The sequence below is a fragment of the Melanotaenia boesemani genome, chromosome 1 (assembly GCF_017639745.1).
Source record: "Melanotaenia boesemani isolate fMelBoe1 chromosome 1, fMelBoe1.pri, whole genome shotgun sequence".
Taxonomy (NCBI): domain Eukaryota; kingdom Metazoa; phylum Chordata; class Actinopteri; order Atheriniformes; family Melanotaeniidae; genus Melanotaenia; species Melanotaenia boesemani.
The window spans coordinates 40,111,921-40,400,278 of NC_055682.1; the positions used below are offsets into that span (position 1 = coordinate 40,111,921).

Sequence of the window (288,358 nt, forward strand, 5' to 3'; positions counted from 1 at the left end):
GGGAATAAAAGTCAGCTCAGAGTCAAAAATCACGCCCAAGTTTTTTACTTGTGAAGATGGATTAAAAGACAATGATTGTAGTTTAGGTAAAAGTTTCTCTCTCTGGGCCTCAGGACCGATGACTAAAAACTCAGTTTTGGCCTGGTTAAGCTGGAGAAAGTTTTCTGCCATCCAGGATTTGATGTCCAAAATACAGTTAAAAAGAGCATCCATTGGCCTTGAGTCATCAGGAGACACGGAGATGTACAGCTGGGTGTCATCAGCATAGCTATGAAAGTTGACCCCATGTCTCCTGATGACCCCGCCAAGAGGGAGCATGTATAGATTAAAAAGCACTGGGCCCAAAACCGAACCCTGGGGCACACCACATGTGATCTCCCGGACCCTAGAGGAGTAGGTGTCCATGCTTACCATAAATGTCCTGTCTGTGAGGTATGAGGTGAACCACTTGTGAACTGTACCAGAGAGGCCGAGCTGCTTTAATCCAGATAAAAGAATAGTGTGGTCAACGGTATCAAAAGCAGCACTTAGATCCAGGAGAACCAACACTGTTGTCTTCCCTAAGTCATAATTTAATCTAAGATCATTTAAAATCTTAGAAAGGGCCGTCTCTGTGCTGTGGTTCACCCTAAACCCAGACTGAAATTTCTCAAGGACATTCTGTGTGTTTAAAAAATCAGCGAGCTGAATAAAAACTAGTTTCTCTAAAATTTTACTTAAAAATGGTAAGTTGGACACTGGTCTAAAGTTATTAAGGTCATTAAAATCCAAACCGCCCTTCTTCAGCAGGGGCCTCACCACAGCTCCTTTAAAGGCAGCAGGGAAGACCCCCGTCTGAAGAGAGCAGTTCATAATGTTTAAAAGCTCGTCTCTAAAAGATGCATAAAATGACTTAAAAAACGAAGTTGGGATTGGGTCCAAAAGACATGTGGTAGGCCTCACTGAGGAGAAAACCTTATCAAGTGTCACAGCGTTAACCAGGGCAAAACTGTCCAGTGTTTCCTCCGGTAAAGGCAGACACTCAGATGTATTTAAAATAATGTTATTTTGAAAGGATAAAATATCACGTCTTATAGTGTCTACCTTACCCACGAAGTGGTCTGCAAACTCCTCGCATAGAGCATGTGTTGGGTTAAAATTGGATATAATGGAATCTGGATTTAAGATATTATCTATTGTTGAAAAGAGGATTTTGGGGTTGTTTTTATGGTTACTGATTATTTTTGAAAAGTAATTATCTCGTGCATTCCTAAGGGCGTTATTGTATATTTTTTGTTGATCTTTGTAAATTTGATAATTTATTGTTATTTTGTTTTTTCTCCATCTCCTCTCAGCCATCCTGCATTTCCTCTTAATTTTCTTCAGTTCCTCATTCCTCCATGGGGCTATAGGTTTAGTATAAATGGATGTAGTTTTTTGTGGGGCAAGAATGTTGAGGGCTGACTGAAGTCTACTGTTAAAATTTTCAACAATAAAATCACAGGAGGCAGTTAAAACAGCAGGAGGACATTTCTCTAACACCTGGAGAAAGTTTGCAGCCACTTCAGGGGTCAGATGACGTTTCCTCACCGTCCTCACCGAGGCACCCCGCTGGATAAAACTGGTGACGTTAAAAAACACACAGTAGTGGTCAGAAACAGCCAAGTCGACAACGGAGGACACACCAGCAGACAGGCCATACGTGATGACGAGGTCTAGGGCGTGCCCCCCGTTGTGACTCGGCTGCCCCACGTGTTGAATAAAACCCATGTAACTAAGAACACTTAAAAACTCAGCTGCCACAGGATCTGAGGGGTTGTCTATGTGTAAGTTAAAATCACCAGTTAAAACAATCATACTATAAGAATTATAGATAATAGATAAAAAATCAGAAAATTCTCTAATAAAAGCTGAGCATTTCTTGGGTGGTCTATAAATGGTTATAATCAGGATGGGAGGACTGCTAAGAATGATTGCATGGTATTCAAAAGTGTCATAGTGATTAAATAAAACAGGTTTGGTGGCAAGAGCTTTTGATGTTATTGATGCAGTGCCACCTCCCCTTTTACCATGTCTTGTTGAAAAAGCAAAGTTAAAATTAGGCGGTGAGGCCTCAGCAAGGACAGCAGTCGCATCTGCACCCAGCCAAGTTTCAGTTAAAAACATACAGTCAAGCTTGAAGTCTAAAACTAAATCATTGATAATAAAAGACTTATTTACTAAAGATCTTACGTTTAAAAGAGCCATGCTCAGAGATGTAGGGCAAGCTTTATTTCTGAGTTTGTTTACAGTGATGTTGACTGGTTTAAGAGTGCGGTTTGTTCTTTTCGTCTGTCTGTATGTGTTTCTATTCGTGGATATGACTGGGATAGATGAAAGAATGTAACAATTGTCTGTTTTGTCCGGATCTAATGATGGCGGTTGTTGATTGGATGGTGGATCAAGCTGTAGGGATCGGATGGGGGGGCTAGTGAGCACGGGGTAATCGGATACTGGTTGTGGTTGTACAGAGGAAGAAATGAACGTGGGGACGTCAGATGTAAACAGTCAGTGTGCATCTGATTGCAATGTGTACTGTAAATTGAATGCTAGAATACGGGAACCTAATCTATTCGGATGCAGACCGTCCGATGTGTAATAAGTGGAACGGTTCCAGAACACGTTAAAATTGTCGATAAAATCAATGTTCAAAGCTTTGCAAGTATGCTGGAGCCAAGTGTTCAGTCCGAGTAGTCTGCTAAAACGCTCTGCGCCGCGATTCAGAGTGGGAAGCGGGCCGCTAATAAAAACAGACTTGCCGCTGCTTTTTAAAATGTTAAAAAGATCCCTAAAATTGTTCTTAGTTGACTCCGATTGACGGTGGGTGGTGTCGTTGGTCCCGACGTGCACAACCACCCGCTTCACTGAGTCTGGAAGAGACTGCAGCAGACCGGGGAGCTCACTCATGATTACCGGTACGGTGGCACCCGGCATGCATTTTGTGGTCGCATTAAAGAAACGGACATGTCTTACCACAGAGTCCCCGATTATGAGGGTCGTAGGGGGAAAGAGAGGAGGTGTGCATGAACGCCGGGCCGTCCGGTGGTGAAGGGGATCCAAGGAGGAGGACGCCACCCCTTCGCCCGCGGCAGAGGAGAAGGATTGCGGGGTATTTGGTGGCTGAACACCCAGTGGTGGAAACTCTCGCTCATTCAGGATGAAGCCAGCAGCAACGGCACCAGACCGGGACGACCCGGAGTCCTGCGCCGACCCTGAACGTCGGCGAACTGCCTCTTTGAGGAGTCTCCGCCGCGACGCTGAGGTCGAAGGCACCTGCCCCGACCCTCGACCGCCAAAGCCTCCGGTCAGCCTGCCCTGTACCTCTCCAGACGACAGCCCAGTCGAGTGGCGGCTCACCGCCTCCACGTCAGGTGCCGCGGCCAGCCCGGTCACCGATCCATCCGCGGGGGAAGCCAGCTCATCTCCCCTCGCAGCTAGCTCGAAGAGACCTGGGCCGGCTGTAGGATGATCAGATGGATGCGCCAGGGCTTCAAAGCGGTTATGGAGGCTTAATGGAGGCTGAAGATCTTTGGAGTCATTGCGGGTCTTTTTCCCACCACGACGGACTACGACCTCGGACCACTGGTGCTTCGGTGTGGAAGAGGATGTTTGTACCGTGTCGGGATCCCAAACTGCTGTATCCTGGAGGGCCAAGGTAAGTGACATGATCTGTTGTGACTGTTCGTGGGCAACATTTTTGAAGCGGGTGAGAAGGTCATCTTTGTTTTTTAGTTCAGTTGATAGCCGGCGGATATCTGCGGTGAGGTGGTGGATTTTCTTGTTGGCTCTCTGTAGTTCAATGGAGATATTGAGGGGCAGGTTTGAATCCATCTTGTTTGGCACATGTAGCTTAGCATGTAGCTCACTCACGCCTCACGCCGACTTGACTTCAATAATAATAATAAAATAAAATAATAAACTAGACCCGTCAGACCCGTCAATGAAGCTGCACAACAGCACAGGATTATGCCAATCCCTTTAGGATAACTTTTCCAAGCACAAGCAGCGTAAATGACAAATAAACTGCTGTGCCATAAGTTAACCGGAGACTGTCATACTTAGATCCCATCCATACTGCCTTTTTAAAAACTGTCTATTGTTCTTGTTAGGAGGATTTACTGAGCATTGTGAATTGCTCTCTCCAGACGGGCGTCTTCCCTTCCTCCCTAAAGACAGCCGTGGTGACCCCTGTTCTGAAGAAGAGCAATTTAGATGCCTCAGTCCTCAACAACTACAGACCAGTATCCAACCTGTCGTTTTTAAGCAAAATTTTAGAGAAATCTGTTTTTTATAAGTTAAATTATTTTTTAATCTCACACAATAAATTTGAGAAGTTTCAGTCAGGTTTTAGGACCAATCATAGTACTGAGACGGCACTGGTCAAGGTTGTGAGTGACCTCAGGCTCAATACTGACATGAAAAACTCTCTGTCTTAGTGTTGCTTGACCTCAGCGCAGCCTTTGACACAGTTGACCACACTGGTTTAAATCCTATCTAACAGAGTTCTTTGTTAGCATGAAGAAATCCTCGTCCAAGAGCTATAGACTGACCTGTGGTGTACCCCAAGGCTCGGTTTTAGGCCCCACCCTTTTTAATCTTTACATGCTTCCTCTTGGTGATGTCATCAGGAGACACGGCATAAATTTCCACAGCTATGCTGATGACACACAGTTATGTTGCCGTGACTCCTGATGAGCACGGGCCCATTGATGCCTTGTTAGATTGTATTTTAGATATCAGAGGGTGGATGGCAGAAAACTTCCTGCAGCTCAACCAGGACAAAACAGAAGTTTTAATGATTGGACCTGAAGCTGAGAGAGAGAAACTGGAGGCCAAACTGAAAACAGTAGCACTCAACCATTTTAATCAAGTAAAAAACCTGGGAGTGATTTTAGATGCAGAGCTCAGTTTTGAGCCGCATATTAAAAACATAACTAAGAGTGCTTTTTATCATCTAAAGAACATCTCCCGCATCAGGCCGTTTCTCTCTCTAGCCAGTGCAGAGACACTGATTCATGCTTTTATTACATCAAGATTAGATTACTGCAATACAGAACGCAGCTGCACGTCTGATGGCAAAGACCAGAATGAGGGCCCACATTACACCAATTTTAAAGTCTCTGCACTGGCTCCCCGTCAGCTTCAGAATTGATTTTAAGATTCTTTTATTGGTTTTTAAGTCTGTTAATGGTCTTAGCCCACCTTATTTATCTGATTTGCTTTTATCTTATGAGCCCACTAGACCCCTCAGGTCCTCTGGTACTGGCCTTTTAACTGTTCCCAGAGTAAAAACAAAAACCCACGGCGAGTCCTCCTTTTATTTCTATGGCCCTCGTATGTGGAACAGCCTGCCTGAGGACGTGAGAGGAGCACCTAGTGTGGATATTTTTAAAAACAGACTCAAGACCCACCTTTTTAGTTTAGCATTTTAATCATTACTTTTATTACTACTATTGTATTTATTCATTTATTTATTCTTAACACACAGGCTGTATTCAGCTTCTATTTATTTATCATTTATGTATTTGTTTTATCATTTTGTATTCTCTTATTTCACGGGTTCTCTTATTTTATGGGTCTTTATGGGCAATATTACTTTTTTACCCAGGGTTGGTTTTTAGATTGTTTTAGATTTGGTTTTACAGTGTTTTATTTCAGTTTTCCCCACACCACTAGACCCCAGAATTTATGACAGCGTTTCCTTGGTCCTTTTAACTTGCTTTTACACTCTGTGTTGTATGTGTGTTTGATGGGAAGGGTGGGGGGTGGGCTTGCTGCTCTTGGGTTGGGGTTCTGGGGGATTTTACTCTCTGTAAAGCACCTTGAGTTGCTAGTTTTCTGTATGAAAGGTGCTATATAAATAAAGTTTAATTTGATTTGATTTGATAAGTGTTTTAAAAGCATTAATATCAGGTCCTCTTTAGTGGCTTGGTGGGATTTTCTAAAAATAACCAAATCCTCACTTTTTCCACGTCAGTTTACACCCCTCTGGAACAACCCTGACATCCTGCAAAACAAAAAGCTTATCAATTTTACCCAATGGAAAAATAAAGGAATAAAACAGTTAGAACATATAATAGAAAATGGAAACTTCTTGTCATTTAATATTCTCACTTCACAATATGGAATCAGTAGCAAAATTTTTTTAGAATATCACCAGCTTAAATCTATTATATGTAAAAAATATACCATTAATCAATTAAACTTACAGCTATCTATTTGGGTGGCAGAATTCAAGAATCTCAATGCCCCAAAGCTATTATCAAAAACATATAGACTATTATCCAAACTAGAAGACTTAATCTGTCTTCCAACTTCAAAATGGGAGGGTGACTTATCCAGTAACTTTAATAAAGATAAATGGTCACAAATATGTTTAAACACCATTAAAATGACTAAAAATTCAATATGCAACTAATACAATTCAAAATTCTGCATAGAACTTATTATACAGGACAAAGGATGTTCAGGATGGGTCTGTCACAATCAAACATCTGCACACACTGCAATGAAAACACACCTGACAACTATCTCCATGCCTTGTGGTCCTGCACACCTGTCCGCAGGTTCTGGCTTCAGGTATGTGAAGACATGTCAACATGGTTTAAATGTAATATTCCTGCAAACCCCGCACTATGTCTACTAGGTGACTTGGGTGACGTTAATATGGCAATTAACTCTGCACACGTGATACGCACAGCATTATGCATCGCAAAGAAAACTATCCTTGTGAACTGGAAAAATAAAAATAATCTGTGTATTCAGCAGTTTAGGAATCTCTTAGTTGACCACATCAGTAGTGAGACAATGTCTGCCTCCTCAAAGAACTATTTAGCTGAATCTCATTCCCTCTGGTCCCCTGTGCTTAGTTCCATCACTTAGTGTAGGTGGAGGACTGTGACCTCGTTGCTGTGGGGGTTGGGAAATGGTCGGGAGCGACTGGTGGTTGTGGGTTCTTTGTGGTTTCTCGTGGTGCGGGGCAGGGCTGCTCTGCGGTGGCTCAGGGTCTGGCCCTGTTGAGGGCTGTGGGGGCCAGTGGTTGAAGTCGCTTCGTGGCGGGAGGTGAGGCCACTGGTGACGCCTGGGTTGGTGGGCATCGGTCCTGGGCCGGGCGGCCGGGCTATTCCAGGGCAGGCTGGGCAGGTGTTCTGGGCTCTGGTGCCCGGGGGTGGTCCTCCTCCCTCCGGGGTGGTGGGGTCCGTATGTGCCGGGGGTCTGGGCCTGCCCGGATGTGCTGCCGTGGTGTGGGTTGGTGCATGCCCTGGTGTCTGGTTGATGCCCTGGGACCCAGGGTATGGCCCGGGGGCAGGAGGGGTGTATAGGGGGAGGTGCTGGGGTGTGAGACAGGGATGCTTGTATGTTGTGTGTGTGTGTCTATACTTGGGATGTTTGTGTGGGTGTAGGGGTATGTTTGTGTGTGTGTGTTACGTCCTCACTAGTCTAGGGGAGGGGGACGGAACACAGAGCGAGTCGACCACTAGATAAAATGAAAATAATACAATTTATTTGTCATACACATAAAACAAATTCGGGTTCCAGAAACAAATAAGGATTACCCAGGTGTCGACTAAAGCAAAGGAAACAAATAGTCAAATAAAACACAAACAAAAGGATTATGATCGGTGAATACCTGAATAGGCACAGGGGAAGATCCCACGTATGCCTCGAAGTGCTGCAGAGCCAAAACCAGGGACAGGGCCTCCTTCTCGATGGTGGAATAGCGGAGTTGGTGCCTGTTGAACTTCTTCGAATAATAGCAGACGGGGTGATCAATCCCGTCCTGCCCAGCCTGTAGGAGCACGGCACCTGCTCCTACAGCGCTGGCATCGATCTCCAGTTTGAACGGTTTATATAAATCTGGAGTGCTCAACACGGGGGCATGTACCAACAGCGCTTTTACACTTTCAAAGGCGTGCTGGCATTCAGGAGTCCACTGATACTTGGTCTTGGGACTTATCAGCGATGTTAACGGATGCACTATGGTTGCATAGTTTTTACAAAATGACCGATAGTATCCCGTAAGCCCCAGAAACCGATGCATAGCTTTGCGGGTCTGAGGGACAGGAAACTCATTCATCGCCGTTACTTTGGCAACGATCGGGCGCACGACCCCATTCCCCACCACTCTTCCTAAATAGACAACAGTAGCTTTACCAAACTCACATTTAGCCAGATTCAATGTCAGGTTGGCTTCGGCTAACACTGCAAAAACCCGCTTCAACACATCTAAGTGCTTATGCCAAGAGTCGGTGTGGATTACAACGTCATCCAAATAAGCGCTACAGTTCGGGATGTCTCGGAACAACATGTCCACCAAGCGTTGAAAGGTGGCCGGGGCATTACACATCCCAAAAGCCATGACAGTGTACTGAAGGAAGTGATCAGGGGTCACAAAAGCAGAACTTTCTGCTGCCCTATCTGTAAGGGGTATCTGCCAATACCCTTTCAATAAATCTAGTTTACTCACGTACTTTGCAGTACCAACCGCGTCTACACAATCATCCACACGCGGCAGGGGGTACGCATCGGGGACAGTTCTAGCATTTACCTTTCTATAATCGGTGATTAATCTGGGAGTTCCATCCGGTTTTATTTCCACCAGGCAGGGTGAACTCCACGCACTACGGCTGCTTGTCGCTAATCCGTTTTCAAGTAAATACTGAGCCTCACTTTTCATCAAGGCTCTCTTGGTGGGATTCGTTCTATACGGGTGTTGCTTGATAGGACGCGCATCCTCAACATTAATGTCGTGCTTGAGAACATGGGTTTGGGTCGGAACGTCATTGAATAAACAGAGGTTCTGGGATACCAAGGATAGAATGTCCTCCCGCTGAGTGGTCTCTAAATGCTGTAGGTTATTTGGTAACGCTTTCAACATTTGTGAGTTCGGCAGTCGTGGTTTCATGAGAGTTTCTATGTGGGTGGACAGACCCGGTTCCGACACCACAGCGTCTGCTACTACTAGAGCCATTTCATACTGTCATGGAGGCGGAGCGGCATCACGGGTCACATACGCTTTCAGCATATTGATATGGCATACCCGGGTTTTCCGCTTTCTTTCCGGCGTAGCTATCACATAGTCAGTATCACTAAGGCGGGCCTGAACCGTATATGGACCCGCAAAACGTGCGGACAAGGCTGTACTGTTTAAGGGTAACAGCGCTAAAACCTGGTCTCCCACCTGAAACTCTCTCTCCACCGCCTTTTTATCAAAGTTGCGCTTTATCTTAGCTTGTGAAACTTTTAGATTATCTGCGGCAATCTTTCATGCACGTAGCAATCTTTCTCGAAATCAGGAAACGAAGTCCAGTACGTTTCTCGTCGGAGACCTCGGTTCAGTCAGCAACCCTTCCTTCAGTATTTTTAAAGGTCCCCGAAGTTTATGACCGAATATGAGTTCCGCAGGGCTAAATCCTAAGGATTCCTGCGTGGCTTGACGTGCAGCAAACAGAGCATACGGGAGCCCCTCATCCTCATCATCAACTGGGGGTGGTGGGCCGTGGGTCTGCCGCCGTCCCCATCCTCTCATTCCCCGTTAGGGGTGTGGGAGGGTGGGTACTTTCTAGGGTTGGTGACGGCTCAGAAATATTGTGTTAGATGGGTAAATGTTATGTACTGTCTTTAAGTGTAATTCTCTGATTTTGTTTGAGATACAGAATTTAAAAGGAACAAGCCACTTTTAATGCCAATTTATATTTCCAAAACCAGCATCCCAAAAGAATTTCCCTCTTGGTGTTATTTTCCTAGCATTGGGGTTTTCTCTCCAACACAATGACAGCTAAGCTTGTGATGTGTTTTGAAAGCACCAGTAAAGAGAACTGTGATTGGTTGTGTCATTGGCGCACAACTGTTGCACACATCCATTGGCTGCCAAGTAACATGACCGGACTGTTTAAAAATAATGGCAGCAACAACCAGCCACAGAAGAAATCAAAAACGACAAATCTTTAAAAACGAAAACATTGAAAACACAACAGTGGATACATGGGACTACGGTTGTGGTATGCAAACACCCTCCAGCAAGAAGCAAGGACGCCACAGACTGCGCGAAGACCAGACTTCTCTGTCCAGTTCCAGCAATTTTCTGAACACTTGGAGTTAGGAACGGTGACTCGAGCGGATATTTTGAGGTAAAACTATTGCTATATCACGCAGAGATGATAATTTGGGGATTTTTTTCCGGGTAACTTAATTAAATGCAGTATCATTCACCACTCGTTGTTGTGGTTACCATTACCACAGGCTACTCATGTTACGTTATACCTATATATTCTTCTTTATTTGGCACAGTGTATATATAACAGGTTACAAAACACCAGACTCAAAGAACACCCTATAATTTGTTCTTCACTGTTTATGTTTGTAAAATTAATAATGTATAAGAATCTTCACTAATGAAAGCCTTGTATTCCAGTTCATTAATTACTTTTTGTTATATGATTTTGTACATGATATATAGCATTAATTTATTCAGTAAGTTGTGGTGTGTGTATGGTTAATGGATATTATCCATATTTCAAATATACCATCTTGTCATAGATCAAGCTATATTACTTACACCAACTTTCTACACCAACAAGGAAACCATTTCCTTTTTTTTCCCCATCTGTCAGTCACATATTCTTGAAGAATACCTGATCTCTACATACCATCTGACCTCTTATCTACAATATCTATTCAGATAACTGGAAGTTATACACTTTACCTTCAAGTTTAGTTTTTCAAATGAAATAAAAACAAGTCTTTTTTATATTAGATATTTTAGCTATAGCTACAGTTAACATGTCTTTTCTTGCTGTCCCACAGCTATTAAAAAAACGGATGAGAATTGGAGAGGAGGTCCTTGACCAAGAAACCTTGCATATTTAAAAGGAGTGAATGCAAACTTTGGCAGTGACAAGGAAAGCAATGATGAAAAAACAAGCTATAATTTCACCCCATCAAAGTGGCCCTGCTCACCAGGGTCATAAGCACATGCCAAAAGGCCTTGAATGAGAGCGGGAAGAAGGGAACCAAACCAAGGTCAACATGTGCAAGACACTGTGCTGGCTTCACAAAAGGCGAACCACCTCCTGGGAAAAGTTGCTATATGGCAGAAGAAGACTGAAGTAGACTCTTAGAGGAGACTTACTCTGTTGCATTTTGTGTTCTATTTGGGTGAATAAATTATTTTGAATTAAATTATTTGCTGTGAATAGGTACAATGTTTATTTATTCATTTTTCCTGTGAATGCATGTTTTGTATTAAAATGTTTATGGAGTGAATTAGTAGGTCATTTTTTGCTTCATTTTTAAAATACTTTTACAGTCAAAACTGGTGATGGCCTGATATTTTTTTATTATAACAGATTATTCAGTATCCTGCATGAATAAATACCAGTGTACTCATGAACAATATCTTGAAATTTTCAGACAACAGATATCACTTGTGTTCGGACTTCAGATATAGTTAAAGGCCACATATACTGAATCCTGACTGCAGATATGACTAATATACTGACATTAGAAATCACCAGATTTGACTTTAGTAGAATCTTGAAATATCCTGTCAGGATATCTCTAGTGTATTGATACTCTCCGGATATGGGCCTTGGCTAGTATCCAATATCTGGGGCAAATCTGAACTACAGATTCTGTCAGTATCAAAGTGGTCCCTCGTCCGTAGTTGATATGCTCCGGACATGAAATCTGAAATTGTCATGGCCGGAGAGTATACACAACAGATATCACCATGCATGAGGCATGTCTGAGGGTATCTGGGCAAAGATATTTCTGGATTCAGGAGGTTTTTGCGCAGTGTCAACCCAGACTTTCAGAACACTTTACGCATCAAAATGGTCCGAATTTGTCTCCTGTAGGCTCCATCTACACTGCCAGCTGACGCTGTTCCCGCCTTCCTCTTCTACAGCCAATCTGAACAGTCACCAGGGACTTCAAAAGGAAGGAAGCACCTGCAATCGGGGCAGCTGTGTTCCATCAGGCCCACAGTTTGCCAAGCTGGGTTTTGAGAGTAGATGCTGGACTTTGTGTGTTAGAATACCTATGTGGTTTGTGAGCTGAATTCCTGTCCTTTTCATTGTGTGCACGATTGTGCCTTTTGAGTTGGTATTGAGTAGAGATGCTCTCACCTCTTTTGTGAGTAGCTTTTGAGGTGTATCTTTAAACTTTAAGTTTGTTTGGAAAATTTTGGTTAAGCTTCCTTTCTGTAATTGTTAAAGGTAATTGTTAACTGTTAAAACCGTAAGTTAAGGACACCTTTTGTTTATTAGATTTCTTTTATTTGTTACCGGTCAATATATAACCTAGATTAGGACAACATTTGTTGATTGTTATTTGTTGTATTGATTAGAACCTGGACTTGTTTATAAAATTATCGTTTTATATTTACGTTCTGACCGGCCTTGTTTTTGTTAGTGACCTGAACGCCCTAGATTTAGAAAGAGGGTCGTAACACTCCAATGCAGCTTTAACCACCTTGAGTGACAAGCACTTCAATAAGCCATCCACACTCCCTATCACTGAGGATGTGCAGCATCTTCACCAGCATCTTGAGAAGACAGCAAATTCTGTATCGCAGAAATTAAAAGAAAACAAGCCTATTGGGATCTGAGCAGAACAACTCTGGCTAAGATCATTTTGTTCAATCGACGAGGAGGAGGAGAGGTTTCAAAAATGACATTGGAAGGCTTTCTTCAGAGGGACACAGCTGCCTTACATTAAGATGGTGCTGTTGAACTAACAAAGTTTGAACAAAAACTGTGCTCACATTTCAGTCGTGTGGAAATTAAAGGTAAAAGGGGCCGGAAAGTTGCTGTCTTGTTATCACCAGACATGGTTGAATCCTTGACACATCTCATAAGCAGAAGACTAGAGTGTGGAGTCCTAGAAGAAAACCCTTTCCTCTTCACAAGACCGAACTGTTTGACTCCTTATAGAGGTCAGGACTGTCTGAGGACTTATGCAAATGAGTGTGGCGCACAAAGACCTGACCTCCTTAGGTCCACGCAGCTACACAAAAATGTTGCAACCTTGTCCCAGGTTTTGAACCTGAAAAATCATGAACTGGACCAGGTTGCTGACTTTCTGGGGCACGATATCCGTGTCCACAGAGAGTATTACAGACTTTCAGAGGCTACAACCCAGCTTGCAAAAATGTCAAATCTGCTTCATGCCATGGAAAAGGGGACATTTGCAGATCTTAAAGGGAAAACGCTTGAAGAGATTGAAACTGAAGGTATTTTGTTGTTTATATTGTATTGTAAAAGTAATTAATCTTTTAAGTATTCCTGACTTCAAATACATAGCATACATTCTATCATGCATCATAATACATTTTTAACATAGCAACTACAGAAAATTAGCTGTTTAGCATTCTAAATATTAAAAATACTTAATGCTTAAATTTTTTTTGCCAGATATATCTTAGACTTGACTGACTCTGTCCAAAGTGAAGACAGTGAGATGGATGAGGGACACCCTCCAACGCACACAAGAAATAATAATAATACATTTTATTTAAAAGCGCCTTTCAAAACACCCAAGGACACTGTACAAAGGAACATTAAAATAGTTTAAAAACCACTATGTACAAAGCAAACATTCAAACAGTTAAAAACAATAATTGCAAAACTAAACAGAACGGAGGACAACAGAAAGATGGAGAATGACTAGATGGCATAGGACTGTCTGAACAAAGGTGTTTTGAGTTGTGATTTGAAGAGAGGAAGAGAGTGTATGGTACGGATGTCAGGGGGAAGAGAGTTCCAGAGATGGGGAGCAGAGCAGCTGAATGCTCGGCTCCCCATGGTGGCGAGACGGGCAGGGGGGACAAGAAGCTGGAGAGAAGTGGATGAGCGAAGTGAACGGATCGGAGTGGCAATGTGCAGGAGATCAGATATATATGGAGGGGCCAGATTGTGGAGTGCTTTGAATGTAATGAGGAGAATTTTAAAGTTAATTCTTTGTTTTACTTGGGAGCCAGTGAAGTTGTTGTAAGATGGGGGTGATGTGGTGAGTAGATGGGGTCCGTGTAATGATGTGTGCTGCAGAGTTTTGGAGGAGCTGCAGTTTCTGGAGGGATTTATTGGGGAGACCAAAAAGAAGAGAGTTGCAGTAGTCAATCCGGGAAGTAACAAGACTGTGGACGAGGATGGCAGTGGTGTGGGGGGTGAGAGAGGGACGGAGACGAGAAATGTTTCTTAAGTGAAAATATGCAGACCGGGTGACACTGTTAATGTGGGAGTGAAAAGAGAGTGTGCTGTCGAGGACGACACCCAGACTCTTTACCTGAGGGGAGGGAAGGACAGTTGAATTGTTTATGGAAATTGGATAACTATTAGATTTGGAGAGAGTGTGGGGCATGCCTACCAAGAGCACTTCTGTTTTAGAACTGTTGAGTTTGAGGAAGTTGGATGAAAACCAAGAATGAATTTCTTGTAAACAGGTGGTAAGGGAGGTTGGTGGAAGTGAAGAGGATGGTTTGGTAGAGAGGTAGAGCTGGGTGTCGTCCACGGAACAATGAAAATTGATATTGTGTCTGCGAAGGATGTAACCAAGTGGAAGAATATAGATAATGAAAAGGAGGGGCCCCAGGACTTAGCCCTGGGGCACACCAGCAGAGACAGGAAAAGAGTTTGATTCATGGGATTTTAGTCGAATGAATTGTGTGCGGCCAGAAAGGTAAGAAGTGAACCAGGCGAGGGGGGTGTGAGTGATGCCGATGGATGATAGTCTGTCAAGGAGAATGCTGTGAGAGATGGTGTCGAATGCTGCGGTGAGGTCAAGAAGGATGAGAATGGATAGTAAACCTGAATCTGAAGCTATGAGAAGGTCGTTGGTGATTTTGAGGAGTGCTGTTTCGGTACTGTGAAGGAGAAGGAAACCGGATTGAAACTGCTCATAAATATTGTTGGTGATAAGATGGTTATGAAGTTGAGAAGCAACAGACTTTTCGAGGATTTTGGAAATGAAGGGTAAATTGGAAATCGGACGAAGGTTATTGAAATTAGTGGGGTCCAAGCCAGGTTTTTTCAAGATAGGTGTGACTGTAGCGGTTTTAAGTGCAAGAGGGACGGTTCCAGAGATTAGGGAGGAGTGAATGATGTTGGTGATGAGGGGAGCAAGTGGGGAGAGGCAGGTTTTGACAAGAGCTGTAGGGATTGGATCGAGCTGACAGGTAGAGGGTTTGGATTTGAGCATAGATTCAGAGATGGCTTGGACGGAGGGGAGAATAAAACTGGAGAGTGTGGTTATGGGGGATGAGTAGGGGGCGGTGAAGTCCACTCCAGAGACTGCAGCTCCCCACAAGGCCAGATGTTGGTGAATGTCGGAGATTTTGGAGACAAAGAAAGACATGAGTGAGTTACAGAAGTCAGTGGATTGCATGTGGTGGGGAAGAAAGTCAGGCGGCTTTGTAATATTGGTGAGGAGAGAGTTCTGGAGTTGTGTTGATTGGACTGAATGACACCAGAGTAATAAGCAGATTTTGCTAAGGAGAGACTGTCCTTGTATAGCATTACATGATTATTGTACATTTCTTTGTGAATAGTGAGTCCAGTTTTGTTATAGAGTCGTTCCAGTTGTCGTCCTTGGGATTTGAGCTGACGGAGGGCAGGAGTGAACCAGGGAGCTGAGCGGGTGAAAGAGACGGATCTGGTTTTCAGTGGAGCATGAGTATTCAGAAGAGTATGGAGATTGTTGTTGTAGTGGGAAACCAGGTCATCCGGTGAGCTGTTGGCATGTGGACTGGGAAAATTGATAATTTCAGAAGAAAAAGTCTCAGTGTTAATGTCCTTAACACTACGGAATGAGATGGTCCGGGGGAGAATGGTAAAAGTGTAAATTTCAGGTACTTGGAATAACTTATTTTTCTCCAGAACTGAAGTTGATATACTGCTTAAGCTTTTCTTGAGGGATCTCTAAAATTTGAAGTCCTCTAACAACATTATGCACAAGTCCAACCGAGTCAGTACAAAATATGGTATGAGACCAGCTGGTATTTTTCACTTTGGGCTGGGCTGAGTGTGGGTTACTTCAGCAGCTGAGTTATTCTAGCTTGCTTTATGGTGGAGGAAAGACACCAGATTTTAGTGAGCAATTAATATGGGTTACTGCAGATTGGATTGTGGGTAGAGTGCTTCGCAGGATGTTGGTAGGGACCAGATCAAGGGACAGGTTGTAGTATCTGTTAACACAGTGTGGAGCCAAAGCAGTAACACAGTAATAACAGTCTGAAGCTAATTGAACTGACTTTAAATAAATAATTTTATTAAATGACATTTTAGTACAAATGAAGATAGTGTAGACGAGAAAAAAAAAGAAGTTTTGTTAGAAAAACAGGTTTTGCCCAATGACGATAAAATGTTGGCCATCCACTCAGTTGGTCAGAGAATAAATAAAGTTGCCAACCCCCGCTTTACAGTAATAAATAACACTACACTATGGGGTATTGAAACTGAGCTACTCTATTTATACCACAGTAAGAGTACTTGGCAGTCTGTCAAAGAACCTTTTGACACCCGTGATGATGTTAACAAAGAATTCATACCAGCATGCTCATTAATCACAGCTCGTACATTTTATGTTTACTTGCCTATTTACAAGGCCATTTTTGTATTTTGTTTGATTTACTGATCACTCAGAATGTCCAACCAACCTGCTCCTCGGTTAGGAAGAGGTACATTAATGAAAGAACAAGTGCTAAGTTTGTGGAGGCCATAACTATTTTACCAACAACCAGTGCAGTCAGCTGATGGACTCCTGGATCATTTCAATCTGAAAGTCTTGAATGTAATGGATGCCGTTGCACCGATGAGAATCAAGAGCATTTTGAGCAAACAGAAATCAAAAAATTGAAACAATTAGGCAAAATACTAATTCCACACAGTCACACAAGAAAACTAGTCTGTGTCTAAAACCCGGAAATAATTTCGATGTTATGTCACAATTTAAAATGGTTGATTTAAAAATCCTACAAGAAACAGTTTGGCATTTGAAATCAACAACATGCACTCTGGACATGATACCATCCGACTTTCTAAAAACAGTTTTTACCTCAGTAGAAAGTGATCTTCTACTGATATGGCGCATTCCGACAGAGAAGTTCTAAGAACGCAGTTCTAATAACTGTCCTAGTTCTAAGAACTACCTTCTCCAGGGGAACTGTTTCATGTTGCATTCGCACATGAGTTGGGGGCGGTAGCGGGACCAATGTGACGCATACGTCTGTGACAGTGACGTGTGACTTTAGCACCACATAACAAAACAAAGCCCACTAAAAACAAAACAACACAAAGTAACACCGGCAAGCTAATATGGAGAACGAAGAGATCGTAGTGTTCATGCTCTGCTTGATGGAGATGTTACTGATGGACGATACAACCAGGCGTCTCACGTCGAGGCTGGAAGGCTCCTGAAAGTCAGAAGATGAAGAATCCAGCGGCAGGAGATACGCCGCAGACAAAGGAGACGACGTGTAAGTTTAACTTATTAAACATGCGCAGATTGTATACGTGTCTTATGAGTAAACATTTCAGACGGTTTTCTACTGTCTGTGTTGAGCAGATTACAATAAGTAAATATTTCAGACGGCGGGTTTATTGTAACTCGTGTTCTGTGTTTCAGACGTTGCTGCAGCTCATTAAACTCCTCACCGTCCGCCTGGTCCGGAGCAAAGCTGATAACTAGTGGGAAAAGGTTGTTCTCAATTTTACCGATGAGCAGTGGACAGAGAATTTCTGTATGTCCAGGGAGACATTTCAATACATCTGTGGCCGCCTGAAGCTGCACTGGAGAGGATGGACACAACCACCTGCTGCAGATACTGAAGGAGATGGAGAACAGCCAGGATGCTTTACCTCCTGCCTTCCAGCTAATCACAACACACCTCTTCATAATAAGCATCATGTTCTGGAAGTTCGACAGACAGAATATACATGTATACATGATGTACACATTTAAAGAGAAAACGTTCCATAGAAAATGCATCATTTCATTTTTTATTTATTTATTTATTTATTTATTTTGTGTGTTATGTGTAAAATAAAGATCTCATCATCTGCTATTAAGCTTTGTGTGTTTTATGGACTCATCAGTAGAAAGGTGAAGGAGTAATCCGTCACTGAAGGGTTGGTTGTGACTGAGTTATGGTTTAGAATTATGAGGACATAGTCACACAGATGTAGCGTATATGAAGGTAAAAATATAAAAAGGGTGGTGAAATGTTTACAGGTGTGTATTTGATGCCAGATCTTGGTTAAACATGATAAACTTCATTCTGTGATATGGAGCATATTATAAAGTTGATAAACTAATGTAATTTACACCCTGGGATAAGACTTAAAATGTAGCGACCAAAGATGGATTATTTAATATTTCATAGCTGTGATAATAACTACTCAATATTTTTATTAGCTAATATTTTATAGATGTGGCCAAAGCACATCTAACAAACACAAACTGAATACTTCAGACTCTTTACAAAGTCATTTATTTTTTTATAGTGAATACAGCAGAGCAAAAATAACTATTTACATGTGTGTATATGCTCTGCATATCACACTGGCTTTTCCTGCCATCCTGTCCAGTACTCCCAGAGACCCTCCATCACAGATCTCCGCTGGCTTCACCCCTGCCTGTCAAGCTGCTCGCTCTTCTGCCTCCTTTGTGCCTGTTCCTGAAAAGACTTCAGGATGTTGAAGTGTGGATGGCTATGCCTCTGCTGTTAAGCATCTAACAGCTTGTCCTGCACAGCAGCCAGAAGAGTGTCGGCCCTTTTCCTATTTCAAGAAAAAAACAGGGTGGAGACAGATACTTCACACACAGCAACTATGATCAAATTTGTTGAATTGTAATAGTGACACTCAACAAGATGCATGTACAATGCAATAGGATGTTTTTACCTGGCAGCAGGCTGATGGTTGACGCTGGCTCTGGTAGTTGCTGAATGGATAAACATTTTAAAATTAAAATACAAGTTATAAACATGAAGGATGGCTAATAAAGCCAACTTTTCATTATAATATATAGTGTAAAATTCTCAATTGTCCAGGAGTGCACACGTTGTAATAGCAGTAATTTAAACTGGAATTAAACATAAAAAAAAACAAAAAGTTTAATTCCAGTTGAAATGACTGAGTCTACTTTTACAATCAGTTCTGTGTGGCTCCATCAGTCTTACATGCTTACATTTAACTTTATCTCCAATAAATCAAGAGCAGATATTTTTATGTGCATTAAATCTACTTTCTTTACCTGATCGATGCGGCAAGGGCTGCTGGTGGCAGCAGTAGCAGGATGCTGTTCGGTTCCTCTGATTGAAGTAAACATGGATCAGAAACATATTATGTACAAAAAAGATGGAAAACAGGTGAATAGATCAGCTCAGTTAGCTGGGTCATATCTGATAATGCTTCTTGTCCTGTTTACTAGCCTCCAAACTCCTCTGAAGATGTTTTCACTGCGGATGATCGCCTCCGCATGCAGGAGTCATTTGCTGCGGCGTTGTCCGAGTAGGCATGTCGGTGGTACAAGCTGTCAAATTTACTGTTTTTTCGGTTCGTCCCACTCCGGTTGTCGTGGTCCTTAATTTATTTGTAGTCTTGTGTGAGTTTTCTACGTGCGCTGCTTCGCGTTATCCAGCGTTCTCTGACTGAGAGCTGATCGTCAGGAATATTTTTATATTTCGCTGCGAACCTTCAAAACCTCTGAAAATCCTCTGTAGCGTAGACGGTCAGAAGAGCTTCGACCTCCTCGTCGGTCCATTTATCGCTTGCTCTGTTGTTGTTTTTGTCCGTATGTGCAACCGTGTTTTTTAAATGTGACGGGGACACAAAATGCTGAAATCTGGCAAGGGGCGTAGCTACCAGTCACCAAACACCTACGTCATGAGGGTTCCTATAGAACCCCGTTTAGACCCTGCCTCGGCGCAGGAGCTAAAATGGTTATAGGAACTGAAGGAGAATTTTCTACAATTAAATGAAGACAAAACTGAGATTATTATGTTTGGTAGCAAAGAGAAGAGGGTCAGCATTGGTAAACACCTGGAGACTCGAGCTCTTAAAATCACCGACCGACCAACTTTTTTTTTACTTATCTTGCTTTTAATCATTTTAATGTAATTATTTTATTGTGATTATGTGTTGATGCCTTTTACTATTTCTAAATATCTGTAATGCCTTTGTTTTATGTAAAGCACTTTGAATTATCCTGTACATGAAATGTGCTGTACAAATAAACTGCCTTGCCTTGCCTTACAGATGAAGACTCAGCAGGAGAAGGCACATCACAAGGTACAGGAATAATAAAATGTTTGATTTTAGTAGACTACTGAGTGATAATCTTTGGACGATATTTCATAAGACCTGTTGTGGTTTTCATCAGTTTCAATTACCTTTACAAGTCTTTGGTTCCAGTAATATCGTTAAAATTGTTGGATATTGCATACAATGTGAGTGCTTACATTGAACTAAAATGTTCATACTTAGCTCCAGACAGGGATAAATATAGAGGGCTACTCGAGGAAACTCCCTGCACTTTAAATGGTATGACTAACCAACAACATGTCTAGTGGTATCTATTACATGTTTAACCTATCACTGCTTGTGCATTTTATGTTCACTTATCTCTTTACACAGATGGAGATTCGGCAAGAGAATGCACATCGCAAGGTACAAGAATAATAAAATGCTTGTATTTATTAGACTACGCAATCACTTCTTGAACAGTATTTCATGTAACCCCCTTTTTTTTTCTTTTTTTGTTTTGGATCAGTGCTCTACATTTCTTCAGTTGCAGTAATATGAGTGAATCTTCAAATTGATCTAAAATATTTACACTTTGTTCCAGGGAGGGAGAAAACCAGGGATCCTCTTCAGGAACATCTTGGATCCTCAAATGGTGTGACCAGCATGCCTAGTGATGATTATTACAGGAACACAGAACTAAATGTAGTGTAATATTTTGAGATAGCTCACATACACATAGTTAAGTATAAAAAACTTAATTGTTTATTTTTTATTAGCTTTGTTTTTCCTCTTAAAAGTGCCGCTGTACCTTTTCCTGCCTTCTGTCCTTGACATACATGTGCAGGAGTGGTAATCAGGGTCAACTGTGACATCACAGAATAAGTTTTGCCCAAACAACAGTATCATGCCAAGCCAGCAGTGAAGCTTGTGAGTTTCGGAGAAACCAATGCAGCCTAGAAAGTGGGTTTCCCCTGGACGGATAGGGCTGAAACTGACAGGACTTTGGCTCTTTAGATATACATGAATCAGGCCACAGAGTTTCATCTCTCTGGGACAACGTCCGGCCGAACCACGAGCTTTAAAATGTGAGGTGTACGGCGGCAATACCGCAATATGGGGCGTCCGTTCAGAGCCGCGGACAATGAGCCATAACTCGGTCATTTCGGAACGGATCGGGCTCAAACTCGCACGACACATGCAGGGGACTTTGGCAGACATGTCCTGTGAGCTTCCCTCTCTGGGAAGAGGCGTTGTGGAGTTATGAGCTAAAAACCTCACGGCGGCCATCTTTAAAAATCCGGAGCTCTGCGACATGTCACCGATTTTGAGCCTTCTACCTTCAAGAATGGGGGAGTTCTGCGAGTTGTGGGAGTTTGGACCACGTCTGACACTTGGATTTTGGGCTTTACGCCATGTTTAGGAAACAGAAGCTATAACTCGGTCATTTCTGGACAGATCGGCCTGAAATTGATGCAACAGTGTCAGTGGACCTTCAGGAGTCTGAATCTGGCGTTTCAGCTTTCTATGTGCAGGTATGACCGAGTTATGACCGAGTACTCGAACTCGACCTGAGGCGCAATGATAAAGTCTTACGCGTGTACACTTTTTTCTTCCGAATGCCATAACTGGACTGTACTTTGTCTGATTTTCTTCAAACTTGAAAGACTTATGGAGGGGTTCACAATGGACAAGTGGTAGGAATTTGGGGACCCTAGCTTAAAGTATGACCGAGTTATGACTGTTGAATTCACCTGTACACCACTAAGAATTTATTAATGGGATTCAGGTGAGGTTCGTGTACAGCAGTTATAACTTTGTCATGTCTGGACGGGTCGAGCTGAAATTGATGTCACACAAGCATGGGGGGGTTTAGGAACAAATCTGGAGATTCAGCCGTTTCGGTTCAGGAATAAGGGAGTTATTAGCTCAAACGAGAGGGCCGCCATATTAATATGCAGACATGTCCAATGTACAGTTTAACGATCTTTTTTTGCTTGTCTGATCCACCCCAAACTTCTCACACTTGTTGAGCATGGTACAAGGACCCCCAGTATTAGATGTGGAGAGCTTTTTAAACATGTTATTTATCCATAAACTGGTATTTTGCCTGTTTGAAATGCCTGCAAAGTTTAATCATTCTAATTTTGTATCATTTAATTAAATAAAATTATTTAGCTCTTACTATTTAAAGTTTTTACCTCATTTTTTCTTGTGTTTAGTTGTTACTGGACCCGTTTCACCCCTTGTCCACAGTGAGACAGAAATCAAGAAACATTTAACAAATTTATTCAAAACTAACAACAAACAGAACATTTTCAGGAAACACACACCTAATAACTAATCTAACTGAACTAATCTATAAAATCTAATAACTACTAACACAAATGAACAAATGCAAAAATAAACAAATCAATGAACTATTTATTTACAGCAAGTTAAAAGATGTGGTTGAAAAATAACCTCTCATTACAAATTAACTATTTACAAAATTATTTACAAATATTGCGCTACATTGACATATGCAGCCTTCTCTTTGCAATTGTGTCTTTAACTCTGGATGACACCTCCTTCATTTGCTTAATTTTAAATGGGCTGAGCATCACTGAGCACTTAGCCCGGGCAGTTGCCCAGGTCAGCCTTGCATAAGGGGAACCCACACCTTTTTTTTCTTTTCTTTCTGTCCCTTCCCCTGCTCCTTATCTTCTCCCTCTTTCTCCTCTTCCTCCTCCTCCTCTTCCTTTTCCTCCTCCTCCTCCTCTGCCCGGCTCTTCCTCTTCCGAGACGTCCCAGCTGTGCCCGAGGTGCTGGGCATCTCTTCCAGGCTGCTGGTGAAGATGTCCCGTATGGCAGAGGCCTCTGTGACGTCAGGGTTCCTGGCATAAAATCTGTCTGCCATGCGGATGTCATGGCACATATACTTTGCCACCTTCTTCCTGTTGGCCGGGTTGCTGGACTGCTTGGCCTGGAAGACGAGATGAACAACAATTGAAGACAAATAATGACAATAAAAGCAGAGTTTTCATGTCTGTCTGTGAGCGATTATTGAGCTTGAGTGGGAACTTACATAGGTGGGGATTGCCGTCCTTATCAGGGTGAAATTAATTTCACCCTGGAGCCCCATCTCCCGCCAGGCCAGACGCAGATATGTGTTGAGGTTTTTGGATGGCCCCTTGCCCTTTGTAAAGAGGAGAAAAGAATTTTTCTCCTCTTTCAGGGCAGCTTTTACGGCCAACCACTGCTGAAGCCACTCAAACTCCTCGACAATTAAAAACATTTGTGCTTCCCCAAATGTTTTCAAGGTTTTGTGCTCTTTCACCTGTTTTTCCACACAGAGACAGAGAGGGGGAAATGTGTGAGCCTTCAATCCACTAACATGTCCACCTCACACCACTGGGCAGGAGTGTCAGAGTGCTTACATAAACGAGGAAGCCATCCTCTCCTCCAGACTTCTGCCTCCAGGACCTCGGCGTCAGTCAGGTTGGCGTAGACGCCCGGCCAGTGGCCGTAGAGGAAACTGTACAGGAGGAACTGGTTGCTGCTGAAGTATTCTTTCTCCAGATCGTCTGATGAGGATATTAAATTAATAATAATAATTAATATTAAATTAAAAGGAAGACAGACTAAGAAGAGGAACTTACCCAGCAGCTCCGGGATCCTCTGCCTTGCCAGGGTGAGGCAGGTTTTGAGATCCTCACGAGGCGGCAGCTTCTCCGCTTTCTCCCTCTTGACTGCCATCTGATGGACCACAAGTTCCAGCTGGAGATTCCTGATGCACATTTTTATCTCACACTGGATTGCAAAAATTTGAACCTATGTGAGACGGCTGGTTCGGGGAGGGGTCTCAGTCATATACTTCATAAAGTTTGAAGCATTTTTTAAAATAAAATTCAGCTGTGGAGATTTTCATTTTTGCTCCCCTCACCAGGGACTGCACCCAGCTGTTGGATGAAAGAAGAAGAGAGAAGAAATAGTGGGGAAAGGAAGAGAGAGAGAGCACACTTATATATATAATATGTTTCCAGGGTGAATTTTCCCTAAAAATACAGCTGCATCTTCTTCTCTTTTTCCTGTGTACGGCTAAAGGGGTCAGAGATGAAAAAGTGCCCTTACCCACCCTCGAATCCTAGGCATGTCGTCCAGGAAGACCCAGTTGCACAACCTGGAGTGCCCGTATTCCATGTAAAATAGGAAGGTCTTCACCCGACTCACTTTGGACCTGGCATTCTCCAAAACTTTTCTTGTAGGATTTAGTCCAGCGTAGAAGGACCTGTATGTATCCAGGTACTCTTCTGAAAAGGAGAAATAATTGATCTGGTTAAAGTTTGCACACAAGTGGAAGGAGACCAAAGTTGGTGGTGCAAATGGAGAACACTTACCCATGCTGGGGGGGAGCGTGATGAATCGTATTCAGTTTCCCCGTCCCTGGCCCTCGCTCCAGGGTGAGTACCCTTTGATGGGAGTGCTCACCGGATGCTTCACCTTTTTGGTCTTTTTCCTGTGAACTGGAGCCTCCTGCTGCTGCGGTGGCATCAGCAGCTGCACCTCCACCTGCTGGTGTGGCCGGTCCTCCTGCAGGACTGGCTGGTCCTCCTGCTGGACTGGCTTACGTAGGGGCACCCGGTGGGACGGCCCGGCCTCCTCTTCTTCATACTAAGCGAGTAAAGTGGAAAAACATTCAGAAATTTGGGGGTGGGGGGAATAAAAATAATAAATCAAACTGCCTGTCTAGGACCTTTTTTTTTTTTGCCTATGCACAGAAAACGGGAACTCAGCTCTGGCTCCAGCTGTGTTCTCCCTCTGGACATGCTGCAGGCCTTGTACTGCCTTAAGAGGCGCTCCAGAACCTGCACTTTGGCTCGAAGATCGTTAATTTCTTCTACCTCCTGCCTTTTCTCAAAGCGCAGTGTCTCAATCTCCCTCTTGTATATGATCATCCTCTCCATGCACTCCGGGTCTCCACAGCTGGGCTCTGGTGACTGTGGTGGTGGGGAGACATCAACAATGTTCTCCTGCAGCTCTTCTTCCAGGTATAAGCAGCAGACCATCATTGGGGAGGAGTTGGTGGCCCTGAGGGCTCGAAGGAGCTGGATGGTCTGACTTGTTTTGACCTGGTCGATTTTTGCCTGCAGCTCATAGCTCAATGTGGGTCTCTTTCAGGTGCTGATCGAGCCTTGTTTGCTGGTACGTACAGCCGGTGACAGGGCAGTGTGCCGTACGGTAGGCCACCCTGCCACCATAGTAGTTGACCAGTATCTTCCTCTCCTCCTCGTTTTGGACGAGGTGTCCAGTCTTCAAATGCTGACGTGCATATGACGTCGCTGGCATAATGTACAGGTAAACATCTGTAAGACACAGTTTAAAAATAATTAATTTATGTCAAACAAATACACTAAAACATGTTAATTATTATAATATAGTAATAATTATTTATTCTGTGTTTTTACTACTATATTATGAAAAACATCTCCACCCCACCTCTCCCTGCTGTTTTTTTTTTTTTTTCCCCCTTCTCCGTTTTCCCTGCAGAAACACGGTGCAAACACGGTGAAAACCCAACGGACTTACATCCTCATAAAGCTACTGTTATAAGTTCTTTATTAATGCAAAATTGTACACTTTGCACGCTGCAAAGCTGCACAACTCAACTCCGCGTGTCATTCCCTTAAAAGGGGATTTAAAAAGCTTTTTTTTCTCCTCCTCACCATTTTGCTCTGCTTTTCTCGAATAATAACGTACAAGTCGCCATAAACTTACCTTTTTCTCTCTTTCTCGGCTTCCAAGGTGTGATGAAAAGTCCAGCTCCTACACTCTCCGCGATCAGCACCTCACTGACCAAAGCACACACACGCAGGAGCAACGAGTCTCTGCTCAACCAATCAGAAGTGCAGCAGAGCCCTAGCAACCAATCAAGTTATAACTTGGTCATTTCTGGACAGATCAAGCTGAAACTCACAGGACACACTCTGTGGATGTTGAGAAAGACATGTAAAAAGTTTCAGAGTTTTCTGACCAAGGATTAGCAAGTTATGAGCGAGAGAAATCTGACCGACTCGCGCAGCGCGCTCTACACAAGTTAGGAGCGCTCTGCTGCGGGTAGACGGCGGAGGAACGCCCTGGTGAACTTGACCGCGTTTAGAGGTCATAACTCGCTCATTTCTCCACGGACCAAGCTGAAACTCACAGAATCTACTCCTGGGATGTTGGGGAACCCGTGTAAAAAGTTTCAGCGCTTTTCTCCAAGGCAGTGCGGAGAAACTTTAATATGACCTTGTCTGATTCACTCCAAAACTTCACAAGCTGGTAGTACATGCCACCAGGACCATGTGGTTTAAATTTCACCGCTCTAGACCCCAGGATGGGGTAGTTATGGACCTGGAAAGTAGGCCCATGGCTGCCCTTTTGTTTTCAAGTCTGTAGAAGGCTGGCGTTTTGCACACAGACTAGTTAGCTTCACCCTCCCACTAGGGCATGACTTCAGTGATTGGTGACCCGATTTTGGGGTCTCTAGCCCCTTCCCAGGCCGAGATATTGAGATGTGTGTTTCTTCCTATACTTTGGATAATGAAACACTAAAGGTGCATGGATGGAAGTTATTGTGCATATTGTGAAGATTTCTCTCTCCTCACCATCTAGAAGCTGTGAGATTCTCATCCTGCTTTCTGTCTGTTCACCTGATGCTGATATTCATCACATATTGTTCCTTCTGTGTTTAGAAGGAAGCAGCTTCACAGCTTTAAATTGATCCTGCTGACTTTTTACCTTTTAGTTAGTAAATCCTGAACATTTCATCCTTCTTTCTCATAAATATTTGATTTTATAAATATATATGAAGAAATATTTTAACTGTTGCTGGTTAAAGAGAAAACTGCTGCCAAACCTGTTTATGTGTTTAGTGCAGGGGTCTGCAGCCTTTCCAATCCAAAAAGCCACTTTTCCCTCAGCCAGCTAAATAAAACTCCTTTAGAGCTGCAAATTTATCAGACTTTTCAAAAAGGCAACTTAATATATATTTTTAATGAAGAGCCACCATAGGATATTTGTTATTTTTGAAGAACCACATTTTTATATCCATTTTTAGGTTTTAAAGTCTGTTATATCTATTAAGACAGGGTATCTGCAGCATTAAGGGAGCCAAATTTAAGAGTTTTTAAGACCTTTTTAATGCTGCTTTGATAAAATTTAAGACCTTACATTCACAAAATGTACAGCATGGAAACACCTTACAAATAGTCCAAACACTGAGGTATAGTGAGTAACGAACATGTAAGTCCAGTTGCTTTGTTTTAGTCATTTTGTTGAGGGTTTCATCAAACATCAAAACTGCCTCTGTTGACATCGGCCACGAGGAGATTAATTATATACGGAGCCAAACCAAATTTCGTTATGTAGGCTTTTTTGTCTTTGCCACAGGTAAAGTTTTTAGCGATTCCTGAGTCAGGAAACATAGCCTGGAAAATCTCTCCAACTCCCTCATTAGTGCTGTAGGACTGGTGTTTTGTCACGCTATGCAGACACCACAGTACCTCTGCCTGAAGGGTAGCGATGGACCCAAAGATTGCTCTGAAGTCTGTCTCTGACGCTGCAGTCGTCGCTGGGATCGGAAATGTAGCTGAAGTCTGAGGAACTGGTGGAATAGCGCAGAACTGAGAAATGGCGGGCATCTGCTGGCGGTTTTTGGCAGCAGCTTCGTGCTTCTCGCTGCGCATATGCGACTCCACAGCTTTAACTCCCATCGAGCCAAGTTTAAAAATCTTCTTGCACAGCGTACAGCGGGCCTCGTAGCTGTTGCCTGGAATCTTTGCTAACCATGTCCTAAATGTTGGATCATCCGGCCAGCGAACATTAAATCTGCACTTCCCCATGACTGACGCACCTGTTAGCTAATGAAGTACAAACTCCTAATGTGCCTGAAAATAGCTGCCCCCCCCCCCCAACTCCCACACAGACAACCAAGGGGTTCCGCAGATTCCAACCTCTTATACAAAAATACAAAACAGTAATTAGAAAGTTCTTTAGAGATTCCCAAATAAAATATATATGAGTTCTGTTTATTTGATGTGTGCCATTTTTTAAGACCTTGGGACTCTGGATTTAAGGATTACTTGTCATTTTTAATGATATTTAAGGCCTTAATTTTGAAAAATCTCATTTAAGACTTTTTAAGGCTTTTTAAGGATCCGCGGATACCCTGTAAGAATGAATGTCTACATTATATAATTTTATGTAAAATGATATATGAATAATTTTCACTTTTTTAATGGAAGTAGTGACATGAATGAACATTTTCAAAAAATTATAAGGAATATGACTAATTTATTCTTTATGACGAGCACCTGTGGCCGGTAGCCGGCACGATGCCAAGGTGGATGGAGGAGGTCCTGCCAGATGCAGCGGGTTACAGGTTAAAGACTGGCATGAAACAAATCTTAAAGACTGGCATGAAACAAATCTGTTCAAAACTTCCCAAATGGCCAAAATGACACTATTTAGAAAGAAAGTGCGCAAATGGAATGCCAGTTCAATTTCCAACATGATAGCGTGAAGTATAGTGCAGTTATGGCGCCGTCCATTTGCCCTCCCCAAGGTTGTCCAGTGGCAATCCCTTCGCATCGGCAGACAGGGAGGGCAAGTGGACGAAGTGTGCTTATCATGCAGCATTCCTGCCGCAGATACCCAAATCTCACCCATCTGCGCTGGGCTGAGGGTGAAGTCTGGCTATTGTGCAGCAGCTGAGCTGTGCCTGGAGTACCAGGAGCACAAAGCGGTACTTAGCGCAATTCCCCCCTCCCTTTAAATCTTTCAAAGTTTCTTTCCGGAGTACCAGGGGCACGAAGGCCTGGGCCATTGCGGAGTTGTGGGAGAGAGTGAAGAGGGCTTAAGGGTGGGTGAGCGGGTTCAGCTGGAGAGCCAGGGGCTGCTGGGGGGTTAGGATGGCCGGTAGCTGGCAGGAGGCCAGGGTGGATGGAGGTCCTGCCAGATGCAGCGGGTTACAGGTTAAAGACTGGCATGAAACAAATCTCTAACTTCCCAGATGGCCAAAATCACCCTATTTAGAGAGAAAGTAGGGCTTCTGGACAAAGTTAACATTGCTGGCAGTGTAAATGGAAAAAATGACACTTTGCGGACAGGTAAGGGCCAGGAGCCCTCTCTCCAATGGGGTCAATGCAACAAAATGGCACTTTGTAGATAGGGAGGGCTAATGGACAAAGGAAGGGGATTGCTGAAAAAGTTTGTGTCCACCTGGTGTATTTGCGGACTACTGCAATTTTGGCAAAAATATAAAAAGACTTTTTAACTCAGTGAGTCAGTCTAACAGCTCCCGCAGACACGGAAGCCCATAAGCATGAGCATTTTGCTGCCATTTGGGGTCAGTATCAGAATTACGAGAAACAATCTGAGCTGTGGGCTGCTGTTGGTTATATGAGTGTTGCTGTCAATGCCTTAAGAGTGATCTGCCTAGAAAACCAAGCAACCCTGGGAGAAATGCACCCTTTTCGTCAGAATGGCCGAGCAGTCAAAGGCGCTGCATTCAAGGTGCAGTCTCTCCTGGAGGAGTGGGTTCGAATCCCACTTCTGACAACTGCAGCAAGCTTTGTCTTTAATTACTGGGTCATATTTAGGAATGCCTCACTTTTAGCTGTGAAACTCTGTCCTTTGTTTTCTTGGCTATCACAGAAACTTGCCTTTGCTGCTGTACGGTGTTGGTCAGGAGCCGCCTGGGATGAAAACCCAGCTGCTGTTTGATGACAAAATAGATATATTGCTGGTCACTTTGTAAGAATAACACTCAATCTATTAAATAATGTTAATTTGGTTGACTGTTTCATTTCCACTGTAAGTAGGAGATGGTGCTGGTTTGACTTTTTCAGGCATCTCTCGAGCGACTTTCAAGAAATACCCCCATGAACAAACGAAACAGAAACCTGACAGACATACTGCAACTTATTTATTTGTAGAACTTGGAGAAACATGTTAATGTTTTCATGCTGACAAAAACACTGTGGTCACCATGACAACCAGAGGTGGTAGAAACTTACTCTGTGATGACTAACAAAGTACACAGATATACAGTACTATTTAATTCAAACTCGTAGGATAAATCATGTTGTGACCGTCACTTCACATATGATACAGAGCAGCTGCAGATCAGTTTCTCTTTAGGGGGAAGTCGTCTGTCCATTACTAAAATTCATAACTTTACTAAACATTTACAAGCGCGGCTGCAAATCCCCCTCCCGTTTGCCAAAAGTTTGCAGATATGCAAAATATTGTTTTATTTCATCTCATAGGTATTCTTAAGCCTGGTACACACATAAAGATTATAGGGCTGTTTTTGTCCCGATTTTGCCTCTTGCCCACCAAGGCTGGCAAATGCCCGATTATCATGAGTCTTATAAGATTTTTCTGGACAATTATCATTTGGTCTGAGGTGTGTTACGAGCAGATTTGTCCCGATAATTGTCTCCGAAACGGGTCGTAGCCTAGAATTAGAAATATTGAACATGGTCTATATTTACGACCCGATATCTTTATATGTGTGAGGAAAGTCGACGACTTGTAAATTGTGACTGTGTGGATGGTGATGTGGGCCGGACTGTAGCCAGTCAGAGAGCGAGCTGGTTGGGGAACAAGGACGGATATAAAGTCTGTGTTCACGCCGTCTCCAGTCTGTTATTTTTCTTCAGTTCTGGCTTTTTCTGTTAACAATAGTCCCAAGACCACCATCATTCCCGCGTCCTATATATCCTCTTCCATGCTGTGTGTTGTGTTTTCCAGTTGCTATGTTTCTTCTTCTTCTTAATGGTTTTGCCGGTTGTTGTTATGGTTCTTTTTCTACAGTTTTGTTAGAACATGTTTGGTCACGCGAGATGTCCGGCTCAGAGGACTAGATTGTAGATCAGTTGCGGGACAGCATCATTATGTGTGTGTTGCTCTGTGATTAGATTATTGGCGCCGCCACACACAGTATGATCAAAATGGTTAAATGCCTGATTTTTTTATTTTCACATGTGAGGTCTCGACAAGATAAAAAAATCTCATAAGATTAAAAAAAATCCTTATGTGTGTACCAGGTTTTAGTGATACCTTTGTTGATGTACTTGAAAAATTTTCCACAAAATTTTTCCCACAAAATTTAGTATAATTATGTTTGTTTTTCTAATTGCCTGAATGACTGAAAGTTGCCCCACCCTCCTGGCACATTTAAGGTTTCTCTCCAGTGTGAATACGTTGGTGTTTTTTTAAAGCACCAGATTCATTAAAAGCTGCCCCACACAGATAACACCTGTACGGTTTCTCTCCAGTGTGAATACGCTGGTGTCTTTGTAAATGACCTGAATGACTGAAAGCTGCCCCACACTGATCACACTTGTACGGTTTCTCTCCAGTGTGACTACGTTGGTGTTTTTTTAAAGCACCAGACTCAGTAAAAGCTGCTCCACACTGCTCACACCTGTACGGTTTCTCTCCAGTGTGAATACGTTGGTGTTTTTTTAATGTGCCAGACTCAGTAAAAGCTGCTCCACACTGATCACACAAGTATAGTTTCTCTCCAGTGTGAATACGTTGGTGACTTTGTAAATGACTTGAGTGACCGAAAGCTGCCCCACACTGATCACACTTGTATGGTTTCTCTCCAGTGTGAATGCGTTGGTGACTTTTTAAACTATCCGACTGCCTAAAAGCGGCGCCACACTGATCACATCTATATGGTTTCTCTCCAGTGTGAATACGTTGGTGACTTTTTAAATGACTTGGATAACAGAAAGCTGCTCCACACTGATCGCAGGTGTATGGTTTCTCTCCAGTGTGAATACGTTGGTGTCTTTTTAAAGTATCAGACTGAATAAAAGCTGCTCCACACTGATCACAGGTGTATGGTTTCTCTCCAGTGTGACTTCTCCGACATCGCTTTGGTTGTGATGCACCGATGAAGACTTTCTTACTGTCTCGACCACCGTTATGTTTAGGTCTCCTTTGGTCTCCATGTGTCTGTAATGACCAGAATGAAAACATTTACAGTTTAGCCAAACTTTAAGTGTTATGGACATAAGTGTAAAAAACCAAATGTTTATAATCTGTGAGAAGTCATGCCGACTACATCCTACTTATCTGGACATGGCCAGACTGAACCCTCCTGATAAGAAGTCTCAGTATCTCCAAAATGAAATGTCAAATCTGAGGCCTGCTAAGACAGAAACCCTGACAACACATTCATGAGCTGTGTGTTTATAAAGGCTTCCTAAAATTAAGTTTTTCTTTTACAATTCAGTTTACATGAATTTTCCATTTATCATTTTTTAAACAGTTAGTGGAAGCACTCATTTTTAAGCTGTTTTTATGTGTATTCAGACAGGAGACACCTCTTCAATTGAGGTGATACATCAGTCGTCACTTAGATTTATGTTCTTGATGTCCATCATTATGGCCCAATCCCATTTCTCAATGTTACCCTTTCCCCTACCCCTTGCCCCTTAAAAATGGAGCTATAAGGGGGTAGGGCTGAAAGTCAACCCCTGCAAATGGGAACACCCCTTCAACAATCACATATGTCATCAAGTCACGGCTGGCTTTTACGTAAGCAGAGGGGACAAGCTGTTCCCAAAAATATTGATAAATCATGCTGTGGTGATTTCTTGTGGGCTACTGGCATCTTTTTTAAGGTTGGCTGCAGCTAAACGGAGGAATGTGAGAAAACGGAGACGTCTTCTACCCCTGGGAATGTTGGTGGATCATTTTATATATAGGAGTAGGCCTGTCATGATAAATTATTGCGATAAGCAATAAAAAATTGTGCAAAGCGATAATGTTGTCATTTTGAGACCATTTTCTACTAATATAATGACAATGCCATAATAATGCAAGTACTTCTTTTCAAAGATCAATAAGCTTTAATTTCTAAAGATCTTCGCCTATCACTGCGTGTCAGACTGATCTATGAGCAGTGAGTGAACCACTGAAAAGTAATGTGGCCCACTGGGAATCCTCCCAAACCTCTCGAATAGCCGCCATTGCTCTTGATGTGTATTTCAGCGTGAGAAATCAGAGGTTTAGCGTGAGAAGTCACTCAAATGCATAAGTCTCACAACCAGTGCATAAGAGTCGGTAGCCCTGTAAAACAAATGCTGCATACCGGTCCACACAGGTCAAGTGGTTCACCACAGTCTCGTGCTGCAACATGCTGCTGTCAAGTTGACACAAGAGAGATACGAGACCATTCAGTCAAGATACTTCATACAGAGACCTGTTGTCATACACAGTCTATGACAAAGTGAGATTGTGGCCGGCAAACTTGTCGCGCTCATATTTTTTTACCCTTATAGACTTATTGCTTATCACGACAGGCCTACGTAGGACGTAATTGTGTGTGCAGGCATACTGTTTGTCTTTGCCCTTTTTTTTTTTTGCCCTGCACCTCAAGAAAGCGTGACGTGTGTAGAAACATTTGTTTTCTCATATAGGAAGGGAAATTTTTCATACCCCTCCACTTGAAGTATACCCCCGAAAAATCTTCATTTGAAGGGGTATATAGCCCTACCACCTACCACTACCCCCCCCCCCCCCCCCCCCCCCCCCCGCCTTAAAAGAAATTGGGACACCCCTACCCTTACATGTGAACACGCAAAACGGAGGGGTAGGGCTAAGTGGTAGGGCCAAGGGGTGAAATGGGATTCAGCGTATATCAGCTGTGTTTTCAACCTCAAACATCTGGTAGGTACCACAAACTGATTCTTATTTACAGCTGGCTCACTGCAGACACAGCAGCAGGAGGTCATGTAATTCCTTGTTCCCTGGGCTGTTATTGTAGTCTGTGCTCAAAACCCAGAAGCTGCTTTAGTCTCAGTGAAGTGCCTAAAAGTGAGGATGCTGTCTGGACCAGTCCAGGTCACTGTATTGTAAAAAAGCTTTGACTCAATGAAGTCACAAGAACCTTAACAACATTGGTAAGTAGAGAAATATGGTGGTATTTATTTTTTTAGATTTCAGAGCAAATTTCTTTGTTTTCAAACTCAAGTATTGTACTGTTCTCTCTCCAAACTCTGTCCTCAGACTCAGAAAGTCCCGTTTCAGCAGACCCAACAACTGGCTGCAACAGTTCCACATCAACATGACAACCTAGGTTTCCCCATCATTACCATTACAACAAACAGAGCTCCCCGTCAGTTTTATCATCCCAAGAATACTTACAGAAACAATCGTATGCATATAAACTGTACCACTACCATACCTAGCCCCTTTAAATTCTAAATTAAGTAATCTACCATTTATTACCATGTCACAGTTTAAAAATATTATGTGGTTTTCTGCTTCTGGGTATCTATTAGGGGACAGAAGACAAGTATCAGACTGTGTTCAACAGGATTTTAAGCAAAGCTTATACCATAAATTGAAACAAAATGTCTCAGAAACCATATGTGACAAATATGTCATGTCAGGCTGTTATGGGTTAATAATTATTCTTCATTTGAACACCATGCTTTTTGTTTTTGCTTTATGCTGTTACAGTTTACAAACCACCGAAGATCCTTTCTGTTTTGTAGAAAACATCTCTGACTTTTTAGCTGATGTACACACAGACTGCAACAAAATTTTATTGGGTGATTTTAACATTCACACAGACAACAGTTCCGAACCTTTTCCGTAGGAGTTTTAAAATCTTTTAAAATGTCTACATTTTAAACAACACGTCAGACAGCCTACTCACAACAGAGGACACCCCCTGGATCTGGTCATAACCTATGGCCTGTCCACTTGTGTGTCCTCTGTTGTTGACCTGACCGTGTCAGTGAGAACTGTGAGGAAGCAATCTATAACTTCTGAAGTGGCTGCAAATTTTATTGACATTTTAGGTTAAACTCCTGCTCAGATTTTACTTGCATCATATGATTTTATTGTTGATCATTTTAACAGGAAACTGAAGTCAGCCATTGACGCTGCAGCTCCATTTAAGACAAAAACAATAAAATTGAAACCTACTGCTGTCAAGAAACAAAGATAACACAGACCTCAAAAGAAATTGCACGAGAGCTGAAAGACAATGGAGGCAAACTAAATTAGCCATTCACTTAGAATTTTTTAAGGAAAAGGTCAAACTCTACAAAACAATTTATCAGAGGAAACACTGGAGAGTTTTGTTCTGGTTGATGCAAAGGTACTTGCTTTAGTTTGCTCCCAACTAAACCCAACAACCTGCCTTTTAGATCCCATTACCACAATATTTTTAAAACATTTTATGGTTTCTTTGAGCGTGAGCTTTTAGACATAGTAAATTACTCTCTTCTGATGGGTGTCTTCCCATCTGCCTGTAAAACAGCAGTGGTAAGGCCCCTTCTGAAGAAGTCATTTAGACCCAACCATTCAAGATAACTACCGACTTGTTTCCAACTTATGGAGATCATAGAAAAGTTCTTTTTATTTAATTACGTGAGTGTTTGAATAAACAATATTTTAGAAAAATATCTATCTGGTTTCAGGACAAACCACAGCACCAAGAGGGCCCTTTTAAAGATTGCTAACAACCTCAGATTTAACTTAAGACTCGCAAAAACTTTCTGTGCTGATTCTACTGAATCTTAGTGCTGCCTTTGATTTGAGTAGATTGCCAGATTTTATTAGACAGACTGAGATATCTGGTGGGCCTCTCGTACTGTTCTTAACTGGTTGCATTCATGCTTTAAATATGTGCTTCAAGGACCCATAAAATCTAGTGTGGGGTTCCCCAAGGATTAATGTTTCCTCTTGGAAATCTTATCAGGAAACATGGCATTGATTTTTACAGCTATGCTGATGATATGCAGCTTTACATCGCAGTGTCTTCTGATGATCTGGAGACAGTTAATGTCTTTTTAAACTGTATTTCAGATATAAAGTTATGGATGGCAGAAAATTTCCTACAGCTTAACTAGGACAAAACTGAAGTTTTAATCATTGGTCCTGAAGACAAATTAAATTATTTCATTTTAAACCTTCTCTGTATCCCAGCAATGCATTTTTGTGCACTGTAGTACACATTTTTTTTCTGCTCATCTCTCATCTATACATGCCACTCTGCTAAGTCCTAGTGTCTCTGAGAGAGGGCAACCGTAGCTTTAAGATAACATCTCATGTGTGGGGGTGTGGCCTTGCCTACTTTCCTTTTTCTGTCTTTCCAAAATGGCTAGCATCTCAACAAGCACATTTTATGGAAGAAAGAAAGTTAAGCATGATATTTATATTTGAAATGTTTTTTAGTGTTTTATTTAGATTAATTTTCAAAAATGAACATCTAAAAGGTCATTTGAGTAAGTTTTCAGTAACAAACTTATTTAGTTTAATAGAAAAAATGACTAATTTATCAATGTATACTGTAGTACACGTCAGGACTTTATTCTTGTGTGTATTTCACATTTTTCTAGTGGACAGCTCTCTAACAAAGGCAGAAAGAATTCTTAACAGAAACATAAAGGAGATTCAGACTCAGATTTTTCAGACAATGAAAGCCTAGTGAGCAAGACAGGAGAGGGGGAGAACTCTGATGAGGATCTACACGAGGAGGACCAAGATGCTGAGCCAGATGTAGTGGACAAAGACACCAGGCCAGCTGAAGTGTGTCATTGTCCTATCTGGGCCAAAACAGACATGTAGGGATCTGAGACTTTTTATTTTGAGCAAAAAAGGGTAACACATAGAAATGTACACCAGTTAATTGATTTAACTTAAAATTCAGAAAATTTAATAAAAAATAAAACTAAAAATGTAAACGATCAAATATCCATCCATTTTTCTGCCGCTTATCTGGAGTTGGGTCACGGGGGCAGCTGCCTAAGCAGGGAAACCCAGACTTCCCTCTCCGCGGCCACATTCACCAGCTCATCTGGGGGGATCCCGAGACGTTCCCAGGCCAGCCGAGAGATGTAGTCCGTCCAGCGTGTCCTGGGTCTTCCCCGAGGCCTCTTTCCGGTGGGACGTGCCCGGAACACCTCACCAGGGAGGCGTCCAGGAGGCATCCTAACCAGATGCCCGAGCCACCTCATCTGGCTCCTTTAGATGTGGAGGAGCAGTGGCTCTACTCTGAGCCCCTCCCGGATTACCGAGCTTCTCACCCTATCTCTAAGGGAGAGCCCGTCCACCCTGCAGAGAAAACTCATTTCGGCCGCTTTTATTCGCGATCTTGTTCTTTCGGTCACTACCCACAGCTCATGACCATAGGTGAGGGTAGGAACGTAGATCGACCGGTAAATAGAGAGCTTTGCCTTTTGGCTCAGCTCCTTCTTCACCACGACAGACCGATTCAGAGTCCACATCACTGCAGATGCCGCACCGATCCGCCTGTCGATCTCCCACTCCATCCTTCCCTCACTCGTGAACAAGACCCCGAGATACGTGAACTCCTCCACTTGGGGCAGGACCTTATTGCAGACCCGGAGAGAGCACTCCACTCTTTTCCGGCTGAGGACCATGGTCTCGGACTTGGAGGTTCTGATTCTCATCCCAGCCGCTTCACACTCGGCTGCGAATCGCTCCAGTGAGAGCTGAAGATCACAGCCCGATGAAGCCAACAGAACCACATCATCCGCAAAGAGCAGAGACCCAATCCTGAGGCCACCGAACCGGATCCCCTCAACACCTCGGCTGCACCTAGAAATTCTGTCCATAAAGATTATGAACAGAATCGGTGACAAAGGGCAGCATTGGTGGATCAAAATAAATTATTTGATAAATGATCAAATAATTATCAGAAAATATGGTACAGTCCACATGCCTGAAATGGTTACAGGTCAAAAGCTTTTCAGGTAATGAATGTTTGGATGCAACAGCAAAACGTAGGTGAGGTGTGTGAATTGCCAAATGTTCCTCTGTGTCTCCAAAAAATCCCAGTGCTTTCTCCTCTATCGTAAATAGATGGTCTTTTGTGAAACAGAAAAGCCTGGTAAAATTAGTTGTTCCAAGACCAGTGGCCCATGGCTATTGAAAAGTCAGTGAGTTCTAAATTAATGCATCACCCATTTTTCTATGAAGCTTTTGTATAAATATGTTAAATGTTAATTGATATCGTCTTTACAAATATTTTAGTGAACATTTTAAATTCACAATCAGCTTTTGAACGTTGTTAATGTTTCTTACTCACAATCAGTTAAGTCCTGTTGTGCACTACAGTGCACGTGTTGTAAAATTTAAACAAAATGAGGTAAAAACAAAATAATTTTTGGAATGTGTTTTTTAGCGCCCCAATACTTGATTTATATAAAAGAAATTCAAATGAAAATACTTTTTTTCTCCCGGGTCTCAGGAGGGTATGTAAGAAATTTGGATGTTTATGCAGATTAGTATGGAGGTGTAATATAGCAGTTCAAAAAGTGTGTGTTTAATCGCCACGTGCTCCGCACACTTTGCAAACACCCTGATGACCGACTACCACCACACCACACACTCCATGCGCCAGGAGAGCACCACAATCTGCTACCTGGTCTTTGGGAACACTGCTCAGATAACGTGTTGATGTTAAAACCAACAAAAAAATATTGGATCCATTTTAAGCCGTAACATGACTCAGGAATTCCTACAGTGACATAGATTCAGCTTGTTCAGCTGTTCGTGTTCCCGTGACAGCCATGACGTTATCGGCATAATACCAGAGTAGTAAAAATACTCCATCTGCTCCTCACTGGAGCAAGATGCCTCCATCTACACCTGCCCAAGACAATTTTGAAACATGTCATATTTTTCAAATATCAGGCCCGCGGTATTAACGTTAGCTGCTAATGTGAGAGCCTGCGGCTTTAGTGTTAGCTGCTAATGTGAGCAACAGTACCCTGCAAAATAGTTTACAGGAGAACATAATCAACACTGGTGAACAAAAACATCTGAGTCTGACATTATCTCGCCATGAGAATTTGTACAGAGGCAACACAGGAAACCAGTTGTGTGTATATACTAAGATCATGCAGAGTCAAGCGAGAGTAAGACCACGTCACTGCAAAAAGAAGACATATAAAAAGAAGTTTTATGAATTGATATTGGATTTAATAAATTTGAACCAATTCAAATTAATAAATTGATTTTTTTAAACTCAGGCCTATTACTGAATGTGTATCCCAGTCCATAATTGCCATCTGGGATCTGGCTACTGGTGGTGAAAACAGCCACTGTTAAAGGGACTAATGTCGGTTCAGCTTTAATGAAACATTTTAACAATGAAGTACAGAAGTGTGATTGACACAGAAGTGTGGGAACCAGAAGTGTGACTGACTTTGAGTTTGATGCTAGACGCAACGAACTGCGGCAATAACAAATGCTGGCAAATGCTTTTAAAAAACATTAGGAATGTGCAGAGGAAAGCCAAAAAGCCAACGTAAGAACGTTTTAGAATTTATTGTCCTGGATTAGCAGCCCCTGTCTTTTGTGGAAAACATTCACTATTTCCAGAGATAGTTTTTTACAGAAATTCTCGACCTTAGTTTATTTACTCAATAATTTAAGAAGTTCTGTGGCAGTCATAGTTTTTATGTGTTAATAAAACATGAATTCTTATGAATAAATAAATATTAAGGCTGTCAAAACTAACATGTTAATGACGGTAACTAATTTATGCAATTAATGCATTAACATATAAATATACATACATATATATTTATATATATATATATATATATATATATATATATATATATATATATATATTTTAAATGGAAGCGAAAGCGAGGAAAGGAGGAGAGTGAGGCGTGTGTTTTTAAGAAGTGTACCTTCTATAGACACGTTCTTTGTCAAATCGAGGGAGGAAAATAAGGATGAAGTAAAAGAGGAAGATGTGGAAGTTAAGCCAGCGGGTCGGGATCTGGAGGAGGCTACATTTAGCCCTACAACCGAACTTGAGGCTAGCTGTAGCAACAGTGACGCCGACTCACAGTGGATTTATCGGGTCTGTGACCCGGCTTTGTGGGGGACAGTCAATAAAAATGCTCGTGCTGTCCTTATTGATTGCGGAGCTGCTACCTTTCACAGAGCAAACAAATATCCCGCTTCAACCTGTGATGGGGCTTGGGCGATAAAGTGCACTCCTTCATAAATTGTCTAATGCGTTGACATCTTCCAAATGGGGTAAAAGTCTCTCGAGACTGGATCACCTATTCACCATCTACAGGTAGACCTGTCGCGATATGCAATAAGTCAGTTAATTGCACGGTAAGAAAAAATGAGCACGATGAGTTTGCCAGCTCCGATAATTTTTGCTTTTATTTATTTCTTTTCCTTCATTCTTACTTTACCATAGACTGTGTACGACAAGAAGTGTCAATATGGAGTATCCCAACTGAACGCTCTTGTTTCTTGCGGAGTGATCGCTCTCGTGTCATACTTGACAGCAGCATGTTGCAGCACTTGACCGTGGTGAAACACTTAACCTGTGCGGGAAGGTACGCCGCGTTTGTTTTACAGGGCTGCCAAAGCTCACGCATCGGCCGTGAGATTCACGCATTTGAGTGACTTCTCACGCTAAACCTCCAATTTCTCACGCCGAAATACACAACAAGAGCAATGCCGGCTAATCGGGAGGTACGGTGGACTGCATTACTCTTGAGCCGGAGTCCCAGTGAAACAAATAAATAAATCAGTGGTAACGGGCCTGTGATATGATCTATCTGAAAAGAATAAACAGTAGTTATGTGTGGATCAATAGTGAAATATCTATTCATCCTATACCAGCATTTATATAACTAAACTTTCAGGATATGTAGGAACTACTTCTTCTTCTGCTTGCCATAGGCATGTTTGAAAAAGACGCAGCGTCGCAGCAGCGGTTCATCCACTGCTCAGTGATCAGTCCGACACGCAGTGATGAGTGGAGATATTTCAGCTCCACAAACAGCAACGATGCACAGTTTGATGTGTGTGTGAAGCCAACAAACTTCATTAAACATCAGAGAATCCACTATAACACACAAGCAGAGGTGATGAGGCAAAAGAGGAGAGGAGAAGGACAGGTGCTGCTAGGGAGGAGACAGATGTTACTCCGAGTCCTTTGATGCTGCAGGCAGGTACTACCAGGTACTATCAGGGAGAAAACGTAGAGCTGGTGGATCCTGTATGTGGAACAATGTTACTGCTTGTGGGGAAGTGATTTACGTCTGCTTGCTGCTAGATTTAAGTTTTTGTGTTGATGTTTAAACAACAGGAGTTCCCTACAATATTAAAACTAAGGCTTCCTGTTTTGTTCAGATGTGCAGTAATAAGAAGAGCTGTCAGCCACATTGCTGACAGCTGAGTTTATTCTGGATCTATCTGTTGAACCTGAAAAAAGACTTTCATGATCATTAGGTTATGCCTACAGAGACTGAGGGCAGGGGCGTTGCTAGACATAGGGCTCTACAGGGGCCCAGGCCCCACATTACTCAGATTTTGTTATCATTATTATCCATCCATCCATCCATTTTCTTCCGCTTATCCGGAGTCGGGTCGCAGGGGCAGCTGCCTAAGCAGGGAAGCCCAGACTTCCCTCTCCCCGGCCACATTCACTAGCTCATCCGAAGGGATCCCGAGGCGTTCCCAGGCCAGCCGAGAGATGTAGTCTGTCCAGCGTGTCCTGGGTCTGCCCCGGGGCCTCTTTCCGGTGGGACATGCCCGGAACACCTCACCAGGGAGGCGTCCAGGAGGCATCCTAACCAGATGCCCGAGCCACCTCATCTGGCTCCTCTCGATGTGGAGGAGCAGCGGCTCTACTCTGAGCCCCTCCTGGATCAAGGAGCTTCTCACCCTATCTCTAAGGGAGAGCCCGGCCACCCTGCAGAGAAAACTCATTTCAGCCGCTTGTATTCGAGATCTCGTTCTTTCGGTCATTACCCACAGCTCATGACCATAGGTGAGGGTAGGAACGTAGATCGACCGGTAAATCGAGAGCTTTGCCTTTTGGCTCAGCTCTCTCTATTATATCTATATCTATAATATTATTATTATTATTATTATTATAAAGACCTGCTACGTTTATGAAATGAGCAGCATTATGTTCCATCTGCTTCCCTTTGCTAACCCGACTGTTACTGCTGCTTATTATTATTATAATATTATTATTATTATTATTATTATTAATAACAACAACAATAATAATATTTTAATAGATTTTATAAAAGAATCCTCTTTTTTTGTAAGTTGTCAAACAAAAGTGAAACATACAAATAGAGAATTTATAATTAATCAAATGTTTAAATTCATATGGATTTAAGTTAGAAAAAAACTTTCAAGTGAATAACAGATTATATCTCTTACATGAATTTGGAGGTTTGCTTTAAAAATCCAGCATAATAAGTCATAATCAGACTTTACTAATATTTATTTATTTCTGCAGTAAGACATTATTATACATGATAGTTGGGGATTTGCTCCTACAAATATGTTTTAAAAAATTTTGCTTCAAACAAAAGAAAGTGAAAATATCAGAGGACTTAACCCAGCAGGTGAAGGAGGCGAGAGCAAAGCTGTGGCCGCTGGTCGAGGAGGCGAGAAAGCAGAACAAAAGAGCAGGTTTAAGTGGTCCCTTCGCCATCATTGCTGGTAAGAGGATCTCTGCCGAGAACATGAAGTATCTGCCTGGTTATATAAGTTTACCTAGAAAGTTTTATTTTATTAAGGCAGTTATATAATTTGTATAATATAATTTGTTTATTTCCCTTTGCCCATTTTTGTTCTAAACTGGCAAGAAGGTATTTTTATTTAATTATTATCAGTAGTTTAAAAAAATGATTTCATATATCTTTTTTTTTTGTTTGTTTTTTGTTTTTTTTCCAGAGGACAGCCTCCCACTTGTTCAGACACCTTTAAGAGGGTTAGGGTTAGGGGTTAGGGTTATTTATCTATTAATGTCCTAACCAAAAAGTAAATATATTACTGGATTCTGTTTTATAGTTTACATGGGTCAGTTTCTAAAATGTTCACTTAAGACAAACTATTTTTGGTTTGTAAATTCAAGTTTTGCACTTTTTTTCTGCACAGTTAGGCTTTTGGTTTAACTTCTATTTCTACTTTTACAGTAGTACTGTTCATCTGTGTTTCGTTTACGTATGCCTGATATTCGTTTGTCATGTTTTTCTCTAAATGTACGGGGAGTATGAGATTTAATTAAAAAAAAAAAGCTTTATTTTTATTTATTTTATTTTATGGTGAGCTCATATATTCAGAGGTTTCTGATATTGGTAGATGGATTCTGTCCATTATTAAACATGGAGAGAACATATTTATTTTGGTGAATGTTTATGGCTTTAATGCTAGGAATTCTAACATTACACTCTTTGTCTAACAAAATTCTCCAAGAAAAGAACAAATTTTCCTCAGCATTTGTGATTGTGGGTGGTGACTTTAATGAGGCTCCAAATTTATGTACAGACAGATTCCCTGCAAGAGGTAATCAGGATAATTTTAACCCTGTTATATATGATTTCTGTGGTAAGTTTTCAATATTAGGCGCTTTGAGAGGTTTACACCCTTTGGAAACAAACCTCTTTACCTGGTTTAAAGCAGACCTGTCACAAAAGTCTCGTATAGGTTTCGGGCTTATCTCTGATAATTTGGCTCCCTGAGTCCAAACATGTAATATTACTGCTGCTGCCTTAACTTATCATGCTGGAATAGATATATCTTTATCAAATTTAAGCTCTATTCACCGCAACAAACCTGGATACTGGTAATTAAACTCTTCCTTTCTACAGCAATCAGCTTATCATTTGGCTATTAAACAAATTATTACTAAATTTAATTCAGTTTCTGACATTACGCCTGTACAAAAATGGGAGTTTTTTAAATATGAATGTCAACGTTTCTCAATGCGTTACGGAAAGCAACAATTAAGTGATCAGAATAAGGCTTACGCTGATAAATTAAAAGAGCTAAATGATTTTTTAAAAAATACCTGCTCCAAGTAATGAAGATAAGCTGAAATTGCACTTATTAAAGGAACCTGGAACTTTTTTTCCAGAAAAAAGCAAGGGGAGCTTTCATAAGGTCTCAGGCCAGACGGCTGGAACAAGGAGAAAAAAAATCATCCTACTTTTTTAATCTGGAAAAAAAACGTGGAGAGGCAAGAAAAATATCAGCTTTATGTATTGATAACTGTCTGTCTGAAAACATAAAGGGCATTTCTTCATTTGTATCTAAATTTTATCAGAAGCTATACACGTCCTCATTTGACCCTCAGGCTTGTCTTGTTTTTTTTTTTTTAAAGACTTTCCCCACTCATTCCTAAAATTTCTAGGGAGAGTTATGAGCTTTGTGAAGGTCCAATCCCTCTAGAAGAATTGCAAAAACTGTAACGAAAATGCCAGCTAATAAAAGTCCCGGTCCAAATGGACTGTCTTATGAATTTTATATAACGTTTTGGGAAGATTTAAAACAAATGTTATTAGAAGCTTTTGTTGATTGTGCCCAAAACAAGGAACTGACTGTCTCTATGAAGCAATGTTTAATATGTTTAATTCCTAAACCTGGTAAGGATCTTCTCTATCTGGATAACTGGTGTCCTATAACATTGCTAAATTCAGACTACAAAATACTTGCAGCACTGTACGCTAACAAATTAACATTCTGCTTAGAGGAAAGTTATCTCTCTAACGCAGTCGGGTTTGATAAAAGGTCGGCACATCTCCAATAATATTCAGGTTGTCCTAGATATTTCAGATTATGGAGATCTAGTTGATAAAAAGTCACTGATCTTGTTTTTGGACTTTTACAAAGCTTTTGACACTGTGGAATTTATTTATTTTTGAAGCCTTGCAATATTTTGGGTTCAAAGAAAATTTCAGGAACTTCGTAAGTACACTCTATAAAAATATTAATAGCTGTGTATCCCTGGCTTATGGTACCTCTCCTCGTTTTGATATAAATTGTGGGATAAGACAAGGGTGCCCAACTTCACCCTTTTTATTTCTAATAGCTGCTGAACTTCTCAATCTGTTTATTATTAATTGTGTGAATGTAGATGGTATCAATATAGGTGAGAATGCTCTAACCATCAGTCACCTGTTTGTTTCTTAAAAATTAACTTCAAGTCCCTGTTGTTATAAAGGCTTTAGATGTGTTCGCCAGAGCTTCTGGTCTCACAATTAATAAGAAAAAATGTGAAATAATGACCACACATGATTCTAACCTTGTCTTGATAGATGATATAAAGGTTAAAAAAAGAGGTTAAATACTCAAGTATCACATTGAGCAAAACTGCTAGTGAGATGATATCTCAAAACTTTATGCCAAAAATTGAAAAGTCAAAATCTATCTTTAACTGTTGGTTACAGAGAGAAGGTTTATCTAGATTAGTGTACCCAACTTTATCTTTACGGTGGTGTGGTGGTTAGAACCGCAGCCTCACCGCAAGAAGGTCGCCTTGGCTGGGGGGAGGTTCAAACCTGGGGGGCGGTGGCCTTTCTGTGTGGACTTTGCGTGTTCTCCCCGTGTATGCGTGGGTTCTCCGGCATCCTCCCACCGTCCAAAGACATGCATGATAGGTTTATTCTAAATTCTCCCTAGGAGAGTGTGCGTGTGAATGGTTGTTTCTCTCTCTGTGTTGGCCCTGCGACAGACTGGTGACTTGTCCAGGTGTACCTGCCTCTCACCTGTTAAAATGCAGGGATAGGCTCCAGCTCACCCGCGACCCGTAATGGAATAAGCGGTCAAGATAATGAATGAACTTTACCTTTATGTGGATCGCAAAACCCGTGCAGCTATTGATCCACTCTTATATAAATTCATTTATATATATTTATATATATGGAAACACACAACTGAGTATATAAAAAGGAAAACACTTATCCGGCGGTATGCAGAGGGTGGTCTTAATGTATTAGATTTTCAAAACTATGGTATACTCAAAATGAATTGGTTAAAACATTGTCTAGCACATAATAATACACCATGGTTTTTCATTCCCAATTTTTTGTTTAACAAATGTGGTGGTTTAAAGTTCTTGCTGTCATGTAACTTTGTCTCAAGCAAACTACCTGTCAAGCTTTCCAGTTTTCATAAACAAGCCTTGGACACATGGAAACCTGCTTTCAAACACAACTTCTCTCCTCACACATGTATCTTATGGAACAACCAACATGTCTTATTTTTTAAAGACCGGTATGACCAAAGTGTCATGTTTGTTTTTGATCTTTTGAATGATAACGGGGACCTAGCTACCTATGAAGAATTAACCCAACGAAAAGGATTAGACATTTCTCGCTCTGTGCACTCCAGATTACTCAAAAGCATACCTACTAGTCTATTGTCTCTCATTACAGCACGTGCTCTGTACACACCTTTCTCAGGAATAACTCCTGCTCTAAGGCTTGGAGGAAAGATTCTTGAGGAACGCTCTTGTAACAGCGCTTATATTATATCAGTCTTTACTTCTCTTAATAGTCAGTATCCAAACTCATTTCTTCATTGGAGAGCAATATTCCCTGACATCAGTAAATATGCCGGGACTGAATTTAATACATGTTAAATCCCCAATAAAATTAAAGAAATACACATTAAAATATAGATATTATCCTTGTAATTAATTCATTAACAAATTTAGGCCTGATGTGTCCCCTTTGTGTTCCTTTTGCAAAACAGAGACTGAGTCTTTCTCTCACTTGTTTTATAGATTCTACTAAGCTTTGGATTCAGATATCTTTACTGATTTGGGAATCTCATGGGGCTCTGACAACTATAACTGAAAATATGGTCTTATTCTTAAATGTTGAATGTAACAATAAGGAAGTTAATGATTTAATAAAGTTACTGTGTCTGTTGGGTAAATTTCACATCCATAAAGTTAGATTTTTTCAGACTACACCAAATACATCTTTGTTTTATGTGGAACTTAAATCTTTGTATAACTCTGTAAAATTTATAAAAACAAGAAAGAGCTCAAGACATCAGGTCTTATGAAGAATGTTGTGGTTAATATTACTAGATAAGTACTGACACATTGTATTGTTCAGTTAATATTTAGTTATTTTGTTCAAGATTTACTTTATATGATCATTTTTACTTACTCCCTGTACTCCTATGTTGTCTCATGTCTGCAAGATGTCATATTGCTTGTATTGTATAATGTCATGTTTATTTGTAAAATGTCTCCAACGTGATAATAAAGATTGTTATAAAAAAAAACTCTTGAATGCTCGGAACACGAGACAACTCGAACACACCATATGCCACGTTTTTGTGTAAAAGTAACGTGATATATTATCTCCGTTCCTCTGTACTGCAGACGTAGTTCCTACGTTGGGTTCTGACTGGGAGGAAACGCGGATACTTTGCAGTTTTAACGAGGAAAAACACGAAAACACAAACTTGTACTACTTTCTTTTTCACCTCTGATAGAAACCCAGAACAAAAGGATTGAGACTCGCAGCCTCGAGACTCGTCCTCGTGTCTTTAGTGTCTTCAACACTGACCTGCCGCCCTGTGGTATCAGAGGATGATCCAGCTTTGTTCCTGTTGGTGGGGTTCTGGTCCTGGTTCTGCTCCTCCATTCTGGTTCTTGTCTGAAGGTCCAGCAGCTCTCCGCTCCGTCTGTAGCCGTTAAACTAAAACAAAGGCTGTGTCCGAATGTGCACCCTACTCCCTGACCCCTCGTTCACGGCATAGGGCTGCACTACATAGTACACTACGTAGTGCACTCATTCTCTTAGCGATTCGGACACGAAGCTCCCTATTTTTCCTTCACCGGAAACCACGTGACTACCGCCGTCACCACGGCAACAATAACCCGCCTGACGCAGTATTCTTCATCGGAGAAATGGCGCAAGTTTTAAATATCTTATTGATGCTAATTCAGCTTTTAATCGTCAAACAACGGCATAGAACACAGAGACATGTGATGAGGAGAAAACAGATGAGGAAAATGGCACTTGTTGCGTTAGGAAGACACCACGTAAGTAAAAAGTTTTTTTTTGTATCCTGTTTATCACAATCAGACAACGCCATCTTCTGGGCAAAGTTAATGTACTTTTGGTCCTCATCTCAAATTAAAAGCTGCTGTTACAGCTAGTTTTATGGGAGATCAGTCTCCTTTCTCTACCAAGAACAGGCCTCAACTCCAGCTTATATCACATCTTAGTTATACATGTTATAAATTGTATGTAACTGGAGTTAAACTAAGAATAAATTGAGACACTAAATAAAATGACTTTTTACATAGAATGAACTTTATTGGTTAAAAGAACACCACATTGGAAATGAACCAACAGAAAAACATGCTTAACAACAAACAACACTGAGCTCCTTCAAACATTGAATTTTAAGTAGCTACATTACTTGGAGAGTTGTTTTCTTTTTTTTTCCTTTTTCGTTTTAGTCTTTTGTTTTATTTTTTTCCTTAAGTGTTTCACACAAACTCACAAAGTTTTATTTCTTTTAGGGACCACCACTTTACTGCCAGGTGAATAAAAACGTCCCCCTCCAGACCATGTATTTTGATGGTCACTCTGACCTCCGCCCTGACTTCCGCCTGAACCGAGACACCATCTCTGGTCTGATTGGGCAGCTTTGGGCCACAGATCACCATGGCTGGGGGAAACACCTGGACACGCTGGTGTTTCTCTTCTGGCTGGCAAGCGGCACATCATACCGTGTTGTGGCCCGGGCCTTTGACATGCCCAAGGCCACGGTCTGCGACGTTGTCCACAGGGTTGCGGAGACCATACTGGCTCTGCGCAGAAGGGTCATCAACTTTTCCTCTTTGGATGGACTGGCAGAGGTTTCAGCTGGTTTCCAGAAGCTTGGTGGATCTGCAGCATTTAGGAAGGTGGTGGGAAGCATTGATGGCTGCCACGTCAGGATCAAGCCCCCTGGTGAGAATGTGGAATGTTATTTTAACAGGAAGCTTTTTCATTACATTCAGTTCCAGGCAGTGTGCGACCATAGAGGCAGATTTCTGGACATTTTTGTTGGATATCCAGGATCAGTACATGATTCCCGTGTACTAAAAAACAGCCCCTTGTACACCCAACATCTTTACCCACCGAACGGCTTCATCATCATCGGCGATGGTTGATATCCGTGCCTGTCACAACCCATCACCCTCCTTACTCCTTACAGGGAGCCTGTAAGGAGTCCCGTTGAAGCCCGGTATAATCGACACCACTCCAGGGCACGAGCTGTAATAGAGAGAGCATTTGGTGTTTTGGAAAGCAGGTGGAGGGCCATATTTTTTAAGGCTTTAGAGGTCAAACCAACCTTTGCTGTTAAAGTGATAGCCTGCTGCACCATACTGCACAACATCTGCCTGAACCATGGAGACATCCTCGAACCAGCTGAAGTCCAAGAGCCAGAAGAAGATGCTGTCCACCACCAGGAGGACCAGGGTCAACAGGGCGGCGAGCCACTGCAGGCAGCAATGGCAGCTGTGTTGTCTGCCCCGATGTTTAGAGATCAGGCTCTTTTGGATCATGATTATTAAACATTTTTCTTTGTTTTATTCCGTTTTCTTGTTTTGTTCTGAAGTCAAACAGCAAATTAAATATGTAAAAAACATTTCAAAAGACACAAGTGTAAATAGTTTTAGTAGAATAAGTGTGTCCCTATAAATATGCCTTTAAAAATGTAACTATAATTGAAATATCCCCTGTTATAAGTTATGTATAAGTTTATTGTTTGAGTTTCTATTTTTATTTTAAATAAAAAGAACTCATCATTAAATGTTCCAACATTTTATTTAATTTTCTCAATTATTTTTTCTAATAGAGACAACAATCTCTCCTGCCTTTCCTCCTCCTTTTTCTCCCTTTCCTCTTCTCTCTTTTCTCTCTCTTCCTCTCTCTTCTCTGCCTTCTCCAGAAAATGGAGAAGACTCTCGAGCCTCGGCCGCTTGGCAGGGGTGCTGCTCTCGCCCTCATCTTCCTCATCATGTGGTACTGAGACAGAGGAGGGTGCCACAGACGTGGAAGGGCTCTCCTCCCAGGATGAAGCAATAAGGCAGGGAGGCCGTACAGACGGTTTGCTGCCTATCGCCTCATCCATCAGGGAGAACCACTTCCATGATGCAGCAGTGGGCTCCTCCGTCTCAGTGCCAGTTCCTGTGGGTGGTTTCCTGAGCTCCTTCAAACATGGAATTTTAAGTAACTGTAACATGGTATTTACATTGTACTGTATATACCGATCACATTTGAAACTACAAAAGTCACAAACCTTGTAGGTTTTTTTTAGGTTTTCCCACTTTTTGGCTGCCCGGGCAGGGCTGACCTCCCGGCTCAGCCCCATTTTCTGCAGCACAGCCCTTAAACCACACACCACACACAGTATTAAATAATAGCAGCAGCAATAGTACTTACATTAAATTAAAATAATAAGCTTACTCCCAGCCGGCAGCCGAAGCAAACCTCCTCCCATTAAAGAGGTGGTCCTCCGCCACACGGAGGGGGACTAGCCTCTCCACGTCTTCATCCGTCCCTAAAAAGACAAAAAACGGCATATATCATATACTACAACATAACCTAAACATGTACCCAACTTATTTTCTGATAGCAGTTAATTAATAATTAGTGTTAGAAGATGTCATGAACATCGCTGAGCAAATGCACGAAAAGCTAACAGAAGATGAATGCGATCGTTGACTATCCTTATCCTTTATTTACATATATATATGTACGTGGTCACAATGACCAAAAACCTTCACATCACAAGTTGTTTTTTATTTCAATGCATTAACAACACTCCGTTATTGAATATGATTTATAGGTCATTTCGCGCCGCTCGTTTTTTTCGCCTCCTTGCGCCATGTTGAGCTTCTGCCCGCAATGCATTGTGGACTATATTAGCCCGTCTAGTGACCATCGATGCTCACTACTTTTCAAGATGCATTGTGGGTAATTTTGAGTGCCCTACTTTTTTCGTTCTGGACATTCGGACACCCCTACAAAATGGCGTGTTCCCTATATAGGGCACTATGCAGGGAGTAGGGTGCACATTCGGACACAGCCAAAGCCTCGATCTGGACCGTGTAGCGCATGCGCGACCTGTTTTGACACTATGCTGTATTCGGGTACGCAAGAAAAATGATTTTTTAAATAAAAACCCTTTAAGTTCAGTAGAATCCAGAAGTTCTAAATCTAAAACACGGCGGCATTAATGAACAAAGACAAGAGACACAGAACATGCGTAATACATAATTTATGTATAATATCAACATGACTGAACAGAGGATGCGTTTGTCATGTGTATTTCGTACCAGTCGTTCTAAAATCCCGTGGTTCCGTTGCTCCATGAATGCAGCAGCTTGGAGCTGATCCCGTTCTCCACTTCGTTCTCCAGTTGGCGCTGACCGTGGAGCTGCAGATGTTGGGAGGAGTTGGCTTCAGCAGGGGCGTCTCCAGCTTTTGAGGACACCCTGGGCTTAGCCTGGACCAGATGTAACTAAATTAGGGGCACATGATATATATATATATATATATATATATATATATATATATATATATATATATATATATATATATATATATATATATATATATATCAAGTTGCAGCATTCAAGCCCGCCCCACCAGGTTCAGGGACAGCTTCATACCGCAGGCCATAAAACGTCTAAATGCTGTCAGCAGCAACGCCACCTTTAAATAATAGCATCTTCTTAATAATTATTATATATTTTACTGTATAACTTATTTGCAGTATTCTTGCTTTTTGTGTTCGACTATTTTTATTGTGGTTTATATTCTTTTTAGCTTTGTTAGGAGAGCCTGGGAACTAAGAATTTCACTGCCAATGATTGCTGGTGTAATTGTTGTGCAATGACAATTCATTCATTCATTCATTCATTCATTCATTCATTCATTTATTCATTCATTTATTCATTCATTCATTCATTCATTCATTCATTCATTCATTCATTCATTCATTCATTTTACCACAAGTCATCCCAAAAGACATACACCCAAAATAGCTTATAAGCAATAGACCTGAACACTATGGGAAAGAAATCCCACAAAGCTAGTTATTATTTCACTTATTATGGCTTCAATTGTGCACATTGTCATTGAAATGTTTTTTTATTTCTAATTTACTTCTAATTTAATTTTGATATGTATGAGCATTGTAATGAAATATCCTTCACTGATTCATTATGTATAACACAGTGTTATACTAAATAATTGTTGACAGTTTCCATACCTAATGTTGCTACTACTACTGCTGCTGCTGATGATGATGATGATGATGCCTCTGGTGCTGCTGCTGCTTGTGCTGGCTCACAGTCTCTATTTGATCTGTCCTACCCTCTATAAAATCGTGACATCAACTTAAGGCTGTAGATTAACACTTGTGAAAGAATAACAAAAGAAAAAATAAATATCTTAATGTAAACAAGTGGGCTGCAGCAAATACAAAATGTATCCAGGAGTAATAAAAAAGTGCTTCAATAGCAGCAGTACTGTGCCCCCCCCCCCCCCAAAAAAAACCTGATTGCAAATTTAAAAGCACCTTTGAATTTAATTTTTTTTAAGTTGATCACACACAAGAGATTCAATCATTTTTGACAAAATGCACAAATTTTATATATATATATATATATATATAAAAACTGCTGGATCACTTCCTTTTAAAAGAGGAACAACAAAAGCTGACTTCTATAGAAAGAATCCTCTTTCCTGAAGACCTTGGGTGGACACACAACTCCAAGAGCTGGTGTCACAACAACCTCACATAGTTGTAACTCCACCAGAACCAGTCTGACTAAGGGTCTGGGGGAGGACCAGATAAAGGTCATCTTACCCTCGTAGTGAACGTGTAACAGAGCATGTATATGAAGAGAATAAACCTTAAAGTGAATAAAGGCATGAAGAGTAAAAATGTACAATGTAAAAAAGTGTAATATAGTAACAATCAGTGAAAATACAATTTACAAATGAATATAGTAAAGTAATTATAGGTGTGATTATAATATTACATATAGAGCATAATAAATAAAATTTCTTCCACAAGAGGCTGTGCAACAAAATTAGCAGCCATTTTCAAAAAATAAGGCTTCATCAAGTCTGGTCCAGGAGGTTTTCTGTGATTGAAACATTTGAGGGCCACATGCACTTGCTGCACAGTAAAAGGTACAACATGAAAACATTTGAGGGTTTATACAGGGAGTCGTTGAAGCAGCTCCTGTAGAGCCAAACAAAGAAACACAAAATGCTTGTACAGTTATCTTTCTTTGGCTGTGCTAAATAACTATTACCAATGTCCATGTCTGATTCGGACACGTCTCCTACTGGCTCCTCCTTTGTCTGTAACTAATCTTTGCTACCCTCTACAAAATAATGAAATCAAAAAACAGAAAACAAATTAAGCTTATAATAATACAATGTTGTAATATAATACAATTTTTTTTTTAAATCAACATCTTCCGACATAATGAAAACATTACCTTTCCTGGCTATCTAGAGCTGTCATTCAGAAATGGGAAGAGTAGTACACAGGAGGTACATGAGATAAATACAACAACAGGCAATGAAAACTTTGAGTAATTAAAAATGAGTAAAAAATAACTAAAAATAAAATCGACATGAAAGAACAAAATAATATTTCCTAGAAAGCATTACTATTGAAGTATTTCCCATGTCATTTTTGCACAATGGTGGATCACGTAATCCAACTTACTTTTACCCCGGTCGTAAAAGAAAAACAGGATTAAATCACGCTGTGACATAATACGTGCATGTCTTGTCCTGCATAAGATTGCGACCAGGCAGACTGTCCCTCTCTGTGACAATGTTAATGATGCACCTGAACCCCATGATGAGGTACTGGCCCAACCTCTGTCATTCTGTCACAATGAGGGATGGCGGAGCGTGTAGTCTGCTTTGTATTCCTGCCCTCTATTGGGATCAGGATAATCCTGTTTTCTTGGATCAAAGTTATCCAGATTCTATTAAAAATTTTGAACAACCCAAACTGAGGGGTTTTACCCAGATCACAACTATGATTGGATTACGACATCCAAGTGGATTTTAGAATCCGGATTTCAGTTATGAACAACTCATTTTCAAGATTTGATCCTGTCTGATAACTAAAATCCGATATGATTACGTTTGAACAACCGGCCCATTGAGATTAAAATATCTTTTAACAGCAGAACAGTAAAAAATTAACTGCTTTGCTGTACTGGGACAAAACAGGGAGCTGAAGGCCACACAAACTTAAAAACAAACTACAGACCAGATAAAAGCCAGTTTTAGTAACGTTATTATGCCAGCTGATGATTGATAGCTGGCCTATTTGACAGAGCTGATTATCATAAAACAACATTTCACTGATTATCCCAGATACGATGAACCAGCCTAGAACTGATCAGATTAAGTGGCTGTACATATTGTATTGGATTATTTTAGATATTCATTATAAAAATTTAGGTCGATTCATTGAGCAAAATACCTAATTATTGTTGTCGTGTTTTTCTATTTTTAGTATAAGCTTGCCTTACGTTTGTTGAATCGAACTTAGACTTGGCTGCAAGGGATGAAAAATCCCTGATAACGATACTCATCTGTCAGAGCGAGAACATTGTCCAACATGGCAGGTACCGTATCAGAAGATATGCTGCAAGCCAAGAACAACTGCTTCATCGTACCCTGTCTGACTTTCTGCTCTCCATTCTTCATGCAGTCACATGAACAGTGCAGACATCAATGTGAAAGTACTGGCCATTTTAGGACAATAGAGACTCACATCAGATACTGACGAAAATGGGTGCCTTTCTCCCAGGGTTGCTTGGTTTTCTAGGCAACTCACTCTTAAGGCATCAACAGCAACACTCATATAAACAACAGTTCAGATTGTTCCTCGTAATTCTGATACTGGCCCCAAATGGCAGCAAATTGCTCATGCTTATGGGCTTCCGTGTCTGCGGGAGCTGTGAGACTGACTCTGAGCATCACCGAGTTAAAAAGTCTTTCATATTTTTGCCAAAATTGCAGTAGTGCGCAAATACACCAGGTGGGTGCCCACTTTTTCAGAAATCCCCTTCCTTTGTTCTACCTACAAAGTGCCGTTTTGTGGCATTCACCCCATTGGAGAGGGGGCGCCTGGCCCTTTCCTGTCCGCAAAGTGTCATTTTGTCCATTTACACTGCCTGTAAAGTTATCTTAGTCCAGAAGACTTACTTTCTCTCTAAAAAGTGTCATTTTGACCATCTGGGAAGTTACAGATTTGTTTCATGCCAGTCTTTCACCTCCAACCCGCTGCATCTTACAGGACCTCCTCCATCCATCCTGGTCTCCTGCTGGCTACCGGCCATCCTATCACTACAGTGGCCCCGGGCTCTCCGGCCAAAACCGCTCACCCACCCTTAAGCACCCTTCACTCTCTCCCGCAACTCCGCATGGCCCAGGCCTTCGTGCCACTGGTACTCCGGAAAGAAACTTTGAAAAATTTAAAGAGAGGGGAGAATTGCATAAGTACCGCTCTGTGCCCCTGGTACTCCGGGCACAGCTCAGCTGCTGGACAGACTTCACCCTCACCCTCAGCCCAGGGCAGACGGGTGAGATTTGGGTATCTGCGGCAGGAATTTTGAGTTTTGAGGCACTAAATAAGCTAAATTTCACATTGAACTTCATTATAACATCTTAGTCAAATCAAAGTTTCTCCCCAAATGCATTCAGACGTTTTTCTGTTAATGGTGAAAAACTTTAGAAGAAATGTGACAAATTTAACAAAATGGTTGAAACCATGCAGATGAAATGTTATTTGAAAAATATTTTTCTTTCTTTCTTTCTTTCTTTCTTTCTTTCTTTCTTTCTTTCTTTCTTTCTTTCTTTCTTATATTTTCCATTATCTAGTATTCCATATAATTTTATGAGCTGAACACCAGAAAACACAAACACTGATTTTCTTCCAACATGTCAGAACTCAGATGTTTATTAGAGTCCTCCTGAGTGGAAACAAGAACATTGATGAATGACTAAAACTTCACAGAAAGTTGGTGAATAGGACTTTGTTTGCGAAACAAGGTCCAGACCCACTTCTTTCATCTGACTTTACTTTGAAGGAACACTGTTGAACTTCCTGTTAACTGGGGCTGCTTTGACTGACGCCGCTTCCTGCAGGACATCACCTGACAGGTGATGTGTTGGTGCTGGAGCTATCAAAAAACCTCTGTAAGCACAGCTTTAAGTCTGATTATTAATCCCTATTAAAATGATGAATATTAGGTTTAGATACAACCTTTTTATTGTAAAGCTATGAAAAGTTATATAAGCCTTTTAAATCCTTTTTTCTTGAATATGAATATGTATTACACCTGACCATTTATATCCACAATGTGGGTGTGGGAAGGCGTTCCCTCACATGCACCTGCTTTAGAGTTGATTTTGATTTATAAACAGAAGCAGGTGTAGGACATGCGTACGCACACTTTGATAAATCTGAATGTACGCACAGTTTGATAAATGAGGCCCCTGGTCCCCTGTCTCTGGATACTACTAGTCTGACTTTGTCAAAGTATTCTGTCATTTTTTTAGGATTATTTATTTATTTATTTATTTATTATTATTATCATCATTATTATTATTATTATTACTACTTCTATTTGTTATATTTGCTTTTAAATTACATGTCATTTGAATAACTGTCAATCGATATTATTGGTTTTATTCAGGTCTAAATAAATAAAAATGAATAAATACCTCCTGCTGTCCCCGCTGGTCATGTCTCAGTCATCCTGCACTAACCATTCCCGACCGAACGGTGGCGCTTAAACACCATCAGCTTACATGAGTGTTAACCGGAAAGAGAAGAAGAAAGCGGAAGTGCAGCAGAAAACATGGCTGCGTCCTCTATTGGCAGCACAGACAGGACAAAACAGACCAAAGTCTGCCAAACTTTCCTGGATGACACTTTCCACGCGTTTTGTTTTGACCTGAGACAGAAACTGATCCGACCATGTGGACGACCGGAAGAAGAAGTGGAGCTTTTCTGAAAAGCCTCCATCATTTCCATCACTGCTGCTTGAAGACAGAGATGAGAAGGTGCGCTAATGGCTGCAAACAGTGGTGCTATAAACTTATGTCATCATCATCATCGGGACGACCGTGGAGGCTCCTATTCTTTGGTACCGATCAGTTCGCCGTGGAATCCCTGAAACTCCTCACGTCCAGCAGGTAGCGTTGAGGCCAAAGCAATGGTGTTGTTTAGCTTTCTTGTTTCATGGTTGTGGAAGATGTGCACATGGCGGGGCTCCTCTAGGTTTCAGGTAACTGGACTAATGATAACAATCAATTTTTAAAAATGAAATCCTTTACTTCTGAACCTGTGTGCAGAGCGGTGACGTGCGGTGAGGCACTGACTCCATTGAGTCTGATTTACAATTGTAAGAAGTCAATATCTAGTAAACTGGCAGCATTTTGACCACCGGAAGTGTTTCATGTCTCATCAGCATTCCTCACCCACACACCAACACGCACAAGAACATATTTGGCCTAGAAAGAACCTTTCTCTTACAGCAATTGGAGACCTGAATAGAGCAAATTTGCTCCTTTATGTGTTAGAAACATTTCATATTCAACAAAGTAAAGAGATGTGAACACAAATTCAGTTTTGACCCTCAGTTAAATTCTTTGTTGTTTTTAAAACTTGAAATTCTGGCGATTCAATCAATTTTATACAGGTTGCTCACAGGATAAGAAAAATGAGAAAATTTCACTTAAGGTCAAATTTATGTATTCAAATATTTGTTTTATTTATTTATTTATAGTCAAATATATTTTTTAAAAAGAAAACATTCTTTTGTGGACTTACCTTTTTGACTAGATAGAGGTGTTTCTGTGTTTTTGTTGAGTTTTATCCTTTTGGTATGCCCATCAAACATTCCAGGTCAAATGGGACAACGTTGTGTCTTCTCCATTCTGTGTTAGTAAGGGAGTTCGTCCAGGAGGAACCTTATCCCCTATTTTATTTAATGTTTATCTGGATGAATTATTTTATCAGTTAAATAGGACAAACACTGGATGTCTTGTAGGGAACACTGTTGTTAGTCATCCGTATGTAGATGACCAGGTCCATACAGTGCTGGTTTACAGCAAATGTGGAAGGTGTGTTCTTAGTATGGCATAGATTATGATATAGAATATAATGCTAAGAAAATACAAATAATGATAAGTTAGAAGTGAAATTCAACTTTTCCTATCTTCTATCTGTCGGACTGTCCTTTGCTTGTGTGTGAGGGAAATTAAGTACTGAGGGCATGTCTGCGACTGGAGGGACGACAGACTTCCATCAACAGGGCTGTAAAATTTATGCTCAGGCTAACATGGTTAGGACATTTTCTATGTGCTCTGATTCTGTGAAGTGCTCCCTGTTCAGAACCAGTCACACCGTTTTATTCTGGACAACCATGGTCAAACTACAGGAAAATGAGTATGCAGAGGCTCAAGATAACCTACAATGATGAAGTGAGGTTGCTCTTTGGTGTCCCTAGGTGGCATAGTGCCAGTCAGTTGTTTGTGGCCACAAGAGTGTCAACTATTGAGGCACTCCTAAGGCAGCTAATGTTTAGTTTTATGTGTTGATTGGATAAGTCAGAAAACCACATTATAAAAGCCCTAGCTAGCCTCTGAAAGCTGTTGTCGCTGTTCACTTCTAAACTGAGACGGCATTGGTGTAACAGTTTGTTTGCTTTTTAATGTATTTCACTTTTTCACTTTTTATTCTGTATGTTGTTTGTATGTTTTAGGTTTGGGTTTTATAGACCTGTGTTTACAGACACAGGCCTATGTGTGTGTGTGTGTGTATATATATATATATATATATATATATATATATATATATATATATATATATATATATATATATATATATATATATATATATATATATATATATAATGTACATATGTATATACATACATACAGACATGGACAAAATTGTTGGTACCCTTCGGTTAATGAAAGAAAAACTCACAATGGTCTCAGTAATAACTTAAATCTGACAAAAGTAATAATAAATAAAAATTCTATGAAATTTAACTAATGAAAGTCAGACATTGCTTTTCAACCATGTTTCAACAGAATTATTTAAAAAAATAAACTCATGAAACAGGCCTGGACAAAAATGATGGTACCTCTAGAAAAGTCTGAAAATAATGTGACCAAAGGGACGTGTTAATCCAAGGTGTGTCCACTAATTAGCATTACAGGTGTCTACAATCCTGTAATCAGTCAGTGGGTCTAAAGGAAAGAGTATACATATATATATATTTCCTGCTGTCAAAGGACTATTTCAGACATGAGAAGGACATGGCTAACAGGAGACGTTCATGTCTTCAGATACCTGAATAATGTTGACTGGTTCAGATCGTAAAGTTCGGTGAAGAAGGACTAACCCCCGTGTTTTTCTCCAGGAATTCCGGTGAAGGGATCGTGGAGACCCTTGAGGTTGTTACACTACCTCATGACGTCCCAGTGAAGAGATTTGCTGAGCAGAACAAGCTGACCCTCCACAGCTGGCCTCTGAACAGCATCTACGGACAGTTTGATGTCGGCGTGGTGGTGTCGTTTGGATGTTTACTCCACCAGAGACTCATCAGCAAGTTTCCATAGTCAGCATTCACTTTTTTTTTTCTGCTGAGGCTGCTTCTCTAGTTTAGTAACCTAAACTTCACGCCTCATGTCCTAAACATGTGTGGTATCCAGACTACGCCCTTTAGTGTTCAACATAAAGAAATGTGTTTTTTTACTAGATGGATAAGCTTCATGTGAGCAGATTTATGGAAGGACACTCAGTTATATTAACGACAGTGTTGGCTGAATACCACGTGTTTAATCACACGACTTTTACAGACTCATATTTCCTGTGAACGAAGTAGAGGTCAGAAAAAGCAGAATAAGTGATGATGTTCAGAAAGACGTCTGAGTATTTCCAGAGTTTAGATGTTCAGCTATAGAAACTTTAAAAAGTTCATCTATCTGATGTCATACACTTCCCTCCAGAAGTATAGGAACAGTGAGGACAGTTTCTGTGTTTTTGCTGCAGACTGCAAACATTCAGATGAATACGAGCCAAGAGACCAACGCTTCGGCTTTTATTTCAGGTGTGTCTGATACACTCCTCAGGAGGGAGAATTGTACTAACAAACAGACGTAGCACAGAAATAGATATAGAGCGGGGCGATACGACTTCAAATCAATATCAGTTAGCAATAATTTTAGTATCGTTTTATTTTTAGAAATCAAAGTTAATAGAACACAGTTTTACTATGTATGGTCATTTAATGAATAATTAAAAATAGATTTAAGAGAGAATTTAAATAACTGACATGAGGAAGTTTACGTCAGTTATTGGTTCTGAATGTCGGTTTCGATTAATTTTCGATTAATTCCCCAACCCCAACTTGATATTAAATATTATTAACTACGTGTTAATAATATTTCACCCAAACATTTGCAGAAATAAATAAACTGTCCTCACTATTCATAAGGAGCTTAGATCCTTCTACGTTATCCAGTAGGGCTGGGTTTAAAAAAATCTATTCATCTGAAATAAATCCAATTTCGATTTAGAAAACTTGCAGAGCACAGTGAGATCTTAGCATATCTACAAACACCTGGTTTCCTGTGTCGCCTCCTTCCAAAATCAGCTTCTCTTGCTGAGATGATGTCAGTTCAGATGTTTTCATTCAGCAGTGTGGATTACATTCACCTGTAAAGTCTTTTGTAGCGTATTACCACTCACATTAGCGAGTAATGTTAAGACCATGGCACTCATATTAGCTGCTAATGCTAACGGGCGCTGTAACGAAACAACAGGAAGTGATGTCACCACACACAAATGTACTTGGAAATAAATCCGACATGGTCATTTAAAGTCACTTCCTCTAGTACAGGTTTACACTTCGTCCTTTTATCAAACAGTAAACAGTCTTATGTCGTTTATCTTGTTTCCATGACGGCATGTCATAGCTGCTCTGTGTCCATGGCAGTGAGCACACACACAAACACGTGCGCGCACACACAGGTTTCCGTCAGATGACAGAGTGCACGCATCGGTAAACACGTCAGCCAGCTGAAAATCAGACAGAAATATGAGAGTTTTCTAGATTCTTTCAGGCAGGTGGAGATGGAAGCATGTTGCTCCAGTGAGGAGCAGATGGAGGATTTTTCCTGCTCCAGTGTTAGCCTCACGGTTGTCATGGCAACGCGCACAGCTGATCCAGCTGAATCTCACGTCACTGAAAGAAATTCGTATTATGGGCTTAAATGGATCCAGTATTCTTTGTAGGTTTTATTAACATGGACACGTTATCTGAGAGCTGAACTTTAAGAATGTTTAGAGCAACTCCGCTGAATGAAACGCTTCATCAGGACTTTTAAATGTTTCACTTGTTTCTGTCCTGAGGGTTTTTTTTCTTTTCCAACACGGTATTTCTGGCTCTGAATCTGGGGAAACACTGTGTTGTTCTGGTACTTCAGAAATGAATGTAGATGTGTCAGATCACATTATTACAGATTTTGATTGTCAAGAAGATGCACTCAGTGTTTTATTTGAAATGAAAACAGTTATCTGAAAATGTCTTTAATAGTCAAGAAAAATATGTAGTGTTACATTATTAGCTTTAGCTGAATCAATATCAAATGGGATCGGATTGAATTGAAATCAAATCGAAATAGGCTGTTGTGAATTTAATCGATTCAGGGAATTAGTGAGGATTCCCAGCCCTGTTATCCAGGAAAGTTCCTGATATCTGGGATATCCATCTGCTGCTCCAGACCAGAGTCCGGGCCAGTTCCTGATATCTTGAACCATCTTTTGTTCCAGACCAGCTTCTACACCAGGGAAGCTCAAGTCCGGTCCTCAAGATCTCCTGTCCTGCAGGACAGTAGAGAATGAGACGTGCTTCTATAAAGACCTGCAGCAGAGAAAACTCGTTCTAGTGTCACATCTTCAGAGGATTCTCAACCAGTTTATTTCTGTTTGTTTGTCTCTGGAAAAACAAAGTCTTCTGCATATTTAACATCCCTGGATCAAACCCATACTCCAGCCTGGATGTGAATTTGTGGAAAACTGCCGCCTGAATAAGTTTGGGTGAACAGTTAATTATTTCAGGACCTGACTGTTTACAGATGTGTTGAGGCAGAAAACAAGCAGAAAATAAAGCGTGTGTTTTTGTTTCAGTGGGATTTTGAATGTTCACCCCAGCCTGCTGCCACGGTGGCGAGGTCCAGCTCCCGTCTTCCACACCATCATCCACGGTGACACTATGACCGGAGTCAGCATCATGCAGATCCTCCCTCACAAGTAAGCACATGGAAACTCTCAGTGCTTCTTGGATAATCTGATAAAGTAAAACATGGGGACAGAACATAGACGTTTTATCATCTGAGCCAAAGCTGACGTGAGAATTCCTCCATGTTTCATCACGTTGAGATTTATTATCTTCATGGATGCAGTACGTTTGACGTGCCTGTAGAGGGCGGTCCCCCTCTACAGGCAAAAAAGAGGAAACGCACCATTAACCACTAGATCGCATTCCAGCTTGTTCTGAATCTGTTGTTTTTCTTCTTTTCCCCTGAATAATCAGTGTGGAGTGAAAAAGATCATAAAAGATGATATCAGGTTCTATAATAATCTGGATTTTATTGAACAAAACTACCAACAATGAAAACATGGCTATTAATCCAGAGTTCCAGATTATTCTGAAGAACAGTTTCCAAGCATCAAACATGTTGTAAAGAACTGAAAATGTTCCTGTTTCCAGATCCAGTTTTGTGTTACCACAGAGACCTTCTTTGATATCACTTTAACAACTCTTTCATCAATAAACCTGGAAGTTCATGGATAGTTTCTGCCTGGATCTTACTGAGGAGACCAGAATTTCCTCATAAAGTTTCTGTTTGGAGGTCTACTACAGAAAGTCCAACAAGCTCCTCGTACTCTTTCACGTGATGACAACCCAGATGCTTTATAAAGTCACTGGTGTTAAATTAGGCAGCGTTCATGTCGCCTCTGGGGACTTCAGCCCTGCATATGAGGCATGTCGCTGTTTTGCTAGTGGGATTTTCTAACGAGTAATGACGCCAAATTACTAACTAATGCTAAAAGTTAGCACAACAGTGACTCACATGCAGCTGCTTGTCCACCTACCAACTCAAAACATCAGTATCAGCCCAACTCCATAGAGAGAGAAAAAAACTTACTTTCAGCTTGGAAATGAGGTTTTCAGTCTCTTAAATAGCAGATTCTGATCAGTGGTGATACCTACAACATATATGTGGATTTAGTTGCCTTTAATGTGAATAACATTATGCTGTATTGAGTTTACATGTAAAGATTCAAATGGAGAACTTGATGAAATAAAGTATTCATTAAAACAGGTTACAGGAATCTTTCATGATGCAGGCTGGCAGATCATTTGTAGTTTCAGTCCCATATGAAGATTTTATTACTTTAGAATATAAGAAGAATAAAAAAGCTTTATTAGTTCCTCAGTGAGAAAGTTGCTTTGTTGCAACAGTAGAAGAAGAAGTAGAACACACACAGCTAATAAGTAATAATAGTAACATGTACAGTATTTGGTCTGTCAGGGTGAGCATGTACGGTATATGAACATGTAAAGACAGCTTACATGTGTTCATTGTACAGTCTGACAGCAGCAGGAGGAAAGACTTGCAGTATCTCTCCTTCGCACAGCGAGGATGGATCAGTCTGTCCCTGAAGCTAGACAGGGTGTCCTGCAGGGGGGGGTCATGGTCCAGCATGGAGGCCAGTTCTACCAGGACCCTTTTGTTATCTACCTCCTGCACTGAGTCCAGAGAACAGCCCAGGACAGAGCTGGACTTCCTCTTGACCTCTAGCTTCTTCCTCTCCCTCTCTGTGATGCTACTTCTCCAGCAGGACAGCTGATGTCACCATAGTCATAAGAGGTCCTCAGGAGTCCCCCTTCACTCCAAAAGACTGCAGTCTCCTCAGAAGATAGACCTGCTCTGACCCTTCCTGTACAGGGCGTCTGTGTTGTGAGTCCAGTCCAGTTTATTGTTTAGGTGAACACCCAGGTACTTATAAGAGTCCTCTCTCAATGCCTGTGACCCCTACGTCACGTTCGGGGACAAATAAATGCAAAATAAGTGTTTCCATTACACGTGTGCGATAAATTTCTATATCAACACGCCTGACAAACCACCTCATAAGAGCGTGTGTCCATGACATGTTTTTTAATATTAATCATGTGGAACAACCTCCTTCAGTAGTTTACCTTTAATGAAGCTCAGCTGGAAACTGAAGATCAAACCTGTCTGAGATCGTTATCAGTGATCTAAACTGACAGAGATAAACAGAAAAACTAAAACCCAAATGGCTTAAATCCTGCATGCAGGATCATCTGGAACACAGAGTAAATTAGCTGAAACTGTTTCCTGTGAGGTTTGGAAAAGTATGAACCAGACGGGATCTCCTGCATCGGTCAGAGCAGACAGCAGAGTCTCTGCATCCCATTTCAACCGGACAGAAAATCAACCTTTATAGATTAGAGCATGTGATGTAGCAACAGACATATAAACTTGTTAAACATTTTTGTTTTGTGTATTTGTATGTAGAAACATGTGAGATTGTTGTCATATTAATACAAAGACAAGAAAACAGCAGTTTAAACTGTGGAATCTGACAGAAACCCCACTAATTAAGCTCTTTCTGTCGCCCAGGTTTGACATCGGTCCAATTCTCAACGAGGAGCTCCATCCGGTACCAGAAGGCTGCACGGCTGATGAGCTTGGAGCAGCTCTGGCAGCTAAAGGAGCTCGTCTGGTGAGTCGGTGTGACACACAGAAGTCGGTTATCCTCCCAACAACAGAGCAGTAACAGCTCCCGTGTCTGATTTCAGCTGATCGATACGTTGAGGAAACTTCCTGAGAAAATGGCAAATAAAAGAGAGCAGGCGGTGACGGGGGAAACGTTTGGTATGTACGTCCTGAACACACACATAAAAGATAAATACATTTCCGACATGGATTTTAATTTTCTCCAACAGCTCCAAAAATCGGTCCAGGTATGAGCTGGATCGTGTGGGAGGAGCAGACCTGTGAGCAGATCGCTCGCCTATATCGTGCCATCGGATCCCGAGTAAGTAAAACAAAACAGATATCTGGCCTGGACTTCCGGCTTCAGTCCTGGTCTCACATTCATCCCCATCTGTTCACAGATACCTCTGAGGACTGTATGGAGGACCAAGACAATAAAACTTCTGGATTTTGTAGGAAAATGTCACATATCAGGTGAGTTAGTGAGAATAATAAAGTCTTTAATTCTTCTCATCAGGTCTTTATATAAAAGATCTGATCAGTTTCTGATCATTGATTACCACGTGTAGAAACGGTGTAATAATTACTGATCAAGTTAACGACGAGTTGGTCTGCATCCTGCGCCTGTAGACTATCAGTGGATTAAATCAGGAGGAAAACAAGCGTCAGCATCACTGTGAACGCCAGTGATTTTTATCTATCCCCAAATCAGTTGTTGAGGTGAAATGAAGCTGCAGGATCTTGGACTGTTCCCCTTTTAACAGCAGCTACATTTGTCCGAAGATCTTCTCCTCCGTCCTCTAGCCCTGAAACTGGTCTCCAGTCCAGCAGCCTGTTTCACAACAGTAGAATGAAGTCATCCAGTATCAGAGAAGATAGCAGGGGTTGACCAGCCTGGTCAGAGCATCCTGGTTTAACTGGTTTCAGAAACACCAGACCAGGCTGAGGAGGAGCGACTAAAGGCTCATTTATGCTTGACGCAGAAGATGGATATGCAGACGACACTTTTGTCTCCTACAATAAAATATGATTTAATTCTTTGTAAGCCGCCATTACGAGTAATTGCTCACTCGGGGCTAAGTAAAATTAAAAAATAAAACTAATCCACTGAGGTAAAATTATAATGACCATGCACTCAGTAGGGTTACTGACTCCTGGGCTCAATCCCAAACTTCCCCCTACACCATACCCCTCTGTCTGTGTGTTCTCATGGAGGCTCGGCCATATGAAGGGCTGTCCCAAACCACATAGGGTGGAGGGCGAGTGGCCTTCAAATATCGAGCCGGCAACGCTCCACACTCTCAACGACTTTTGCAGCTGGCGGAAGTGAAGGAAACAGCCTTCAAACATGAGTTCTGTTTGTATCCTGCATGTTTGTCACACTGAAAATCACAAAAGGTTTAGGAGGATCAAATGAAACTAACAATCTTAAAAGCTGACGTTTGATTTGATGTAAGCACAAGTTTGACTGGAAATGTCAAATGGCGACGGGGTTGAAAGACTTGTTCTTGTGGATTTGAATTTAAATCCTCTAATGTTTTTAAAAAGTGCAGAAAAGCCCTAAGGTTGACTCTGGTTCAAAGTTTCTTCTTTTGTTCTCCTTTTTTTTATCCTCTCACATAAAAGTTAAACAGTGTAAAAGTGCAAAGATATAACATTAGGGGATTCATGAATCAAAAACTAAACAAAAACAGAAAGCAGAACAGCATGTTGGTGCTTAAGATACAGTTTAGCAGGCATTTAAATCTAACATAAAAAACAACAAAATAAAATAAGTTATAATTTTGAAAAAGGGAAGACGGGAAGGTTGAAAGACTTGTGGAAACACTTAAAAGTATTTGAGGTATAATGTAGCTCCTGTCATTGTAATGGTTACTGAATTTATGATGTTTCAGGGACTGAGAAAAACGAGGCAGCTGGCGCAGCTCTGAAATTGATGGTCGTTTTACTTAAAAAAAAAAAAAAAAAGACATTAGGGCATCTTTTTGTTGCCATGGCGATGAGTGCTTTTCTTTTCCATTGGCGGGTATAGGGTTTCCCATTCCTGCCAATCTTATTTATACTCTCCCCCTCCAATTAAAGCGCCCTCCACAGCTGCGAGTGTGACGTCACTGGGAGGTTGTAGTGAGGTTGTAGTGTGTAGGGGGCAGATTGAGAATGAGCCGTGGATTCATTTTGTCTTTTTTCTTTAGCCTGGTTTGGCGTTTATGAAAACAAGCGAGCCGGGGTGCTTTGATGAGGCTTGGTCAAGCTCACCGGCTGTGTCCACCCTACTCCCTAACCCCTTGTTCACTACATAGTGCTGCACTTTATAGCACACTACATAGTCAGCCGTCACCATGGCAACCACAATGCACATCAAGTTGTCATTCCAAATCCAAACCAAAGTTGCGTGTAAATATTTTTATTTTTATTCCTTATGTTGTATTTTATTCTTTGTCGCATATCTTTTCAATAGAAAATATTTTTTCGCCTCCTTGCGCCACGTTGAGCTTGTGCCTGCAATGCATTGTGGTCTATATTGACCCGTCTAGTGACCATCGATGCGCACTACTTATCAAGATGCATTGTGGGTAATTTTGAGTGCACTACGTTTTTTTGACATTCGGACACAGCTACTTTCTTCTCTGACCCTGGATAATTATACTTTAGTAAAACAGGTGAGTCAGTCACAGATGAACCGACTCTGTCAGCCTGAGATGCTAATGTTAGCAGCAGATGCTACCGTCTGCATCAGATGTTAACGTCTGCATCAGCCTCTGTGCTAAGACAGACCTCCATTAAGAAGCTCCTTCTTGCAGAACCCTCAGAGAACATTGTTTCTGTGCATCTGTGTGGTGTTTTTATGTCAATGTCTCTCTTATGGGAGTTCTGGAAAACTGCAGGAATATGTAGCGGCTGGAAAGCTCAGTTGGAGCAGCATTTGTCCTCCATGTGGGAGACAAGAGTTCGATTCCCTCAGGGGACAAATATTAACACCTACCAGTTGGATCCTTAGGCAAGACCCTTAACGCTACTGCATAACTACTGTAAGTTGCTTTGGATAAAAGTGTCTGCTTAATGACTGGAATGTAATCATGTTAACCTGCAGCAAACTCCAGACGGCAGCAGTAGCAGATGAGGAGAATTACAGGAATATGAGAAGCTCAGATACTTGAGGCTAAAAGGTGAAGATAAGTCCTTATCTTTGACCCTGAGCTGTCATCTGTCATTAGATCAGAGGAAGAAGCCCCTCCCTGGCTCTGTGTCCTACCTGAAGGAGGCTGATGTCCTGGCTGTCTGCTGTAAGGTTTGTCCACCTCTTTTTAAAACAGAATTATTTTCCGTTTGAACTTTTACTTTAAATATATATATAATTAGAGTTGTTTTTTTAAAGGCCTGAAGGTGAGACTTCTATTTGTTGTTTTAGTTACTGTTTTGGCAGCTGAAATGTTCTTGTGTTTCAGGATGGCTGGGTGGGATTTAGAGCCATTCTCCTGAAAAAACGGCTTTCAGCAGCTGATTTCTATAATGGATACCTGCATCAGACATCCAAGAGGAACACACCTGATACGACCGATGAAGGACACTTTGTCAGTAGAAAACCGGGAACTACAGAGACTCCAAAGAGAAAGAGTTCAACATCTTGAGGACACGAGACAGATTAATGTTGAACTAAGACAAACAAGCCAGGGTTGGAAAAAAAATATCTGAAACTTCCCACAGAAATCCATTAAATCCATCATTACCAGATAAATGAATGACTCAATCCCTTTATTTGTCTCCAATACGGAAATTGTTGTGCAACAGTGAGAGCAACAGCAAATGACATATTCATTGTAAAATGAAGTAAGTATACTCAATCAGAAAAGGGTAAAAATGTAGGTAAATAGCCTCAGGATTTCAAAACAATTTTAAAATAAAGGATTTAAAATCAGGAAAAAACAGGTAACGGCTATCTTCTCCTGGAGTTTAGTAGGCCAATCGCAGAAGGTACAAACGAATGTTTAAAGAGGATGTGAGCAGGCTAGCAGGATGGATTTTGCTTTTTATCGTTTGATGTGAAGCTCCTGTAGGGTTTTCTGAGCAGTGCCAGTTATTTTAGAGCTGACATTAACCACTTTATTTAGTAGATTTTTGTTCTACCTTCAGTAATTGGAGCCAACAAATGGAGACTTGATAAAAGAACAATAAAACATGGTCATCTGGGTTGCGTCAACCTGGAATTTGAAGCGTTTCCTAAGACAAAAAGACGCTGCTGGCTTTTCTTGTATTACTCTGAAACATCAGCTTATTGTCTGTAGTGGTTCCTAAATGCTTACAGGACTCTACAATCTCTACATCCTGTCCGTCGATCACTGTTCTGTCAGGAGATTTCCTCAAGCGTCTAAACCAGGGGTGCCCAAAGTAGGGCCCGCAGGCCAAAGTAGGCCCGCCAGCCTGTTATGTCTGGCCCACCAATTAGATACCAAAACTATTTTGAGTATGTCACACTTAAAAGATTGCCTCACACCTCAATGACATACTCACCCTTTCTGTGAGCCAGGTGCAACCTAACACTGACAGGCTAGTAATGTCTAACGATCAGCTTCATTTGTCCCACTAGTGGTAGCAATTTGCTTGTTGAACATGAATTGTTTGTTGTTGATAAAATTTACACTATATTTGGTTACAATTTAGTGCCTGCAATTGTTGCTTGTTCTCCGTCTAACTGTCTTTATTTTGCCACATTGATGTTCATAGCATGTTATTTGCACTGATAGACAAGAGTGCATTTGGATGCATGAACAATAATTAAATGAACTATGATTTACATTTATTTGTCTTTCGCCCTTAAAGTCTGTGTGTTTGTCCCACGGCTCACTGGTACATTTTCACTTTGGCCCTTAGAGGCAAAAAGTTTGGGCACCCTTGGTATAAACTTTATACACGTCTTTTGCCTTCGCACATTTGAAAGCCATCATATACTGAAGTTCACGGATGACAGTGATTGTGAGCCTGCTAAACATAGTTCAAAACTTTGATGGTGCTGGCACCATGAAAGAAAACGGCTACCAATCTCAGATGTATCTGTACATATTTATAAATTAAAACAAATGACCTGCATCAGCACTGTGACTTAGCAGACACTTTTCTCCAAAGCGATTCACCCCTGTGGTCATGGCAGGCGGATGCTCTACCGACTGAGATATCCAGCCACACGTTATGATGCCTCTGGAATGTCTTCTGACACTGTGTTGACAACATCTGCCGCCTGCTGCCACTATTCTGCCTTTCTGACCCTGGTAATGCCCACGCCGTGCCCACCAATTAAACCTTTACATTTTTCAACGTGGTCCATCAGGATCTCCGTCTCACATTCCAAAAAGTCCATTTCTTCCCTCTTTCCCCCTTCCGAGCCATCATGGAAATTATATGATGAATATTTATTATAGGCGTTCACCTGACCTTTTATGGCCACCATAAGGGCGTGGCAAGGCGCTCCCTCCCGTGCGCCCACTTTAGAGTTGATTCTGATTTATGAACGGAAACAGGCGTAAGACGGGCGTGCGCATGCTTCGGAAAGTCGGAAAGTTTTTGTGTGAGTTTCCCATTTTTCCTTACGTACGCCACCTGTAGTCTGCTTTGCTACACACAGTTTGATAAATGAGGCCCCTGGTCTGATGTGAACCCATTTGGTGAGACCTTTTTCTTCTTCACATTATTGGTCAGTCCAACCAAAGCCCTAAAACAGTCCCATGCTGAACCAAAGTTATTGTTGCTAAGCTTGACTTCAGCTTTTTGTTCTTGTTTTTCCTGTGGCTGTTGACAAGTTCCACCAGATGAGGGAAAACCAGGTCCACAGGGTTGAGTCTGAGCAGGTAGCCTCTGGAGTGTCTGATCGTAATAGGTTCAGATGTCGTCAGCAGCCCCAGGTGACATGCGGACACCAACACTACCGGTCAAAGGATCGTACACAGATCCATGTCACTATACCCTAAACCTCAGTATACATAAAAGAAATTTATTGGAAAACTACTGCTTAGTTTAGACAAGAATATCGTTCCAGGTTTTGAAGATTTTACTTCAGGTAATTCAGTAAATTACTGTGATGAGTTTAACAAACTTCTGCCTGCATGCTGGTTAGAATATGTCGTTTCATATCACATTTATCTCTATAATGAACCTCTAGTCCAACATGTAGGTGTGGGTGCTTCCTGCATGTGAGTGCAATGATATTTGATATTTCCTAACTTGTGTTTTTACACTCACAGATGTCACTTAAAACAGCGCAGCATGTCAGACACCAGGGCAAACACAACCCCCCTCAGGCCGGAACCTGATTGTTCGTCCCTGGTGGGGCAAGTCCAGGGATTAGCTCCTGGCTCAGGGGCAGTGTTGCTCCCCCTTTCATTCCCTGTGCCCAGTGGGCCTTATCACCATCAATCTGACACCCTGTTTATCTGACTCTGCAGCCAGATCTGCTGGCCTCGGAGAAACATAGACAAAGAGCATGGATCATCAGCACTTTGATTGTGGTGGTCCAAATGGCCATGACTCTCTGTGGCCCCAGTTTTCCCAGCATCCCTCTGTCTCCATGCTCTCCATGCAGAGTTTAGTCCCAGTCCCAGAGCCTGGAAAGCCAACGTGAGGCCCACCACTCTGTGTCCGTTTCCTCACGTCTTATATCAAGCTGTTTCCTTAACTTCAGTCATTTGTGTTTCAGTGGAGGACTTTTCCATGTAGATTAGTTTGTTGGGACAAATTTTTAATTTTTTTATTTTACTGTCACGATTCCCCAAACCACCCCACCCCCCATCACTCACCCCTCCCGAGTTGCCTTATTATACCAGTCACCAGGGGCTTACCAGCAAGCGTAAATCTGGAGTTTACTACCACCACCTGATTGATCGTTGTGCCAGTTTATCCCCAAAGAGGAAGAAGGAAGGATATTTCCATTATGGCCTCTTTTAAGCTGGATTTTCTTCCTGAGATGATGGTGGACCATTGCTCTCTGAATTCCAGTCCTGTGTAAGTAACTCCAACCAGCTTTGTACCGTCATGTTGACTTGTTGATGATTTGCTGTTGAAAAGGTGGAATTTTAGTTTACATTTGACCATACAATCCTGCAACTGTTTGTCTAGATGATAAATGGTCTAAGTTGAACTTTTAGTTGAGTCATTCTTTCTTTGGCTGGCTGGTTTCAGTCCTAACTTGTATCTTTAGAGTTAAAAAAGGTTCTTTGGAAACAGCTCTGTTCTTGCTGAAGTCTTTCAGTGTGTTTATTAATTATAAATTCTCTTTTCCATGTAAATGAAGACACATTTTTTTTAAATGCTGATGTGATATTAAAGAGATTTGGTATCATCATTTAGAATGATATTAGATTTCTGGAGCAAACTCATCACCATCAACCTAATCCTCACAGTGCAGAAAAAAAACCTCAGCCCTGAAAACAGCTACATCTAGAAAATTCACGGGAAATTAAATGAATCCCAAAGAAAAAATGAAGATGTGATGGTGAATGTGGTTTAAGCTGCAGATGTTCATACGGTGCCTCATGTTGCTCTGCTAATCTCCTTCATGACAGCTTCCTGTAAACACACAGACTTCTCTGACACCACATTTTACAAAAATTTATGAAACTTTGTCATAATTCAACAATAGTATTTATGGCATATGGGAAATGGCTCTTTATCAGCTGCATAACTTTTCCAGTTAATTCAGTTTCTGCAGAACAGAATTCAGACATATCTTTAAAAACAATCGTCTCAGGGAGAGTGTACTGTGCAATACATATGGGTGTGTATACCTGTGTGAATGTAGATGTATGTGAAATCTAATTCATTACAGTGCTTTTCATTGTTTTTTAATCGAGCACCATAAATGATTACATCCTTCAATTTCGTTGTACTTGTACAACAATAAAGTCGTTCTGATTCTGATCCGTCAGGATAATTATGGTTGGTCGCTTGAATTAAATTCCATGCAGTTGAATTAGATTGTCAGTTCCAACACACACTTCTGGTCCATTTATACAGGAGCTGATTAAATATATGTTAAAATGTCTTGATGTGATCATGTAGATGGCTTCAGTACACCAGATCCTTCAAGAGGTTTGTCATTCTAAAGGCTCAAACTTTGGAAAACTGAGCTGACTAGTTGGAGTTGATAATCAGGTTTTTCTGTTTGATAATGACATTACTGATCCCTCTCTGTAACTTCAACTGCTTTAAAGTTTCCCTGTTAATTTTCTGCTGTAGAAAGAACGTTGTGGCACCAGATCTGGTTAACAGAGAGGGAGTTGTAAGCTGCTCCAGATCCAACGTGCACAGTTTCCATCTTCCATCTTCCTACATTGTGTCTGAATGATCATTATTACTGACTAAATAATACGGCTGGATCTTTCCCTCTTCATTATTTGACATTACTCTTAGTTTTTTGACTTAATTAAAACCAAATGAATGTTCGTGACGTAATGTGCTGGTAAAATAGTGACAGAAATAAAATTAAGTTTAATATGAAACTCAAAAACATGATTAAAGCTCCAGTTTACTCGGAGGGAACAGCTTGTCCTCCTGTCATCAGATTTTATTTGAAAGTTCACTTTCTGCTGACACAGCACACTATTGTGTGTGTGGGTGTGGGTGGGTGTATGTGTGCATGAAAGTAATTTTAACAGAACTCTCTTATTTATTTTTATTTAATTGGGAAAGATCAAGTGAATGAACATCAGTATCAAAAAGCATGATATAAACATGCATACATAGCAAAGAATGTTAATTTTCGTCTGTGGTGCCAAAGCAGGTAAGAAGATGGAATAACAACATCGTACAAAAAGAGATAAAACAATAAAATACAGCACAGGCAAAACAAGAATTAAAGATAATCACATTTTAGTATTCCCAGAATTTACCTCCTTCTACTGACAGGACAGCTGGTCCAGATTTGGTCTAAACGTCTCCTGTTCTGGTGGCCCTGATACCACCATCAGACTTCTGTTTAAAATAATAATTAAGAGGAGGAACAAGGATTTCCTGTTCTGTTGTTTGTTGCAGCAGAGCTGAAGAAGCCTCTGTCAGAACACACTACTTTTTGGTGTGTGAAGGGGTGCAGTGTTGTGTAATGCTTACCATCTTGTCATCTTGTTTGTTTAAGACATGTTCCTTAGTCAGACCAATAGTGGACTTTTAAAATCCATCTAAACATGTTAGACTGAAATCATATAAACTCAAAGCCAGACCAACACACAGATTTTTTTAACCAACCAGAAAAATGTGTGTAATAATTGAGCTGAAATCATTCCCACATTCTTCTGTTTCTTTTGTCAGAAATTAGGACTCATTTAGACTTAATTTCAACTCTCCCTTAATAAAATAATTTCCAGACCGTCTCTCTGCTCTAATAAATCCTGATTTTAGAACTGCAGCATCACCTAACAAAAATCACTGTTCAGGTAATTTAAAGACGACATCTGTGCAGATACTTCAGCTGGACCTTCATGAACCATGATCTCCTGCGGAGGAAACTAGAAATCTTACATTTTTCCCACAGTCCTTCCTGTGAAGGTATACTGGGACGAGGATTGTGGAGTAATTCAAAAGGCAGATTGAACCATAGCATGACTCATCTAAGCCTTGTAATGGAAAATTTTATATACATGCACTTTGTATTGTTACAAAACCTTGTCTTGTGTTTTACTGAGGAAGGAGGATGACTTGTACCCAGATAAGAATTGAGTGAGCTTCATTTACTAACATTTCTTTGAAACAGAGGACTAATGATTTGTCTTGATGTGATCAGCTCATGCTAGTTTATATAAACCAATGCCAAATGTATCTGTTCAGACTTGCACAGCCAAAATGTCTTTGACTGCTGATTTCTCATTGCGGATCAGCTCTTATTAAAAATACTTTGTTTGATTCTCACTTAGTGTGTGATCTTTGATAAATAAGATTCCACAACAGCCTGTAACCATAGTGACTGGAACTGATGGTGCTGACAGATGCTGCAAAGCAGATTAAACTCTCCACCACTGACTGATAGAATATAACACCTCTTGGATATTGAAGGATCTGAGCTACCTCCAGAAGTCTTCTCTGTTCTTTTCTTCTAGATGCTTCTATGTGTTGCATTTCCAGTCCAGTCTGTTTTCCAGCTGAACTCTGAGGCACTGGTATTCCTCTACCACCTCCACCTCTTCAACAATGTTTTGTTTACTTTTTCTTTCTATCTTTTTAATTTGTCCTGTCCAGATTGTAGCAGCAGAATGATGGTCTGTCTGCTGTGTTGCTTTGCCTAGGGAAGCTTTATGGGTATAGGGCTCCTCTTGGTAATCTCATTTTAAATTTAAATTATTGTTTATTTATTTTTTTATTTTGAATTGCAGAATTTAAATAAAACTGCTGGACCTGACCGGAGGGGACCAATAAAAAAAGGAGAAGCGTGAACAGAAATTAAGGAGAGTAGAAAAAAGAAAGACTCTTCAGTCCAAACAAACACCAGACAACCAACTGCTACACCTGCACAGAAACAGAATAGATAATTTGTCTCAGAGAGATATGTCAGTGAGTTCTGGAGGAAAAGTAATCCATCATCAGCATAAAGACTTATCTTATGTTCTATATTTTTGGCATGGATTCCTTTAATCTCTTTATTTTGTCTTATGGCAGCAGCTAGGGGTTCAATAAAAATAGCAAAGAGTGATGGAGAAAGCGGGCAGCCCTGTCTGGTTCCTCTCTGCAAACAGAAGCTTGGAGAGGTTTGATCATTGGTCTTCACACATTCATTTGGGTTGTTATATAATATTTTTAACCAGTCTATGAAAGATGACCCAAACCCAAATTTGTTTAATCTTGTAAATAAAAATTTCCAGTTTACTCGGTCAAATGCTTTTTCTGCGTCTAAAGAAATGACTGTGGATTCCAGATTATGTAGAGTAGAATAATCTATGATGTTAATTAATCTATGTGTGTTAGTAGAGGAATGTCTACCTTTAATAAAGCCTGTTTGGTCAGGATGTATTATTAGAGGGGATATTTTTTTCTATTCTTCTGGCCAAAGCTTTGCTGATTATTTTGAGATCTACATTTATTAATGAAATTGGACGGTAACTGAATGAAGTGTCGGGTCTTTACCTGGTTTTAATAGTAGAGTAATATTAGCTAGGTTCATATTTGAAGGTATTTTTTGTTTTTCCTTTATTTGTAATATCATATTGTAGAAAGTGGATGCCAGCATTGTCCAGAACTCTTTGTAGAATTCTGCTGGATAACCTGCTGGGAACATCTGGAACAGGTGTTTTATTGTTGGGCGTATGCTGGAGAGCTTCATGGAGTTCAATGACTTAAAGAGGTAAATCAAAGGACATTTTATTTTCTTGTTTTAATTTTGGAAGATTGATTTTACTAAAAAATTGATCAATGTTCTCATCAGCAGCATTTAGTTGTGATTTATATAAAGTTTTATAGAATTCTCTAGAAGTCTTATTTATCTTGTCAGGGTCGTGGCTGATGTTTCCTTCTGGATCTCTGACTGGATGTTGCTGTTTTCTCCTTGTTTGTTTTTAACTGATTAACCAGGAACCTTCCAGATTTGTTTCCATGTTCAAAGTTCTCCAAACGAAGTCTTTGCACCAAGAATTGTGTTTTTTTTTTTATCTATTATTTTGTTAAGTTCAAGTTTAGCTTTCCTTATATCGTTCAGTGTGTGTTCTTCTGGGGAGACATGGTAAGCGTCCTCTAAGGATTTAATTCTGAGTTCTAACTCTGAAATTCTCAAAGTTTCCTTCTTTTTCTTATGAGAAGAAAAGGAAATTATTTTCCCTCTCATTACTGTTTTTCCTGCTTCCCAAAGAACACACGCTGAAGTTTCTGGCAAGTCGTTGTTTTCTAGATATAAGGACCATTCTCTTTTGAAGTAGCTGATAAACTCAGGATCTTTAAGTAATGATGTTTTTTTTTTTTTTTGTTTTGTTTTTTGTTGGTTTTTTTTTTGTTCTTTTTTTTACAATGCACAGTTTTTTTTTTATTGAATTTTAGTTTAGGCAAAACAAAATGATAAAATTTACAATACTGTGAGGTATGTTACACACAACAATCCCCACACCAACCACTCTCCAGTTTCACACATATACATACCTTATGTGACAGAAAGCCAACTGGTAAAGGAAGACCAAACACAATCATATTGATGAAGTTTATCTAATTGTACATAAGTCACTTTTTCATAAGAGGTCAATTTAACCATCGTCGTCAACCCCTCCTCGTATGGAGGTGGATGTTTTTGCCGCCAGTGTCTTAACAGAATCCATTTAGCAGTGGTAAGAGTCGAAATTATCCGTCTCTTTTCATGGGGCGAAAAGTGAGAATCCAGATGTTCTGTGGTTGAGCCGAGCACAGACAGTTTGGGGGAAATATCTTCTGTCCAGTGTACTAAAAATGACCTCCATAATGTTTTTCCACCAGTCCTGAAGTGCTGGACAGCTCCAGAGTATGTAGAATTGAAGCACCCTGACCATTACATCTCCAGCAAGTGTCCATGGGTATCAAATTCCACTCGTGTAGTTGTTGTGGTGTTTGCTGCCATCTGTGAACTATCTTTAATTGAATAAACCTGCTGCCTATTTCTTTGTACATGGTATTAATATTATAAAGACACGATTTCCATTCATCTGAAGATATGTCCTCCGCCAGGTCTTCAGCCCAATATCCTTTAGCTTTAGAAAGAGGATCAGCTAATTGCTTTTGCAGTAAGTGGTAAATCTTAGATGTAATACCTTTACTAGATGATGATCTAGAAAGCAGTACTTCCACAGGACTACTCGTAGGGCAACAGAGGGGGCTTCCTAGCCATTTAGATAAAGAACTGCGCATTTGGACATATCTCCAGAACTGGTTACGTGGTAGATTATATTTACTAACAATCTGATCAAAGCTTAGAAATTGTTTGGTCTCACGATCAAATAAGTGACATATATAAAGGATGCCGGTTTTACGCCACTGTGCCCAATCAACTGGTGTCCCATCAATTAGGATTTTCTTATTATTCCATAAAGGAGCTGAAGGTGATTTTATAAAATCCCAGCGGCCTTCTCTGTGTAATTTACACCACATTGATTTTGCAGTTGCAATTATAGGATGATTAAGTTTGTGGGACCGAATAACTTCAGCCAAGGAGAAAGTCTGTTATTTACCACTGTCTCTATTTGAAACCAAAAGGGTTTGTCTGGGGCACTAGGCAGCCATGATCTTAGCTGCTTCACAGTCATTGCCCAGTAATGCCATTTGAAGTTAGGCAGGGAAAACCCCCCTCTCTTTACACACATTTGAAGCTTTCTAAGACTAAGGCGGTGTGGTGAATTTCCCCAAAGAAAATGTCGAATTAAAGCATCCAGTTCCTTAAAGTATGAATCTTGAATGTGTAATGGTATATTAGGTATCAGATAATAAATCACTGGTGCAGTTATCATCTTAATACAGTTAATATTCCCCATAATGAGAGATGTATTCTGGACCATCTACCAAAGTCTATTTTTAGTTTTTCAAGTATTGGTATTATGTTCACTTTAACCATTTTAGTATAGTCAGAGGTAATTTGTACACCCAAGTATCTAAAACCATTTGAGGACCACCAAAATTTCCACTGTTTAAACAAAGTAGAGGGGAAGTGACCTGGCATTGCATCTGATTTGTCCCAATTACCCACAATATCCTGATAATAATGTAAAATCATCTATGCATTTTAACAGGGCTGGAATAGACTTTTCAGGTTGTGTTAAGAATACCAGCATGTCGTCTGCATATAATAAAAGTTTATGATGATTTTTTTCCCACAGTAATGCCATTAACTTCTGTGTTGTTTCTCAGTTTTTGTGCTAAAGGTTCTATGGCAATCACAAACAGTCCAGGGGTAAGTGGGTAACCTTGTCTAGCACGAGGTCTGCCTCTTCTCCCTGGCCGCATGAAGTATTTCTTCCTTATCCCGGTAGTGGAGCAGGTTAACCATAACGGGCCGCGGTCGCTCCTTCTCTCCTCGGCCACATCCTGGCGGGCCAGTAGGGACACGGTGCGCTCACTGCATCTCCAGCATTTGAAACTTCGGGTCCAAGTCCAACATCACGGGGATCTCTCCTTGTAGAAAAGCGATCACATCGTTTCCTTCTGTAGATTCAAGTAGGCCAAGTATCTTTATGTTACAATGCCGTCCTCTATTGTTTAGATCTTAGGACGGGCCCTGACTGTGGTTTGTACTTATGCACCAAGCAGCAGTTCATAGTACCCACCCTTTTTGGAGTCCTTGGAAGGGGTGCTGCAGAGCACTCTTCTGGGGACTCCCTCATTTTGCTGTGAGACTTTAATGCTCACGTGGGCAATGACAGTGAGACCTGTAGGGGCGTGATTAGAAGGAATGCCCCCCCCCCCCAATCTAAATCCGAGTGGTGTTTTGTTGTTGGACATCTGTGCTCGTCATGGATTGTCCATAACAAACACCTTGTTCAGGCATAAGAGTGTCCACATGTGCACTTGGCACCAGGACACTCTAGGCCACAGTTCGATGATCAACTTTGTTGTATCGTCGGACTTGGAACCTCATGCCTTAGACACTCAGGTGAATAGAGGGGCAGAGCTGTCAACTGATCACCACCTGGTGGTGAGTTGGCTCAGATGGTACAGGTGGATGCTGGCATGCCCAAACAATTTGTGAGGGTCTGCTGGGAACATCTGACGGAGTCTCCTGTCAGAAAGACTTTCAACTCCCATCTCTGGCAGAGCTTCAACCATGTCCCAGGTGAGGGATGGTTAACATGAGGGGTGAGGGTGAGGGATGGTTAACATGAGGGGACATTGAGTCCGAGTGGGCTGTGTTCCATGCGTCTATTGTTGAGGCGGCCAGCCGCAGCTGTGGCTGTAAGGTCGTTGGTATCTGTCATGGCAGTAACCCCCAACTAATTGGTGAACACCAGCAGGTGCTGGAGATGATGCTGGGTATGATGCTTTGACACTGGGGGGATGATGCATAGAATGATGCTTGTGGAAGATGCTGGAAGATAAAGCTGGGAGTGATGCTTTAATTGATGCTGGGGAGCTGATGCTTGGGATGATGCTGGGTATGATGCTACTAAAATTAAAACTGCTATGAAACAATAATTTCATATATCCTTACTTTAAAAATAAATAAAAACTTAGGCTACACCTTGTGCTTTCATCTGTTTTGGTCCATGTACTGAAAAATCCAACAGTGGAGATGATTCATACCTATTAAAATAAATAAATAAATAAATGAACGCACACACACACACACACAAAGAGTGTTGATCATTACTTTAACTTTGGTTTTATGAAAGGACAGGATTCAGCCAGAATGCATAATTATCATGCTTTCACCTGATGAAAGCATGACTTCAAACATGTTTTCCGCTGGGGCAGAGGGGGGGTCTATGGCGTTTTTGGTCGCTGCATGAAGGAGTCCTCAAGGAAAATAGGTTGGGAACCACTGGTTTAGAAGATTACTAATGATATTTCTCTCCTGCTTTGTTTCTATCTGTGTAAAACTCCGGATTAAATAAATGGTAGATGAATCTGAACTAAACAGAGATGTTTGATTGGCTATAAACTCTGCAGGATTCTTTCTTTTTTTCCTCTCCATCACTGCAGTAAAAGACAATCAGTTTCCAGGTGATGTCTAAAAATGTGTCTTGTTATCACTTGGTCAGTGAGCGTGTTTCATTCACCAGATCATTTTAACTGTGTGAATGAGGTTCTGGTGTGTAATTGTGATACCAAAATGTAGAATGGTTTCTGAAGTGAAAACAAGTAATCTAACGTAGGTACCGTCAACACATTCAGGATAAATAACGTTTAGGTTGTGATGAAGGAGTGCTCGGCCCATCCTGTGCATGCCCATCTGAACATGCATGTTTGCTCTTTAACTTTTGAGACTCTGGAGGCAAAAACTGTTTCTAATGTCTCTTCTGTTTTTTTTTTGTTTGTTTGTTTGTTTGTTTGTTTTTTTTTTTGTTTGTTTTTTTCATTCTGACTTATTCTGTTAGGAAAAAGAACAACCTCAGCTGAATGGTTTCATTGTCTAATGGAGGGAGTTTGGATCATTTGTGTGAAAATAATTGATTATTCCATCTTATTGACATGTTTATTTTTGCAGTACCATAAGCAGGAAAGTCATTCCAGAGCCTCAGTCAGAACCTCGTGACCTTCCTCTACACATTTTATTTATAAATGTCGGTATTTATAAATGGGGTAGCATGGCTCAGTGGGAAGAGTGGTCATCCTGTAGCCCAAGGGTTGCCAGTTTGATACCGGTCTGGAGAGCTTATGTTGAGGTGTCCCTGAGCAAGACACCCAACCCTTAATTGCTCTTGATGGGTCGTGGTTGAGCCCCTTGCATGGCAGCTTCTGCCATCTGTGTGTGTGAATGTGATATATATGTAAAGCTCTTTGGGTAAAAGCGCTATATAAGTACAGACTATTTTACCATTTATACAGAAGACAGTGAGGGAACACAATAATAATAATAATAGATTAGATTTATATAGCGCTTTTCTAGGCACCCAAAGCACTTTACATTGTGTATCCATTATTCATTCAGTCCTCATTCATACCTGGTGATGGAAGCTACATGTGTAGCCACAGCTGCCCCGGGGCAGACTGACGGAAACGTGGCCAGTCTGACCACCACTGAACATTCATAACCACATTCATACACCAGCAATGCCAACATTGGAGGCAAGGAGGGTAAAGTGTCTCACCCAAGGACACAACAACACTTGACTGGGGGACTGGGAATTGGACTGCCAATCTTCCAATTATTGGACAACCTGCTCTACCACCTGAGCCACTGCTGCTGTAATAGAACAAGATGCAAGCATACCAGAAGTAACTGGAGTAAAGGACAAAAAGAAAGGCTGGTATCTGTGCCAAGCCACATACAGAGTGTAAGGAAAATGAGCAAAACATTAATCAGCATACACACTAAAAATAGAGCTGCTGCAGAGGTGACAAGCTGTTCCAGATTAATCAGAAACTGATGGGATTTTTCTTCTTTGCAACAACAATACCAAATTTGAGGGCCTGTTGTAATCACGGAGGGAGAGAGAACGAGTGGTCAGAGCAACCAAAGATTGCAAGAAGCGTGTTGAGGGGTAGTTTAGTCTTATAAGTATTTTAAGACAAAACTACATATATTCGTATATTATATTAGTCAGTTATGTAAAAGTTTAGAGTTTAGGACAGGGCCAAAATAGGTACCCCAATGTCAGTGACATGCAGTGAATTTCATGGCTGGTGAGGCATTGATTTACAATTACAAGAACTGAAAAGAGGATCTTATTTCAATATTCATTCAACAACATGCAACTACTGGTAATGCTTCATATCCCATCAGCATTCCTCTTTCAGTTACTCACACACTCACTGTTATCAACTCTGAAGTGAGAAAAGTAGCTATTGGCTGTCCTAAAAGTCGCTAGAAGTCGCTACATGACGTCTACATCATCTAATGTGCATAATAGCCTGGTACATATAGCTGTAATGGAGGCTGCCGTGGAGAGGAATGTCGTGGAAAAGGCAAAAATTGATGAAAAGACAAGATAAAAATGTTTAAAAAGACAAAATTAATAAAAATAAAACAAATTCTTTGGTTAATATTTTCTTTTTTTGTAGTTTAATTTTATTATGTGTAGGTTACTAATTAGGAGTCTGCAACATTTCACAACACTTTAACTTTCTAAATGTTTTCCTCCATACTCTTCATTAACAGACATTAATATCTGACGATAAGCCAGCGCGGGATCTTTCAGCAGCAGCTTTGTACGTTTCATTTTCAGCCTGGTCATGAAACAGAGGTGATCATCTCCTGCTCTGAATGCAGCTGCTGCTGCTGCGTGAAGCCTCTTCTGATTGCTTCTGGACAGGGGAGGGGCCTGCCCAGCACCCATTCCTCATTGAGAAGAATAAACTACGTTCATATACATCAGTCTCCAGAAACAACCAGAAAAAGTCACCAGATTTATCGCTAGTCGCTCTTTTGAAAAAAAAAGTGCTAGCTAAATATAGGTCGCTACAAGGTGGCTAAGTTGGCAACACACACACACACACCGTGTTGGTGTGTAAGTGCGCCCCCTTGAGGTGAGGCAGAGTACTGTTTGCCTCACCTGCTGACTTTTTTCTGCACTTTATTGTACGATAAACAGGAATATTTCTCTCACAAATACATTAAAGACATTACACAGACTGTAGACAGTCATGGTGTATAACAAATATTTCTGTAAAGTTCATATTGGTGAGATGCTGAGGAACAGAAACGGGCATGTGTCATTCAACCCAGTTTGTATTGGATCGCAGTCAGAGTTGAGGCACAGCTCGCCCGTGCCTTCACCGGTGTTTCTGCCCTGGATTTGATCGGGAAATACTCAAATTCAGCTGTTTTTACTTAATAGCCTGTCAAAAACATGTTAGAGTCATACTGAAAATGCATTTAACAAAGATCAGTGAAAAATATTAATATTTATTTTGTGTATTTTTTTTTTACTTTATCATGACAGGTGAGGCATTGCCTGCCTCTCCTGACCGCACATCACTGCCCAATGACCTGACACCTGTGCTGCACCTGTTACTCAGAGGCTGAGGAAAAGATTTTGTTCAGCTTAGACTTAGAGACGAGTAAGTGATGGACAACTTTAAACTGGATAAGCTGGACAGAAGTGACCACAACAGAGAATGAAGGTTTCCTGTAATTGAGTGAAATAACTAAACTGACCCCAACATACAGGTCTTTAATAAGTGCCAAGCCATTGTTTGTCCAGTTCGAAAACAATGCATCCATCAGGCCTGGTTTGAAGGAGAGGTTGGTAATATAGGGGCATAGGTGGATCTTTCAGAGAGACCTAACACAGATTTAATTTGCCTCACAAATTTTAAGGACTTATGAAGAATCAGTCAGTTTAAAAGAATGTAGTGGGTGGGTTGAAGTTGGAGAATAGCATAGCAGAGAGGGAAGCCCCAGAGTGCAACAGAGCAATGGATGACTCAGTGTAAGGCTAGCTCGAGGAAGGTCACTATTGCCTCCAGTAGTGAAGATATGGTTTAAAAAACCCAGGCCCTTACATTGCAGGCCCAGTAATAATGATGTAAGACAGTGAGGCTGAGGCCCCCATCTGCAGTGGGCTTCTGCAAGTGTAATTTGGCAATACGAGACCTGTAAGCCCAGATAAAAGGCATAATGATAGAGGATATCTTTTTTAAAGTAGGAAATCAGGTATATGGCCACATTTTGGAAAGTATGAAAGAATTTAGGGAGTATCTCCATCCTAATAATATTAATATGTCCAATTAGGGACAGAGGAAGGAGTTTCCATTTCTCTATAATGACTTTTAGCATGTTTCTCAGATTTGGAAAGTTGAACTTGAACAGGAACTTTGGATTCCTTGGGATTGTGATGCCAAAAAAGATAAAGTGATCTTTGATCATTTTGAATGGTAGGTTGGCAAGAAAAGCTGGGTCGTGGTTGTTGGACAGGGGCATGTATTCACATTTTTCCCGATTGATTGTGCAACTCAAGAGATGGCCAAATTTGCTGATGTTCTTATATCTGATAGGTCAGATATAGGAACAGTTCCAGTTTTTATCCCGCCTATTTGTCGACTAGTTCTGATAGCAATGACTATGGGCTTGAGTGCGAGAGCAAAAAGCAAGGGGAACAGGCAACAACTTTGCCTCATATCTCGATACAAGAATGGAGGGGATCTGTCAAGATTGGTCAGAACATAGGATCTTGGAGAGACATACAGCATCTCAATCAAAGCCATAATCCTCTCGCCAAACTTTCTGAGAGCTGCAAACATGTATCTCCATTCAGTTTGGTCAAATGCCTGATGGGCATACAGAGAAATAACTGCTGAATTTGGTGCACCGTTAATAGACATGACATTTAACAGCCAGCGCGTGTTCAAAAATAGGAATCTTTTTGGACAAAACCAGACTGTTAAGGGTGGTTGAATGTGCCAGTGTGTTTAATGAGTCACATCTTTTGCAATGATCTTTTGGTTGCTGTTTAATAGGATTAAAGGGTGATAACAAGCAACATAAGTTACAGCCCTGTCTTTTTTTTATAAGAAGACAGATATTTGCATTGTGCATGGTTTTGGGAAAAGACCCTGTCCTGACAGAGCAATTTACCACCCGGTGTAGTAGTCGGGTGACTACATGAGCTCTGTAGAATTCTATTCTAAACCCATCAGGGCCACATTCCTTACTGCTTGGGAAAGAGTGGATGGCAGACTTGACTTGAGTGTGAAGTCAGAGTCAGAGCCCAATGATCAAACTTCTCCAGGCTTCTGTTTGCAGAGAGGCACCAGACCCACTTTCTCCCTCACTTTTTGCTGTTTTTATTGAACCCTTACCAGCTGCCATAAAACAAAATAAAGAAATGAAATAAATATATACAAAAAATAATGAACCAAAGTAATAAATCCTTCCGTCAATAATTCTTAGCTAACAAGTTACAATATATCTCCAAATGGCTTAAACCTATGGATCTGGATGAACCATGATTAGATGTGGAGCAAGAATTGTGTGAGGATCTAGTTACCTCTGACCTGCCATTCATCATCTCAGCCAGTTTACACCCATCTGGAACAGCCCTGACATCCTACAAAACAAAAAGATGATCGCCCTGTGAAGGACTGGGAACCTGTCCAGGGTGTACTCTGCCTTTTGCCTGCTAATTGCTGGGACAGGCTCCAGCTTCCCCGTGACTCGAATTGGACCAAGTGGTATGAAAAATGGATGGATGGATGATTAAATTCACTCATCAACTTAAATCTACTATACCTCAACCATTTAACTTGTGACTACCCATCAGGGTAGCAGAATTCTTGAATCTCAATGCCCCAAAGCTATTATCAAAAATATGTAGACTATTCTCTAAGCTAGAAGATTCAATCTCTCTTTCAATTTTGAAATGGGAGCCTGACTTATTCATTGTTCTGGGGTGGGCTGGGCAGGTATTCTGGGCTCTTGTGCCCAGGGGTGAGCCCCTCTCTTGGGCGTGGAGGGGTCTGTTGGTCTAGGGTCTGGGCCTTCCTGGGTGTACTACCAAGGACTGGACTGGTGCATGCCCTGATGTCTGGTTGATGCTTGACACACTGCAATTCATTGATTGATTAAAAAAAAGTCATGTCCCATGAACTGACATAAAAACAAAGCACAATGGCTCTTTATTTATTTATTTATGTTGGCTTTTGAAGTCTCTGTTAAAAATGGCATCACGAAGCACCGTTCTGTGGACTTCCATTTCAGAATCAGAATACTTTATTAATCCCTTTGGAATTCCTCAGGGAAATTGTGTTTCCAGTACAACCCATCCAAGACTAGACAATAACAACATATAACACAAACAGGGTCTCCAGTCGCAGCAAGTGCAGACGCAGCTGAGCGCGTCCAATCAACCCACCGCCCGGGAGTGGAGGGAGGGGGGAAAAGGTAAAGCCCAGGCAGTGAATCACGGGGAGGTGTATCTGTAGTGGTGTACTTGAGTGTGGTGCGTGTGTGTGCGTAGAAGTGAGCATGTGAACTTTGCCCCAGTTCTCCATCACAGTCTCTGCCGCCTGATGATAGTGGGCATCCTTGGGAGCTGATCCAGGCTAAAATCCATCGCCCGTGAGGAGGGTGGGGGACTGAGCATCCGTCAACAAAACATTCCAGGAAGCTTTTAACCAGCCATCCAAGACCAGTACAGGGAGCCGAATTTGATAACAGCATTTGTTTTGGTTCAGGCCAGAGCTGTTTCGTCTGCCTTGAGTCTCTCAGTGGTCCCACTGGCGACTCCAATCATCCGAATTGTGGGTCAATTTCCATCCAGCCGAGCCGACAACTTCTCCAAGTTGGTGTCCACCTTACGTACAAGCTCAGAGATTGCAACCAGTTTGCCATCCAGAGCTTGAATACCCTCCAGTTTACGATTTAGCTCCTGCAACGCCAAAGTCTGATTCTTCATAGCTCGGCACACACCAGCACAGAAATCCAGCAGCTTGCCAGTGACCTCCGACAGTGTCCGAATTTTGTGATATGCCAGGAAACCGCCCGCTCCAAACAGCAGAAACCCAGTTATCATGAATCCGAATGTATAGATGTCTTCAGCGTCCTCGACAGACAAGATCGACAGACACATGACTTTCCACACTCCCCAGGAATCCATCACATATCCAGCCGAAAACGTTCCACCAGGACAAGCAGGCTCCCCTACACCTGTTTTCCGGTTCAAATAAATTTGGTCGATTGCATTTAGGGACCAACTGATCAAATCCATATTCAAGATTTGAGTTTCGGAAAGAAATGCAGAGAGAGGCTCAGAGAGATGACAGGACAGTAGCAGGGCAGAGTGGGAGAGGGAGGGAGAAGAAAAGCGCTTGCCTCGGTTGAGAGCCGGAAGAAGATTTCCATAGTGCAAATCGTTGAAATGGTTTGAACAAATGGACGGCATTTACAGGCACAGAGCATTAAGCCAGGAAAGAGAGGGAGGGATTGATACAGCAACCTCTCTGCCGGAAGCGATGATGGAGACTGTTGGTAAGTTGTTGATATTCTTTACTTGAAAACGTTTTTCTTTTTGCTTGTGGCTCGGTAGTTTGTCTCTCAAGGTTCTAGAAAAGCCTGCGATCAGTACTTAGGCCAGGCCTATTGTTTGTTTGGTTGGTAGCTGGTTAGCCTTGTTAGCAAGCTAACAGTAGAGCACTTTAGTAATCATCCAGTGTATTCATGTTTATTTTGTGATTTACTGTTGTAGTCTACTGTAGATCCCTGCATTCAAAATGAGTTTGCCAGTGAGCAATCCACCATTGACTCGATTTCCCGCTCTTCCCCGTACCCCCATCGTCTTCTTCAGCAGAACCTCCGCCACCGCCATCAGGTTCTACAATGCCCCAGCGTCTACCAGTGGGTGAAACATTCATTCTAAAATGTGTTTCCCTGTAAGATTATTAATTTGTTTTAGGAAACTATTATAATTCATACACAATGTATGTTTGAGAAGGGCAGCAACATTTGATTGCATTGCCACACTCATGGTTTTATAAGAATAAAGTATTTTCTATTGAGACTAGTGGGGACATAGGTAAATGTAAAAACAAAAATTATCTTAAAAATAGGGATACTGGACTGATTTACTCTAGTAACACAATCCTGTCTGTTGTTGCATTCCAGGCAAGAGGAAAAGGGGGCAGCAGGATCTACCAGCAGTCCTGAAGGAGATGGGGATGAGAGGCTGGTTATGAGCTGTTCCTGGAACATTCCAGAGAAGCAAGGCATCAAGAACTGTAGCTGACTAGACAGTACCAATAACACTGTAGCCTTTAACCAGGACTTGCTGGGAACTTTTGCCCAGCTGGCGCAGATCTGGGGTGGGCACCGTAACCCCGAGTCATCGACATTTATAAGTCAACACTGGACTGATTTAGTTTTTAATTTTGTTTTGTTTTTCAGAATTGTCCAACTTGCACTGTTTTTATTTTGTTTGATCTTAACCTAATTTTTATTTTTACTAAATAAAAGTTTTCTAATGCTTCTTCTATTTCAGTGATTCCTACACTTGGTTTCAGCTGTGTAAAAGTTATATGGCTGAGATGGTTCATGCTAATGTGTTCAGAATTAGCTGAAATCTCAGGTGAATTGTGCTGTGGATTCATTTTTAGAAGTTTAAGAGTAGTGCCCTATAACCATCTCTTTTTAAGTGAACAAATATTGCTGGTAATACATTGACTAAACCCCAAAATAAATAAAAATATGCTAATTAATGAGGTAATCTGACCCTGTAAATATTACACTGAGTAATTAGCTTTTTATTTCACAAGATATGACGAGGGGCAGATTTTAAGACTTTATTTTTTAAAACAAAACAAAACTGGAACTTAACAATGTCATCTGGAAGTCAACACACTGAGATTTTACAAATCAGCAGACTTTATAAAAGTAAAAACATTAATAAAGCACCAAAAGAATGTTAACAGTTTAAAAACAGATTGGTATTATTTCCATGACCACATTTCCACAGCCACTCGTGCCCTTGAAACCATCTTGTTCTAAGTGTCTGCTGATCAGATGAAAGCCGACCAATGTCAGGGAATGGTTTCATGAGCCAGATCTGTGGAGGATAGGCAGAATCTCCCAGTATATAAAAGCCAACATTTGACCCACCAATGTTTTGGCTTAACACTCACGTGTCATGCAAACTCCTGCATATACATTCCGAAGGAGGCCTTTTCCACTCCTTGAAGAATTATGGAACGCCAGCAGTTCTGCATGCTGCCTTGCAGAACTCCTGCACACACTGACACTGAAAAATGTCCAATACTTCTGTAATCATTGTTCGAAGATATTGATATTGATCAATCTCGAAGAAAAACACCCAAAGCACCCATTAAGAACTCTAAAGGAAAACAACCTGTAGGCACTCTGACAGGTGGGATGAAAAATGGGTCTAATAGGACAGACCACACGGTAAAGACAGCAATGGAAATGGACAATGAGAACACCACAACTCCAGTGAACAAGGAGAAAATCTTTTGAAAGTGTGCATGTGGATGGGAAAAAGTGACCACATTCAAGGTGATAGTGTGATTACGTTCGTTTTGTCTATTCCACTTGTAGTTGTAAGAATTCTATTGATAAAAAAAAAGATTTTTTTAGGAGTTGTAATTTCACCTTGACATGTTTTGACTGGAACTGAGTGAAATGTTCAAAACAATACACCATGTAGATTTATCATGTCCAATGAGCCATGGTGTGTTTTTGACTGTTGTCTGCAGCTACAGGAAAGATGTGGTGGAGCCTGCTGCAGGTTGTAATGTAGGCTTATACGATGGACATAACCACTAAGACAAAATACTAAAGAAAAATGTTTCATTGCATTCTTTTCATTCTCTTTGGACAAAACAATAAGAATGAATATACACTTTTTTGTGGTATTACAAACGCAAATCAAGTGTAGACCCACTTTATTTCCACAAACTCTCAATAAGATTCATTGTAGTCACTAAAGAAATTGCTCCACCAAATATGTAGAGGAGGCAGGTAAAGTGTTAAGAGTCATGAATTCATGAGATCTGATGAAGGATGAAGTTAAAACCCTCGTACATGGACTCATCTAAAAATGAAATGGTCTCTGTGTCCATTTGACATATTTTGATCGCATGTTACATGACTGATAAACAGATGTGTTGGACTTACTTTGGTTTTGGCTGCTCTGCTTGTTGACTCCATCTGATCAGGAATTTTTTTAAAGATTTTTTTCGTGTTTATATTTGCAGTGGGAAGAAGATGAACGGGTCTCTAGACCATCCCGACCAACCAGATGTTGACGCTATAAAGATGTTTGTGGGACAGATTCCACGGTCCTGGTCTGAGGAGCAACTTCGAGAACTGTTTGAACCTTATGGAGCAGTTTATGAGATTAATATCCTCCGAGACCGAAGCCAAAGTCCACCACAGAGCAAAGGTCTGCATGCAGCGCGCGCGCACACACACACACACACACACTGATTCCTGTTTATAAAGCAGGGTGAGTAAATTGACCTGTGGAGTGAGAGCCACTATTTCTGCCACACTATGAAGAAACACTAAGTATCATTTCAACTCTACGTGGTATCCTAACTGAAGTTGTCACCTCAGACTTAAAACAAAAAGAAAAAGAAAAAAAGGATAAAAACAGTGTTTGACCAGAAAGAGTTAATTTTATTTTGCCAAGCAATTCTAGAGATGGACAGTTTGAGGTTTTAAGTTCAGAAAGTTCTCATAGTGGTTTTATTAATGTTTCTGAGGTTATGTTCACACTGCAGGCTGAAGTGAACCAAGTCTGATTTTTTGCTCCTATGTGACCTGTATCTGATCTTTTCAGGACAGTCTGAACGAAACAGATCTGATTTTTTCAAATGTGACCCAGACCACATGGATATGTGGTCCTAAATCCGATACGTATCTGATCCTCGGCCATGCAACTTCAGTCTGAATGTCCAGGTTGCATTAATCTGCCATTGTTTATAAACTCTTATCTGTAAAGGCCTCACACCACTCTCCACCACTCCTGGCTGTGACTCCGTACCCACGTTTCTCTGTACAGACGTTGCTGCCACTGCTCCACAAAATGCAATGGCCAAAAATCTGGCTCTCCTCTTTTGTAATCTGCTCCTTAAAAAGACGGCATTGAAAATGTGCTGGCAACGGTTGGACAATAACTTTAAAATTGCGACATATGCTCCGCTGTTATCATCTATGTTTACCTGCGCAAACATGAAGACGTCACACACACACACACAGACACACACACACACACACACTGTCATGTCTTCTACGCATGCGGGACACTTTTGGTGGGCATACGGTTCATACAAGAGATCACATACAAGTCTCATTTAATTGGAAATGGGAACGGACTCAAAAAAATCGGATGTAAAAAAAAAAAATCTGAATTGAGCATTATGCCCTGCAGTGTGAACCTAGCCTAACACACTGTTTTTGTCTCTCATTTTTTCATGGTTAATAATTGTGCAGCACTTTGAGCTACCAAGCTTGTTGTAAATGTGGTTCATAAATAAACTTGAACTTGAACTTAGGATCATTTATCAAATCATTGTGAGAAAGTGTGGGAAGTAAAAAAATTGTAAAAATTATTTTAAGGGGGGAGCAAAAATAGTTGACAGGAACGAATAAATAAAACAACTTCAAAGGAGAACAAAATCTCAATCCAGCAATTTTTAGAAAAAGTATTAAGCTAGCACTGCTAGTTATATTTAAAGTTGAAATACTGTCTAAACTAAACCTATATTACATTAATTAAGACAGACAGAATTAAACTTAAATCAATAAAAACAATAAATCTTTCTTTAAGATTCTAAATCAGGTGCTTTTCATCGCCATATCTCTCCCATTCATTCCAAGGATTTTTGATGGTTACTTTCAGTGTTCCTACAAATGAAGTAGAGGATGACATTGATAATATATCCATTTGTCTCTCTCTCTACCCGACTGTCTCTCTCTTTCTCTCTCTCTGACTCTATGTCTCTCTCTTTGCCCAGTTTCCATCTTCTTACTTTTTTCCGTTTTCTTAGCACAGTGTCACTCTCATCTGTTACAGAAAAACATCCATTAATCGGACAGTATTAATACAATTAATACATTAATACAAAATGGCCTGAAATTAAAGGCAGAATTTCTATACATTTTTGGTTTGCTTTTTTAGAAATGTGAAAAAATACACATCAAATGCAAAATATCTTCAAGAATAGATTTCTGACTAAGTGGACAAAACTGGTGTTAGAAACTGTCGTAGATAAATTCTTTATCAAAAGGGCTTGCTGATATTAAGAGTCTGCAGACAGAGGTCTTAATGATCTTCCTTTATTCGGCCGAACAGGGGGACACCCCTTCAGGATCAAAAGACCACGATCGTCCTTCTGTTACATCTTATATAGCCTGCCTGTTACTATTTCTGTATACACACACAGCCTTTTAGGGCTGACTGGTTGACATCATTTTGATATCATGTTATAATGTCATACTATTAATATTCTGCTTACCAAGGACAGTACACCTGTTGTTTTTCATTACAACTCTGATGTATTAATACTTCCACATTTCCCCCTTTCAAATATTTCAGAGTAATCGGCCCTAAGACGATACTCTGAAACTTACAATAGGGAAACCTTTTTATGCACACTTGTCCACACACGCAGGTCTCAAGCATAACATAGGAGCCGATCTGAACCTCCCGTACGAGGGCGAAAAAAACCCCGAAGGGAGAAAAAATTCCCCCGTGCCCCCCCTCTGGGCGAGCACCGGTAACTTTTGATCTTACTTGACACTCAGGCACGGGTAGGCCAGTGAACCCCTGCAGGAGACCTTCTAAGTACTATGACAGAAATTAATCATACACACACAACAAAGAAATTCCATTACAATCCGTTTTCACAAGGATAACCTATTACAGAAGATTACTGACTACAAAAACCACACGTGAATAACACAAGATAGAGTCTTTTTCCAGTCCGGAGGCAAACAGGAGCATTGGGTCACCAGCCTTCCCTTGTCTGGCTACCGCCCCTTCGTCCAACCGACTGCAGTTTTATTGAGACGTCACAGGTCCAATTCAGTACGGACCAATTGGGCAGCCATGATGACAGAGGTCTGTTACTTGAGACTCGTACTCCATGCTTTCCTCAGGGCGGGAACGATGCACATGCCAAACAAGAAAAGAAGGATCAGAACCAAAGCTGACCCAACTCCCACCTTTATCAACACATTTTTCCAGTCAGCCATTAACTGGTCCAACCAATTAAGAGACCAGTCGCTCTTCCCAGCATGCTCTCGCACCTCCCTCCCCACCCGTATTATCTTGTCCATGGCAGATGTAAAGGAACCATCTGGCGCTGTGTTAGCTGGAATAAAAGTGCAACAGTCCTCCCCTTTTGACATTTGACATATCCCTCCCTTATCTGCCAGAAGCCAATCTAATGCTTGTCTATTTTGTAACGCGAGTCTGCTAGTCTCATGTAACTGTTCTCCTAGTGCACTCAGACCCTCGATGGTATGGTTAAACAACCGCTGCTGATTATAATATATATAATTTATCCAGTTAACATTCTTATTCACAGTGATCCATGGTAATATAGATTCTATGCCGGCCACTACCTCATCCCTGGCCGAAAACTCTACAGGGATGCCTTTAGCGATCCCAATGGCGTCCCGATATACCCCATGGGTGCCTGAGACCTGACGCCTATCCCTATGCAGCGTGCCCTTGTCTTGTTTTAAATTAAGCATGTTTTTGACGCCGTCATATATTACCATGGCTGGCACCTTTAATCGAACAGTAGTACACAATCCTACCCAAAAGGGGGGTAGGGTACTACGTAGCAGGTCGTTTCCGCACAACCAAAAACTATCAGCGACCGCATGTGATTGGTCTCCGAACCAAAACAGGGTTGGAACCGTGATTGACATATTCTGACAGTCCTGATGTGGGGGCTCCGGGTTTTCAAACCATACTGCTTTAGTTATGAAGGGAGAAGGCATACCAGACTCTGGAAACCATGATAGTACCCATGTGACATTACATCTTACCGTCGTGTTTCCCACCATTGTCCCATTTAGCCGGAGGAATCCTCCGCTGGCAAAACACTCGTATGTGGCGTTATAGTCCACCTTGTAGACCGTGGGAGGGGCCATGGCGGTACTTGCCATCTGGTAAGGTTCACACAATTCCTGGATCTTGTAACCCCTATATTTATTCAGGTAACCATGCATCCTCTGGGCCCCATAAAGTAATCTACACTTTATACCACACATTGGGAGCCCGAAGAAAGCATTCGTCGTTGTAGACTTGAACGCTTCTTCTTTACACACTCGGCGTTGTTCCTGGGCACACTCCCAAGAGCTGTACTTGTCTGGGACAACAACCGGAGGGGCTCCAGGCGCCTTTGAGCACCATATGCATTCCTCCGATGTCATTTCCTTTACTGACAGCCAAGCCCAGCGATACCAAGTGTTGGCCATCGCTTCCTTCCATAAGTAATCTTCACTAGGTCTAAACCCTCGTACTTCCGGTTGCCCCTTTACATCCTTGACCTCCCTTCCCTTTAATGTTTTATCATGATAACTATTTACCAAAGTATCTAACCCTTGAGGGGGAAGAGTGAAAGACGCAACCACCTCATTGTCAGGATGGCCATTGATAACCGCGGTGGGCTGCGGTTCAGGTATAGAATCAACTTTATTCACAACAGGGGTGTTATCTGTGGTCTGGTACGAACTTACAATCTTTCCAATCTCCAACAGACCTTCCAGTGTGTTCCATGCAGCAGCCCATACCTGGTCAACCATTAATGATGTTATATGTGCTAAGTGTTCATACCCCAGTCCTCCTGGTACTGGCTGACGGTTACCTATCTCTGCCTGTGGGCTTGCAGCAGCGTTTGCTACAGGATCAACCTTGTCCGGCTCCTGGGCAGGAACCACAGCTAGAGGGGGAGTGGGCCCCTCCTTTACAAAAAGAAATCTCCACTCTTTGGCAGTTGCAGCTGTAGTAACATAAACACTTAACTCTGTATCCAGAGGGTCTAGCCTGGACCCCAAAACCTCTCCTCCCTGAGCACCGCTTTTATCATCCACCCCAGGATTCACTGGAATGTTATGCCCCTCTACATTTTTTCCATTAGTTGATCTTACCCTTCGCCGACGTTGTACCATAAGGGCAACATCTGTCTGAAATACCGAGTCACGGGTAGTGTGTAGACGTGTGCGGGTGCATGCCGGCAAGAGACCTGACTGATAATGGCATTTGGCATGTGGATCGTACTTCCCCTGATCACTGAGGTCGGCGTTCCGTCTTTGAGCTGGCGCCCCTCTGTTCCCTTGAGAAGGCCCTGGTGATGGGACGACGTAGTGGCTGCTGCTTCGGGTCCGGGTTGGCTGACTTGCCCATGTCCACATTACTGTCCCGAACAACAGAAGAAACCACAGGAACTTCAGACACAACATCATCGGGCGACAACTCTGAATCTGCCCTGATAGGACTATCTTTGTCAGATGCATGCCAGGCGATACTTCCCCTTCTGGGGGGCTGGTCATTTGAGAACGCTGCACAATCCGACCAGTCCCCAGGGCCCGTTTTGCAGTTGTTGGTCGTAGTTGCCAACGAACAATGGTTCAGGTGGTGCCAAGCGAAGCTTCCTTCTACCTGGACCGCAGTCGGGGTGGCTCGGACTACCGTGTAGGGACCTCGGCGTCTAGGAGTGTTCCACTTCCTCCGAAATTCCTTGATGTACACCTTATCCCTGGGCACCACTGGACCCGATTCCACCGAGACCTGCTTGGGCTCGTTTGCTTTTTCCTGAAAATAAATTGCTTTATGGATAGCAGACAACTGTTTCATGTAACTGTGCAGCTCCTTCTCCAACTGCTCCAGCGGGGGTCCTTTGAAAGGACCCCGAAACTGGGGGCCCGGCATGGGACGACCTGTTAACATTTCATGAGGAGACAAATGTGTGACCCGATGAGCTTGCATGCGGTAACTCATTAGGGCCAGCGGTAATGCGTCATGCCACCGTAAACCAGTACATGCACAAATCTTATTAATTTTTGCCTTAAGCGTGCCATTCACTCGTTCCACCCCTCCCTGACTGGAGGGAGTGTAAATACTCCCATGGCGGACTTTGATTCCCAGCTGACGCAGGACGCCCTCGTAGACTTTATTGATGAATGCTGGTCCCGAGTCTGATGAAAGGATGGATGGTAAGCCAAACCTAGGGATCACCTCACGGACCAGGAACTTTATGACTGTTCCCGCCCCCATGTCCTTTGACGGAGTGGCCTCCACCCAACGACTGAAATGATCAAAAACCACCAAAAGGTAGCGCTTACCGTGTACCGGGACCAACATGTCCACAAAATCTAAAATCAGATGACGAAACGGGCCTTCCGGGACAGGCATTCGCGCTGTGGGGGTGACAATACCTTTTCGAATGTTATTTTGCGAGCATATCTCGCACCGATTTAGCGCATCCGTCACCAATGCCTGCAGGTACGGCGCCCAATAACCCTGTTGTTGTACCCGATGCACCACCTCATCTCGCCCACAGTGGTCTGGTTTATGACACTCTGGAATCAACAGAGACAAAAGTGAGATTGGAGCGACAATCAGGCCGGTATGTGACCGCCATAACCCTCGCCCATCTTTTGTAGCACCCCTTTTTTCCCACATGTTTTGTTCACTTGCGCTGGCACGCGCTTGCATTAGTGTGATATCGTCGGGTGTGACAGATGGTTCCAACTCCACAGCTGGGGCCAAGACGGCGACTTTGCAACCTGAAGCGTGCTTTGCAGATTCGTCTGCCGCATTGTTTCCCATCGTGGTGATGGAGTTGTCTTTTCGATGAGCAGGACACTTGATAATGGCCAATCGATGTGGAAGCATCATGGCCGAGATTAACTTCATTATCTGTTTCCCATGCCGAACAGGTTTACCATCTGATTTTTGAAAACCGCGCAGTTTCCAAACTGCTCCAAACAGGTGACAGACTCCGTGAGCGTATGCTGAATCTGTGTAGATTCTTTAGCAGTTCACATGCCGCAGTAAGTCCGTGTAGTTCAGCTAATTGTGCAGAGCAAGGTTGTAAACACTGTTCAGCTTTTATAGTTACAAACGTCCCTTCCTGCCGTTCCACCACGGCGTAGCCTGCATGAGTTCCCATGTGGTCTCGAAAGCATGACCCATCCACAAAATACATGACCTGTGCATCGTTCAACGGCTCAGATTCCAAGTCCGGTCTCAGTTTTGTGTACCTTGTGGTCTCAGCGACGCACTCGTGTGTATCACCTTCGAAATCAAAAGGTAACATATTAGCAGGATTTGTGGTCTCACACCTCTTAATCGTTACATCTGGATAGGTGAGCAGTGGTAGGTACTGAAGGCAACGTGCTGGTGTTAAAACAAGTTTACTGTGATTGATCAACTCTGTGATTTTATGATGGGTAAAAATACCCACAGGATATGACTTAGTTATTGCAGACGCCTTTTCATACGCCATGTGTACTGCTGCGAGACCCTGGTAGCACGGGGGCCACCCTCTTGCTACGTCGTCCAGTTTTGTACTGTAATAAGCGATGGGTTGTTTCTTTCCACCAGAACATGAATCCTGTGTCAATACAGCCGTTGCATACATGTTGCATCTGTTTGAAACGTAAAGATAGAAAGGTTTATCATATTCCGGCATTTTTAAGGCTGGGGCACTTTGCAGTTCCTGCTTAAGCACATCAAAAGCCAACAGTGCTTCCGTGGTCCACTCCAAAGATCCCCTCAAAGTCCTAGCTTCAGAAGACTTCAGAAGATCCCTGAGCGGTGCCGTTTTTACTGCATAATCCTCCAACCACTCCGCACTGAATCCTGTGATACCTAAAAAGGTCATTAGTTGCGCGCAAGACTGTGGACGCGGTGCTTGACTTATGCCTTTGAGGTGGTCAGGAGACAGGGCTATAGTTCCATGGGAAATTACTCTACCGAGGAACTCCACTTGAGACTGACAGAACTGCAGCTTTGTTCGAGAAGCTTTGTGTCCACATTCTGCCAGTCTCTGCAGCACCTTGATCGAGTCGCGCTGACAATCTTCAATGGTGTCTGAGCAAATCAAAATGTCATCTACATACCGGATTAGGACCCCGCTCAAACCCAGCTCCTGTAGATCCTGACTCACCACACGATCAAACCATGCGGGGCTGCTTGTCAGTCCCTGGGGCATTCTGGCGTAGCTGTATTGTCGACCTCTAAAGGTAAACGAAAACAGATATTGTGACTCTTCTGCCAGAGGGATACTGAAAAATGCTGAACAAAGATCCACTACTGTGAAAAACTCAGCTTTAGCAGGGATGGCATTTAACAGTGTGTGTGGATTGGAGAAGTCTGCAGCGACATCTTCCAGGATGGCATTGATTGCCCTTAGATCATGGACCAGTCGGTACTTTGATTTATCTGCTTTTAGGACAGCAAGAATCGGGGTGTTACAAGGACTAGAAATCTCAATCAACACTCCTGCTTTCAACAACCCATCAATTAGGATTCCAATCCCTTCTTCATCTGCGGGATTAAGTTTGTATTGTGGCCGCCAGGGTAACACTGTACCTGGTTTTAATTTGACAGTAACTGGGCTGACTGAAACTGCCAGTCCCACATCCGTCTCATGTCTGGACCACAGTTGGTCTGGAACCTGTGTCAACACATCAGTTACCATACCATTGTTAAATCCAAGGGGGTTGGTCTTACACGCCATCATTATATTTTTTCCTGGGAGTACCACCATCTGAGGTGTTGCTTGTATAGATAGATCACACCTAATCCTTAGCATTGATCCATCATCTGAAAGAGAAATTAACGGGTTCTCTGTACTGTTCCATGTCAAGTGTTCTGCGGTTCTTACCATCGGACCGAGGTCCCTGGAATGGTATCCTGGGTTTACCAACTGTGTAATGTGTGGTAAGGATTGAGTAACACAGTACCATTTATCAATAAAAGTATTGTGGTTTACCTTTAATGCTGCGCCTTGGCCTCCAATCAGGATATATGGAACCTCCAATTCAACCTTTACACCCTCCGTCTCCTTTTCCCACCTATCCTGAAAGGTTGGGCTGGCCGATGGATCAAAAAACATTGTACAGTGAGGAGGTAAGATTGGAGGAAAACCTCTCGGTGCCTGGGCCCTTACGCATGTTCCCCATTTTTCCAACACTGAACCCACGGGTCCCTCCATGTTTCCCAACCAATAAACAATTGCTGGTTCTGCTTGAGCAGTCATTTGTAAATCCAATCCAATATTTTCCACGTATATTCCCGAAGGGGAGCATAAAATTTTGAGCCCAAGTTTACAAAGTGCATCTCGTCCTAATAAATTGACGGGTGTTTGGTCTGAAACCAAAATGGGTATTTTAATTTCATCATTTCCTACTTTCATTTTAACGGGAGCAGTAATGGGAACCAATTGACTTTTTCCCGAGAATCCTACTGTCTTGACAAAGTTATCTGACAGGGGAAGGTTCTTGGCGAGGTGTTCCTGTATGCATGAGTGAGTAGCTCCCGTGTCGATCATCATAGAAACCTGTTGATCGACACGGGAGCTACTCACTCCTGGCTGGCTCGCCAAATGTCGTAGATAAATTCTTTATCAAAAGGGCTTGCTGATATTAAGAGTCTGCAGACAGAGGTCTTAATGATCTTCCTTTATTCGGCCGAACAGGGGGACACCCCTTCAGGATCAAAAGACCACGATCATCCTTCTGTTACATCTTATATAGTCTCCCTGACTCTATTTCTGTATACACACACAGCCTTTTAGGGCTGACTGGTTGACATCATTTTGATATCATGTTATAATGTCATACTATTAATATTCTGCTTACCAAGGACAGTACACCTGTTGTTTTTCATTACAACTCTGATGTATTAATACTTCCACATTTCCCCCTTTCAAATATTTCAGAGTAATCGGCCCTAAGACGATACTCTGAAACTTACAATAGGGAAACCTTTTTATGCACACTTGTCCACACACGCAGGTCTCAAGCATAACATAGGAGCCGATCTGAACCTCCCGTACGAGGGCGAAAAAAACCCCGAAGGGAGAAAAAATTCCCCCGTGCCCCCCCTCTGGGCGAGCACCGGTAACTTTTGATCTTACTTGACACTCAGGCACGGGTAGGCCAGTGAACCCCTGCAGGAGACCTTCTAAGTACTATGACAGAAATTAATCATACACACACAACAAAGAAATTCCATTACAATCCGTTTTCACAAGGATAACCTATTACAGAAGATTACTGACTACAAAAACCACACGTGAATAACACAAGATAGAGTCTTTTTCCAGTCCGGAGGCAAACAGGAGCATTGGGTCACCAGCCTTCCCTTGTCTGGCTACCGCCCCTTCGTCCAACCGACTGCAGTTTTATTGAGACGTCACAGGTCCAATTCAGTACGGACCAATTGGGCAGCCATGATGACAGAGGTCTGTTTCTTGAGACTCGTACTCCATGCTTTCCTCAGGGCGGGAACGATGCACATGCCAAACAAGAAAAGAAGGATCAGAACCAAAGCTGACCCAACTCCCACCTTTATCAACACATTTTTCCAGTCAGCCATTAACTGGTCCAACCAATTAAGAGACCAGTCGCTCTTCCCAGCATGCTCTCGCACCTCCCTCCCCACCCGTATTATCTTGTCCATGGCAGATGTAAAGGAACCATCTGGCGCTGTGTTAGCTGGAATAAAAGTGCAACAGTCCTCCCCTTTTGACATTTGACATATCCCTCCCTTATCTGCCAGAAGCCAATCTAATGCTTGTCTATTTTGTAACGCGAGTCTGCTAGTCTCATGTAACTGTTCTCCTAGTGCACTCAGACCCTCGATGGTATGGTTAAACAACCGCTGCTGATTATAATATATATAATTTATCCAGTTAACATTCTTATTCACAGTGATCCATGGTAATATAGATTCTATGCCGGCCACTACCTCATCCCTGGCCGAAAACTCTACAGGGATGCCTTTAGCGATCCCAATGGCGTCCCGATATACCCCATGGGTGCCTGAGACCTGACGCCTATCCCTATGCAGCGTGCCCTTGTCTTGTTTTAAATTAAGCATGTTTTTGACGCCGTCATATATTACCATGGCTGGCACCTTTAATCGAACAGTAGTACACAATCCTACCCAAAAGGGGGGTAGGGTACTACGTAGCAGGTCGTTTCCGCACAACCAAAAACTATCAGCGACCGCATGTGATTGGTCTCCGAACCAAAACAGGGTTGGAACCGTGATTGACATATTCTGACAGTCCTGATGTGGGGGCTCCGGGTTTTCAAACCATACTGCTTTAGTTATGAAGGGAGAAGGCATACCAGACTCTGGAAACCATGATAGTACCCATGTGACATTACATCTTACCGTCGTGTTTCCCACCATTGTCCCATTTAGCCGGAGGAATCCTCCGCTGGCAAAACACTCGTATGTGGCGTTATAGTCCACCTTGTAGACCGTGGGAGGGGCCATGGCGGTACTTGCCATCTGGTAAGGTTCACACAATTCCTGGATCTTGTAACCCCTATATTTATTCAGGTAACCATGCATCCTCTGGGCCCCATAAAGTAATCTACACTTTATACCACACATTGGGAGCCCGAAGAAAGCATTCGTCGTTGTAGACTTGAACGCTTCTTCTTTACACACTCGGCGTTGTTCCTGGGCACACTCCCAAGAGCTGTACTTGTCTGGGACAACAACCGGAGGGGCTCCAGGCGCCTTTGAGCACCATATGCATTCCTCCGATGTCATTTCCTTTACTGACAGCCAAGCCCAGCGATACCAAGTGTTGGCCATCGCTTCCTTCCATAAGTAATCTTCACTAGGTCTAAACCCTCGTACTTCCGGTTGCCCCTTTACATCCTTGACCTCCCTTCCCTTTAATGTTTTATCATGATAACTATTTACCAAAGTATCTAACCCTTGAGGGGGAAGAGTGAAAGACGCAACCACCTCATTGTCAGGATGGCCATTGATAACCGCGGTGGGCTGCGGTTCAGGTATAGAATCAACTTTATTCACAACAGGGGTGTTATCTGTGGTCTGGTACGAACTTACAATCTTTCCAATCTCCAACAGACCTTCCAGTGTGTTCCATGCAGCAGCCCATACCTGGTCAACCATTAATGATGTTATATGTGCTAAGTGTTCATACCCCAGTCCTCCTGGTACTGGCTGACGGTTACCTATCTCTGCCTGTGGGCTTGCAGCAGCGTTTGCTACAGGATCAACCTTGTCCGGCTCCTGGGCAGGAACCACAGCTAGAGGGGGAGTGGGCCCCTCCTTTACAAAAAGAAATCTCCACTCTTTGGCAGTTGCAGCTGTAGTAACATAAACACTTAACTCTGTATCCAGAGGGTCTAGCCTGGACCCCAAAACCTCTCCTCCCTGAGCACCGCTTTTATCATCCACCCCAGGATTCACTGGAATGTTATGCCCCTCTACATTTTTTCCATTAGTTGATCTTACCCTTCGCCGACGTTGTACCATAAGGGCAACATCTGTCTGAAATACCGAGTCACGGGTAGTGTGTAGACGTGTGCGGGTGCATGCCGGCAAGAGACCTGACTGATAATGGCATTTGGCATGTGGATCGTACTTCCCCTGATCACTGAGGTCGGCGTTCCGTCTTTGAGCTGGCGCCCCTCTGTTCCCTTGAGAAGGCCCTGGTGATGGGACGACGTAGTGGCTGCTGCTTCGGGTCCGGGTTGGCTGACTTGCCCATGTCCACATTACTGTCCCGAACAACAGAAGAAACCACAGGAACTTCAGACACAACATCATCGGGCGACAACTCTGAATCTGCCCTGATAGGACTATCTTTGTCAGATGCATGCCAGGCGATACTTCCCCTTCTGGGGGGCTGGTCATTTGAGAACGCTGCACAATCCGACCAGTCCCTATTTCATCATTTCCTACTTTCATTTTAACGGGAGCAGTAATGGGAACCAATTGACTTTTTCCCGAGAATCCTACTGTCTTGACAAAGTTATCTGACAGGGGAAGGTTCTTGGCGAGGTGTTCCTGTATGCATGAGTGAGTAGCTCCCGTGTCGATCATCATAGAAACCTGTTGATCGACACGGGAGCTACTCACTCCTGGCTGGCTCACCAAATGTCGTAGATAAATTCTTTATCAAAAGGGCTTGCTGATATTAAGAGTCTGCAGACAGAGGTCTTAATGATCTTCCTTTATTCGGCCGAACAGGGGGACACCCCTTCAGGATCAAAAGACCACGATCATCCTTCTGTTACATCTTATATAGTCTCCCTGACTCTATTTCTGTATACACACACAGCCTTTTAGGGCTGACTGGTTGACATCATTTTGATATCATGTTATAATGTCATACTATTAATATTCTGCTTACCAAGGACAGTACACCTGTTGTTTTTCATTACAACTCTGATGTATTAATACTTCCACAAAACCAAAGCTGTATTTAGCTTTTCTACAGGAACTTGGCATATGTTGATGATTTTATATAAATATAAGACTGTAAATGATTTAATATGCTCTGTTTAATATGCTCTGTTTAAAAATACATTAGAAAATGCTAAACATTAGGATTTACTGTTATGTGACACAACTAAATAATTAAATATGATGGGAAATAATTTAATTGACCATCTCCATCAGAGCTGTCATCATGGCAGGGCTGCCACCTCATTCTGGAGGAGACCGGGTCAGAACCTCCATCTGAAAAACAAGTACTGTTACTGCAGTGAAACATTTCAGGAGAATACATTGAACGAAGTGTCAAACCAAAGCACATTTTTCTAGATGGAACCAGAAACCACCAAATGCTCAAAATTACAAACTGATTTTTAAGGTTGAAACTGTAAAAACAGTTACAATAATCAAGCCGACTAAAGACAAAAGCATGAACTAGTTTTTCCAGGTCCTGCTGAGATATCAGATCCTTTACCCTTGATATATTCTTAATGTGTTTTTCAAAGTTTAGGTCAGAGTCCATCAGTACACCCAGATTTCTGGCCTGGGGCCGTATTTATCAACCAATCATAGTCAACTTTTGGGATTTATAAAAACAAAACTTGAGGGGAAAATGTTCCTACCTCCACGCAAACTCTGACCCTGCTGTACGCACAGATTCTAGAAAAACAGAAAAAAGGTGACACCAACGGTACAGAATAAAATCAAAGAAATGATGTAAAATGAGAGACATTTGTGCACAGTCCACTATTACCTTTCACACCACATGTTGTATTACAGATGTTTGTAGAAATGAATAAAGAGGCACATTCAATATTAATACTTCTAAGAGTGCACGCTTGGAAAAAAAAATAGGATTTTCAGGAAAAAGGGAGATGACATCAGTGATGTGCAATTCATGAACAAATTGTTCAATACTCGAGAATTACTTTACTGACTCATTAATTACGATTCCACGTCCCCACTGACTCATTCACTGAATTGTCCCTGCTACTGCTAGCAAGCTAACTACAAAGCTAACTGAAGAGACCAAACAGTATACAGTATCACTATTGTGCAACTGCTATTCTAACTGCACTTGTAGAAATATATTATGCTAATCATTGTGATAGAGGGAAAAGCAAGGCTCATGTTTCCTAACTAACCTCTCCATTTTCCTGGCGGACCATCACTATTTCCTTTCCTGCTATGAGCTGTGAACACGCTAGCTCACAGTTAGCATCACTCGACTGGCAGCATATGCAACTCACTCACTCCCTCCCTTCCTGTGAGCTACATAGGAATCATGTATAATAATGTACGAAAATATAATCAGCCAGTTCCTCCAATCTTTACTGTTTACTATGACTTTAGTGTGCGATTCGCTACTTTTTACTGCTGCTATTATTAAAGCAATAAAAGGGCAGAACTTAACAGCAAGTGTCTGCTGAGTTCCAGCCTTTCATTACATTGTTAACTGAGAGTGGAAAATAGATTTTTGCCATATTTAAAAAAATCAGAATTGTTAAAAGTGAAAATCACTGTCTGTATTTATTTATTTATTCAGCCCATACTTCACAGTAAAAGGAGAAAAAATGGATACTTGCAGAAGAAGTGATTTTTGGATGACTGAAGCTCTGTGGAGACCTTTAATCCTTTCTTTTTGGCTCCAAAGACAATCACCTCAGTTTTGTTTTTAACAGAAGAAAGTTCAGACACATCCAGCCATTAATCTCCTTGATGCATTTACCAAGAGTCTGTACAAACAATCATAAATTAGTACTAAGGAAAGAAAAAAATACAAATGCACAAATACTGTTATTGAATATCTGTAAAAAAAAAATTTGTAACAGTGGGGAGTCTTAGCCAAGTCCAAACTGTATTAAAGCTCTTTATACACAGTTGAAGGTCTCATCTGTGTATAAAGGTATCGTCTTCTATTACACTCTGCATTTGAACAACAACGTTTTAATGACTGCAGTTCTCAGTGGTCACAAGAAATAATGACCCCTGTGATTCCTTGCTCTAGAAGAAACTACATTGCCCAAATCACCTGGACAATAATCCAAATGTAAGCTGACACAGCTAATATTCAGCTTCTAACATGAAGGGAACATGTTGGAAAGAAAATGAGCTGCACCTGTTTCTTTCTTGTGTAAAGTCAACTCAGTAGCATTAAAAGAGATTCTACCACATTGAGAGCCCATGTTCAGGAATATTAGCCATTTGACATATTATTGAATGTCTATCTTTATATGTAAATGAGTAATCACTGGTGGGGGGCCAGGCAGGAGCACTGACCAGGAAAATGTGGGCGCAAATGAGACCTTTGTTTAGGTCTAGATTTTATTAAATATTGAACTGATTATTACAACTAAAGTGATCATCTAATGTAAAAAAAAAAAAAAAAAGCGTACAACACAAGCAGCCAATGATGTGTTTTATCAGCAGGTGTTTACTTTGGGTGATGCTGCTGTAGGACTTTTATCACTGCTGCACAAACATTCACACTTCAATGATAAAAAGAAAAAGCTGTTTTTCTCCAGATCATCAGTTTTATCAGAGTTTCTTCAACAACGTCGGCTGTTTAACTTCAGTCGTCACATCTGCTGCTTTTAGGACAGAAATTATCACCATGGAGACGGTTGGTGAGATGATGATATATGAATTCTGAATCATGATCTAGAACATGGTAGAAATGATTAAGAACAGCATATAAAAGTATATTACATGCTGCATTTACTGACCATTGGACATCTAACATTTACCCATAAGCATCGGCTTTTTCGGTTGATACAATACAGTAAAAAATGCAAAAAACGCAAATCTCAGGCATTATCGGAAATGCTGGTTAATTTGGAAGCTGTGACTAATTGGATTAAAATTTTTAATCATTTGACAGCCCTAATATGAATATATATATATATATATATATATATATATATATTCATAATGTTCTTTCTCCATTTTGTTCGGATTCAGAGTCAAAACCCTTTGAATGGGTTCTATATAGACTTTTTTAATATAGTTTTTGTTCTGCACAGTTTTTCATTCTTATCTCTGTACTGCTTTTTTTGCACTATTACCTTTGCTGCGGTAGCACCTAAATTTACCCACTGTGGGACAAATAAAGGATTATCTTATCTTGTCTTATTTTGATATTATGCACTATTACAGAAAAATGATATCCACATATGTAGACTAATGTTTCAAATTTCCATAAAACACAATTAAGTCAACTTTGGATAATAGAGTGAAAAACTCTCTATTTCCACTTTGAACACAGCAATTTTTCCCTGACTGCTTTTCCATGTAATAATGTTTTGATTATCAGAGAGTAAAAACAACATAAAAAAACATTGTATTTTTGTGGTTCAAGTTAGACAATTCAAGACAGCTCAAGTCATAAAAAAACTATTTTATTTATGAAATTATAAATATTAATATGAAATTTTAAGATTTACCCTCAAAAATAGCAATTAGGCCAACCTTGTTTGGATTTTCCCTTTTCCTTTTCCTTGGTTTGGCTTGTCCCGGGTGTTGGCTCTTCTAAGTCATCTTCTGAAGTATCATCCTCAATCTCTTGAGTTTGACGGCGACATCTGGGAGTGTGGAATGAACCTCTACCTGTCTCTGTCCCTGTTAATGAGCCTGTTGACAAGTTTTGTAAAGAAGTATTTTACTCCTAATCATTCACATAACCCTGAGGACCTTACTACATAAAAAAACAGAAATATCTATTGGGTCTTGGCTAACTATTATCTGCACCGCAGAGATGCTTACGTCTTCTGCTGTGCTTACTGGACTCAGAAATGGGGTCCTCCTCATCGTTTATACTGTCGCCCTCATCCTCACTGCTGCTTTTTCTTCCTGTGGTGATGGTTGATAATTTTCACCCAGGATGAGATCACTGTTGTCAGACAAGTCCAAATCTGAGTTTTCTCCATCCATTGACCAAAATAGCTCCAATGCTCTTTGCACAGAAAAACGCTCTGGAAATAAAAACATTAAAATTAAAAAATAAGTAAGTAAAAATGTAATTTTTCTTTGTAGTTAGTATGCATCTATGCATTATCTATTCATAATTTAATTCAATGGGACAATGTACAGCTTTCTAGCTGCACCAGAGATAGCGTTTTTCTTATTCTACATGTGTGCGGGTTTACTAGCATATTAGCTGTTTGGAGGAACTTCAGTCCATATGTACACTTACATCCACTTGAATCTTGCTGCACGTTGGCCGTCCTTTCCGAATTTGTTGAAAGTGTGTAATACTGTTCTGCCACCACCAAAAGGCAGTGAAATTGCCCACACCCCCACTTCAGCTGTAAGCATGAGTGTGGACATAAGAGCTAAAAACTGCTGTCCATGTATGTGACCGCTTAGCCCTAACTTGTGATCAATAATTGCAATGATTTTAGATAATCTATCTACTGTATCTGTCTGTCTGTTTAGATAGATGGTAGCTCCTGGTGTTACCGCCATCATTATCACCAAAACTGGATGGTCTTCTCATGGGACACATTTTTACAATGGGTTTGTTTTTTCTAGTTTTTATATGGCTTTTGTAGATGCTCACAAATTGGAGGCGTCCATTTTTTCAGACTTGGTGCAACTGGAATGCTAACTACCCTATCAAGGCAGTAATATGCTAAACCTGTTGGCGGACCCTTTGGTGGCGAGTGATGCTGTTCTGGGCCAAATTTGTCCTACTTGTGCCACAGCTTCCCGCCTGCATTGCATAATTAACCAGGACACCAACACTGCAGTTCAGCTTAACAGATGGTGTATTTATTCTGGCACAGAATGACAAAAAGAAGATCAGCACCATGAACAAAAAACCTCTCCACAGCCGACCTCAGCACTCCTCCTCCACAACAGCCAAAAGCAGACTGAGGGAGGAAGGCAGCGCTCACAGATGACATCACAAGCAACTAAGATTCAACATTCAAGTAACTAAAAGCATAAACCTGAAAATGAAGGATATTTGGTGGAACGCATTACATAGATTTTTTTTTCTACATGTTACTCTGTCAAGCTGAAGAAGGAGTCATATGGGCTTTTTGGCCTTTAGGACTCCTGAGTCAGCTGATAGATATCGGCAGATTAAGCAGAACGTAGCTTCGGTGGTTGCTAAGGCAAAAACTCAGGCATGGGAGGAGTTTAGTGAGGTCATGGAGAACTGCTTACTGAGGGCTTTGAGGAGATTCTGGCAGGGCCCTGGGACTGGACCTGAGAAGGTCCTCAAAGCTCTGCATGTTTTGGGCTGTCTTGGTTGACACACCTCTGCAACACTGTGTGAGGACAGTGTTTCTGGACTTGTATACTGGGATGGTGATTGGAGGATTCACGTCACTTCATTTTATGGATTTGTCCCTCAAAAGGGCAGTTTGGTGGGCAGCACAAAGAATCAGCACCTCCAAAACAGAGACCATGGTTCTCAGCTGGAAAAGTGTCCCTTCCAGGTCTGAAATGAAATCCTGTCTGAAGTGGAGGAGTTCAGTTATCTCGGGTCAGGAGATTGACAGGTGGATCGGTGCGGCATTTGCAGTGATCCAGCATGCATCGGTCTTTCGTGGTGAAAAAGGAGCTGAGCTGAAAGGAGACACTCTGGATTTACTTGATCTAAGTTTTTACACTCACCTATGATCACCAGCTGTGGGTAGGGACTGAAAGAAAGAGATAATGAATACAAGCGGCTGAAATGAGTTTTCTCTGCAGGGTGGTTGGGTTCTCCGTTAGAAATAGTGTGAGAAGCTTGTGCTCTCCCAAATCCAAGGATCCAGATGAGGTGGCTCGGTCATCTGGTTAGGTGCTCTGGCCGTGTCCCACTGGGAGGAGACCCTGTGGAAGACCCAGGACATGCATTATTTGCTGTTAGCCTTTAGATGTTAAACTTGAGCTGTTAGCCTTTATCTTTTCTTCCTGAGGAATTCATGGATGAAACAAAAATAAAGGTTTCTTTAAAAAATGTAAAATGTTGTGCAGATGTTTTTTTATGTTGTCATTAACATAATTTTAAAACATGGCGAGGATCAGATTTTTATTTATTTATTTTTAAATTAAGTTGTGACACATAAAACCTTGAAACTGGCTTATTTTTCTTTTCATCTGTTTGTTGCAAAGAAAAATACGTAAATTCATCAGTCACTAAAAAAAGAAAAAAGGTAAAATCTAATTTTCTTTCTTTTGCTGAAATAAAAAGATCTCTGGCATTCCTTAATGTACAGACTGATCTCAGGTTCTACTGGTGACTCAAATCATAGAAAATAAATCATTTTTATTCTAAAAAGAATAACAACAGGTTAAACACTGCTGAGCTGCTCGCTGCCTTTCAGGAATTATTGCTCTGTGTTCATTGTTTAATTATTTATTTTCATGTTAATGTTGTTTTTTTATAATGAAAAAAATTCCTGTTCACCTCAGATCAAATGGAGTCTGCTGTTTTAACACTTGTTTTTCATTCCTGGCAGGATGCTGTTTTGTAACATATTATAATCGCAAATCAGCCTTAGAAGCACAGAATGCTCTTCACAACATGAAGATCCTTCCTGGGGTAGGTACCAGCCTCGCTCATCTTCTTTTCTGGTCTGATTTGGTTTGTCTGGAAGACTTGAAAGTTCAACTTTAAAAGCTGTGGAGGGATCCAGCTTCAGCACAGAGCTGTGTTCATGTCATCGTAAAAAATAAAACAAAATCTTTCAGAAACAGGAGAAGCTCATTCAGCATCCAGGTCTGCTTCAGTGGCAGAGAACCAGTGTCAACTGTTTTCTAACTGGTCCACATGTGTCTGTTTGAGCATGTGCAGCTCCACATCACATATCCACACTGCAGACTTCCACACTGACTCACCTAAATGTGCTTTTTTACAGAGGACCAAAACTAGTTAAAAAGTTATATTAATATTAGAATATTCATAATATCTTTATGTGAATAAAATATATAATAATGCTAAAAAAAAAAAATGCAAATGATCAACTTCCACATGAAGCTCCTCAAACTGTCTGACTCTGTATTTAAGTTGATTATTTTTCCCATAACTGTGAGCACATCTGCATGTTTCCTGATGTGGTGTTTATTCTGTGTTCAGATGCATCATCCGATCCAGATGAAGCCGGCTGACAGTGAGAAAAACAATGGTAGGAATTCCTGAGATATTACTTTACTATAACAAGACAGGAACGTTCCAAAGTTGATAAGAAAATACACCATGCCAGGCCAAGAAGAACAAAAGAGGTTTAAATACTTCCTATCAAATCCTGAAGCCCATACATGGGCAGAATCTGGATTATAGAATTCCCAGTGGATTCCCAGATCCTCTGTGAGCTTCCACTCGCAGATAAAGGACCCTGTTCTTCATTAATGAAAAAAGAAATAAAAAAACGACTTACAGGAACATACGAATTCTTTTTTTGTTTAATATTAAATAATACATACTTCACGTCAGTTTCCAAAAGTCTCCAGTAACACCAGAAAAAGCTGCTAGTTTTGTTGCTAGTTATTTATTTGAAACAGAATCGCTAGATGGGTCTGAAAACTCAATAAATATAGCGCCAAAGTTGCTAAGTTGGTAGCTGAGCTCTGATGTATGCACCAGTGAATTTGTTGTACCAGAAACTCAGGCACTGACAAATGTTTCACCTTTTTTGGATTTCAAACTGCAATTAAATGCGTAAATTTTTTTTAAATTTAATAAAAAAAATTTTAATTAATATCTTTGTTAATTATATATGTATATGTATATATATATATATATATATACATATACATATACATATACATATATATATGTATATGTATATGTATATATATATATATATATATATATATATATATAGTGTGTTAATTGTGCGATAACGCAATGATTAATTAATGCCATAAATTTTTTAATCGCACGTTAATTTATTTATTTTTTTTTTTTTTTTTTGCTGGCCGCTGGCTTTGATGACAGGAACATGGCGTCCATGTCTCTCTTCCCTGCTGCAGCGGTGCGTCTGATGTAATCAGGAGAGAGCGGGTTTATTAAAATGAAGAGACGTTTTCTGTCTGTAACATAAGAAAGAAGAAGAACCGACGTTTCTTTTTATCTAAACCCATACAGATAGCAGAACATCATGATTTTTGGATGGGAAACTGCTCCCAAAAGACAACGAGAAACTTTTTATTTATTTAATGTTATTTTTTAAATAAATGCAGTTTTAATTTAGGCAAGACAGCAAAGGTAAGACATGTTTTCTGACTTTTACAAATGTGAAGCATAAATGGGGCCTTCTTCTGGTTCGGTGAATCATCTTATTGAGATGAAACTTCCAGCTGTGGAATTTGTGAGATGTGAGCTTTCAGTAGAGGAGCCGTTTGTTCGTGTTCATGGGCGTTTACATATTTTTCGGACTCTGTGTACCTGGTGTTTTAATTATTGTTGTCTTAACTGTGTTTGGTGGTGATAGAAATGGTTTTACTGAGCTGGTAGCTGAGATTCTGGACTTTCTGTGGATACCACACATGTTTATAGTTACATCTACAGACCTGACGTTACACCCGGAAACGAGATGTTAACCCCTTAACTCCTGGTAGCGGAGGCTGCAGGTGCAGTCAAACAATAAATGAAAGTTTAGAGAATTTATATGCCAGAAATCTGAATAATGAAGCACTGAAGGTGCATGGATGGAAGTTATTGTGCATATTGTGAATATTTCTCTCTCCTCACCATCTAGAAGCTGTGAGATTCTCATCCTGCTTTCTGTCTGTTCACCTGATGCTGATATTCATCACATATTGTTCCTTCTGTGTTTAGAAGGAAGCAGCTTCACAGCTTTAAATTCATCCTGCTGACTTTTTACCTTTTAGTTAGTAAATCCTGAACATTTCATCCTTCTTTGTCATAAACAGAAAATTTCACCATAAAACTACACTGAAAGTGACATATGGGTGGTACCACGTTTTATGAGGAATCCTGCAGTAGATGTAGCAGTTAAAGCACATGGTTTGTGCTTATCTTAATTAGCTGCTTGGTTTCAGTATATGCAACACTCAACAGTAAGTGCTCTCTCTAACAAGGGAGAGGTTGCTATACCACAGGTAACTTACTTTTTTCCCCTCACAGCTTCATCAGGTACACTCCTCATTTTCTCCCTTATGAGATGATCAGGTAAGTACATTTTTACTTCATTCTCACGGCTTCATAAGATAAACATTCTGTTTTTTTAGTCTTTACAAGTAATAAAGTCGGCATGGTTTTTCATAGATTCTTAGTTTCGGCTGAAGAGGAAGGGCTCCTTTTGACACTGACACAAGGAGCCCTCACTATTCAGACTTGTATATGTCAGCACCAAACCTCTACCTCTAGCTATGCCATTTACATCTCACTGGTGCTATAAGGAGTAACAAGAGCATCCTTAACACAAAGTTTTGAACAGGAGGATGTGACTTTTACTTGGCAAGTGTCACACAGGTTACAGAACAAGGGCAGTGATTACAGTCAAAGAAGACAACAATGATGAATTTAACATAAAAAAAAATTAATTTGAAAGTGCCACCAAATACCCAACGTGTCTCACCTTTGCTCTATAATTGCCAAGCTTGTACTTCAGGCTGTTGTGCCAACTTTATAAACCATTGAAGGACACTGGGTCCCTCAAACACGGGTGCTTCGTAACCAAGGCCTCAGCAACCTGCTCCCTTTGTGCTTGAGAGGGATAGGCAGTATAGACGAAGATGCTTTCTGCTAGTTTGTTCAGAATGTCAAGACTTTACTGCAGGGTTTTTGAGTAGGGTGCCATCCTTTCTGTAAGCTTCATTTGCAGGTTGTAGAATAGGCTCAGTGTCAAGGGAAAAGGTAGGTATCTCAAACTGAGCTGGCCATGACACTGAAGGGCGGAAGTGCTCTCAGGAGAAGACAGAATTATGCTATCATTGGATGAAATAGTGTTGGAACCAACATCTTCCTCGGTGCAACTGCTATAAAAGCTCTCTTCAGCTCCTTTTATATTCAAAGAATTATCCAATGTTAATGTGATCACTGGCTCAGTAAAGACCACGTTGACAGTGTCTCTGTCCTTGATTTCATTAGTGTCAAGGAGAGTGAAAAACTGATCATCAAAATCTTGGTCCTGGAACTGTATCTGAAATTCTTGTTCAAATGCAAATGTCCCTTGTATGATATACTTTAGTTCATCCACAGTCTGAGGGATTCCTAAGGGCAAGAAAAGCTTGCGGATTTCTTCTTGCAGTATGACTTGAAGTCTGGCAAACATGATGATTCTATAGAAGGAAAAATGTGTTAGTTATTTTGAATTTTGGCATGCAAATAATTACATCCTATTACAAGGAGATGCATAAAAATTCTATTTTTAACATAATAGTGTTGGAGTGCAATAACCGGTATACAGAGCAGGAGGCATTCTCCAGTACTATACGTGAAAAATGGACTTTACAGAGTTTCATATTCAGCAGAAATTATATTTCAGTGTAATTTCAGTGTAATTCAATGGTAAACTTGCATAAGTCGTTGCCTTAGTGGTGTTTTTGTCTCTTCTTCCTTCTTTCTGCTTTCCCTTGTTGCTTCTTTTTGTTGTCTTCCTTCATTTTCCCCTCCGGTCAGGTCCAGCAAGATGATATAGATTCCATGATTTAAAGTAAATAAATAAAGCAATGAATCGGATTATCAATAGGAGCCTTATACCTATGAGCCTCCCCTTGGCAAAGCAAACTTGTTCGGCACAATACAACAACCAGAAAACCATTCTACTTGCTATAATGCTGGACAGGACAGGTAAAAAATAATAAAACAAATACATAAATAATTAAATAAGGCTACTTGAATACATGTCCAAGAAACCTTCTTTGTACTGCTTCCTGTATCTCTTCCTTGAGGACATCCACAGGCCGCGTGGACAGATTTGAGACACTCAGGGCAGGTTTCAGTATGTCTGTGCCATGTAGATGGTAAGCCAACATAAAGTGATGCTTCACAGCAAGACAGTAAAATGTTGCGAAAACAGCTGGTATGTCGAACAATGCACTTAAAAAAGCTATGCTTTGCTTCAAAGCGCATTGTCCACATAGCTACAAGCAGCCCAAAAGCCTTGATTAGTTGTGGATAATGCTGAAGAAAATTATGCTTTGGCAGAAGTTTTGCCTCTGAGACAACCTGCCTGTATTTATGCCTGTGTTCAGATATCTTGGTATCCAGTTGTGTCATCTGTGTGGAGAAGCCACTAGTTCAACAATGTTTTTAAGGTCCATTAAAGGATGCCATGCTGGTTCACTCTCTGGAACTTTGAAACCAATGATAAGACAGATCAGACGCAATAAAGTCCAATTTTCATGAGCGTTTCCACCTATGCTCATCCAGGTGGCAAAGTTCAGCGGTATAGGCTCTCCTAAATAAAACCTGCAGACATGAGATCTGGAGAAGTTTTCCAAAAAGCCACCAACTGAATGGGCACCAAAATTGTCAGCTTCAACACAAACTACTGTGCCCGTGATTTTCTTTCCAAACACAGGAATAAAGAGCCCCTCCTCTTCCAACTGGACAAGGTCTTTTAATAGTGGCTCTAGCACTGCCTCATAACCATACTTCTTTATGTCCACAGCCTTGCAAAGCACAGCTACATAGATTGACTTAAGTGTAGCATGAAACTGTGGTGGAACGTTTTCCAATACCCAATATAAGGCAGTAATCTTGTGTTTTTTACTGGATATTCCCGGGGGATTGCAAACTGCAATCATCAATGTAAAGAAGAAAAGAAAGAGTTATTTCTTCAGTAGATAAAAGTGCATTTTCCTTAAAATGTGTTCCATCATGAAATGATTCATATCGACCCTCGTGAGCGTTGTGTGAAGAGTTGAAAGCTTTTCCTGAATGTTTTTTAGACTTAATATCTGTGACAATGACTGCAGAGTGGAAACATACTGGAAGGTGCAACCTTGCTTCTTGTCCAGAATGCATCAACAGCTACAAAGACAAAATTTCCTCTTAAAAAACTTTCATCGTTTGTAAGATGTTGCAAGAGGACCATCAGATCTTAAAGCTGTGCTGATGGGGCTGGACTCAGTCAACTGTTTCACTAAATCAGAGACAACTAGGCCATCAAGCACACCGTCTTTCAACATGTGTTTACAGTCTTTCTTATGCCAGGACCTGACACTGGAGAGGATATAAAGTGGAGCTCTGCTACTACGTCAGTAATGCATTTGCTTGGCACATTATATATGCTTTCCAATTTTAAGAAAAGGTGGCCTAACTTCAGTTCAATTTCTTCTTTCGATTCTTCAGCTTCATACTCTTCTGAACAGTCATATGCCCCTGAGCATGTGTCAGAGCCACTTGCTTCAGCAATATTTTCAGTAATATTTGAGTGATCTCAAAAGGTGTGTACAATTTCTGCCCAAAGGTCATTTGAAGAATGCACTGTGTGTTGTCGGGATCTGTGTGATGCAAATGTTCCATACACATTCGTGTAAAAATCACAGTAAAGACACATTTCACGTTTCGTTTTCCTCAAGATGAACTCCAGGATGTTGGAAGAAATCCTTCTCAGTGGAGGAACATTGACTGCTAAGTTCACAATTGAAATAAATTTTTTCTGGTGTTGATTTGTTAACGTAATGTTTCCTTGACAAGTGATTTCAGTGCATTCCAGGTTTTGAAGGCGCTGGGGCAATCAGCATGTAAACAAGGAAGAAATTCACAGTGGTTATGCCTCAACCTGTAGTGCCTCAAAAGTTCATTTGTTCCAGGGGCAACAAAGCTGCAGATCTTGCAAATCCATCCCATAAAGCCAGATGCAAGACTCAAGTGTGTCTGGACCCTGAAGGACGAGAAAATTCTCTGGTCTCTCTGGAGGAGGTCAGGATGGTACTCAGCTGGGAGATTTATCACCTAATTCCAGATTATTGTCATTAGCTTGGCTTCTCTTAAGCAGTGTTCACCTCCCGGCCTGCTTGTCCATGAAGTCCTCAAGGAAAAAAAAAAGTCATCACACTAGTGTATAACACAAGCCCAGTGAATTTTGGCCCTGTTCAGATGCTATTAACCATACTATTTCAAAACCTGATTGCCCACAAATCAAGGAAATGTTCATCTAATAAGTCAACACCATGCGTTATTGGTTTTGATTGTGAACTCTGCAGTTTTTCTCCACCGAGAATGATTACTTCAAATATCTTGGAGATCAGTCTATAAATTCAACATTTGCAGACAGATCCTTACAACACACAGCATTCTTGGAGTGACTTTTAGTCACAAATTATACTTCTGTGTGGAGATCAGTCAAATATTACAGAGGATATTATTGCCGCACATTATTTTAAGGTATAAAAGTGTTCAAGAGTATATGTTTGTTTATGAGTGTTTAAGAATTAGAAGAATAAAACAAAGCTTAAATTGGGCTACCTTTACTAAGGTCATCAGTTACGTATAGCTTTTATTTTCATAGCCTTAATCAGCTATGAATTGTGCATGTTTGCCTTGACATCTGCTTGGTTTTTCCTGCTTAGTTTCAGCATGTCAGGCTGAGCGGCAAGGGCTATCTCAGAGACAGACATGGAGTCCATGTTATTCTGGCTGGTATACACAAAATTTACACCAGAAACAATGCCACCTGTTTTTAGGGCCTATAAATTAACTGAATGATTGTACGTTCTGCTTCGCTTTTCCTATCACAGTTAAGCATGTGTACAGACCCTCATCCAGTGCATTTGACTAGACAGAATCACCTGGTAAAAGAAACAGTGTTATAATTAGTAACTGAACATAGCAAGAATCTAAAAGTAGAGCAAATAATCACCTTTGTAAGTAACAAAAATTAGCTTCACTTTCCCCAACTATAATTAATCAAGAGATTGTACACACTTTAATCACATATGACCTCAAAATTTAGACAATTCCATTAAGAATAACATTACCTTGATACAAACTGACCAGCGCAAACTGAACATTGCAAATTATACATACATACACATATATATATAGATATATATAGATATATCTATATATATATAGATATATATATATATAAATATAAACCATAAATACAGCCTTGCCTACACAGTTCCCAATGGAAATTGTAAAGTCTAAATTCATTAACATAAATACTTTTCTAGAAAACTTTTATTAACCTCTTAATCCTTCCAGATATAGGAAAGCCCATAGAATCACTATTCTGTGTTATTCAAATCTACAAGGTTATAAAGCAGGTGACTTAAATTAGTTATTCAAATGCACAAAGAAAAAAAAAAAAAAATTAGACAATTGAAATGAGCCTCTGCTGGCTTCTTTCCTCACCCCACCCTCTTTCTGTTGTATAAAGATTAAAAAATATATGCAAAACTCAGAAGGACCAAGCGGCAACCTCCGGCGGTAAAATGTGAAGCCTATGCGGAAGTGCAAAAAATTGCAGTTCACTCATCATCCACTAGGGGCTGGCTCCAAAACAGAGCAAATCCCCATAGACTCCCATGTTAAAAAGACCAACTTAACAGCAGAAATAAACATGTTTAAAGCCTGGTACAAAAATCTATTTTAGGATTATTAAGTCAAGTTTACCTTCATGACAACTGTGAGGCAGGTGAATTTTTTTTTCTAACCCATCTGTTTGGAAGTTATTTAATCTTGAAATTCGGCATAATTGGGGGGGCGTGTCCTTTTGATTGACAGCTATCCAATATCTGCGGCAAGAAGAAGGGGTGTAGCACAACCACGGTTTTTAGCTGGCTAACAGCACGTCTTAGCTTTGGCTCACCTACCTTCATTAGCCGGTTAGCTCAAGTTAGATCCAAGTTGGCTCGGTTAGCTCTTAGCTACAGGCAGCTTGGAGTTTGATAGGTGTCAATCATCCACCCCTACGCTCACAGCCCCCTCTCAGCTACACCACTTTGCCCAATTTTGTATTTTCTGGGAGCGACGGCAGGCGTGGCGCTACCAAGACGGCGATGGTAGGAAACATCCAACGGGCTTCACTTTTGCTCATCAGAAACCTACAGGTATGTCCCAATTCAGGGTCTGTTGACTTCGAAGTGCGCAGACTACATAGTCTACAGAGTGTCCTCCGTAGTCTACACTCAACATTTGTGAAATGGGACAGCCTACCTAGTCAACAAGAATTTCCCATAGCAACAACACAGGACGTTGAATCACTTAAACCTCTGAAATTACTCATAGGACACTTAAGTGGACGTTAAAATTGACCAGTAACACCCACAGCAAAAAGAAAAAAAAAAAGACACGGTCTGAGGCTCTGTTGTTTTCCAGCCGGTTCCCTCTTAATTAGCCCCTTAAAAATCCACAAATATCACCGAATATTATTATTCGAATATTACCGAATTTTAATGTCAACATTTAACAAACGTGTTTTTATTGTACTTGGTTTTTCTAACGTTTCTATTAAAGTGTAGTTAAAAAAACATACTTTTTATTTTTTAAACAAAACTGAAACCTAAAATGTACTCTTCTGAGCTTGTGTTGCTCATTCACCACTGTCTTGTGCGCAATACTGGGAGAAAAGAGGCAGCAAAAGATGCATCACCATTAGCCTTCGTTTGAGGCCAAACGAAGTGCAGATTTGAAGGGTGGATTCGGAGGGGCCTTCAAATTCTGTGAATTGGGACAGTACTTTGCGCTCCGCGATGACGTATGTGGCCGATGAATCCGCACTTCGAAGTGTGCAGACCATGAATTGGGACACACCTTATGGATGACATCACTGCGGCTCAGTCCATCTTTTTTATACAGTCTATGGTCTACACACAAACACGTTCAGCCTTTCAAACACTCTCTACACTTATCAGTACATATATATATATTAACCTAACTATATGTATTTTTATATCTATATATTTCTATGAAAGGGTGTGTGTGCTGTATGTTTGTATGTGGGTGTATGTCAGTTAAATGTGATCCAGTATAAGCTAACGCTAATATGATACTTTCCCTAAATCTATTTTCAAAACGTAATGTTGCGCAATCACTAGCAGAATCTCCTTTTAAATCATTGAGAGACTGACAAGCCCGGCTCCTGCTCAACATGCACTGATGACATAACAAGGCCTTGGTTGGTATGGTCAAGTGACTTTTGGCATGCTGAACCAATGTTTTGAGAACAGTGCTCACAACACTTCCATGTCACGTGCTCGACATGTGCACAAGCAGATCAGCTCGAGCATAACATCACTACTGTGAACCATTGGTTTCAGGTACAGACATTGCACAGGCATTTAACATAAAAAAAAAAGAAAAAAAAAAAGACCCTGCCCAAAGTTTATGCGAATCCCACACAAAATACGTGAATTCCATTATATACATATGATGGAGCAACAGCTCGACATCAGAGTTAGTCATTTACCACTCGACATTATTAGAGACTTTTGGAGGCTGATGTGAAAGCAAGCTTTTCTCAATGAGCAGTGCTGCTGACTCAGGCCCCTCCCCCATCAGATGGGTCCACAGAGGAAGAAATCCATTCTCAGTCTTGTCAGTACAGGATTCTGGTTATTCATAAACACTTTTTTGATTATCTATCATTTCATCCCATTACAATCTGAACCCTGAAAAAGAAAATTTAGATAGTGTAGATTTAATCTGTGGTTAAATCTCATATAAATGATTTAACTTCAGCGTTTTCTCTCTGAGCTAAAATAAGAACAACACATGTAGAGTTTGTTTGGTCCGGTTCATTTTTGATGTTGTGGTGTGTTATCTGCAGCCGTGGAGGACAGAAAGCTGTTTATTGGGATGATCTCAAAGAAATGCAACGAGAACGACATCCGGTTGATGTTCTCACCGTATGGACAGATCGAGGAATGCCGGATACTTCGAGGTCCTGATGGACTCAGCCGAGGTGAGACATTAAAATGATTTAACAGTCTTCTGTGGGGTGGGGGTCAGGTGCTGTCTCTGATTGAGACCAGATAACTTCCTGTCTGAGCCAGGGTTCCTCCTGCTGTCGCATCACCGTGCACGTGCACATAAATATTTACACGTAGATGTTGCCTCTGACGCTGCTGTCCATTAGAACAATGCGTCAACGCGGCTGCCATCTTGGGCCAGGGTAAGCCGCGTCTACTTACTGCATTAGTCAACAGAGCCAGAGGTCTATCAACAATTAAAATCACCATAACTCGCTGAATTTTCATACGAGTTTTAATTGGTTTGGTTTATTAGAAAAGTCACACATATTTATATTACAACTGATTATTATTTTTTTTTTTATTATTATTATTTTATATCATACACTTACACATTCTCAGACATACACCCACATGCATACAGAATTTTTTCTACAATACTCAGAGAAATAATAATGGTGATGCCATATATTTAAAATATGAATAATATCAAACATAAATAAAAATAAAGAATGAATTAAAACAAAAAACAAAGTGAAAAAAAAAACAGAAAAACAAACACCCATTCAAAAAAAGAAAAGGATTGCCTAAATTAAAAATTTACTAAATAAAGAACCCACATTTACCTCTGATGTGACAAGCCCAACAAGTAATGAACCTGATAAAGGTACCAAAGAACACAACACCAATATAAAACAGACATTTTTTAACATGTCAAAGAAAATAAACATAGAATTCAAGACCAGAGAAATTTGTAAGCACTGTAAGTACTGAAGGGTTCTTTCAAAAGGAACAATTTCTAATAGTGTTTTTTATAATAATTTAAAGGGACTCCGCTGTGTTAGTGAAATATTAGGATTACATCATAAATTGTCACGGCATTAACTTTCCAAAGATGGTCAGGAAAATTAAAAATGGATGATATCACTCCTTCCTTTAAACCAGTGGACTGTCCAGGCCTGTCAAAGTCCTCTGGGTTAAAATGACAGCTGCAGACAACTGAACAGTCCTTCGGTACAAAGTCTCTCCTCCTGAGTACTGCTACCCATGCTGCCTCCTACATTTATCTTCTGGAAACATACATAACATCCATCTGATCATCGCTCAGTTCTCATTTCTTCTGTAGCTACAGTTCAGCAGTTAATGTTAGCACCATGAAACTGATTTAATAAAAAATGTTGAAATGACACGACCTATGTAGCATGGTTATATGATGTGGCTGATTGCCAGATGCCACTTAAACTAGTGGTGTTCCGATCGATCGGACGCCGATCATTCTCGGCCGATATCCGTTAAAAAGTATGTGATCGTGTTCGCCGATCAATGCCTTTTGTTGCAGATCACAAAATCTGACCACCTATAATTCATACTCTGCAACCTGCAGAAGCGCTGCGTGCAGTGTCATGTAGCTCCCGCTTTCCTCCACAATGTGCATGCACACGGTTGCAAATCCAAAGCAAACATGTCTGCCGTATGGAAGTTTTACAGTGTGAGAGTGATGTAAAGTTTGCGTCCTGCAACACGTGCAACTCAAAAGTACCTTCCGTTACCTTGCGTTGACGTACTTGCGGGGAAGTACGTCAAAATCCTTTAATACAACGAATCTAATACGGCATTTAAAGAACAAACACTTGACGGAGTACGGTGAATTTTCGAGGCTCACTGCACAGAATGAAAGGAAGACACCCGGAGCAGCCAGAGCGCAGCTAACGCAGCCAACAATTACCAACACTCGTCCGTATGAGCGTGACAGTCAAGCAAATAACCACAAAAATAATTAAATTAATCGGCTTTGACGACCAACCGTCCTCAGTGGTGGAGGACGCCTCTTTTACTTGGCTTTTTTTTTTTTTTTTTTTTTGTGGCAATATTAAGATTTTGTTTTACTTTCTTATTTAGCCTGATGAGAACTTTAATGTGTTTTCAGTCTGTTAAAATATAGTACCACTATAGATAGCACATTGTACTATGTACATGTTATTGTCTAAATTAAGGGGATTCCATGGTTCCTTTTTCCACATCAAATAGTCGGCTGTGCTTATAAAAAAATTACAGTCAATCCATGTGATTATCGGTGATCGGCAGTGATCGGCACTCATGAGTAATCGGTATCGGAATCGGCAACAAAAATGCTGAACGGAGCATCCCTAACTTAAACCATCTGTAATCATAGTCTTACTAACTAAATTTTTTTTATTTCCTTGTCCTGACATAAGCCGGTTTCATTTATGTTAGCTTATAAAATACAACAAATTCTACAAGTTAATAATAGTTAAATAATATAAAATCACATCTTATTTGTGAAATATTATCCCATGTTTCTTAGTTTCGGTGTTGTTTTTCAAGGGAACATCCGTATGCAGCCCAAAAATCTGGCATTGTGGTTTCACACACCCACACTCTGACTGATCTGACCGGGTCTGAAACCCCGGCCCAAGATGGCGGCCGTGTTGACATGCCTCTAAAGCCCGAATGCGGCATCTACGTGTATATATCTATGGCACGTACAGACAACCTGCAGAGCTGAAGGTTACCAAACTCTACTGAGAGTGTTTGTTACAGCAGGTTTTTTGGCAGAGGCCTTCCTGTGTGGAGTTTGCGTATTCTTTTTGTTCACACATCAAAGAAGCCAAATATAGCCCATAAGAGCCTGACATGACATATTTGTCACATACGGTTTTTGAGACATTTTGCTTCAATTTATGGTATAAACTTTGCTCAAAATCCTGTTGAACACAATGTGACACTTTTCTTCTGTCCCCTAATAGATACCCAGAAGTAGAAAACCATATTATAATATTTTTAAACTATCACATGGTAATAAATGGTAGATATCCCCCCCCAAACAAAATGTTAATTTTTTTTTGTCACATTTTGTTACAGGGCCAAATAAAGACCTCATATTTAAAAAATGGGACTTTTCTTACCATTTTTTCATGGGTCGGGCCTTAACGGGATAGTGACAAGTCAGGGACTACACAAAGATCTTCTGCACTGTACAATTCCTTAATCTTCACTAAACATCTTCAAATAGCCATCTATCTTTTTGTTACTATATACAGGTACACTCAAAAAGCGTAATATTCAGACACAGAGTTAACCTCTTTATTAGACACTCCTTGTACAGGGAGCAACATGAGATCTTATAGTACAGAAGATGTTTGCAGACACTGTTTGCAGCAAAGCTAACATGGAGCATAGCAACATGATGGGGAGAAACTCAGCTAAAAGACTCTACCAAGCATTGCCATCCAAACCAAACACAGTTCAAACTCCAAGCAAACCCAAGGTCTAAAAAACTCTAATGTCTTCTCCTATAACTGCCTTTTGGTTGCAATGAATCATGAAGGTCCTGCTAGTTTCCATGAAGACGAATGAGGTTTTATAGTGAAGGATTCACTCTTCCAGCCATAGATTATCTTGGGATTCACTTCTTTCTGGCTCCTCATGGTGTTTCTAAGGTGAATGTCGGGGCTATCCCTGGATCCTCCTGACTCTGACCAATGATAGAGGTGTCCGTCATCAACATTGGCCGATGGCTTCCTGAGATATTTACCTGTATAACACCTATATTAAAACACCTGGAAACCTGCTTAGGTTCACTTTTTACCTTCTACTGTAGCACAGTGATTCATCAAATATTACTTTACTCATTCCTAGGGTTACTCTCTTTATTCCTAGGACTACTTTACTTTAAAGTTACTTACCTTATTATACTTCACTGATACTTAACATTACTTTTTCCAATGACTACTTTTTCTTAGGATTACTTTACTCATTCCTAGATGAAGTGGGCAGCTGTCTTCTGGTTTCCACTGAAAGTAGAGCAGTTTTCTTTTAGGAGGATAACCATTTACTATTATTTACTAGATATTTACATTTACTAGAGAGCCATTTACAACATTTACTATTTATTGATTCAGACAAATTTACTCTGACATAGTAACACATCCTGATTCTGACACTGTAGTAATCTCACATGTCTCAGCTTTCTGTAGAGACCAGATTAAACATACATCCCTTGTTGTGGTTTAAACAAGCAATCTCCTTAGTAACAGAGTCTACCACCATTCCTTCATCATAAGTCTCTGATACACCAAACCCACCTGAAGAACTAACAGACAACCATGTCTTTGTGAAAGCCCAGCTTGTTTAGGAGAAATAAAGGTTTGTTTCTTCCTGTGAAGGACATCCATCTCTCCTCATCAAGAAGACTGACTATGTTTGTTTCTTTCAGGATGTGCGTTTGTAACGTTCACAGCTCGACAAATGGCCCAGTCAGCCATCAAGTCCATGCATCAGTCCCAGACTATGGAGGTGATGTGCATGCTTAAGACTAAATCTGATGCTTTATGTCAGTGGTTCCCAACCTGGGGTCTGGGACCCCCCCAAGGAGATCCCCCAAAAAGCACAGGGGGTTCCTGAGTCTTTGAACATTAAGAGCTATTCTGATTAATTGTCCCTGTTTTAAGAAAGGAAGTAAGGCTGTATGTTAATTTATTTAATTTAACTTTGGCTTTATCGAAAGACAGGACTACATTATTTATGGTAAGTGTCTCACTTTTGAAAACACAAAACCAAGTATGGTTTCAGCACAAGGTGGAGCAGGGAGTCCATGGCATGCATGAAGGGGGTCTTGAAGAAAAATAGGTTGGGAGCCACTGCTTTATCTGACCTTATAATTTCCAACTTGGAAATCTCCACTGCATCATCTTCACTGCTGAAATGTTAAAAGGTTATTAAAAGCAGACATTTAATAATGTTAATGATGAAGTAAAACTCTTTAAATGTGTGTTTAGGGCTGTTCATCGCCCATTGTGGTGAAGTTTGCAGACACTCAGAAAGACAAAGAGCAGAAACGTCTGGCTCAGCAGCTGCAGCAGCAGATGCAGCAGCTCAGCGCTGCCTCCATGTGGGGGAATTTGACTGGCTTCAACAGTCTGGGTCCACAGTACCTGGCAGTGAGTGTGTGCTGTTAATCTTTGTGTTTGTCCAAAATGTCATAATTAACCTGCTGACAACCAGTTATACAACTTAAAACCTCTTTATCTCTGCGTCCTCAGCTTTACTTACAGCTGCTGCAGCAGTCAGCTGCAGGGAATGCACTAAATAATCTGCACCCAGTTTCAGGTACGCACACACATGCACACACAAACCTGACTACATGAACTATTAAGAAAATTAATGTTAATGTTTGGATGTGTAAATTAGCATTACTGCCTGCATTGTGCCCTCCGAGTTTGGAACAATCCATTTGGATGCAGAGCTTCACTCCATCCTCAAATTCACAAAACCAACCCAGTCCAGTATAGAGAATGTCTGTTCCTACTGTTTGCTGTAAACTGGTGGTCAGTAAGAGATAAGAGGAGTCTTGAACTTGACTGTGCATGTGTCTGTCAGGTCTTAATACCATGCAGAACCTGGCTGCTTTAGCAGCAGCAGCAACAGCTACACAGGGCCCACCAACAGGGTCCAGCACCATGACGACTTCTAGTAGCCCACTAAGTGCACTAACAAGCTCAGGTAAAATAAAATCCAACTACTCTACTGTTTTATTGTCCAGTGACGCTGCATTTCAACCACAACTTCTCCTCAACCTCTGTTTCCACTGCAGGAACCAGAACCATAAAGTTTTAAGGGTGATATTTTACTCCATATAACCACCCTGGTGGGGGTTTAATACTGTAGAGATGAGCTTGAACATTTGGGGTGGGGCCTATTTCTTTCCTATCCTGTTTCAGTCAGGTCGTGTTTATTCTTCATCCATCCATTTTCTGCTCACTCCAGTTCAGGGTTACACCAGGATGGGTTAGCAGGCCAGCACAGAGGCAAACAACCACCAGAACCAGTAAAATCTTTTAACTATGCCTGCAGGAATCACCCACACAGACACCGTGGTAAAGCAAGTTTAATAAATAAATGAGGATGTTAAAAAAAGAAAAAGCATTTAAACGAACCATAAAAATCATACCTCAAATCAACAGAAAATGTGAAACATTAACAGATTTAATTACAGGTAAAACCACCGATGATACATCAGGGAATATGTAACACAATTACTTATTTATAAATAAAGAAAAGCACACAGAGATACAGTGAAGAGCAATAAAATGGAGTCAATTTTTTGACAAAGGGGAAAGAAAATTCAGCTTAAAAAACAACAATTATAAATAGCATGAAGTTGTTTCTATTGAAGGACAAAATCAGACAGAAAATTGTAAAATAAAGCATCTTATTACAACCAGTGGAAACGTACTGTTCTAGATAAACCATCTGAAAGTATAATTTTGGCCTCCTGATGAAGTGAGATAGTTATGTAGAATTGTGTCGCATCAGCATAACTGTGATGACATTTTGTTGTTTTTCTCATAGTTTAAGCAAGTGTGAGCATGTAGATGTTGAACAGCAGTGGCCCCAAGATGGAGCCTTGGGGAACTCCACAGACTGTTTGTTCACTCAGATTTATAGTTGTCTACAAACACAAAGAAATCTCTGTCTTTTAGATAGGACTCAAACCAGTTAAATCAGAATGTCCTACTCATTTATTTCAGTTTATTAAGATGGATCCAGTAATACCAGGACTCAAATGTTTCCACTATCTGTACTCAAGTGGAATTCACAGAAGACTTTAACTGGAGCAGTCTCAGTGGCCAAAAACCTGACTGATAGACATCAAAACAGTTATTTAGTGTCAGGAAGTTGTGTAGCTGGTGAAAGAGCTTTCTTACTAAGAAAGGGGAGCATTTTTATCGGCTTGTAGCTGCTCATAAGTGACGAGTCTTTGTCAGTAGTGGCTTGATGACGGCTGTTTTTAGGGTCTGAGGGAAGACAGCCAGAAGCGGACACATGTTTTTCTGAAACATTCTTGAAAAACCTTGTTGAAAAAACTGGTGGATTTCAGATTGCAAATGATCTCATCCGTTGGCGCAGATTAGCTGCCATGTTTCCGTCAGTATGTCCCAGGGCAACTGTGGCTACACATGCAGCTTACCATCACCAAGTACGAACATAACTCAAATGTAAAGTGGCTTTGAGTGTCCAAAAAAGGTTTATATAAATTTGATTAATTGTTATTATTAAAGCAATGCTACTTAAGTTTCCAGCCTTAAAACTCTATTTCTGATTCGTTTTGATGCCACACTGACATTCATTATGTACATTTCTGGAGTTGTGGTCGTGCATAGTCCTGCAGCTGAGAAACTACACTTTACTACTAACAAAAAAACTTAAACACAAAGATTTCACTCTGGATGCAAAGAAGGAATCACAGCAAACATTATGAATGGAATCTCAAGGCTGTGATCAAGACAGCAGACACAACACTGAGATGGTCCAGAACGGGCCTCCACATTAATGAACCTGATCCATTTTAGAGTGTGTTATCTGATCCGAGGTCGTACCTGATCCGAGGTCTGTCTCTACAAATGGGGTCGTGCCGGAAGACTTACTGTAAAAGCTGCCAAAGTTATCCCCATGTTCAAAGCTGAGGATCCATCTTACTTTAACAACTACGAACCCTTATCTATTATTCCATGTTTTTTTAAATATTAGAACAAAATGGTCCATAAAAGGATTGTTTTTCCTTTAGATTCCAATGCAAATCTTTAGTCACCAATATGGTTTTCACAAAAATCATTCCACTTATATGACTTTACTTCACCTGGCTGACAAAGTTACATCTTCTCTTGAAAATAATGAATTTACTTGTAGTATCTTCTTAGACTTTTAAAAAGCATTAAACACTGTAAATCACAAAATCCTATTAGCTAAATTACATAAATATGGTTTCAGAAATGGTTATCAAATTATGTTTCCAATAGAACTTAGTTTCTGTTAAAGGGTGCTTTTCAAACATAACTAAACTACACTGGGGGGTCTCACAGGGGTCCATTCTTGGACCACTGTTGTCTCTTATTTATATAAATGACTTATATAATGTTACAGATGTGCTCTCACCAATTATGTTTGCAGATGACACAACCCTAGCCTGTCACACTCAAACTTTAATACATTGATTGAGAATTCAAACGTTGGCCTAGTTGCCTACCTACCTACAATGCTTGGTTCAAATTTAATTATCTTTAGATATTTAAAAAAAACATAATTTTATTATTTTTAGTGGCAAAAAGTCACACAATAAAGATTTAACTTGAATTAATATTGAATTCTCAGAGTTACCCCAGGTATCAACTTCAAAATTCTTTAGAGTTCTAATTGATGAGAGTTTGAGTTGGAAAAGCATGTTGATTTGTGTTAGTAGAAATATAAACAAATATATTGGTGTAATAAGGAAGATTAACCATCTTGTTACTCCAAAGTGTCTTCTCACTTTGTATAACAACCTTGTCTATCATTATCTCATGTACTGCAACTTGGTTTGGGGGAGCACTTTCCTCACTACTATAAGATTTTACTGCTTCTTTATTAGTGTAATGGGTAACTGCAAAGACCCGGAAATTCAGCCACACACACACACACACACACACACACTATTACAAAATGAACCAGGTTTATTGTAAGAGAGGATAATGGTGAGTAGAGGGCTTTGGAGTAGCGGTCTGATCCTGGGAGGAAGAAGGGGGCTGAAAGAGTCCAGAATTTAGTGATGAGGTCAAAAAGTGGGCAATGGTCAGAACACTGGCAGGCCGGTGAGAGGTACTTATCAAAGTTCATAGACGAGGCTCAGGAGTCCAAAAGCAAAGCGTGGGTCTGTATCCAGACATCCGAAGAAGCAAGAGAAATCCATCGTGGGGAAGGCAAGAAGAGTGATCCAGAGACATGAGCAAGCAGGCAACTTGAGACAACAACAAACAGGACGCTGGAGTGTTTAAGTAGTGCAAAGAACAGGAGAAACAATCAGGAAAACCCAGGTGGGCTGAATCAGACTTATGAGCACAGTCATAGCAGAGCAGGAACCATGACAACAGTATCACAACCGTGCATTCCTTCTGGCCCGTTATTTCAGAAACTTAAGATTCTATCAATTCATGAAATGAATGTTTTTTAAACATATGTCTTTGATGGAAAAGTCTTGCATTGATGAGATAGTGACTGTCTGTGAGAGAATAATTGTGACCAGAGCTGTTTTTACAGGACACTGTTATTTTATTTTTTTCACCTCTGGGAGTGAATACAGATGTAAAAACGCACCAAAGAACTTTATTACCCTCCTGCTGTAGTTGGTCAAAGTGAAGCCTGAATATGGGGTCCTGCACCAGTGGATGTGACAACAGTTCCCAGGGGGTGATAGGGGTATATAAAGACGTGTCCTGAGACTAGAAGCCAGTTCTAACATTGTCAGCTAGCCTGTCTTCAACTTGTCTCCTGGCTGTGTTGTGAACAGCTGTGTCTTCTCATCGAGTGTCTGTCGTTCATTGAGACAACAGTCTTCCTTTATAGGGTTTTGTCAACTTTGGAAAAAATTCCTAAACAGTTCAATATTTACTTTAATGCAAATTAATCTGTTCGCTTACACAATATGCGCCAGTCAGAGGATCTCCGTCCTCCCAAATATCTTACTCAAGGCCAATTCTCTATCTGTACCACCTTGTGTCTACTACTACGTGTCTGATCCGAGGTCGTGTATGATCTGAAGATTTGTCTGATCGGACATCGTACCTAATCTGAGGTCGTACCTAACTTGAGGTTGTGCCTGATCCGAGATTGTATCTGATTCAAAGTTGTACCTGATCTGAGATCGTGTATGATCCGAGATCGTGTCTGATCTGAGGTTGTACCTGATCCAAAGTCACATTTGATCAGAGATTACATCTGATGACCTAGATCTAAAATTCCCAGTAGGAAATGAGGTTGGTTAACAAACTATATGAGAGTGGATGTTACTCAGATCCTCCATCCATCCCTTTCCCTGCACTGCAACTTAACACTGTATTTCTTGTTATTTCGTGTCTAAAAATGCTTATTTAAGAGAGATGATTCAGGCAATGAGGCTCAGTATTGATCCAGGTGGAGAATCTTTGCTGCAAATCTAGTTGTGTTTATCATGAAACATGAAACAGTTTTATGAGATCAAGAAGGTAAAGTCAAACCATATCAGTAAAATGCAGGGGCTCTTAATAAGAGGTTCCAGTGATAAAAAAAATCCTGTTTAATTTAGTCAAATAAGGGAATGAATTTGGCCTTAAATATTTGATGGAACTCTGGAGTGATACACAGAAAAAGAAATTAAACCACTACAGTTTTCTTTTGCTAAATCAGCATTTTTTAGTATTACTACCAAAAATTAAATTTCTACACAAGCCCGTCTCATTCTGCTTTATGAGGACAACAAAGCTACAGTATGGTAGAGGATGGAAACAAATCAACGCTGAAAGGGGATGAGCGCAAGAACCACCGGCTGACATCAAGCGACTGTAGAATAGGGCTAACTGTGGCTAGGGTAAAGTTCATGAAGAGAACCGTTAGTTCCTGCAGTCCTGAAGTCATGGAAAACCAGAAAAAAACCTCATTGGTGAGAAGTAAAGAAGAGTCAGGCTGAGGTTTGAAAAAGGCCACAAAAACTGGACTGTACTGTAAATGCCTGGAGTTTAACATCTAGTCATCTTCTGGTTAGACTGGGTCGAATCTCTTCAGCAGACACGTCTTTGTGAAGGAGGAAGACGTGTTTTGTTCAACTTATGATATACATTTATTTACATTATCATGTAAATGATTAGATAATAAATCTGATGCAGGAGAAGTTTATAATGCAAAATATTCTGTTCAGGGACTGAAAACAAGGGTCTTTTTGTTGTTGCTGTTGTTGTTTTTGTCTAAATTGAATCCAGGATTATTTTTATTCATCAATTTCTGTAATTTTGAGTTGAATATATATCAGACAAGAAAAAAGTATGCATACAGAACAAGAAATCCATAACTAAAATCAACTTAATAAAACCTTGAAGGAAAATATGACCACTAACAGAATTACAGACAGTGATAAACCATTGTTCTAAAGTAGATAATTGTCCTTATAGCTGTAATCATTTTAAAAAAGGAAATCCATATCATTTTCAATGATTGCAGTAGCATATGATTTGTGATGTTTATCTCCAAAGTGACTATGACTAGTGTGCTTTGACTCTTGCTGTACAAAAGTCCTACAGTGTTTATGTAGTACACAAAAAACTGTGACTTGTTGTCCCATAGCATGGGAGCCGGCTGAAATTATCCAAAAACCCAGTAATCTTTGGAAACATACAACTCAGGCCTACGTTCACCTAGAAACAATATTCTTTAAGTTTAAATTTAAATCGGTCATGGAGGATAAAATCTTAACTGGACATTTTTATATCTCTTATGAGTTTGACACAATTGCAGGTTACATTTTAGGAAAAATCTGAAAATTGCACAAAATCCCTCACAATCTGGCCTTAAAAAAAACTATTCCGAAAATTTCTCAAACAAGCATGTCTCATGCTCAGTTTTCCCAGCACATACACAACTGATATATCAAATCACCCCTTAAGTTGGCTTCAAATGAACCTATGGTACAAACAAGCTGAGATTTACAGATTTTGACCTACGTTGCTCCAAGACTCAGAAAGTCTACTTTTTCTCAGTTTGTATTGGTTTATAATGGACATCAGCGACTCAGTGCTGTCATTCAGTGTTTATACCGACACACAAGTCAGCACGCTTCTTCTCTCATTCTCTCTCTCTCACACACACACAGTCCATACATCATACTGTAGGTGTGTCCATATGCCAGTGTCTGTCTGCATCAACTCCCTCACACTCAGAGTGCGAACCATACCGTGGGCTTAGGAGGAACCGCTTTTTTGCATTTCCTATCTTTTTTCGGCAAGTAAGAACATGATGCCAGCTGATATTACAGCTTGCCCCACAGAACATAGGTGTACCAATACATAATGGTTAACAACTCTTATGCAACAATAATACATAACAGGTGCAAATGTCCCTTGCAAAAAAATTTTTACCACTCTTTTTGCGAAGATCAACTTACATAGTTAATATTCCCCACATATCACACACGTACACAGCGATGCTTGCCATACACAATATAATGAGCAATGATAGTTTCCCATATTGTAAATAGTTAAAGCAGGTCTTACCTTACCTTTTAAGCATTTACTTCTTTTATTTTGTATTTAACGAAGATCTACAGGAAGTTTAACTTGGAACGCCGCCACGCTTTCAGTGGTCACAATAATTATAGCATCCATAGTCATACTTTAGGCTACAGTGAATTTGTGAGCAATCAGCATACATTTTATTGTCAGTATTATATAGCTCCCCCAACATTTCATAAATCCTGTTTCTAGGGGAGCTCATGTTTCATTAAGGGGAGCTATAGCTCCCCAAGCTCCCCTGTGGTTCGCACCCTACTCACACTCCTTAGGGCTGGCTGTGTCATAACAACCAGTTACACAACAGCTGCCTCTTTCATATGTTTTCCATCACGGCTCCTACCATGATTCATGTCTTAGCCAATAGATATGTCTGAGCGGGCAGTAGGTGCATTGACACCAATCAAAATTTCTTAAGAAATTTTCTAGTTTAGCCATATTATATACTCTGCTAATTTATTGTGTGTTTGAATGATGTGCATCATTCTGCTGTTTGAATAGGGGTGAATAGAGGAAGAAGACCCTCGTCCATGGTTGAGGGAGAATTTCTGTTCATGTCAGAGGAGAAGATAAGCGAGTCCTACTGTTTCCTTTAAGACGTGAAGGAAATCTGGAAGGATTGTGCAGCTTCTGGCTGTCAGAACAGTGGTGGAAAGCTGAATATTGTGAAAGAAAGTGAATGCAAAGAACACAGATTTTTTCTTCATAAAGATTACCCTGTCTGACTGGGGTGGGGTGTCTCCTACATGTAATGGTAGAGAAAGACTGGAATTCATTCCCATCAACAGCATGGTAGCGGTCTGTGATTCAAGACCTTGTGTGACCAAGTAAATACAGAACCAGTATAGTAGATACCAGCACCAATACGAATACTTTCTAATAACTAAAGTAGGATACATCATCAGTTTACTAAACCTGAATTAATATTCATGACCTTTAAGTATTTTACTCATATTTCCTTTGGATTATTAATGAAAATCCAGTATAGAACATGATTCAAGTTAATAATTAAATGAAAAAAAAAGAACAGAACAAACTCCATTTTAAAATTAGTTAATGACCCCCATGATGAGTGAAATCAGTGGATCCAGGTTTCCCTTGCTCGGACGTGGGTCATCGAGGCCCCCCTCTTCAGCCTGGCCTGGAGGTGGGGCACGGAGGTGAGCGCCTGGTGGCCAGGTCTTTGCCCGTGGGGCCCGGTCTGGCTCAGCTCGAAAGGGTGATATGGGCCCCCTCTCCCGTGGGCTCATCACCTACAGGTTGGGCCATAGGAATCAGGTGCAGTGTGAGCTGGGTGGTGGCCGAAGGCAGGGACCCTGGCCGTCTAATCCTCGGCTGCAGAAGCTAGCTCTGTGGACGTGGAACGTAACCTCCCTGGTGGGGAAGGAGCCTGAGCTGGTGTGTGAAGTTTAGCGGTTCTAGCTAGATATAGTTGGACACACCTTGATGCTTGGCCAGGGCTCTGGAATCACTGTCCTTGAGAAGAGTTGGACCCTCTTCCATTCTGGAGTTGCTCCCCTGAAAGGTGCTGGGCAGATGTGGGCATGCTTATTGCCCCCCGACTTGGTGTCTGTACATTGGGGTTTACCCCGGTGGATGAAAGGGTAGCCTCCCTCTGTCTCCAGATGGGGGGATGGGTCCTGACTGTTGTTTGTGCTTATGTACCAAACAGCAGTTCAGAGTACCCAGCCTTTTTGGAGTCCTTGGAGGGGGTGTTGGAAAGCTTAACAAACACCATGTTCAGGCCTAGGAGTGTCCACGTCCACTTGGCACCAGGACATTCTAGGCCACAGTTTGATGATCGGCTTTGTAGTCGTATCATCAGATTTGTGGCTCCATGTCTTGGACAGTCAGATGACGAGGGGGGTGGAGCTATCAACTGATCACCACCTGAGCCTGATGAGGTGGCTTGGGTATCTGGTCAGGATGCCTCCTGGACACCTCCCTGGTGAGGTGTTCCAGGCACATCCCACCCGGACGAGGCCCCCGGGGAAGACCTAGGACACGCTGGAATGACTACATCTCTTGGCTGGCCCGGGAATGCCTGGGAATGCCCCGGACCCCCCGGACGAGCTGATGAATGCAGTCGGTAAGAGGAAAGTCAGGGATTCCCTGCTTAGGCAGCTGCCCCCGTGACCCAACCCCAGATTAGCACTAAAAAATGGATGGATGGATGGCTGGATGGACGGATGAATGGATGGCAAAACAGTAAATTAATTCAAATATACTGATATTAGCTTCAATTCCAGGAAATATATCTATCTAAATATCACGGTTTAGTGAGATGAAGGTGTCATGTTAAGGTCTGAGCATTATTTATATTTATTGACCTGGCTGAAGTAACAAATGACTAGATACACTTTAAAAAGGAATTATTTAAATTGATGGACTAATGCAGAAGATAAATAAAATTGTACTATCACCAATTTTAGTTACCTAAATATCTTCTGCCAGGTTGAAAGGCCATTAGGTCAGGGGTCTGTTGGAGCATATAGTGAAACTAAAGTATCTTTCTCATTATTGATCAATATCTATACCAATGTTTGTATCCATATTATTGATATTTGGTTTGATATGCCTGCTATTATCTGAAATGGTGGGGGGGGGCAATGGTTGACATTCTCAGTCTGCTGGTGGTGGTGTGGACATCAGCAAATCACGGAGCAGAGGAAGGACACGCTGTCATGTAAATCAAAAACCACTTAAAGATCCGTTCTCAATCCGGCATTAAATTCTATTTTTCCATGTTTCTGTCGAGCTTAATGTGGAGCATAGGCTGACGCAGGGTTGGATCTAGAAAAATATTTATGGGGTGGCAAGAGAGGGCAGGAATTGTTTAAGGGTGGCAGAGGTGTGTGTGTGTCTGGGTAGGCTGGGTGGCTGTTCATCTCAAGTTTGGGTCCTCTACCACAGTCCTGTGAGCGTGAAGGTCCTATTCAGTATCTTAGCTATTCCTTGGACTGCATTCTTCTGGAAAGAGATGTCTAATGATTCCCCAGGTATCTGTTGGAGCCACTTCCTAAGGCAAGGCAGTTTATTTGTATAGCACATTCCATGTACAGGACAATTCAAAGTGCTTTACATAAAACAAAAGCATTACAGATATTACAGTTCAAGTCCGATGCAAGACAGAGAGATACAGAAGATCCTTCCTTCCAGCAGCTATCAGGCTGAAGAACAAAGCCCTTAATTAATTAATGTGATTGTTTTACTAAAAAATTACTACTACTACAATATTGAATTTCCCTTTGGGATTAATAAAGTATTTTTCATTTCATTCATTCATTCATTTCATTTCATTCATTATTAATAGTAAAAGGCAGCAACAAATAGCAAGAATTACAATAAAATCATAAATTATAATAAAATTATTAAAAGCAAGACAAGTTAAAAAGTTACCGTGCAGAGTTCATGCATAAGCGCATGAGAAAAGAAATGTTTTTAAACTGGATTTAAAAATGTCTACGTTTGGTGAAAATTTAGTCTTTACTGGCAGTTTGTTCCACTTGTTTGCAGCATAACAGCTAAATGCTACTTCTCCATGTTTATTCTGGACTCTGGTCTGGACTAATTGACCAGAGTCTTTGGATCTAAGAGCTCTGCTAGGTTTATACTCTACATATCACAGATGTATTCTGGGCCTAAACCATTCTGGGATTTGTAAACAGTCAGAAGGGTTTTAAAATCTATTCTGTGACTGACTGGAAACCAGTGTAAAGATTTCAAAACTGGTGTGATGTGTTCAGATCTCTTAGTCCTGGTTAAAACTCTAGCAGCAGCGTTCAGTATGAGCTGCAGATGTTTAATGCTCTTTTTAGGAAGTCCTGTTAAAAGACCATTACAGTAATCCAGCCTACTGGAGATGAATGCATGAAGGAGTTTCTCTTGGTCTTTCTGGGAGACTAAACTTTTAATTCTGTTGATGTTTCTGAGCTGGTAAAAAGCTGTCTTAGTTACAACTTCTATGTGGCTGCTGAAAGTCAGATCTGAGTCTATCAATACTCATAGGTTACGAACTTGGTCTGTGATTTCTCCAGTGTGGGGGAAACAGCCCCCGGTGCTCTGATGACCACTGGTACTACTGTTGCCTTCACCTTCCAGGCTTTCTCCAACTCTTCCTGGAGTCCTTGGTATTTCTCCAGTTTGTTCCTTTTTCTGGTCTGGTTAGTTGGCCACCACCATTTTGTCGGTCTGTATCTGGAAGTCCCACATGATCTTAGCCCTCTCATTCTCCACCACCTTGGGAGGTGTTTCCCATTGTGACCTAGGAGTCTCCAGTTCATATTCTGCACAGATATTACTATGTCTGCTACCTGGTTATGGCAGTCTATGTATTCTTTGCCTGTCAGTATCTTACACCCTGCTGTTATGTACTGGATTGGTTCAGGGGCATTGAACAGCCTGCACCTAGGGTCCTCCCTGGTGTGGAAGATCTGGGCCTCGATTGCCCTGGTACTCAAGACTTGCTCCTGTGCTGTCATGATAAGCACCTCTGTGTTGTCCTTCAGTCCAGTCCTCTCTAGCCATTGGTAGGACTTTCTGTCGGTGGTACATCCCATGCAGGGGCTGGTCCTCCCATGATGGTTTCTCAATTTCATTCTCCTCCAGGTTCCATTGCCTGAGGCACTCACTGCTTCATCTCTTGGGGCCATCATCCTGATGCATTCATGAAACTTGGATGTTTCATCATGGATAGAGGCCCTGATGCTCACCAGTCCTCTGCCTCCCTCTTTGTACTTAGTGTATAGCCTCTGAATACTGGATTTGGAGTGGAACCCTCCATACATGGTGAACAGCTTCTGTGTTTTAACATCTGTGGTCTGAAATTCCTCCTTTGGCCAGCTTTTTATCCCAGGAGGCTATCTGATCACTGGCAGGGCATAGCTGTTAATTTCACTGATCTTTTTCTTGTCATTAAGCTGACTTCTCAGGACTTGCCTTATTCATAGCAAGTATTTGACTGTGGCAGCTTTCCTTGTGGCTTCTTCATGGGGCCTCTGTATGCCATCAGTATGGACTTCTATCCCTCTCTTTGTTACAATTCTGCTACATATTTCCAGTCCAAATGACATTTCGATGTCCTTGCTGTAGATCCTGGTGGTGTCGATCAGTGAGTCAATATCTCGCTCACTCTCAGTGTACAGCTTGATGTCATCCATGTAGAGGAGGTGACTGATGGTGGCCCCATTCTTGAGTCGGTAGCCATAGCCAGACTTATTGATTAATTGGCTGAGAAAGTTCAGGCCGATGCAGAACAGCAGCGAGAACAAAGCATCTCCTTGGTATATAGTAAATATGAAGGAGACTTGTGTATTTGGTTTGAAGTTGGTCTCAAGGGTTGTCTGCCACAGCCTTATTGAGTTTGCAATGAAGGCTACTACCCCTCCTTTCTACCGGGTGCCACGGTTTTGTTCCGACTTCAATGGTGCGGCAATCTATACCAGGAGCATGCCAGGTGTGAATCGCCCGCAAGGGCAGTCCACTAGCAGGATTCGCAAGGATTCCGAATCTTATGATTCTCCCCTTCCAGGATAAACGTTTCGTTGTCTATGATGACAAAAAAACACACTGAAACACATGTGCCCCCTTATCTTAGCTGCTATGATGCCTAACTGGAGCTTCCATGTTGTGGAGAGACAGGTTATTGGCTCATAGTTGGATGGGACTGTTCCCTTCTTGGGATCTTTCAGCATCAGGACTGTCTGTCCCTTGGTCGGCCATTCAGGCTGGGTGTGGTATTACCCTGCCTCCGGGAGTACACTTTAGCTGGGTTGGTGGAGAACAGGTATTTTATTTTCCTAGCAGCTATTTCTCTAGCTATCTCTTCAGTCATGCAGCCAATGCTTGGAGTCTTTGTTTGGCAGTTTCCAGAGCCTCAGGTATGGACATCTGGCTGTACATCTTGAGTACCCCTTTTGTGGTTGTACCCTTCTGGAGTTCTGACAGTTGACCAACTTCCTTCTGAGTTGCCTTGATTTGGGCTTCCAACCTCCTCCTCCATGGTGCCTCCCTCTTGCTCTTCATATTGATGTTATGTTGACCAAGCATCTCCAGGATCACTGTTGCTGCACTGTGTTCAGTGATGGGTGCAGTAGGTATTGTTCTTCGTGCTGCATTCACATCAGTTAGAATACTTCCTTGTGGTACTTCACTCATTCTTGCTAGTTGGTATTGGGGTTGACAGGCTCTTATCTTTGTCATGATCTTATCCCTGAGGTCAGTTACTCTCTCATTCATCTCATTCATATTTAAGTATTTTTTTTTCTATTTTACTTGTCTCGAAACGAGTTTTATTTAACTGGCTGGGGGGAAATGGCTCTTTGGATTGTAAAGGTTGCAGATCCCTTCACTAAAGGCATAAACATATTTAGCAGCAATTTTCTCTTTAAACAACAACAGTTAACATGTTTCTTAATATATATATGAAATCAAATATTTATGACAAAGAAGGAGGAAAAGTCAGCAGACAGAAAGCAGGATAAGAATCTCACAGCTTTTAGATGGTGAAGAGAGATAAATATTTACACTATGCACAATAACCTCCATCCATGCACCATTTGTGGTTCGTTATCCAGATTACTTGCCTATAAATTCTCTTACTTCGAATTTTTAGCTTGACTATTTAGCTTAACCTTTTGTGCCTGCACCCTTCGCTACCAGGACGGTGCAGGCGCAACAATTCAAATATTTAATCGCGATTAATCACATGAAATGTTGCTGGTATATTTTGCACATATGTGTGTGTGTGTGTGTGTATATATATATATATATATATATGTTGCATATTGACATATGCAATTGTCTGTACTGCAGCAGATTGTAATGCATTCTCTGAAATTGTTTTATTCTGGTATTGCACAGTGTAGTTCTGCCTGCATGTTGTCTCACTACTGCCACAGATGTTTACAAGCAAACTTTGAAAGTAAAAAGCTTTTTTGAACTGTCAGCTGTGTCAAACATGGCTCATGATCATCTCAGTCCACCACTGCACACTTGTACACACGCACCCACACACTCACACTAATGTACACTGTAAAATCCCAGATGAGGTATGTCATAGGTAATACTATAAACAAAATAAGAACATGTAATGTCTGATGTAGCAGTGACAGTGAGACACTTATCCTTCCATTTCATCGTCCCCAAAGCTCTGGTTTTAGTTTCTGTTCTCACCTGTTTGGTTTGGGACTCAATATGTAAAATTTAGAAAAAAAACAATCAGACACTGCAATGACATCTGCTTTTTTCATTGATGCACCAGGAATAGAGCTAACTTTTCTTCATAGAAGTTTATTCAAATTAGTCCAAAAATGACCAAGGAGGGGCGTCATGAGGCTGATTGACAGGAAACAAAACTTTCCTTGTTGTTCCACCCTGTCCATTATACTGTTTTGAATACAAACATATTGTATATTGTTGTAATTATACAATATGTTTACAATAACAGTATATGTTCCCAAAGCAGGTTCTCCCCCCACCTCGAACAGCAACTCTTCAATGAACCCCATGGCTCCTCTGGGGGCCCTTCAATCTCTGGCTGCTTCCGCTGGAGCTGGGATCAACATGGGCTCTTTGGCAGGTAAAAACCTGCACAACCACAACCACATAAGAGCTTTTACCTAATTTTTGTTTTAAAATGAAAAAAAAAAAAAAATTAAACACGGGGCATTTCTTCTTTTAACGGGAGAATTAACAACCATCTGACGTTGGAATCGTGTACCGCATTCTAATGTATCATGAATTCTAGCATCTCACTTTCTCAAACACGTGTTGCAACAATGGTAGCTGTCATATCTCCAAAGGCCTCAACAACATTGATGAAAGCATATCATCCGATAATTAATGGAGTGTTCGCTATGTTACACACAATAAAATTACTTCTGAAGCTGAACGTTGACTTTATTCACAACACAGTTCGCCTACTTTACTTTACTTCACATACCAACAACTGGACTTCCACCCACCTTCTTCACAATAAGAGTATACTTATGTGAGCAGGCCACCATGAAACAAATACAGAAGTATTAACCGGTAACACAGTTACTGTATTTCAAACTTAACACAATCAGGTAAAGAAGTTCCCCCTGGATAATAATTGGTCAGGGGGAAAACATCAGGTGGATGGAAATTCACTGTCAGACATGGTTCCTCTGTGTCTAGAAGAAAGAATGGTTCTCAAGGGGGGATTTTAATTGTTACGTAACAGCAAGCATTTTGCATCAAGTTTAAAGCTGTAATTATCAAATTAATAACACACTGGGAGGGGAGTTAATGGGACAGTGAATGCAACTGTGAATTCAGATCATAATCAAATTGTTAAATAGGTGAAAATGTATTTTATCCATTTCTGATAGCACTTCCAGGTGGTGGGTATACTGCATGAAAACGTCTGAATTAGGAACCCATTCAATGCGAACGCCTCACTGGTTGTGTAGCGTCCTATTATACTTCTTGTTATTACCAATATTAGTGGTGAAGTGATGTTAGGAGAATAAAATGATAACATAAATAAAAGGAAACAGTCCACTTTTGTAGTGTACCATAGATAAATCTTTCTTTTTCTCTTTCTTTCTTTCTCTTTCAATTTTTCTGAGTTGTTTAAAAAAAAATAAATAAATAAATTAAAGTCCTGCAGGCAACATGACAGATCGGCTCCGGTGACTTGGACACTGATTGGCTCAGAATATCATAGGGATATGTATGAATATTCGTGCATTATATTTCGGAAGAAATCACGCAAACCATTCGTGAGAGCAGCCTAAATGCTTATTTAATATTCAATTCGGGCACCCTAATTCTGCCCTACCCAAACCATACTGTCTTTATCCCCCTTTCCACCAAAAACCTTGGCACATTTCCATTATTACCTGCATAAGAAATTTTCCCTGACCCACAAACGTTGCCTGTAAAACTTCTCAGATTTCCCAGTATACTTGAAGGGCGGGGCAGTGGCTGAAGAAGGACTATGGAACACATACTTCTGCATATAAGCCAGTGTGCAACTGCTCGCATGTTTATTTTACTTTTACAAACTTAACTCTGTGTTTTGGTCATATGAAAAGTGGACAGACAACGAAATCCAGGCTGTTTTGAGTGTATTTACTGAGAATGAAACTCAGCACGACTTTGAACCGGCAAGTAAAAAAGTGTATAAATAACCGACGAGCTGGTAGAGATGAACACAGAGACAGAAATTCAAGAAAAATTAGATAATGTGAGACTAGATTAAGGCAGTTGAAAAAAGGTATCAATCCAATACCTAGTAAATCCAGGGCAAGTATTGCAGATATTGATACTTTTAGCTTGAAATTTCACAATCATTTAATGATTTTGCCTTTAGTTATTGATCATGATTATAATCAAAACAAAACACAATACAAAGATTATTTCAAATGAAACATGAAACATGGCAGAACTGATAAATTATTTAAGCTCCTTTTTTATCATTGCGAGCACTGTGTGTTGCCTTCAGCAAGAAAGGCGCTCTATAAATAAAGTTTGATTTAATTTTTCTATTCTATTCACAATTGATTTGATTCTTTTGCTGGTAAACAATACTAAATAACATCAACAATCAATTACAATTACTTATTCCCTTTTTCAACGCACAAATGTTAATGAAATAAAAGATAAAGTCAACAGCTAATTCACATTCTTTGACTTTTCACCTCTAAAGCCCTCTGAAATCGAACGATGATGGTATTAGCTTTGGTATTGATACTATCAATATTTAGATTGATCCATCCGTCATGAACGGCGGTGGAAGTGAGGACCCAAATGCAGGTAGATTCAGTGCCGTTAAAATCAGAATCAGAATACTTTATTAATCCCTTTGGAAAAATGTTTAGTTCCAAAAACTCACAGGGAACCACACACGACAGGGAGTTAACCACAAGGATCTGACGAGGAGTACCTGAAAACCCAGGACTTAAAAACACAGAAAGACTAATTAAACACATGTGACGTGAATGAGATATCAGACAAGGTGCACTAACAAACAGAAACCAAAGAAAGACTAAACTAAGCCCTGAACACCAAAATCCAAGAACAAAAACTAGAAACATGACCAAAACTAAACACATGAAGTCAGAACAGAACCCATAAGCCATGACATCCGCCCAGCCCTAGATGAACGACCGCAACAGACCACCACCACCACCAAGTGGCATCAGCCATTAGAATAAACTTTCCAGAACAGCAGAAATTCATTCCAGGTAAAAAAAAAAAAAAAATCCTGGAAATGTCTACAGAAAACCCCCTTATGACATGAACCTGTTGATTTTATTACTCTGTCCCATGGATCCTCTCTGTGATTTGCCCACATAAACTACCACTTCCTTTCTGAAAATACCATAAAATACTATAGCATATAAATACCATAAAACACATCATGTATTTTTGGGATTTAATCTTTTGTTTGGCAAACTACTGAAGTGAAATAAAGCCATTTTCACATTTTTGTTAATTCGATTTTAACAGTTAAAAGGAAAAATGCCTCAAATTTCTGTGTTTTTTATTTTAAAACAAAAATTAAATGAACATTGTTTTTTGCTCTTTAATTCACACATTTGAATGGAAAATCTAATAAGCAAAACATACACTGACCCATGAAATCTGTGCTGTGAGATTTGACAACTTGTCTCAAAATAGGAAAAAAGAGCATTTTGTTTTGCTAATACTTCATGTTGTTGTAATTACTTGTCTATATTTTATTTAAAAAAAAACAACTAAGATTCTCTGAATTATTCTGGCAATCCTTTTTTTTGTGAAGAAAATAAACATAACTGATCTTGACATTTTTGTTGCCTGTACTGTCTGATTGTTCTTTCTAAACTTAGTTTTACTCTTTTTTATTGTTTTCTTGTAACTGATGCAGGCATGGCAGCACTTAACGGTAGTCTAGCTTCTGGAGGGCTGTCTAATGGTTCAGGTAACACCATGGAGGCACTGAGCCAGGCTTACTCAGGGATCCAGCAGTACGCCGCTGCTGCCCTCCCCAACCTGTACAACCAGAGCCTGCTGTCCCAGCAAAATGTCTCAGCTGCAGGCAGCCAAAAGGAGGGTAAGTTCTGCAGGCTGAGAGCAGAAACAAGGAGATCAGGCCTGATCTAAATGGTCACCTGTAGAAAACCAAAGTCCCTTTCATGAGCAAGGACCACACCTATACAATGTAAGCTTAAATGATTTACTGAATGTTAAAGGAAGAATGATGTGAAATAGGCATCTGGGGTGGCGTTGGGCAAACCGGATAGGGAGACTCAAAGTTGGGAGGTGTCCTCTCAGTTTCTTCTTGTGACCAGGCTTATGGAACAAGGAAGAAGGACAGAGTTTTGATGGATGTAGGAAGAAGAGATAAGGGAGATGAAAGGGGGTAAAAGACGGGAAACAGGGATGGAGCGATTAGGAGAGAAACGGCAGGAGAATGGAAGGTTGGATGAGGGGATGATGGATGAAAGAAGGAGGGAAGACAGAATGGAAGATGATGAGAACAGGGATGGGTGAGAAAACAGAGTTGAGGAGGTGAAGTGAGTATAAGGAGGTTCACCAGGTGATCAGAGGTATGGAAGAGGCATGGCCCTGGTACTAAGTTAATAGCATCTTTTATTTAGACAGTATTTCCTCTGAAAAACAAAAATAAACTTATGATACTGAAAGGGCATAAAAATGAACTCATGATCCACCTCATGAAGTTAAAGAGAGCGGATGTGTTTTGTACATTTTTCATTATGATAGAATGACTCCTTTCCTTTTTGGAAAAAATGTGACTAATCTAAACTGGTAAACTGATTTAATCAAACAAGATAATAAGCTTATTGCACTGTTAACAGTATTTTATCTGCTCAGATTAAAGGGGGGATTCGAGAGTTAAAGGGACATACACCCTATTTGATCTGTATAAAAAAATAAAACACAAAAAATGTCCCAAAACTAGTTGATAAATCAAAGAGTGTAAGACTCTGCAGGGAATTGAGTAATAAACTGTGACGATGTGAATGACCGTGTTAAGTGTTTAATGAGGTAATTCATTGATTGACAGGTCCAGAGGGTGCAAACCTGTTCATTTACCACCTGCCGCAGGAGTTTGGAGACCAGGACCTGCTGCAGATGTTTTTGCCTTTTGGAAATGTGATCTCTGCCAAAGTTTTCATAGACAAACAGACAAACCTCAGCAAGTGTTTTGGTGAGTTCATATTAAATACTACTATTGGTTTATTTACAATTAATAAATAAATATATATATATATACATACACATATATATATATTCCTGTTTAGCTGTAAATTATTTGCTATCAGCTTTAGCAATAACACCACACAGCTCTCCTACTTCCAGCAGAGTCCCATGTCTGCTTCACTACTACTGGGTAAAATGAAGGAAGCAAAGCCTGAAGCTAGCTGCTGCTTCACCCAGGAATAATCCCTGCATCCTGACCGCGGTGTGGAAGCTGTTTCTGTCGGAGTTTTCACGGATAGTGGAGGCAACAGACCAGAGCAGCACTGTTACTAAACCCTCACAGAAATGTTGTTCCAGGCGCAAAAAGACCAGATGGAAAGATGAGGAAAATAACCGGTGTTGTTTTTGCTGAATGCTCCTGTGGGTACGTGTTTAGCTCACGTAGCTTAGTGGGCGGCCCTTAAAGCAAGCCTCATCATCTTGACCCACCTTCTTATCTACCTGCTGAAGAATAAAGGACACCAGAGCCTGTTAAAAGTTAAGGCTGGGCACGTTAACGTGTTATTTCATCAACACATTAATTGATTAACACCATTAATTGTTTTTTTATCATGCGTTAATGCATAAAGTCATGCAAATGGGCAGTACCACAAGTAAAAACTGGCCCTTGGACCTCAGCGCTTGCACCAGAGTATAAATTTTGATGAGGTCCATGATGTATGGTGAGTGATGGGGCAAGTCCATGTAAAACCTTAAAAACAAATAATAAAATCTTAAAATCAATCCTAAAATTAACATTCTGAACTTTCCTGAAAAATACATAAATGGGCAAGTGAAGGAGGGGGTGGATGATTGACACCCATCAAACTCCAAGCTGCCTGTAGCTAAGAGCTAACCAAGCTAACCTGGAGCTAACGGTAGCTAACCAGCTAACGGAGGTAGGCGGGCTAAAGCTAAGGCGCACTGTTAGCCGGCTAAAAACCGTGTTTGTGCTGCACTCTCCCTTCTTGCTGCGGATTTTCGTTACCTGTCAATCAAAAGGGCACGCCCCTAATTATGTTGAATTTCAAGGTTAAATAACATCCAAACGGATGAGTTAGAAAAAAATTCATCCCCCTTACAGTTGTCATCAAGGTAAACTTGACCTATTAATCCAACAATGGATTTTTGGACCAGGATTTAAACATGTTTAATTCTGCTGTGAAGTTGGTTTGAACATGGGAGTCTATGGGGATTTGTTCTGGTTTGGAGCCAGCCCCTAGCAGGGGCCTTTTGAGCCACGACTGGCCCACCAGGTATTGATGAAAAGACGACCACACCTGAATGAAAAATAATTTTCTTATGAGACTGCTTGTACACTGCCTTGAGGATTTATATGTACTTATCTCATAAACTTAAACCAACACCATCCTCCCTGTCCCATTATTCTATACAATACTTAGCAGAAACCTGGAGATATGTAGATGATTAAAAATATAATTTTAGGAATACAGCTGAAAGTGAAACTAATAATAATAATAAAAGTAAAAGTAGCATTAAGAAACATTTATTAGTCCCTCAGTGTCGGAAATTGCTTTGTTGCAACAGGACATGTGTAGCAGAAGCACACAGGTGATATCAAAAAGAACACACACACAAAAATAATAAGTAATGATAAGTACAGTATGGTCTGACAGGTATTCAAAATAAATAAAATTACCAGATAAAATGTCTTTATACTGGAACAAATATATAAATACGGCAGCTTAGCCTCCTCACCTGCCCTGCTGGTGTTCTGCTGTGGGTGGTGATATAAGAACGCCTGTAACATGGCGACTCAGGCCGAGTAGTAGTCTATACCCCGGCTTTCTCTCTCCTGTTCTTCCATCTCCTCTCTCTCACACTCCTCCACTGGGGAGGGTGGATCAACCTGGTGTAACATATTAAGATTGACACAACTGGTTGATTTTTTGAACAGCTCACAGATAATAATGTGACCCAAAAAAGTATTTATTATATTCCTGCAGTTTAAAATGTTTCCCTATATAAAGTAGTAAAGCCTAATTAGCCTGGTTGTAGGTACATGCATCCATAAGTACATCTATTTTATCATGATGCAGTTAAATAAAAATGGTACAGAATGTAGATTTTACAGTATTTTGAAAGATTGTACTCTAAAAACTAAAAACTAACAAGCACTAATTAAAAGTTTTTAAGGAATGCACCAGTGAAAACCATCAACAGTAAATATTCTAGTAAACCCTGTAATACTGAAAAGGTTCCAGGATCTTTCAGATGCAGTCAGATTATGTCTAAAGTGGAACTGAAGGAGCTCACATGCAGCCTCATCAATGATTATAGGCTAGGATAACAACATTATTGGCTCTTGTTTGACTAACAAGTACCTGAAGTTATTTATTTATAGATTATTAAACAGTTAAACAATTTTTACTGTTAAAACTAATTCCCAGGGTCAATATGGCGACGCCATTGACATACGAAGCAGGACCAATGCATCGTCTACATACGTCTATGACAGAAACCGCCCAGCGGTAGAGGAACCTATACATGCTAGCTAACTAGCATCGTATATAGTTTACTTGTTTAGTTTTTTTTAGGTTTACTGAAATTACAGTCATAAATTGTGAAGATCGGTAAGTGATCAGTGATATCACAGATCAATAGTCCATTTGTTGCAGGGTTTGACCAGTTATTAGTGAATATGTTATCAATTAGAGTGGCACTGTGAGTTGTGATCCTGCTTGGCCTAGTGGTTGTTGGAAATAGTGCCATACTGTACATCCTATCGATAAAATCATCTGTTAGTTTGTGTTTATTTGGGTTTAGCAGGTCAATATTAAAGTCCCCACAAATAGTGTTTTATTGCTAATTCCAGCGAACAGTTTCTCCATCCATTCATTAAAGACATCCACACTAGACCCCGGTGATCTATATACACAACTCAAAATAATATTTTTTTTCTTTTCATTGCAAAGTTCAATTGTTATACATTCCATTATATTATCCAATGCTATTGACATATTCTTCAACACCAAATATCTTACTGAATTGTGCACAAACAGTGCGACCCCACCCCCTATTTTATTTTGTCTGTTTGTATAGATAAGTTCATAATCTTTAATATCAAAGTCTGATCCCTTGTCTTGATTAAACCAGGTTTCAGATATAGCTATTATACTGAAGGGATGTACAAAGCTCTGCAAATAATCTCTTATTGCACTAAAATTAGTATACATGCTTCAGCTGTTGAAATGAATAACTGACAGTTTGTTCTGTGATATAATATTACTGTTGAACTAATCATTGGTGTAGTAATGACAATTATTGCTCAGGGTTGAAAGGAAATTATTTTCAGGATCAAATTCAGCTTCGATGTCTTGTGCATTATATTCCGTATATTCAAATGAGTCCAGTTCCAATTGTTGTCGTTGACAAATTCTCTCCAGTTGATCTGTTTTGTTATTATGATTTTGTATAGTTGTATTTGATTCTTTAGACATGGTGGAGAAAATGTAAGTCGTATATTACATCATGGTTTCCTGCATTATAATTACTGATACTTGTCCAGCTCCTCAATCTTCCTCACTGCAATAGTTTTGGCCTCCTCAGCTGTTCCGTTAAATTTAATGAAGATTTTGGAGTTGGTTACCCAAGTTTGCTGAATTTTGTGTTGTTTCCTGAGATATCTTGCTCTCTTGGCTATGTCAGCATTCTGTTTTGTTTGGTGTTCCACTGAATGAAGCACTGAAGGTGCATGGATGAAAGTTATTGTGCATATTGTGAATATTTCTCTCTCCTTACCATCTAGAAGCTGTGAGATTTTAGAAGCTTTTCACCTTTTAGTTAGTAAATCTTGAAATTTTCATTCCTTCTTTGTCATAAATATTTGATATTTAGATATTTATAACAGATATTTGATGAGAAATATTTTAACTGTTACTGTTTAAAGAGAAAACTGCTGCTAAACTTGTTTATGTGTTCAGTGCAGGGGTCTGCAAACTGTACAATCCAAAGAGCCATTTTTCCAGCTAAATAAAAATCGTTTAGAGACACAAATGTTACGAGACCTTTTGGAAAAAGACCACTTAGAATTTTAATTATAAGTATTTAATTTTAATAACTTATAACGACTTGTAAAAGACCCCTGATTTAATATTTGTAAACCAAGATTTACTGCATTTTCTTCATACAGCAGTAGGCCATCTTTTAAAGGAAAAGGACATTAATCGCAACATTTCATGCAATTAACTGCAATTAAAAATGTATTCGTTGCCCAGCACTATTAAAAATATAGCAATGTAAAAAGCACTTGTTTATGGAGCACACACAATAAACAAACATCTCATGCACGTTTTACAATTTCTATGAGGAGTATTTATTTAATATGATGATGTCACAACTAATTGTTGTTTAAAGGCCTGACGAGTTGCCTTCAAAAATCACCTAAAGTCCCCCTCCCTAAGTAATGCGTTACAGTAACGATATTACTTTTTTGGGTAACGAAGTAAAGTAGTGCGTTACACTGAAAATATCGGTAATGAAATTACTTTTCTGGACTACAGTAATGTGTTTTTCTGCATTACTCGAGTCGTGTTTGCCACTGTGTAAAGTTTTGATCAGTTTTAAGTGGTACGCGCATGCTGCTGCTTGTGTGTGTGCTTGCCTGGGCACGTTGCCATAGAGATCGGTTTGCGTGACGTAGCTGGTTGTGCGCCAACTAAAGAGAAAGAAAAATTAAGCTGGAGAGTCGGAGATACGGGCTTTTGGTCAGTGGCAATATTTGCTTTATTTAGTTCAGTCCAGTTTCAGTCCAAACTTGTGGTTAAAGATCCTGCTCACTGGTCAGTGGAAGGAGTCCTTCAGCAGCCGACCCGCCTAAACAAGCAGCCGACCCGCCTAAACAAGCAGCCAACCCGCCTAAACACGCAGCCAACCTGGCAAGCTAAGCTTTTTTGCAACATTTCCTGGAGAGCAGCAGCCGGTAAGACAGGAATTAAGTTAGTTGCAGGGTTCATTGTAGGCGACATGCTCCCCCTGTCGACTATTGAATCGCCCAGGTTTAGAAAAATACTAGATAAAATGATTATGAGACGAGTGTGTCCATTTCTTCCCACAAGCAGGGATGTTGTTCTTATGGTTTTAAAGCCATTTTGTTTACAATACACAGTGAATACTATGCAGACAGGCAATGATGATTCGGCTGTGATGTTTGTCCATGTCTACACGGTGAATTAAGAAATGGTAAAGTGAGAAGTAACTAGTAAAGTAATTTCATTACAATTTACAGAAGTAATGAGTAAATAGTAACTAATTACTTTTTTAGAGTAACTATCCCAACACTGTATATCTACATGTATATGTATATATATATATATGTACATGTATATATATACATATATATATATATATATATATATATATATATATATATATATACACATAGGCAGTGGGGATCCAAAGTTTGGGCACCCCTGGTTAAAATTCATTGTAATGAACAAAAAGAACCCAACGAAAAATGGAAAAATCTCCAAAAGGCATTAAATGACAGATTAGACATTCTTATAATATGTAAAAAAAAAAGTTAGATTTCATTTCCATCATTTACACATTCAAAATAACAGACAACATAAAAAATGGCAGAGTTAATACCTTGTACCACTTCCTCTGGCAAGTATCACAGCTTGTAAATGCTTTTTGTGGCCAGCCAAGAGTCTTTCAATTGTTGTTTGAGGTATCCTTGCCCATTCTTCCTTACAAAAGTCTTCCAGTTCTTTGATATCTCTGGGCTTTCTGTGACGCACTGCTCTTTTAAGGTCAATCCATAGATTTTCAATTATGTTGAGGTCAGGAGATTGTGAAGGCCATGGTAAAACCTTCAGTTTATGCCTCTTAATGTAATCCACCGTGGATTTTAAGGTTTGTTTAGGATCATTATCCATTTGTTGAAGCCATCCTCTCTTTAACTTCAGCTTTTTTACAGATGGCATCAAGTTAGCGTCCAATATTTGCTGGAATCTTATTGAATCCATTCTTCCTTCTACTCGTGAAATGTTCCCTGTACCACTGGCTGCAATACAACCCCAAAGCATGACTGATCCACCCCCATGCTTAACAGTTAGACAGAGGTTCTTTTCATTAAATTCTGTGCCCTTTCTTCTCCAAACGTACCTTTGCTCATTCCGGCCAAAACGTTCTATTTTAACCTCATCGGTCCACAGAACTTGTTTCCAAAATGCATCAGGCTTGTCTATATGTTCATTTGCAAACTTCAAATGCGGATTTTTGTGGTAAGGACGTAGAAGAGGTTTTCTTCTGATGACTCTTCCATGAAGACCATATTTGTACAAGTATCTCTTTATAGTGGATTAGTGTACCACAACTCCAGTGTTTGCCAGATCTTCCTGGAGGGATCATGCAGTCAAACGTGGGCTTTGACTTGCATTTCTCACAATTCTGCAAGCTGTTCTGTCTGATAATTTTCTTGGTCTTCCAGATCTTGCTTTAACTTCCACTGTTCCTGATGACTGCCATGTCTTAATTATATTCCGAACAGAGGATATTGGCATCTGAAAACGTTTGCTATCTTCTTATAGCCTTCTCCTGCTTTGTGAGTGTCAACTATTCTCAGTTTCGGTGTTCTAGACAACTGCTTAGAGGAACCCATGGTGCTAATTGTTGGGGCAAGGTCAGATGAGTCTGGGCATTTAAAACCTTTGAGATTGATATCACCTGGTCTTTCCAGACGATGATTGAGAACAATCCACAACACTGTCAGGACTCAGCTGTCCAAATTGGGCAGTACAAGGCATTAACTCTGCAGGGTGCCCAAAGTTTTGATTTTGAAAATGTAAATGATGGAAATAAAATCTAACTTTTTTTGATATATAAGAATGTCAAATCTGTCATTTGATGCCTTTTGGAGATTTTTCCTTATTTCCTTGGCTTCTTTTTGCACATTACAATGAATTTTAACCAGGGATGCCCAAACTTTGGATCCCCACTGTACATACCAACTTAACAGACCAACTCAAATTCAGAAATTCAGGTGCCCCTCAGGGTATGGTGCTCTCTCCCTTCCTCTTCACTCTCTACACTTCGGACTTACAATAACACACACTGCCACATCCAGAAGTTCTCCGATGACATAGTCGTTGTTGGCTGTGTTTCTGAGGGGGACGATCTGGAGTACAGGACAGTCATCAGGGACTTTGTCAGCTGGAGTGAGCGTAACCAGCTTCAGCTAAATACCAGCAAGACAAAGGAGATGATTGTGGACTTCCAGAGGAAAGCATCCTCTCTCACACAGGTGAACATCCAGGGATCGGACATAGAGGTGGTGGAGAACTATAAATTCCTGTGTGTTCACCTAAACAACAAACTGGACTGGTCTACAAACACCCACGCCCTCTACAAGAAAGGCCAGAGTCGCCTCCACCTGCTGAGGAGACTGAGGTCCTTCGGAGTGTGTGGGACTCTCCTTAGGACTTTTTATGACTCTGTGGTGGCCTCAGCCATATTCTATGCTGTGGTCTGCTGGAGAGGGAGCAGCACAGACAGGGACAGGAGCAGGATCAATAAACTGATCAGGAGAGCGAGCTCTGTCCTGGATTGTCCTCTGGACTCCGTAGAGGACAATCAGGAGAGCGAGCTCTGTCCTGGATTGTCCTCTGGACTCCGTAGAGGACAATCAGGAGAGCGAGCTCTGTCCTGGATTGTCCTCTGGACTCCGTAGAGGAAGTGGGGGAGAGAAGGATGTTAGCCAAACTGACATCCATTATGAGCAACACCTCTCACCCCCTACATTACACTGTGGGGTCCCTGAGCAGCTCCTTCAGCAGCAGACTGCTACACCCACGGTGTAAAAAAGAGAGGCTCCGCATGTCTTTCATCCCAACTGCTGTCAGACTCTACAACAATCTGTAACACCTGAATCAGGCTGTCATGTTGTAGTCTGTTTACACTGTTTACACAGTCATTTATATTGTCACCTTATACTGTTATTGTTTTTATGTTTATTGTGTTATATTTAATTCTTAAGTTTATCTATTTATTTCTTTTTTTCACTTTCTCTGCTTTGCTGCTGTAATAAGTGAATTTCCCCGTCCGTGGGATCAATAAAGTTTAATCTAATCTAAACACAACAAAGGGCACCACCACCACCAGGGCCACCAATCCATCACTGTAGGCTCAGCACCTGTGGGAAAAAAGAAAAATTAAGAAGAAAGTCGACTTCAAAATAAAACAAATTTTTTTGGGGAAACACTAATCTAAACAAAATATATCCAACTGATAAAACTCCCACTACTCAGGCACACACACGCGCACACAAACATTAAAATGGCAGATTGCCGCTATGGCAGAAGTCACGCTGGCGACCAGGTGACCGTGTCTGTGTCACCACGAATAATCAGAAAGTCTTTCAAACAAAGCAAGACTTATCCAAAGCAAACATCCACCAAACCCGAGTGTTTAGCAACAAAGATCCTCCCCAAGCAAAGCAGTGGTCTTCTGCAGGAAGAGATCCGGCGCTGCACGGCTAAGCCGTAGCCCAGTCAGGCGACCCGGGACTGCACAGCATGACACGGAGCGATCAGCGGACAGTTGCGTGTCCACAACATGCAGCATCGATCAGCAGTTTATCAGTAATCCATGGGCTCAATGAGGAGCACACAGCTTGTAGCCACACCCACACAAGTCTCTAGAACCAAATAACCAGAGTGAGCAGCACGAGACGGACCTCTGTAAACCACATGGAGACAACATCAATGCCATGACTGTGTTGTGAAGTCCTGTAACTATTGTGCGTTAATGTTGCTGTCTTTTTTGCTGCTGTGTCATGGTAGCCATGGCATACTTGGGTTTGGTTAACTGCTCCGACACAGCTGGCTATTTGTTGATGTGTTTTGATGCCATGTAAAGCAAAACCAGTAAAAGATCATCAAATAACAGATCCGAGGTGTTAAGGTTGCACACAAACCCCTTCTTCTTACCTGTCACTATCCTCCGTTCTCTCTTTTTGCCTACTAACAAACATACTGGCATGCACCTATTGTTTGTGTTATGTTGTCTAGCTGATGTTCCTAGATTCACAAACACAGCATAAGATGTTAGTACCCTCTGTTCTTGATCACTATTTCAAGGACATTTAGGAAGTAAACAAATAAAAAGCTTCTATTTAACTTAAATATTACATGTTTTTTCACAGACAGGTCTATTTTGAAAAATTTTTAAACATTATTCCATGAATTAATGAGGACCTAGTTCTGCCCCCTACACCACCCGCCTGGTTCCAGGACAACAGAGACGTTTGTCCCCCCCCTATTGGTGGGCATGGTCATAGTCAATGCTCAGCAAGGTTTGTTCCTCTTCATCCAGAGCCATTGGCTACTACTCTCTGCTGCACTGATTCAGTTTTGATGGCTGTGCACTGGCTGTGGCCCTTAATTCCCAGGTCTCTCAGCAGTTTGGTGGTTAGCGTTGCCACAAACCCTCTGCATCCAACCACCACTGGACAGACTCCTGTGTTCCAGCCATGATGTTGTGCTTCAGCAGTTAACTTCAGCATAGTGCTGATGTTTACACTCATATGCCTCGCCTAAATATTCCTCCCATGGTACAGTAAGTTCAATAATAAAAACCTTCTGTAAAGAGGAAGCCCAGAGCACCATATCAAGTTTCAAGATGGTGGAGGCGATCTCTGGAGGAAACACCAGCTTTTGGCCAACATTAGTCAGCAGCTTCCAGTCACGTGTTAATTGCATCTGGCCTCTCTCTGATGGCGAGAAGCTGCTTTTCGTTGCTTTGGACCCCTTAGAAACAAAGACAGTTGTCCACAGGGGCTTGGGCACTGATGGCGGTAGGGAGTTGATGGCAGCTCACCCGCCCTCAAGTGTGGCCTCAAGGCGTTTTAGGACTTGGTTGTGGCACCAACCAAGAGATTAGCTTTGCACTCCTCATCAGATTATAATTAGACATTTTGGTTGTTAGAACAAAGAACATGGAAAAAATTCCACGTGTTCCCTCTGAAGAGAATCCATAATATTGGATCATTGATCACAGTATCGATGAGGATGGATAGACTGCTACATCCCTAATACAGTAATTACAGTAGTAATTTGTTGCTTTAATCACTGTTATTTTTAGGACAAAGAATGTTGGAAAGATTGGTTTTAGTTGTCTAATTGCAGATGTCTTGAGGAATAAGTGCAAGCTGCCTTAAACCTTGTGAACATTTGTTTTCTTTCCCCACAGGCTTTGTTAGCTACGACAACCCGGTGTCATCACAGGCAGCCATCCAGTCCATGAACGGTTTCCAGATCGGCATGAAAAGGCTGAAGGTGCAGCTGAAGCGCTCGAAGAATGATAGCAAGCCCTACTGAAGGTGCTCAGGCACCACTGACTTAGTTAGGTAGGATGATCTTATGGTAATTGGAGTAAGAACAACCAGCTAAGACTCGTACTTTTAGAAAACTGTTCTGTCCATTACAGGCTCTCCTGCTGATCATTTACCCTTGTGGCTGCCTAAAATTTTGTACCCTCTGGTGACCTTCGTCCACGCACAAAATCTATTTTAAAATCACCAATCATCTACATTTTCCCTGCTTTATATATATATATATATATATATATGTAAATCATTTCAAGAACTATCAACCTGCTCAAAACTACCAAACTTTACATTTTGGGGGTGGGATTTGAACCCTTTAAATGGCAGTTTGAATTTAAATTACTGCCTTATTCATTACAAAAAACCAAAAACTAATTATTTCCCATATAATAAAAATTAGAGGATTGATGTCAGATGGCAATGATTAGCAACTAACTTCATTTAATTGCATTCATATTTTTTATGTAGTATCAGATTCAGATTATGTTGTGTGGCCATAACTGCAGAAAATCCTGGTTTTATAGCTTAGTTTCCTGCATCTGCCTACAATGAGAAACCCGTTGAATGTGGTGGAATCAAGTAAAAATGTCTAATATGACTACTTTGACTTTTACTAAATCAAATGCTGGGATTAAGAAATGAATCATTTTGTACTGTAATGACTGTGAGAATAAAATATGTAGTTTTAATGGAAATCACTGGGGGAAGTTTTGGCTGCGAAGGTCAACAGTGAGTGAAAAATTCATCAACAGAGTATAAAAGACATATGAGAGAAAACAACACTGGATTTTAAAAAGAAATCTAAAAAAGAAAAGTTATTGCTAGAATTCAGGCCACCAAGTAAAAAAAGAAAAACAGAATGCCTGTGGAGGGCATGGGGGTTAACGCTGCAGGCAAACACACACTTATCACACTTTGTTTCTCTCTTCAGAGATCAGACACAAGTAATTTTATAAAGATGTGTGGTAGGTTATACATTAATATGATTTATTAGTTGAAACAAGCTGCACATCAGCCATCATGTCCCAAATCCATTTCCTGTTTTCACTCTTCCACCCACACCCAGAATAAAGTTTGTAAAAGCGTGCAGCTGGGGAGAGATGCTTCTTTTGTTCAAAAAACAATATTCTGATTAGGTTTTCTCCTCTAAACTTTATGTAAGGAGCTAAAGTCAGAGAGGATCACTCATCAAATCATTACCTCCCTGAACTCATGATCTGACAAAGATGCACATATATAGTTGTTTTTTTTAATCTATTGTCATCTGTGAGCTGGATGGACTTTATCCAATGATGTCACATTAATGCTTGATTATATTTGGCTTGTCTGGGTGTAGCAGCTGTTGCATGGCTTACATTGGGTGTGTGATTAAAATGTATTTTAATAGTTTGTGCTGTGTGTATGCGAACATCGGTTGGACATGGCATGTTGACGGACTTCATACCTCCGTCACATGGTTTACTGCTGTTGTGCTTTGTATGGAAATTAGTAAGGTGAGGTGAAACTGAACGTAAATATAGATGTTTTCTTACTGACCGGTTGGAGACTAGACGAATGTGTGCCGTGAAGCAAAGCTGCCAGCTGTAACCAGTAATACTGGGAGGTTTGGTAAAGTCCACCTAATTAAAAAAAAACTTTATGTATACGTACATAGTGTGGAAAAGACATAAGATCCTTTCCTAATTAACAGGTATTGCATATCAGGACATAACTGATCATTAATGATTTAATTGATCATTTTTGCTGCCTCTTGGCCAGGATTCCCTTGCAAAAGAGGTTTTTAATCTCAATGGGACTTTCCTGGTAAAATAAAGGTTAGATAAAAATAATAAATAACAATAATTGTTCTTTAATGTCCTAAAATAACGCAAACATAACTTGAAATGAACACTTTATATTTACTGAGCAGAAACTAGAAGTCAGAGTCTGTGTATAAAACCTGGTTCCTGTCCAGGATCCAGCATCTTCTAGAAGCTCCTCCAGCAGCAGGAAGTTGGTTTCCTGGAGGAATTTTGCTTCACTCTTCTTTCCATCGTTGCTTCAGTTCATTGAAGTTTGCAGCTTTGGTTCCTGCAGATCTCTTAAGGTCCAACCACAGCATCTCAGGCAGGATGAAGTCTGGAGTATTACTGGACCACACTGAGACCTCCTCCCTCTCCAGCCTTTCTAGTTCCTGCAGTCAGGTGAAGAAGCTGCTGGAGAGACTGCACCAGAGCCAGGCTGCATATGTGCTGATATGCTGTGTTTGGTTTTTGTGCATTCTGACCAGTCATGTCCACTTTGGTCTGGTCTGTCCAGAAGTGTTGCTGTTTGTTCACAATCAGCTTTGCCAGTCTGCACCGTGCTGCCATGTTCTTTGTTCTTTAGAGAGAAGAGGTTTCCTCCTGCAGCCCTTCCAAACAAGCCACCCTGCTTCAATCTTTTTCTAACTGGACTGCTGTGAACTTTAACGTTTAACATGCTACCTGCGGCCTGTTTTCCTCTTGTGAATAATCTGTGGGAAGATGGACTCCAGAAAGTTTGGAAATGACCTGGTAACTCTTCCCAGACTGATGGGCAGCAGCAGTTGCTTCTCTAGTTCTAGTCTTCTCTCATTGCTGATGTCTTTCCTCTTTGACATTCTGTTAACACACCTGAAGGAGCTCAGAATCACACTGAAGAGTTAGAGTATTGATCAGCAGCTCCTGGCTGATACTGACCCTCTGAATTCCTGTGCAAGCAGTGAGGACGGATGTAGTTTTCACAGATTCTGACTTTTAGTTTCTGTTCAGTAAATAATGACAGTGTGATCAGTCATATTGATCATCATGGGTAGTTTATCACATTTTAAGTCCTGTTAAAGACCAGATTGATCTTTTTTAACTGTTTAGAGGGAAACCTCAGAAACAGAGAGGGTGGCTTTTCTTTTCCATGACTGTATTTGTTCTAGTCAGTTTTTTCTGAATTAGAGAAGATTGTGTTGGGGTTCATCAACAACTCTCCAGCCAGCTAGCCGTTCACCAGTGTCTGAATAATTTCTGCTATTAGGAAACTAACATCAGTTGCTCTTTGCAAACCTGTTTTTCTTTAGATTTTTTTCCAATTTGTTTTGTTTTCATTTAGAAATTAAGAGAAATGTTGTATATTTAAACTTTTATGCATTTTCTATTTTTATATAGATTTTTGTTTTTTGTTTTTTGTTTTGTTTTTTTTTTTACTTTCCCTGTGTGTTGGGAAATTATTTATTGACTAAATTATTTATTTGAATTGAAATTACTTAAAAATGTGAGGTCTGCAATTCTATAAGCTCTTCTTGGCTGTTAAGTGCTGTTTGCTTGTGGTGATGAGTACTTCATGTTAGTGAAGCATAAACTGTGTATGTAGATTCCATCAGTGCCATTACAGAATCTGTATACCATACCTTTATCCAAATAAATCTCATTTTACAAAAACACAGAGGGCATTTCTTTAACATATTAATTTATAAATGGGTTGTTGGGATAAAAAATGATGTAAAAAATCTGTCCAAGTCCAAAGATCAAGTCGTCTCTTGTAGGTAAGACTTTGTGAAGCATGGGGTTGTGTGAGCCAGTGTAGAAAAGATGAGATTGTTTGTTACCATTGGCAGATTGGTAACAGTCTATAACAGTCTCTGATTACATTTTCTTAAAGACATACTGCAGCTCACTATATCAACACATCCATCATGCATCCTACCTGTACTAAGACATTTCTCCAGCCAGTAGTCCCTGCCACAAAGGCTGAATCATTAGGATTTTTCTGTAAAAATCATTTAAAATGTCCTCATTTGTTGCGAGGGACAAAAGGAAGCTTCCCTATAAACAATCTGTCTCAGCGTTTGGTATTTTATGTCGGCAAAAGAGCAGCAGCCTGCAGGTATGGAAGCTAGTAAAAGAAGTCGACCAGAAACAGTTTCAGAAAAACCTAAAAAGCCTCGGCATCCTGCTAAAAAAGCAAACGACCAAAAACGGAATAAAATGAGGATCAATGTTGGAGAATCTTTTGAAAGGTGGAGAAGTCTGAGAGACAAAATTAATGTCAAGATGGATGCAGAGCTGGCAAAGTTTCTCCTCGACAGGTAAACACCGGATATTTGCAGATATTAACCTAAAAGTTTATCTTGATTTACAAAGATTTTAGTCTAATTTATTTCTCAGCACTCATTGAATTAATTTGTGTGACGTATTAGTGGAGTAAATTGGTGGCCTGTTAGTTTACAACAATTACAACAACGGACGTTCTCCGCGTTTTTCTCTTTCGACTGCAGTTCTGATTTGAAACACTAGTTGTCTGCTACGTATTTTGCCTTTAAATCAGTGGTAGCTACATACTATATATTTCAGATACCAATATAATTAAGGTAAATTTTATTATTGTTATTTTTTTTTTATATACATTTTTTATGGGAGAACATTAATCATACATTAAAAAAGATGTTTGGTAAAAGAATATGAAAACTGAAGTATTAGAGCATTTAGCGCTCTAAATCGTCTCATCAATCCTTCTAAGTCCTCTTGTGTAGCACCTCCATCGTCATTATGCAACAAATTTCTTATTTTTTTTCACAGGCGAGATTGCTGCTATTAGGTCTCAATCCTCTGCCTCTGATTTAAATCCTGCTGTCTCGCCAAAGTGCTCAGCTGTTTCTTAGCAGTTTGAGCAGGTGTCACTTTCTGAACTCTCGAACGTGGTTTTTCACCTAAAACCTTCTTTTTGCCCCCTCATAGCCGTCACCCCGCTCGTATTAAAAGTACTTATAACTCAATCGGCCCTGTCATTTTGTCCTTGATTAACCCATGAAGGCCCGACCCATGAAAAAATGGTAAGAAAAGTCCAATTTTTTAAATATGAGGTCTTTTTTGGCCCTTTAACATTTTTTTTTTGTGTGTGTGTGTGTCTGTGGGAGGCGAATCTACCATTAATTACCATGTGATATATTAAAAATATTATAATATGGCTTTCTGCTTCTGGGTATCTATTAGGAGACAGAAGACAAGTATCAGAGTTGTGTTCAACAGGATTTTGAGCAAAATTTATACAATAAATTGAAGCAAAATGTCTCAGAAACTGTATGTGAATAAATATGTCACGTTGGGCTCTTATGGGTTAATTCCTGCCTGTCTTCAGGCTGTGTTCCTGCTGCTTTTAAGCATGCTCTTGTGCAGCCTCTTTTAAAGAAACCTAATTGTTTCAGAGGCACTGTCCTGCACTGGTTCTGGTCTTACTTGTCGGATTTGTGTTCGCCTTGAGGAGTTTTCCTCAGCTGCAGCCCCTCTCAGTTATGGGGTCCCACAAGGGTCCATTTTGGGTCCACTACTTTTTTCCTTGTATAAGCTGCCCTTGGGGTCTATTTTTCAGAAGCAGAATATTGCCTACCATTGCTTTGCTGATGACGTTTAGATCTTTATCCCTTTAAAACCACAGGAGGATTCTCTGACTAATCTTCTCAGTTGATTGTGTGACAGACCATTTGCCATTTTATAAGCGTGGATGGATTTAAACTTTTTCCACTTAAATAAGGAAAAAAATTAAATTGTAGTTTTTGGAAGTCCTGAGCTTCTAAATGGTACAGTAAGTGTTCTCGGTCCACTTACTTTGCTGTGTCAAACCCATGTTAAAAATCTTGGTGTGACTATTGATAGCTTCTTTATCTTCCACTGGCAGGTCAATTCTGTAGTCAAAAGCATTTTTCCCCATTTGAGGCTGCTTGGCAAGTTAAAGTCCTATTTGCCTAAGCATGACCTAAAAAAAGTTATCCACTTGCTCAACATGTCCCGCATAGATTATTGCAAGACGATGTGATCACATCACCCCTGTGCTTGCCTCTTTATTGGTTTCCTGTTAGTTTTAAGACCCAGTACAAAATTTTATTACTTGTTTTTAAAGCCTTAAATGGTTTAGCTCCCCCGTTGTTGCTACACGAGCATGCTTCAGCCAGGACTGAGGTCCTCTTCACAGCCCTTTTTGTAGGTCCTGTCTGCTAGACTTAAGTCCAGGGCTGACAGAGCTTTCTCAGTTGTTGCTCCAAAGCTGTGGAACAGGCTTCCCCTTCACATCAGACCTGCTCAGTCGATCTCTGGTTTTAAGTCTCTACTCAAGAACCACTCCTTCACACTGGCGTTTGAACAAAATTGAGCCCCGCATGTTTTTATTTTTTACTCCAATTTTATCATTTTTTAATTGATTTTATTGTTATATTTTCAGCTGTGGAGTGTTCAATTTGTTGTTCTATTGTTCAACACTTTGAGCAACTGCTGTTGCATAAAATGTACTATATAAATAAACCTGACCTTGAACTGCATTTAAACTTCAATTCCCTGTATAGCTAGCTAACTATCCAGCTAAAATAATAGCTACCTTAAAATAACAGCCTATAATCATAATCAAATTTTGTACAAAACTAAGTATAAAGCAACAGTTGCAGCCTTGTTTTCCACTAAAACAAATTAAATCTAAACTTCAATTTGTGCAGCCTGAATAGTTAGCCCATAAAAAAACAAAGCAGAGGTGGATAAACCTGAAGTGATAGAGAATACCCAGACAACGTCACAAAAAGTGTGGCTAGATCAGGGGTGGGCAATTAATATTTACAAGGGATCGCATGAGAAACCAGAATTGTGTCAGAGGGTCAAACCGACAACTTGAACTTAATTCTGCTCAACTTTCTTCCATTGGTGATCCAAAGAGGACTAGAATCCTCTGAGCATGCCTCCACAGGTGTGAAAAGTTCTCTGCTTTGAGGAAGGAATAAAAGTCCAGCAGTGAGACTGACCTGAAGTGCTTTGCCAGAAGTTAACTGTTTCAGTTACAGCATCAACAACCTGCTTCATCTTTAACACTGTCTTACATAACACTTCCTGATGTATAATACAATGCAAAAATATCAATTTCTGCACAGGGTTCATTTCTGTCACTTTATCCTGCATTCTCTTTGAAAGACCAACATTTTTCCCAGTCAAATCTGGACAACCATCTGTTGTCACCCCTGCCAGATTATCTCATTTCAGTCCTTGTCCAACATACATTTACCTCTGTAAATAAGTCATTACCAGCGGTTTCCCTTTCATTGACTACATTGCTGCCAACTCCTGAAAGTCCTAAAAGTCTGCAGTTATTCCACGTAACAAGATAAGAAGCTGGGCGGTGTCACGCACATCGCAGCTGTCATCAAAAGCCAGAGAAAAACAAAGTCTGCAGCTCTGTTCTTCAGCTGAAGCCCCAAGTTTCCAGCGATGTCCTCAATCTGCCTCTTCACAGTACGTCGGGAGAGTGAGACTTTCTCAAACGCGTCCTTTTTCTCCTGGCAAATCAGCGCAACAGAGTCCAATAAGCACTCCTTAATAAACTCTCCGTCAGAAAATGCCTCCCTTTTTCTGGCAATTTTGTGAGAAATGACATAACTTGTCCCAACAGCTGCACCTCTGGTGGTGTGAAGTTTGGTGAAAAAGTCTTTGCTGGGTTTGCAGTTTTGCTAGCAACACATCAGACACCCTTGCGCTATTTTTCAGACAGAAAAGTTTGCTTTGCCAAGGGGAAGCTTATGGGTATAAGGCTCCACTTGATAGTCATTCATTTATTCATTTATTTACTTTGAATCATGGAATCTATATAATCTTGCTGGACCTGACTGGAGGGGACAGAAAAAGAAGGAAGACAGCAACAAGAAGCAAAAATGGAAAACAGAAAGAAGAAAGAAGAGACAAAAACACCACAGACAGAAGGCAACGACCCTTCAGTCCACACTATCACCAGACAACAAACTGATACACTTGTACATAAACACATGAGAAAATTTCCTACGGCTTTTACTGAAAAACAGAGCCATCAGTGGTTAAGAGTTCTTAAATAATACCCAAAACAAAAAGACATGCCACAAATGTCTCACAACAACAACCAGATACAAACTCATAGAAAAAAAAAGAAAAATTATCTCTTAGTATATAAACCCACTGGACAACTCAGTGACTGTGTCAGCATGCAGAGGATGGGGAATCAGGAGAGATCAGTGATGAGGACAGATGAGTGAGATCATGCAAATGCGACCACGCCTCTACGGAGGCTAGAGACAGACCAGGGCAGCCAAGAGACCCAGGCCATCAGCAGCAACCCCGGAACACGAACCCAAGCTACTCCACCCCGAAGACAACCCCAGCCCCACCTGGAGGGTGGCAGAGGAGAGCCCCAGCCAGAGCCCCCCATGGTCTTGGGGCACAGGCCCCTGTGGGCCAAGATCGGCAGCCACGGCCCAGCCAGGGACCAGTCATCCAGGGCGGCCTGAGCGAAGGGCCCCAGGAGCCCAGAGGCCCACCCGCCATGCACTACATGACATGCCCCCCAGATGTTGTTTGTGTGTTGTGTTTCTTGTGTTTTGGTGTCTAAGTGCAATTAAAACTGAGAGGTGCGTCACATGGCGTGCACGCCTCCCAAATCCCTATGTGTGTGTGTGTGTGTGTGTGTGTGTGTGTGTGTGTGTGTGTGTGAGAGAGAGAGAGAGAGAGAGAGAGAGAGAGAGAGAGAGAGAGAGACAGAGAGAGAGAGAGACAGAGAGAGTGCGGGAAAGAAGAGGGGTCTTGGGATGTAAGTCCAGAGGGAAGCAAACTTCGCTCTGAATGGTGAACCTCTGGAGGCTTTAGCACCCCTGTTCCCCAGAAGGTTCCCTAGGGCAAGACAGGCCAGGAGCAGCCGTCCCCCACAACCGGGTCATGCAACGACCACAGCCAATGAGCAGCCACCAACCCCACAAGGCACACACCACCCACATGCCTAGGGGGGATTGAGAGGAGGAGGAGAAGGACAGAGGGAGACCCCCTGCACACACCCCCAGGCCCGCCCAGGCCTCCCCCACAAGTGCACGTGATCCCACCCCACACGCACACTGGTGTTTGGTGCTGCCTGTGTTCTAACATTTCATCCTACCCATCGAGACGTGTTACCTATGCCTTCTGCTCATGCACACAACATGAAAACGTCATTTCAGTGTACAGTAAGGACACGCCCATAAATCCATGCAACCCTCAAAATCCATGTTTTAACAGCTGTACCTCTGTGTTGTGAGGCTTTAGTCAGTCGTACCTCGTGAAATAAATAACTTTAATTTCATATATGTATTTTATGTATTGTCGTAGGCCTTTATTTAAAGTATTTTTGCGTTTCCATTATCATAAAAGCCTAATAATATAAACTTTCATTTCATATATACTGTTGAGGCATCCTATCTTCATACTTGGATGGGGTCATGTACACTGTCGAGGCATCCCACCTGCACAAATATGGACTACTGTATGAGGTAGCACATTTTTATGGGGTAATTTACACTGGCATCCTACTTTTATAAATAGGTTGCATACATTCATGGGTTATACTGTCAAGGCGTCACAGCTGTGCCTGCATGTTGTGAGACTTTTGCGTTGTGAAATGTACTTAATTTCTATTTATTTATATACACATGTTCATAGAACTTGTAAATTCTTTAAACGCTTTGAATGTTTCATTATTATGTGAATATCTACATTCACTAATCTACACTGTTGAATCATCCTACCTGCATAATGTACAACATCTATACAGTAGTACACTTTGATGGGGTTATTTAAACCGTCCATTGTCAAATCATTCTACCTGCACTAAAATATAAGGTAGCATTCTTTGATCAGGTTATTTATACTGTCCTTCCTGCATTTATTTGGTCAATATTTAATTTTTGATCCGGAACATTATTTCTTACAATTGTGCCTAAAGGGTACTTCAGTTAGTTTAAAAAGATTGTTAATCTCCAAATATGTGGATTAATGATCTTTAAACTAAGTATTTTTAATTGCACAAAACTGAATTGTATGAAAAATGTGCACATATTTCGTTCTGATTAGGGGTGTTGAAATAATTGGTTTATACAATGCATCGTAATGCAGATGTAGAGGATTCTGCATGAATGGAGCAACAGAACATAATCAGTGGGCATCAAAGCTAAATAAAATGTATAGTTTTTGCACTGCTAGCAAAATATGGACACATTTCTGAAAGTACTAATGGACAAACAATCCTGAATCAACAACTAAAATTTCAACTACCCAAAAAAAAAAAAAAAAAAAAAAGACAATAAAATATGATGAGGCATATCTTGCCCTGGGCATGACCAGACAATGGTCAAGTAATAGTAATGGTCACTGGTGGGTAATGAAGACAGACCACTGTGTGTTGTCTGTCTTAAAATATCTGCATCTGACAATATTAAGTTTAACATGGGACTCCACCACTTGGGGATTCCTCACAATAAAAAGCCTGTTGATAACTTTAGAAAAGAACTACTCAACTATAGCAGAGTTGTTTTACTAAAGCAGCTTCTGTCTCATCGAAAGCTTCGCTCCCTTGAATTGGATTGCATAGTTGCCTGGTTTAAAGCACCTCACACTATCGCAGAGGAATTGATATTTTCCACTGCCTTGGTTTTAACTATAGTTATTGAAGTAGCAGACAATGAGCTATGGACTATTCTGTGGCACATTTCTTCGTATGTTTCTTCGTAAGCATCGAGGTGCATGTAGCAGTGGGATCAGGGGGGCTTGACATTATTGTTGACGATAAAAAGGGGGCCTTGCAGGAAAAGTTTGGGAACCTCTGCGTTATAGAAATATTTCTGATTTTCCGGAATAGGAAAAATGAAGTTCAATTATGAATGTTTATGATGTTAGTCATTATCAGGGGTGTGATGCAACTTCAGTTTCTCTGAGGGAACCTCCCAAAGGGATTAATAAAGTTGTCTGAAGTCTGAAGGACATTCAGATGGATTTCTGAAATAATTATAAATAAACAGAGAGTTCATAATTATCTGACTACTTGTATTCATTGATACAGAAAACTGAGGATGCAACCCATAGTGATGCATCATGAAAATAAGTTCAAAAGAAGAGCAAAACTAGGTAAAAAAAGGAAGATCATGAAACAAGAAAGTAAAGGTATTTTTTTGCAGTTGGTACCATTATGCTAATAAGGTTGTAAAGATCAAGTCAAGTAAATTTTATTCATATTGCACATTTCATAAGCGCAAACTCAATGTGCTTCAACAATATAGCACAGCGCTACATAAACAATACTAGAAAGATTAAAAAACATAAGATTTTTTTTTAATGGGTAATGCTGCGGATTAAAACAATAAAAAAAGTTGAGATCAGCATCCATAATCACATCTAAGTTTTTTACATGCTCACTGGGTTTAACAGACAAATACATTAGTAAGGAACAGATCTGATGCCTCAGAATCCTTGAGCCCCCTAAAAGAATTTCTGTTTTATCACCATTCAGTTGTAAAAAGTGTCATCCAGTGTCTTAAATAATTAATATACTGAATGAGATAATTTATTGGACTCAGGTGGTCAGCAGAAACAGATATGTATAATTGTGAGTCGTCAGCATAGGAATGACACAAAATGTTGTGCTTACGGATTATACAACCAAGTGGCAACATGCACAGATTGAACAAAAAGAGGGCCAAGAATATACCCTTGAGTAACACCATATGAAGTGCTAACTTTGAGAGTAGGATCTACGGGGTATGTAGGAAGAAAGTCTGGAGAGCAGCGAAGTAATTATAATTTTAAGCACATCTTCTACCAGACAATCAAAGACACTTTTAAGAAACTTGGTAAGCAAGACCACAAGTTGTGGAGCTTAATTGGTGTACCACTTTTTGGAGTTCATGGTTTTGTATAGGACTAAAATTGGAGAGAATAGCTACGTTTACATGGACAATTATTTTATCTATCCGACTGAAATCAATACGATCTAAATAAAAAGAAGTTTAATAAATTACTTTGAAAGACACCTGCTGTGAGAGGAATATGGATCCAAGTGATGGCTAGCTATCAGATGAAGGTGGACCAGGAATAAGGGTGGATCTTCCCGGATTCCTTTTTTATATCTCCGACTGAGGTGGGGTGGTCCGTTGCAGAACCGAGTCTCAGTTGGACATCCACAAAGTAGGTGCGGTTCTCTCTCTCCCCATCTTCTTGGCAAGAAAGGGCTTCCAAGCTGTGTGTCCATAAAACAATAACTCCAGGTGGTAATTTTCACCAGAGTGGTTTAAATCCGTCACTAAAGGTTTGTTGTTTGTGGTCAAATGCTTCTAATTTCACTGGCTCTGGTTGGCAGACTTTGGGCTGGCTGCTCAAAGTTTACCCAAAATGCGAAAAAGAATGAAAATTTTAAAAAAGAACTTGCGCTGACAAAATGAGCATACATTAGTTGCTTGGCAACGGGACTTCCTGGTTAAGGAAATGAGCAAAAATGAAAACTCATAAAAACTAAGATGAAAAACGAATAAATGAAGATAAGGTGCCGACAGACAAGACAAAGACTTAGTTTCTTTTAGTTCAAACTTTACAATGTTATTTCTTCATGATTTGTTTTGTTGTTCTTTGTTCTAACTTTTAAGTTTGCTAAGTAGACTTCTGGGCTCAGGGCGGACTTTACATCTCTTGTCCAGTCAAAACGCAGGGATTCTGGCGTGGAGGTGGGCCTTAGTTTTATGGTCTCCCTCTTTTTTTTCCAACTGCTTACTGGTGTTACACCAAAATCTGTGACCCATCAGAATCTGTGACCCTTGAGGGTGACAGTATATATTTCTCTGCATGTACGTCATAGAAGATGAGTGAGAAGAACATTTACGTAAACTACGTAAGCATTGATACATTATGTCCGTGGTAGTAAGCCAGGCAACCAACCATCCCCGACTTCTCCAAACATTTGATTACCGTCGCACTAATCATGATCCAGGAATGATTGCTCATTGACACAGTGAGAAACTGTACAACTGTACAGTATCTGTAAAATGTAATATATTTTAACAAACGTGACAAATATAAATATATAAGTAAAAAGGTAGTGCTGTTTTATTTTTCGTAGCAAGGGCGCCTCCATCTTGTAGTACTATAAACTGTGACGTCACAGGGCTGGTTGGTGTCTCGGTCCTGATTAGAGTCCCCTTGTCCTTGGCAAAGTGAGAGAGATAACAGACTAAACGACGGAGACTGGTAAATAAAAGGAAAAGAATAAACAAAGAAGGGAACTACTGAATTGTTCCTGTGTGTAAAAACGAGTTTTACAAAGTTCAGGGCGAGGACAAAACAACTTGTTTTCACAATCTTCCGCTGAAACGGAAAACTGTCCTGCTGCACTGGTTGGCAGCACTGAAGAGAAAAAAACCCTCCTCACTCCAGGGTCTGTAGTGGGTTTTTTCTGAAGGAAGAATACACAGAGCAGAAGACGTTTGAGTCTGGCAAGCTAGTGGTCCGCCGAAAGCACAGCTATCATGAACCAATCACTTACTTTTGGGGGAAAAAAAGTCAACACAGATAATGATTGCAAATTGTCATTAACTGACCTATTGAGGCCTGACTTTAGGTCACAATGGTTACCACTGAACCCTGACTTAAGACTCAGACCCTCTAAAAGCTCAACAGAATATGATGAATTTTCAATATATATATATATATATATATATATATATATATATATATATATATATATATATGCCTCTATGTATAGGCTGTTATCGCACATTTGCGACACCAGCCATCAAGGGGTTAATATTAACAGTCATTTAGGAAGCCAGTGATGATCCATCAGTTTTCTGTCTGGTTTATCCTGCAGAAAGGAACAGAGGAGCATGGACCCCTGTGTTTGTTTACTATTTTATTTTTTTTAAAAAAAAGAAAAAGATCAGCATCACATGAAGTAACTCATTGAAAAATATTGGAGGTGGGTGTCTGGTGTCCTCTTTCACCAATACAGTGATCATACTTCATGAGCATTAAAAAAGAAGAAAGAAAGAAGATGAAAGAAAAAGAAGAAAAAAGGATTTAAAAGCCTTAAATAACATTTTATAGCTTTATGTTAAACAGAAAAACAAACAGTAATTGGAGGTTTTTGTTGAGGTTGTATCTAAACCTAATATTCACCATTTTAATAGGGATTAATAATCAGACTTAAAGCTGTGCTAACAGAGGTTTTTTGATAGCTCCAGCACCAACACAAGGCTTTGCTTCATCATCTCTGTCAGGTGATGTCCTGCAGGAAGCGGCTTCAGTCAAAGCAGCCCCAGTTAACAGGAAGTTAAACAGTGTTCCTTCAAAGTAAAGTCAGATGAAAGAAGTGGGTCTGGACGTCGTTTGCAAACAAAATCCTATTTTAGTCATTCATCAGTGTTCTTGTTTCCACTCAGGAGGACTCTCATAAACATGTTGTTCTAACATGTTGGAAGAAAATCAGTGTTTGTGTTTTCTGGTGTTCAGCTCATTAAATTATATGGAATACTAGATAATGGAAAAGAAAGAAAGTTTTTTTCATAATATTTCATCTGCATGGTTTCAAACTGATGTGAATTTGAAATGTGTGTGCGTGTATATGTGTGTGTGTGTGTGTGTGTGTGTGTGTGTGTGTGTGTGTGTGTGTGTGTGTGTGTGTGTGTATATAAAAATTCACATTTGAAATTACATTATTACAGCCTTGATTAGACAGACAGATATATATATATATATATATATATATAACAGGCAGGAATGGGCTTCCATACATTTAAAACATCAGATTTATTGAAGGTGGGAGGTTTAACTTGTGGTGTAAATCCCATCTCAGTAATAATGAGCTGCTCTAGTATTGTGTATTTATATTATGTGTTGATCTGACTTTGTATTCTCATTTTATTTTTGTTTAAATATGTTGTGTTTTTTACTACTAGTTGTCCTTTGTTGATAAAAAAGAAAAGACAGTGGTGATTGGAACACTTTTATTTTGAGAATAATTGTCGGAAATGGTTTGCGACGTTGCCGCTGACTTGATCCTCTTCACGCCCTCTGTGCGTCATCTCGTCTCCACGCACTGGTTCCAGCTGCGGGCTTCTGATGTGGTCGACGCCAATTAGCAGGTAATGATGAACAAGTGAGTCTTTTGTGAGCCTGACCGGTGATGATGGTTAAACCTGTTTGAGATCCAGATGAAAGCAGGTTACTGGTGATTGGACTGAACTGATTTGTTTTTTTATTACTTGGTTTAAAAAGTTGGATTACATGTGGATCCTGACACTTTCCAGACCACCTCCACCATGGCCTGGGTCACTTCCACCCCGGCCGCCGCCTTCGGTGGCCGCTCCAGCCGCCGCGCTGCAGCCGGCCCGTCCCCATCCAGCCCCAGCCCAACACGTCTGTCCCGAGTCCAAGAAAAACAAGAACTCCAAAACCTGAACGACCGCTTAGCTAACTACATCCAGCGGGTCCGAGAGCTGGAGAGCGAGAGGTCCTTCATGCTCATGCAGCTGGAGGAGAAGGACGACTCGAAGAGACGTGAAATGGGCAATGTGCGGCGGCTGTACGAGGAGGAGCTGGCCGATGTGAGGAAGTCCCTGGATGCCGAGGCCGGAGAACGCGCCCGTCTGCAGATTGACTACGGGAATCTGAGAGAGGAGCATGAAAAACTTCAAACCAGGTGAGCTCCCATGTGAAAAAACAAACAAAAAACTTCAGGTTCCAAACATTAGACGTGTCTCCCCCTTTTTTTCAGGCTTTAAAGGGTTAAGTTTGCAGAACGTTTAAAAATATAAAAATGATGTGTATTTCAAACTCATCATGCTCATTTTTCCGTAAAGTGAAATTAATTGACTTATTACTTATCATGACAGGCCTATTCCACACGATGATCAGAGTAACTCTTCCAGATCTGTTATTTTCAATGTACATATGTGTACACATTCACATGTGTGTAGTAATCCTGACCACCTGAACCGACTCACCTCATGGACCTCGTGGAGTGTCTCCAAGTACCTCACAGTCAGTGGCGGCTGGCCAATAGAGGGCGCTAGGGCGCCGCCCCACCACTCACCACTCCTCACAAGAAAAAAAAATGAAATAAAATACTTCGAAATATATGTATATCTTTTTTAGATGAGCAAGATAAATAATATATAATTAGCGAGTAAATTTGTTGTGTTCATCTACGTTGTTTAAAGTTACTGATTGGTCACGTGTTTCCTCCCCCGGGTGCAAAAATCTTTACTCATAGACTCTTGCTGTAAGTTGTACATGCGCAGTTGCTTCTCTTCAATGCAAGAGATAGGGGCTTCTCGGGCGCAGCTCTCCTGCGCCCAAAGCTGAATTTGCATATCACTGCCCGGACTAAGCTGCGGGATGACGTCTGAAAGGTGCTTCTCAACACTGAAGAGAATCAAGACCTTCCTCAGGATAGAAGGGCAAAATTCATGTACAAAAAATGAAGCACTATACATGTCACTGTAATGTTGCTTTTGTTGTTTTCAGTTATTTAAATACAGTGATACCATATTAGATTATTTGCGTGCTTTTTTTGAATATATGTATGTTTTGGAGTTTGGTATAGCCCCCCCCCTAGAGAAAACTGCACAAGCCGCCACTGCTCAAAGTGTACACGTACCTCTCCTAGAGAAACATTGCTTTAACACACCTGTAATGAATGGCTCATTAGCAGGCTTGCTAAGAACTTGACTGAGTCTGAACTACATGTGCTGGAGTTGGAAGGAACTAAAACGTACAGGGCAGGTCTTTCTGAGGACCAGGGGCCTTATTTATAAAACTGTGTAGCAAAGCAAACTACAGGCGGTGTCTGCTGCACAGAAAGGAAATGCTGCGCACTTCTACTTTCAGATTTATGAAAGCGTGCGCACGCACGTCCCACGCCTGCTTCCGTTTATAAATCACCATCAACTCTGAAGCAGGTGCACATGAGGGAACGCCTTCCCACGCCCACATGGAGGCTATAAATGGTCAGGTGGACGCCTGTAATACATATTCATCACATCATTTACACGATGGTTCGGGAGGGAAAAAGAGGGAAAAAGTGGAATTTTTCGGGGTGTGAGACAGATCCTGATGTACCAAATAAAATGAGAAAAAATAAAAATGTGTCAAAGGCAGAATATTGGCAGCAGGTGGCATCACAGTGGTACTAAAGCGGTAATGGCGCCGCATAAATCCATAATTTTTGAGAAATTAAGAACAAACGAGCTGTTTATTCGTGAAATTGCTTTAGAGTTTTGAAGAGCAGAACTACACTGTCATGTTTATCTGTGCTGTGATTTGAAGGAATTGTAAATAATGCTGACCTCTTTCAGGAATCAGAAGAAGGAGGATGACCTGACCAATGCATTAACTCAATGGAGGAAAGCTGAAGCAAACCTGAACTCCAAGGATGCAGAGCACACCGCGCTGCTGTCTGAGAAGAGGAAACTCTGCAGCGAACTGACAGACCTGCAGGGCCAGATGGAAAATGTATGAAGTCACTTCTAGGATGGTACAGTTATGATGAAATATTCTCCTGATAGGGCCGTTCTATGCAGTAACGGCCAAAAATCCACTCACCGTCCACCTTATGACCACCTTCTAGTACCTCTTTTTTAACTCTTGGTGTGATAGATGGAAGCAGGTGGTGGAAACCTTCCTCAGAGGTTTTCTCCATATTAACATGACAGCATCACACAGTTGCTGCAGGTTTGTCGGCTGCATCCATGATGAGAATCTCCCGTTCCACCACATCCCAAAGCTGCTCTACTGGACTGAGATCTGGTGGCTGTGGAGACCGTTGGAGTCCAGTGAACTCATCGTCATGTTCTAGAAAGCAGGTGGAGATGATCTGAGCTTTGTGACATGGTGCATTATCCTGCTGGAAGTAGCATCAGAAGATGCTCCACTGTGGTCATAAAGGATGGACATGGTCAGCAACAATACTCAGGTAGGCTGTGCTGGTTAAACCAGGCCACGTTGGTACTAAGGGGCCCAAAGTGGACCAAGAAAATATCCCCCCACCATTACACCACCAGGAGCCTGAAGTGTTGATCCAAGGCAGGATGGATCCATGTTTTCATGATGTTTCCAGCAGATTCTGAGCCTAACATCTGAATGTGGAGCTGAAATAGAGACTCATCAGACCAGCAATGTTTCTCCATCTTCTATTGTCCAGTGTTGGTGAGTGTGTCTGAATCGTAGCCTCAGTTTCCTGGTCTTGGCTGGCAGGAGGCACTCGGTGTGGTCTTCTGCTGCTGGAGCCCATCTGCTTCAAGGCTGGACGGGTTGTGTGTTCAGAGATGTTCTGCAGACATTGGTTGGGACCAGTGCTTATTGGACTTCCTGTTGCCTTTCTACCATCTCCAACCAGTCTGTCCATTCTGCTCTGGCATCAACAACTGGATATTTTCTCTTCTTCAGACCGTTCTCTGTAAACCCTGGAGATGGTTGTTTGAGAAAATCCCAGTAAACACTCAGACCAACAACCATGCCACGTTTAAAGTCTCTTAAATCTCCTTTCTTCCTCATTCTGATGCTCAGTTTGAACTTCAGCGAGTCGCCATCACCATGGCTACATGACTACATGCTGCCGCGTGATTGGCTGGTTAGATATGTTTACAGGAAGTTGAACAGGTTTAGTTTGAACAACTAAAAGGACATTTTCAGTGTGTCGGTTATTAACATGTTTTATTAAACTCTGTCACCAGATGGAGAGCCTGCTGGGAGAAACAAAGAACCAGCTGAGCTCTGAGATCTTAAGAAGGGTAGACATGGAGAATCAGGCACAAACACTAAAAGAGCAGCTCGACCTCCAGAGGAACATTAGTGAGCAGGTAACGTGGACATGTTGAAAGCTGCACCTCCAAGCTGGCACCGATGGCTTTAAAAGACTTTTTAATCAGTTGTTCTCCTCTCATTTAATCTGTATTGTGTGTCAGATGTTCATACTTGAATATTCTGTGTTGTTGGTAGGAGATTCTACAGGTCCGGAGCAGACATGAAAGTCGTCTTGTGGAGGTGGAATCAGGACGACAAAGAGAGTTTGAGAGTAAACTGGCCGAGGCGATGCAGCAGCTGCGTGAGGACCATGACTCCAAGCTGCAGCAGTACAAAGAAGAGCTCCAAAGGACTTTCACCTCAAAGGTTCAAGCAGAGACATTAGTTTCATGTTCAGGATGCCAGATGTGTTGAGCCTCCTTTTTTTGTTTTGCTGGTTGCTCTAAAACTCATCTTAGTTCAGATTCCACATTCAGCTCAAACTGGTCTCCGGTGGGTCAGACCAGTAATGTAATGACCTAGAAATAACAAACTCCACATTTTTCTTTAATACAAAGGAGAAAAAGTAGGGCGGGTTTAAAAATATGACTTATTGGTTTTAATTTTTAAAGGGAAAAAAACTACAATATTGATTCATAAAACTTGGAGATTTGTTTTTTGTCATTTCCAGTAACGTGACCCTACATGCATGAATTACAGAGGCTCGGCGAGATCTTAGCATATATACACACAACTGGTTTCCTGGGTTTCACCAAACATTTAATTCCAGGTATCTGGAAGGGAAAAAAATCCAGTATTTCACATGATGATCAGAGTAGCTGTTCCAGATCTAGAAGTTGTATTAAATGTACATACGTGTACATTTCCACATGTGTGTAGTCATCCTGACCACCTGAACTGTCTCACCTCATCATACAAACTGAAGTCACTTTTATTAAGTCAGAAAGATGGAGAAGTTAGAAGTTCTCCTCCTGTCGTGGTAATGTTTGGACACATTAGAGATTAGTTAATTTTACTAGAATATTACTTAATATCTTCTGTTTTCATATTTACCAAATTCATCCTACTGGCCAGATTGGACTCTCTAGTGGGGCGGTTTTGGCCCCGGTGCCATACGTTTGACACCCCTGATCTAAATCCTTTTGTCCTTTCAGTTGCAGAACGCTCAGCAGGCTGCACTGGAGAAAAACAACGTCGCATTAGCCACCAGAGAGGAGCTGCAGACCACTAAGCTCAGGGCGGAGACGCTCAGTTCTCAGCTCCAGCACTACCAGAAAGATGTAAGTCCACTCGGTTATTTAGCAAGAAGTTAAAACATGATGAACCTCTTTGCTCCAAATAGCTATGCTGGAAGTCTGGTTGCAGAGCTGAGTTACCACCCACATCTGACTGATTCTGCTTTTCTGTTGGGATTTTTGACTGCACTTGATCAATGACCGACACGGTGTCTGCACGAAGCAACCAAACGAAGTGCAGTGTATACATGGAAGGTAAAGAAGAAAAGGAGTAGAATATGGAGAGGTGCACAGTGCATTATGGGAGGTCCCCCAGGGATGGTTAAGGCCTCCCAAGCAAACTATAAACTAGTCAAAAATGAAATTAGAGAGCAGGTCTGCTTCCTGAAGCCCAACTGGGAACCGGTTCCATGGAGAAGGGTCCGATAACTGAAGGTTCTTCTTCCAGTACATTTCAACTGAAGATGGCGCGGTATGTCTGCACGGAAGAGATGGAAATCTTTTTTACAGAGGAAAAAAATGTATATAACCATCATCCTTGATAGCAAACAGCGAAATGCAGAGTTTGAAGGAAGGAATTGGAAATCGCCATCCTCCTCAGTGGAGTCTCGCGGGACGAGATTTTACGAGAGTTACAGCTAATGTCCTAAACACCATTCAGTGGAAACACCTGCAAATCCCAATTTACTTTGTCAAAGTTTTAGAAATATCACTTTTCGTTTGTGAAAACCTGCAATGGAAACGCAGCGATAGAGCCTTATTTATTTTTCTTGTTGGTCAGTGATCATTTTTAGGAATATCGCCCCGTAGTGAGCAGATGTTGTAACTTCATGACATCCAGGTTCTTTGGTCCACTTGAGTAAAGAGCAGTATGAAAGCAAACTAAAAGAAGGTAGTTTTTTTTTTTTATTCCCACTCAACTGAACGCAGTCCTCCAGACTAACTTTTAGGAATGTTCCAGTCATCCAGGTCTTTGTCTTTAAGGACATCTTTGTAATCTGACAAACTGGTATATAAGTACCAGTATAAGTATATCTGAGTATCATCTGTGATGAAATAAGAGAGATTAGTGCTGTTATAACATGTCATTTACTGGCGTTTTTCCTACGCCAGCCTACTGTAGACTGTAATAGTAGGCCTGCTTGTTTTTCTGTCATCACACATAGAAATGTAAGTTTATACCATGCTGTCTATTTTACCTAAAAGAAGCATGTATAACGTGAAGATGAACAGTATCGGTCCAAGTACAGAACCACGAGGAACTCCATGACTTACACTGGTTTATGAGGAAGACTTGCCCTTCACATGAACAAACTGACATCTGATAAATATGAATTAAACCAGCCTAATGCAGCTCCTTTAATCCCAAGAACATGTTCGAGCATCTGTAGCAGAATGTTGTGATTAATGGTGTCGAATGCAGCATTGAGCTCTAACAAGCTGAGCCAGACAGGAGGCCTTTCTCTGAGGCCATGAGAAGATCATTGGAAACTTTATCAGGTCGGTTTCAGGTTGAGTCTGAACGGATATGATCATCTGTTTTTGAACTGATTTGTGAGCTAGTGTCGGCGTGTCCTGTGTGTCCCTCAGCGCTCACAGTCTAAACTTGCTGATCTGAACATCTTGATGCTAACTTTAGTACAGAGGAGCTTCTGGTCAGCAGCCAGAAATAGTGAAACGCTGTTTTTCATCACAACCGTTTTTAATCATTTAATAGTTTTCAAATCAGTGATCTGGGGGGCTTTTTTTTTTTTTTTTTTTAAATCTGATTATGTGTGGTTAATTACTTTATCAATCTTGCTCCTATCAGAAAATGATGCTGGAAAGTCGTCTTCAGGAGCTGGCGAGAACCCTGGATAGGGAACGGGAGGTTTGGCAACAGAAACTGAGTCAGAAGGAACAAGAGCTGCTGAATATGACGAGTCAGATGTCCACCCAGCTGGAAGACTACGAGAACCTTCTGGATGTTAAGCTGGCTCTGGACCTGGAGATCAACGCCTACAGGAAGATGCTTGAGGTGGAAGAGCAGAGGTACGGCTTCAAACGGATCTGCCTGCAGCTGTGTGTTAAACATGTACCAGGGTTCCTGGATCTGTCTCTTGTTGTCCTTTTTAGAAGTGTTTTGTCTTTGTCCGTTAGGCTAAAGCTATCCCCCAGCCCTCCCCAGCAATCGTCTGTATCTGGAACACAAGAACGCTGCAGCCGCAAGTTGAGAGGGAAGAAAAGGAAACACGAGGAAGCTTCTGGAAGCTCGCCCGCCTACAAAATGTCTAGCTGTTCAGCCGAGAGCGGCGTTATTAATGTGGCAGAGATCAGCGTAGAAGGAAAATATATTAAACTGAAGAACAACTCTGACTCGGTAAGACTGAATAATAAAAATGTCTAACCTTCATGCACGATGACCCACAAAATTTCAGGCTTTTGTGTGTGCGTGCTGTACCTACAGGCTCTGCTCAGTGACTCTCCTTCTAGAGGCATTAAGTTGTTAAATACATTTTTAAAATCCATTGTTTCTGTCTTTGTCAACTTTTGGCCAAAGATGAATGTGCTTCTTATAAAAAGAAGTACTACAGCTGGGCTCTGCTGTGTGCATTTCCAGGAACAGCCGCTCGGTGGTTGGGTGGTTCAGCAGAAATATTCAGAATCTGGTGAGATATCCTTCCACATCCCCTCCTCCTGCATTCTGGCTGCTGGACAGACGATCACAGTGAGTCCTGAATCCTTCTACAGTAATTTTACTCTATTCGAGGGGTTATGTTTGGATTTGTCATGGCTCGGGGGTGAGGGTGGTCCTCCAGGTGAAAAGTTGGAGATGCTGAACTCCACGTCAATGAGATGTCCTTTGTGGTTATTTTCTGCTGCATCCTCGTCTCCTCTGTACTTTATGGAGCTGGGTGAAATCTTAACTTTAGAATACATTGATATAATCATTTTACACCAGATGCAGGATTAGACAGCCGTTTTTCTCCATATAGAGTTCATGTTGCAGTATGATTGTACCAAGAGGGCCTTGAGTTAGGGCTGGGCAGTTAATTGAAAATTAATCAAAACCAACATTCATACCAATAATTGTAATCTTGCTCATTTAAGTCATTTAAGTTAAGTTATTTTTCTCAAATAATATTTAAAAATATTCATTAAATGACCATGTAGTTAAACTGTCAAAAAATCATCAATAAACCTATGAGCTTGTTCCAGTTTGCAGTCCTCGGCACGAGTAGCCCCGGAGCCCTGTCTGACCCCCTTTCCTGTCCAGCCACAGTCATAAAGGGCTGCAGAGCCAAAATAAACAAGAAGTTACAGAGTAAAACGGGTGTAAAAATGAAAAAGACAAAATCTGGGAAAAATCAAACTGATTTCTTCGGCCACTAGAAGCAAGTTGTTGAAGAGGAGCGGGTTATTTGGAGATGGTTCAGATTCAGAGCAGCAGAATAATCTTGCAACAAAAAGAATTATGTACATATATTTATCTAAACTTCAATATGTGTTCTCTTGTCAGATCTGGGCTGCAGGATCAGAGGGAGAAGTAGAGTCTGGGGATCTGGTTCTGGAGGACCACAGAACCTGGGGCCCTGTCAGTGACGTCAGGGTCATCCTTTTAAACTCCAACCGTGAGGTAGCAGAAGAAAAAACCCCAGAATCCATCTTTACGTTCTCTTCTAGTTGCTGCAGAATCTTTATCAGATGCCTTCATTTCTTTTTCTAAAGATGTGAAATTCAGCACAGATTTTTGGCAAATTCTAAATGTAAACGTGGAAAATTCCTGCACATTTCCAGTTACCTGGATTTGTGGTGGAAGCCCTCCATGCGTCATAAGGAGTTATGCCGTCATTAGCTTCTATCTGCCCCTTGGCCAGGTTATACTGGCAGGGTATCTGAAACTAGCGCGGTAGACATGTTGGGCTTTTTAAAACTGCGTGCAAGACATTGCAGATGTTTTTTGTCTCGTCTTTACACCTCTGAACAGTTTGATTTGTCATCATGCAGTGAGAGCGCAGATGGCTTCCTGTCTTCCTGCACCACTGCAAAATCTCTTACACAAGATCTACCTTTATGGTGACAGTTGGTTCTTCCTCGTTCAGTGGTTCCCAGCCTGAGGTCCAGGACCCCCAGGGGGTCCCCCAAAGAGCACAGGGGGTCCTCAAGGCCTTGACCATTCAGAGCCATTATGATAAGAAAAAACAAGTAAGGCTACATGTTGTTAATTTAACTTTGGTTTATCGAAGGACAGGACTCAGTCAGATTACAGTATTTATGGTGAGAGTCTCACTTTTGAAATGATAAAACCAACTATGGTTTCAGCATGAGGTGGGACAGGGGGTCCATGGCTTTTTAGTATTTGCATGGGGGGGGTCCTGAAGAAAATTGGGTGGAGAACCACTGCTATAGTTCGCCACCACCACCACACACACTCTCCACATACACTTCCAGTAACGTCTCAGCCATGTCTGGGTGTGTTATAAGAGTACATTCTGGCTATCTGAAATGTGATGTTCTCCACTGAACCCTCCAGTGCGTTTGTGTGTTTGGCCCTCTTCAGTGCTTGAGATATAGACAGACATGGCCCAAGATATGTTTCATCTGTTCCTGCCTTCCCTATGTTTGTGTCATTGTGGGTCCAACATGCTGCCAAGTTAGTTGTGGAATACTTTGGAAGCTGAATACAAAGGTTGAGCTACAACTTGTGCTCTTGCAATGAATTTGATCTGTTTGGGGACTGCAGAGACTAAGAGCTTGGCATTTTAAAAACAGATTTAATGAAGCACTTGCATGCACTGTACTCAATTTCTTTGCACCCACAAAAAGGTAAAAATAATTTGGATGGAGAAGTTGGAGGGGGGAAAAAAACTATAAATAATAAAAAATAAAATGATTATTCGTGAAGTTTGTTTTGTTTTTTATTTTAAATTGTAAATGTAGAGAAGTAAAAGTTTGAAAGGAGTAAATTTCAGGCCATGTAAAAGTTGTGGTTTTGCCCTTTTAAAGTATACGTGCTAGTTCTCAGCAAAAGTACATTTAATTTTTTTATATTTAGTTTGGTTTAAAGGAATCTAAATGAAATCCTGTGCTGTGGATCTGTGTTTGAAGTAGGTGATATTTCTTTTCCAGAAGGTGGCTGAGCGCAGGGACTGCACGCATGGCAGTGGGGAGGAAAGAGAGCTGGACTTTGAAGAAGTTATTGCTGGCAGTCACATCCAGCGCTTTCAAAGACAGGTAAACCCGTTCATTAACGCCACACAACACTGGAGCAATTTCACAGACATGAGCACTAACTTGTGTCTATAAAACTGGTGTTCTTTTTTTCCTTGTCTACATCGAAGCCAACAGGAAAGTTCTGTTCTGTGTCTTGAGGTCAAAGCAGACCACACCCACAGAGGTAGTACCACCCAGTGATTTTCTTCTCCGTTGATCAGTTTGTAGTTGTGCATCACAATGCATGCTGGTTATAACATGCATGGCTTTTTTAAGGATGCATGCTGGATGCTGTTGCAAGAAGCCACTCATCAACTAGTCTAGTTTACTCTGGATTTGTCTGACCAACTCAGAGTAATCATTAGACAACAGCGTTGCGTAATAGACAGTCAGGGCTCTAAAGCCTTGTCAAACTCCACCCTTTCGGGTCAGTTTGGTTAGATTGATACACCAACAAAGTAGGACAGGTTGGGTCAGATATTAGGGTACCCTTCTCAGTTATTATGTGTGAAAACAAAAAAATGTGTCCTGCCCCTCACCCGTTGGTGGAAACGGAGGTTAAATGAACCCTGAGTAACTCCATGACTTACTCTGGTGTGTGAGGATGACTCAACATTGACATGAACAAACTGGAATCTATCAGATAAATATGACTTCAACCAGCCAAATTCGTTAAAACCCAATAAAGTTTAATCCCAGAATATTCAAGCCTCTCTAACAGAATGTTGTGATCAATGGTATGGAAAGCAGCGCTGAGATCCAGACAGTGGTTCTTTATCTGAGGGGGGGGGCAGATGTTGGCTGATCTGGACTGACAACTGAAATTTCCCTTGTCATAACATCCCTACACCCAGAGACTGGCCTTGTCTGCCTCTGGTCATCATGGCTGAGCTAATGGTACCACTGAAAGAGGATGGAAGCTAAATTTGAGGAGTAAATGGTCCTGTTTTTTGAGGAGTAAACTTGGTCCTGCACTATCTCAGGATCTTGTTCACGAGTGCGGGCAGGATGGAGCAGGAGATCGACAGGCGAATCGGTGTGGCATCTGCAGTGATGAAAATCCAAGAAAAATGGAAGGAAGGAAGGAAGGATGGATAAATGAGCTTTGTGGATTTCTACTACATAGTCCCATCTGATGGAATAAGTGCATGAACATCGAAACATAGAAGAACCATAGCAACAACTGGCAAAAAATTAAGAAGAATCATAGTAACAATCAGAAAACACAATACAGGAAGAGGATATATTGGACGCAGGAATGATGGTGGTCTTGGGATTATTAACATAAAAAGCCAGAACTGAAAAAAATAAGACTGGAGATGGCATGAACATGGACTTTATTTACTTCCTTGTTTCCCTGCCAGCTCGCTCTCTGATTGGCTACTTTCCGTACCATGTCACCATCCACGCAATCACAATACACAAGCCATCAGCGTTCCTCAGAAATCGGCTCTGAAATATTACCGGCTCTGTAATGTTCAATATTCCCAATTGTTGGGTACGACCCGTTTTCGGGGTGAATTATCTGGACAAATCTGCTCGTAACACACCACAGACCAAATGGTGATTGGACAGGGAAATCTTTTGATGATCGGGCGTTTGCCGTCTGAGGTCCAAAAGAGGCAAAATTGGGACAAACAGCCCAAAAATGGTTGTCTACCAGGCCTTAGTGGGCCTTGAGGACCAGTGTTGTAGACCTCTGATTTAAAGTAAGACCTTTTTTGTGAGCATCCCCATCCACTTATGGGTTATCCCCAGCACAGAATCATCCTTCAGAATCAGTTTGTTCAGCTTTTTTAAATTGATAAAATGTAAATGAAAGTATCAAATAAATAAATATATCAATTTGTGCTGGGCATGTTAACACGTTAATCCCGCATTAACGCAATGCTTAATTAACGCCGTTAATTTTTTTTAATCGCGCGTTATTTTATTTAATTTTTTTTTTGCTGGCCGCTGGCTTTGATGACAGAAACATGGCGTCCATGTCTCTCTTCCCTGCTGCAGCCGTGCGTCTGATGTAATCAGGAGAGAGCGGGTTTATTAAAAAGAAGAGACGTTTTCTGTCTGGAACTTAAGAAGAAGAACCGACTTTTCTCTTTGTCAAAATACATGCAGATGGACAGAACATCGTGATTTTTGGACGAGAAACTTTTTTTTATGTATTTTTTATTTTTTTTTAATAAATACGGTTTTAATTTATGCAAGACAGCAAAGGTAAGATATGCTTTCTCACATTTACAAACGTGCAGCATAAATCGGGTCTTCTTCTGCCTCTGGTTCGGTGAATCTTGGTCTCATTGAGATGAAACTTCCAGCTGTGGAATCTGTGAGATGTGAGCTTTCAGTAGAGGAGTCATTTGTTCGTGTTCATGCCGTGGGGTGGACACGGGGAGACATCTTTTGTGTTTACATATTTTTCGGACTTTGTGCAGCTGCTCTTTAAACTGTTTGTCTTAACTGTGTTTGGTGGTGATAGAAATGGTTTTACTGAGCTGGTAGCTGAGATTCTGGACTTTCTGTGGATACCACACATGTTTATAGTTACATCTACAGACCTGATGTTACACCCGGAACGAGATGTTAACCTCTTAACTCCCGGTGGTAGCGGAGGCTGAAAATTAAAGTTTAGAGAAATTATAGATCAGAAACCTGGATAATGAAGCAGTGAAGGTGCATGGATGGAAGTTATTGTGCATATTGTGAATATTTCTCTCTCCTCACCATCTAGAAGCTGTGAGATTCTCATCCTGCTTTCTGTCTGTTCACCTGATGCTGATATTCATCACATATTGTTCCTTCTGTGTTTAGAAGGAAGCAGCTTCACAGCTTTAAATTCATCCTGCTGACTTTTTACCTTTTTAGTTAGTAAATCCTGAACATTTCATCCTTCTTTCTCATAAATATTCGGTTTTATAAATTGTGACAACCCCAGAGCAGGCTGTATTTTGTCTGTTTCTGGGGGCTTTAACTTTTGCTTCCAGCCCTGTCTCCTGCTCTGCCTCCTCCTCTCTCCGCCTCTGTCCTCCTCTTCTCAGGTGGCCAGTCTGCTGCTCCAGTCCTCCCGCGCTACCTGGCGGGGGCGTGGCCCGCTTGGGATTAAATACCAGGCCGTTCACACCTGCGGCCCCTTGCGCTCTCTGCTCGCGCCAGCCCGGTCATCTGCAGCACTCCTTTTCCTTTGCTTGTGCAGTCATTAATTTGTCCACTTTAGCTTTCACACACACCTTCCCACCACCAACACTCCCATACACTACTGATGCTACAGACTATACACATAGGATACACTGTTAATCTCCGTTTATTTAATTTGGTCACTTTCTTTAAATAAATTATACTTTAATTGGCATCCCTTGTTGTCCCGCTTCCTTTTTGTCAAGCTCTCACGAGCCGGGCTTGACAAAATGGGGGAATGTCTGTTGCTGCATGTTTTCTAGTCACCCTGCCGCGTTGAGGTAAGTGCTGTTTGGACACGCATTGGCCGGGAGTTCCCTGTTAGGCTTAGGGCACCTTCCCCTTTGGGATTGTGTCGTTTTTTGTTTGGTAGTGTTGCGGGGAGTGGTTAGTGTTGGTTGCTTCGGCAACCATCTCGGGGGCAGTCCGTGGGGTCGCGTGCGGCGGTCTGCTGCAGGGCGCCGTGTGTCCCGCTGGTTTTGTGCTTAATCATCCCGCCACAGAACTGCATGAAGGCTAGGGTCCAGTTTGGCTATTTTTGGTTAGGCAGTTAGAGGGAACTTTCCTGGGGCAATGCTTGCTGGACATGTCTGTCTGATCAGTGCAAAGCTTACTCTGGGGTGAAGTTGTTTGTTAAAGATGGACTTGTCTGCGTTTTCTGAAGCGCCTAATGCGGCATTTTTGGGTACCTTTTAAAGGGATCAGTTGGTTGAAATAGCTGGTCATTATGCTATTGATTTGTGGGATGGGATGCTTAAGGATGAGCTAAAAGCGTTTATTTTGTTGTCTTTGTTTGGAATGGGGGTGTTTCAGAAAGTGCCAGGCAGTGCAGCGGCTGCGAAGCCGGCGCCGTCAGTGACGCGCGGGAATGCGCTCACGTTTGAGCAGCAGGTGCAATGGCTGCAGTTGGAATTGGAGCAGACCTGGCTCAGAGTTTTGGATAGAGAGTCGTGTCTTTCCGCGGCGGTCGGGACAGATATGTCTGGGTCTGCGCACGCGCGTGAAAGCACAGATTTTAGTATGTTTAAGCTCTCATAGCTAACTGAAAGTTATTGTTGCAAATATTTCAATAATAAAAGCAGATATTGATTTCATAATAAGTGAAAGCACAGTTTAACTACATGGTCATTTAATGAATATTTTTAAATATTATTTGAGAAAAATAACTTAATAACTTAAATGAGCAAGATTACAATTATTGGTATGAATGTTGGTTTTGATTAATTTTCAATTAACTGCCCAGCCCTAACTCAAGGCCCTCTTGGTACAATCATACTGCAACATGAACTCTATATGGAGAAAAACGGCTGTCTAATCCTGCATCTGGTGTAAAATGATTATATCAATGTATTCTAAAGTTAAGATTTCACCCAGCTCCATAAAGTACAGAGGAGACGAGGATGCAGCAGAAAATAACCACAAAGGACATCTCATTGACGTGGAGTTCAGCATCTCCAACTTTTCACCTGGAGGACCACCCTCACCCCCGAGCCATGACAAATCCAAACATAACCCCTCGAATAGAGTAAAATTACTGTAGAAGGATTCAGGACTCACTGTGATCGTCTGTCCAGCAGCCAGAATGCAGGAGGAGGGGATGTGGAAGGATATCTCACCAGATTCTGAATATTTCTGCTGAACCACCCAACCACCGAGCGGCTGTTCCTGGAAATGCACACAGCAGAGCCCAGCTGTAGTACTTCTTTTTATAGGAAGCACATTCATCTTTGGCCAAAAGTTGACAAAGACAGAAACAATGGATTTTAAAAATGTATTTAACAACTTAATGCCTCTAGAAGGAGAGTCACTGAGCAGAGCCTGTAGGTACAGCACGCACACACAAAAGCCTGAAATTTTGTGGGTCATCGTGCATGAAGGTTAGACATTTTTATTATTCAGTCTTACCGAGTCAGAGTTGTTCTTCAGTTTAATATATTTTCCTTCTACGCTGATCTCTGCCACATTAATAACGCCGCTCTCGGCTGAACAGCTAGACATTTTGTAGGCGGGCGAGCTTCCAGAAGCTTCCTCGTGTTTCCTTTTCTTCCCTCTCAACTTGCGGCTGCAGCGTTCTTGTGTTCCAGATACAGACGATTGCTGGGGAGGGCTGGGGGATAGCTTTAGCCTAACGAACAAAGACAAAACACTTCTAAAAAGGACAACAAGAGACAGATCCAGGAACCCTGGTACATGTTTAACACACAGCTGCAGGCAGATCCGTTTGAAGCCGTACCTCTGCTCTTCCACCTCAAGCATCTTCCTGTAGGTGTTGATCTCCAGGTCCAGAGCCAGCTTAACATCCAGAAGGTTCTCGTAGTCTTCCAGCTGGGTGGACATCTGACTCAGATTTAAAAAAAAAAAAAAAAAAAAAAAGCCCTCCAGATCACTGATTTGAAAACTATTGAATGATTAAAAACGGTTGTGATGAAAAACAGCGTTTCACTATTTCTGGCTGCTGACCAGAAGCTCCTCTGTACTAAAGTTAGCATCAAGATGTTCAGATCAGCAAGTTTAGACGGTGAGCGCTGAGGGAATCACAGGACACTCCGACACTAGCTCACAAATCAGTTCAAAAACAGATGATCATATCCGTTCAGACTCAACCTGAAACCGACCTGATAAAGTTTCCAATGATCTTCTCATGGCCTCAGAGAAAGGCCTCCTGTCTGGCTCAGCTTGTTAGAGCTCAATGCTGCATTCGACACCATTAATCACAACATTCTGCTACAGATGCTCAAACATGTTCTTGGGATTAAAGGAGCTGCATTAGGCTGGTTTAATTCATATTTATCAGATGTCAGTTTGTTCATGTGAAGGGCAAGTCTTCCTCATAAACCAGTGTAAGTCATGGAGTTCCTCGTGGTTCTGTACTTGGACCGATACTGTTCATCTTCACGTTATACATGCTTCTTTTAGGTAAAATAGACAGCATGGTATGAAATGAAATGAATGAAATGAAATGAAAAATACTTTATTAATCCCAAAGGGAAATTCAATATTGTAGTAGTAGTAATTTTTTTTTTTTTTTTTTTTTTTTTTTTTTAAACAATCACATTAATTAATTAAGGGCTTTGTTCTTCAGCCTGATAGCTGCTGGAAGGAAGGATCTTCTGTATCTCTCTGTCTTGCATCGGACTTGAACAAGCCTCCCACTGAACACACTCTGTTGTTTCGTCACGGCGTTGTGTAGAGGGTGTGAAGGATCTTCCATTATCTTCGTCAGCTTGTACAGAATTCTTTTTTTGATGATCAACTCCAGCGGCTCCAGAGTTACTCCAAGCACAGATCCAGCTTTCTTGATCAGTTTGTTAAGTATAAACTTACATTTCTATGTGTGACGACAGGAAAACAAGCAGGCCTACTATTACAGTCTACAGTAGGCTGGCGTAGGGAAAACGCCAGTAAATGACATGTTATAACAGCACTAATCTCTCTTATTTCATCACAGATGATACTCAGATATACTTATACTGGTACTTATATACCAGTTTGTCAGATTACAAAGATGTCTTAAAGACAAAGACCTGGATGACTGGAACATTCCTAAAAGTTAGTCTGGAGGACTGCGTTCAGTTGAGTGGGAATAAAAAAAAAAAAACTACCTTCTTTTAGTTTGCTTTCATACTGCTCTTTACTCAAGTGGACCAAAGAACCTGGATGTCATGAAGTTACAACATCTGCTCACTACGGGGCGATATTCCTAAAAATGATCACTGACCAACAAGAAAAATAAATAAGGCTCTATCGCTGTGTTTCCATTGCAGGTTTTCACAAACTAAAAGTGATATTTCTAAAACTTTGACAAAGTAAATTGGGATTTGCAGGTGTTTCCACTGAATGGTGTTTAGGACATTAGCTGTAACTCTCGTAAAATCTCGTCCCGCGAGACTCCACTGAGGAGGATGGCGATTTCCAATTCCTCCCTTCAAACTCTGCATTTCGCTGTTTGCTATCAAGGATGATGGTTATATACATTTTTTTCCTCTGTTTGTAAAAAAGATTTCCATCTCTTCCGTGCAGACATACCGCGCCATCTTCAGTTGAAATGTACTGGAAGCAGAACCTTCAGTTATCGGACCCTTCTCCATGGAACCGGTTCCCAGTTGGGCTTCAGGAAGCAGACCTGCTCTCTAATTTCATTTTTGACTAGTTTATAGTTTGCTTGGGAGGCCTTAACCATCCCTGGGGGACCTCCCATAATTCACTGTGCACCTCTCCATATTCTACTCCTTTTCTTCTTTACCTTCCATGTATACACTGCACTTCGTTTGGTTGCTTCGTGCAGACACCGTGTCGGTCATTGATCAAGTGCAGTCAAAAATCCCAACAGAAAAGCAGAATCAGTCAGATGTGGGTGGTAACTCAGCTCTGCAACCAGACTTCCAGCATAGCTATTTGGAGCAAAGAGGTTCATCATGTTTTAACTTCCTGCTAAATAACCGAGTGGACTTACATCTTTCTGGTAGTGCTGGAGCTGAGAACTGAGCGTCTCCGCCCTGAGCTTAGTGGTCTGCAGCTCCTCTCTGGTGGCTAATGCGACGTTGTTTTTCTCCAGTGCAGCCTGCTGAGCGTTCTGCAACTGAAAGGACAAAAGGATTTAGATCAGGGGTGTCAAACGTATGGCACCGGGGCCAAAACCGCCCCACTAGAGAGTCCAATCTGGCCAGTGGGATGAATTTGGTAAATATGAAAACAGAAGATATTAAGTAATATTCTAGTAAAATTAACTAATCTCTAATGTGTCCAAACATTACCAAGACAGGAGCAGAACTTCTAACTTCTCCATCTTTCTGACTTAATAAAAGTGACTTCAGTTTGTATGATGAGGTGAGACAGTTCAGGTGGTCAGGATGACTACACACATGTGGAAATGTACACGTATGTACATTTAATACAACTTCTAGATCTGGAACAGCTACTCTGATCATCATGTGAAATACTGGATTTTTTTCCCTTCCAGATACCTGGAATTAAATGTTTGGTGAAACCCAGGAAACCAGTTGTGTGTATATATGCTAAGATCTCGCCGAGCCTCTGTAATTCATGCATGTAGGGTCACGTTACTGGAAATGACAAAAAACAAATCTCCAAGTTTTATGAATCAATATTGTAGTTTTTTTCCCTTTAAAAATTATTAAAACCAGTAAGTCATATTTTTAAACCCCGCCCTACTTTTTCTCCTTTGTATTAAAGAAAAATGTGGAGTTTATTATTTCTAGGTCATTACATTACTGGTCTGACCCACCGGAGACCAGTTTGAGCTGAATGTGGAATCTGAACTAAGATGAGTTTTAGAGCAACCAGCAAAACAAAAAAAGGAGGCTCAACACATCTGGCATCCTGAACATGAAACTAATGTCTCTGCTTGAACCTTTGAGGTGAAAGTCCTTTGGAGCTCTTCTTTGTACTGCTGCAGCTTGGAGTCATGGTCCTCACGCAGCTGCTGCATCGCCTCGGCCAGTTTACTCTCAAACTCTCTTTGTCGTCCTGATTCCACCTCCACAAGACGACTTTCATGTCTGCTCCGAACCTGTAGAATCTCCTACCAACAACACAGAATATTCAAGTATGAACATCTGACACACAATACAGATTAAATGAGAGGAGAACAACTGATTAAAAAGTCTTTTAAAGCCATCGGTGCCAGCTTGGAGGTGCAGCTTTCAACATGTCCACGTTACCTGCTCACTAATGTTCCTCTGGAGGTCGAGCTGCTCTTTCAGTGTTTGTGCCTGATTCTCCATGTCTACCCTTCTTAAGATCTCAGAGCTCAGCTGGTTCTTTGTTTCTCCCAGCAGGCTCTCCATCTGGTGACAGAGTTTAATAAAACATGTTAATAACCGACACACTGAAAATGTCCTTTTAGTTGTTCAAACTAAACCTGTTCAACTTCCTGTTAACATATCTAACCAGCCAATCACGCGGCAGCATGTAGTCATGTAGCCATGGTGATGGCGACTCGCTGAAGTTCAAACTGAGCATCAGAATGAGGAAGAAAGGAGATTTAAGAGACTTTAAACGTGGCATGGTTGTTGGTCTGAGTGTTTACTGGGATTTTCTCAAACAACCATCTCCAGGGTTTACAGAGAACGGTCTGAAGAAGAGAAAATATCCAGTTGTTGATGCCAGAGCAGAATGGACAGACTGGTTGGCGATGGTAGAAAGGCAACAGGAAGTCCAATAAGCACTGGTCCCAACCAATGTCTGCAGAACATCTCTGAACACACAACACGTCCAGCCTTGAAGCAGATGGGCTCCAGTAGCAGAAGACCACACCGGGTGCCTCCTGCCAGCCAAGACCAGGAAACTGAGGCTACGATTCAGACACACTCACCAACACTGGACAATAGAAGATGGAGAAACATTGCTGGTCTGATGAGTCTTTATTTCAGCTCCACATTCAGATGTTAGGCTCAGAATCTGCTGGAAACATCATGAAAACATGGATCCATCCTGCCTTGGATCAACACTTCAGGCTCCTGGTGGTGTAATGGTGGGGGGATATTTTCTTGGTCCACTTTGGGCCCCTTAGTACCAACGTGGCCTGGTTTAACCAGCACAGCCTACCTGAGTATTGTTACTGACCATGTCCATCCCTTTATGACCACAGTGGAGCATCTTCTGATGCTACTTCCAGCAGGATAATGCACCATGTCACAAAGCTCAGATCATCTCCACCTGCTTTCTAGAACATGACGATGAGTTCACTGGACTCCAACAGTCACCAGATCTCAGTCCAGTAGAGCAGCTTTGGGATGTGGTGGAACGGGAGATTCTCATCATGGATACAGCCGACAAACCTGCAGCAACTGTGTGATGCCGTCATGTCAATATGGAGAAAACCTCTGAGGAAGGTTTCCACCACCTGCTTCCATCTATCACACCAAGAGTTAAAAAAGAGGTACTAGAAGGTGGTCATAAGGTGGACGGTGAGTGGATTTTTGGCCATTACTGCATAGAACGGCCCTATCAGGAGAATATTTCATCATAACAGTACCATCCTAGAAGTGACTTCATACATTTTCCATCTGGCCCTGCAGGTCTGTCAGTTCGCTGCCGAGTTTCCTCTTCTCAGACAGCAGCGCGGTGTGCTCTGCATCCTTGGAGTTCAGGTTTGCTTCAGCTTTCCTCCACTGAGTTAATGCATTGGTCAGGTCATCCTCCTTCTTCTGATTCCTGAAAGAGGTCAGCATTATTTACAATTCCTTCAAATCACAGCACAGATAAACATGACAGTGTAGTTCTGCTCTTCAAAACTCTAAAGCAATTTCACGAATAAACAGCTCGTTTGTTCTTAATTTCTCAAAAATGATGGATTTGCATTTGTATTTAATATTTGTATTTTTTTTATTTTTTTTAATGTGCTTTTCTCCCTCTTTTTTTCATCACTGATCTCTGCTGAAGGATTGTCTGCATTGATCCAGTAACCATGTGGTCTGCGTGTGTGCTTACATCTCCAGTCATATTCAAATTCACTGCCAGGATATAGATTCAGATATTGATCAAATCTGTTTTATCTTTTCTAAAGAAAAAAAAAGAAAGAAAGAGAATTCTTTCTTCACAGATGTTGACACATATACACTATTGTCTGAAACCACACTGAGCACCAACCTATTGATTGCAATGAGACAGACTAAATTAATAACGTCTATATTTAATATTATAGATAATAAAGTGTATTTTCTACTATATTTACTATAGTATATTGTACTTAAAGAAGAACAGCATAAAATATAAGATAAAACCTTATTAATCCCACAACAGGTAAATTTGTGTGTTACTATAACTCAACTACAGATAAAAAAAAAGAGGGAGAAAAGCAGATTAAAAAAAATAAAAAATACAAATATTAAATACAAATGCATAGAATGAAAACTATATACCACAGTAACTGGTGTTCTATGTACAAGCACACACAGTATGCATTAAGGAGGAAGGGTTATGGACATATGCAATTAGTATCTGTATGTATGGACAATACAATGGATCCTGAAGAAAGACTTTTCTCTGCTGTTGGAGAGACTGTGTCAATTGGGAGCACACTATGTTTACATTTCAGGACCCATTCCTACAGCGGGTAAAGGAATTGAACTTTTCAGTAGACTTCTTGGCCTGAACACATGGTTATCAAACGCATGTATCACCCATGGGATAAAGTTCATTGATAACTTCAATATCTTTTGGAACTGATGGTGTGCATCCAAATCTAACTGGATGCAGATTACTTGGTGCACACTTGCGTCATGCTGTTGGGACGGCAAACCCAAACATGATGTACAGATAAGAGCGAAGGACACAGCAGAGAGGAGATCAACTCCCAGCTCTCCCCCCTCACCAGACCCTCTTCTCCACAAGGTCTTAAAAGGATGTCTCTATCCAGGTCTGAACCCCAGCGACCACCATCTACCAAGAAATACAAGAAATTCAATAATGTATTGAATCGATCTAATCTGTTAACTGTACCTTGTATAACTCAGAATACAACAGAGACCAGAGTAAACTTCAAAAAACTAGCTGTACTAAATGTTAGATCTCTGTCCAACAAGTCACTGTTAGTTAATGACTTCATAATTTCTCACAGTTTAGATTTTCTTTTTCTGACAGAAACATGGTTAACAGAAGACACAAGTGCTACAGTTCTTAATGAAACAGCACCCCCTCATTTTAGTTTTATGAATAAATGTCGAAACGGGAGGAAAGGGGGAGGAGAAGCTGCCTTATTTAAAGATTCATTCCAGTGTAAAGAAATTTCATTTGGTGATTTTACTTCTTTTGAATATCTTAGTTTTATTTTAAGGGGCATTCCTAAAATTTTATTTCTAATCATCTACAGACGTCCAGGACATTGTGCAAATTTTATTGATGAATTTTCTGAATTGTCGGTTATCTCTACTGATTTTAACCATTTCATCTTAACTGGGGATTTTAACATTCACATAGATAACATGACGGATGGTAATGTCAAGGAATTTTCTTCCATATTGGATGTTTGGTTTGTGGCAACATGGAAAAGAACCGACCCACATTCGAGGTCACATTCTGGACCTGGTTATTTCAAAGGGTGTGGAAATTTTTTCTGTAGCTGTCACTGACTTGGCCTTGTCTGACCATTTTTGTATTTTGTTTGATTTACTGATCACTCAGAATGTCCAACCAACCTGCTTCTCCGTTAGGAAGAGGTATATTAATGAAAGAACAAGTGCTAAGTTTGTGGAGGCCATAGCTATGTTACCAACAACCAGTGCAGAGTCAGTTGATGGACTCCTGGATCATTTCAATCTGAAAGTCTTGAATGTAATGGATGCTGTTGCACCAATAAGAATCAAGAGCAACTTGATCAAACAGAAAACACCATGGAGAAACACCACTGTGGTTACCAGCCTAAAAAGAGAAAGCAGAAAAACTGAGCGGAAATGGCGGAAAAATAAACTTCAAATTTACTATGAGCTGTACAAACAAAGCCTGCGTAACTATAACAATGAGCTGTGAAAGGCCAGAGAGCTGCATTTATCTGAAATGATTAACAGGAATGTCAACAATTCTCGCACTCTGTTTGCTATGATTGAAAAACTTACTAATCATCCTAAACAGATAAGCCTTGAGCTCCTTTCCACTGAGAAATGCAACCAATTTACCAACTTTTTTAGCCAAAAAATTAAAACAATTAGGCAAAATATTAATTCCACACAGTCAAACAAGAAAACTAGTCTGTGTCTAAAACCCGGAAATAATTCTGATATATCACAATTTAAAATGGTGAATTTAAAAGTCCTACAAGAAACAGTCTGGCATTTGAAATGAACAACATGCACTCTGGACATGATACCATCCGACTTTTTAAAAACAGTTTTTACCTCAGTAGAAAGTGATCTCCTACTGATAGTTAACAGCTCACTGGCATCAGGCATTTTTCCCAAGTCACTAAAGATAGCTGCTATTAAGCCTCCTAAAGAAAAGGACTCTAGACACCTCTATAATGAACAACTATAGACCTGTCTCTAACCTCTTTTATTTCCAAGATTATTGAAAAAGTTGTATTTCACCAGCTTCATGACTTTTTAAATGAAAGTGGAAATCTTGATAAATTTCAGTCCGGCTTCCGACCTCATCACAGCACTGAAACAGCTCTGGTCAAAGTGCTAAATGACATTAGGTTGAATACTGATTCTGGTCAAGTATCAGTCCTGGTTCTGTTGGATCGCAGTGCTGCGTTTGATACTGTAGATCACAGAATCCTGTTGCATAGGCTGGAAAACTGGGTTGGACTTTCTGGAGCGGTCCTTAACTGGTTCAGGTCCTATTTAGAAGGCCGGAGTTATTTGTTACGATCGGCAGCTATGAATCCGAGCGAGTGGCCATGACTTGTGGAGTCCCCCAGGGGTCAGTCCTTGGACCTCTTCTGTTCAACTTGTATATGCTCCCTTTGGGTAAAATATTACAGAACTATAGCATTAGTTATCAAAGTTATGCAGATGATACACAACTTTATGTGTCTCTGTCACCAGATGACTGCAGTCCAATAGACTTAATGTGTCAGTGTCTGGAGCAAATAAACACCTGGATGAGGGAGAATTTTCTACAATTAAATGAAGACAAAACTGAGATTATTCTGTTTGGTAGCAAAGAGAAGAGGGTCAGCATTGGCAAACACCTGGAGACTCGGGCTCTTAAAATCACCAACCAAGTTCGTAACCTGGGAGTGTTGATAGACTCAGACCTGACTTTCAGCAGCCACATCAAAGCTGTCACTAAGACAGCTTTTTACCAGCTCAGAAACATCAACAGAATTAAAAGTTTAGTCTCCCAGAAAGACCAAGAGAAACTCATCCATGCATTCATCTCCAGTAGACTGGATTACTGTAATGGTCTTTAACAGGACTTCCTAAAAAGAGCATTAAACATCTGCAGCTCATCCAGAATGCTGCTGCTAGAGTTTTAAGCAGGACTAAGAGATCTGAACACATCACACCAGTTTTGAAATCTTTACACTGGCTTCCAGTCAGTCACAGAATAGATTTTAAAACCCTTCTGCTTGTTTACAAATCCCAGAATGGTTTAGGCCCAGAATACATCTGTGATATGTTCAGAGAATATAAACCTAGCAGAGCTCTTAGGTCCAAAGACTCTGGTCAACTAGTCCAGACCAGAGTCCAGACTAAACATGGAGAAGCAGCATTTAGCTGTTATGCTGCAAACAAATGGAACAAACTGCCAGTGGAGATTAAACTTTCCCCAAATGTAGACATTTTTAAATCTAGGTTAAAAACATTTCTTTTCTCATGTGCCTATGCATGAAATCTGCACGGTAACTTTTTTTTTTTTTTTTTTTTTAACTTGCTTTTAATCATTTTAATATCATTTATTATTTTATTGTGATTATGTGTTGATTATGTGTTGATGCCTTTTACTATTCTAAATATCTGTAATATCTTTGTTTTATGTAAAGCACTTTGAATTGTCCTGTACATGAAATGTGCTATACAAATAAACTGCCTTGCCTTGCCTTGGCTTTTTCACTGAAGAACCAGTTCTTTTCAGCCATCCTGGTGAACTTCTACTGCTATCTGACTGTGTGAGACTGACTGTCTTACAGTCTGATATGGGAGCTGCTCTGCTGTGGATGTCAGGCAAAAACCGCTTGGTGCATCACAGAGACCCCTATTTCAGCCACTATACTGGACTCACAACACAAACGCACTGTACAGGAAGGGTCAGACCTCCTGAGGAGACTGCAGTCTTTTGGGGTGAAGGGAGCACTCCTGAGGACTCTCTACGACTCTGTGGTGGCATCTGCCTCCTGTATGGTGTGGTCTGATGGAGCAGCAGCATCACAGAGAGGGAGAGGAAGAAGCTGGACAAGGTGATCAGGAAGTCCAGTTCTGTCCTAGGCTGTAATCTCAGAGGTGGGTGACAGAAGGGTCCTGGTAAAACTGACACCCATGCTGGACCATGAATCACACCCCCTGCAGGACGCTCTGTCTGTGCTGGAGAGCAGCTTCAGTGGCACACTGATCCACCCTCACTGTTTGAAGGAGAGGTCTTTCCTTTCTGCCGTTGTCAGACTCTACAATGAACACGTGTAAATTGTTCCCATTACACCTGTGCAATATTTCTATCACTGCCATCACCTTTTGAAAACGTGTACGATATGTATGTGCAAGAATTACTATTTTTATCCAGCAATTCACAATACAGACTTTTTACTTCTCGTATTTATGAATATCTATATACTGTACGCACTCACTCTGTCAAACCATGTACTGTACATATTTTTTATAGTGTATTTAATTTGCTCATAGTCTATTTTATTTTATGTTACTTGTTGCAGTTTAAGTTTTTTAATGAGTTTACTGACTGACTGGTCTGTGTTACTCTTTTGTGCTCTTGTGTGATACCTTGTGTGCTACTGATAACTATACTTATGCTGATACAACAATGCAAAGGGACTAATAAAGATTTTTTCATTCATATTTTTATTTCATATTTTCATATACTCCTCCAAGGGTGATTTAGGACCAAGGATGTTTTAAGACATTAGGTTACGAATAGCCAATTACAATTTTAGACTAAGAGAAGCTAAGAGGGTAGCTAAATGCATGGCTTTCAAATGAGGGTGGCCACAGTAAGGGTACTAAACATCTAAATTCCATAAAATGCAGTGATGACTTCTGTGAACCGTGCAAGACACTTTTGGACTTGATTTGACATAAAAAAAATTGCAAAAAGACTAGGCATTTTATGCCAAAAAGCATTTATTGCCAGCAACACACAATCATTTCACCTAATAACAGCATTATAGAACAAAATTAAGGAAAGAACAGTTCACGTTCAACAGGCAATGAAACAGAGACATCCACTAAATTACTCTCGGTGTGCTGCAGACTCCAAAAATAAAACCAAACTAGAAAAAACGTGGAAGCTGTAATCCCCTCTGGGGCAATCCAGTGGATCAAACTGTGCTAAAATCTGCTCCATCAACTCTTCTGGTTCTACAAATTCAACAGAAGGCACATTAACTCTCTCTGGCCAGTCCAAGAGTTCTTGGTTTGCTCTGGGAATGGAAGTAAAATCTCCACTTGTGCCAGCATGATCCACTACAGGAACAGTGTCTGTGCTGCTAGGTCCACCAGCAGTAGGTGCAAAAAGGTCCTGCATTGCTGTGGGCTGACGACCCTGTTGCTGGAGACATCCCCTAACAAAAATCTGCAATTGGCTCATGTGGTGCTCAGTCCTCAAACCATGATGATTCCACTGTCTCATGAAATCCTGCAAGTCTCTGTTGATTCGAGGTAAATACACATAATGGAGAGAATTTTCTTTTGACCGGGCATGAGAGGCAACAAAAAATGGAATAATGCCATAAAGGTTTCCAAGTTTGGCAGACCTGTATAGTAGTTTACTTTTTCATCTCCAGAGAAGTGACAATGTTGTAGTGCCTGTAAATGAGTTCCACGTCAATGCCACTTGAATGAACAGAATTCAAAAGATGGTTAACCAGCTGTATGATGATGGTAACCATGACACTGATTTATTTTTAAGTCTGGTAAATTTTAAAAGTCAACGACAAAGAAAAAATGACAGGTGCGGGCATAATGAACTGAATGCTTCAATTCTGTAAATGTTTGTTTTACTTTTTATTTTTTGTAGAAAAGTTTCCATTTAAATGTGCTGTCTTACATAAACAAAAACCATTTTTACAATTGTGCAAATTTATTTAAAAACGCAATTAAAAACATTCAATTCTGTTTGAAAATGTTCAGAAATATTAAAACAATTAACTGTTAAATGGTCTTCCACTTTTGATCATATTTTGACATGGAACTCATTTACAGGCACTACAACATTGTCACTTTGAAGTTGTTGTCAAATGTATATGTGTCTGATCTGTGTTGTGAGCCAACTTTAGATTTTATGCACGCATAAATTACTGTGACCATATGACTGGACAATAAATTGACAAGCCTCTCCCAGGTCTAGTTGAGTGAAGTAATGAAACCAGCAAATATACAAAAACATGTAGTTTTCATTACACGCCAGTAGATGGCAGCACAAATCCATGGAAAGGCTGGTCTTCACCGTCTGATCTGATTTAATATTAAAAGTTAAAAATCTAACGAAGAATTACGGTTGTATTCAGAGTGAATGTTTTATGAATGAGGTCAGGTGTTAGGTGTCCGTGACACAATAAAAGTAGCATAAGGCTCAGTGTGTGAAAAATTTGTAATGTCCAGGATGAGATTTGAACCGGCGTCATCTAACAAGAAAAGAAGAACAACTTTAATGCCAGCAACGTCACCTCAGCACTACCTGTTTGGCTAAAATATTTGGCAAAAGATATATGTGACGGTCGGCCAATACACTCATGTTACAAGAAGATTCATTATCATAATTTAAACACAGAACGCCATTGCACGTTTTTACGTGATAGCGCGATGCAAAAGACAACGGGGTCGCGCGTAATTTACGCGCGTTCAAAACGAGACGCGTTCAAAACTGGACGCGCGTGCGCGTTCAAAACTATGGCAAGCCAAAGTGGTCAAAATTCGCCACTTTATTGGCGCGTTTGTAATTTAACGGCGTTAAATACGCCGTTTTGTGGTAAAAAAAAAAAAAAAAAAAAACGGCGTTAAAAGCGTCGTTTTATGTGGCAAAAACGGCGTTTTGTCGCACTTTTGTTTTGTGCAACTAAAACGCGCGTAAAAAGCGCCGTTTTGTTGTATTATAATTATCCCAGCCCCTTTTTTTGTACAGCCAGTAAAATTGAACCGTGATCATCCAATCAGTAAAGAATAAGAGCAGACCACTCCAGTTCATCACTGATCTCTGCTGAAGGATTGTCTGCATTAATCCAGTAACCCTGTGGTCTGCTTGTGTGCTTACATCTCCAGTCATATTCAAATGCACTGCCAGGATATAGATTCAGATATTGATCAAATCTGTTTTATCTTTTCTGAATAAAAAGAAAGAAAGAAAGAAAGAGAATTCTATCTTCACAGATATCGACATACATACATTATTGTCTGAAACCACACTGAGCACCAACCTATTGATTGCAATGAGACAGGCTAAATTAATAACGTCCATATTTAATATTATAGATAATAAAGTGTATTTTCTACTATATTTACTATAGTATATTGTACTTAAAGAATTATTTTATTATTATATTATTTTTATTCCCCCCACCCCCAAATTTCTGAATGTTTTTCCACTTTACTCGCTTAGTATGAAGAAGAGGAGGCCGGGCCATCTCACCGGGTGCCCCTACATAAGCCAGTCCAGCAGGAGGACCAGCCAGTCCAGCAGGAGGACCAGCCAGTCCAGCAGGAGGACCGGCCACACCAGCAGGTGGAGGTGCAGCTGCTGATGCTACCGCAGCAGCAGGAGGAGTTCACAGGAAAAAGACCAAAAAGGTGAAGCATCCGGTGAGCACTCCCATCAAAGGGTACTCACCCTGGAGCGAGGGCCAGGGACGGGGGAACCAAATGCGATTCATCGTGCTCCCCCCCAACATGGGTAAGTGTTCTCCATTTGCACCACCAACTTTGGTCTCCTTCCACTTGTGTGCAAACTTTAACCAGATCAATTATTTCTCCTTTTCAGAAGAGTACCTGGATACATACAGGTCCTTCCACGCTGGACTGAATCCTACAAGAAAAGTTTTGGAGAATGCCAGGTCCGAAGGGAGTCGGGTGAAGACCTTCCTATTTTACATGGAATACGGGCACTCCAGGTTGTGCAACTGGGTCTTCCTGGACGACATGCCTAGGATTCGAGGGTGGGTAAGGGCACTTTTTCATCTCTGACCCCTTTAGCCGTACACAGGAAAAAGAGAAGAAGATGCAGTTGTATTTTTAGGGAAAATTCACCCTGGTAACATATTATATATATAAGTGTGCTCTCTCTCTCTTCCTTTCCCCACTATTTCTTCTCTCTTCTTCTTTCATCCAACAGCTGGGTGCAGTCCCTGGTGAGGGGAGCAAAAATGAAAATCTCCACAGCTGAATTTTATTTTAAAAAATGCTTCAAACTTTATGAAGTATATGACTGAGACCCCTCCCCGAACCATCCGGCTCACAAAGGTTCAAATTTTTGCAGTCCAGCGTGAGATAAAAATGTGCATCAGGAATCTCCAGCTGGAACTTGTGGTCCATCAGATGGCAGTCAAGAGGGAGAAAGCGGAGAAGCTGCCGCCTCGTGAGGATCTCAAAACCTGCCTCACCCTGGCAAGGCAGAGGATCCCGGAGCTGCTGGGTAAGTTCCTCTTCTTAGTCTGTCTTCCTTTTAATTTAATATTAATTATTATTATTAATTTAATATTGACAAGCATATGCCTTCTCATCCATCAAATGACTGACAGAGATGATTTATCAATACAGTTTCATGCTGAGTGCTCTCTCTCTTTCCCTCCTCATCAGACGATCTGGAGAAAGAATACTTCAGCAGCAACCAGTTCCTCCTGTACAGTTTCCTCTACGGCCACCGGCCGGGCGTCTATGCCAACCTGACTGACGGCGAGGTCCTGGAGGCAGAAGTCTGGAGGAGAGGATGGCTTCCTCGTTTATGTAAGCACTCTGACACTCCTGCCCAGTGGTGTGAGGTGGACATGTTGGTGGATTGAAGGCTCACACATTTTCCCCCTCTCTGTCTCTGTGTGGAAAAACAGGTGAAAGAGCACAAAACCGTGAAAACATTTGGGGAAACACAAATGTTTTTAACTGTTGAGGAGTTCGGGTGGCTTCAGCGGTGGTTGGCCGTAAAAGCTGCCCTGAAAGAGGAGAAAAATTCTTTTCTCCTCTTTACAAAGAGCAAGGGGCCATCCAAAAACCTCAACACATATCTGCGTCTGGCCTGGCGGGAGATGGGGCTCCAAGGTGAAATTAATTTCACCCTGATAAGGACGGCAATCCCCACCTATGTAGGTTCCCACTCAAGCTCAATAATCGCTCACAGACAGACATGAAAACTCTGCTTTTATTGTCATTAATTGTCTGGCAGCCTGGAAGAGATGCCCAGCACCTCGGGCACAGCTGGGACGTCTCGGAAGAGGAAGAGCCGGGCAGAGGAGACTGACGAGGAGCCGAGTGAGGATGAGGGTGTTCCCTACGAGTTGTCGGCAGTGACAGAGGAGCAGCAGTGGAGGATAGAGGAGATGGAGGAAGAAGAGGAGGAGGAGGAGGAAGAGGAGAAAGCGGGAGAAGAGAAGGAGCAGGGGAAGGGACAGAAAGAAAAGAAAAAAAAGGTGTGGGTTCCCCTTATGCAAGGCTGACCTGGGCAGCTGCCCGGGCTAAGTGCTCAGTGATGCTCAGCCCACTTAAAATTAAGCAAATGAAGGAGGTGTCATCCAGAGTTAAAGACACAATTGCAAAGGGAAGGCTGCATATGTCAAAGTAGCGCAATATTTGTAAATAAATTTGTAATGAGTGGTTATTTTTCAACCACATTTTTTTAACTTGTTGTAAATAAATAGTTCATTGATTTGTTTATTTTTGCATTTGTTCATTTGTGTTAGTAGTTATTAGATATTATAGATCAGTTCAATTAGATTAGTTATTAGGTGTGTGTTTCCTGAAAATGTTCTGTTTGTTGTTAGTTTTGAATAAATTTGTTTAACGTTTCCTGATTTCTGTCTCACTGTGGACAAGGGGTGAAACGGGTCCAGTAACAACTAAACACAAGAAAAAATGAGGTAAAAACTTTAAATAGTAAGAGCTAAATAATTTTATTTAATTGAATGATACAAAATTAGAATGATTAAACTTTGCAGGCATTTCAAACAGGCAAAATACAAGTTTATGGATAAATAACATGTTTAAAAATCTAATACTTTAACATTGGAGGTCAGGTGCAGTACGTGGACAGAGGCTATGACTGGGTCATACTTTGTGTTAGAGGTTTGAAACTCAGTAGATGGACTCATATAAGTTCAGTGAGTGTGTGATATCAATTTCAGATCGATCTGTCCAGAAATGACCAAGTTATAACTGCTGTCCACGAACTGACGCCCACTAATAAAGTCTTACATGTGTACACATTATTTTCAAAAGGCCATAACTTCCCCAAATCTAAAGCGAAATGGCTCAAAATGAAATCTGGGGGTCCTTGTACCATGCTCAACAAGTGTGAGAAGTTTGGGGTGGATCAGACAAGCAGAAAAAGATCGTTAAACTGTACATTGGACATGTCTGCATAATAATATGGCGGCTGTCACGTTTGAGCTAATAACTCCCTTATTCCTGAACCAAAACGGCTGAATCTCCAGATTTATGTTCCTAAACCCCCCATGCTTGTGTGACATCAATTTCAGCTCGATCCAGAAATGACAAAGTTATAACCGCTGTACACGAACCTCACCTGAATCCCAATAATAAATTCTTAGTCGTGTACAGGTGAATTCAACAGTCATAACTCGGTCATACTTTAAGCTAGGGTCCCCAAATTTCTACCACTTGTCCATTGTGAACCCCTCCATAAGTCTTTCAACTTTGAAGAAAATCAGACAAAGTACAGTCCAGTTATGGCATTCGGAAGAAAAAAGTACACTCGTAAGACTTTATCATTGCGCCCCAGGTTGAGTTAGAGTACTCGGTCATAACTCCCCAGGTAACACACATACGTGGGGCCCAGATAGGTAGCAACTGGGCTGATATTTAGGCCCCAGTTGGGAAACCCAGCTTGGGCCCAGCTAATTTTGTCCTCAGTTTCCATGGTGGCCCCAAGTGTGTTTGCCCACATGGGCTTATGATGGGCCTTGGGTGGGCCCCACATTGTGCCCACCCAACAAATCTATGTGGGGCCCAGATGGGTCGCAACAGGTCTGGTAGTTTGGGCCCCAGCTCGGAAACCCAACTGGGACCCAGCTAATTTTGTCCTCAGTTTCCATGGTGGCCCCAAGTGTGTTTGCCCACATGGGCTTATGATGAGCCTTGTATGGGCCCCACATTGTGCCCAGCCAACAGATCTATTTGGGACCCAGATGGGTAGCAACAGGTCTGATATTTGGGCCCCAGCTGGCCTAGTTGATTTTGTCCTTAGTTTCCATGGTGACCATAAGTGCAGTTGCCTAGAGGGGTTGTTGATGGGTCTCACTTTATCCAATTAAATACTTTGTTTTTACCAGGATTGACAATTTCATGCACTTCTGGGTTAACATAGGTTTAGCCCCACAGCTACCGTTGTGGAGACCCTTGTCTTATGCATTTGTAGTTTATCAAAGCTAAACATCCTCCTAACAAAGCCTACATCAAGTTAAACAGAAGTAATTCACTGTACAACAAAATTTGTTCATATTTTTAATTAAAAGATTTACAATTCCCATGTTTTTCCACAACACAGCAAACCCCAGTGCAGTATTTTTACTCTGCCACCATTTCGTTGGCCCAGAAAAAAAAGGCAAAAAGACAAAACAGTTTTAGTTAATTTTCACTAGTTACAAATGTATCAGATCAATCATACATTTCAAATTACCTGCAGAGTAACATTCAGTTTGAGCTATGTTTAAAAACAGCAGTTCCACAGATTGAATGACGATAACATTGCGCAACAATCCAATTTTGTTTTTTAAATGCTCCAAACATCCATTTAACTGAAATTAGTTAATAAACATGTCTATGTGAAAAATTATTCTATCTGAGGCAAGCGATCAAAAACTTTTCAACTTCAATTCACAATGGCTGTCAAGTTTACTTTTCATTGATCAAACACAAACATGCTTAGTCAGCTGTTTGGTTGAATCACACAATTTATACACAACACTACACATAAAATGTTTTCAAATATAACCTAAAAGTTCCCTTTTGGTAAAAATAGTGTTTTGTTGTTTTTTTTTTTTTTTATTTTAAACATGGTCATGGTATGTTTTCGTTAGACATGAAAAAAACAGCCACCATTGATATTACTGGGGATTTCTGCATTGAATCAACCAACAGTCTTATGCTGGGCTTACACAAAACTATTTTCACAGTCACAGACTAAAAACGGAAGTCTTTAGGAAATCTTAGGACTCTTAGTGGAGTCACAGCGCTCCTGTCATCTCCATCGTTAGGGTTAAGGCGGTAATCTTCGCTGTTTCATGTCAGTCTTTCCCAAGTCTTGGGTCTGCAACAATATCAAACGGGTTTGATATTGTTGCAAGTCACAGTGACTACACAATCAACAACCAATAGATGAGCTCTGACAAAAGCAGAAACAGGTACCCTGACAGAACCACAAAAAACGGACGTGAAGACAGAAAAAAAAAAAAAAGACTAACAAGAACTGATGATGATACGCTGTACGTGGACCATCCAGGAAGAGGAGCGGATGGTGAAGCACCAATGATTTAGAGAAGACATAATCTTGACACTCGCTAGATATCTAATCCTGGTGTCTAATCCTGAGAGGCAGGTAGGTGTCGCTGGTGGCAGGTAAGTGACGCTAATGCTGTAGGTGACGTAGTTCCGGGGGAGACGGCAGATTCAAACTAGGCGCGCCCAAACATTTCTACTTTCATTCGATTGTATTTTGTGCCAACTTAATCAAAAAATATTCTTTAAAGTAGGACTATAGTGTCTTTAAAAGGTACACTCTGGAGCACAGCGGGGAGGATTTGGCCAGCCTGACAGATTTTATAGATCGTTGTTACGACAGAATCGTCATGGGGAAACCAAACAACACCTCCACCCCCTCCACCTCATCTAAATCCAAGAGACAGCGAAATGAGGATTCACCTGGAGCTATTTCACCACCGGGGAACGACTCAACAGATGTTCTGATCTCCATAGATAAGAAACTCAGTAGTTTTGATGCGCGTTTGAGTCTGGTAGAAATTCTCCACAAAGAGTTCCAGGCGCTACGTGAATCATTAGAATTCAGCCAGAAGCAGGTGGAAAGTCTGGCTGCAGAAAATGCCGGTCTCAGAGAGACGGTAAAATCCCTCACCGAGGGCTTGACCCGTCTCTCAGATGAAAATAAGAAGATTAAGGAAACGGTGATCGATCTGCAGGCGCGGAGCATGAGAGAGAACCTGGTATTTGCAGGGATTCCAGAGCAGACGGAGGAGGACCCCGAGACCACGGTGAAAAACTTCATCAAAACCCACCTGAAGCTCCCAGAGGAAACGGTGAAAAACATCTCCTTTCACAGAGTCCATCGGCTCGGCGGGAGGAAACCCGGGTCCAGCAGACCAAGACCCATCGTAGCGAAGTTCGTCAGCTTCAAACAGAAGTAGCAGGTGAAGAACCAGGGCCGCGAACTGAAGGGGACCAACTTCGGAGTAAACGACCAATATCCGAGAGAGATTCTGGACCGACGGAGAGTCCTGTTTCCCATCAGAAGGAAATCTATGGCTAATGGCGCTCGCGCTGTCATCGCGGTGGATAAACTGTTTATTAATGGACAACTGTACCGCGACCCGGACGTCACTCCGTGGCTCTTCTGATCCCAGGTGCTGTATGTCAATCTCTCCAAATGATCACTCTTAACTCGCCATTATAGATCACTGACAGTAGAACACACTGCTCGTCTCACCACAGCCTCTACATCTAGATCGATGTATTTTTTTCTGTTTTGTTTTTATATTTCACACAAATACTTTTCTCACTTTTCACTATCTTTCACGCTTTCACTGTTAATTGTAATCCAGCTAGTAATATCAGCAGCGCACGCGGCCGGTCGAAAAACCGTCAGGACGCACAGCCGCACCATACATGATAAATATAAACACTCGCGTTTTATGTATGAGAGAACACGCATTAAGGTACATATACGGACATTTAACATACGGACAAACGCGCGCAATCAGGCTGCATGCAAACACGCGCGAACACGCAAGAGGGGCGCACAAAGACACACGCGTCAGTAACACGCATGAAGCATTAAACCGTTCACAATAACCATGTTAAAAATCGTCTGTTGGAATGTACATGGAGCCGGTTCCAGGGAGAAGAGGTTGAAGATCTTTAATAAATTACAGGAGCTGCAGGCTGACATTGTCTTACTACAAGAGACTCATTTAACAAACTCAACCATAGACCTTCTTCAAACAGCTCAGTTTCCTCATGTTTACTCAGCTTGTTACAATTCTAGGCAAAGAGGAGTAGCTACTCTTATTAATAAGAGACTAAATTTTGACATAGATAGCACAGTAGCGGATCCGGAAGGCAGATTTCTGATAACTTTATTATCTATTTGTAATATCAAATTATGTATTACCAATGTGTACGGCCCCAATGCAGATGATCCCTCCTTTTTCCACTCCCTGTTTGCTACACTCCAGAATTATTCAGATAACAGAATAGTGCTAGCTGGTGATTTTAATGTAGTCTTGACTGAACAAGATCGCTGCAGCACATCAGCCAGTCATCGAGTCTGGCAGTCGTCAGAAACTATCAAACAGTACATGAAGGATTTTGGTCTTTGCGATGCTTGGCGCTCTCACCATCCTAAACTAAGAGAATACACCTTCTTCTCTTCAGTTCACCACTCCTTCTCTAGAATAGATTATATATTAAATAGTAACTCACTAATGGGCGACATTTCAGAGACTCAGATACATCCAATCAGCATTAGCGATCACGCACCAGTTTCATTCACTCTGAGAAACAAAAATAATAAACCGATTGGTAAAAGCTGGAGATTTAACACCTCTTTATTGAAAGATCCTGAGTTTATTGATTATTTTAAAAAAGAATGGTCAATTTATATAGAAAAAAATGACATGCCTGAAACTTCAGCGTGTCTCCTATGGGAAGCAGGAAAAGCAGTAATGCGAGGGAAAATAATTTCCTTCTCCTCACATAAGAAGAAGAAGGAAACAGCAAGAGTTTTAGAATTAGAACTCAGGATTAAATCATTGGAGGAGGCTTACCGCATTTCCCCCGAAGAGCACACAATGAATAATATAAGGAAAACTAAATTGCAGCTTAAAGAAATTATAGATAAAAAAACACAGTTTTTAGTGCAAAGACTTCGCTTGGAGAACTTTGAACACAGTAACAAATCTGGAAAGTTTTTAGCAAATCAACTAAAAACAAACAAGGAGAAAACAACAATCTCCTCTATTAAAGATCAAGACGGAAACATCAGCCATGACCCAGACAAGATAAATGACACGTTTAGAAGCTTCTATAAAACATTATATGAATCACAGATTAATCCAACAGATGAACATATTGAACAATTTTTAAACAACATTAATCTACCAAAACTAAAAAATGAAAATAAAATAAATTTAGATGCACCTATTACTGTAGATGAACTCCACGAAGCTCTCCAACATATGCCCAACAATAAAGCCCCGGGTCCAGATGGTTACTCAGCAGAATTTTACAAGGAATTCTGGACAACGCTAGCTCCTACATTTTATAATATGTTGTTAGAAATACAGGAAAACCAAAAAATACCGCAAAATATGAACTTAGCTAATATAACACTATTGCTAAAACCAGGCAAAGACCCCACACTTCCATCCAGTTACCGTCCCATATCTTTAATAAATGTAGACCTGAAAATAATTAGTAAAGCTCTTGCCAGAAGGATAGAAAAAATAACCCCTCTTATAATACATCCGGACCAGACAGGTTTTATAAAAGGTCGACATTCATCTACTAACACACGTAGACTAATTAACCTCATTGATTACTCTACTTTACATAATCTAGAATCCACAATCATTTCTCTAGATGCAGAAAAAGCCTTCGACAGGGTAAACTGGAAGTTTCTATTTGCAACACTAGACAAATTTGGGTTTGGACCTTCTTTCATAGAGTGGATTAAAATATTATATAATAACCCAAATGCATGTGTGAAAACCAACGATCAAACTTCTCCAAGCTTCCGCTTACAGAGAGGCACCAGACAGGGCTGCCCACTCTCCCCCTCACTTTTTGCCATTTTCATAGAGCCGTTAGCAGCTGCTATTAGACAAAATATAGAAATTAAAGGAATCCAGGGCAAAAATATAGAACATAAAATAAGTCTTTATGCAGATGATGTATTACTCTTCCTTCAGAACTCACAAACATCACTCTCTGAGACAATCACAGTTATTAATAAGTTCTCATCAATATCTGATTATTCTATTAACTGGTCTAAGACTACAGCCATGTCCATCAACTGTGACCTACAAAACATCCCTAATATCAAAATACAGACAGGAAACATTAGATATTTAGGTATAAATATTTCCCCCAGATTATCAGATTTAACTAAATTAAACTATGTTCAGCTACTAAAAACAATAGAAGATGATCTATTACGGTGGAGGCGCTTACCCATCTCAATAATGGGGAGAGTTGCCACCATTAAGATGATGATCCTACCTAAAGTTAATTATTTATTTTCAATGATACCCACTAAACCCTCCACCAGTTGGTTTAAATCTCTGGACTCTTTCATATCCAAGTTTCTTTGGAAAAACAAGCCGTCACGTATCAGTCTTAAAACCTTACAGCAGACTAAAGATAGAGGAGGACTGGACCTACCAAACTTTAATAACTACTTTATAGCTAACAGGCTGCAGTACATCTCCAAGTGGCTCAAACCCAGTTATCTGGATGAGCCGTGGCTAGATGTGGAGCAGGCTTTGTGTGAGGACTTAGTCATCTCTGACCTGCCGTTCATCAGCTCAACCATTAAACCATATAAGTGCTTTAAAAGCCTTAACATCCGTTTTTCCTTAATGGCTTGGTGGGAATTCTGTAAGATAACCAGATCTTCCCTCTTTCCATGTAGACTTACACCCATCTGGAACAACCCTGACATCCTGCAGAACAAAAAGATGATAAACTTCACTCAATGGAAGACTAAAGGAATACAACAGTTAGGACAGATAATAGAAAATGGAAACTTTGTATCTTTCAACACAATTGTCTCACAGTATGGAATCAACAGCAATAAATTCTTAGAGTACCACCAACTAAAATCAATTATATGTAAGAAGTATACCCCTGTACAGTTAGACTTGCAGCTTCCTGTCAGAATAGCAGAATTCCTGAATCATAATACTCCAAAATTATTATCAAAAATATATAGATTACTTGCAAAGCTAGAAGACAGGATATCTCTCCCGACTTCAAAATGGGAAGATGATTTATCTAATAACTTTGATCAGAAAAGATGGTCACAAATATGTTTAAACACGTTTAAAATGACTCAGAATTCAAATATACAACTAATACAATTCAAAATTCTCCATAGAACTCATTATACAGGACACAGGATGTTCAGGATGGGCCTTTCACCATCAGATATCTGCCCACACTGCTCTGAGAACACCTCTGATAGCTACATCCATGCGCTGTGGTTCTGCACACCTGTCCAAAGGTTCTGGATTAAGGTGTGTGAAGATCTCTCAAAATGGTTTAAAACTAGTTTTCCTGCAAACCCCACACTTTGCCTACTGGGCGACCTGGGTGACACCAACATAGGAATACACTCCATAAACTTGGTCCTCGCAGTCTTATGCATCGCAAAGAAAACTATTCTTGTGAACTGGAAAGATAAGAATAATTTGTCTATCCAGCAGTTTAGAAATCTCCTGTTAGATCACATCAGCATTGAGACAATGTCTGCCTCCTCCAGGAACCAGTCAGATGACTTTCATTCCCTCTGGTCCCCTGTGACTGGCTACATCACTTAATGTAGGTGGAGGATTGCGGCTTCGCTGGGATGGGGGCGGATGTGGGTGGGGGGTCCCTGGTGGCTTCAGGTCTCCGGTTGTCTCCTGGGTGGGGATCTAGGCTGCTCCGCTGCTGGGTCGGCTGGGGGTTCCGGTCTGGGCGGGCGGCATTGGGTGGGCCCCGGGGTGGGGCTGCCTCGTGGCGGTGGGGGGTGGCTGCCGGGGTGCCTGGGTCGGTGTCCGTCGGCCCCTGGCCGGGTGGCCGGTCGGGCCCGGGGTGGGCCGGGTGGGGGCCCCGGGCTCTGGGGCGTCGGGTCTCCCCCCGCTCCTGGGGGTGGGGGGTCTGCCGCTGCTGGGGGGGGCTGGGCCCGTCCGGATGTGCCGTGCCGGGGGTTGGTCCGTGCCCTGGTGCTTGGTCGCAGCCCCGGAACCTGGGTGGGGGTGTGTTTGTGTGTGGGTGTGTGTGTGTGTGTGTCTGTGGGTATGCTGGTGTGTGGGTGGGTGTAGAGGGACGTGTGTGCCGTATGTGTGTGTGGGTGTGTATGAAGGTCTGGGTGTGTGCGTGTATGTGTGTGTGTGAGTAGTGTGCGGGTGTGTGTGTGGAGGTCTATGTGGGATGTGGGTGTGTGTGAAGGTATGTATATATGAGTGTGTGCACGTGGAGGTCGAGGTGTGTGTGGAGGAGTGAAGGAGTGGGTGGAGGCGTGAGTATGTATGGAGGTGCTTGTGTGTATATGCAGGTATGTATGTGAGTGTGTGTGTAGTGGTGTATGTGTATGGAGGGGTATGAGAGTGTGTGTGTATGTGGGCACCGGTGTGTGTGTTTATAGGTATGTGCGTGACGTGTGTGTGTGGAGGTATGTGCACGTATTGAGGTGTTGGTATATAGAGGTGTGTGAGAGTGTGTGTGAGTGGCTGGGGAGAAAAAAAAAAAAAAAAAAAAAAGGGAGTGTGTGCGTTTGCAGGGGGTTAGGACATGTCCTCTGGGGGGCGCCCTGGCTGGGTGTTGGGGGCGGGGGCCTGGGGTTCCCTTCCTTCGCCTCGCCCCCCTCCCACTCAGAAAGAGGAAAGTGGCCCCTTGGGCTGGTGGCTGGCCCCTGGGGGGGTTCGTGGCGTGCCTGGGTTGGGGTGCCTGCTCTGGGCCTGTGACGCCCTTCGGGGCCGGCGGGGGACGGGGGCGCCCTAAGCCACTGGCGGGTCGTCTTCCAGGGGGGAGGCTTACCCCCCTCTGGACCTACATCTCCTGACCCCTCCCCTCCCCACTCTTCACTACATACACAGGTAGGGCCGTGGGGGGTGTGCTTGTTGCGCTGGGCGGGGCAGGGGGGGTCATCATAGTGGCCCCGTTGCTTCGCCGAGCGGCAGCATGCCTCCCAGCTTTTAATTCCACTTAGTCACTGAGCACAAATAACATTTGCAACATACAAACACGTTTTGGGGGGTGGAACATGCGAGGTCAGGTGGGTGGGACTGCTCAGGTGGCCCCACCCCCTCCTCAATGCAGTTACTGCCCCCCAATTTTAACCCTCTTTTTTTAATTGCAAACAGCACATAATATATTCCCTCACTAGTGGGGGAGGGAGGGGCGATGGGGTCTTCAAGCGCCCCTGTCTCCATGGATGGCCCGGGGGCGGGGCGGGCCGGGCGGCCTGTCGCGTTGGCCCGGGGCGTGGGCGGGCTGTCCCGGGGGGTTTGGCTGCTGGCCCTGGGGGGAAGGTGCTGTTTTGGGGGTGGGGAGTGGGGGACTGGGGCGGGGTGGGGGGGGGTGGGGGCCTGGCTCGTGTCTCCTCGCCTCCTGGCTGGGGCTGTCCCCCCGCGGCGTGGGGTGGCGGGAGGATGGTGGTGGGGGGATGGTGTTTGTGTGTGTGTGTGTGTGTGTATGTGGGGGGGGGGGGGGAGAGAGAGAGTGGTGTGTGTGTGGGGGGATGGGTGGTGGAGGGATGGTGTGTGTGTGTGGGAGGGTGGGGTGTGTGGAGGTGGATGTGTGGTGTGTGGGAGGGGGGGTGGTGTGGGTGTGGGAGGATGAATGGTGGAGGGATGATGTATGTGGGGGAGGATGGGGTATGTGTGGGAGAATGTATGGTGCAGGGAGGGGGAGTGTGTGGGAGGATGGATGGTGGAAGAATGGTGTGTGTGCAGGAGGATGGATGGTGTATGGGAGGGAGGATGGTGTGTGTGTGGGGGAGTGGTGTATGTTTGGGAGAGTGGGTGATGGAGGGGTGGTGTGTGTGTGTGTGGGAGGATGGGGTACGTGAAGGTGGATGTTTGGTGTAGGAGAGGGAGGACGGTGTATGTGTAGGAGAATGATGTATGTGTGGGAGGATGGGTAGTGGAAGGATGGTGTGTGTGTGTGTGTGTGGGAGGTGTGAAGGTGGAGGATGGTGTATGTGTGGGAGGATGAGTGGTGGAGGGATGATGTGTGTGTGGGAGGATGGGGTAGGTGTGGGAGAGTGTATGGTGGAAGGATGGTGAGTGTGTGGGAGGATGGATGGTGGAAGGATGGTGTGTGTGTGGAAGGATGGATGGTGGAAGGATGGTGTGTGTGTGTGGGAGGACAGAGTATGTAAGGGTTGGATGGTGTATGTGTGGGAGGATGAATGGAGGAGTGGAAGGAGAGTGTGTGTGTTTGTGTGTGTTGGTCTGGGGGGGGGGGCAGGACTGGTTCTCGGGGTGTGCGGCTGGGCGCTGGGGTGTGGGGCTGGCCTCTGGCGGTGGCCGTCTGGGCGGGCCGGGTCCCCCCGGGTGGCGTGCTGGCCCTTGGCCTGTGGGGGTGGGGGGTGTCCCTGCGCTCCTGGGCCCGGGCCCTCTGCCCCGTCTGTCCCGGGCGGCCGGTGCCCGGGGGGGTCGGGGACTGCTGGCCTCGGCCTGCCGGGGCCGGTGCCCTGTGTCCGCGGGGCGGCTCCTGCTGGGGTCTCCTGCTGCTGCCTTTCTGAGCGGGCGAGTGGTCGTCTCTGTGGACCGGTCGGGATCTGTAGCCTACGGGGGGGCTGGTGGCCTGGGTCTCGGGACCGCTGGCCTGACTCTGGCCTCTGTTCAAGTGAGGTGGCATCTGCATGATCACTCTGCATGGTCACTCCTTCCTGAACGTCTCCACACAGTCTTTGCGTCGCCATGTGGCCGAGTTCTCCAGCATATCCACACAGGTTTCTCTGCGCGTGTTCTTGAATACAGCAGTTTCACTTATATCTATTATCATATTTTTTTTTCTTTTTTTTTTATTATTTCTGTTCTTATTATTATTATTATTACTCTTACTCTTATTATTATTACTCTTACTCTTATTATTATTACTATTATTGTGATTATTATTATTGTTACTATTATCAACTAGTTGTGTAATGACCTACTGGCCAGGATGATCTTAGCTATATATGTTGCAAGTAGTATGGATTACATGGTTTTCTGTATAATGTTTTAAGTCCCCACCCGCACTCCCCACACCCTTTCTGTCCCTCTCTCTCCCCTCCCTCTTCTCTCTACTTTCTTTTCTATCTCTCTCTCTCTCTGTCCCCTCCGGTCGAGTCCAGCATTAAGAGTCTGATTTAATAAAGTTTTTCATGTCATCAAGAGGGACTTTATACATGTAGTATAAATCCCTGCTTGATAGAGTAAAATTGCCCAGCACCAGACAGCAGCCAGACAATCATTCTGTTTGCAACGATGCTGGACAAGACAGGTTAAAAAAAAAAAAAAAAAAAAAAAAAAAAAAAAAAGATATCTAATCCTGATCCATCCGACAGATTTTACAGCAACCAGCAAACCTGAACTAATAAATGCAAACAAATGGCTTTCTAATTTAATCAGGCTACCGTTTTGCATCAACATCCTGCTAGTTTCCTCTTCCTCAGCACGAGCTGAACGATAAACAAACAGCAACAAAAGAACATGATCAGCTGATCATGACAGTCCTGTCAAGAGTCAGGAGCGACGGGAGAGGGAGGACGAGGAGAGGAGGTCGTGCAGGAGCGGCTGGTGCAGCAACGTTTGCACAAAAGTTAAAAAAAATGTCGAGTCCTCTCATGAAAAGTGTATGTGTCAAAGCACCCACATTCCCCGTGGGTGTGGCATGTCCGAGGTGACTGCAGCTCTTGGCAAACAGACACATGTAAAACTCACACAGCTGCTTTATGAATGGTGTCCAACTCATTTCTGTATTTTCTGTGGAGTCAGTAACTGTTGTCTGTTTGATCCCAAAACTTTGATGTTCAACCATCTTGGAATCTTGATATCTTTCATTGTCAGATTAAAGTGTCTGGTCTAGGAAATGTGGAAGAGTTGGGATGAGTTCGGATGAAGAACTGACACCTGATTTGGCAAAGAAATGGCAACAGTGCTGTTCAAAACTTCCTCAACTACATTAGCTAACTATCTTAAGGTGGTACAAGACAGATTAGCAGCCCCAGAACATTTACATTTTAAAACTGCATGTATTTTGTGACTCTAGTGAGTGCAGTTGCATATCTGCTGGGAAAAACAAAGGATGGAGATGTGACCATGTGCTTATTTGCATCCAAGCCCAGAGTAGATCAACTCAAAAGTGTGACACTTTCACATCTGGTGCCAATGGGAGCAGTAGGAGCTCGACTATAAAAAGAATAATAATTCACATTATTAAAAAACTGTGAATTGAAGTGGAAAAAAACTATCAATTTAATTTTCCGTTGCAGTGCTGTATTCAGAGATCCTCATTATTTGGATAAAACTAAAATATTGATGTCTAACTAAGCAATGACAAATAAATGACAGACCAATATTCTGATTTAAGTTGGACAATAAAAATCAACACTGTCTTGATCAACAACTACAATTTGTGTATTGTATGTAAACCTAGTCAATAAACTGATACCTGTCTTGGACATGACGTGTCCTTGCAAGGCAGTTCCCTCCTCTATCCCTGGCACCAATAAGCCACTTGGATGCTGCCTTTTCTGCCTCTTTTCGAGTAAATTGGCTGGTAAGAGCATTCTTTTTCAAGCTGCCTGTGAAGCACACACATTAAGCACAAGCAAGAGAGTCTATATTGCATTACTAAATCCTTCCAATATAGAAACGTAACTTTAGTTTCTTTTTAAAATTTTCTTTTTTCCTTTTTAGTAGGGCTGAACGAGTAATTGCAATTTAAGACGTTGCGATTAGCTAACCATAAATGGTGTGATTAATTTACATGCTGCACGGCACCTGATATATATATAGATATATATATATATCTATATATATATATATACTGCTCAAAAATATAAAGGGAACACTTAAACAACACAATGTAACTCCAAGTCAATCACACTTCTGTGAAATCAAACTGTCCACTTAGGAAGTAACACTGATTGACAATCAATTCCACATGCTGTTGTTAAATGGAACAGACAACAGGTGGAAATTATAGGTAATTTGCAAGACACCCCCAATAAAGGAGGGTTCTGCAGGTGGTGCCCACAGACCACTTCTCAGTTCCTGCTTTCTGGCTGATGTTTTGGTCACTTCTGAATGCTGGCGGTGCTTTCACTCTAGTGGTAGCATGAGACGGAGACAGGCCAGTACATCAGGAGACGTGGAGGAGGCCGTAGGAGGCAACAACCCAGCAGCAGGACCGCTTCCTCCGCCTTTGTGCAAAGAGGAACAGGAGGAGCACTGGCAGAGCCCTGCAAAATGACCTCCAGCAGGCCACAAATGTGCATGTGTCTGCTCAAAAGGTCAGAAACAGACTTCATGAGGGAGGTATGAGAGCCTGACGTCCACAGGTGGGGGTTGTGCTTACAGCCCAACACCGTGCAGGACGTTTGGCATTTGCCAGAGAAAACACCAAGATGGGCTACTTGGCCACTGGCGCCCTGTGCTCTTCACAGATGAAAGCAGGTTCACACTGAGCACATGTGACAGACGTGACAGAGTCTGGAGACGCCGTGGAGAACGTTCTGCTTCCTGAACGTCCTCCAGCATGACCGGTTTGGCAGTGGGTCAGTAATGGTGAGGGGTGGCATTTCTTTGGGGGGCCGCGCAGCCCTCCATGTGCTCGCTAGAGGTAGCCTGACTGTCATTAGGTACCGAGATGAGATCCTCAGACCCCTTGTGAAACCATATGCTGGTGCGGTTGGCCCTGGGTTCCTCCTAATGCAAGACAATGCTAGACCTCATGTGGCTGGAGTGTGTCAGCAGTTCCTGCAAGACGAAGGCATTGATGCTATGGACTGGCTCACCCGTTCCCCAGACCTGAATCCAAGTGAGCACATCTAGGACATCATGTCTCGCTGCATCCACCAACGCTGCGTTGACCACAGACTGTCCAGGAGTTGACGGATGCTTTAGTCCAGGTCTGGGAGGAGATCCCTCAGGAGACCATCCGCCACCCCATCAGGAGCATGCCCAGGCGTTGTAGGGAGGTCATACAGGCAGGTGGAGGCCACACACACTACTGAGCCTCATTTTGATTTGTTTTAAGGACATCACATCAAAGTTGGATCAGCCTGTAGTTTGTTTGTTTTTCCACTTTAATTTTGAGTGTGACTCCAAATCCAGACCTCCATGGGTTAATAAGTTTGATTTCCATTGATAATTTTTGTGTGATTTTCTTGTCAGCACATTCAACTATGTAAAGAACAAAGTGTTTAATACAAATATTTCATTCATTCAGATCTAGGATGTGTTATTTTAGTGTTCCCTTTATTTTTTTGAGCAGTGTACATATATACTGTCCTTCTCTAGTGAACTACTTCTCTAAGAACTACTGTGAACTCACAACAACTAAGCATACCATATAGTACTTCAAAAAGTTTCAGCTTTCCAAATTCACGCTTTCCATGGCACCCAACAAAGTTGTACTGTCTGGATAGAGTGTTGTCCATAATGAAGGCCATCATTCTTCTGGTGGCTTCATCAGCAGTGCTCCCTCCAATTTCTGCCACAACAGCAACCTTAGGACACAAGGGGACATAAATTGCATTGGCAATTCACAGCTAAAGGAAAACAAATACAGCTACAGTGTAATTAAGTATGCTATACTGACATTTTTGACTGAAAATTAAAGTGTCAAAGTAAAGCACTGTACAAATGCAATGATCTAAATGTATTATCCACTATAAATCATCCAAAAAAACCTTTGTTAAAAGGAACCATATCAGACTATCAGCACCTGTCGGGCTTAATATGTTGTTATTTTCCGGTTATATTAAAATGAATTTATTAATGAGTGAAAACATTTACTTGTTTTAAAAATCTTATATCTCAATGTCTCAAAAATTATATTTTCTATGTACAGCACATCGGCAAACGTGTTTTAAAATGTGCTATATAAATAAAGTTTGAATTGGATGTTGTTTCAGACCTGACATTTTATCTGTGCAATGCATTCTGGGACAGTGACGTAAATCTGTTGATCTCAGGGTAAGAAGATAAGTAGGTGAGGACAAATGTGACTTTTTTGGGGCTAGATTTTCTTTGAGCTGCTTTTGGTTTCAGTATTCAGTCAAAATGAAACAACAGCACAGGGACAAATAGTCAGACAGGAAGTACTGGGTGTCCTCTTGTTGAGATGTAAACACGTCCCTCCTGAAATAATGTATAGATGTCACTGCGCCATCCAACAAGTCTGAAATGTTTCAAGGTCAGAAAGTTAACTAGTTCGACTTTAAGGACATGATATCTGTTGACACAATTAAACCTAATCAATCATACTTATGTGATTTTACCATTTTCATTATATATTATATAATGTGCAATGCTTTCCTCTAATCTATATTAGAATACCTTTAATCTCGATGTTTACCGTGAACAGCTGTTGACAGGAAACAGAGCTCTTTGCAGCAAATGTGCTTCCTGAGTTGGTGTTAGTCTGTTCTCTCATTTTCAAGTTTGTTTTCGGTGATTTCTTCAGTGATTGCTCTAAATCAATGCATTTGGTTTAATTTAAAAAATACTGAACTCACTGAGAAATCACTGAGTGAATGTACTGCTAGATGGGGCCAAGACCACACCATTTGACATCATTGCCCAGAATGTATTGCAAAATAAATGGTTACATTTAATGAGCATATTTATTACATCCTTATTATTTACCACTTCTTTCAGGAAGACCGGGTCTGCCAATTTTTGTTCCAGTGCCTCAACACTGGAGACTGTCCGGAGTGGAAAAATGGCCCCCTCAGGTAGAACTGCGGTGGCTGGTCCATCGTGTTGTTTTATCAGTGACTGCAACATCCGACTGTGGACCCTCTGAGTCTCCTTAATGTCTTCCAGGAGGGTTAGAACACGTACAAACATGTTCTCTTGTGAACTGGCATTAGTGGCTTGGAAAAGCCTTCTGGGATTTTGTTGTGTAACCACAGATGAAGGCAAGGAGGCTGGTGGTGGCTGGACAAATTGATGGATGACGTTCAGGTGGGGAGTTTCTCTGGACTGCATGTTCTTCAGGGCTGATGCTGGTATGGTCTCTGTCCCAGCATTGTCTCAGTCTTCATCTGAACTTGACAGGATCACTGGCCTTGAAAGCAGTGGCAATGCCACATATCCAGACTTCAATGGCAAAATCACCATTTTCTGTTTTAACTCTTCAACAAATACAACATGCATGTCTTTGGATAAATTTGAAACAAAGTATATTCCAAGGCATGTAGAATCCAATGGGTAGCTGAAAAAGGCATCTCTGTTTTCAAAGACCTGACATAATGCTTTTACAACTTGACAGTCCTGCAAAATGTTTCTCACAATATGAATTCTTCCCCCAACACTAAAACAGTTATCTCCCATTGAGCAAGAAACTAATGTCTGTCCGTCACTGTAATTCTTGAACTGCTTCCAGGTTTCAAGGTCACTTGTTATTGGTCCAGAGTTGTGGGGCTGTTTAAGAGAAGAGGGAACAGAAATGTTCTCTCTTCTTTTTTTCTGAATACACTGCCTCTTAAGGATGCGCCTGACAATTTGTTCCACAGGCTTCTGAGGCCTCCGTACAGTCCTTTTCAGTTTTCCTAGGAACGTTTCAAATGGGAAGCAGGAAATGCTGTCCAAAGGACCAAACTTCCGTGCATCTTGAGCAAGGTGTATTAAAGACTGTACATTATAGCTAAGAAATCCAATACCATAAATCAAACCAAAGTCTGTCACAAACAGTTTCTAAATATCCTCTGCATAGCCACAATTATCAACACACAAATCAGGACTTAAAAGGATTCTTGTAGATACAGATAAAAGTATAAAGTTTCTATACACTTGGTTTGGTATATTACCAAGTAAAACAACTGGACCTGTATATAGCAAAAATTGCCTCAGTTCAGTCGCTTTCCACATATTAATTTCAAGGAGAGATCTTGGTTTCCTTGCAAAACTTCTTGGTAAATACTGCTTGACAGAAACCATAAATGCAGAGATCACATTTAGAATTTGAATGGACTGTCTGCATTTTGGGGGACCTTTTAGCCAAAGAAAAATAAGCCTCCCAAGCACACAAGATGCATGTAGTCCAGCACAAAACCTGAGACTAACCCCAAACCCAGATCATTCAGAGGTGAAACCCCAACTTGGTGCTCTTTGTAAGCTAAAGCATGAAAAGCCTCATCAGTCCTTTGCTCAGCAGAGGTTTCAGGAAAACACAGCCTTCTATTTAAATGTACACCTTTTTGAGTGCACCGCTCACATGAATAATAACCAGTGTGTCCCTTTACACATTTAAGAAAAGCCCAGGCAGGAGCACCACAAATTAATGCATCTGGAGCCGCAACTCTGAAATTGACACCATTAAACTCAACGCCCTCTTGTGTAATTGCTCTTACATCTTGTACAAATTCCTTCAAGTATTCCTGTACATTAGAGGGTTTGGTATTACCTGAGTACAAAGCTATCACAAAAACATCAGATTTTGGGATCTCTTTGATCCTTCCGAGAATGGGCCACAGACAAACATTGGTGGTGTGAAATAAAGGTAGCCCATCAACATTTATTCTAAGAGTTAGAGGGTCTGTTAGTTCGCTCAAATCAAAATCTAAAAGCTCTAATGCTGCAACAATTGACTTCTTTAAGCCAAAATAGTAGTATGATCCCCCAGCAACACCTTTCACATCGCATTTGCGGGCAGTTGACATCAGTGTTCGAGCATCTAATGGCACATTGAGACCCTTTTGTCTCAAAATTTTCAGAAGGGCAGGCAAAGCATTGTGTGAGATATTATATTCTGCAGCCCACTCTGCAAGTCCTTCTGTATGGTGTCAGATTTAAGCCATAAGTCTAGGGGGCGCAGTAACACACCCACGATAAAATGACACTCTCTCACACGCGTAGATATTAACTTTGCGCGCACAATCTGTCTCACACACGTAGATATGAAGTCTGCGCACAATCTAACTCTTCAGACGCTACACTACAGGCTGCGAGCGAGGGTGTCAGCTCTGCGCAAGCAGGACTCCACCTGCGCGCGCTCTCTCTCTCGCCGTTTATGCTTGCGAGGTGAAGCTCTGCTCGCGCGGAGAAAACACTTTTGACACTTGGGGGCGGATCAGGAGACGTGGGGGGGTTGAGCCTTGTCCTTCTTATGATTGGTCACTTTCAGCCCCGATCCCGCCCTCACGGACATCATTTTTTTTTCCTGCAAGACAATTTCCGGTCATAGACAAGAAGAAGAAGAAGAAGAAGAAGAAGAAGAAGAAGAAGAAAAAAACGCGGCGAATAACCAAGCAACAAGTGTCGAGGCATTTCTCCATTGATGCTAGGTAAATTAGATGAGTTCTTTTGTAATGTCATTATCCGGTATTTTTCATTTTCAACCGATGCGTGTATTTATAGATTAATGAGGAACTACGAGCAAAGCGGCTAACTTAACTTGGACAAGAGCTGTGTTTAACTTTTTGGATGTAAATCTGGTGTTTTTCTGTGCCCCTAGTCCGTTTACATTGGGAAAATGGGTGACCCAAAAGAGGTAAACTATATAGTCACTACAAGTAGTTCATTTGAGGTGCTGTTAATTTCACGGACATTTCTTGTTTTTAGGATGAACTGCGCAACATGGCCCAAAGTTTGGTCCAAATGCTGAGAACGGCAATAAATAGTCCAGCACCAAACAGTATGTCATGAAGCTGTGATATTTTCCAGCTTGCCAGATGCTAGATACTGTTATGTAATTTTTTCTATTTTGTAAGTCGATATTATGGTACACTTGGTTGGGATAGTGCATTGCATTCATTGTGCAAGTTATTCACCTATTATAGAGCTCATCAGTTCATTTAGTCTTTTACAGTAACATTAACTACATGGTGTTATTGTATTAATGGAATTCACTCTATTATTTATGAAGTCCAGGGACACAGGGATACACAGTCAAGGTCAGCTAACAGCACCAGACAGGACACATCAGGACAAGAACCATCAGGGCAGAGTTTTGTACCACGACCTACTGAGACTGCTGTCCAAAGAAATATGGCCAGGTTTGGTTGTTGGTGTTCAAAGAATTAAAATGATCTGCATTCCCTCCATAGTATGTGTGAAAAGACTGTAATGTTTTTAGTGTTGTCTAAAATGATTAAAACAGGGGAAGAGATTATACATGGATGTATCAACAACAGCTTTCAGTTCCTTAGGTCAGTGTTTCCCAACCTCTGTGCCATCAGAGATTATCAGGTGTGATGATCTATTGTCCCGTAGAGTTTGAGGGAATTATGCGAGACTTACCATAGTGGCAACGGCAAAAGTTTGTGTTAAGGTCAGCTGTCTGAATATATGTCTGTAAGTGTTGTGTTGTATTAAGGTGTTACTTTACATTAGATACTCACAGGAACCACTTGTTTTGTGTCTAAAAAATGTAGATAAAAATAAGACGCTAATAGGGCTAGCTTCCCTATGGGTTTTTCAGTGAAAATTAGTGCAATGCAAGTTGTTAGTTATGTATTTTTCAGTGAGATGCTTCCTGGTGTTTTATTGGAGCCAAAAAAAAGATGGAGGTGGTAGGGCTATGGCTCAAAAAAGGTTGGGAAACACTGCCTTAGTTGACTGTAGACAATGGAGGTGCTGGATGATTAATTTTAAGTATCCTTTACTTTCTTTCAGTTGTTTTCCAGGTCTATTTAAAGAGAGGCACAAACCTGTATCACGATTATCCAAAAAAAGAGCAGGCACCAAAATAACACCAGTTCAGTTTTTCCTTCTGAACTGCCCTGTGGAAAAAAGTCCCAAACCCTCTGAGGAGCTGACGCTCTTACAGGCAGGTTTGGGAAGAAGGACTGTGAATATTCCAGATAATGCCAGTCATAAAGAGGTATTTCACCTACACTGCATTTCATTTTTCATTTACTATGTCTTTGCTAACGTTCATCATGCCCTAGATCACAGACAGGTCATTAACGTTTTTTATTATTAATATGATTATTAAAAAGCAGTGAATAAGGGTTAGTGTCATTAAAATCCTCTCTGCCCTGCATCCCTTACTAAAACAAAATCAGAATTGACTAACCTACCTAACCTTTGTCTCCTTCTTGTCTCTTCTTTGTTGAATTTCCCTATGGGATAAATAAAGTATTTTTCATTTCATTTCACAACCATTTAATTTATTCTAGTAATACTTCGCCAAGTACAGCAGCCTAAATTCAGCCTTTCTCTTTTCCTGATTATTTAATCTTTACACTTAATTATTTATTATTTATTACTGAATTGTTTTTTTTTTTTTTTTTTTAATCACCATAGATTACAAACATTCTTTGTGAGACCTATCCAAAGATGTCTGATCTGGAGGGGTCATGGATGCTTCACAAAGCCATGGGTAAAAAAACATTTTTTTTTTCATTTCATAACTTTGTTGTATTGATTGTTGTTGTTATAACTTTGATATTTCAGAATTTTAGAAGTGTGATCTTCCAAATAAAAATAAACATAAATATTTAATGTTCTAACTCAAATAGGTGGATCTGGGCAACGAAAACTGAACCTGTTGACCCCTGAAGAAGAAGGATACACAGGGGCCAGTCTTGTGAAGAGCTGGGGAGGCAAGGGCTGTCTGTACATAATGCCCATACAACACACACTGGACATGTCTCCCCTGCCCTTCACAGCTCCAGAGTTCCAGGCCATGCCAAAAGCCCGGTGTATGTCATGTCGGGAATATGTGCCACTGCAGCTCCTTGGTCTCCATGTCAGCACATGTACCAAGTCTACAGGCAATGATGAGGTATGGCTTGCTGATGGGATCAGAGATAATGTAGATGATCGCTTTCTGTTTGATGTGTTGAGGGTTGTACAGAAGGAATGTATGGGGAGTGATCCCCCTACCAAATTTGATTTAAATTAGATTTTACTATTGTTGTTTGTAATTTTTCAGCTTTATGTTTACTCATTAGGCCAGCTCTGACAATGACATTGTGAACTTGGATGATTTGGACTTTGATGAAGTGGATGATGAGAAACTGGTAGGCTACTAAAACAAATTATTCAGTAATCTATATGTCTCCTGTTCCTTTATACTGAGTCAGTGATTTGATTTTTTTCAAATGTGCCAAGAACTCGGTGATATTACCAGTTTGTACCAACAACAAGGTAACGGATATGACAAGGTAAGTAGACCACAGTGCTTTCATTTTGCATGTCTTACTTTGAAATTTTTCGATAAGTGATTGTTTTTCATGGTTTATTTGTCCGTTGTTTCCTTTTTTGTTGAAATTGATATTGAGCAATTTATATTTATAGGTTGCTTGTCCTTTGTGCTGTCAGCTATTTACAAATGATGACATCCTTGTACATGCCAGTGTCTGCGGGGAGAGGTAAAAGATAAAAAATAAATAAAAAAAATTAATGGTCCCACAGTGGGGAAATAACATTAAAATATTTTGATATGATTTTTGGCACTTCTTGCGAGTTTATGACAATGTTTAATATGTTTTTAGGTTGGAGGTTACACTGTCTTAGATTTGAAGGTTTCAGGTTATCATTTAATGTAAATAATTATTAAGTCTTTGTTATATTTCAACAGTGACACAAAAGATGCACATGTCCGTGATTGTGAGGACACCAGTGAACATTACAACAGGCATGTAATGCGACTGATTAACAAAGCCTGCCTTGTTTGTCTGTCTCAATTATAAATAGTATTTTTTATATATATTTCTGCAGTGTTTCAGACATCTTGATGTCTCTTCGAAAGAAAGTTGACACAACCAAGACATTTAACATCACTGTGACAAGGCAGGACCTGTTTCAAAGAGGAATTAAACAGTGGTCCAGACAAAAACAGGCTTCCCCAAAGAATCTTCTCAGTGTCTCCTTCATAGGAGAAGATGGAATAGATCAAGGTGCTCTTCGTAAAGAGTTCCTTACAGGTATGTGTTCCCTGCTCAAGCTAAGACAAATGACTAAATGCAAATGTACCAGCTACTGAATATCTTATAGCAGCAGATTCTTCTTCTACAGAAATGGTTCGTGCAATTGAAAGCCAGTTCTTTGAAGGCAATGGGGAAACGGGTAAAAACCCTAAATACAGTATGTTAGACTACCAGGACTGCAATTTCAAGTATGTGTATTATTAGACATTACAATGATGTAGTAACATTTTTAGATAACATCAATGTTTATTTGTTCTAAAATTAAAAATGTGTATCTTTATTACAAAAGGACTTGTGGGGAGCTTTTGGCAACAAGTCTAGCGCAGGGAGGTCCAGCACCAAACTTTCTCACAAGATGGTGCTATCATTTCCTGTGCCATGGAGAGATTCTCAGTGATGGTGGGCCAGATGAGGTCACTGCTCCAGATATTAAAAGCTTGATAGAAAGGGTATTGTAGTACCTATACTTTGTGTGGCATACTTTCCCTAATGTCATGCATTTACAGTTATCAGAAGATATGCGTTTCCTTTGTCAATATCAAGTTGAATTTGTACTTTTAGGTGGAAAATGCAGAGGAAGAAGTGTTGATGGACTTATCAGATGCAATTATGGCATGTGGGTACAGAGGGCCAATAAACATTGGAACAAAAGAGGCTATCACTCAGTACGTTTATCCTGCATAATTTACATTTGTCATAATCAGTACAGTGTCAAGACTACATTGGTTTTTTTTTTTGGTTTTTTTTTTGTTTTTTTTGTTTAGGGCTATCACCTTGCATGCAAAGGTGAGGCTGATCCCAATTCTGAACCAGCTACATGAAGGACTGAAGCTCTATGGATTAGATGATTTTTTGAAGCATCACCGACAGATGTGCCAGCAGCTCTTTGTTCCTGGCCACTTAAATGAGGTTAGTAATGTTGCAAATGAAAGTAGTCCACATATTGAATTTCTGTTATAAGCTTGCCTTCTTGTTCAAAGAACTAAACACTATAGAACAATACAAGTTATACATGTAAATCTGACATGAACAAATGTTATTGCACCTGTGAGTGCAATGTGTGTGATTCTTCAGTTATGAATTACCATTTTGTTAGTATTATGGTGTGGCAAAAGCAAAGCCTTTGCCATAACTGATTTTTGCAGTATCACCCACATTAGTCATCCAATATGGACAAACATTTACAGTATTGAGGAAATGTCTTGTATAAATGAATTTTGGTGTACATCTCTGGAAAAGAGAAGGGTGGTGGAAAGCTTTGGAGAGGAGATTCTGAAACATGTTTTCCTTCTTTAGGTGGATTCAAACTTCCTTTTGCGTGCATTGTGTCCTGATTTCAGCGAGAAAGGGTCTGTCAGACGGCAAAGAGAAATGAAAGTAATCAATTTTTTGCAGGATTTCCTACAGAATCTGGAAGACATGGGTAATTTTTTTGTTATTTTTTTTTTTCATTCTTTCCTGTTGAGCCTTTTTTTCAACCCATTGTTATGCTTCTGTTTTTCACATAATTTTATGTTTATACAAATGTAATGTTTACATATATATATATATATATATATATATATATATATATGAGAGAGATTTTTTTTTTTTCAGGACTTCCTTGATTTGTAACCCTGACCATTCTTTGACATTACTCTCATCTCTTAGAAGAAGCAAACAGCAAGGAAGATGAAGAGATTAACCCGGGGAGCTGTGAAAGTCGCGTGCCTGGAACAACTGGTGGTGGGAAGCGCATCTCAGTCCAGAGCTTCTTCCAGTGGGTTACAGGGCAAGCCCACATCCCACTTATTGAAACTGAAAGAGAGGCATTTAAAATAATGGTTGCTTTTGACCATGACTGTGACTCTCACTACGGGGCACATAGCCTTTGCTACCCCATTGTAAATGCATGTGCAGTAGGCATCACATTCCCAGTTCGTCATGCAAGTACCTACAGTGATTTTGAAAACAACTTAACTACAGCCATCTGTCATGGTTAGGATTTCAGTAGGTTTTGAGGTACCATTGTTGACTTGTATGACTAGTTGAAGAGATACAATTGACATGTTAAGTTAAAGGTCTCCTGTCAGTCAGTATCAGTGTTTATAAACTGCATTTTATTATATGCTTTGCAAAGTTGTTCAAAATAAATGATTAACACTTGAATATTTACATTTTTTATTACATTTCCAGGGGCCCACTTTAGAAAACAAGTGAATCTTCTGAGTGCCCATTTTTTTTATATTTGCTCAGACTTAAAGATATTTCTAATGTACTGTTTTATTATCACATTCATACATCATATAGATTCAAAGATCTATTACTGTAATCAGTTGAAATAAAAAGATTAGATGTCTGTGGTTGCTTAAGGACTGCTAGCAACAAACACAAATACCACCGACTTGAACATTCATGTCATGTTACAGCTGAAGGATAAGATCCACTTAAAATGAGCACTAGATAATCACACTTGCAATGCAGCATTTACATATTCACGACACAAGAGGTAAAGGTTTCTCATGCTTGTGTCTCCATTTTGTTCAATCAACATTTGAACCTCTACCATCTGTTGTTCATTCAACAGACTGTCAAATTCGGGAACTACCAGCACACCATCCACATCTTCGCCGTAATCAGATGCTATGTCCCAGTCAATGTCAGGTTCTTGAATATCCTGTGTATGAGACAATTACATAACACTGAATTAGGCACATTTCCATATTTACAGAATCTTATGTAATCAGATTTGTCCCAAAATCAGCTATTTTGGATCCATCCAATGCTACATTAATTCTGCAGCTTGTTTTAAAAAACTGCTATACTAATGTCTATACTAATGTGATGTATGAATCATTTTAAATGTAAAACAGGAACCTCAAGATTCTCTGGCTGGTTGATTGGTCGAAGCATCATTGCCACGCACCATATCTGCTCAGGGGTGAAATTCCTTTCTGTTCTCAGGGGGTGTTTATTCCAAGCTTCCACAAAAGCCACTAGGTCAACCTTCAGTTTGGGAAGGACTGCCAGGTGGACTGTGAAAAGATCCTCTGTAAAGGACATGACCATGTTCACAGATCACTTTAAAATGTGTACCATACAAGAAAACACTAAACATTTAATTACCTTTTGAAAATTAAATATTTCACCAATATATTTATACTTTCTTTACTGATTTGAACTATTTCACTACTGACTGTGGCCTCTGCAATTAGTTTGTTATTAATTCATTATTAATTAGCCTTTTGTTTTAGGAGAAAGAAATCCAATCTGGTAGTCCTTGTATTACATGTGTCTGGATGACACAATTTTAATCATCTACACATCTAGATTTTAATCCATCCATCTACATTAATTTTCCCTGATGCATTCCAACCAATCTAATTCAACTGAAGGCCAATTTCTTTCTTGGTTTCTGCCCAACAAAAATTGATGACCATTACCTCTGGAGGACACGTCAAGGAGATGATCCATCTCTAGGACCCGGAGTTCATTGTAATATTTTGATGTCACGCATGTCCTAACATCCCGCCACAAGCGTTCAATTCTATGGAAAAAGACAAAATGTTCAAACTTAACTCTATATACAACACACATATTAACCTTGGAAAAGTGAAGAAAATAAAAAACCTCTGATTATGGACGCTTTTTCCTGACATGAAACTTCCACGATCAGGTCCACGAACCATGAACATGTATCGGGCAATTTCAACATTCTCCACACCCTGATCACCCCTCACTCTGTTATGAAAAAAAAAAGATCAAATGTTATAATTTGTTTGGACACACAAAACAACAACAAACAAAACTGAGTGCTACATTTCCTGTCAAAGTGTGTCTGTCTGAAACATGAGACAATTTGAAATAATTACACTAACTTAGATTTGACATGTAATTTTGACATCGCAATAAACATCCAAAAAGTTTGTTCCTGCAATTTACAGTTTAAGTATTCACCTTGAGGGTATTCCGTGTAACTCGGTTGCTTTTTTGAAAGCTGCAAATGCTGTTGATGCTCGGTTGTTTGTTGAAGCCTCCAAACACATAACCGATGATATTGTAAGAACATTTTAGTACACGCATCCACATGTATAGAATAAAACTTAAACAAAACATGGCTGTCTAAATGTGTAGAAGCAAAGAGTGTAAACTTATGCAAAGAAAAATCTTACCTTTCTGGTGTAGCCATCAACTGCACCAAAAAGTACAATGTTGTATCTGGTGGACATGAACACTACATGAACGCTCTCTTTCTGGATTTACAATTTACAAAATAGCATGACATGTTAACATGTTGTTAATGTGTGTTGTTATAAGTGTATTTCTCATAGCATCAGACAATGTGTACAACTGTACTAACCTTATCAATTTATGGTTAGTGTCCACATGCCAGAGAGAAAGGGGCCCCCTCACAGAGTATGCTGTGTGCACAACACAGCCAAGTCCAGCCAGTCTAGAAAGCACCCCAAATGAGTCCACTCGGTGCATTGATGCAGCCACTCTCCTCCACTGGACGTTGATTCCCATTGTCTTGAGCCTCCCTTTGACCATACGATATCCTGCTGTTGGCATTTCCTTTTTTATAAGTTGGACTGCATCATCCAGCTCCTGGTCAGTGACACTGCTGTATTTTTGTCTAGTGGAGAGGTTATATTCCCTCATTCGTCGAGTGAGTGTCCTGACTGACACACCAAGCAATTTGGCAATACAGTCCACAGTCAGATTCAAGTCCAGGAGCTCAGCAATCCTTTCTCTCTCTATAACGTACCTGGGACGCCCCATCTCTCCAGCTACAGTTTCAACAGTGTTGTTATTGAGTTCTGTATATTCAATGTGCTCCGTCACTAGCCTGAGGAATTCCTTTATGGCCTGTACAAGTTCTGGGGAGATATTTACATGTCTGGAAAGTGCTTCCCAGAGGTACAGCTCTTGCCGACATGTGAACTGTAAAAAATCCAAGTCAAGAGGTGCTCTTGAAAGGGTTGACTCCAGCTTTGTTAGGAGCCTGGAAAGAATCTCATGTCTGACAATGGCCTGCGCACACAGAAACATATCACATAGAAATACACACATATATACACATATAAAGTTATTATTATTGAAAGTACATATTAGCAGATTAAAAATGCCAAACACAACAGGGAATTATTGTGTCTGTAAATACACCAAAATGTTAGTAAAAAGAACAGCACACAAGAATAAGCACATAAACATAGCAGCCAGACATAATGAATTATATTATACTATAACTGATAAAGTCCATATAAGAGAGTGTTTCAGTAAAATGTTGGATTATAAACAACAACTCTAGAGTAATGTTAGTATTTACCTTAAACTCTTCATTTGTTGCCGTCATCGTCGCTATGTTGGAACCGCCACACACACAAGTAAACACAGTTAGCCGCTTTGCTCGTAGTTCCTCATTAATCTATAAATACACGCATCGGTTGAAAATGAAAAATACCGGATAATGACATTACAAAAGAACTCATCTAATTTATCTAGCATCAATGGAGAAATGCCTCGACACTTGTTGCTTGCTTATTCGCCGCGTTTTCTTCTTCTTCTTCTTCTTCTTCTTCTTCTTCTTCTTGTCTATGACCGGAAATTGTCTTGCAGGAAAAAAAAATGATGTCCGTGAGGGCGGGATCGGGGCTGAAAGTGACCAATCATAAGAAGGACAAGGCTCAACCCCCCCACGTCTCCTGATCCGCCCCCAAGTGTCAAAAGTGTTTTCTCCGCGCGAGCAGAGCTTCACCTCGCAAGCATAAACGGCGCGCGCAGGTGGAGTCCTGCTTGCGCAGAGCTGACACCCTCGCTCGCAGCCTGTAGTGTAGCGTCTGAAGAGTTAGATTGTGCGCAGACTTCATATCTACGTGTGTGAGACAGATTGTGCGCGCAAAGTTAATATCTACGCGTGTGAGAGAGTGTCATTTTATCGTGGGTGTGTTACTGCGCCCCCTAGACTTACGGCTTAAATCTGACACCATACTTCTGTATCATGTGGTGTTTGTGATACAGAATCTGAATCTGAACACTCATCATCAAAGTCAAACTCATTAAAATCAGTCTTCCCACATTGAAAGTCTTGAGGAAAAATGTCATTGTCAAAAGAATCATAAAACATGTCTGTGTGTTGTTCATTCAGTGGACTGAGTTCAACATGTTCATTGCAATCATGAAACACTTCTGCTGGTTCATCCTCAAATTGACAGTCTGAATCCTGTTGATGCTCTGAATCATTCTGCTGTGAAATTAATTGTAAATGTTCAGCCACTTTCACAGCTATTTTTCTTCTTTTTGTCCTCTCAGACTTCTCCATTACTTTCTGAAAGACAAATATTAAGTATTAGAAAACAATAAGATAAAACAGCTAATTTTGGGGCTCCTGACTAACAACAAACCTTGCTGTGAATATAAGGTACAAGACCAAAGAGCTGGGTGATAAATCAATGTTCAGATTAATTTGATATTTATAATGATTTACTTTTATGAAAATCTGATTTTTTTTCCATCTTTATGCTCTGCCAACGCTCACCTCTGGCATCTGTAGCAAAAAAAAAGGTCACATAATTAAACACAGAACGCATGTAAAAACAGCAAAGAAAAGAAAACGCAGAATTTGGGGAAAAAACTGAAACCGATTTCATAGGGCCCTCCTTGGTACTGCCCACTCCACTTAGCAAAAGCAAACATAAATCAATATAAAGTATGTATTAACAAATTTTAATGCAATGCAATAAATGTACAATTTAAAAATTGTATAGCTAGCTGAAGTCATAAAACAAACAAACTAAAAAGCTCATGTTTAAGAGAAATCCATCCCTCCAGATCAATATTCACACAGGCAATTTGGAAACGAAATCCTGACAAAAGACCTGGCACAAAATACATAAAAATCCAACAAACAATAACACTTGTCAAATAAGCTGGATATGGCTAGTGAAATAAAGCCCAAAAATCGGGTAAAATACAGAAGAAACAGCAGGGAAGTTGACATGTAAAGCAAAGGAATTTGTCAGCACTGTTTGCCCTTTCATCATTTTATACATTTAACCACGGTCCACCTTACTGAACTTAAGTCTTACACGTTGGGAAATAACTCTGTGGCGCTGCAGCTACTTTTGTTTACTCGGCAGCGTGTGCTATGAGACAACCTGCGCTGCCCTCAGCTGTCGCCACACACCTGCTTTGATTGATAGATTCATATCGTTGAACTCGCGGAGATTTTTTTTTTTTTTTTTTGAGAAAAAAAAAAAAGGAACCATTATACGAAATAGAGAGTCCACCACTACCATAAAATCCTTCCTTTTAATATCATGTTTTGTTTTAAATACAGGGGAAATGTCAACTTTGGTTGAAATCCCAGTTATGCAGAAATACTTCTCAATTTATATCGAACTTGAAAATGGGTGCCAACGGTGCAGGCAAACTTTAGGTGAATTTTGAACATTTTAATAAAACTAAAAATGTGTTATACATTTTCTTCACACTTTTCTGTAAGAAGACAAGAAAAAAATTCAACAAACTCTGACCAGGTCATGAAAAATGTTTTTTTGCCATATCTGTCTAGCGTTGACAGTAAGCTAGCAACTGCCTTCAAAAAACCGGCAGAAACATGTTTAGTCAAGCATTCATAAACATCTTTAGAAGCAGTACTGTCAACTTAAGAATTCACCTCGACGAGACTGATACATTTTGGGATATAGCTTTGTAAACATTTTATATATATATTAAAAGAATAAACTTAAATAAAAATGTCTTACCCTTCAAGCAGAAACGTTAAGCTCCTATGAAGTCCATGGTCAGTGTACCAAATAAGCGCAAAATGGTGGAATGGGTGTGCTCTCGCGACATTCCGCCTGTTCTTCGAAATTACGCGAGATTTCGAAATACTCTCTCCCATGCTTCATGCTGGAAATGGATTGGATGGATAGATAATAATCTAATAAATACAAGCTCATTCTCTTACCGAGTCTCCATCTGTGTAAAGAGATAAGTGAACATAAAATGCACAAGCAGTGATAGGTTAAACATGTAATAGATACCACTAGACATGTTGTTGGTTAGTCATACCATTTAAAGTGCAGGGAGTTTCCTCGAGTAGCCCTCTATATTTATCCCTGTCTGGAGCTAAGTATGAACATTTTAGTTCAATGTAAGCACTCACATTGTATGCAATATCCAACAATTTTAACGATATTACTAGAACCAAAGACTTGTAAAGGTAATTGAAATTGATGAAAACTACAACAGGTCATATGAAATATCGTTCCAAAGATTATCACTCAGTAGTCTACTAAAATCAAACATTTTATTATTCCTGTACCTTGTGATGTGCCTTCTCCTGCTGAGTCTTCATCTGTAAGGCAAGGCAAGGCAGTTTATTTGTATAGCACATTTCATGTACAGGACAATTCAAAGTGCTTTACTTAAAACAAAGGCATTACAGATATTTAGAAATAGTAAAAGGCATCAACACATAATCACAATAAAATAATTACATTAAAATGATTAAAAGCAAGATAAGTTAAAAAAAAGTTGGTCGGTTGGTGATTTTAAGAGCTCGAGTCTCCAGGTGTTTACCAATGCTGACCATCTTCTTTTTGTCTTCATTTAATTGTAGAAAATTCTCCTTCATCCAGGTGCTTATTTGCTCCAGACACTGACACAATAAGTCTATTGGACTGCAGTCATCTGGTGACAGAGACACATAAAGTTGTGCATCATCAGCATAACTTTGATAATTAATGCTATAGTTTTGTAATATTTGACCCAAAGGGAGCATATACAAGTTGAACAGAAGAGGTCCAAGGACTGACCCATGGGGGACTCCACAAGTCATGGCCACTCGCTCAGATTCATAGCTGCCGATCGTAACAAAATAACTCCGGCCTTCTAAATAGGACCTGAACCAGTTAAGGACCACTCCAGAAAGTCCAACCCAGTTTTCCAGCCTGTGCAACAGGATTCTGTGATCAGTATCAAACACAGCACTGAGATCCAACAGAACCAGGACTGATACTTGACCAGAATCAGTATTCAACCTAATGTCATTTAACACTTTGACCAGAGCTGTTTCAGTGCTGTGATGAGGTCGGAAGCCGGGCTGAAATTTATCAAGATTTCGACTTTTATTTAAAAAGTCATTAAGCTGGTGAAATACAACTTTCTCAATAATCTTGGAAATAAAAGAGAGATTAGGGACAGGTCTATAGTTGTTCATTATAGAGGTATCGAGAGTGCTTTTCTTTAGGAGTGGCTTAATAGCAGCTATCTTTAGTGACTTGGGAAAAATGCCTGATGCCAGTGAGCTGTTAACTATAGCCCCTTTCTGACTGTAGGAACCTTTTGCAGTTCCTATAACCTTTTCAGGTACCAGGCCGTTTTTTCGTGCATTCCGACATATAGGAACTAGGGACCAAAGCCCTCAGTTCCTATAACCATTTTAGCTCCTGCGCCGAGGCAGGGTCTAAACGGGGTTCTATAGGAACCCTCATGACGTAGGTGTTTCGTGACTGGTAGCTACGCCCCTTGCCAGATTTCAGCATTTTGTGTCCCCGTCACATTTAAAAAACACGGTTGCACATACGGACAAAAACAACAACAGAGCAAGCGATAAATGGACCGACGAGGAGGTCGAAGCTCTTCTGACCGTCTACACTACAGAGGATTTTCAGAGAGGTTTTGAAGGTTTGCAGCAAAATATAAAAATATTCCTGACGATCAGCTCTCAGAGAACGCGGGATAATGCGAAGCAGCGCACGTAGAAAACTCACACAAGACTACAAATAAATTAAGGACCACGACAACCGGAGTGGGACGAACCGAACAAACAGTAAATTTGACAGCTTGTACCACCGACATGCCTACTCGGACAACGCCGCAGCAAATGACTCCTGCGTGCGGAGACGATCATCCGCAGTGAAAACATCTTCAGAGGAGTTTGGAGGCTAGTAAACAGGACAAGAAGCATTATCAGATACGACCCAGCTAACTGAGCTGATCTATTCACCTGTTTTCCATCTTTTTTGTATATAATATGGTTCTGATCCATGTTTACTTCAATCAGAGGAACCGAACAGCATCCTGCTACTGCTGCCACCAGCAGCCCTTGCCGCATCGATCAGGTAAAGAAAGTAGATTTAATGCACATAAAAATCTCTGCTTTTGATTTATTTGAGATAAAGTTAAATGTAAGCATGTAAGACTGATGGAGCCACACAGAACTGAAAAAGCAGACTCAGTCATTTCAACTGGACTTAAACTTTTTTTTTTTTTATGTTTAATTCCATTTTAAATTACTGCTATTACAACGTGTGCACTCCTGGACAATTGAGAATTTTACACTATATATTATAATGAAAAGTTGGCTTTATTAGCCATCCTTCATGTTTATAACTTGTATTTTAATTCTAAAATGTTTATCCATTCAGCAACTACCAGAGCCAGCGTCAACCATCAGCCTGCTGCCAGGTAAAAACATCCTATTGCATTGTACATGCATCTTGAGTGTCACTATTACAATTCAACAAATTTGATCATAGTTGCTGTGTGTGAAGTATCTGTCTCCACCCTGTTTTTTTCATGAAATAGGGAAAGGGCCGACACTCTTCTGGCTGCTGTGCAGGACAAGCTGTTAGATGCTTAACAGCAGAGGCATAGCCATCCACACTTCAACATCCTGAAGTCTTTTCAGGAACAGGCACAAAGGAGGCAGAAGAGCGAGCAGCTTGACAGGCAGGGGTGAGGCCAGCGGAGATCTGTGATGGAGGGTCTCTGGGTGTACTGGACAGGATGGCAGGAAAAGCCAGTGTGATATGCAGAGCATATACACACATGTAAATAGTTATTTTTGCTCCGCTGTATTCACTATAAAAAAATAAATGACTTTGTAAAGAGTCTGAAGTATTCAGTTTGTGTTTGTTAGATGTGCTTTGGCCACATCTATAAAATATTAGCTAATAAAAATATTGAGTAGTTATTAACTTATCACAGCTATGAAATTTTAAATAACCCATCTTTGGTCGCTACGTTTTAAGTCTTATCCTGGGTGTAAATTACATTAGTTTATCAACTTTATAATATGCTCCATATCACAGAATGAAGTTTATCATGTTTAACCAAGATCTGGCATCAAATACTTGTGGACACAAATTACACACCTGTAAACATTTCACCACCCTTTTTATATTTTTACCTTCATATACGCTACATCTGTGTGACTATGTCCTCATAATTCTAAACCATAACTCAGTCACAACCAACCCTTCAGTGATGGATTACTCCTCCACCTTTCTACTGATGATTCCATAGAACACACAAAGCTTAATAGCAGATGATGAGATCTTTATTTTACACATAACACAAAAAAATGAAAAAATAAAAAAAATGAAATGATGCATTTTCTATGGAACATTTTCTCTTTAAATGTGTACATCATGTATACATGTATGTTCTGTCTGTCGAACTTCCAGAACACGATGCTTATTATGAAGAGGTGTGTTGTGATTAGCTGGAAGGCAGGAGGTAAAGCATCCAGGCTGTTCTCCATCTCCTTCAGTATCTGCAGCAGGTGGTTGTGTCCATCCTCTCCAGTGCAGCTTCAGGCGGCCACAGATGTATTGAAATGTCTCCCTGGACATACAGAAATTCTCTATCCACTGCTCATCGGTAAAATTGAGAACAACCTTTTCCCACTAGTTATCAGCTTTGCTCCGGACCAGGCGGACGGTGAGGAGGTTCAATGAGCTGCAGCAACGTCTGAAACGCAGAACACGAGTTACAATAAACCCGCCGTCTGAAATATTTACTTATTGTAATCTGCTCAACACAGACAGTAGAAAACCATCTGAAATGTTTACTCATAAGACACGTATACAATCGCTGCATGTTTAATAAGTTAAACTTACACGTCGTCTCCTTTGTCTGCGGCGTATCTCCTGCCGCTGGATTCTTCATCTTCTGACTTTCAGGAGCCTTCCAGCCTCGACGTGAGACGCCTGGTTGTATCGTCCATCAGTAACATCTCCATCAAGCAGAGCATGAACACGACGATCTCTTCGTTCTCCATATTAGCTTGCCGGTGTTACTTTGTGTTGTTTTGTTTTTAGCGGGTTTTGTTTTGTTATGTGGTGCTAAAGTCACACGTCACTGTCGCAGACGTATGCGTCACATTGGTCCCGCTACCTCCCCCAACTCATGTGCGAATGCAACATGAAACAGTTCCCCTGGAGAAGGTAGTTCTTAGAACTAGGACAGTTATTAGAACTTCGTTCTTAGAACTTCTCTGTCGGAATGCGCCATATCAGTAGAAGATCACTTTCTACTGAGGTAAAAACTGTTTTTAGAAAGTCGGATGGTATCATGTCCAGAGTACATGTTGTTGATTTCAAATGCCAAACTGTTTCTTGTAGGATTTTTAAATCAACCATTTTAAATTGTGACATAACATCGAAATTATTTCCGGGTTTTAGACACAGACTAGTTTTCTTGTGTGACTGTGTGGAATTAGTATTTTGCCTAATTGTTTTAATTTTTTTATGTTTGCTCGAAATGCTTTTGATTCTCATCGGTGCAACGGCATCCATTACATTCAAGACTTTCAGATTGAAATGATCCAGGAGTCCATCAGCTGACTGCACTGGTTGTTGGTAAAATAGTTATGGCCTCCACAAACTTAGCACTTGTTCTTTCATTAATGTACCTCTTCCTAACCGAGGAGCAGGTTGGTTGGACATTCTGAGTGATCAGTAATCAAACAAAATACAAAAATGGCCTTGTAAATAGGCAAGTAAACATAAAATGTACGAGCTGTGATTAATGAGCATGCTGGTATGAATTCTTTGTTAACACCATCACAGGTGCCAAAAGGTTCTTTGACAGACTGCCAAGTACTCTTACTGTGGTATAAAGAGAGTAGCTCAGTTTCAATACCCCATAGTGTAGTGTTATTTATTACTGTAAAGCGGGGGTTGGCAACTTTGTTTATTCTCTGACCAACTGAGTGGATGGCCAACATTTTATCGTCATTGGGCAAAACCTGTTTTTCTAACAAAACTTCTTTTTTTTTCTCGTCTACACTATCTTCACTTGTACTAAAATGTCATTTAATAAAATTATTTATTTAAAGTCAATTCAATTAGCTTCAGACTGTTATTACTGTGTTACTGCTTTGGCTCCACACTGCGTTAACAGATACTACAACCTGTCCCTTGATCTGGTCCCTACCAACATCCTGCGAAGCACTCTACCCACAATCCAATCTGCAGTAACCCATATTAATTGCTCTCTAAAATCTGGTGTCTTTTCCTCCACCATAAAGCAAGCTAGAATAACTCAGCTGCTGAAGTAACCCACACTCAGCCCAGCCCAAAGTGAAAAATACCAGCTGGTCTTATACCATATTTTGTACTGACTCGGTTGGACTTTTGCATAATGTTGTTAGAGGACTTCAAATTTTAGAGATCCCTCAAGAAAAGCTTAAGCAGTATATCAACTTCAGTTCTGGAGAAAAATAAGTTATCCCAAATTTACACTTTTACCATTTCTTGTGTGCGTTGGAGGGTGTCCCTCATCCATCTCACTGTCTTCACTTTGGACAGAGTCGGTCAAGTCTAAGATATCTGGCAAAAAAATTTAAGCATTAAGTATTTTTAATATTTAGAATGCTAAACAGCAAATTTTCTGTAGTTGCTATGTTAAAAATGTATTATGATGCATGATATAATGTATGCTATGTATTTCAAGTCAGGAATACTTAAAAGATTAATTACTTTTACAATACAATATAAACAACAAAATACCTTCAATTTCAATCTCTTCAAGCGTTTTCCCTTTAAGATCTGCAAATGTCCCCTTTTCCATGGCATGAAGCAGATTTGACATTTTTGCAAGCTGGGTTGTAGCCTCTGAAAGTCTGTAATACTCTCTGTGGACACGGATATCGTGCCCCAGAAAGTCAGCAACCTGGTCCAGTTCATGATTTTTCAGGTTCAAAACCTGGGACAAGGTTGCAACATTTTTGTGTAGCTGCGTGGACCTAAGGAGGTCAGGTCTTTGTGCGCCACACTCATTTGCATAAGTCCTCAGACAGTCCTGACCTCTATAAGGAGTCAAACAGTTCGGTCTTGTGAAGAGGAAAGGGTTTTCTTCTAGGACTCCACACTCTAGTCTTCTGCTTATGAGATGTGTCAAGGATTCAACCATGTCTGGTGATAACAAGACAGCAACTTTCCGGCCCCTTTTACCTTTAATTTCCACACGACTGAAATGTGAGCACAGTTTTTGTTCAAACTTTGTTAGTTCAACAGCACCATCTTTATGTAAGGCAGCTGTGTCCCTCTGAAGAAAGCCTTCCAATGTCATTTTTGAAACCTCTCCTCCTCCTCGTCGATTGAACAAAATGATCTTAGCCAGAGTTGTTCTGCTCAGATCCCAATAGGCTTGTGGTGAAGGGTTTTCTTTTAATTTCTGCGATACAGAATTTGCTGTCTTCTCAAGATGCTGGTGAAGATGCTGCACATCCTCAGTGATAGGGAGTGTGGATGGCTTATTGAAGTGCTTGTCACTCAAGGTGGTTAAAGCTGCATGGGAGTGTTACGACCCTCTTTCTAAATCTAGGGCGTTCAGGTCACTAACAAAAACAAGGCCGGTCAGAACGTAAATATAAAACGATAATTTTATAAACAAGTCCAGGTTCTAATCAATACAACAAATAACAATCAACAAATGTTGTCCTAATCTAGGTTATATATTGACCGGTAACAAATAAAAGAAATCTAATAAACAAAAGGTGTCCTTAACTTACGGTTTTAACAGTTAACAATTACCTTTAACAATTACAGAAAGGAAGCTTAACCAAAATTTTCCAAACAAACTTAAAGTTTAAAGATACACCTCAAAAGCTACTCACAAAAGAGGTGAGAGCATCTCTACTCAATACCAACTCAAAAGGCACAATCGTGCACACAATGAAAAGGTCAGGAATTCAGCTCACAAACCACATAGGTATTCTAACACACAAAGTCCAGCATCTACTCTCAAAACCCAGCTTGGCAAACTGTGGGCCTGATGGAACACAGCTGCCCCGATTGCAGGTGCTTCCTTCCTTTTGAAGTCCCTGGTGACTGTTCAGATTGGCTGTAGAAGAGGAAGGCGGGAACAGCGTCAGCTGGCAGTGTAGATGGAGCCTACAGGAGACAAATTCGGACCACTTTGATGCGTAGTGTTCTGAAAGTCTGGGTTGACACTGCGCAAAAACCCCCAGAATCCAGAGATATCTTTGCCCAGATACCCTCAGACATGCCTCATGCATGGTGATATCTGTTGTGTATACTCTCCGGCCATGACAATTTCAGATTTCATGTCCGGAGCATATCAACTACGGACGAGGGACCACTTTGATACTGACAGAATCTGTAGTTCAGATTTGCCCCAGATATTGGATACTAGCCAAGGCCCATATCCGGAGAGTATCAATACACTAGAGATATCCTGACAGGATATTTCAAGATTCTACTAAAGTCAAATCTGGTGATTTCTAATGTCAGTATATTAGTCATATCTGCAGTCAGGATTCAGTATATGTGGCCTTTAACTATACCTGAAGTCCGAACACAAGTGATATCTGTTGTCCGAAAATTTCAAGATATTGTTCATGAGTACACTGGTATTTATTCATGCAGGATACTGAATAATCTGTTATAATAAAAAAATATCAGGCCATCACCAGTTTTGACTGTAAAAGTATTTTAAAAATGAAGCAAAAAGTGACCTACTAATTCACTCCATAAACATTTTAATACAAAACATGCATTCACAGGAAAAATGAATAAATAAACATTGTACCTATTCACAGCAAATAATTTAATTCAAAATAATTTATTCACCCAAATAGAACACAAAATGCAACAGAGTAAGTCTCCTCTAAGAGTCTACTTCAGTCTTCTTCTGCCATATAGCAACTTCTCCCAGGAGGTGGGTCGCCTTTTGTGAAGCCAGCACAGTGTCTTGCACATGTTGACCTTGGTTCGGTTCCCTTCTTCCTGCTCTCATTCAAGGCCTTTTGGCATGTGCTTATGACCCTGGTGAGCAGGGCCACTTTAATGGGGTGAAATTATAGCTTGTTTTTTCATCATTGCTTTCCTTGTCACTGCCAAAGTTTGCATTCACTCCTTTTAAATATGCAAGGTTTCTTGGTCAAGGACCTCCTCTCCAATTCTCACCCGTTTTTTTAATAGCTGTGGGACAGCAAGAAAAGACATGTTAACTGTAGCTATAGCTATAGCTAAAAAAATCTAAAGTCAAAAAAGACTTGTTTTTATTTCAAAACTAAACTTGAAGGTAAAGTGTATAACTTCCAGTTGTCTGAATAGATATTGTAGATAAGGGGTCAGATGGTATGTAGAGATCAGGTATTCTTCAAGAATATGTGACTGACAGATGGGGAAAAAAAGGAAATGGTTTCCTTGTTGATGTAGAAAGTTGGTGTAAGTAATATAGATTGATCTATGACAAGATGGTATATTCGAAATATGGATAATATCCATTAACCATACACACACCACAACTTACTGAATAAATTAATGCTATATATCATGTACAAAACCATATAACAAAAAGTAATTAATGAACTGGAATACAAGGCTTTCATTAGTGAAGATTCTTATACATTATTAATTTTACAAACATAAACAGTGAAGAACAAATTATAGGGTGTTCTGTTTTACACACACGACTGTAAACACAAATACATACATGCATAAGAAAAAAATAAAGAGGCAAAAAGGCATAACCGTTATGTCAAAATATGGTATATCCAAGTTCAGTTACACAGACAGCTGTAGATTTAGTTAAGACAACTCATCCGATCACACCTACTTGTCATGAGCTTCTGCCTCTTCACCCCCTCCTTGGTTCCATCTCTCTCCATTCTTTCGTAAGACTTTAAATTTTCGAAAGCCCAGTTACATGCTCCTGTGTATTGAAATAAAAATGAGGTTAACATTTTTTTAAACATGCTTATTTCCATGGTAGAACTTGACATCAGACAGTCATTTTAATTATCCACTGGGATGAAATATAAACTCCAACTATTTCAACGCCACCATATTAAACCCAACTTCACACTCATGCAAAATACATACTGCTCTCCTAGATGTTTGTGTTTGATGGACCAGAGTCTAAAAAAAAAAAAAAACTATGTTATTGCTGAAGTTCTAAATCTAATAGTTATACTGTAGTACACAAAGAACGGGGAGAGTACAGATGGATTAAATAGGAAGGCAACTGAATGAAACTAAACAAAATAAAACAGACACAGAATTGTCATGTTTTATTTCATAAAACTTGTGTCTACAATAAATAGGGCCTGTAAACAGCAAATGATTATTATCTTTATGTTGTAGTATCAACAACCATGTAATAACCATTAGGACAAGCAAAGCAATAAACAAATGGCCAATAGATTGTCTGATGTTACTATACCTTACTATTCAAAATTTTTTTAAGGATGGTATTTCACCACACATAGGGCATTTTTGTTTGCTCTCAAACACAAATACATAAAGTTCAAGGGGAATCTTTGAGTGGTGTTTTGTAACCTGTTATATACACACTATGCCAAATAAAGAAGAATATATAGGTATAACGTAACATGAGTAGCCTGTGGTAATGGTAACCACAACAACGAGTGGTGAATGATACTGCATTTAATTAAGTTACCTGGAAAAAAATCCCCAAATTATCATCTCTGCGTGATATAGCAATAGCTTTACCTCAAAATATCCGCTCGAGTCACCGTTCCTAACTCCAGGTGTTCGGAGAGTTGCTGGAACTGGACAGAGAAGTCTGGTCTTTGCGCAGTCTGTGGCGTCCTTGCTTCTCGCTGGACGGTGTCTGCATACCACAACCGTAGTCCCATGTATCCACTGTTGTGTTTTCAATGTTTTCGTTTTTAAAGATTTGTCGTTTTTTATTTCTTCTGTGGCTGGTTGTTGCTGCCATTATTTTTAAACAGTCCGGTCATGTGACTTGGCAGCCAATGGATGTGTGCAACAGTTGTGCGCCAATGACACAACCAATCACAGTTCTCTTTACTGGTGCTTTCGAAATACATCACAAGCTTAGCTGTCATTGTGTTGGAGAGAAAACCCCAATGCTAGGAAAATAACACCAAGAGGGAAATTCTTTTGGGATGCTGGTTTTGGAAATATAAATTGGCATTAAAAGTGGCTTGTTCCTTTTAAATTCTGTATCTCAAACAAAATCAGAGAATTACACTGAAAGACAGTACATAACATTTACCCATCTAACACAATATTTCGTGACATTGATAACAAATATACCTTTTGTAAAACTGAACCTGAAAGAAGAGTTTGTTCAAAAATCCACTTTTAAAGAAAGGCAGAAACCACCAGAGATTGAGTAGAATTGACAATTCTTTGTTTAGCCAGCAAAAAGAAAGCAATACATATCTCTTAAGAGGAGGTCTGTCTTAGCGTTAGCTGCTGGGCTCTAGTACAGAAGTGCAGAGTCCTCTGGTTCAGCCAGAAAGACCCGCCTACCCAAGTTATCCTCCTCATTTTTATACTGATACAATGCATGTGGCTATGTGCGTGCATGTTGTGCGCATTCATGTGAATGTGTATTTTTGCAAGGTGTGTTGCTCCTTCTTCGTCACTTTTCTTCCCAGGCTCCTCTTTCCCACAGTCAGGCGTCTTCTTTGGGTGAGATCTGTAAAACAATTTTGATCCTCCCTATTTTCTGCATATTTCCTCATCACACTTTCTGAATTATCTTCTCAGTAGCTTCTCCCTTGCTGGAAAACCAGAACAGTTTTAAGGTCCCTTGCTATTTTTCCCAGTATTGTGAATGTTGGACTCAGTAACCCTGTATGAGTTTGTGTCCTGTTTATGTGAATGCACTGTCTGTAAGCTGTGTTGTTAATTAAGCTGTTTCACCTCAGCAGCACTATAACAATGTAGCTCTATTAATTAAAAGCAGAGTCTAATGAATGTCACTAGAATATAAGGATAAAATGTAGATGAGTAAATGAATGAGAATGTTTATAAAAATATTTACAATAAAGTGTAACTCGTTTTGTGGTTGCCCACATAGTAATACATTTTGGAAAGAACTTGAGAACTATATACCATGCAAAACAATTCGTAAAATCAACATAGAAGAGAAGGACATCATTGCTCATTTTGAATTCAAAGAAAATTATTTAAAATAAAAAAAAATGTATATCACTAACTGATATTCATTCAGAGGTTTCCAACCAACCCACTGTCACAAATACTATTGTCATTATATATTTAATATTTTGAAGTCTGTCATGCCAGTTTTTTCTTAATTTATATTTGTTTAGTATATATACTGTATTTTATTTTTTTCTCCTCTTCATTCTGTTTATTTCTCCATATACATATTGTACAAACTGGACTGGATTTACTGTTCACTGTTCAAAAAAAGGTTTTTAAATATTCAGAATTGCTTGAAAAAGATAATTACAAATAATAATAATAAAGAATGAGATTACATTTAGAGTGACCCCACTGAGTAAACCACTCTTTATACATCTCAATATAGTTAACATATTTAACCTCTTGTCTTTTTTTGGTCACAGCATTGCAATCATTTCAAGTACTCAGTGACACCACCCCCACCCCTCCCATTAAACATGTCATTCCCCAGACCTTTAAATAAGTGGTTCAGGATTTCTTCTGCAGAGAAGTAATAGTCTGTTAGAAATTACTGTAAATTTTACCTCAAAATATCAACAGTATTGTTCTGTTATATTTAAATGCAGTACATTACTGTTAATTTTTGTCTGTGAAATGACTTAGACGAAAGATAACGGTATTCTACAGTATTATTGCTCAGAGGGAAAAAAGACAGTACTTTACAGTATTTTTCGCATTGCATTGTGGGAACCGAAAACTGCTTTGAGCCCACATATGTTCAAGCTGTGATTTGTCATCCTATGTTTTTCATCCATCTTCATCTTGTGAACTAAAAGATGAGTGCCTCTTTGATTTGCTTGTTAGCGTAGACAAAATACATAACATTCGCAATCAATGCATATTGTTGATTTGGTAGCCTACCTACCATCAGATCCCAACATCAATAAAACACTTGTAACGTTGCATTTATGTCTTATTATGTTTGCAATTATTTTACTAAAACTGTTTTCTTTAAGTAAATTATTGTCAAAGTGAGTAATGCCCATTGGATTTGAATCAGGTTAACTTGAAAGTTTTCAAGTCCGATTTAAGACTGAGCTGACACAAACAACGATTCTAACATCGGATCACTTGTCTGCAGTCTCAAGCGGTCACCATGGTTAGCTATGATTACCTACTTCTACAGTTGCTAATATTAAGTTTTTTTTTGCATGATATTCCTTCTCTTCTAATTTGCAGATGGTGACTCATACTGGAAGTGCAACTAACTTTTTTTTTTTTTTTTTTTTTTTTTTTTAACTTGTCCTGTCCAGCATCATAGCAAGCAAAATGATAATCTGGTTGCTGTATCGTGCTGAACAAATTTGCTCTGCCAAGGGGAGGCCTATGGGTAAGGCTCCTCTTGATAATCTGATTCATTTATTTGTTTATTTACTTTGAATCACGGAATCTATGTAATCTTGCTGGACCTGACCGGAGGGGACAGAAAAAGATGGAAAATAGCAAAAGGGAAAGAAGAAAGGAGACAAAAAGATCACTGACAGAAGGAAACGACCCTTCGATCCACACCATCACCAGACAACAAACTGTTACACCTGTACATGAACACACCAGAAAATTTCCTACAACTTTAACAAAAACAAAAACAGAAACACACATACAGAAAAAACAGAGCTGCTAGTCATTAACAGTTTTTAAATAATAACTAAATCAAAAAGATATAACAGCGACCAGATACTAACTCACAGGAAAAATAAAAAAATTTAAAAAAAGAATCGCTTAGTATAAAAACCCACTGGACAACTCAGTGACTGTGTCAGCATGCAGAGCATGAGGAATAAGGAGTGATCAGTGATGAAGAGTGGTAAGTGAGATCATGCAAATGCAACCACGCCTCTATGGAGGTCAGAGGCAGACCAGGGCCAGAGACCCGGGCCCTCAGCAGCAAACCCGAAGCACCAACCCAAGCTACTCCACCACGAAGACGACTCCAGCCCCCCCGAAGGGCGGCAGAGGAGAGCCCCAGCAAGAGCCCCCCACAATCTTGGGGCACAGGTCCCAGTGGGCCAAGATCAGCAGCCGCCGGCCCCGCCAGGGACCGGCCACCCAGGGCAGCCCAAGTGAAGGGCCCCAGGAGCCCAGAGGCGGACACCCCACCCCCCAAAGGCAGAGGGCCCACAACATGCCTAGGAGAACCAGGCCCCCCAGACAGCCACCCGGCGTAGGCCAGCACACACCCCGATGTTCCAGCCGCACACCCCGGGAACCAGGGTGCCAACGACCCCCTCCCCCTGCTCCCCACCTACTCCAATCTGCACCCCATATAACCCCACACTCACACCCTCCCCTGTGCTGTACCCACAAGCACTCACCATCACACAATCACGTCACACATAACCCACCCACCATGCCCCGTGGGGGACACGCCAGGCAGACCAGAGGATAGCGAGCCCCAAGCACCCCCCCTCGACCCAACACCCACAGAGCCAGCTGCCCACCAGCGCAGCCACCCCTGGACCCGGCCCCGGGACAGCTCACCCCCGGCCACACACAAGGGGAACAGGGGTGTGAGAGGTCCCCAATACCCTCTCCCTCCAACTCCTGAGTGTTTAAGTAGTGTGTGTTGTGTGCAATTAAAATTGAGGGGCAGTGACCAATGAGCCACCTAAGTGGCCCCGCCCGGCATGCACCGCATTCCATGCCCCCAGGTGTTGTTTGTGTGTTGTGTTTCTTATGTTTTGGTGCCTCGGTGCAATTAAAACTGAGAGGTGAGTCGCCACGGGGTGCATCTAAGGAGACCACTGAATGACCCTCTCCGCTCCACCCCGCATGGCTCCACGCCTCCCAACTCCCTACGTGTGTGTGTGTGAGACAGAGAGAATGGGAAGTAAGAGGGGTCCGGGGATGTACGTCAAGAGGGAAGCAAACTTCCCTCTGGATGATGAGCCTCTAGTGGCATTAGGCACCCCCGCTCCCCAGGAGGCCCGGGGCAAGACAGGCCAGGAGAGGCCACCCCCCATGACCGGGCAATTCAGGGACCACATCCAGTGAGCCGTCACCAACCCTAGGGAGTAAACACCCTCCCACACCCCTAATGGGGAATGAGAGGATGGGGACAGCGGCAGACCCACGGCCCACCACCCCCAGGCCCACCCAGCCCCCCCACAAGTGCACTTAACCCCACCCCAACCACACACAGAAACACATGCACACACCTATTTCCTTGCACACTCCCGCTCATCTTAACTCATATATGCCCTCTCAGCCCCACCCACACAATATAAACACTCACACAGCATACAACCCTCCCACTCTCACTCCCCAGACACACCCCCACTCATCCCAACACATGCATATGCACACACACAAACATACCCACACAAACATTCCAAGTATAGACACACACACACACAACATACAAGCATCCCTGTCTCACACCCCAGCACCTCCCCCTATAATCCCCCGAATCCCACTGAGCCCTCCTTCAAACCCCTACACCCCTCCTGCCCCAGGGCCATACCCTGGGTCCCAGGGCGTCAACCAGACACCAGGGCATGCACCAACCCTCACCACGGCAGCACATCCGGGCAGGCCTAGACCCCCGGCACATACGGATCCCACCACCCCGGAGGGAGGAGGACCACCCCCGGGCACCAGAGCCCAGAACCCCTGCCCAGCCCGCCCCGGAATAGCCCGGCCGCCCGGCCCAGTACGGACACCCACCAACCCAGGCGTCACCAGTGGCCTCACCCCCCGCCACGAAGCGACTCCAACCACTGGCCCCCACAGCCCCCAACAGGGCCAGACCCAGAGCCATCCCCACCGCAGAGCAGCCCTGCCCCGCACCACGAGAAACCACAAAGAACCCACAACCACCAGTCGCTCCCGACCATTTCCCAACCCCCACAGCAACGAGGTCACAGTCCTCCACCTACACTAAGTGATGGAACTAAGCACAGGGGACCAGAGGGAATGAGATTCAGCTAAATAGTTCTTTGAGGAGGCAGACATTGTCTCACTACTGATGTGGTCAACTAAGAGATTCCTAAACTGCTGAATACACAGATTATTTTTATTTTTCCAGTTCACAAGGATAGTTTTCTTTGCTATGCATAATGCTGTGCGTATCATGTGTGCAGAGTTAATTGCCATATTAATGTCACCCAAGTCACCTAGTAGACATAGTGCAGGGATTGTAGGAATATTACATTTAAACCATGTTGACATGTCCACACATACCTGAAGCCAGAACCTGCGGACAGGTGTGCAGGACCACAAGGCATGGAGATAGTTGTCAGGTGTGTTTTCATTGCAGTGTGTGCAGATGTTTGATTGTGACAGAGCCATCCTGAACATCCTTTGTCCTGTATAATGAGTTCTATGCAGAATTTTGAGTTGTATTAATTGCATTTTGAATTCTTAGTCATTTTATAGGTGTTTAAACATATTTGTTACCATTTATCTTTATTAAAGTTACTGGATAAGTCACTCTCCCATTTTGAAGTTGGAAGACAGATTGAGTCTTCTAGTTTGGATAATAGTCTATATGTTTTTGATAATAGCTTTGGGGCATTGAGATTCATGAATTCTGCCACCCTAATAGGTAGCTGTAAGTTTAGTTGATTAATAGTATATTTTTTACATATAATAGATTTAAGCTGGTGATATTCTAAAAAAAATTTGCTACTGATTCCATATTGTGAAGTGAGAATATTAAATGACAAGAAGTTTCCATTTTCTATTATATGTTCTAACTGTTTTATTCCTTTATTTTTCCATTGTGTAAAATTGATAAGGTTTTTGTTTTGCAGGATGTCAAGGTTGTTCCAGAGGGGTGTAAACTTACGTGGAAAAAGTGAGGATTTGGTTATTTTTAGAAATTCCCACCAAGCCACTAAAGAGGACCTGATATTAATGCTTTTAAAACACTTATCAAATCAAATCAAATTAAACTTTATTTATATAGCACCTTTCATACAGAAAAATAGCAACTCAAGGTGCTTTACAGAGAGGAAAATCCCCCAGAACCCCAACCCAATAGCAGCAAGCCCACCCCCCACCCCTTCCCATCAAACACACACACACAACACAGAGGGTAAAAGCAAGTTAAAAGGACCAAGGAAACGCTGTCATAAATTCTGGGGTCTAGTGGTGTGGGGGAAACACTGAAATAAAACACTGTAAAACCAAATCTAAAACAATCTAAAAACCAACCCTGGGTAAAAAAGTAATATTGCCCATAAAGACCCATAAAATAAGAGAACCCGTGAAATAAGAGAATACAAAATGATAAAACAAATACATAAATGTTAAATAAATAGAAACTGAATACAGCCTGTGTGTTAAGAATAAATAAATGAATAAATACAATAGTAATAATAAAAGTAATGATTAAAATGCTAAAGTAAAAAGGTGGGTCTTGAGTCTGTTTTTAAAAATATCCACACTAGGTGCTCCTCTCACGTCCTCAGGCAGGCTGTTCCACATACGAGGGCCATAGAAATAAAAGGAGGACTTGCCGTGGGTTTTTGTTTTTACTCTGGGAACAGTTAAAAGGCCAGTACCAGAGGACCTGAGGGGTCTAGTGGGCTCATAAGATAAAAGCAAATCAGATAAATAAGGTGGACTAAGACCATTAAGAGACTTAAAAACCAACAAAAGAATCTTAAAATCAATTCTGAAGCTGACGGGGAGCCAGTGCAGAGACTTTAAAATTGATGTAATGTGGGCCCTCTTTCTGGTCTTTGCCAACAGACGTGCAGCTGCGTTCTGTATTGCAGTAATCTAATCTTGATGTGATAAAAGCATGAATCAGTGTCTCTGCACTGGCTCGAGAGAGAAATGGCCTGATGCGGGAGATGTTCTTTAGATGATAAAAAGCAGTCTTAGTCATGTTTTTAATATGCGGCTCAAAACTGAGCTCTGCATCTAAAATCACTCCCAGATTTTTTACTTGATTAAAATGGTTGAGTGCTACTGTTTTCAGTTTGGCCTCCAGTTTCTCTCTCTCAGCTTCAGGTCCAATCATTAAAACTTCTGTTTTGTCCTGGTTGAGCTGCAGGAAGTTTTCTACCATCCACCCTCTGATATCTAAAATACAATCTAACAAGGCATCAATGGGCCCGTGCTCATCAGGAGTCATGGCAACATATAACTGTGTGTCATCAGCATAGCTGTGAAAATTTATGCCGTGTCTCCTGATGACATCACCAAGAGGAAGCATGTAAAGATTAAAAAGGGTGGGGCCTAAAACCGAGCCACCACAGGTGAGTCTATAGCTCTTGGACGAGGCTTCCTTCATGCTAACAAAGAACTCTCTATCTGTTAGATAGGATTTAAACCAGTTAAAAAAACAGTACCAGTGAGGCCAACCATGTCGTGGAGTCTGTTTAAAAGAATAGTGTGGTCAACTGTGTCAAAGGCTGCGCTGAGGTCAAGCAACACTAAGACAGAGAGTTTTTTCATGTCAGTATTGCGCCTAAGGTCACTCACAACCTTGACCAGTGCCGTCTCAGTGCTATGATTGGTCCTAAAACCTGACTGAAACTTCTCAAATTTATTGTGTGAGATTAAAAAATAATTTAACTGATAAAAAACAGATTTCTCTAAAATTTTGCTTAAAAACGACAGGTTGGATACTGGTCTGTAGTTGTTGAGGACTGAGGCATCTAAATTACTGTTCTTCAGAACAGGGGTCACCACGGCTGTCTTTAGGGAGGAAGGGAAGACGCCCGTCTGGAGAGAGCAATTCACAATGCTCAGTAAATCCTCCTCACAAGAGCCATAGACAGTTTTAAAAAAGGCAGTATGGATGGGATCTAAAAAACAAGTTGCAGTTTCTTAACTGTGAAACAACATCCCTAAGCACTGCAGCATCAACCAGGGCAAAACTCTCCAGTGTTTCCTCACAAGTAAACAAAGTCCCAGACTGTTTAAAATCTACAATGTGATCTTGACGCAGGTCAGATCTGATTTTCTCTATTTTATCTCTGAAGTGGGCTGCAAACTCCTCACACCTGGCATCAGTGGGTGTATTAGCAGGATTGTTAAACACAGGGTTAATTAGGCGGTTGATTGTGGAGAAGATAACACGTGGTTTGTTTGTATTGTCAGTTATGAGTTTGGAGAAGTGGGCCTGTCTTGATATTCTAACAGCTTTGTTGTAAATACATAAGTGTTCATGTAGAATTTGATAATTTATTGTTAGTTTGTTTTTTCACCACCTCCGCTCTGCTATTCTGCAGTTCCTTTTTAACTTTTTGATATCTTCAGTTTTCCAGGGAGGAGCTGGTTTTGTTGTTACTTTCTTCAGTTTTAGTGGGGCCACTTTGTCCAGGGTAGCACGTAATTTACTGTTAAAATGGTCAACAATAAAATGACAGGATGAGGGTGAAATAAAAGCTGGGGCGCTGTGAAGGTGATCAGTAAAGTTTGCAGCCACTTCAGCATTAAGACAACGTTTCCTAATGGTCTGTTCAGGGATAGCTTGTTTCATAAAACCTTCAACCTTAAAAAAGACACAGAAATGGTCAGAAATACCTAAATCAACAACTGATGTTATGTAGGTAGATAGTCCATAAGTAATAACAAGGTCTAATGTGTGGCCCTTGTTGTGCGTAGGTACTCTGATATGCTGGGTATAATTCATATAGTCTAAAAGTTTTAAAAAGCCATGGGGGAAAGAGTCTGACTGATTATCTATGTGCAAATTAAAATCACCTAAAATAACAATCCTCTCATACTGGTTGTGAATGATTAAAAGCAGCTCTGAAAAGTCTGTTATGAATGATGAGCACCTTCCAGGAGGTCTATATACTGTTACTCCAAGGACAGGTGGGTTGCTAAAAACAGTGGTGTGATATTCAAAAGAGGAGTATTCTTCAAACGAAATGTCTTTAAAACCAATGGAAGATGACAGGATAGAGGCTGTCCCACCACCCTTTCTGCCTTTCCTGGCCGTATGTGTGAACATGTAGTTATGTGGTGATGCTTCAATTAGGGTGATGGGAGCATCTGTGCTGAGCCATGTCTCTGTTAAAAACATACAGTCAATGCTGTTGTCTAAAATCAGGTCATTTATAAGAAAGGACTTTTTTAAAAGTGATCTGACGTTCAGTAGGGCCATATTCAGGGGACCAGGATGAGTGTCCTTAGAAACTGGGTGTGTGTTGGGTGGCCTGTTGAGTGTCTGTATTGACGTGAGGTTAGCAGGGTTTCTGTGGGACTTTTTACTGAGTATCTGTGTTCTGTTTGTGATTATGGACTGTATGGGGAGAGACACAGGTGTGGGTGGTGATGCCAGGTGGTACTGATAGGGGGCACTGGCAGGGGATACAGTGCTCAATGGTGCAGGTAGTGTGTTGTGGTTGGTAATTATTATGGGACGCGTTTGTGGTGTGTCAGGCATACAGGGGGCGCTAAAGGGGCAGTTGAGTGTTATGGTTTCAGGCAAAGAAGAAGCATGTGCTGAGGGGGTGTGTGGTGTAAATAGTCAATCACGTGGGAAAACCTGCATGGCGTGTTGCAGATTAGCCGCTAACAAACGGCTACCAAGCTTGTTGGGATGCAGACCGTCTGAGCGAAATAAAGACGAACGCCCCCAGAACAGATTAAAGTGACACTACGAGGCACACCCGCAGTCGGAACCCATGGACAGCCTGGATCACTTCTCGACAGAGCCGGGAACTCCAAGGAGGACTCCAGGTCGGGAAGCACCTGTGCCGCTGGAGCAACAGCTGGGGGAACCGGTGAGTCCTTGGCAAGCGATTGGAGAGGCTCAAGCCGGGATTCCAAACCCCGACCAAGCTCTTCCTACTCCCGCGGATGATAAAATCTTCATCCAACTGCTGCTTTGGAGTTGAGCACGAAGAGGGCCATGGACCCGTGGAACGATCCCAAACAACTGTGTCATAATAGGCAGCGCTGAGCGAGGCCAGGCGCTTGTGGTGACTACATGCCACGTCCATAAGTTTGGAAATAAGTCCTTCTTTCTCCTGTAACTCCGCAGAGAGCCGGCGAACATCGTCTTGCAGGTCAGAAATTATTTTGTTATTGTTTTTTAGAGTAACCAAAGTGAATTCAGTCTTACTTTTTTGAGCCATGACAACACCAGACGCAACACCAGACGCCATGTCAGCCACCTTTAGCCATTATGTGTTTTGATGGTTGAGCTGATGAATGGCAGGTCAGAGATAACCAGATCCTCACATAATACTTGCTCTACATCTAACCATGATTCATCCAGACTGCTAGGTTTAAGCCATTTGGAGATATACTGCAGCTTGTTAGCTAAGAAAACATGATTAAAGTTGGGTAGCTCCAATCCGCCTCTATCTTTAGTCTGTTGTAAAGTTTTTAGACTGATACGTGATGGCTTGTTTTTCCATAAAAATTTAGATATATGTGAGTCCAGTGACTTAAACCAGCTGGAGGATGGTTTAGTGGGTATCATTGAAAACAGGTAGTTTACTTTAGATAGAACCATTATTTTAACTGTGGCAACCCTCCCCATGAGTAATATGGGTAAGCGCCTCCACCATGAGAGATCATCCTCTATTGTTTTAAGTAGCTGGACATAATTTAGCTTTGTTAGTTCTGATAACCTGGGGGAAATGTTTATGCCTAGATATCTAATGTTTCCAGACTGTATTGTAGTATTGGGTGTGTTTTGTAGGTCACAGTTGATGGGCATAATAATAGTCTTAGACCAGTTAATAGAGTAGTCAGATATTGATGAGAATGTGTTAATAAGTGTGATTGTCTGGGGGAGAGATGTCGGTGAGTTCTGGAGGAAAATTAATACATCATCAGCATAAAGACTTATCTTATGTTCTATATTTTTGGCATGGATTCCTTTAATCTCTTTATTTTGTCTTATGGCAGCAGCTAGGGGTTCAATAAAAATAGCAAAGCGTGATGGAGAAAGCGGGCTGCCCTGTCTGGTGTCTCTCTGCAAACAGAAGCTTGGAGAAGTTTGATCATTGGTCTTCACACATGCATTTGGGTTGTTATATAACATTTTTATCCAATCTATGAAAGATGACCCAAACCCAAATTTGTTTAACGTTGCAAATAAAAATTTCCAGTTTACTCGGTCAAATGCTTTTTCTGCGTCTAAAGAAATGACTGTGGATTCCAGATTATGTAGAGTAGAATAATCTATGATGTTAATTAATCTACGCATGTTAGTAGAGGAATGTCTACCTTTAATAAAGCCTGTTTGGTCAGGATGTATTATTAGAGGGGTTATTTTTTCTATTCTTCTGGCCAAAGCTTTGCTAATTATTTTGAGATCTACATTTATTAATGAAATTGGACGGTAACTGGATGGAAGTGTCGGGTCTTTACCTGGTTTTAATAGTAGAGTAATATTGGCTAGGTTCATATTTGAAGGTATTTTTTGTTTTTCCCTTATTTCTAATATCATATTGTAGAAAGTGGGTGCCAGCATTGTCCAGAATTCTTTGTAGAATTCTGCTGGGTAACCATCTGGACCTGGAGCTTTATTGTTGGGCATATGCTGGAGAGCTTCATGGAGTTCGCCGACTGAAAGGGGGGAATCCAAGACCATTTTATTTTCATGTTTTAATTTTCGAAGATTGATGTTACCAAGAAATTTATCAATATTGTGATCTGTTGTAGTTAGTTGTGATGTATATAATGTTTTATAGAATTCTTTGAAAGTGTTATTTATCTTGTCAGGGTTGTGGCTGATGTTTCCTTCTGGATCTCTGACAGAGGAGATGGTTGTTTTCTCCTTGTTTGTTTTTAACTGAATAGCCAGGAACCTTCCAGATTTGTTGCCATGTTCAAAGTTCTCCAAGCAAAGTCTTTCCACCAAGAATTGCGTCTTTTTATCTATTATTTCATTAAGTTCAAGTTTAGCTTTCTTTATAGCATTTAGTATGTGTTCTTCTAACTTTTTTAACTTTTGTTTCCAGTGGAGCTGGATTTCTAAATTAGATCTTTCAAATTACAAGGTGAGTTTCATGTAAGGGATAGGCTAATGTCCGATGAGGTGTATCAGAAATGAATGGATGACACAGATGCGTGAACCTTCCGATGCGAAGCAACTTCGAGGAAGCAACCGTTCTCTGCTTCGTATCTGACAGTGAATTGCCACCGCGTTGTCCATTCATTTCTAATTAATGACACCTCGAATGGCATTATCCCACTTCTACCACTGTCACTTACTAATTATTAATATGTTAATGTTGTTTTTATTTTGTTTGTTTTTTTTTTTTTACTGTTAAAATCGTAAGTTTTAAGTGAGTGGACTATTTAATATTTCTCGTTGTGAGGCGTTGCCAAGGTAAGCAGCTCTGACACAGAACCTGCAGCGCGGTCAGTCAGTTGGTGTACACTGGACAAAAAGACCTAAGATCCGAAGAGATCCAGGAGGATAGAAGTCTCTGTATCCGTGGCATGTCCTGACTGTTTCCGAGGATATACGGGAAGATCGGTCTGTAACAGCTCCTATTATAGGATACCCTCCATATACACATCTATAGCAAATCCTACTATAGGATATGCCGCGGATACACATCTGTGATAGATCCTAGCATTGTATACCCTCCATATCCAAACTTTAAGAAATCCTAGTGTATGATATTCTCCGTATACACATCTCTCGCAGATCCTACATCATATATGCTGCATTCGTATCTGTGACAGATCCTATATATATCCTCCATACATACGTCTGGAACAAATCCCATAACTGAACTCATACACAACTTAATTTTGCCCTCTCTGGTGACCCTTGTGCATTTTTTACCCCTTTAAATGACAATTTGTTTGAATGACTTATTTACTAATTATTCACTTTTTTATGTAAAACAAATATAACAATTGGAGTTTTGGATATGTCTAAGATTAGCTAAATAAATAAATAAATAAATAAATGGAAAAAAAAAATTTTTTTTCATCGTATATTTACTGTAGTATCAGATGCTTCTTCTTGAGACTTATGGGTAAAACCCTTCCATTGACTTTGATTACAACTATATATTTTAATTTAATTGTAATTACAGTTTAAATCTATTTATTATTTAATGATAGCATTTCATTTGCAAAAAGGGCTGTGATATTTGACATTTTTAATTTTCATCAGATTCAGCTGTTTTCACATTGTAGGCAGATGCAGGAAATCCTGGTATTTTCCACAGTGATGTTGTAGCATCATAGACCCACCAGGGGGTGCTAATAGTGATTTCTTTGCTTGTGTTATTGTATTATTTCAGATTATCAACATGTTGATTTAGATGTTAATTACAAACTTGTTTCACACATGTACTGGAAAAAAATCTTGGTGGTCCCAAAGCTCCATAATACAACTCTCCATGAGAAGGTCACGAGACGAAGCATCTATTAAAACAGAGGTGGAAAGTAGCCATCACCTCAACCAAACGGCTGAGTCAGAGGAGCGTGCTGGAAAAGGACAGCAGCTTTCATCAGATGAAGAGGATTTCTTCTCTATCATGAAGTCCAGAAGGTCAGAGGGGAGTTAGAAGGCTACCTTGTCTGCGTCTAGAATGTATGGATCTTCTAAACTCTTTTCTAATAATAAAAAAAGTGTCTGAAACTCAACACTGGCCTTCTGGCCTCTGCTGCTTGCAAGTGTCTTTCCAGCTCTGCTGGTTTGTTGTTCACAGAGAAGAGAGCGTGGATTAGCGCTACAAACTTTGAAAATCAACCCCTGCTCAAGCTGAACAAGCGCTTTACAGTCTAATGTTGTAGTATTCACTTGGCAGAATATTCTGTGGGGCATGACACTTTATTTAATTTCTTACATCAGCTGTCAGTGTTTAGGCAACTGATTATTTATGTTTGTGATATAAAGAAAAAAAGAGCACAGTTTTGTTAATACGGAATTGCTCAAAATTTTCAGCATTGTGGATACCTTGGTTTGGTTTTATTTTTTCTCTTTTACTGTAGCGTTTAAACGTTTATTAAAAAAACTGTTGGATTGGATTTATGACTCTTTTGTTTACATCAGGTAAGTTAAAGTAACTATGTAACTTTTACTCAATTAAATTTAGCTATAACTTTTACTTGAGTAGAATTTAAGCAAAGTAAAGACAATTTTTCAGTACTTTTTCCACCCCTGCATAAAAATACTGACATAAATTCACTTTTTTTTCTTTTTTGCTAATCGTTTGCACATGCATCTTACCGTCTACCTCACAACAGTTTATGTAGCACAGTGCACATTTATGTACATATGATAAAAAAAAAACAAAAAAAATTATATATATAAATAGATAATTTACAAAAAGTAAATTATCTATCTTTATGTTCATCTTCTATCTAGTTTTTTAAGTTGTTTATTTTTATTCATATTCTTTTATGGCATTCAGTGCAGACGGCAAAGTAAGAATTTCATTGTTCAGGGAAACTTGTTTCCTTACTGGGCAAATGACAACCCTTTGAATCTTGAGGACATCTAAGAAGTGGATGAAAGCAAATTTGTTCAGGACGATCAACCAGATTATCATTTTGCTTGTTGGACAGGACAGGTTAAAAAAAAAAAAAACTATGTCAACTTTGACTAGAAAAATACAATGCTACAAATGCTACAATGGTGGACAGTTAAGAAAAAAAATGAATATTGAAAATATGGTTTGTTACATATTTTTGGAGAAACAACAAATCTTATTCCAAAATAATTAAAAAAAAATGGCAAAAAAGGTAATCTTTAAGTGATTAATACTGTTTTAGACTAAACATATCATTGACCTTAAATGCATCTCAGTGATAACAGTGGAACAACAATGCTTACAGTTTCCTCCCTAATTCTTGAAAACCTAACCTTAGTCTTGGTATCACAATGGCCAAAGATTCTTTTCAGTGGGAGGTATGTTAAGTTATTAGTCTTAGCTGGGAAGTTTGTTCTCTGCGTTTAACCCATAGTGTTGTTTATGTTCTGTTTTTTTTTTTTATAATTCATTGTTTGCATATACATATACATTTGTACTTTTAACCATCAGGTAAAGTAAAGTGAGGAAAGAGTCATCTCAATGAAATAAAAATTTTTCCAAAGTTAACTTAGTTTTTAAGGCTTTTGAGTTCTCAAGATCACTGAGGTTGGAGCTGTATTGAAAAAGATCTTGTAGAAACACTGTGAAGTTCGGCTTGCCCATTTCCTTTTATGAATGTGAAATTTCCCTGAGCAACTGCTAACAGCAGGTCGCCGCTCACTCTCCTGTGGGATCCTACTTCTCAACTGTCACACACTGTGTGACATCATCAATCAGCGCCAATGTAGTTCTGTGCTGCGCTTCTCTTTATTGTCGTGTTTTCCAGTACAGTTCACGTCAATAAATTATAAAAAAAAATTCTTCGGACACAGCAAACGACTCTTCTTCGCCCAGACTCAGAGGACACGGAGATAAGTGTCAATGCCAGCGGATGATTAAAACTTTAATTCTCATATTTGGCGCCCAGCTGGAGCCAGTAGCAGAGCCTGCCTTCCAGTCACATCGGACATTATGTGGAAGTAAGTTGATACTTGTTTTTTAGGCCTTTAAATTGTTTCAGTTGTTATAGATACGGAGTTACTTAAGTTTAGCTTCGCAGACAAACTTACTGTTATACCCATGTCCATGAAACTGCAGTAACTTTATTTGTAACTAAGATGCTAACCGCTAGCTTTTATGGGTTCATTCATAGACGTAAGGCCCATCGGCCATTGCTGTGACACATCCACATGATCGCCATCTTGGACCTGGCAAGTAAGCTCCTCATTAAATGAATACAAGTGAATGGTTGTTTCGTTTAAACTGGATTAAATATCAAACGTTTTTGTGTTCTTTTGTGTTATAATACTCATTTTATGATGAAAACAGTTAAAACTGTTTCTTAATTGTTCAATAACCACTGACAGACAATCAATCGAGTGCTTACTGGGATTAAAGTAAGATAAATACATAATGGGTGGACAAAATTACTGTCAAAAGTAAAGGTAAAACCGGGAGTAAATTTGGTTGGCTTCTTTTTTGTTTGCTTGTTTGTTTTTTTCCTGTGTAACACAATAGATATTTATATTATAATTCTCTGCTTTAAAAGTTGTCCCAATAAAAAGTAGTAAAGCCTAATTTGTTGTATATCAATACATCCATATTTTTTATTATAATGTAGTTAAATAAAAATGGCACAGAATGTAGATTTTACTCAGTATTTTGACAGTCATTGTCATTTTAAAACAGCAAACAACAAAAACTAACACAATCACAGACAGAGACCTGCGTTTGTAACTACAAGAGACTAATGATGGAATTAAGCTTTGTTCAAATCCTGCAAATTTACATTATAAATGTATATTAATATACACTGTGCCTTTTTAAAAAAAATGAACTCAAAATCAAATGTAGAAACAAACGTTCCCGATCCTCTGCTAAGGCTGCAGGTCAGTGGAGAAATAGGATTTACATGCTTTGGTTTCTGTAAGGATTTTGTTCTAATTTTCACAATCAATACCTAAAATGTTGCACAACATATCTGAACATGTTTCAGGGCACTGTGCAGTATACACCAAAACATGGACAAAATGATGGCGAAACTGGACCTGACTGAAGTGCTGGGGAACTGGAGGTCAACTGGTGGTGGTAGCAGTAACAGCAGGAGCTGTTGAACCACACACTTCACAGCATTTTCCTACAGCCAATCTGTAAGCTGTGTACTAAGCCTTTTTGTTGTTGTTGTTGTTGCTCATGTGGAATATATTTGGGAAAATATTGCATGTTTACTGGCGAGTTATCAGTCTGAAGTTCCCTTAGATAAAATATGTCCACAACCAAACAGAAACAACTTCTTGTAGAATTATTAAGCACTGTGGTGGTTAATAATAAAATTGAGTTTTTCTCTTTTTTTTTTATTTTAATGGGACGTTGCATATTAATATGCATTTATAATGTAATTATGAATGACTTTAGCTAAGCTAATTTCCATCTTTAGTCCCTTGTTGTTTAAACCACTTCAGAAAACATTTTCTTTGCATAAATTTCACTGCTGTCAACAAAAGACAAAAAGGGCAAGATGGTATTGATCAAACAATTAAGAGAACTTGGGAAAGCACGTCATCCCACGTGGTGCATTGTGGGACGTAGTCGTCATACTTGCATTCTGTACTGTATTGATTCCGTACTACCTGTAAGCTGTATATTTATACACACACACTTAGATACATACCTCATTGCACAACATACAGAAAACATTTTATCAAGTAACAAGTTTTCTCTCCGTCACAAGGATCTACCAATAGATTATAATAGTGTTTTTGGTGTGTACATATCCAACCACCTCAGGGTGTACAGGCATTCTGGTCTCCTCACGATCCTCATCATGCTGACAGTTCTAGAAACTTTCTGTAAAAAGAGGAAGGAGGTCAATAAATAAATCTATACCTCATTCGTACAACTTCAGAATACTAATATTTGAGGTAATAACATGCGGTGTCCTGCTGCACAGTACTTTAAAAAAAACAGTGCTGCACAGCGTCCTGCTGCGCAGTGCTAAAAGGAAACAACACCGCATGTTGCTACCTCAAATATTAGTATTGTGAAGTTGTACGAAGCAAATATAATTAATTATGTAGTTCCCTCACCGAAGTGAAAGGGACATCAAAGACAGGGAAATACGCTAATCAATTCCGGATGACAAACCATCTGTGCTACACTAAATTAAGTCAAATAAAGGGTGGAGCCCTGTTAGAAACTACAAATCCGATAAGCACTGTAGCATCAAGGCCCCTCTTATTATCACATCAAAGAAGTCTTCCTCTTCTTGTTCCCTCACCCATCATATCTACAAGTTTTACGACCCTGAAAAACTCCCTTTTTCCCAACAGATGGCCAAATTGTTTATTTAACCTGAATTCTCAGCTTACACCCACTGTTTCACCCAGAGGATACCCGATTTGTACCCAGACCTAAAAACCCAGTCTTCAACTATCTACAAAGGAGAGACCTTGAAAAACACTCTACGTTGATTAAACCCAGAACTAAGTGTCAACTATGCGTGCGCGCAGAAACCTAACAACTTGGTGATTCACAACACTTAGCCATCTTCCCACCTTTCAAATGTTCTTTCTCCCAGATGATTCACACATGTAAATCACATTTTCCTCCCATTTAGGACTTAAGACAACATTCCTGACACAGCTGGACTTTGTTATGAAGTGTCTAAGAAGATTTTTTTTAAACTAAATTCTTAAACTGCATTAAATAACAATGGCGTTGTCGAAGTCGGCCGCCGTCGCGACTGCTCCTACCACTTTTCTTTGTTTTAATTTCTACTTCATGGAACCGACAAACTGATATCATGGAGTGCATTTGTTACAATAGAGATACTCTTATTTCCATTGGTGTACAATGTACTCACAATTCGTCGTTTTTAACCCCGGATCCGAGTTGGCCGAAGGAGATCCTGAGGGAGAACAAAGGACGGGACCCGAAATGGAGACCCCGGGGGAAACGAGCCGGCGTCAGGAACAGGCTGAGAGCTCGTGCACACCGCACACCGCTGCCCAGTATTCTGCTCGCCAACGTCCAGTCTCTGGAGAATAAGCTCGATGACCTCAGGGCCAGGGTAAAGTTCCAGAGAGACATTCGGGACTGCAATCTCCTCTGCTTCACCGAGACATGGCTGAACCCAGCGGTGCCGGACCACGCCATCCAGCCGGCCGAGTTCTTCTCGGTTCACCGCATGGACAGAACACAGGACTCGGGAAAGTCAAGGGGAGGCGGCGTGTGTTTAATGGTGAACAGTAGCTGGTGCAACAGCGCGAGCATTGTTCCTCTCACTCGCTCCTGCACACCCAACCTGGAACTACTAACCATCAAATGTCGTCCTTTTTATCTACCTCGGGAGTTTACATCGGTCATAGTCAGCGCCGTTTATACTCCACCTCAGGCGAACACGGACACTGCTTTATGCGAGCTGCATGAAGCACTCACACAGCACCAGACACAACACCGAGACGCTGCGCTTATTGTGGCGGGGGATTTTAACAGTGCCAACCTCAAACGCGCAGCGCCAAACTTTTATCAGCACATCAGCTGCCCCACCAGGGGTGAAAGGACACTGGACCACTGTTACACTACAGTGCGGGACAGTTATAAGGCTCAATCTCGCCCTCCGTTTGGGAAATCCGACCATGCCGCCATCTCCCTCATGCCAAAATATAAACAAAGGCTCAAGCAGGAAGTTCCGGCTCGGAGGGAGGTGTCACGCTGGACGGACCAATCGGAGGCCGCTCTGCAGGATGCTCTAGATGACGCAGACTGGGACATGTTCCGGCGCAGCTCCGATGACGTCAACATGTTTACGGAAGCGGTTGTGGGATTTGTAGGAAAACTGGTGGACGACACGGTTAAGAAGACCACCATCAGAACTTTTCCGAATCAGAAGCCGTGGGTGGATAAATCCGTCCGCGATGCTTTGAGATCCCGGTCCGCGGCGTATAACACGGGGCTCGCCAGGGGAAACATGGACGAGTACAAAACCGCGTCCTACAGCGTGCGCAGAGTGGTGAAGGAGGCGAAACAGCGCTACGCACAGAAACTAGAGTCACAGTTCCAACAGAGTGGCTCTAGGAGTCTGTGGCAGGGACTGAGAAACATGACGGACTATAAAGCACCATCTTCCAGATCGGTGGGTGGAGACGCTTCTCTGGCAGACGAGCTGAACACCTTTTATGCTCGCTTCGAGGCTGCAGCTCGCAGCGCTAACAGCGTTAGCAGCGCTAACGTCGCCAAGGGCAGCACACCTCTGGAGCTCCCCGGAGAAGCTAACTCATTCACCATCTCAGAGCACGATGTGAGAAAGGCATTCAGGAGAGTGAACACGAGAAAAGCAGCAGGACCAGATGGCATCACAGGTCGAGTCCTGAAGACCTGCACCGACCAGCTTGCTCCTGTGTTTACTGAGATCTTCAACCTCTCCCTGGATCAGTCTGTCATCCCGACGTGCTTCAAACAGTCCGTCATTGTTCCAGTCCCGAAGAAACCTCAGCCTGCCTGCCACAACGACTACCGCCCAGTTGCGCTCACCTCGGTAGTGATGAAGTGCTTCGAAAGGCTCGTCAGAGACTTCATCACTTCTTCCCTGCCGGCCACCCTGGACCCTCTACAGTTTGCGTACCGTCGAAACCGATCTACAGGGGCCGCCATCGTACACCTCCATTACACAGCACTCAACCATCTGGACAACGGAAAGGGGAATTATGTGAAAATGCTGTTTGTTGACTACAGTTCAGCGTTCAACACCATAATCCCCTCCACACTCACAACTAAGATGGAGATCCTAGGCCTCAGCCCATCCCTGTGTCGCTGGATCTCCAACTTCCTAACAGACAGATCACAGGTGGTACGGTTGGGCAGCCATGTCTCAACCTCTATCACCGTCAGCACTGGAGCCCCCCAGGGCTGTGTTCTGAGCCCCCTGCTGTACTCCTTATACACTTACGACTGTGTAGCCACTTCCAGCTCAACCAACATCATTAAGTTTGCAGACGACACTGTGGTGTTGGGCCTGATCTCTAACAACGACGAGACGGCATACCTAGAGGAGGTTAGAAACCTGGAATTATGGTGCCAGGTCAACAACCTCCTCCTCAACGTCAGCAAGACTAAGGAGCTGATAGTGGACTTCAGTACTAAGCAGGAGAGGAATTACCAGCCCCTGAACATCAACGGGACCCCAGTGGAGAGAGTGGACAGTTTCCGGTACCTAGGTGTTCACATCACGCAGGATCTGATATGGTCCTGTCATGTTAACACCGTGGTGAAGAAGGCCCGACAGCGTCTCTTTCATCTCAGACGCCTGAAGGACTTTAAACTGCCCTCAAGGGTGCTAAGGACTTTCTACACCTGCACCATTGAGAGCACCCTGGCGGGAAATATCACAGCCTGGTTCGGGAACAGTACCAAACAGGACAGGCGAGCTCTCCAGAGGGTGGTACGATCAGCAGAGCGTACCATCCGTATGGAGCTTCCTGACCTAGACACTGTATACAGCAAGCGGTGCTGGACCAGAGCCAGGAAGATAGTGAAGGACCTCAGCCATCCCAACAATGGACTCTTCTCTCTGTTGCGGTCAGGGAAACGTTTCCGTTCCTTGAAAGTAAGCACTGAGCGAATGAGGAGGAGCTTCTTCCCGCAGGCCGTTCGGGCCCTGAACCAGAACGCCAGTACCTGGACACTGTAGACTCTATACACACAACATCTACCTCGGCTGACTGTTGCACACGACACGTTGGCATTTTTACAGACACTTGTCACTTTTCCTCTGCACACAGACACTTTCGGACTCTCAAGCCTTGCACATTTATACTTTATATTTGACATGTTTTACATTCTCTACGTTGCAGATATGTTTATATATGGTTTACATTTTTCTTACATTTCATATACATTATATATTTTTATATATTTTATTTTATTTTATTTATTTATTTTTATTTTTTTTTTGGAATCCTATATTTTTGCTATATGCATATTTTATTTTATTTTACTATTTCTACCCCCCACCCCCCATAATCTAAAATCCTTTAAAGTTTTACTTATTGTTAATAGTATATTTCTTACATCTTTCTTACATCTTGGACAGTCGTACTAAGCATTCCACTGCATTTTGTACTGTGTATAATTTGTGCGTGACGAATAAAATTTGAATTTGAATTAAATGTTTGATTTCTGTGATAATGACTGGTTTAAAATGAGTCCATGTATTAAGAAGCACAACGTGTAATTTGAACGGAGTTTCTGGGACATACCGATACAAAGACTACTGCAATTCCCTTTATTCTGGGATTGATCAATGTCTTCTGCGCCGTCTTCAGCTGATTCAAAACTCAGCTGCCCGCTTACTAACGGGTACTAGACGGCGGGAGCACATTACGCCAGTGCTGCGATCCCTTCACTGGCTGCCTGTTGCTTTTAGAATTTCCTTTAAACTTTTACTCTTGACTTTTAAATGTTTACATGGTCTAGCACCTCCTTATCTGTCCAAGCTGCTTCACCACCACCGTCCTGGTAGGGCACTGAGGTCGGAAAATCAACTGAGGTTAGTTGTCCCGAGGACTCGTTTAGTCACTCGGGGAGACAGAGCTTTTTCTGTGGTGGCTCCAAAACTTTGGAATGGACTTCCTCTCTCTGTGAGGTCTGCCAAAGATCTGAATAATTTTAAATGTCTTTTGAAAACTTACCTCTTTACTTTGGCTTTTAACCCTAGAGAGCAGGATCATTAGGCTAGGTCTTTTAATTTAATTATATTTTTATCTGTTATTTTACTGTTTTAAACTGCTTGTTTTATTATGATTTGATGTTTTATTTGTTGTAATTTTATCTGTACAGCACTTTGGGTACCCTGGGGTATGAGAAGGTGCTATATAAATAAAGGTTGATTGATTGATTGAAAGTTACAATTAAATGGATTTTTATCATGGAGCAACAACTCCTCCTAATGGCTGTTTTCAAGGTGTTACGGTGGTCACAAAGAGTAAACTTTCTTTATGAAATACAGGAACTTTTCTCCATAAATATCCATGGCTAAACTGATAATGTATTTTTGTAAATATGAACCTTAATTCCAGGTCCTGGATTTTAAAAGTATATTTTGTTTTATCGGTGAAATGATATAAATGTGTATTTATGTTTAATGAATAATTAATGTCCTACTACAATCTAAGGTTGTGTTTCACTTTCAAACAGGATATTCATCTGTTTTATGAAATGTGTTTTAGAATACATTTTTGGTTGATTGGTGTAAGGGAAAAATAAGTTAACTTACATAGACAGCTTGATTAACACATACAGTCTTTGTATGTAAATGAATCTCAACCGCGCCAATATTCTATGCTGTGATTGGACTAACCGTGTAAAGCCCCACCTTAGCCAGTAAATATTATCAGAAACCCAGTTAAGTTATGTTAAGAAAAGACAGACCCGTCGTTATGGGCGGGCCATAGAGGGCCCGGCCCCCCTTAGTTAGTGCTTGTGCCCGCCCCCTGCTTGAGGCCCTGGCCAGATCTCTAAAAACAATCTCTAATTTTTTACTATCATTATTATAATTTTAACCACTAATGTTGCAATCTTCATCACTAAGACATTTAAAATATAAACAAACAAGTGTAGTTTTCTCTTATGGGAGCTATTACTGCTGCACGTAGACTATTAGCTACATGACGTAGCCTACGTCAACGTTGCCGTGCAAGTTACCGCGCAATGTGATGTGTGAGAGAGGAAGAGATTTCTTGTGCTTTATTCGAAAATATGGATATACGTAAGTGGTTTAAAAAGCCGGAAGGATGCACTGATGAGAAGGTTCAGCAAAGAGAAACGCCGCCTCCCGCTGTACTGACTGGAGAGATGACAGCGCTGCCTCCACTGAAAGTAGGTTGAAAGTCTGTGTGTGTGCGTCTGTGCGTGTACAGAAAATGTATCCGTCTGTTTTGAAACGCGCCCGCCTCGGTGTTTACTCAACCTGAGATGCTTCTGGTGTTAAATATGTTTTTTGGATATTTCTTTACGTAATATTTTACTTTAAAATATGAAGACTGGTGTGGGTTTTTGCTGGATGTGCTGTTGGCTATTTTTAACTTGCATCAGTGCTGCGCAGATAAAGGATTATGTATAGTAATAATTTTGCCCCCCCCATGCATTTGATATGCCCCACTCAAGACAAAGGTCTGGCGACGGGTCTGAGAAAAGAGAGACTGAGGAGTCGAAAAAGAGAGAAAAGAAGAAAGAACGAAACAGATCTGCAAGAAGAATAAATCCATGGAGTAACATTAGAGTGTTCAACTTAGTTTTTGTCTTTGTCCTTGTTTATTCATTCATGTTTTTTTCATATTTTTGCTCAAAGCAACCCAAAACCGCTGCTACACAACCAAGATAGAAACTTTTGTATACAGCGCGAGATATAATCAACACTTGCTGAATTTTTAATAGCGTTTTCCTGTTGAAAGGAACTTTGGGAAGCCAGTCCAAAGTTCTAGTCTTCAGAGCCAATTTCAGCCGGAAGCGTTCTAACTAATAACGCTTAATTGTGGACATATTCAATAAAAAGCTCCGATTGTGATTTCCAAAACTTCTGGAAACACATTTCTCACACCAGCAAATTGTCACCATTGTGCCAGTTGAGAACTGAAGACCACAAGGTTTACCTTGGAAGCTGAACCAGACCAGTTCTGGACGGGCTGTCTCCTGCTGAGCATCTACCCGGACTTCAGGGAGGATCCCACCTTGGTGTCTTGTCTTGCTACGCTAGTAGGCCTTACCTTTTGCTCCAAGTAAGACCGACCCGAGCCTCCAACTGGGTCTAGCAGGTGTCTTTTTTAAACTTAAATGAAGTTCCCCTTTCATTCCAAAATTTCTATTCAGTTTATTTCTTTGATTTAAATTGGCTATTCCCAAATGTCCCTACCAAATTTCTTCCTGTTTGCTCCGTAATGTTCTAACCAAATTAAATTCTGTGCATTAGTGTAATTAATTTCCCCATATTCCAAACTTCATAAAGTCCAGATATTATTTTCTTTTTAATCTTTGGTTTGGTTTAATTTCATTCACTATTCTTACTTTATTTTCCATTATTCTGTTTTATTTCTGCAGTCTTTTAAGCTGGTTCACCCTCCAGACGCAGCTGAAGGCTGGCAGAGTCTCTAAAGTGATATTGATAATTTCCATAATTTCGGACATTTCTTACTGTTTGCTGTTAATTGATTATTGGTGGTTAGTAAATTGCTTGCATTATTGTAATTCGGCATTGTTTCTGTGGTTATTGTGAATGGAATCAGGGTCCCTTCAGACGATTAAATTTGCTACTTCAGAAATGTGAGAAAGATTGAATTAAAATCAATATTTTCGTTATTATAATACCCACTCATGGTTTTCTCTTCTGGACTGTGAAAGTTAAATCAGATTTCTACAGAAGAGTGGTGCCCCTTTACGAAGCAAAATTTAACTAAATAAAATTATCCCTTCACGAGTAGTAATATTAATTTCTAACTTTAAGATCTTACTTTAATATCGAGGCATTACGCTACAGCGCCAACAAGAATGTTGGGACATTTAATTACAGGGAAATAGTTAATTGTGTCTTTGACAGTTTTACACGATTAAAAATATATAAACCTTAACAACTGATAATGTCCATTTTACTAGATCAAATATGTCCACGGTCACTATAGCATATAGTTACACATCTGTTAAAACAGAAAAACTTATGTTTGAATTTATTGCTAGACAATGGTTTGAAAATAGTCACCGGTCCAAAATTCAAAAGAATTACAAGGCGTTTTGCCACAAACGCCCCTTTCCACACCCACCACTGTGATCTCTATAAATTGGTGGGCTGGCCGTCCCTTCACACTCGGCGACTCCATCATTGGTTTCTTTTTATTTACAAGTCAATCTTACACAAGACACCTTTCTATCTCTCATCTCTTCTCCACCTTGCTCGCAGCACTTATCACACCAGGTCAACCGAATTTATTAAGCTCATCATTCCCAAAACCGCCACTGTTTTCGGCCGTAACGCCTTCCACTTTGCCGCTGCAAATGACTGGAATACACTGCAGAACACTCTCAAAATTCCAGCTCTGATATCTGTTTCTCTGTTTAGACAGAGACTTCAACAGATTATTGCAGATACTTGTTCCTGCTGACGATGCTGACTCTCCCTTATATACAAACATTTCTCCACTACTTTTTCTCTCACATAAATCCGTCTTATATACTGTGTTCTACTCCCTTTCCCCCTTTCATTTTTATATATTTGTACTCACTCTGCGTTTTTTTAATTTGTATTGTATTGTTGCATTGTGGTCCTGTGTATGCACAGTTGTCTGTTTATATGTATGTACGTTATTTATTCCTGCTGGGGCCTCTTGGCCAGGTCATGTTTGTAAATGAGAACTGGTTCTCAAACATTTTTTACCTGGTTAAATAAAGGTTAAATAAAAATAAATAACACCACAAAAAAAAACAAAAAAAAAACAACATAAACGACCACAGTACTACATGATACATAAAGAAAATAGGAGAATGATATAAAAAAGTACATTAGTCATCAAACGTACCTGCAGAAGAATGTACCAACACAAACATCAGCAACATCTAGTCAGACGCAGATGGAGAGACGAGCACGTTTGTGAGCATGCACGTGTGAACATGCGTGTGTGGCCATGCAACAAGGAAGAAATGTGTGCTTTCAAGGGGGCCGTGATCACGCCACACAACGAAGCATCAGCGGGGTACGGGGGGAGCCCGAGGCTCACAAAGGCCCAGCAGGTCCACAGAGCACCAAGCCCAGGACAGCCAAAGCAGACAGAGCAGTGGCCGACTCAGACCAGAGCAGAGCGGCCCCCAGACTGGAGCCCCCCAGCGCGATGGGGCAGGGGCACCGGGCAGCACAGGGCGATGGTGAGCAGGCCCAGCGGGCGCCGGGCGCGGGCCACACAGAGGGCAGGCACCCCACAGGCCCAAGGGCCACCCATTCCACCCAGCAAAGCCCCGCCCAAGAACCCGATGGGGCCCCACCCCTCCAGGCAAAACCACCCAACACCAAGGCTAGGCACCCCAGGGACAAAAACATGTCAGCCAGGCAGCAGGACCCCCTCAGGGCTCCCTCAGTGTGTGTGAGTGTGTGTGTTATGCGTGTAGTGCAATACCGTTAAATGTGTTAGTGTCTAACGTGTAAATAAAATCGGGAGGAGAGAGGTCACAAAGGGAGGGGATGGAGGAAGGGCCACCTCGATGGCTCCTGTCCGCCCACCCACAGCCCATGTGCCTGTCCCCCCGAGGCCCTAAATGTATATTGGTCTCTAGGGTGTGATTAAAATTTAGTGGGGCAGGCAGTTGCAGGGGTCCACCGGGGGATCCCGCAATGGGGACCCCTTAGTCAAACCCACTGACTCCACACGCCCCACAGAGCCCTATGTCTGGTGTGTATGATGTGGGGAGGTGGGGGAGGAGAGAGGCTCGGGGAGGGGCACAGCCGGGAGAGAGATCTCTCTCCCAGGCAGCCAACTCCTCAGCTTGCCGCTGTAGGTGCCCCCGCCTCCCCAGGGCCACCCAAAGGCAGAAGGGCAAAGGCCCGGCCAAGAGCCCAACGCACCAGTGCCCCGGACGCCCACCCACCCCCAGCAGCCCACGCCACCACACCAGGGGACCAGAGAGCCCCAGGTTGCACACACATATCCTGGTCGGGCCCAAGGCACAGCGCCTCCACCCACCCCGAAGGAGCCCCCGGCGGGAGGGGAGAGAGCGGGAAGGAGAGCATCTCCACCCCCCAATGAACCCTAATCCCCCCAACTGCCCACCAGGACCCCCGCCGCCCCCCTTCCCCCTACCCCTCCCTTCGTCCCTACAGACACATCGTAATCCCAAGGGTACCTGCCCGGCATCAGATCAGCCCAACCCCGATGGCATGCCCAGGACGACCAAGCCCTCCCAGAGGCCCAGGCAGGGTCTCCCAAGCCGGTTGTTAAGAAAATTTTGGATATTGTTGTCTGATAGATCTAAGTGTGATGTATACAGAGTTTTACAGAAATCTCTAAAGATATTGTTTATTGCATCTGGCTCATGCGTAATATTTACCTACTGAGTCTTTAACTGCTGATATGGTAGATTTTTCTTTATTTATTTTCAACTGATTAGCTAAGAATCTTCCAGATTTATTACTTTGTTCAAATGTCTCCAAGCGTAATCTTTGCACCAGAAATTCTGTTCTCTTGTTAATTATTTCATTTAATTCAAGTCTAGCCTTTCTTATTTGGTTCATTATTGGTTCATCTGGTGAAGCACTGTAGGCATACTCTAATGATTTATTTCTTAGTTGTAATACTAATATTTTTTAGTTTTCTTTCTTTTTTATGTGATGCAAAAGAGATCATTTTGCCTCGCATTACCGCCTTCCCTGCTTCCCACAGAACACATGCTGAGACTCCTGGTTTGTCATTGTTTTCTAAGTATATAGCCCATTCTTTTGTCGGGATCTTTAAGCAACACTGTATTAAATATTATTGTATTATTTGTTTTATTTTGTCGGCTACAAACGGAGAGCTGCTAGACCTGACAAGAACCAGAACCAGGACCAGAACCCCACCAACAGGAACAAAGCAGGATCATCCTCTACCACCGGTCGACAGGTTAGTGAGCTTCAAGTCTCATCCATTTGTTCTGATTTTCTATCAGAGGTGAAAAAGAAAAGTAATAAAAGTTTGTGTTTTTCCTCATTAAAACTGCAAAGTATCCGTGTTTCCTCCCAGACAGAACCTAACATAGGAGTTATGTCTTCAGTACAGAGGAACGGAGATAATATATCATGTTACTTTTACACAAAAACGTGGCATATGGTGAGTTCAAGTTGTCTCGTAATTCCAAGCGCCCAAGAGTTGACGTCATTATCAAGTAGTTGCCGTTCCCACTTTAAATGCTTCTGGACAATGGCTCCAAAGAGAAGTATTGCTGAGTCATAATAGTTATTCCTGATAGGAAATGTATCTCCTCGACAAAGGAACATGCATTCATTCAGTCATTCTTTAGAGGGAGAATGATGTCATGCTAGGCAGAGTCCCAGCAGCTCAATCAGAAGCTGGGGCCCAGCCCAATGCAGTTCATGATCCTCCCAGGCTATGGACAACGCCAAGACGTTTAAAAAAAACTTAAGACATAACTTTATTAATCCCTTGGGGTGACCCCCTTGAGAAATTCACAATTCCAGCAGCACATAAGAAAAAAAAAGTAGGTAAATAAGCACACAGGTACAAAGTGCAAAATGAGTAAAAAAGAGCGACACACAGATAAATAAGAATAAAGATAAATAAAGACAAAAGGGCTAAATATGGCTTTGTATAGAATATGAGTTACAAAAATTATTACACTACAGACGAAAATGAGGTTGTTGCACCAGGGAAAGTGTCCACCTCTGTGTGTGCATGTGTTGCACAAGTAGATGAAAGTGGCTACCTCCCTTTTTTAAAACTGTTCTCTATGTTCAATGTCCTTCTCTCTGTCCTCTCTGTCCTCCTCCCCCCAAGTCAGGAGTGTGATGACCTGATGGACAAAAGAGTTCTTAAGCCTGTTGGTCCGACACTTGGGAAGGCGTGCCTCGGAGTAGGAGCTAAAATGGTTATAGGAACTGAGGGCTTTGGCCCCTAGTTCCTATATGTCCGAATGCGCAAAAAAACGGCCTGGTTCCTGAAAAGGTTATAGGAACTGCAAAAGGTTCCTACAGTTGGAAAGGGGTTTTCACTGAACAGGCTCCTCTGGTTACTGATTACGGTGTGCAGAGGGTGGCTGGCATTGTCCATAATATCTAGCAGTTTGTCCAGAGTCCTCAACTCTGCCACCGTCACCAAAGAGTCCAGCTTCATGACGACCACAGAGCAAGCTCGCCTGATCAGTTTATCCAGTCTGGATGTGTCCTCCTTGGATATGGTTGTTACCTGTTGCTTTTGGACCAGGGGGGTATATAGTGGCTGTAGATGACCCAGGTTGTGATCAGACTTCCCTAATGGGTGGAGGGTCGTCGATCTGTATGCATCCCGTACATTAACATACAGCAGATCAATTGTTCTGTTGTTTCTAGTTGGACAGTCTACAACCTGATTAAAAACAGCCAAAGTAGAGTCCAAGGTTGCATGGTTAAAATCCCCAGAGATGATCACAAATACCTCACGATGCTGTGTCTGCAGCCTTGCTGTGACAGAGTGGATTTTCTCAGATCACGTGACTGAACTCCCTCGGCGGTTAATATGGCCACAGGCTAACAGCTAGCAGTTCTAGATTCCGGCAGCATAAGACTGTCTTCTCGGAGATATGTCCTGGGTTACACCAGTGGTTGTTAACATACATGATGAGTCCCCCATCATCATGAGTTGAAAGTATCCATAGGATATATGAACCACACAATTTCTTTGCAGAAGAGTAAGAAAAAATAGAGGCAAAGAGGTTAAAAAAAAAAGGTTGAAAGAGCTGAAAACAGGAAAGCTACTGGAGAGGCAGATGTCTCCACAGCGCCCAGGACTTAAGGTATAACACTATCATGGAAGGTGGAACTGAGGCAGATCTTACACACCACCAGAGGGTGCTAACTCTTCCCTCAATTACCCCTGCCCTGTAAAACAACCCCTCCCATTAAAAGCACATTAAATACTGGAAATGACACGTGATAAAAAATTCACGCCACTGCAACCAGTTGCGAAAAGAACAAAACCACACAACATAAAAACAAAACAAAAAACTGTTAAAATGTCCTACCCTACAAGTAGGTAGATGTTACTACCAGCAGGAGCTGTTTAAGAGTGGACTCCCCTCCTGCAGCGACCAAACCTCAGGCAGCAGGTTAAAACAATTAAACAAATGGGGAAAAGGGTTCATTTAAAAATAATAAAAAGAAAAAACTTGTACTGGTCGACTGCCACAGACCAGTACAAAAAACAAAACAAAAAAACAACAAAAAACAAAAGAAGTCCCAATACCCTATGATGGGGTATATCCCCATACAATCCCGGTCCTACTCCGCTCCCACCGCGGGATCCCTGGGATGATGTTACAGTCTCCTGGGGATTTCCTCACGGCGCCAGACTCCGCTCTCCGCTCTCCCTGGGAGGAAGTGAAGGTGGAATTAATCCCAATCGTGCCGAGCACTCAGGATTTGCAACCCCATGCTCCCGGCAGAAATAAGGACATTCCTTTATCTCATGTCACCATAGCAGTATGGGTCTCAACCCCCCATCCTCGGCACTGTCCTTTGTAGGCTGTCTCGTGTCCACCGCCGTCCCTCGGTCAGTCCCAGAAGCTGACCGAGTGAAGGTAATGAACTTCCTCAGTCACAGAGCCACAATCAACTTTTTTTTTTTTTTTTTTTTTTTTTTTTTTTTTTTTTTCTCTTTTTTTAACCTGTCTTGTCCAGCATCGTTGCAAACAGAATGATTGTCTGGCTGCCGTCTGATGCTGGGCAATTTTACTCTATCAAGCAGGGATTTATACTACATGTATAAAGTCCCTCTTGATGACATGAAAAACTTTATTAAATCAGACTCTTAATGCTGGACTCGACTGGAGGGGACAGAGAGAGAGAGAGAGACAAGAAAGTAGAGAGAAGAGGGAGGGGAGAGAGAGGGACAGAAAGGGTGTGGGGAGTGTGGGTGGGGACTTGAAACATCATACAGAAGACCATGTAATCCATACTACTTACAACATATATAGCTAAGATCATCCTAGCCAGTAGGTCATTACACAGCTAGTTGATAATAGTAACAATAATAATAATAAGAGTAAGAGTAATAATAATAATAAGAACAGAAAGGAAAAAAAAAATATATGATAATAGATATAAGTGAAACTGCTGTATTCAAGAACACGCGCAGAGAAACCTGTGTGGATGTGTTGGAGAACTCGGCCACACGGCGACGCAAAGACTGTGTGGAGACGTTCAGGAAGGAGTGACCATGCAGAGTGATCATGCAGATGCCACCTCACTTGAACAGAGGCCAGAGTCAGGCCAGCGGTCCCGAGACCCAGGCCACCAGCCCCCCCGCAGGCAACAGACCCCGACCGGTCCACAGAGACGACCACTCGCCCGCCCAGGAAGGCAGCAGCAGGAGACCCCAGCAGGAGCCGCCCCGCGGACACAGGGCACCGGCCCCGGCGGGCCGAGGCCAGCAGTCCCCGACCCCCCCCGGGCACCGGCCGCCCAGGACAGACGGGGCAGAGGGCCCGGGCCCGGGCCCAGGAGCGCAGGGACACCCCCCCCCCCCCCCACAGGCCGAGGGCCAGCACGCCACCCGGGAGGACCCGGCCCGCCCAGACGGCCACCACCAGAGGCCAGCCCCACACCCCAGCGCCCAGCCGCACACCCCGAGAACCAGTCCTGCCCCCCCCCAAACCAACACACACACACACAAACACACACACTCTCCTTCCACTCCTCCATTCATCCTCCCACGCATACACCATTCAACCCTCACATACTCTGTTCTCCCACACACACACACCATCCTTCCACCATCCATCCTTCCACACACACACCATCCTTCCTCCCACACACTCACCATCCTTCCACCATACACTCTCCCACACCTACCCCATCCTCCCACACACACATCATCCCTCCACCACTCATCCTCCCACACATACACCATCCTCCCTCTCATACACCATTCATCTACCTTCACACCTCCCACACACACACACACACACCATCCTTCCACTACCCATCCTCCCACACATACATCATTCTCCTACATATACACCGTCCTCCCTCTCCTACACCAAACATCCACCTTCACGTACCCCATTCTCCCACACACACACACCACCCCTCCATCACCCACTCTCCCAAACATACACCACTCCCCCACACACACACCATCCTCCCTCCCATACACCATCCATCCTCCCGCACACACACCATCCTTCCACCATCCATCCTCCCACACACTCCCCCATCCCTGCACCATACATTCTCCCACACATACCCCATCCTCCCACACATACCCCATCCTCCCACACATACATCATCCCTCCACCATTCATCCTCCCACACCCACACCACCACCCCTCCCACACACCACGCATCCACCTCCACACACCCCACCCTCCCACACACCATCCCTCCACCACCCATCCCCCCACACCCACACCACTCTCCCACCCACACACCACCCCCCCCAACACACACACACACAAACACCATCCCCCCACCACCATCCTCCCGCCACCCCACGCCGCGGGGGGACAGCCCCAGCCAGGAGGCGAGGAGACACGAGCCAGGCTCCCACCCCCCCACCCCGCCCCCGCCCCCCCACTCCCCACCCCCAAAACAGCACCTTCCCCCCAGGGCCAGCAGCCAAAACCCCCCGGGACAGCCCGCCTACGCCCCGGGCCAACGCGACAGGCCACCCGGCCCGCCCCGCCCCCGGGCCATCCATGGAGACAGGGGCGCTTGAAGACCCCATCCCCCCTCCCTCCCCCACTAGTGATGGAATATATTATGTGCTGTTTGCAATTAAAAAAAAGAGGGTTAAAATTGGGGGGCAGTAACTGCATTGAGGAGGGGGCGGGGCCACCTGAGCAGTCCCACCCACCTGACCTCGCATGTTCCACCCCCCAAAACGTGTTTGTATGTTGCAAATGTTATTTGTGCTCAGTGACTAAGTGGAATTAAAAGCTGGGAGGCATGCTGCCGCTCGGCGAAGCAACGGGGCCACTATGATGACCCCCCTGCCCCGCCCAGCGCAACAAGCACACCTCCCACAGCCCTACCTGTGTATGTAGTGAAGAGTGGGGGAGGGGAGGGGTCAGGAGATGTAGGTCCAGAGGGGAGTAGGCCTCCCCCCTGGAAGACGACCCGCCAGTGGCCTAGGGCGCCCCCGTCCCCCGCCGGCCCCGAAGGGCGTCACAGGCCCGGAGCAGGCACCCCAACCCAGGCACGCCACGAACCCCCCCAGGGGCCAGCCACCAGCCCAAGGGGCCACCTTGCTCTTTCTGAGTGGGAGGGGGGCGAGGCAAAGGAAGGGAACCCCAGGCCCACGCCCCCAACACCCGGCCAGGGCGCCCCCCAGAGGACACGTCCTAACCCCCTGCAAACGCACACATACTCTTTTTTTTTTTTTTTTTTTTTTTTTCCCCCAGCCACTCACACACCCTCTCACACACCTCTATACACCAACACCTCAATACGTGCACATACCTCCACACACACACTTCACGCACATACCTATAAACACACACACCGGTGCCCACATACACACACACTCTCATACCCCTCCATACACATACACCACTACATACGCACTCACATACATACCTGCATATACACACAAGCACCTCCATACATACTCACGCCTCCACCCACTCCTTCACTCCTCCACACACACCTCGATCTCCACGTGCACACACTCATCTATACACACCTTCACACACACCCGCACACACCTCCCACATAGACCTCCACACACACACCCGCACACCACTCACACACACATACACGCACACACCTAGACCTTCATACACACCCACACACACATACAGCACACACATCCCTCTACACACACCCACCCACACACCAGCATACCTACAGACACACACACACCCACACCCACCTATATACAAACACACCCCCACCCAGGTTTCGGGGCTGCGACCAAGCACCAGGGCACGGACCAACCCCCGGCACGGCACATCCGGACGGGCCCAGCCCCCCCCAGCAGCGGCAGACCCCCCACCCCCAGGAGCGGGGGGAGACCCGACACCCCAGAGCCCGGGGCCCCCACCCGGCCCACCCCGGGCCCGACCGGCCACCCGGCCAGGGGCCGACGGACACCGACCCAGGCACCCCGGCAGCCACCCCCCACCGCCACGAGGCAGCCCCACTCCAGGGCCCACCCAATGCCGCCCGCCCAGACCGGAACCCCCAGCCGACCCAGCAGCGGAGCGGCCGAGATCCCCACCCAGGAGACAACCGGAGACCCGAAGCCACCAGGGACCCCCCACCCATATCCACCCCCATCCCAGCGAAGCCGCAATCCTCCACCTACATTAGGTGATGTAGCCAGTCACAGGGGACCAGAGGGAATGAAAGTCATCTGATTGGTTCCTGGAGGAGGCAGACATTGTCTCAATGCTGATGTGATCTAACAGGAGATTTCTAAACTGCTGGATAGACAAATTATTCTTATCTTTCCAGTTCACAAGAATAGTTTTCTTTGCGATGCATAAGACTGCGAGGACCAAGTTTATGGAGTGTATTCCTATGTTAGTGTCACCCAGGTCGCCCAGTAGGCAAAGTGTGGGGTTTGCAGAAAAACTGGTTTTAAACCATTTTGAGAGATCTTCACACACCTTAATCCAGAACCTTTGGACAGGTGTGCAGGACCACAGCGCATGGATGTAGCTATCAGAAGTGTTCTCAGAGCAGTGTGGGCAGATATCTGATGGTGAAAGGCCCATCCTGAACATCCTGTGTCCTGTATAATGAGTTCTATGGAGAATTTTGAATTGTATTAGTTGTATATTTGAATTCTGAGTCATTTTAAACGTGTTTAAACATATTTGTGACCATCTTTTCTGATCAAAGTTATTAGATAAATCATCTTCCCATTTTGAAGTTGGGAGAGATATCCTGTCTTCTAGCTTCGCAAATAATCTATATATTTTTGATAATAATTTTGGAGTATTAAGATTCAAGAATTCTGCTATTCTGACAGGAAGCTGCAAGTCTAACTGTACAGGGGTATACTTCTTACATATAATTGATTTTAGTTGGTGGTACTCTAAGAATTTATTGCTGTTGATTCCATACTGTGAGACAATTGTGTTGAAAGATACAAAGTTTCCATTTTCTATTATCTGTCCTAACTGTTGTATTCCTTTAGTCTTCCATTGAGTGAAGTTTATCATCTTTTTGTTCTGCAGGATGTCAGGGTTGTTCCAGATGGGTGTAAGTCTACATGGAAAGAGGGAAGATCTGGTTATCTTACAGAATTCCCACCAAGCCATTAAGGAAAAACGGATGTTAAGGCTTTTAAAGCACTTATATGGTTTAATGGTTGAGCTGATGAACGGCAGGTCAGAGATGACTAAGTCCTCACACAAAGCCTGCTCCACATCTAGCCACGGCTCATCCAGATAACTGGGTTTGAGCCACTTTGAGATGTACTGCAGTCTGTTAGCTATAAAGTAGTGATTAAAGTTTGGTAGATCCAGTCCTCCTCTATCTTTAGTCTGCTGTAAGGTTTTAAGACTGATACGTGACGGCTTGTTTTTCCAAAGAAACTTAGATATGAAAGAGTCCAGAGATTTAAACCAACTGGTGGAGGGTTTAGTGGGTATCATTGAAAATAAATAATTAACTTTAGGTAGAATCATCATCTTAAGGGTGGCAACTCTCCCCATTAGTGAGATGGGTAAGCGCCTCCACCGTAAGAGATCATCTTCTATTGTTTTTAGTAGCTGAACATAGTTTAATTTTGTTAAATCTGATAATCTGGGGGAAATATTTATACCTAAATATCTAATGTTTCCTGTCTGTATTTTGATATTAGGGATGTTTTGTAGGTCACAGTTGATGGACATGGCTGTAGTCTTAGACCAGTTAATAGAATAATCAGATATTGATGAGAACTTATTAATAACTGTGATTGTCTCAGAGAGTGATGTTTGTGAGTTCTGAAGGAAGAGTAATACATCATCTGCATAAAGACTTATTTTATGTTCTATATTTTTGCCCTGGATTCCTTTAATTTCTATATTTTGTCTAATAGCAGCTGCTAACGGCTCTATGAAAATGGCAAAAAGTGAGGGGGAGAGTGGACAGCCCTGTCTGGTGCCTCTCTGTAAGCGGAAGCTTGGAGAAGTTTGATCGTTGGTTTTCACACATGCATTTGGGTTATTATATAATATTTTAATCCACTCTATGAAAGCAGGTCCAAACCCAAATTTGTCTAGTGTTGCAAATAGAAACTTCCAGTTTACCCTGTCGAAGGCTTTTTCTGCATCTAAAGAAATGATTGTGGATTCTAGATTATGTAAAATAGAGTAATCTATGAGGTTAATTAGTCTACGCGTGTTAGTAGATGAATGTCGGCCTTTTATAAAACCTGTCTGGTCCGGATGTATTATAAGAGGGGTTATTTTTTCTATCCTTCTGGCAAGAGCTTTACTAATTATTTTCAGGTCTACATTTATTAAAGATATGGGACGGTAACTGGATGGAAGTGTGGGGTCTTTGCCTGGTTTTAGCAATAGTGTTATATTAGCTAAGTTCATATTTTGCGGTATTTTTTGTTTTTCCTGTATTTCTAACAACATATTATAAAATGTAGGAGCTAGCGTTGTCCAGAATTCCTTGTAAAATTCTGCTGAGTAACCATCTGGACCCGGGGCTTTATTGTTGGGCATATGTTGGAGAGCTTCGTGGAGTTCATCTACAGTAAAAGGTGCATCTAAATTTATTTTATTTTCATTTTTTAGTTTTGGTAGATTAATGTTGTTTAAAAATTGTTCAATATGTTCATCTGTTGGATTAATCTGTGATTCATATAATGTTTTATAGAAGCTTCTAAACGTGTCATTTATCTTGTCTGGGTCATAGCTGATGTTTCCGTCTTGATCTTTAACAGAGGAGATTGTTGTTTTCTCCTTGTTTGTTTTTAGTTGATTTGCTAAAAACTTTCCAGATTTGTTACTATGTTCAAAGTTCTCCAAGCGAAGTCTTTGCACTAAAAACTGTGTTTTTTTATCTATAATTTCTTTAAGCTGCAATTTAGTTTTCCTTATATTATTCATTGTGTGCTCTTCGGGGGAAATGCGGTAAGCCTCCTCCAATGATTTAATCCTGAGTTCTAATTCTAAAACTCTTGCTGTTTCCTTCTTCTTCTTATGTGAGGAGAAGGAAATTATTTTCCCTCGCATTACTGCTTTTCCTGCTTCCCAAAGGAGACACGCTGAAGTTTCAGGCATGTCATTTTTTTCTATATAAATTGACCATTCTTTTTTAAAATAATCAATAAACTCAGGATCTTTCAATAAAGAGGTGTTAAATCTCCAGCTTTTACCAATCGGTTTATTATTTTTGATTCTCAGACTGAATGAAACTGGTGCGTGATCGCTGATGCTGATTGGATGTATCTGAGTCTCTGAAATGTCGCCCATTAGTGAGTTACTATTTAAAATATAATCTATTCTAGAGAAGGAGTGGTGAACTGAAGAGAAGAAGGTGTATTCTCTTAGTTTAAGATGGTGAGAGCGCCAAGCATCGCAAAGACCAAAATCCTTCATGTACTGTTTGATAGTTTCTGACGACTGCCAGACTCGATGACTGCCTGATGTGCTGCAGCGATCTTGTTCAGTCAAGACTACATTAAAATCACCAGCTAGCACTATTCTGTTATCTGAATAATTCTGGAGTGTAGCAAACAGGGAGTGGAAAAAGGAGGGATCATCTGCATTGGGACCGTACACATTGGTAATACATAATTTGATATTACAAATAGATAATAAAGTTATCAGAAATCTGCCTTCAGGATCCACTACTGTGCTATCTATGTCAAAATTTAGTCTCTTATTAATAAGAGTAGCTACTCCTCTCTGCCTAGAATTGTAACAAGCTGAGTAAACATGAGGAAACTGAGCTGTTTTAAGAAGATCTATGGTTGAGTTTGTTAGATGAGTCTCTTGTAGTAAGACAATGTCAGCCTGCAGCTCCTGTAATTTATTAAAGATCTTCAACCTCTTCTCCCTGGAACCGGCTCCATGTACATTCCAACAGACGATTTTTAACATGGTTATTGTGAACGGTTTAATGCTTCATGCGTGTTACTGACGCGTGTGTCTTTGTGCGCCCCTCTTGCGTGTTCGCGCGTGTTTGCATGCAGCCTGATTGCGCGCGTTTGTCCGTATGTTAAATGTCCGTATATGTAGTCTACCTTAATGCGTGTTCTCTCATACATAAAACGCGAGTGTTTATATGTATCATGTATGGTGCGGCTGTGCGTCCTGACGGTGTTCGACCGGCTACGTGTGCTGCTGATATTACGAGCTAGATTACAATTAACAGTGAAGACGTGAAATAGAAAGATAGTGAAAAGTGAAAAGTGAGAAGAGTGGTAAAACAGAAAAAAATACATCGATCTAGGTGTAGAGGCTGTGGTGAGACGAGCAGTGTGTTCTACTGTCAGTGATCTATAATGGCGAGTTAAGAGTGATCATTTGGAGAGATTGACTTACAGCACCTGGGATCAGAAGAGCCACGGAGTGATGTCCGGGTCGCGGTACAGTTGTCCATTAATAAACAGTTTATCCACCGCGATGACAGCGCGAGCGCCATCGGCGATCTTTTTCCTCCTGATGGGAAACAGGACTCTCCGTCGGTCCAGAATCTCTCTCGGATATTGGTCGTTTACTCCGAAGTTGGTCCCCTTCAGTTCGCGGCCCTGTTTCTTCACCTGCTCCTTCTGTTTGAAGCTGACGAACTTCGCTACTATGGGTCTTGGTCTGCTGGACCCGGGTTTCCTCCCGCCGAGCCGATGGACTCTGTGAAAGGAGATGTTTTTCACCGTTTCTTCCGGGAGCTTCAGGTGGGTTTTGATGAAGTTTTTCACCGTGGTCTCGGGGTCCTCCTCCGTCTGCTCTGGAATCCCTGCAAACACCAGGTTCTCTCTCATGCTCCGCGCCTGCAGATCGATCACCGTTTCCTTAATCTTCTTATTTTCATCTGAGAGACGGGTCAAGCCCTCGGTGAGGGATTTTACCGTCTCTCTGAGACCAGCATTTTCTGCAGCCAGACTTTCCACCTGCTTCTGGCTGAATTCTAATGATTCACGTAGCGCCTGGAACTCTTTGTGGAGAATTTCTACCAGACTCAAACGGGCATCAAAACTACTGAGTTTCTTATCTATGGAGATCAGAACATCTGTTGAGTCGTTCCCCGTTGGTGAAATAGCTCCAGGTGAATCCTCATTTCGCTGTCTCTTGGACTTGGATGAGGTGGAGGGGGTGGAGGTGTTGTTTGGTTTCCCCATGACGATTCTGTCGTAACAACGATCTATAAAATCTGTCAGGCTGGCCAAATCCTCCCCGCTGTGCTCCAGAGTGTACCTTTTAAAGACACTATAGTCCTACTTTAAAGAATATTTTGATTAAGTTGGCAAAAAATACAATCGAATGAAAGTAGAAATGTTTGGGCGCGCCTAGTTTGAATTTTGGGCGCGCCTAGTTTGAATCACAAAACCACAATCAACTTAACGCCCAGATACTAGGTCAACACACATCCCTTCAGGGAAAACTTAGCAAGCGTTGATTGTTCGGATCTCCGTGTTGGTTGCAGCGTGCCCGCTGGCTTTGTTGTCCCCATTGGCTTCTTGCCTCCATGCTGACATGTGTTCCATCAGTGCCTGTGATGCCTCCATTCTCTGTTTCTGGGCTTGGTCTCTTCACACGGCATCCAATTGGCTCTGTTGATCCACACAGCTCCAAGTTTCTGCAGTGGACAGGTTCTCCTGGCACCAAAGCGACAGCCCGCACCCCTGTGTCATACCGGCGGCGGTCCCACTCCTGACGATGGCCACTGTAGCATAGCACCTGTTGTACGCTGCCGTCAACCTCTCCTGATGATGCTGAACCCATCTATCCAGCAGCCCCCGGTCCTGAGGGAGGACCACACCCAGCGCCACATCAACCAGCAACCATGCGTGCCTACCATACAAGACATAAGGGGAAATACTGTGCGTAGTGTTGTCATATGCCTGTAACAAATACTGCAACCGCTCAGCCCATTGAGCTTGCCCCTCCTGGTCCAAAGGGTTTAATAACCCCAACAGGGTTTGGTTAAATCCACTCGCAGACCCTGTTTTCCTGCGGGTGATACGGAGTCGACAGACTCTTCATACACCCGTACATACGGCAGAGCTTCTCCATGACTTCCGACTCAAAGGCACCCCCACGATCTGTCAGGATCCGGTCTGGGCACCCAAACACCTGGAGGACATACCTCCAGAGAGCCTTTACTGTTGTCACGGCTGACTGGTCCTTCGTCGGTACAGTCACTGAATAACTGGAGAACAGATCCGTCATAACCAGTGTGTATGGGTGAGCGCCCCCAACCCATCCTAGAGAAAGATAATCTAGAGCCAAGATTTCAAATGGGTAATGATTGACCACAGGCTGCAAAGGAGCACGAATGTCTGGGCTGGCTCTCCCCAGGATGCACGGCTGACACTCAGCAACCCAGAGCTGGGAATCCTCAGCCATCACCCACCCAATACACACGGAACCTCAAGACCTGCACTTTCGGTGCCTGCATGCATGGCCAAATGCCTGGTGTGAGGCTGTCCACACCTTTCAGTGATCTCTGCTTGGCACCACCACTGGGCAGAGAACCTACCCGGTCAAGGGATCTTTGCTCTCCTGCACCAGGAGGCCCTCCTTTAGGTGTAACCAATCCCATTCTCTGGCCAGCCTCTGGCCACTGGGGGTCAAAGCCATCAAAACCAACTGCAGGAAGGACTTACCTTGCTCTTTCCATTGCTTCAGATGCCCCAGGTCTGGATCAGCCTCTTGGGACCTCTCCCAACCCTCACTGAGGCCTTCCCCCTCTGAAGCCTCCAGGCCTCCTGGTCCTTCCCCCTGGCTGGCTCCACTCAAACCCTCAACCATACTGCTCTCAGCCGCCACAGGTAACCTAGAGAGGACATCCGCGTTCCAATTTGTTGAGCCAGGTCTGTGACACAGCTGGAATGTGTAGTTTGCCAGCTGGGTCACCCACCTCTGCTCTGTTGCACCCAAACTGGCCATCTGCCAGTGGGTCAAGGGTCGATTATCGGTATACACCATGAACGATACTCCACAGAGATAGTCCTTGGGAATCCTCTCCTCTCTGTAATGGTCCACTTCAAGGAAAGCAACTCTAGCTGGATGGTGACTATGACTGGCATATGCAATCACCTTCTCCTGCCCATTCTGCACCTGCGCCAGCACAGTGCCTAACCCTTGCAGTCTAGTGTCAATGTGGAGGCGGAGGGGGCTTGAAATTCAGCGTACACCAGAATCGAAGCCTGCAAGAGTGTTTGCTTGAGCTTCTCAAAAGCAGCCTTGCAATCGCCAGTCCAGATGATCTTGACCATCTTGGCCCCCTTGGACCCTTTTAACAAATTGTTCAAGGGTCCCGCGATCTTGGAGAAGCCAGGAACAAACCGCCAATAGCACCCTGCAAACCCAAGAAATGAGCAAACCTCCCAGATTGTAGTGGGCACCTCCTACTCTTGCATCGCCGTCGTCTTCTCCGGGCCCTCCCTGTGACTCCCTGCTTTCCCACAATGTGGCAGAGGTAACGCACTTCCTGTTGAAACAGCTTGTACTTCTGTGGGTGCAGTTTCAACCCATGATGTTCTAGCCGAACAAACACCTGCTCCAGATATTTTAAGTGTTTGTCAAAATCGGCTGAGTAGACGATAACATCGTCCAGGTAGATAAACAGGAAGTCATTGACCTGTTCCCAAACACCTCTGCATCAGGCAATGGAAAGTGGTGGGAGCATTGCAGAGCTCCCACTGGTACAGACCCATGGGTGTAAAGGTGGTCTTCTCCTTGTCGACGGGGTCAACCTCGACTTGCCAATACCCACTGGCCAAGTCGAGCATTGAATACCACCTAGACTGTGTCAACACCATTAACGACTCCTCTATCCGGGGGAGCGGAAGTGCGTCTTTGTAGGTGACGGCATTAAGCTTGTGGTAGTCAACACAAAACCGCAACGACCCATCCTTCTTCAGGACCAACACCACTGGGGCAGCCAACGGGCTCAAGCTCTCAGTCACCACCCCACTAGCCAGCATCCCCTGCAACAATGTCTGCAACTCTGGATAGAGGCTGGGTGGAATGGGCCAGTACTGCTCCCTTACTGGAGGGGCATGACTCATCGGTATAGATTGCAACACTGCACTGGTACGCCCATAATCCTCCTCGTGAGATGCAAACACGAGTCCATCTCCGCAACAGGGCCGTCAGCCGGTCCTGTTGCTCCCTGCTCAGCGCATGACACTGGATGGCAAGCGCGAGGTGATCACCAATAGAAGGTGCTCTGATTGAGCAGATATCCACCTCATTACCCTCTGCAGGCCGCAATACCAGATCCCTCTGGCCATGTATCTCTGTGGGGTCAATCTGTGACACCTTGGCTAGTGACCTGTGAACGGGTAGCTCCACCGGGTAGGAGTGTGGGTTACACACACGCAGAGGCAGCCTCCCACCCTGCATCTGAACCACTGCCCTTATAACCCAGAATTCACTGAAGCTATTCCCCAAATCGTCCACCAAGGAGCAGTCAAACCGCCCCGCTGCCTGGGGAACCCAGGCCCATATTAAGGTTTCTGCCTGGGGAGCCAAAACAACCCTCTCTCCGTCCCGCAACCGGGCAGTCCCCTGAAAATCCCAGGAAGCCTCTGCAACTTGAACATGACGGCACACTCTAAAAGCCTGATCCCAGGCCTCCCCTTCCACATGGGACAGGGTGGATGTAAAGGCTGCCAGCCCACTATGCCCACCTTGGAACAATGTCTCCCAGCAATGTCAGCCATTGCTGGGAGACACTGTTCCCTAGACATTCATCACTAGTATTCCATAACTGAATAGACCATTCTGGTCCACCACTATGATTACACCCCTCTGAGGCACCACCACCCCGCCCATCTCAAATCTACTAGGGCATAATCCACATACGGCAACTTAAGACCGTTGGCCGCCCTCAAGCATAGCCAAGGAATCTTATTTCGTGCCCCTCCCTCAGCCACCTGCCCCACAGTGGCTGAGGCAGTCAAAAATCCTGTGGTGGATCTGAACCGGAGGGACTGTCTGTTTCATATGACTGGGGGGTCCACACCGCAAACAGATCGGCCACCCCAGGTCATCCCACTGCAATAATCTCTCACGCCGCCTCCCTGGAGACTCAACTGTCCTCCAAGGCCTGTCAGCAGCGGTGGAAGGCCTAGAGGGCTGTGGGAGTGGACCCTGAGAGAACTGCTCATGCCCCACAATGTCATTTTTAAGGGAGGAGAGGTACTGTCTCACCTCCATCAATACTTCTGCCTTCAAAGCCTCCTGCCACTCTCCTGCAGATGCCGTTAGCACAGGAGTGCTCGTCTAAGTCGGTGTAGGCACACAAAACCTTTGGGTATCCACCTTCTCCGCTACACCACGCAGCTCCTGCTCAATCGCTTTTGCCTCAACACTTAAGGGTAAATTTAAACGTAGGGCTTCATGTCACCAATTTCTGCAGTTCCAACTGCAATGGCCCTGTGGTCAGCCCAGCGACCAACTGAGATTACAACATCTCCTCAGTGGCCTCCTCTGACCCCGGCTCCTTTGCTTGCCACCAGGCAAGACACTCACGCAGCCGCAGAAGAAAAGCCCCCACCCCTTCTCGAGGTAGCTGTTTGCGCGTGAAAACTGGGTTCAAAGGATCTTGGATGCCCGGTCTCCATACAGGCATTCAAAGACCTTAAAGATCTTATCAAGGGTATCACGTCCAGTTACCGGCAACAACAAGATCTCCCACTGCACATCCCCCTGCAAGGCACTCAACATTAAGTCAACCTGTTGGGCTACATTCAGACTCTGGGCCCTCAGGAAAACCACTATCTGAGCACATTAATCAGAAAACTGCTCCAGGCTTCTCCTCTCCCCAAACGTGGGCACTGACGGAGCCACCAACAGCCAAGGCATCAGTACGACAGCACCAGCACCCTTCTCTCCCTGTGGCTCCACCACCGTCCATGCCTAGAAAAGATCCTGCCGAAAACGCCAAAAATGTAACACCGGGCAGAGTCCCAGCAGTTTGAAGCTCAAATGTTTAGTATCATTTTCCAGTTGCATTCAATGGGAAACTGATCCCAAGCATTTGAGCTGTAGTTTATATATTTTTATTTTGCACATACTTCCAGACCACATTTTCTGATGAGTCACAGTCAGATGAAAAGAAGAGTTACAGTCAGATGAAACAGGAGAGGTATACTAACATAAAAAAAAAGAATTACAATAAGATTAAAGAAGTAGAGTTGCAGTAAAATGAAAAAGAAGAGTTACAGTCAGATGAAAAGAGAGTTACTGTAAGGTAAAAAGGGGAGTTAGAGACAGATTAATGAAGTAGTGTTAGAGTCAGAAGAAAAAGAAGAGTTACAGTAAGGTGAAAAGGGAGTTACAGTAAGGTAAAAAGGAGAGTTAGAGACACGTTAAAAAGTAGTGTTAAAGTTAGATGTAAAAGAAGAGCTACAGTCAGATTGTGATGGACCGAGCAGTGAAGGACAATCAGGCACAGATTTAAAGTTAAAAAAAAAGAGGGTTTTATTTTCACCCAAAAAAAGTCATCCAAACAATTAGTAAATCAATGAATAATCTAACCCATAAAAGAGGTCAACATAACATAACTCTACTTAAAGAACTTGTCGCAAAAATAACGCAAACAAACCAACCAAACAAATGTAACAAACTGACCTGACAACTGAGACACAAGGGTAAACTTAAAGTGGCTGATCAGCCCAAACAAAAGACACAAAGGGGTAACACACAAAAACCTAACTAAGCTAACAAAGGAAAACCCAATTTCCCCCCCTCTTGATGCTGGTGTGTGATCTGGTCCAATTAGTTGGCTCCACCCCGTGGCCACCTGCTGGTTCCCATGCCAAAGGACTGGAGCCACTGAAACAACTCAAGAATATAAATTTAACACCACAATATAAACCAGAATGCGCGCCAGTTCTGGAATATATGTGCTGTCACTTATGAAATGTGTCCAACCAAATCATATAATGCTCTGTAAATTAAATCTAATATAAAATGTATAAAATGTGTGTGTAGTACTGTTTACTGCAGATTACCACTCTTGTGTGGCTGTAGATGCAGCCATCACACAGATCAAAAAAGAGAGTTACAGTCAGATGAAAATGAAAAGTTACAATGAAAGTAAAATGGAGAGTTAGATGAAAAGGGGAGTTACAGTCAAACGAAAAAGAAGATTTATAGTCAGGTGAAAACAGAGTTACACAAGGGTTAAAAGGGGAGTTACAGTCAGAGTAAGAAGTAGTTGTAGTTAGATAAAAAGGGGAGTAATGTTGAGATAAAGAGTCACAGTCAGATGAAAAAGAAGAGTTACATTCAGAGTAAAAAGCAGAGTTAGAATTAGATGAAAAGGGGAGTTGCAGTCAGATGAAGAGTTACAGTCAGATGAATAAGAAGAGTTACAGTCAGAGAAAAAAGTATTTGGAGTTAGATAAAAAAGGGGAGTAATGTTGAGATAAAGAGTTACAGTCAGATGAAAAAGAAGAGTTACAGTCAGATGAAAAAAAAAAAGTTACAGTCAGGTGAAAACAGAGTTACACACAGGTTAAAATAGGAGTTAGAGTCAGAGTAAAAGTAGTTGGAGTTAGATGAAAAGAAGAGTTATGGTCAGAAAAATAGTCACAGTCAGATGAAAAAGAAGAGTTACGGTCAGAGTAATAAGAACAGTTACAGTCAGTTAAAAGGAGAGGTAGAGTTAGAGGAAAAGGGGAGTTACAGTCAGAGTAAAAAGTAGTTGGAGTTAGATGAAAAGGGGAGTTACGGTTAGATGAAGAGATACAGTCAGATGAAAAAGAAGAGTTACAGTCAGAGTAAAAAGGAGGGTTGGAGTTAGATGAAAAAGGGAGTAATGTTAAAAAAATAATCACAATCAGATGAAAAAAAAGAGTTACAGTCAGATGAAAAAGAAGAGTTGCAGTCAGAGTAAAAAGGAGGGTTGGAGTTAGATGAAAAGGGGAGTTACAGTCAGAGAAAAAAAGTAGTTGGAGTTAGATTAAAAGGAGAGTTATCGTCAGAAGAAGAGTTACAGTCAGATGAAAAAGCAGAGTTAGAGTTAGACGAAAAGGGGAGTTACAGTCAGAGTAAAAGTAGTTGGAGTTAGATGAAAAGGGGAGTTACAGTCAGAGTAAAAGTAGTTGGAGTTAGATGAAAAGGGGAGTTATGTTCAGAGGAAGAATTACAGTCAGATAAAAAAGAACAGTTACAGTCAGAGTAAAAAGCAGAGTTAGAGTTAGATCAACAGGGGAGTTACAGTCAGAGTAAAAGTAGTTGGAGTTAGATTAAAAGGAGAGTTATGGTCAGATGAAGAGTTGCAGTCAGATAAAAAAAGAAGAGTTACAGTCAGGTGAAAAAGAAGAGTTACAGGCAGCGTAAAAAGGAGGGTTGGAGTTAGATGAAAAAGGGAGTTACAGTCTGAGTAAAAAGTAGTTGGAGTTGGATGAAAAGGGGAGTTACGGTTAGATGAAGAGTTACAGTCAGATGAAAAAGAAGAGTTACAGTCAGGATAAAAAGCAGAGTTAGATGAAAAGGGGAGTCACAGTCAGACAAAAAAAGTAGTTGGAGTTAGATGAAAAGGGGAGGTACGGTTAGATGAAGAGATACAGTCAGATGACAAGGAAGAGTTACAGTCAGATGAAAAGGAAGAGTCACAGTCAGATTAAAAGGGAGGGTTGGAGTTAGATGTAAAGAGGAGTAATGTTAAAAAAAAAAGAATAGTCCCAGTCAGATGAAAAAGAAGAGTTACAGTTGGATGAATGACAAGAGTTACAGTCAGAGTTAAAAGGAGAGTTAGAGTTAGATGGAAAGGGGAGTTACGGTTAGATGAAGAG

General features: G+C 41.5%; 8 protein-coding genes and 4 long non-coding RNA genes across 16 annotated transcripts; 5 read left to right on the forward strand and 7 right to left on the reverse strand.

The window, feature by feature from the left end:
* Positions 1-3,726: 3,726 nt before the first annotated feature.
* LOC121639531 lies at positions 3,727-15,237 on the reverse strand. The gene is made up of 3 exons (XR_006010183.1): positions 15,064-15,237; positions 14,298-14,304; positions 3,727-3,737 (listed from the first exon to the last, which is right to left on the reverse strand). It is a non-coding gene; the product is annotated as an uncharacterized LOC121639531 (long non-coding RNA).
* A 5,035-nt stretch (positions 15,238-20,272) lies between these two features.
* On the forward strand, positions 20,273-21,005 carry LOC121639561. Its single transcript, XR_006010200.1, has 3 exons — positions 20,273-20,306; positions 20,502-20,684; positions 20,863-21,005. It is a non-coding gene; the product is annotated as an uncharacterized LOC121639561 (long non-coding RNA).
* A 9,199-nt stretch (positions 21,006-30,204) lies between these two features.
* LOC121639497 (zinc finger protein 135-like) lies at positions 30,205-48,032 on the reverse strand. Its single transcript, XM_041984781.1, has 2 exons — positions 47,648-48,032; positions 30,205-32,252 (listed from the first exon to the last, which is right to left on the reverse strand). Exons 1-2 carry the CDS (start codon positions 47,723-47,725, stop codon positions 31,464-31,466), a joined length of 867 nt encoding a protein of 288 aa, XP_041840715.1. The 5' UTR covers positions 47,726-48,032; the 3' UTR covers positions 30,205-31,463.
* A 1,650-nt stretch (positions 48,033-49,682) lies between these two features.
* LOC121652269 lies at positions 49,683-51,201 on the reverse strand. Its single transcript, XM_042004998.1, has 4 exons — positions 51,159-51,201; positions 50,549-50,642; positions 50,382-50,469; positions 49,683-50,291 (listed from the first exon to the last, which is right to left on the reverse strand). Exons 1-4 carry the CDS (start codon positions 51,199-51,201, stop codon positions 49,905-49,907), a joined length of 612 nt encoding a protein of 203 aa, XP_041860932.1. The 3' UTR covers positions 49,683-49,904.
* A 5,779-nt stretch (positions 51,202-56,980) lies between these two features.
* On the forward strand, positions 56,981-69,146 carry mtfmt (mitochondrial methionyl-tRNA formyltransferase). 2 transcript variants are annotated; one of them, XM_041984758.1, is made up of 9 exons: positions 56,981-57,331; positions 59,569-59,766; positions 62,340-62,462; positions 64,862-64,964; positions 65,041-65,116; positions 65,188-65,279; positions 65,359-65,431; positions 68,173-68,246; positions 68,404-69,146. In XM_041984758.1, exons 1-9 carry the CDS (start codon positions 57,114-57,116, stop codon positions 68,584-68,586), a joined length of 1,140 nt encoding a protein of 379 aa, XP_041840692.1. In that variant the 5' UTR covers positions 56,981-57,113; the 3' UTR covers positions 68,587-69,146. The 2 variants fall into 2 exon arrangements, with proteins under 2 accessions (XP_041840692.1, XP_041840702.1); XM_041984768.1 differs by having other exon boundaries at positions 68,173-68,241; positions 68,404-68,524.
* Positions 69,147-90,231: 21,085 nt separating this feature from the next.
* celf1 (cugbp, Elav-like family member 1) lies at positions 90,232-155,422 on the forward strand. Of its 4 annotated transcripts, none has more exons than XM_041984707.1 (12): positions 90,232-90,423; positions 109,950-110,032; positions 110,567-110,615; positions 120,180-120,314; positions 124,559-124,638; positions 125,121-125,282; positions 125,385-125,451; positions 125,722-125,844; positions 139,873-139,989; positions 143,287-143,472; positions 144,448-144,591; positions 154,836-155,422. In XM_041984707.1, exons 1-12 carry the CDS (start codon positions 90,246-90,248, stop codon positions 154,961-154,963), a joined length of 1,452 nt encoding a protein of 483 aa, XP_041840641.1. In that variant the 5' UTR covers positions 90,232-90,245; the 3' UTR covers positions 154,964-155,422. The 4 variants fall into 4 exon arrangements, with proteins under 4 accessions (XP_041840641.1, XP_041840618.1, XP_041840624.1 ...); XM_041984684.1 differs by having other exon boundaries at positions 90,236-90,423; positions 139,876-139,989; XM_041984690.1 differs by having other exon boundaries at positions 90,236-90,423; positions 125,397-125,451.
* On the reverse strand, positions 136,360-152,194 carry LOC121639572. Its single transcript, XR_006010202.1, has 3 exons — positions 151,957-152,194; positions 140,339-140,342; positions 136,360-136,369 (listed from the first exon to the last, which is right to left on the reverse strand). It is a non-coding gene; the product is annotated as an uncharacterized LOC121639572 (long non-coding RNA).
* Positions 155,423-169,793: 14,371 nt separating the features above from the next.
* Positions 169,794-180,390, forward strand: LOC121646006 (lamin-L(III)-like). Its single transcript, XM_041994854.1, has 12 exons — positions 169,794-169,888; positions 170,054-170,445; positions 172,103-172,259; positions 173,480-173,605; positions 173,745-173,915; positions 174,704-174,829; positions 176,595-176,815; positions 176,924-177,143; positions 177,384-177,491; positions 178,284-178,400; positions 179,894-179,998; positions 180,106-180,390. Exons 2-12 carry the CDS (start codon positions 170,066-170,068, stop codon positions 180,133-180,135), a joined length of 1,761 nt encoding a protein of 586 aa, XP_041850788.1. The 5' UTR covers positions 169,794-169,888; positions 170,054-170,065; the 3' UTR covers positions 180,136-180,390.
* Positions 180,391-184,079: 3,689 nt separating this feature from the next.
* Positions 184,080-190,344, reverse strand: LOC121652341 (lamin-L(III)-like). The gene is made up of 8 exons (XM_042005125.1): positions 190,171-190,344; positions 188,833-188,958; positions 188,523-188,693; positions 187,605-187,730; positions 185,385-185,488; positions 185,057-185,276; positions 184,709-184,816; positions 184,080-184,139 (listed from the first exon to the last, which is right to left on the reverse strand). Exons 1-8 carry the CDS (start codon positions 190,342-190,344, stop codon positions 184,080-184,082), a joined length of 1,089 nt encoding a protein of 362 aa, XP_041861059.1.
* Positions 190,345-223,180: 32,836 nt separating this feature from the next.
* Positions 223,181-225,012, forward strand: LOC121652584 (G2/M phase-specific E3 ubiquitin-protein ligase-like). Its single transcript, XM_042005467.1, has 6 exons — positions 223,181-223,218; positions 223,320-223,479; positions 223,592-223,695; positions 223,795-223,939; positions 224,327-224,453; positions 224,681-225,012. The coding sequence occupies exons 1-6, from the start codon at positions 223,190-223,192 to the stop codon at positions 225,010-225,012; spliced, it is 897 nt and encodes a 298-aa protein (XP_041861401.1). The 5' UTR covers positions 223,181-223,189.
* A 971-nt stretch (positions 225,013-225,983) lies between these two features.
* On the reverse strand, positions 225,984-227,051 carry LOC121637712. The gene is made up of 4 exons (XR_006009939.1): positions 226,967-227,051; positions 226,640-226,750; positions 226,453-226,556; positions 225,984-226,059 (listed from the first exon to the last, which is right to left on the reverse strand). It is a non-coding gene; the product is annotated as an uncharacterized LOC121637712 (long non-coding RNA).
* A 3,964-nt stretch (positions 227,052-231,015) lies between these two features.
* LOC121646046 lies at positions 231,016-238,252 on the reverse strand. Its single transcript, XM_041994924.1, has 5 exons — positions 238,207-238,252; positions 236,815-237,602; positions 236,554-236,634; positions 231,339-231,371; positions 231,016-231,142 (listed from the first exon to the last, which is right to left on the reverse strand). The coding sequence occupies exons 2-5, from the start codon at positions 237,374-237,376 to the stop codon at positions 231,060-231,062; spliced, it is 759 nt and encodes a 252-aa protein (XP_041850858.1). The 5' UTR covers positions 237,377-237,602; positions 238,207-238,252; the 3' UTR covers positions 231,016-231,059.
* Positions 238,253-288,358: the final 50,106 nt, after the last annotated feature.

Bases quoted from the DNA above. Each gene is read 5' to 3' on its own strand.
- LOC121646046 (XM_041994924.1), bottom strand. From the start codon at position 237,376: ATGACATTGGAAGGCTTTCTTCAGAGGGACACAGCTGCCTTACATAAA. The intron at 236,635-236,814 runs GTATTTTGTTGT...TTTTTTTGCCAG, and splicing joins TGAAGAGATTGAAATTGAAG to ATATCTTAGACTTGACCGAC. The intron at 231,372-236,553 runs GTAAAAGTGTAA...CTTGCCTTACAG, and splicing joins TCCAACGCACACAAGAAATG to ATGAAGACTCAGCAGGAGAA.
- LOC121639497 (XM_041984781.1), bottom strand. From the start codon at position 47,725: ATGGAGGAGCAGAACCAGGACCAGAACCCCACCAACAGGAACAAAGCT. The intron at 32,253-47,647 runs GTCAGTGTTGAA...TGGTCATTACAG, and splicing joins CTGATACCACAGGGCGGCAG to ACACATGGAGACCAAAGGAG.
- LOC121652341 (XM_042005125.1), bottom strand. From the start codon at position 190,344: ATGCTGACCTCTTTCAGGAATCAGAAGAAGGAGGATGACCTGACCAAT. The intron at 185,489-187,604 runs GTAAGTCCACTC...AATCTGAGTCAG, and splicing joins TCCAGCACTACCAGAAAGAT to ATGTCCACCCAGCTGGAAGA. The intron at 184,817-185,056 runs GTAAGACTGAAT...GTGCATTTCCAG, and splicing joins TGAAGAACAACTCTGACTCG to GAACAGCCGCTCGGTGGTTG.
- LOC121646006 (XM_041994854.1), top strand. From the start codon at position 170,066: ATGGCCTGGGTCACTTCCACCCCGGCCGCCGCCTTCGGTGGCCGCTCC. The intron at 177,492-178,283 runs GTGAGTCCTGAA...TTCTCTTGTCAG, and splicing joins CTGCTGGACAGACGATCACA to ATCTGGGCTGCAGGATCAGA. The intron at 178,401-179,893 runs GTAGCAGAAGAA...TTTCTTTTCCAG, and splicing joins TTTTAAACTCCAACCGTGAG to AAGGTGGCTGAGCGCAGGGA.
- celf1 (XM_041984707.1), top strand. From the start codon at position 90,246: ATGAACGGGTCTCTAGACCATCCCGACCAACCAGATGTTGACGCTATA. The intron at 110,033-110,566 runs GTAGGTACCAGC...TTCTGTGTTCAG, and splicing joins ACATGAAGATCCTTCCTGGG to ATGCATCATCCGATCCAGAT. The intron at 143,473-144,447 runs GTAAGTTCTGCA...ATTGATTGACAG, and splicing joins TGCAGGCAGCCAAAAGGAGG to GTCCAGAGGGTGCAAACCTG.
- mtfmt (XM_041984758.1), top strand. From the start codon at position 57,114: ATGTGGACGACCGGAAGAAGAAGTGGAGCTTTTCTGAAAAGCCTCCAT. The intron at 65,280-65,358 runs GTAAGTAAAACA...ATCTGTTCACAG, and splicing joins ATCGTGCCATCGGATCCCGA to ATACCTCTGAGGACTGTATG. The intron at 68,247-68,403 runs GTTTGTCCACCT...CTTGTGTTTCAG, and splicing joins TCCTGGCTGTCTGCTGTAAG to GATGGCTGGGTGGGATTTAG.
- LOC121652269 (XM_042004998.1), bottom strand. From the start codon at position 51,201: ATGCGCTACACGGTCCAGATCGAGGCTTTGGCTGTGTCCGAAT. The intron at 50,643-51,158 runs GTGCACCCTACT...TTGTCTTTTTAG, and splicing joins GGCTTTGGCTGTGTCCGAAT to GGACGGATGAAGACGTGGAG. The intron at 50,292-50,381 runs GTTTGTGACTTT...CCATGTTTGAAG, and splicing joins ACCTAAAAAAAACCTACAAG to GAGCTCAGGAAACCACCCAC.
- LOC121652584 (XM_042005467.1), top strand. From the start codon at position 223,190: ATGTTAGACTACCAGGACTGCAATTTCAA. The intron at 223,219-223,319 runs GTATGTGTATTA...TTATTACAAAAG, and splicing joins TACCAGGACTGCAATTTCAA to GACTTGTGGGGAGCTTTTGG. The intron at 223,940-224,326 runs GTTAGTAATGTT...TTCCTTCTTTAG, and splicing joins TTCCTGGCCACTTAAATGAG to GTGGATTCAAACTTCCTTTT.